Raw genomic sequence first — 288,358 nt, 5'->3', positions numbered from 1 at the left:
TCCTCCCTCGAGCCGAAATACCTTTTGGATGAATTTTTCCCCTCACAGAGCTTGAACTCACAGCTTTAAAGGAGTACATCGATGACAGCCTAAGGAAAGGTTTTATTCGCCCTTCCACGTCCCCAGCAGGAACAGGGATTTTCTTTGTGGAGAAGAAAGACCACTCTCTCCGACCCTGTGTGGATTATGGGGACTTAAATAAGATCACAATCAAAAACCGTTACCCCTTACCCCTTACCAGAACTATTCCAGAGACTTCGTTCTGCTACCGTGTTTACCAAGCTGGATCTACGTGGGGCATATAAACTGGTACGAATCCTGGAAGGTGACGAGTGGAAGACTGCATTTCGCACTGGTTTTGGGCACTTCGAGTACCTTGTAATGCCCTTCGGACTCTGTAATGCCCCGGCCACCTTCCAGCATTTCATAAATGACATTTTCCGAGACTTTCTGGGCTTATTTGTCATTGTATTGTATATCTTGATGATATCCTGATCTTTTCTGTTACCTTGGAGGATCATCATGGGCATGTAAGGAGTGTTTTGGCCCGACTCAGGCAACATGGCTTATATGCAAAACCCGAAAAATGTGAATTTAGCCGGCAGGACATTCAATTCTTGGGTCTGGTTCTTTCTAAAGAGGGCATCAAGATGGATCCGCAAAAAGTGTCTGCCATTTTTGACTGGCCGGCCCCCACAGACAAGAAAGGGGTACAACGGTTTGTGGGGTTTGCGAACTTTTACCGGAAATTCATCAAGAACTTTTCTGCAATTATTTTTCCTATCACCCAGTTGACCAGACAGGGTATTCGGTTTCAGTGGACTCCTGAGCACAAACCGCTTTTGAAACCCTGAAGACCCCGTTTACCTCAGCACCTGTGCTCCGACATCCTGACCCCGCTCTACCTTATGTCCTGGAGGTGGACGCTTCCGAGTCAGCAGTTGGAGCAGTATTATCCCAACGCCAAGGAGCCAAGGCCCTGTTGCATCCCGTTGCCTTTTTTTCACACAAACTGTCTCCTGCAGAAAGGAATTACGACGTGGGTGATCGTGAACTCTTGGCAATTAAAGCAGCTCTAGAAGAATGGAGGTATCTTCTAGAAGGAGCAGCTCATCCAATCCTGGTATACACAGACCATAAAAATCTGGAATACCTGCGAGCTGCGAAACGTTTAAGACCACGTCAGGCCAGGTGGGCTCTTTTTTTCCTCAAGATTTTCTTTCCACGTTACCTATAGGCCAGGATCAAAGAACACTAAACCCAATGCGCTCTCCCGCATGTTCTGTGAGGCGGAAGAATCTGTGATCACAGATACAATCCTGTCTTCGGGGAACTTCCTGTTGCTACAAGAAGACTTACTATTCCAAATCAAACAGGCATCTAGAGGAATGCCACCTCTTCCCGGAATTACTCTACAAATTAAAGATGGACTTTTGTGGCACAACAATAAAATCTTTATTCATGAAAGATTCCAGGTTAATATTCTGGGCCTCTGCCACGATCACACACTCGCTGGTCACTTTGGTATCCGCAAGACTACTGAACTGCTCCAGCGTACCTTCTGGTGGCCTAGCCTGGAGAAGGACTGTAGGAAATATGTTGAGACCTGTGTCACCTGCATTCGGAACAAGACAACCACAACTAAGTCTTGGGGTCTACTCAGACCTTTGCCGATTCCAGACAGCAAAAATAAAAGATAGGCTGGCGCTCTAGTGCACTGAGATACGGATTAGTGAAATGGCAAGATCATGGATCGGAACATAACTGAGTAACCAAATGGATTACCTATATAACAATAGGCAGGGGTGAAGTCCGTACGGTGGATGAACTGGAAGAAGGTGAACAATGGAGTGGGAGTCTGCACGAAGGGCCAGCTCTGCTGCACAGGAAGTCAATCTGTGGACGGAGTGAAGCAAAAGACAAGCGGAGCGCCTCTAAGTGCAATACGTTTATTAGGTTTAGAGCATACAATAAAATGGTAACTCGCTAGAGGTAAGATGAGTGAAAGCTCAAATGCGGAGTCATGGGGTCAGACTGTCCGTGATGCTGCTGCCAAGAGATGATGGTAATCCTTTCCGGTAGGTGGATGGCGGGGAGATGCCGGCTCTCTCTTCCGGGACCGGGCTCTCGAGGCAAGCTGGGACTCGGGGTCAACCACGTGACGTAGGCAAGGTCAAAGTGCACACGACGCGTTTCAGAGCGTGCGCCAAGCTCATGGGGAACTTGCACGCTCTTTTCTCAAGTGTAAATGCAAGGACCACTTAGAGCCAGAAGATTTAAATGTTCGCAATTTGTGAATGGGCGTGTACCAAGACCAGATAACCAATAGATAAGCATGGCGGCCATATTGGAAGGCAATACCCATACAAAAAGGCGAAGTGATATATAGACATAATATATACTTATAATATGAGAATAAAATATGGCTATGTATAAGAAATATATCCATAATTGATAGACAAGAGAGCTACGGTGTATACATAGTCTCAGCACTAATCTCTCAATAAAAGAAATAATGAAAAAAATCATGTATAATAAAAGAAACAAAAGAAAAGAAAAAAAAATGGGAAAAATGTGTACTGTATATAATCGTTGGAAATGGATAATAAATAAGTATGTATGTATAGGATAATATATATGTATACATATAAGGATATAAGGATAAAAGCTCCCACTTAAGAGACAAATTCATTGACAAGGGCTACCCATCAGACCTGGTTGACCTAGCTTGTAATACATATGCCAAGGGTAAACCTACTAAGGTTCCAAAGACCGAGGCGGACCCACCAGTTCGCTTCATTACCAGATTCCATACTAGGTATAGAAACATGGAGGGGATACTTCGTAGGCACTGGAATATTCTGTTACAAGACCCACATCTTAAGACAACTTTAAACCCGCGTCCTATAGTCACCTACCAGAGAGCACCAACATTGAAGAATAAGATAGCTCCGAGTAAATTACCCGAGAATCGTACAGCTGAACCATTGTATCTCATTCCCCTTAAGGGAATGTATCCTTGTAAGAAAAAATTATGTAAAACATGTAATTTTATAACTTATGGACAAAAATCTTTTTCCCATGATGGCCGCACATACTTGTTGGACAATTTTTATAATTGTTCCACAGACCATGTGGTTTATTGTTTGACTTGCCCATGCAAATTGTTATATGTGGGCCGCACCATATGTCCTCTGCGCCAACGTTTTGGTAAGCACCGTTGGCTTATTGAGGAAGGATCCGACAAGCATAGTGTCCCTAGACACTTCTCAGAATATCATAACAAATCTACTGAGGGGTTAAGAGTTTGGATTATTGAGGCCATATCTAACAAATTACCAGAGGCACAGCGGTTCTCTAGACTCTGTGAACGTGAGACTTTTTGGATTTTTTCTTTGAACACATTAAAGCCTCATGGCCTAAATGAGGAACTTGAAATTAGTACAATTTTATAAGTATCTTTTATCGGAGGTTCTTATAGAGGCTTCCCTATATCAGCTATGTGCACTATTATATGTATTGTGAATTTTTTTTAACATAAAACTGGGTCCATAATTTTATTCATATTGTTAAATTTAATTATTTTTTCCCTTTCCAGACCTTAACACACACATCCCTTTTTTACATATATTTTTTTAATATATATTTTAAAATATTTTAAATTATCTTAAATATTTTTAGCATATCTCTTATATACATAAGTATATCTTAGATACATTTCACACTTCTTTTTAGCCATCTTCTAATTCTTGGTCAGTCATAGTCCTTGTGAGACTATATCTTCATGAATATCAGCCCCTTTTATCCTTATATATATACATATATATCATCGTATACATACATACTTATTTATTATCCATTTCCAACGATTATATCCAGTACACATTTTTCCCATTTTTATTTCTTTTCTTTTGTTTCTTTTATTATACATGATTTTTTTCATTATTTCTTTTATTGAGAGATTAGTGCTGAGACTATGTATACACCGTAGCTCTCTTGTCTATCAATTATGGATATATTTCTTATACATAGCCATATTTTATTCTCATATTATAAGTATATATTATGTCTATATATCACTTCGCATTTTTGTATGGGTATTGCCTTCCAATATGGCCGCCATGCTTATCTATTGGTTATCCGGTCTTGGTACACGCCCATTCACAAATTGCGAACATTTAAATCTTCTGGCTCTAAGTGGTCCTTGCATTTACACTTGAGAAAAGAGCGCACAAGTTCCCCATGAGCTTTGCGCACGCTCTGAAACGCGTCGTGTGCACTTTGACCTTGCCTACGTCACGTGGTTGACCCCGAGTCCCAGCTTGCCTCGAGAGCCCGGTCCCGGAAGAGAGAGCCGGCATCTCCCCGCCATCCACCTACCGGAAAGGATTACCATCATCTCTCGGCAGCAGCATCACGGACAGTCTGACCCCATGACTCCGCATTTGAGCTTTCACTCATCTTACCTCTAGTGAGTTACCATTTATTGTATGCTCTAAACCTAATAAACGTATTGCACTTAGAGGCGCTCCGCTTGTCTTTTGCTTGATTCCAGACAGGGCCTGTAAAATGATATCCATGGACTTCATTGTGGAACTGCCCCCATCCGAGGGTCACACCACCATCTTTGCAGTTGTGGATCGGCTATCCAAGATGGCACATTTCTTGCCAATGAAGGGTACACCATCAACTGCAGATACTGCCAAAATGTTCATCAAGGAGATTGTAAGACTGCATGGAGTTCCTACCAACATAGTGTCTGATCGTGGGGTCCAATTTACCTCCAAGTTTTGGAAATCCCTTTGTGAAAAATTGAGAATTCAACTATCCTTTTCTTCAGCTTACCACCCACAGACCAATGGCCAGACAGAAAGGACTAATCAGACCTTGGAGCAGTATTTACGCTGTTTTTATTCTTATTCACAGGATGATTGGGTAACGCTGTTACTAGGGTTAAGCGAACACGGACTGTATTATTCGGGTCCGTACCGCATAATTGGATTTTTGTTACCCGGACACGGACCCGAAAACTTTACTTTATATTCGGGTTTAAAATCCGTGTTCGGTAATTTTATTTCCTGTTTTGTATGTAATGGCGCGGTTTTAATGGCGCGGTTTTAACAGCCAATCAACAAGCGTTTAACTGGTGTGCCATAGAAGCCATCACAGCCATGCCTACTAATGGCATGGCTGTGATTGGCCAGCTGAAGCATGTGACCCAGGTCTTTATAAGCTAGAGACACAGCGCGGTGTGCGTCAGTCTGTTCTAGTGTAGGGAGAGAGCACACACAACGGTGCTGGCTGCTGCTGATTAGGGACAGAGACAGGAAAAAAAAACATTGTGGCTGAAAAGAATGTAGGGACAGGTCGGAGTGTAGTCAGGGAAAGATAGAAAAGCATTTTAGGGACAGGCTGGAAAGAGTAGGCAGGGAGAGATTAGGAGATACAGGACAGAACAATCGTCCGTTAGCGATTGACATCGATTTTGCTGTGTGGGGGGTGGTGCAGTGAACAATCTTTTTGCCCTCACTTGAGCCCACTGAGGAGGAGGAGGAGGGAAAAAAAAAAATATTTTTATCAGTCTGTTGTGTGCAGCGTTCAGCTATATTTTACTACACAGTGCTGTTCTAATCTGCTATTTAAAAATGACAAATTTAAAGGGGAATTTTTTTTTTTTTCCTTCATAGCCCGCTGCTGACCGTGACATAAAACATAAGACACTGCTGTGTTCACATCTGCTATTGAAAAATCACCAATTTTATATACTTTTTTTTCTATTCCGCTATTCAATATACACCCTTTTGGGCTGAAAAAAATTAAATTGCGGCATAGTCTGTATCGGTACGTGTGAGATACACCTTTTAAATTTGTTTGGCGCATCTCCTTCCACCGCCGAGGATTGCAGGGCGCTTCAGTTTGCCTCCTGTTCCGAACTCCTCCTACTTTTACTCCTCTTCCTCATCCTCATCCTCCCTTTAGGGTACAAAAAATTGTAATCGGGGCCTAGTCTGTGTTTGTACGTGTGAGATACACCGTTTTATATACTTGTTTCTATTCCGCTATTCAATATACACCCTTTTGGGGTGAAAAAAATTAAATTGCGGCATAGTCTGTATCGGTACGTGTGAGATACACCTTTTAAATTTGTTTGGCGCATCTCCTTCCACTGCCGAGGATTGCAGGGCGCTTCAGTTTGCCTCCTGTTCCTAACTCCTCCTACTCCGCTTCCTCACCACCAAATTCAGCAAAGCCAGGGGTAAACGACAGCAGGCAGTTTTAAAACTTGCATGTTTGGGGGAAAAATCCCACACTGCGCATGAGTTGTGGAGGAGCATGGAATCTCATAGCAGCTCTGGGCCTATCCGGTTTGACGCACATCCCTTGCCTGGCGCATGTGCTGAATTTGGTGGTGCAGAGGTTCCTTCAAAATTACCCCGATATGTCAGAGCTGCTGCAGAAAGTGCGGGCCGTCTATGCGCACTTTCGGCGTTCTCACCCTGCTGCTGCTCGCCTGTCAGCGCTGCAGCGCAACTTCGGCCTTCCCGCTCACCGCCTCATATGTGACGCGCCCACAATGTGGAACTCCACCTTGCACATGCTGGAAAGACTGTGCGAGCAGCAGCAGGCCATAGTGGAGTTTCAGCTGCAGCACGCACGCATGAGTCGCTCTGCGGAACAGCACCACTTCACCACCAATAACTGGGCCTCCATGCGAGACCTGTGTGCTTTGTTGCGCTGTTTTGAGTACTCCATCAACATGGCCATTAACTATCCCACTTCTATGCCTCCTTGAAAAAACGCATCGGGCGATGATGGAAGAGGATGTGGCACAGGAGGAGGAGGAGGAGAAAGAGGGATAATTTCCATGGCTTTTAGGGCAGTCATTCACAAGTGGCTCCGAGGGTGGTTTTCCTGCACCCACAAACGCCAGGTACACAATTGTCCAGCAGGGGCACAGTTCTGGAGGAGGAGGAGATGGAGGAGGAGATGGAACCATGTTTACAGCAGTGTGGCACTCAGGCCAGCTCATGGGCATCACTGGTGTGTGGCTGGGGGGGGATACAGAAGACACAGACGATACACCTCCCACAGAGGACAGCCTTTCGTTGCCTCTGGGCAGCCTGGCACACATGAGCGATTACATGCTGCAGTGTCTCCACAACGACCGCCGAGTTGCCCACATTCTAACTTGTGCTGATTACTGGGTGGCCACGCTGCTGGATCCCCATTACAAGGACAACGTACCCTCCTTAATTCACTCACTGGAACGTGAGAGCAAGATGCGCGAGTACAAGCGCACGCTGGTAGACGCGATTCTGCTGGCATTCCCACCTGACAGCGGGGCCACAGTGGAAACACAAGGCCAAGGCAGAGGAGGAGGAGAAGGAAGAGGTCGCCAACGCAACCAGGGCACTGCCAGCACCTCAGAAGGCAGGGTTAGCATGGCCGAAATGTGGAAAAAATTTGTCAGCACGCCACAACAAACAGCAGCACCAGCAGCTCATATGGAACGTCTTAGCAGGAGGCAGCATTTCACCAACATGGTGGAGCAGGATGTGTGCACATGCCTACATGTAGTGAATGACGGGTCTGCCCCCTTCAACTTCTGGGTCTCCAAATTGGGCACATGGCCTGAGCTTGCCCTTTACGCCTTGGAAGTGCTGGCGTGCCCTGCAGCCAGTGTATTATCTGAACGTGTATTTAGCACCGCTGGGGCGTTATCACAGACAAGCGCAGCCGCCTGTCCAGAGACAATGTGGACAAGCTCACATTCATTAAAATGAACCAGGCATGGATCCCACAGGACTTTTACGTACCTTGTGCAGAATAGAGATGGATACCGGCCTTACCCAGCCATTGTTATATTTTTGATCTTTCTCACTCTTTTGGGGTGTACCCTAATTTAAAATGACTAAAAAAAGCAGTGTTGGCTACCTCGTCCCCCTCCACCGCCGCTTCAACCTACACCGCCACATCCACCGCCACCTCAACCTCCCTCCTACTCCATATGGGTCTCGTCCTTCACAGATGAAGACAATTGTTTTATTTTTCTGTTTTTTTTTGTTGTTTTAAGTTATTTCCCTATCCACATTGCTCTTGCCATGCTCTTAACTACATTTTGCTGCCATTTGCAGCACTCTAGCCCTTTCCATTGTTTTTTTAGAGCCATTTTAGTGCCTGAAAGTTCGGGTCCCCATTGACTTCAATGGGGTTCGGTGTCAAGTTCGGAAAAAGTCCGGGTCACGGACCCGGACTTTTTTTTTCAAGTTCGGCCGGACCCACCGAACACGGACATCCAGGTGTCCGCTCAACTCTAGCTGTTACCACTGGCCGAGTTTGCCTACAATAATTCTGAACATTCTGCTATTAAGCAGACCCCGTTCTTTGCCAATTATGGCTACCACCCTTCCTTCCTGGTCACCACAGTTCCCGAAGGCCCTGTTCCTGCTGTCCAGGACACGGTTAATTTTTTTACATCCAATAACAGATTACTACAGAAAACTATGGCCAAAGCTCAAGAATGTAACAAAAGGTTCTATGACAGAAAAAGAAGAGGAGAACTGATCTTGGAACCTGGTGACAAGGTATGGCAGGCCACAACCAACCTAAAACTAACCTGCCCGTCAAGAAAACTTGGGCCCAAGTACATAGGCCCCTTTCCAGTTAAAAGGAAAATTAATGATGTGACCTATGAATTACTGTTACCTGAGTCTTTTAAAATCCACCCTGTCTTCCACGTATCATTGCTGAAATCTACATTACCAGACCCTTTCCCTAGACGGATCAATGGGCCTCCTGAACCCGTGCTAATCGATGGAGAAGAGGAATTCGAAGTAGAATCCATTATTGATTGCAGGAAAAGAGGCAACCTAGTCCAATACTTAATTAAATGGAAAGGTTATGGACCTGAAGATAATTCCTGGGAGCCAGTAACCAATATTCATGCAAAAGGCCTAATCCAAGCATTCAAACGTAATCACCCTGAGAAACTAGCCCGTTTGGGCATCCGGAGGCTGCCCGTTGGGAGGGGGCAATGTAAGAAGAGGTTTGCTGTTCAGAGTTGTGTTTCTGTTCAATCCCGCCGGGACTTGGCGAATGCGCATGCGCGGACGCAAGCACGCAACGTGACAGATGCTGGCGCCAAATGGGCTATTTAAACCCAGCCCTTGCTCAGCTCCAGTGCTGCTTTGTCTTCAGCCTTGTTGACCTGAACCTGCTAACCTGTATCCTGTTCACCAGTACCAGACCAGGTGTAACGTTAGAATTCCAATCTGAAGACGTCATCACGCTCTGACGAAACGCGCGTCAGGTGGAACGCACGCCGCGCGCTTCCGGGTAGCCTGGTGGGACGCAAACCGGCAGTCGCCGTTCCCCATTCCCAGGCAATCACCCAGAGCGGACGTGTTGTTTGCTTTTTACTTGTATTTTACTTGTTTTTAACTTTGGCAATAAAAACTACCATTTAACGGTACTGCACCATTGGAGCATTTTTTATTCTCCCCTGCAATTGGACTCTGAGGATCGGTCCCCAATTTTCAGGAGGCGAGGATCTTAGTGAGCCAGCAGTTACCTGAGGCTTTGTGAAGCCACAAGCTCGGAAGGTCTTGCTGCCGTATGGCAGTCAGGACCCACCAAATCCGGTGAGTTTGCACCCCTTATGCTTGAAGTTGCCGTTTTCACCAGCAATCTAATATTGGATTCATCCCAATAGAACATTTCTGCACAAGAACTTTTTGTTTTTTGTTTTTGGACTTTCACTGCACGGATTACCCTTTGCTATATATTTATATACAGTGTTGCACTATCACTTTGTATTTATATTATTGCACAGTTTTACTTGGTAATACCTCGGTTTGCACGTTTATATATTTGATCCTTTGCAATATATTTATTCAATTATAGAGGTACACCTATTCACTTTTGATATTACTTAAGTTACTTTTAGAGTTGCACATATTTATTCATTGTTTCTACCTCGGTTGCACAATTTTTTCTTATTGAACTAATCTGTTCATCTAGCATTTGCACCTTAATACACCTGCCATCACTGTTTAGGGAATAGTAATATTCCCCCACAAGTAATACTTAATTACTCAGGTGTGTGAACAAGAAATTGCTCACCCCTGCTAGTAAAAAAAAAAATTAGCAAGCGCTATATTAACCCCTTAGGGGGTAAACTCTCTACTTACAATTTTATAACTATAGCAGCTGCTCTACAACGTTTATCACATAACACCATATATTAATTTATTTATTTATTTAATTATCATCACTATCTATTCTACGTATTTATTATTTGAATCTAGGTTTTTCCAGAGGCGCGAGGATATATACCCCATTAGTATATATTCTACTTCTTCCTTCAGCCTTGTTGACCTGAACCTGCTAACCTGTATCCTGTTTACCAGTACAAGACCCGGCTTGTCCTGACTATTCTCTGCTCTCCATCCTGCACCGACCTCGGGTTGTCCCTTGACCTCCGCTCCAGTCTGCTCCTGCTGGCTCCTGTATGCTCCTGCCACCAGCACTAGTTGCCTGCATACCTGCTCTGGACCTACCCGGCTATCCCTGTCTGTGGACATGAGCCAACTTCCAGCTACATCAGGCACTTGTGCTACTCTATACTCAGCGCCTCCTGTCTGCACTATCAGGGGTCCCTAGTCATAGGCGTAAGAGAGGCCTTCCTCACCGTTCAGGCTCACCTCCAGGTACGTGATAGCAGGGCAATGTATACCTGGAACCGCTGTTCTTCGCTGGGAAGGTTCTCTCTCCGCCTCCACTGCACATCCTCTAAGGCCTCATACCACATTTCCTTTCCAGTGGCATCTCTCCAGTCCAGTATGGCTTCCTCTGATACAGGCCCAACCTGTTGGACCAAGTGTTGCTGCAACCTCCAGAGAAACTCCTCCTCATATGGGGATGCTGCACGGGTGTTATCTCGCTCCATAACGTTACCCGTGTCTCCGAGCTGCTTCTCCTCACACTAGGACGCCATCCCACCTCTTGCCACCAATGTAACGGAACAGGGCACCCCAGACCGGGTACCTCCATTGACAGATGCTCCTAGTGCTTTCCAAGGGCTCCAAGCACTCCACCAGACACCGTAACCACTTCAGACCCCACGACCCGCCGCAGCTTGGTTAGGGTCTCACAATCTCCTACCCATCCTGGACCTACGACAAGGCTCTAGGTTCCTGTGGGTGAACCTCTCTTTCCCCAGAGAGTGCAGCAGAACAAGCTCTTACACAAGCTCTTACAAGAGCTCAGTGATTCTCCAAGGGAGTATGGAAGACCATAGCAATCCCTTGCAGCAGATTCCCCCAATAAGATACAAGACTCTAGATTGAGGGTGAACTAACTCTAGAACAACTTTATTGAACAGACTTGTATACAGATTTCACCCACAAGGTACCACCCAGGTGGACCTTGTTGAAGACTGTACTCAACATTCACCATCCAATCGGAACAGAGTTTTACACTCTCATACAGTGTACACAAAAATATACAATGTGGGACAATCCCCCCTCCCCCTTAGCATCCAATCCACATATCTTTATACATCCCATAATACGTTTCTCTTAAGGCAGACAGACAGAACAATGGGAGGTCATTAGCACTTAACAATGAGACAGGGCAATCCACATTCCCTCCCAATACACAAACAAAAGGAAAACCTTTCTGATATTGAAAGATATGTAATATATACAGCATTTAGGAATTACAGATTTCATGGCAAATGGGAATAAATCTTTATATTCCTATATGGAGATTTTGCTGGCAAATATGACGGTCCCATCTGAAGCAATTTAAACCATTAATTATCTGTTTTTACTCATAGTGACGGTTAGTACCATCACAGGATTGTATGATTGGGTTTTCAATACTGTTTTTTTTTTTGGTTGAACCGTATGGACTTGTGTCTTTTTTCAACCTGACTAACTATGTAACTATGTAACCATGTATCGCAGAACCTGCAACCACAAAGGAGGCTTTCAATAAAGATTCCAACTTCTTATCTGCTGGATCTTTAAAAACCTGGGCATTATCCAAAGGACAGGTTAAACTCTTGTTAACCACAGAAATAGAAGCATCCACAGAGGGTATATTCCATTTCTTAGTAAACTTTTCCTTCATAGGATACAATAATGAAAACCTTTTGGGAGGAACAAAAATCCTATCAGGATGGTCCCAATCTTTATACATTTCTTGCTCCAAGAGCAGATGTATGGGAAATGTCTGAGGACTAGGAGTAGGGCGCAATGATGCCTAGAGAGGAAAAATACTTCAGCTGTTTCTAGGGGAGGGAATTTGGATCCAGACCGGGCCATTTCAGTAAGAGACTGAATAAACAATCTCTGGGTCGGAGAGGTAGATAGAGACTCCTCTTACCCTAACTCACCAGAAATGGTAACCTCAGCTTGACCTTCCATATGGTCAACATCAGCTACTTCTTCCACATCCTCTGCCCAATCCTGAACTGACTCAGGGGGGTGGCTTAGGTGAGGGAGATCTATCACGTTTCTTCCCTTGAGATGCTGCAATGATACCAGCAATCCTACCCTCAAGGCTGGCCAATGCCACAGCCTAATCGTCCTTAGTGACGTAGGTTGCGGCAGAAGTACTAGGAGTAGCTACCATGTCTGACAACCGTAATGTCTCAGATTGGCAAGATGTAACAAAACAAAAAGTCAGTGCAAAGCACCCATCTCCTGCGCTCTGAGTAGTGTAATCCTCTATCCACCTCAGCCACAATCACACAGCTGTTGAGAACTATCGACTCGACAACACTGGATAACGTGGGCCTTGCAGCCCCTTACAAGACCAGAGTAGTCTGAGACCACTGTGAGTGAGTATTTTGTGAGTATTTTTATACCTTTTATTTGAATAAACCTTTTTAGAGGATAATTCACCAGGCCGGTGCGCCCTTGTGTTTGTTTTGTCGTTTTCAGATTGGCAAGATGCCTCTGGCTCTTCAGGAGGAGTAGACACAGTGGAAACATGGCTAGGACCTTCAAGGCCTGATGGTGGCATCATAGTGTCTTTTCCAACTGTGCCCCCCCCCCCCCCGGCCCTTTTCCAGACAGACATTGCTTTAAAGCAAGACAAAGTTGAGGTATTATCTTGAAGAGTACTCAAGGCTAATGCCAAGCTTATACAGCCTAATGCACACAGCACTGATTATACCCAAATACAGGACCTGTTTGTGCCAGTAACATAAACCCACAGTGACTCATGCAACCCAGCTGCTGCTGCTCTGTGTCCCTTTGAGCCTATGACAAAGGCTAGTGTGTTGGAGACAGTTCCTTAAAAAACGCGCCCATTTATGCATGTGCGGCATGGTACGTGGCGTCCACGTGCACGCCAATTACGTTAGAACATACCCTCCACACGGCATACGCCTGTACTTAAAGGCAAAGATTGCCACGCACGCGCGAATAGGCCTACACCAAAGACACGCGATCAAGGCAGAGATGAACACATGGACGCTTATGCGCCAGGGCGAACACAACAAACATATGGGGTGAAAGCAGCTTAGGCTGAATCTTGTTTGTCACAGCTGATACTATTGAGGTGATCAGTAGGGATGATCGAACTTTTGAAAAGTTCGGTTCGGCCAGAACATTCGAACTTCCCTAAAGTTCGGCCCGGATTTCAGAACCCCATTGAAATTAATGGGACCCGAACTTCGGTAATCAAAAAACACAATTTTAAAGCCCTAAAACCCAATAAATGCCCCTAAAAAGTGCCTAGGGTTCTGGGTCATGCCCCAGGGACTATTAACCACACAAAAAAAAGTTCTTAAAAATTGTCATTTTTGATAGGGAGCCAATTATTGAAAAAATTAAAAAAAAAAATGTGATTTTGACTTGGGAGCCTAGCCATATTAGTGCAAATTATTTCATTAGCAAAAGTATAGTGTTCTGCTCCTTTAACACCTATATATGTGCAGGTGTATATATACAGACATGGGTGTGTATATATACCCCTATAGACATGTTCAGATGTCATGCCGGACTCCAAACATGTCCTCAAAAAAGCACTAGCAACGCCTGCAGCATAAAGAATGCTGATGGGAGCGGAGCCATATCCCTGCTCTGAAGTGACAAGAGAAACGATCTTTTCTCTATAGCGGTCACCCTGCTATGGAAGGGTTTTGTCACCCTTCCATAGCAGTCAGAGTCAGTTAACCCTACACTACACTACGGTCCCCTTACACTTAACACTTTCCCTACAGAAACTGAATAAATTAAAGCTAACTATAGTGGAAAATAGCACCCTAACTACACTAGATATCCCTTTCCTCACACTAAAAATTGCTAAATGACACTTTGTAGCAGAAGTAACAGAACAGCATTCCACTGTCTTCCACGTCCCTGTATAAGAATGCTAGGAATTTGGCGGGGGGCTATCTTATATACTGGGGGGCGTATTCACTAATGATTGGACTATGGACCCCTTAGTCACTCCAATCACATTCCTAGCATTCTCCTGCCCCTCAATTGGCTTTTACTGAGGTTTCTGGTCCAATCACGGGCTTTTAAAGCCCATTTCCTGAACCATTGCATTTTGGTCGGTTCTGGTTGCCGAATTCCGAACTTTTTGGGCAAAAAGTTCTAAATTCGGCCGAACCTCGAACAGCCAATGTTCGGGTCGAACCGATGGTCGACCTGAACCGTTCGATCATCCCTAGTGATCAGCTCAGGGTAAAACACAATGTGAAACAATAGACAAAGAAATAATGATTTAAATCAAGCTTTGGAACAATCCCATAACAGCCTCAACAAGATGTAACTTGTAAGCATAACATCCACAGTCTCATGGAGGGATACATATGGCACGTGGTCTCTGTTATCTTTTAAAAGGAACAGTGCATAAAATATTTACAATTTGCAATTATGCCAGCAATTTTTACCTTTAAGGTTTGCTGAAAAAGTAAATATCTGAAAATTCACCAGTTCTGCTGCAGGATTTGGTTTTGAAACAGGAATCCAATCTTCACCCATCACGGCAAGCTTTGTCTTGGTGACCTTAAAGGATTGAGTCCCCTATATAAGAAGGGCACCTGTAGAGCACCCTGCATGGAGCACCATTGGGGTTTGGTATTCCAAGGGTCCGGATCCCAGGGTCCAGCCCCTAAAAAAGAAAAGCATTACAGGCAAAACCTTGTATCTGCTTTCTAAGGCTCAGGTACCATCTTTTTAGTCCATTGACTGTTTAGGATGGATCTGATAGCCTAACCCCTTAGATTCAATGACCTTTGATTGGGGTAAATGAATAATCTTCTGTCTTCTTTTGAAGAGAAAATAAGAAAAATGTAGGGAGACTCTCCACAGTGACCACCACCTTAAGACACTGGCAAAAAAACAGAGGTACTTCCTGTGTAGGAGGGGTTATATAGGGGGCATCAATTCTGATTGGTTGCCAGTGTTCTTCACCTAAAGGTGGCTATATAACCCATACGCTATGATTTATGGCTCTGTGTCCTGTGATGTTCGAAAAGAAATACATTTTATATACTGTAAATGTAGCATCTGTTCAAGGAAAATGGTTGTTGACAGTTTTAACAGTTTATGGTTCTCTTACCCTTTTCTTGATTTTAACCACTTGCTGACCACCCCACGCATATTTACTGTGGCAGGGCAGCTTGGCTGCGCATAATCACGTAGATCTACGTAGATCTGTCATTACATACAGCGGGAGCCAGACCGTGGGAGGATCCGTACGGCCTGCCGTAATCTTCAGAGAAACTGACAGGAGAGCCGCCTGCCTATGTAAACAAAGCAGGCAGCTCTCCTGTCACACAGGCAAAGTGAGATTGTGTGTTTCAGCTAAGCTGAAACACCAATCTCTGTACGCCTGTCACAGAGCCCCCCACAGTTAGCAAGCACATTTAGGCTTACATTTAACCCCTTGATCACCCCCAGTGTTAACCCCTTCATTGCCAGTGTCATTTATATAGTAACAGTGCATATTATTTAGCACTGATTACTGTATTAATGTCACTGGTCCCCAAAAAGTGTCAACAATGTCAGTTAGGGGTCTGATCTGTCTGCCGCAATGTTGCAGTCCCGATAAAAATCGCTGATCGCCGCTATTATTAATAAAAATAATAAAAAGCCCAAAAATCTATCCCGTAGTTTGTAACCGCTATTTGTTTTGCACAAACCAATTAAAATTAGCTTTTTGGGATTTTTTTTACCAAAAATATGTAGCAGAATACAAATTGGCCTAAACTGATAAAAAAAATTGATTTTTTTTTATTTTTTTATTGGGAATGTTCTATAGCGGAAAGTTAAAAATATTCTTTTTTTCAAATCTTAAAAAAAAAAAAAAAATCTAAAAACCGCAAACCTCTATTTGTGGGGGAAAAAAGGACATCAATGTTATTTGGGTACATCGTTACACGGTAGTTTAATTGTTAGTTAAAGTAACGCACTGTCGAATTCCAAAATATGGCCTGGTCATTAAGGGGGTAAAACCTTTCGGAGCTGAAGTGGTTAATAGGAGGCAGACAGCAAAAAATAGGCTAACGGGTGTTTTGTCTTAACCAATCCTTTTAATTCTCTTTCAGCAACACATTGTCACCAAAAAAGACACAACACCATTTATTACAAATTAACTTAAAAATACTTTCCTCCTCTCCTACGTACATGTTCTGTATACCAACTTGTCTCCTCTTACTTAGAGATTGACACATTTTTATTAGTTGACTACTCTATTATTTAAAATTAAACAGCAACTTTCAATAACCTAAAAAAAAACAAAGAAAGATATAAAAGATCTTAAAGAGACTGGATATACACTGACTAAAAAATGACAACCCCAATTCCAAAAAAGTTGGCACATTGTGAAAAATCTACATAAAAACACATTAAAAAAAAAATAGAAAATAAAAAATGTATCAAATGTTTAAACTGAAAAAAATGTACCATTTTAGGAAAAATCTATGGTAATTTTGAAAGTGATGGCAGCAACGTTTACAAAATGTTGGAACAGGGCCAGGTTTACCATGACATAGCATCACCTCCTCTTTTAACAACATTCTGTAAACATCTGGGAACTGAGGAGACCAGCTGTTGGAATTTTGGGAGAGAAATGTTGTCCCATTTTTGCCCGATATAGGATTTCAACTCCAACAGTCCTGGGTCTTCTTTGTTGTATTTGTCATTTAAGATGCACCAATTATTTTTAGTTGGTGAAAGGACTGGACTGTAGGCAGGCCAGTTAAGCATGCTGAAGCCATGCTGTTGTCATAGATGCAGTATGCGGTTTAGCATTGTCCTGCTAAAATATGCACCCTTCCTGAAAAAGACGCCATCTGGATGGGAGAATATGCTGCGCTAAATCCTGCATTTATCATTCAGCATTGTCCGTGCCTTTCCAGATGTGCAAGCTGCCCATTCCATTCACACTAATACATCCCAATACCATCAGAGATGAAGACTTTTGAACTGAAAACAGATAACATGCTGAGAAGTCCCCCTTCTATTTAGACTGAAGGATACGCCAACTATGATTGCTAAAAAAGAATGTCAAATTTCAATTCGTCTGACCACAGAGCAGTTTTCCACTTTGCAACAGACAATTTTAAATTAGCCTTGGCCCAGAGAACATGGCAGTGTTTCTGGATTATATTCTTATTAATCCTTTAAATAAATACTTTTTCTTTGCATGATTGAGATTCAATAAAGCAATTCTGGGACAGGCTCGGCAAGAGTTAAACAACGACAGTCTCTCTCATCTTCTGGGCATCCCCCCCCCCCCAACTTTCAAATGTAAAAACACCCACAAAAAGTTTTAATATTGTCAACAATTATTACTGCACAAATTGGTAAACTTTAGGTCAACTTGAAAAAAATAAAAATAAAACATTCAAAATAAATTAACTTATTTCCTTAAACTTTTTAAATTTATTTATAACATTTACTTAACCGATAATACTGCTTTTTATAAACAAAAAATGCAGATCCAAACTCCAAAGTGACCACTTAGTCTATATTTAAAGGATTCATTCACATCCTCTGCCTTCGAGCCTTCAGTTCCGCAAATTGATCAATGACTGCATCAAAGTTAATCTTCTTTGCATCTTCATGCTCAATTGAAAGTATGGCCAGATTTGTCAATCTTGTCTCACTCATGCTAGAGCCGAAGAAGTTTTTTATTAGTTTGAATTTAAAAAAAACTTCTTTCACATGAATCAATGAACACACAGAGTGTCAAAAAGAATCTAAAACACAGTGATAAGTTTGGCAAAGATTCACAAAAACCCCCTTTAACAATGAACTTAAAAACTGTCCATTTCTTTGCCTCTTCAACGCTTATCTTAGCAGCTTCCAAATGCCCCCGAAGGTGTTCAATCTCCACATAGATGTCTTCATTAGAAAAGTCCTCAAAAACCTCAGTCAGTCAATTTTGGAGAATAATTCTGAAGATCTTTTTCTGTTCCAACAACCAGAGTATTCAGTTGAATAACAGCAAACACTAAAAGGATTTTTTCAATTGCCTTAGCAGGGGCGTACCTAGAGCATTTGGCACCCGGGGCGGATCCTATATCTGGCACCCCCCCCCCAGGCGACGAACTGCCCATTGACGTGTCACGTGTAAAATGTATGGAGACCCCCTTTTACATTACACAGCCCCCGTTCCCCTGGACCCATTTACATTACACAGCCCCCGTTCCCCTGGACCCCTTTACATTACACAGCCCCCTTACCCCTGGACACCTTTACATTACACAGCCCCCTTACCCCTGGACACCTTTACATTACACAGCCCCCGTACCCCTGGACCCCTTTACATTACACAGCCCCCTTACCCCTGGACCCCTTTACATTACACAGCCCCCTTACCCCTGGACACCTTTACATTACACAGCCCTCTTACCCCTGGACCCCTTTACATTACACAGCCCCCTTACCCCCTTTACATTACACAGCCCCCTTACCCCTGGACCCCTTTACATTACACAGCCCCCTTACCCCTGGACCCCTTTACATTACACAGCCCCCGTACCCTTGGACCCCTTTACATTACACAGCCCCCGTACCCCTTTACATTACACAGCCCCCCATTGGAACCCTTTACATTACACAGCCCCCCAATAGAACCCATTACATTACACAGCCCCATCCCCCATACAACCCTTTACATTACACAGCCCCCAATATAACCCCTTTACAATACAAAGCCACCCCCCAAAGAACCCCTTTACAATACAAAGCCCCCCCTGCAAAGAACCCCTTTACAATACAAAGCCCCCCCTGCAAAGAACCCCTTTACAATACAAAGCCCCTCTCCAAATAACCCCTTTACAATACAAAGCCACCCCCCCCCTCAAAATAACCCCTTTACAATACAAAGCCACCCCCCCCCTCAAAATAACCCCTTTACAATACAAAGCCACCCCCCCTCAAAATAACCCCTTTACAATACAACCCCCACCCCCTCAAAATAACCCCTTTACAATACAAAGCCCCCCCGCCCCCCCCCTACCTTTTTAGGAGGAGAGCGGAGGAGGAGGAACTGTTTAAAGCAGAGAGGATGTGAGAGACTCACTGTCACTCCTGAGCCCCGAATACACAACGATCGGCGCCCCGGTGGGAACTGCAGAAGTTACTGTGCTAGTTAATGAGCAGGTGATTGGTTGATAGGCGGTCCTAGCAACCAATCGCCTTCTCATTAACCAGCACAGTAAACTGCGGCAGCACCGATCGCTGTGTATTCAGGGCTCGGGACAGTGAGTCTCTCTCACATCCTCTCTGCTTTAAACAGTTCCTCCTCCTCCGCGGCGGAAGCAGTCTGGCGGCCGGCCCCGGGTGTCACCCTGGTCTTCCCTGACACCCCCCTAATGTGTGGCACCCGGGGCGGACCGCCCCCCCCCTATTGGTACGCCACTGTGCCTTAGTATAAATTTCCAACTCCTGGCACTCAAACATAGCCCTTTTCTTTTCCTCTTTCAATGTGAGACCAGCATCCTTTGCCTTCCCTTCTGGCATTGTTTTCTGGAGATTTACTCTCCCTCTTCTCTCCATAGAAATGCCCATTTCTTCACACATGGTAGTTGCATAACAAATGGCTTTTTCCACAATTTCATTTCGCTGATCTGCAAGAAACACTTTTAGAGCTTGTAGCTTCACAATGCACTTTTCAAAAGTGAGTCCCACTGTTTGCAAATACTTCTGTGTGATATTAACTTCTTCTAGAACGTAATACCAGAATGAAAGATAACACAAAAAAGTAAAATCACATACGGCAAGCAGCAACATCTTAGCGGATTCTCTCGTGTCCACATTTACTTTGAGATCACATAGCTTTTCAAGAGCTAAAGTCACTTTTTCAAAATATGACCTCACTGGCTTGACAGCATCATAATGAGTGCGCCACCTTCTTTGGGAGTCTTTTCGCTGTCATGCCTGAATTCTCCATCAGCAATTCCCAACGATGTGTAGAAACTAAAAAGAAGAAATACTCTCTTAAATGTTCCAAAAAAGTACCAAAGGAAGCAACACTTCCAAGTAAGTGCACCCCACAAAAGTTCAGAGAATGGTTAGCACATGGGATAAACAAAGCCTTGGGATTAATCTCTTTTATCTTTGCCTGAACACCGCCATGAATCCCTGCCATACTGTAGTTGCAGCATTATCATATACTTGACCACGGCAAAGGCATATGTCCAGTCCATCTTCCTCCAGATGGTGCAGGGTGTTTTCTGTGAGCTCAGCAGCAGTCTTTCCAGCAATAAGAAAGAAGCCTGAGAATTATTCCTTTACTTCAACATTGTCACCTTCAAAATGGACATATCTTATCACTTCACACATTTGATCAGTGTGTGACACATCAGGGGTGCTGTCAAAAAGAATCCCATAGTACTTTGCTTTCTTGATATCAGCCAGTATGTTCTCTTTCACATGATTCCCCAGAAGACAAATTAATTCATTCAGAATTTTTGGAGAAAAATAAGAAGTCATTCTCTTACTAGAAGAAATATTTCATCCTTATGAAATGTTTCTTTAAAACTGGATCACAATTTAAGAGCAATTCTACCAATTCCAGGAAGTTTCCTTTGTTTGCTGATGACATGGTCTCTCTATGACCACGAAAAGGAAGATTCTGGTGAACCAAAAACAAGGTTACATCAAAGAGGCGATGCAAAATATCCCTCCATTTCTTTTTCTCGTTGTCCAGTGTTGTTTGGTGGACATGATCAATGCCTTTTTGTAGCCTCAGTCGTACTCTCAAGGTCTTCCATTTCTCCAAGCATGTAAGATGCTTCTCAGAAGCTTCATGATCAGACACCTTTGGATTCAGCTTTCACCACACCTGAATCCTGGTAACAAAACTGGATGTTACGGTTACTTTTTCATCAAGAGCAAAATGTTTGCAGCAAAAACAAAACAAACTTTCTTTTGATGGAGAGTACACCATCCAAGTTATAAGATTTTTCTCAAAATTTGGCAGAAGCTTATAGAACCATGCAGTGGTGACCTGTCAACTTTTCCCTTTTGATTTCTCTCCTCCTCTTTCAACAGCACTGAAAGGCCCATCTCTATTTTTGGAAAGGTTCACTTCCCCACTTAATAATGTCCACTCCTAACTCATCTGGAACTGGCCAAGCAGCAACATCAGAATAAACTGATAGTTTATCAGTCTCCTCTTCTTCTGCATCAGCGTCTTGCTGGGGGAGGCTTCTGCTGGCATCGCCTTCCTCTACATTACTCTCACTGCTTGAAGATAAGTTGATCTTCTCCAATTCTTGCTTTTTTATATATGAATGTTCTTGAGAAGATACTTCTGGTATTTCCCCCTTGAATTCACTAGACTGAATGCCTTTAGCACTTTCTCCTACTGCGGTAGATTTTGAAGGCGTGGCATATTTTAAAGTGGATCCAGACATGTTCTTTTGCCTTCTTCATTTTTCGTTGCTGAAACCCACTTGGTCGGATTCGCTTCATATTGGTGTATGTTCTTTTGCCTTCTTCATTTTTCGTTGCTGAAACCCACTTGGTCGGATTCGCTTCATATTGGTGTTTTCTGAAAAATATACTTCAATCGTAGCCTACGACCTACAAGTCAATAGGGTTAGTTAGTGGGATATCTGGTCTATGTTTCCCCCATAGATTCTCTTTAATTGATAATGTTTAGCAGTGGCGGCTGGTACATAGGGGGCACAGGGGCGCCGTCCCCCCAAAGCAGAAAGAAAATAATACAAAAAAGTGTTCCTTTAATTGCAGCAGGGCGCCGGCCAACGCTGCTGCTATGGAGGGGGTGGGGTTTTTGTCCTCATGTGCTTTACTTATGCTTATTGGCAGCCTTTAGAATGTGCTCGGGGCGCAGAGCGATGCTCCCCAAACACTCCCACCTCTTGCTTGCCGTCCTGTGATTGGTGTGGTGGCGGTGGGCGGTGCTTGGGTGTCACCGTCACCGCCTCCTTCCCACCTGAGCCGACCCAGACAACGGTCTTTTGTCTGCTGCAGCTTGCTGAAGGAGGACACTGTGTCCGTCGCTGTGCGAGAGGAGGAGAGAGGATCCAGAGCCTGCGTTCCCGACCCGACTCCCGACCCCTGCTGCTTGCTGTGAGCGCCTCAGCCAGCCTGACTGTCGTGTCTTCACTACTGTAAGTTTGTGTTTTAGCCAGAAAATAGCATCTTGTCTGATCGCACACTGATCTCTCTCTGCATTAAAGGGGGCACGCTGATTTCTCTCTGCATTGAAGGGGGCACGCTGATCTCTCTCTGCATTGAAGGGGGCACACTGATCTCTCTCTGCATTGAAGGGGGCACACGGATCTCTCTCAGCATTGTAGGGGGCACACTGATCTCTCTCAGCATTGAAGGGGGCACACTGATCTCTCTCTGCATTGAAGGGGGCACACTGATCTCTCTCTCTGCATTAAAGGGGGCACACTGATCTCTCTCTCTGCATTGAAGGGGGCACACTGATCTCTCTCTGCATTAAAGGGGGCACACTGATCTCTCTCTGAATTAAAGGGGGCACACTGATCTCTCTCTGAATTAAAGGGGGCACACTGATCTCTCTCTGCATTAAAGAGGGCACACTGATCTCTCTCTGCATTGAAGGGGGCACACTGATCTCTCTCTGCATTGAAGGGGGCACACTGATCTCTCTGCATTGAATGGGGGCACACTGATCTCTCTGCATTGAATGGGGGCTCACTGATCTCTCTCTGCATTGAATGGGGGCACGATGATCTCTCCGCATTGAAAGGGGGCACGCTGGTCATTCTGCATTGAAAGGGGGCAAGCTGGTCTGTCTGTATTGAAAGGGGGCACGCTGGTCATTCTGCATTGAAAGGGGGCACGCTGGTCATTCTGCATTGAAAGGGGGCACGCTGGTCATTCTGCATTGAATGGGGGCACGCTGGTCTGTCTGCATTGAAAGGGGCACGCTGGTCTGTCTGCATTGAAAGGGGCACGCTGGTCTGTCTGCATTGAAAGGAGGCACGCTGGTCACTCTGCATTGAAAGGGGGCACACTTGTCTGTCTGCATTGAAAGGGGGCACGCTGGTCACTCTGCATTGAAGGGGGCACACTGGTCATTCTGCATTGAAGGGGGCACACTATACCTTAATTACTGAAGGCCCCTTTTACACTTTTGTGACCTCAAAGTCACACAATTTTTACAGCGTTTTTTGCCGCAAAGCAATGCCTATTACATTTTTCTGTTTGGGCCCCACCAAAAATTTTGAGCACTAGCCGCCACTGATGTTTAGCATGCAGCTAGTTACATGATATACTTTTTGCATATATTTTCCTTTATTACAGATCATGTAGATTATAAAATCCTCAATTTAACAATTAGATTTCTATGGTTATTTTGATATAAAGGGGTTTGTGTGTTAGGCAGTTACACAGTAAAAACATGTGTTTAACAGATAATGGAGTTGGTTTACTAAAAAAGTAATGCGTGTCCACTTGGTAAAATAGATTTTTACTAAACTAAGTAATAAGGTAAATCTAAGTTCACCTTATTGTAAAGAATATGCGAATCATTGTAAAGGATACATGAGTACATGATTTTTGCCCACACTCGAATAGATTATTGAGTTAGCAAAACTTCTCCTTATTCACCTATCTAAATTCATTTTGCAAAGTGAACACATGCTATTTCTTTAGTAAATTATCTCAATTGGTATTAATACACTGCTCAAAAAAATTCAAAGAACGCGTTAAAAACACATCAGATCTCAATGAGGAAAAATATCATGCTGGATATCTATACTAGTATGGACTGGGTAATTTGTTATGAACAAAAGGATGCGACATTGTTTAATGGAAATGAAAACTATCAACCTACAGAGGGCTGAATTCAAAAATTCAAAGACACTCCAAAAATCAAATTGGATAAATGAAGCAGCAGGCTAGTTCATTTTGCTGCAATTTAATTGAAGCAACTCAAAATGGTACTTAGTTTTTTTATGGCCCCCATGTGCTTGTATGCATGCCTGACAACATTGGAGCATGCTTCTTTTTGAAACGACGGATGGTGTCCTGGGGTATTTCCTCCCTAGATCTTGACCCGAGCTCCATGGTGCCGGGTAGTGAGCACAGGGCTCACTAGAGGACATTGGGCCCTCAGGCCACCCTCATGAAGTCGGTTTCTGACTGTTTGGTCACAGGCATTCACACCAGTGGCCTGCTGGAGGTAATTTTGTAGGGCTCTGGTAGTGCTCATCCTCTTCCTCCTTGCACAAAGAAGCAGGTCCTGCTGCTAGGTTAAGGACCTTCTTTTGCCCTGTCCAACTCTCCTAGAGTAACTGCCTGTCTCCTGGAATCTCCTCCATGCTCTTGAGACTGTGGCGGGAGACACAGAAAACCTTCTGCCATTGGCACGTATTGATGTGCCATCCTGGAGGAGTTGGAATGCCTGTGCAACCTCAAAAAGGCTCCAGGTATCGCCTCATGCTACCAGTTGTGACACTGACCCTAGCCAAATGAAAAACTAGTAAAAAACAGTCAGAAAAGATAGGTAAGAAAAATCATTTCAGTGGCCTCCACCTGTAAAACCATTCTGTTTTGGAGGTTGTCTCATTTGTTGCCCATCTAGTGCCCCTGTTGTTAATTTCATTACCGCCAAAGCAGCTGAAACTGATTAACAACCTCCTCCTGTTGAGTACCCCCACAGCAAGCAGCTTGCTGTGGAGGCACCTGAGCCGAGTCACAGCTTCCTGTGTCCACTCAGACATGGAGCCCTGACCCGGCCTTGTCCTCTCTCTCTTTCCTGATTAGTTAGTGGTGCCGCTGCTGTGTCTCAGCCAATCAGGAGGGAAAATCTAGGATGGCTGAGACACTCGTGGACATCACTGGACAGAGGGGGACCTCAGGTAAGGCACAGAAGGTTTTTTTATCTTAATGCATAGAATGCATTAAGATAAAAAAAAACCTGAATTTACAACCACTTTAAGTGAATTTATTTCTTTTAACCACTTGAAGGCCAGGCCTATTTCTGACATTTGTTGTTTACAAGTTAAAATAAGTATTTTTGCTAGAAAACTACTTAGAACCCCCAAACATTATTTTTTTTATTTATTTTTTTTTTAGCAAAGACCCTAGAGAATAAAATTGCGGTCATTGCAACATTCAATGTCACATTATATTTGCGCAGCAGTCTCTCAAATGCAATTTTTGTGTAAAAAAAAAAAAAAAAAAAAGGGAAAAGGGTTAACAAAGCTTAACTAAGCCTATGGGGCAGTCCCAGGTGGTATACTCCCACTTCCTGCTCTAGGATCTCAGTTTTGTAACAAGCAGTGTCAGAAGAATACATAACCCAACTCCACAGAGGGGTGGGTGCTGTGTCCATCAATGAACACCAGAGAAAAGGATTTTACGGTAAGACAAAAATCCAGTTTTCTCTTTCGTTCCTTGACGGACACAGCTTCATATCTTCATTTGACAGATGGGACGTTTCAAAGCAGTATCAGCATGAGGGGTGGGAAAAAACACAGCAATAAACAAAATCAGAGGAATACTGATTTGATCTATATTGGTGATATCCTTGGAGAAAGTTTGTCCTACTAGCCCGTCTGGTGACACAGGGGCTAAGTGTGAGGTGAGAGGCTAATGAGACTGGGTGGAGGATTACCAGCACATTGAAGAGCACTGAATGTTTATATCTTGTGCATGCTTCACCATAATTTTCACCTGTGGACTGCTCTCCTCGATATCTTCTTCATAATCCATATTTGATAGCGCTGCACTTTTTGTTATATATTTGTTATTGGGACTTTTGGTTTATTGATCCTTTAGTGCATAGCAGCTTTCTATTATATTATTTTATACAGTTGCGCTGAATTTTTATCTATTATTATTTGCCTGTTTCTCAATTTACCATTAATTTAGCAGCATCTGGTTATGGATATTTTTGAGTATCTGGAAAAAAGGGAGGTTAATATAGGAAACATTTTTTCCTCCACTAACAATATTACACTGAATGATCCTAGTGATCTGGCATCCTTATTTAAAAAATTAGGCCACCTCTTTGAGAAAAAGGTTAAGTTATGGTGGGGTATTACTTCCTTTAAGCACTATCTTTCAGCAAAACTTGTACCTAGACGTCTCAGATGGGATATACCCCCCTGTGATGGCCTCCTAGACGATGAGTCCCTGCAAGGGTGGGGTGAATTTTTCATCAGAAAAGGTCTTGACTTACAGTAGTTTTTGCTGGAGCGCAAGCAAAAGAGGATGAAAGATATAGAGAGTCAAATCAAGGAGATTCAAACTCTCCTAGATCCACACAAAGATAAAGATGAGTTCACCAATCTTATGACTATTCTAAAAAATCGAGTGATTAAATGGGATAATGACAGCCAGAATAAAAAGAAGAAAAAATATGCCAGGGACCTAGGTGATTTTGCCAATAATGACATCTTTAAGTGGCAAAAGAATCTAGTGACCATGCCTCAAACTAATGAGGCTGGCCCATCCTTGGACCCAGCCCCTTTAACCCCTTTGGAAAGGGTTAGACCTCAGTATTTACCAGCTACTCAGGAAGTAAGGTTTTCCACTCCCCAGAGAGGTAATGGCCGACCTCGGGGTGGAGGAAAAAGAGGTGGGAAAAAGAGAGGGAGGGGTGGTTGGCATCATCAACATCCAGCAAGTGGTAATGGTGGGAATGGCGGCTCTGTGCCCTTTCGGAATAATGGGCATCACTCCCCCTATTATCACCCTAGACCTCAACACAATCCAAGAGGGAGTTATTCGGGTAGAGGTTATGACCATCCGAACTACTCCACTCCAAACGCTTTTGAACCCTTACAACACATAGGGAATACTGGCAACTTTCAGAATGATTTTTTAGGGTCTCCCATGAGATATGCAGAGGGGCCACCCCTATTCTGACCTCAAGTAGAAAGGTGGAAGAGGGACCCCCCGAGCGTTCAACAGGGGAGAGCCAACGACTCATTCCGCAAAAGAAAAGACAGAGAGGAAACCGAGGGGGGCGGAGGCTACAAAAGGCCAAAATCCCAATAGGATCTGGTATTTATAACCTCAGTGGAATACCTCTCAATGATGACGAACTTAGGACCCTTGATAGGGGTCTTAAGTTTGCCCCAGTCAGAAATCTCAATAAATTCCAGGCATATATAAGCATCAATAGATTTGTGAGGACTCTGAATATTAAACGATATTTTTTGTCCAAGCCTATCGTTAGGAACACCGCGGCACCAGTGGTGGTGGATTCCAACCTTAGGAATAGATCCACATTTAACCCTGCCATTTCTGATAACCAACACATTGAGGTGTTTAGGAATATGGTATGTAAGGACCTTGAAGGATTGAATGTGAAAAAGGTTAATGACCCCCAATATATCAAGAAGGGCATTCGATCCCTTGAGAACAACAAAAACATTGTTATCAGGCCTGCCGATAAAGGGGGTGGCCTGGTTATTCTCAGTAAAGAATATTACTGTGAGGAGATGGGCCAATTGCTATCGGACCGAGACACATATTCCTTGTTAAGTAAAGATCCGCTTTTCTCATTTAAGAATGAACTTCACGACCTAGTGGAAGGTGGGAGAGCAAGGGGTGTGTTGACCAAGAAGGAGTCTCAGTATCTAGACCCACTTTTTTGCAGGACACCTATTATCTATTGTCTTCCCAAGATCCACAAAAACGCAGAACGACCTCCAGGTCGTCCCATTGTAAATGGGATTGACTCGGTCACGGCGAGGCTTGGGCAATACATTGATGTTTTCCTGCAGCCCTTGGTAATTAAAACAGAGGCCTATCTTAAGGATACAAAACATGTAATTCAAATCTTGGAATCCTTATCTTGTACCCAATCAACGATAATGGTTACAGCGGACGTAAGTTCGCTGTATACTATCATCAGTCACAAAGAGGCTTTAGCAGCGGTGAATTGGGCATTAGAAACTTCTGATTTACCCAGGAAGAATAAAAGGTTCTTGTGTAGAAGTCTTACTTTCTGTCTATCCAGAAATTATTTCTGGTACAATAGACAGTATTATCTTCAGACGAGGGGGGTTGCCATGGGAGCCCGTTTCGCTCCCAGTGTGGCCAACTTATTTATGGCCCACTGGGAGTCGGAGGTGGTGTTCCGTGGCCGCCCCCCTGAATTATTGTGCTACCACAGGTATATCGATGACCTGATACTTATTTGGGATGGAGATACCAGTGGCCTTAATTCCTTCATGAACAAAATGAAGGCCAACAATAAAAACATCTCTCTGACCTGGAATATGAGTAGTGAGAAAATTGTCTTCTTGGATTTAGAGATCTCTATTGAGAATGACCATTTTAAGATGCAGAACCATTTCAAAGCAACTGATCGAAACGCGTATATTCCGCTCGACAGTTGCCATCATCATTCATGGCTCTGCAATATTCCAAAAGGCCAGTTTGTCAGATTACGGCGTAACTGTACCACTGAAGGTGACTATTTGTCACAAGCAGAGGTACTAGTAGAACGCTTTGCGCAAAAAGGTTATGATAGGGACATATTGGCCAATGAGGTAGTCAGAGTAAAGGAGCTTGATAGAAATACACTGGTGGCTCCTAAACCCAGTGCTGACCATCTTCCTGAAATTAATCAATACAGACTCATATTTGATTATAATATACAACATAAGAAGTTAGAAAAAATAGTCAAAAAGAACTGGTCCATTTTAAAGCAAGACAGAGTACTGGGTCCTACCCTCCCTTAGATACCCAAATTTGTTTATAGGAAGGCACCCACCTTAAGGGACCGTATAGCCCCTGGTGTGGTGGATCCTCCGATTCCTGTTGAAAACAGATCTTTTCTGTTTTTATCAGGATTTTATGCATGTGGTAGATGTGTGGCATGCAGGCACTCTAAAACCAATTGCAAAAAACGCAAAGATTTTACTGCGACTGCCACTAATAAATCATATACCATCCGAGGTCTCATAACATGTGCTAGTGTAGGAGTCGTATACATGTTAGAATGCGGCTGTGGCAAGCAGTATATAGGGCGGACTTCCAGACAACTACAAGTTAGGCTCCGAGAACACGTGAGTAATATCAAAAAGGGTTTAAAAACACACAGTGTGTCAAGACATTTTCGGAATGTCCACAACCGTGATCCACGTAGTCTTAAATTTTGGGGCATCGAACACGTTAAACCTCACTGGCGAGAAGGGAATTTTATACGCCAGTTAAGACGACGTGAATCTTTTTGGATTCACGAAACTAAGGTGTCTGCCCCCAGAGGTCTTAACGTGGAGTTCGATCTAAACTGTTTTATTTCTGACCGTTAGTATCTGTATTTGCATTTTTGTTTTTGTTTTATTTTTATTTTTATATATATTAATCCTATTTTATTTATTATTTTTTTCATTATTACCGATTTGTATGTGGTGTATTATTTGTGTTATATGGATGGCTGGTTTTGAGGTCCTGGCCCCTTTTTTCCCGCAGATTCTGGGTTGTGTTTCTAAAACTATTCAGTTGAGATCAGCCCATGAAATCCTATTTTATAAAAGTAATTCGCTTTTAAAATTTTAAAATATTATATCTGATTCAGCAGGTCTGATCAGTTATGTATATGCAATTAGCCATTATTTTAATATGTTTATATGTGCTCATAGAAGGTGATCACCGCCAGTTGATTCCTGTATATCTGCTTTGTAGCTTGCATTTAGAGTCCTGGCGTCTTTATTGTTTATTTGGCTGTCCCCGGGGCAACAGAGTATCCCTTCCTGTGTGAAGGGTTCACTTCCTGTGTGAAGGGTTCACTTCCTGTGTGAAGGGTTCACTTCCTGTGTGAGGTGTTCACTTCCTGTCTGAGGTGTTCTCTTGGTTGCACTTCCGGGTCTGATGGCTATGAGTGACTATAAGTAGCCCTGTCCTTCTCCCTTACCAATAGCTGAGGAAGTCCCGTGCAGTGGGACGTAACGCGTGCGAAGGGGGAGGGGCCGGTGACGTCACCCGCCATCCATTGCGGTCGAGACCGCTGTGTGTAATACAATCTGCTCATCACATGCACTTGTATAGTGCTTTACAAGGTAATTTTTATGATTTTATGCTATGTTCAATAAAGTAATTTATTGCGGTAATGCACTATGTCCGGACCTTTGTTTTCCTATGGACCTGTGACCCGCTTTATGGACCTGTGATCTGTTACCTGTGAGCCTTATCTTCTGATGAAGAGGAATACTGATTTGATCTATATTGGTGATATCCTTGGAGAAAGTTTGTCCTACTAGCCCGTCTGGTGACACAGGGGCTAAGTGTGAGGTGAGAGGCTAATGAGACTGGGTGGAGGATTACCAGCACATTGAAGAGCACTGAATGTTTATATCTTGTGCATGCTTCACCATAATTTTCACCTGTGGACTGCTCTCCTCGATATCTTCTTCATAATCCATATTTGATAGCGCTGCACTTTTTGTTATATATTTGTTATTGGGACTTTTGGTTTATTGATCCTTTAGTGCATAGCAGCTTTCTATTATATTATTTTATACAGTTGCGCTGAATTTTTATCTATTATTAATAAACAAAATCCCCCCCCCCCCCCCCCCAAAAAACTAAACTTAGCCAACCAGGTAAACCAGGAGCTCAACCAGGAACAACTAAAGCTCACCTACCAGAAAAGAACACCCTCAAGAGGCAGAAGTCTCTGCCACGACGGCCTGCAAAACTTTGGCAGTATCTGCAGATGCAAAAATATCCATCTTGTAGAACATGCTGAATGTGTGTACAGACGCCAAGGTAGCCGCTTTGCAAACCTGGACCACTGACGCCTGATGACGGAAGGCCCAGGAGGCACTAAGCACCCTCGTGGAATGTGCCCTAACAGGGAAAGGAGAAAACTGACTCTTAATTGAATAGGCCTGCACCACAGTTTGCCTGATCCATCTGGATATGGTCGCAGCGGATGCAGCCTGCCCTTTACGAGAACCATCCATAAACAATAAACAAGGAATCCGAATTCCAAATAGGCTCTGTCGCCATCAAGTACACCCTGATGGCCCGGACCACATCTAAAGAATGCAAAGCAACCTCTTTCGGATACTGTGGCTTAAGACATAACAAAAGCAACCCAATGTCCTCATTTAAGTGGAACCCTTGAAACAACCTTAGGAAGGAACAACTGACAGGGACCGCTAGTTCCGAGACCCTGCATGCAGAAGTGATAGCCACCAAGCCACTTTCTGTGACAAGGTAAGCAGAGGAATTTCACTAATAGTCTCAAAAGGCGGTCTCTGAAGAACTGAGAGTACCAGATTAAGATCCCACGGAGGGACCAGGGGCCGTACCGGAGGGGCCAGATGGCGAACTCCCTGCCCGAATGTGTAAACCAAGGAATTCATGGCCAACGGTTTTTGGAAGAAAATTGCCAAGGTTGAAATCTGGCCCTTAATGGTGTCCAAGGCGAAACGCTGATCTACACCTCATTGTAGAAGCTGCAGCAGACGTTATACCGAAAAGGAACGCAGAAACCCCCCCCCCCCCAAGTCTCACACCAAGTATTATACGATTTTCAAACTCAACGGTAAATCGTCCGAGAAGTAGATTTCCTAGCTTTTAACAGAGTAGGAATCACCAAATCTGACAACCCCCTATCCTTTAATACCTGGCTTTCAATAGCCAGGCCGTTGGAAGCCAGCGACCGTAAAGAAGGATGGAAGATCAGTCCTTGAGACAGAAGATCTTCTCTGAGAGGAAGCTGCCAAGAGGCATTGGCTACTAGTCTTACTAGGCCCATGTACCAGGCCCGATGAGGCCAGTCTGGGGCCACCAGAATCACTGGATTCCCTTTTCCCCTGATTCTGCGCAGAAGTCTCGGCAGAAGTTGCAGTGGAGGAAAGTCATAAATCAGACCATACCGGCCCCAAGGGGCCACCAGAGTGTCTGCAGGGTCTGCTAGAGGATCCCGAGACCTTGCAACAAATCTCTGAACCTTCCAGTTGAGATGAGAGGCCAACAGGTCCACATCGGGGGTCCCCCACTGAAGATAAAGTTGTTGAAACACTTCCGGGTGAACAGACTATTCGCACGGACACAGTGGCTGTCAACTGAGGTAATCAATTTTCCAAACCTTGGAATGTGCACAGCAGAGAGGGCTGTAACAAGGCGTTCTGCCCACCTTAGAATACCAGCCACTTCTTTGGCTGCTAGGGCACTCTTGGTGATTGATATGTGCCTCAGCCAATGCGTTGTCGGATTGAATCCCTACCGGACACCCCTGCAGACGATTCGTCCACTGGGACAGGCAAAGCCTGATTGTTCGAATTTCCAGGATGTTGATTGGCAGACTGGACTCCTCCCGAGACCAAAACCCTTAGGCTGATTCTGTGCCCAGGACTCCTCCCCTTCCAAACAGGCTGGCATCCGTGGTAACCACTGTCCAGAACAGGGGGGAGAAAAGATTTTCCTTGTCAAAGCACCGGTGAGCAGAGCCACCAAAGCAGAGATCCTCTCGCACCCAGACTGAACAGGATTGGATTGTCCAGGGGCCGTGGATTCTTGTCCCATTTGAACAGAATCTCCTTTTGAAGAAGTCTGGTATGGAACTGAGCGAATGGAACAGCCTTGAAGCTGGAAACCATCAGGCCCAGCAAGTTTTGAGAGACGACCGGTGATTGGACAACAGGAATCGAATCCCATGCTGCAACGTCAAGCGTTTAGCTTCTGGGAGAAACACCCGGGCTGAGGCTGAATCCAGAGTCAGTCCCAGGAAATCCAATTTGTTTGACGGGGTCAAGGCTGACTTTTGAAAATTCAGAGTCCAGCCGAACTCCTGCTGAGTTCGCACCATGATGTCCAGATACTCCTTCAGGATCGATGACGATTACACCCTCAGAAGAAGATCATCCAGGTACCCCAGTACCGAAATCCCCCGCTGTCTGAGTAAGGCTAACACTGGGGCCAACACTTTTGTGAACACCTGGGCAGCTGAGGCGAGACCAAAGGGTAATGCCACAAATTGATAATGCTCCTCGCCTATGGTAAAACGAAGAAAACGCTGATGTCCGATGTAGATTGGAATATGAAGGTAAGCGTCCTTGATATCGATGGAGGCCAGAAAGTCCCCTTGATGAAGGGAAGTCACACAAAGTGGTTCAGGGCCTTGAGATCCAGGATTGGGCGAACCTCCCCTCCTTCCTGGGGACCGTAAAGAGGTACTATGACACCTTGTGACACAAATCCTGCACCGCTCCCAGAAGGCCTTGAAGCCGAATGAAGGATAGACACAGATTGGAAGGGAAGAATTTTGTAACCGGACCGAATCAACTCATGTACCCATTTGTCTTGGATGAATGAGGTCCATGGGTCAGGAAAGAAACAAAGACGTCCCCAAACCACTAGTATGGGTGAGGGCTTCTCTTCAGGCAGAGGAAGGCTTATCCACGAGACTAGAAGAGCCAGTCTTGAACTTCCCACCCCAGGGTCTCTAGGAACCCCCTGAGAAGGGGTGGGAGGATTTATAACTCTTATCCTGTGACCTTGCGGGACGAAAGGGCTGCTTGTGAGCTGAAAAGACAGGGCCACGTTTGTGGCGAGGCTCTCTGTTTTTTGTAACCTGCAGAAGCAGGGTGCTCTTGCCCCCCGGGAGACCCTTTATGATCTCTCCCATGGAGGCCCAACAAGTGGTCCCCCACAAAGGGGAGATCTGTCAGCACCTTTTTGGAGGCCTGGTCCGCAGAACGACATTTCAACCCAACCAGATCATGTGGCGCAAGTTCACCGCTGTTACCAACGCCCTGCAGGCTAACGGGCCTGCATCCAGGGAGGCATCACAAAAATACTGCAACCCCTGTATTAACTGGTCCGCCAACTCCGCCATTTCATGAGGGTGCTGACTAGTGATCTACCGATATCGTTTTTTCGTTGCCAATACTGATATTTTGGCCAATGCATATCGGTATCGGCCGATTTGCGACAATATTTTGAACATTTAAAGTTTTGTAAAATAAACACAATTTTCGACACAAATCTGTTACTGAACATGTTAATGTTTGTTTTAACATTTTTAACACTGCAGTCAGTGCAAATAAAACTGCTCGAAAAAAAGCTAGACAACAACAAAGAGCTAGACAGTGGATTTGAGGAGTCAGCGGACTACTGCTGCAGTAGTGCACTCACTCACTGCAATGATTTTTTAAATCACTACTGCAGTCAGTGCAAATTAAACTGCTAGAAAAAAAGATAGACCACAAACAGCTAGACAGTTGATTGGAGGAGTCAGCGGAATACTGCTGCAGTAGTGCACTCACTCACTGCAATGATTTTAAACCACTACTGCAGTCAGTGCAAAACTGCTAGAAAAAAAGCTAGACAGTGGGCAGTGGACTACTGCTGCAGTAGTACACTCACTGCAATAATTTTAAATCACTACTGCACTACTGCAGTGACTGCAGTAGTGATTTAAAATTATTACAGCAGTGAGTGGCGCAATACTGCAGCAGTAGTCCACTGACTCCAATCCACTGTCTAGCTTTTTTTCTAGCAGTTTTGCACTGACTGCAGCACCGCGCAGTCAGTGCAAAACTGCTAGAAAAAAAGCTAGACAAAAGCTAGACAGTGGAATGGATTGGAGTGGGTGGACTAGTACTATACACTTTCAATACTACCAGTTAAGTAGAACAATATTATAGCGCAGAAAGCATAACATTCCAGCATGTTCACAAGTTAAATGGCTTCTTTTGTTTCATAGATTGCTGCCACTTCACTAAAAACACGCTAACTTGCTACCAAGGAAGAAGGAGCAGAAAGGTATCTTCTAGCATGAGAAGCAAGTCTTTTGTAGCGTGCCTCATTGTCTTTCCACCACTGAAGAGGATCACTTCTTCTGTAAATTACTGGTTCCGTTAAATAGAGATGAAGTTCATCCTCCAGGCTCATTGTTGCAGATTCAGAAGAATCCTCCACATGAGGCCCCAATAAAACACTGAACATGTCATCTATTCGACCACGATGAAGTTTCTCTTCTGTCCGTTGTCTTTTTGGACATTTTTCTCTTTTTTAAGCATCCTGCTCTTCCACATTAGAAACCTGCCCTTCTTGACTTTTCTTTTCGTCAGGAACCTCCTGTTGAATATCTTCTGTCAGCCATTGTTTTGCCTTGACCAATACATCATCACAAGAGAAAGGATGGTTCTTGTATCGAGGATCCAAAAGACATGCAAGCACAACATTTTTATTCTCTTCATGCTTCTCAAAATGTTTGGCGAGGCTGTCCCTCATGGCCTGCCTACATGTTTTAGTGCCACGTGTGTTGGGTCCTTCATTCTCTTGAAGAAGCATCTTCAGCACTCTCACACATGGGATGACAAATGACACAGATGAGTCGTAATGACTCACCTCTAGTGTCACTTCCTCTATGGGGAGGAGGGTCTCAATGACATTGGCTACAATGTCCCACTGATCAGCAGTAGGACAAGAATGTCCTCCAAGTCCATATTCACCTGAATAGATGGTAAGAGCTCGCTTCTGCTCCAGCATTCTTCGCAGCATGTGAAGTGTTGTGTTCCATCGTGTTGGAATAGCCTGAATCAAGTTGTTTTTGGGTAGGCCAAGGTCTTCCTGAATGCACCTCAGTCGCTGCTTGGCAAGGATTGAATGGTGGAAATGGCCTGCGCACTTCTTCAGCATGCTAATTATGTCAAGCAAAGCTTTCTGGTTTGACAGACCATCATTTGCCACAAGTTGGAGGGTGTGCGCCATGAAACTGAGGTCTGACACTTCAGCAAGTCTCGTTCCTTTCACGATGTTTGCTCCGTTTTCTCGAAGCACAAGCATCACTCTGTCTTTGGTGATTCCCCATTCTTCTAGCAATAAATTAAGTGTAAACACTTGTGGCAGGAACAATAAATACACTCAATATAAAGGAATTGCTGCTGCTCCACGTCCACAGAGGAAAGGTCAAGATCTCAGAATCGCAGACACAACTACAATTCAAGCAGCTCAAAATTCCCTGTGACCACTAAAGTGCATACGTGATAACTTAAATACTGTAAAGTATTTTATATACTGTGCTATTGTGTCAAATGTATAGAGTTGTGCAAAATCAAACCCCATTCCAAAAAAGTTGGGACACTGTACAAATTGTGAATAAAAACAGAATGCAACGATGTGGAAGTTTCAAATTTCAATATTTTAATCAGAATACAACATAGATGACATATCAAATGTTTAAACTGAGACAATGTTTAATTTTAAGGGAAAAATAAGTTGATTTTAAATTTCATGGCAATAACACATCTCAAAAAAGTTGGGACAAGGCCATGTTTACCACTGTGTTGCATCCCCTCTTCTTTTATAACAGTCTGCAAACGTCTGGGGACTGAGGAGACAAGTTGCTCAAGTTTAGGACTAGAAATGTTGTCCCATGCTTGTCTAATACAGGCTTCTAGTTGCTCAACTGTCTTAGGTCTTTGTCGCATCTTCCTCTTTATGATGCTTTTCTATGGGTGAAAGATCTGGACAGCAGGCTGGCCATTTCAGTACCCGGATCCCTCTTCTACGCAGCCATGATCTTGTAATTGATGCAGTATGAGGTCTGGCATTGTCATGTTGGAAAAGGCAAGGTCTTCCCTGAAAGAGACGACGTCTGGGTGGGAGCTTAAGTTGTTCTAGAACTTGGATATACCTTTCAGCATTGATGGTGCCTTTCCAGATGTGTAAGCTGCCCATGCCACACACACCCATGCAACCCCATACCATCAGAGATGCAGGCTTCTGAACTGAGCGCTGATAACAACTTGGGTTGTCTTTGTCCTCTTTAGTCCGGATGACATGGCATCCCAGTTTTCCAAAAATAACTTTTTGATTCGCCTGACCACAGAACAGTTTTCCACTTTGCCACAGTCCATTTTAAATGAGCCTTGGCCCAGAGAAAACGCCTGCACTTCTGGATCATGTTTAGTTATGGCTTCTTTTTTAGAATATAGAGTTTTAGCTGGCAACGGTGAATGGCACGGTGGATTGTGTTCACCGACAATGTTTTCTGGAAGTATTTCTGAGCCCATATTTTGATTTCCATTACAGTAGCATTCCTGTATGTGATGCAGTGCCCTCTAAGGGCCTGAAGATCACGTGCATCCAGTATGGTTTTTCGGCCTTGACCCTTATGCACAGAGATTGTTCCAGATTCTCTGAATCTTTGGATGATATTATGCACTGTAGATGGTGATAACTTCAAACTCTTTGCCATTTTTTTTGCAATTTTTATCCTTTCGGATATTGCTCCACTTTTTTTTCGCCGCAGCATTGGGGGAATTGGTGATCCTCTGCCCATCTTGACTTCTGAGAGACACTGCCACTCTGAGATTTATAACCAATCATGTTGCCAATTGACCTAATAAGAAGTTGCAAATTTGTCCTCCAGCTATTCCTTCTATGTACATTTAACTTTTCCGGCCTCTTATTGCTACCTGTCCCAACATTTTTTGGAATGTGTAGCTCTCATGAAGTTCAAAATGAGCCAATATTTGGCATAACATTTCTTTAATATGTAATCTATATTATATTGTGGAAAAAATAGTTTGAGAAATAAGTTTGAGATTTGTAAATTAGTCCATTCCTTTTTTTACTCACAATTTGTAGAGTGTCCCAACTTTTTTGGAATTGGGTTTGCCAAATATATAAAATAAATACTCATAGACAACCACTAAGGTGCATACGTGCTACCAAAAATACTGTAAATGGTGTGCTATATCACAAAAACTTGTTATGCCACATATATTTATAAACAAATAATTCTAATACATTCTTAAATTAATTAAAGTACAAATATAATAGTCCATAAGGTGCTCTGTGCAGCCTACAAATCTATTTAAATAATTAGTCCATCAGATAGTGCCTCATCCAATGAGCCATCCAGGTCATGCAGGTGGTATAGGATGTAACGGTGGTGGGAACCTCCAATCACCTATAGGGTGTGGTAGAAATAAAGACTCACCAGAGGTAGTGTATCCCTGTTGTCTTATGATAACAAGGGATCAAACAGCGCTTGGGATGTTTCCAGGCTCTGGGTTCAACTGTGCCAGGTGCGCGTCTCAGGGAGGATCTCCTGTATATCTCAGGTCATATGAAAAAAGAAGGGACTCCTCACAGTGCAGTATGTTGTTTAAAAAAACTCCAATTTTATTTAAAATACAGCTTAAAAAATAGCCCCAAGGGCATCATTTAGCTATTGGGCTGCTGTATAAATGGATAATATATATGCCGATCTCCCAGCTATGCGCACTAATCCATGGAGCGGTCTCCAGCTCCTACACTTCAAACTGTCCTGCTCCAGGAAGTGTGTGTAGCAGCGTGCGTTCCACAACAATGCGTGATCGAGGCAGTGTGTGTGTCAGCTTGACGTGTTTTGTCACCATGTTGACGTCTTTATGAATATACAGTATGTGGCATGACAAGTTTTTGTGATATAGCACACCATTTACAGTATTTTTGGTAGCACGTATGCACCTTAGTGGTTGTATATGAGTATTTCTTTTATATATTTGGCACAATTATATATTTTGCACAACTCTATACATTTGGCACAATAACACAGTATATAAAATACTTTACAGTATTTAAGTTATCACGTATGCACTTTAGTGGTCACCATGAATTTTGCGCTGCTTGAATTTCAGTTGTGTCTGCGATTCTTCTAGCATGCCTAGAAGCATTTCTGTCATGATCTGGAGTCAGGCTCGAAGACCAATAGCTATAGCAGCTTACACAGGAACCAGCTGGATAGAAACACAGGCAGGTCACACTGGCAGATGACGCAGGCTCACCTGAGTTGTGGAATCTAAGCACTAACCGGTCTTCACCAGCGCTCCTGATGGTGAAGATGGATTTTGCTGCGTGTTAGTACCAGGTCACGGTCCTCAGGATCGCCCCACCAGGAGGTGAGCAAGCCAGGGTCCAGTAGCAGATATAGCAGGTCAGGATCAAGCAGAAGCGTAGTCTAGGAATAGCCAAAGGTCAGTAAAAAGTAGTTGCAGGTCGGGATTAGGCAAAAGCGTAGTCGAGGAACAAGCCAAGTGTCGATAACGGATGGTAGTAAAGATACGGACGGCAGCAGGAGAGACGAGCGAGATATCGGCTGTTGAAGGCACAATATTCTAGCGACCAGAAAGTGCAAAGACATGGCTTATAACAGGAAGTTCATGGGAGGAGCAAAGGGTTCAAGGTTCAAGGCAATAAAGATTCACAGCAGGATCATTCAAGGATTTGTCCAGGGAGCTTTCCAGCATTCCAGGTAGCTCAGCGAGTAGAGTCATTGCTAGACACCATGGAGGTCCCAGGTTCAAGTCCGGGTCCTGACAGTACTCCCCTCCTCCCAGGACGTCCGCTGGATGTCTTAGGACCAGGTTTAAGAGGAGACCTCTGGTGGAACTCCCTTCTAGGGGCATGAACATTTTCTTCTGGCTCCCAGGAATTTTCTTCTGGTCCATATCCTTCCCATTGCACCAGATATTGTAATTTATTCCTAAAGATCCTGGAATCAAGAATTCTCTCCACTTCAAATTCTTCTTCACCCTGTACTTCAACAGGTGGAGGAGGCGGAAGAATTCTTCCAGGAAAGGGATTTTCCTTAAATGGCTTGAGCAGTGATATATGGAAAACCGGGTGAATTCTCATACTGTCGGGAAGTTTTAAACGGAAAGTGACTGGGTTGACCTGAGCAGAAATCTGGAAAGGTCCCACAAACTTTTGTCCCAACTTTGCAGATGGAACATGGACCTTCAAATTTTTGGTTGATAACCAAACCTTGTCACCCACTTGAAAGGTAGGAAGTGATCGGCGATGTCTATCAGCAGCCTTCTTGTAACATTCCTGAGCCTCCTTCAAAGTCTCAATTAATTTCTCCTGAATATCTTGCAACATAGTTAATCTGTTGGCTACAGCAGGAATTGGAGTTGAGATAGGGAGATCAGGAATAAAAACTGGATGATAACCATTGTTTAAGAATAACGGGCCTTGAGAGGTTGAGCTATGTTTAGAATTGTTGTAAGAAAACTCTGCCGTGAGAAGACAGTCCACCCAGTTATCCTGAAGATAACTAACAAAACATCGAAGGTACTGTTCTAAAGTTTGATTGGTCCTCTCAGTCTGACCATTAGACTGAGGATGAAAAGCAGAAGACAGGTTGATTGCTACTCCTAAAGCTGAGCAAAAGCTTTTCCAAAACTTTGAAGTAAACTGTACTCCTCGATCTGACACAACGTCTTCAGGAATTCCATGTAGTCTGAAGACTTCTCGAACCATCAACTCTGCAGTTTGTTCCAAAGAGGGTATCCCCTTAACTGGTATAAAATGAGCCATCTTGGTGAGGCGGTCAACGACCACCAAGATAGTGGTCATTCCTTTTGAGGGGGGTAAATCAACCACAAAGTCCATAGAAATTGACCCCCATGGTCTTGATGGGATAGGGAGTGGTCGGAATAACCCCAAAGGAGAAGCTCGGGGTGTCTTATTGCGTGCACAGATCAGGCACGAGGCTACATACCTTTTAACATCTTTCTTGTACCCAGGCCACCAAAAGGAACTCTGATAAAAGTTCCTCTGTTTTAGAAACTCCAAAATGTCCTGCAAGTTTTGAGTCATGACTCAACCGGAGGACTTCAACCCGAGCAGACTCATGTACATAGAGGCGATGCATTTTAATCCAAAAGCCATTCTTGTAACTCAAGATTGACGTCCATAGGAGGATTATTGAGGAGTGAGTCATTCTTGTACCCTTCTTTGAGGAGACTGAAAAATGCCTTTGAACTTGTGACACCTAGGAAGTTCTTTTGAGGCAGGATTGTGCATTCAGCATTGTTCTCCTGGGAAGGCCCCGACAACATCCGTGAAAAGGCATCAGCCTTACCATCTCTTGACCCAGGTCTATACTAGATAATAAAATTAAATCTAGAAAAGAACAGCGACCAGCGTGCTTGTCTAGAAGACAATCTTTTGGCCGAACAAATGAATTCTAGATTTCTGTGATCAGTGAGAACGGTCACAGGATGCTTAGTACCTTCCAGCAAATGCCTCCATTCGGAAAAGGCTTCCTTAATTGCCAGTAACTCCTTATTCCCTATGTCATAATTCCTCTCGGCTGAAGACATTAAACGAGAAAAGTAAGCACAAGGATGAAGCTGCATCTTTTCACCGCTTCGTTGAGAAAGGATAGCACCCACAGCAGAGTCAGAAGCATCCACTTCCACTACAAAAGGTAGCTCAGGATTGGGATGTACCAATACTGGTGCAGAAGTGAACAGAGTCTTTAACTTAGCAAAAGCAGCCTGAGCATTAGATGACCACACAAAAGGCACCCCTTTCTTTGTCAGCTGTGTAATCGGAGCTATCACCTTAGAGAAATTTCTTATGAATTTCCTGTAGAAATTGGCAAACCCGATGAATCTTTGAATTTCCTTAACGTTTCCAGGGACAGGCCAATCTACTACTGCTCTAATCTTCTCAGGATCCATGCTTACTCCATCTGGTGAAATAATATACCCCAGAAACTGGATCTGGGTTTGTTCAAACTCACATTTCTCCAATTTGATATAAAGTCGATTCTACCTTAATCTTTCAAGGACAGTGCAAACATGCTTGCGATGCTCCTCAAGGTTATTGGAAAAAATTAGAATGTCATCCAAATAAGCAACTACAAATTGGTCCAACAGATCTCGAAAAACATTGTTGATGAAGTGTTGAAAAGTTGCAGGGGCATTACAAAGACCAAAAGGCATAACTAAGGACTCGAAATGTTCGTATCTGGTTCTAAAGGCGGTTTTCCATTCATCTCCTTGGCGGATACGAACAAGGTTATAAGCCCCCCCGCAAATCAAGCTTTGTGAAAATCTTGGCAGAACGAAGTCTTTCCAACATTTCAGAGATCAATGGGAGAGGATAACGGTTTTTAATAGTAACTTTATTCATGTGCCTGTAATCAATGCATGGACGTAAGGTAGAGTCTTTCTTTTCAACAAAGAACAAGGCTGCTCCAGCAGGGGATGTTGAGTGCCTAATAAACCCCTTCTCTAAATTCTCATCAAGCCACTCCCTGAGCACCTTTAATTCAGGTTCTGATAAATTGAATAGGCGGCCGAAAGGTATTTCTGCACCTGGGAGTAGCTCAATGGGGCAATCATATGGGCGATGAGGAGGTAACTGGTCGGCGTTCTTATCACAAACATCCTGAAACTCATGGTATTGTGGAGGCAGTTTGGGATACGACTGTGCTGTAACCACATCCAACTGTGTTTCCTTAATCTGTGGAGAACCAGTTGGACAAGGCTCTCTACAGTATTCCTCACAATGGGGGGATGTAAAATTTATAACTCGTGCTTCCCAATTGATTGAGGGATTATGGGTGGAAAACCAAGGGATGCCCAAGATCACAGGAAATTTAGGTGACGTAATCAGCTGAAAACTGATGGTCTCACGATGATTAGCCTCAAATTGGAGAACCAAAGGGACTGTTTCATGGGTAACAGGTCCTGAAGTTAAGGGTGAACCATCCACTGTCTCCATATCGACTGGGGCTTATTTATTTCTTGTCTGAATCATATTGTTTTTGGCAAAGTCTATGTCCATAAAGTTCCCCCCTGCACCAGAGTCCAGCATAGCAGAGCAAGGAATCTCAATGCCCTCAGAGATAAGTTTAATAGGGAGGACAAAATGAGGTAGTGAAGAATTTACTTTATTTTCTTCCTGGACCAATGGGGAGATGGACTGGCTAATGGAGTTTATTTGTTCAGGCGTGATCACATCAACCGATGCAATTGTTCTTCTAACCTTGTTAGAGCAGTTAATTGCATAATGACCAGAATCTCCACAGTAAAGACATAGGTTCTCAGAACGTCTTCTTTCTTTCTCTTGAATGGAAATGAATCTCTTAATTGCATCTACCTGCATTGGCTCAGGAGTGTTAGAATTAGGAGCAACTTTGAAATCCTGCTGAACAAATGGAGTAGCAGAAAAACGCATGCCACTCTTACTTGCAAACATTCCCAGCCTCTCCTTCCTCCTTTCTGTAAGTCTCTGATCAATTCTGATACATAATTGGATGAAGGCATCAAGATCATCAGGAGTCTCAACTCTAGCGAGCTCATCCTTCACCTGTTCAGAAAGCCGAAACTGACTCTTTTGCGCAGCAGGGTTCCAAGTAGTATCTGCAACCCAACATCTGAATTCTGCTGTGTACTCAGCGACAGAGCGTCTTCCCTGCCTCAGACTATGCAGCTTTGCTTCAGCAGTAGCACAGCGGTTGGGATCATCAAAAACCTGATCCATTGCGGTCAAAAAAGTCTGCAGATTATTTAAAATGGCACTGTCCTGTTCAATATACGGGGAGGCCCAAGCTAGAGCTTCTCCAGTCAGAAGTTCGAGAATCAAGGTTACCTTCCTCTTCTCAGAAGGAAATGCAGCAGGGTGTGTTTGGAAATAAAGACGACACTGATTTAGGAAACCTCTGTAATGGTGGCGGTCTCCATTAAACTTGGATGGTAAAGGCTGAGGCATATGTGTGATAGTATCAACCGCAACAGCATCTCGAGAACGCATGTCCCGCAAATTGTCTGTGCAGATCAAGGATGTCCTCTTGTAGCCCTTTCACTTCAGTGTGTAACTCAGCAAACTTTTTCTGGTAGGTAGTACCAAACGCCTACAACTCAGAGATTTGTACCCTGAAAGGAGCCACAGCAGCTGCTACAACGGCCTCCATGTTTTGGGCCAGAATATTCTGTCACAATCTGGAGTCAGGCTCGAAGACCAATAGCTATAGCAGCTTACACAGGAACCAGCTGGATAGAAACACAGGCAGGTCACACTGGCAGATGACGCAGGCTCACCTGAGGTGCGGAATCTAAGTACTAACCGGTCTTCAACAGCGCTCCTGATGGTGGAGATGGATTTTGCTGCGTGTTAGTACCAGGTCGCGGTCCTCAGGATCGCCCCACCAGTAGGTGAGCAAGCCAGGGTCCAGTAGCAGATATAGCAGGTCAGGATCAAGCAGAAGCGTAGTCTAGGAATAGCCAAAGGTCGGTAACAAGTAGTTGCAGGTCGGGATTAGGCAAAAGCGTAGTCGAGGAACAAGCCAAGTGTCGGTAACGGATGGTAGTAAAGATACGGACGGCAGCAGGAGAGACGAGCGAGATATCGGCTGTTAAAGGCACAATATTCTGGCGACCAGGAAGTGCAAAGACATGGCTTATAACAGGAAGTTCATGGGAGGAGCAAAGGGTTCAAGGTTCAAGGCAATAAAGATTCACAGCAGGATCATTCAAGGATTTGTCCAGGGAGCTGTCCAGCATTCCAGGTAGCTCAGCGAGTAGAGTCATTGCTAGACACCATGGAGGTCCCAGGTTCAAGTCCGGGTCCTGACAATTTCTCTAATGTACTCCCCAGTGTGGGATCCTTGTATTCAACACCAAATGCCTTCTTGTCCATCCTCTGTCAATGAAGTGGCATGTAAGACTAATGAGTGGTTCTGTTTGTCCTGACCAGCTGTCAGTCGTGAATGAAAGTGAGTTGCCAGCATTCTCTGATTTCAGCGTAGCCTTTACTTTCTCAATGATCTTTTGGTGCATATTTCCCAGCATTTCGGTTCGATAATACATGTCACTCTTCAGTGTGTACCTTGGCTCAACTATGGACATCAACCGCTTAAATCCAGAGTCAGACACTATTGTAAATGGCTGGTTAGCAGAGACCATCATCTCTGTGATTAATGGGGATCTTCCATCCGATTTTAGCCACCTGTTTTTTTTCTGAAACATATCGGTTATTGTTGCCTGGGATAGTGATGTTTCACCTTGTGATTCGTTTTGTTTTTTCTGTGCTGCATGATACAATTCAACATGATGAACTCTTAGATGGGCCCAAAGATTTGACGTATATTTGGGTTTTGCAGTTATTGATCCCATGCTTACATTGTTTGTGCACGTGTTGCACACTGCTGCTGCTTTTCCTGGAGATGGAGATGAGAAATAGTCCCAGACCACACTTTTAATTTTTCTATCTGCATCCTTCTCCATTGAAATTTGAAAGACACTACTGAAATTGAATATAGGCTTAAAAAACTGTCTGGCTAGCACACTGTGGTGATGAGTGGCTGGCACCCTTTGGTGGGTGGCTGGCTGGCACCCTGTGGTGGGGGGCTGGCTGGCACCCTGTGGTGGGTGGCTGGCTGGCACCCTGTGGTGGCTGGCTGGCATCCTGTGGTGGGTGGCTGTCTGGCTGGCACCCTGTGGTGGCTGGCTGGCACCCTTTGGTGGGTGGGTGGATGGCTGGCTGGAACCCTGTGGTGGGTGGCTGGCTGGCACCCTGTGGTGGGTGGGTGGCTGGCTTGCACCCTGTGGTGGGTGCGTGGCTGGCACCCTGTGTGGTGGGTGGCTGGCTGGTACAGGCCCACGGCCTGTGGCTGGCTAGCTGGTACAGGCAGGGCCTGTGGCTGGCTGGCTGGTACAGGCCTGTGGGCGTGTGTGGGTGGGTGGGTATGGCAGCTGTGTTAAACACACTGTGCATTGTGACTGTACTGTATGATTGTGAAACAATCACTCATGTCCCGACTGCAGACTCCAGTATGTGGCAGCGGTGGCTGTAAACACACTGTGCCCACTGTGAGACTCCAAATGACGCTGAGGGAGGTGGCCTAAGAAGGCAGAAGCTGTCCCAGTGCACGGAGGCGCGTGGCGCAACATACGCCATTACGTCACAGCAATATCGGTAACCGCCGGGGCCTATTCCGATATATCAGGGAAAGTGCCTAATCCAGCTTTGTTCAGGTCTCCGGCCAGCTGGCTGGTGGCTTGGGTCTCCCGATGGGATGGGCGACCCAGGTGGAGGGGCGGGAGGGAGGGGGGACACCCCCTCCCGCTTCTTGTAATAACAGCCATTGCTGTTAATCAATGGCAGTCAGTTACAATAGATGGGACAGGACGGAGGTGTCAGATCCCACATTTTCGGACAGATTTCAGTCAGGGAAGAGTAGGGCCCACCATGGAGGGCTGGAGCTGCTATGAGGGAAACATCAGAGTGACATGGGGAGACAGCTGACAATACACAGTATGGCCCATACTTTGCATTATCTGCTGTCCTCAGGGACAGATCTGATCCAGAGATCCCACTTTATGGCGATCTCTGGATCTGATCTGTCCCTGGGGACAGCAGACAATGGCATCATTGGCATTAAAGATTTGATTCCGATTTTGGAATTGACATGCTGACAAGGCGTGTTGCTTGCTGGATGGGATCTGAAGGCCGCAAGATGAAAATGGCAAGATACTGTGACCTGGCTGCTGACAAGGTGTGTTGCTTGCTGGACCGTGGACGGGATCTAATGGCTGCAGGGAAGATGGCAAGATGCTGCTGTGACCTGCTGCTTGCTGGACGGATGTGATGGCCTCAAGATGTGGGTGGGTCACTGTCTGACTCTGTCTACACCTGGGCTGCAGACACCCCACACCACACCCCTTATCAGACCAGCTCACTTACTATACCTGGATGGTGGACACAGCAACACCCCCCTCCCAAACTTATCAGATCAGCTACTATATGTGGATGGTGAACACACAGCAACAACCCCCCCCCCCCCCTTCATATCATATCATGCACTACGCAGCTCAGCTACACCTGAGTGGTGGACACAGCAACCTCCCCCCTTCCTAGTTATAAGACCAGTTCAGAGTGGAGGGCAGACACAAACACCCATCCGGCCTCTTCTCACATCAGCTCAGGTGACTGGGTGGTGGACACCATGGCTGCCAAACCACACCCCCACCCCCTTATCACCAGCTATCCTCAGTCACTGCCATTACAATCCGCCCCCCCAGGGAGAGCAGTTTAGGTTCAGGTAAACCTCCCGGGTGGCAGCTAGGGAGGACTGTGAACGCAGTCTGCAGCAGGAAGCCGTGCAGCTCGGGTGGAGAACATTGACACAGACAGGCCTGGCTTGGCAGTGCAGCAGTGGTGGGAGGAGCAGGGAGAAAAGACAGTGACAGACCAGACCAGTGCGGCCACGGCGCCGGGGGTGTTCCAGGCTGTAAAAAAAAATTGCCATAAGGTGCAGCCAGGGCTCTTGCTGCCCTCGGGATGGTGTCGCCTCTGGGTCGGGTGCGGACTGAACCCCCAAAGCGACGTCACTGACACCCTCCAAAGTGTGGCACCCAGGGCAGAACACCCTCCCCCTCGTTGGTACGCCCCTTGCTCCTGGGTACTTCAGTTTCCCAGGCAGCAAGCAATTGTGCTGCAAGTTTGAAAATGACTTGCAAAGCTATTGCTAGATTTTCCAGGCTTCAGAAGTTTGTTGCACAATTGCTGCAAGTCTGCATTGCATGACTCCAGATCAACATTCTTTGCAAACATTCTGCAAGTCTGCTGCAAGTTCTAGTTCAGCTATGTTGTGAAATAGTCATCCCACCACAGGGGTCACTGTGGCTGAATTTTCATGCTGTAGACTTGCAGAGCTCTTGTGATAGAGACTGTTATTGGGTGTGGTGCTGATTATGCTGGGTGTTTTGCAATACTCAGTATTTTAATACACAAAATTTGTGGCTTACAATGTTAATACCCGCTGTATATAAAAATGAATCACAAAAATTCCATGTATAAACCAATACTATGTGACTCAGTGATAAAGTGACATGTGCATACAAAAAACATTCCGTTTGAACCATTAATAGTGCAAAAGTGAAGTGTGCTTGCACAAAATATAATAACAGTCCTTGAGTTTGATATTGCACGGAAATCAAAAAATGTGTTTTCACAAAATATTTGTGCCCGTGTCTTCACTCATTCCCCCCCCTGCTCACATTCATCGGAAAGCTCTCCCCACCAAGGGGGTATCCAGCATTCACAGCACCAGTGGCTGTATGTAATCTCCTTTTTGCAATGGGTGGCTTACAAATTATATTCTCATGCTCCAGTTACCCTTGCAGTCTCATACCTCCATGCTGTTCCTTCAGTGGTTCCTCTCCTTCTCCTGAGGGGACAGCATGGAGGTATGAGACCGCAGGGGTAACTGGAGCATGAGAATGTAGCGTGTCGGCACCCATTGTGAAAAGGAGATTACATACAGCTACTGGTGCTGTGAATGCTGGATACCCCCTTGGTGGGGAGTAGGGATGAGCTTTGAGTTCGAGTCGAAGCTAAGTTTGACTCAAACATCGATTGTTCGCCGAATGACAAAAAAATGTGCTTCTTCGCAGGAAATTCGAGATCCCATAATGCGCGGCATGTGCAGCACGTTATGTGATTGGCCAAAGCATGCACCCTGACCTCATGCTTTGGCCAATCAAATGATCGTTGCCATGATTGGACAAAGGGCAGGCTGCCTTTAGCCAATCATGGCTCGGGGCTAAGTACACGCCCCACACAACATAAAGGCTGCTCGCGCGTTTAGTGTGATTGTGCGGGCGAGGAGACAGGGAGAGGAATGTGTTTGAGGCAGGGAGAGAGTAGTTTTTTAGCAGTTTGTCAGACGGTGCAGTGAGACATTCCTAGCAGTGTAGGGAAAGGAACATGTTTGACGCAGGGAGAGAATTGTTTTTTGCAGTTTGTCAGACAGTGCAGTGAGACATCTGCTAGCAGTGTAGGGAGGGAGAGAGATTTATTCTTTTTACAAGTTCAGAGATCAGATAGTGAAGTATATTCAGTAGTTCATACCATACACCATATACCATACATAGATCTCTATCTATATATAGAGCTATTGATTACATCATATCGGGTCATTGAGTATTTCATCGGTCACTTGCATATACCCTATATCCATCACATATCTATCTACAGTATATATAGGGCTATCGATTACATCATATCAGGTGTAACATGGGGGACCATTAACTCAGTGGCACATGTGTTTTTTCAGTGATTCACTGTAGTCAGGACTGTGGTTTAAGGGCATGGCAGCCCATTTTTTTTTAAAATGGCATAATTAAAGTCCATAACATAGGTTTCACACACAGGGGTTGTTCTCCAGTCAATATATCACAAACTGAAAATGCTAGCCCACCTGGCTCTCTCACTTTTACAAAGTTTTTCTATGCAGTACCTCTGCTCTTTTCGCTGGTCCCAAGACCATGAACTCCACGAAGCTGGCAGCTTCACTCTGGCCTTAGTCCTTAGGCCGTCACCTGTCTCTTGCAGACACACATGCACTGGAGCCCCCAACTCCCAGAGAGTATTGGAGTCCTCCTGACTCCCCATGAACAGACCTCCTGTCTGTTGGATGAAGCAGTCTCCAACTGGGAGCCCTGAGGTCTTCCTAGTCCCTCATTATAATGGCTGTGTGCACCTGAGCACACACCCTGCTGGTCATCCACAAAACACGAACACAGAGTTGGAGATTCCGTCCCTCCCAAGACACTATGAAATCTCCAAACTTCAGAGCCCTATCCAGGTATACCAAAACCTGGAGAAAGCCACAAAAGCAGTTTTCTCCACTGCACATCCAAGCTCTGTAGTCCTGCACGGGGCCAATGTGCACACTCTATGTCCTTTAAATGACCACTTTCACCATGACAGAGTCTCCACCTGTCACATATCCCCCCCCTTGTTTCGACCCAGTAGGGGGCGGAACACACAAGCCCGAATTCCTGATCGGGGCACCTCTGCACCAGCTATCGGCTCCGTAGGCCCAATCTTTTTTCCGAGTGCGTTTCCAGGCACGCCCTATCCTGAATAGCAACGGGGCTACACTTCTGGATACCCAGTTTTCTTTTATGCATTTCTACCGAAACAATAGACAGGACTTCTGCTGTTTGCTGGTCCAAGCTCAGCCCTTCCATCTCAAGAGGTTTGTTCAGCGCTACTATACATGAGCCCTTCATGGATACCGAAAACTGACCAGGACAACCCCAGACCGCAGCAGCAGAAATGCTTTCTATCCGACTGTTATGCAAAGGGATTTCTGACATTTTTAACTTTTATTTCCCCAATAAACTTGGTAACCCACTATTTGTTTTTTTAAAGGTAACTTTATTAAGCAAAACACAATAGAAACAGAAATATACAGTGCAATGTAAAAGATAAGGTGCCATAACATACAGAATAGATACAACTGTAAGGGGTTTTAAAAAGAGCAACAATGAATCCCCCGGGGAGGATAACAGTAAAGGGGGGGAAGGATGAGGAACAGGAGAAGGAGATATCAACATGTATAGCATACCATCATACACATAATCATACAATCAACAATGACCTCTTTTTAGGTGGAATCAGAAATCGGAGAGGTAGTCAGGTCAGAGTCCACCCAAAAAGACCAGATTTTGCGAAGCTTTTTAGGACAGCCTCTAGCCTCATAGGTAATTTTATAGAGAGGCAAAGCCTGGTTAACAAGAGAAATCCAGAATGGAACGTCAGGGGGAACAGAAGACTTCCAACGTATTGCTATAGCCTTCCTAGCATAGAAGAAGGTCAGGCGTAAAAACAATTTAGTGCGAGCAGGGGCATCCTCGTCATCCACATACCCCAGTAGACAACGAAGGGGGCTGCAAACATTGGACAGCTGAGAAATATCAGTAATAAAGGCCGTGACTGCAGACCAATGGGTGAGGATAGGTGGACATTCCCAGAACATATGGAAAAAGGAACCTTCCGCAATATTACACTTGGAGCAGAGCGGAGATGATAATCTACCTATTTTATGTAAAAATTTAGGAGTAAAGTAGGCTCTATAGAGAAACTTTAGTTGTATAACTCCATCCCTGGAGGAAATAACGATAGGTATTTGCTCTGGAAGGACGTCTTGCCACACCTCCTCCGACAGGGCTGGGACATTCTACCTCCACTGAGACTCAACCGGAGCCAGTCGCTTGGATTTAGAATGTAAAAGTCTGGAATAGTATGTAGAGAGCAGCTTCTCATGTTTCTTCACATCAGTATTGATCAGAGATATTGGACGGTACGACTCGCATAGAAGGGGGTCTTTGCTTGGCTTGGGGATGAGTACAATCAAAGCCTCCATCATAGAGGGTGGCAGACGTCCTTCCTTCAGGGCACATGTAAATACGGTCAATAAGTGAGGGACCAACAGACAAAGGAGACAAAACTGGCAACAATATCCGGAGTTTGCTCCACTATAACCCCGGCGTGGTTGGTAATCCGAGGAATGATACAAGGTTGAAAGTCCGGTCTAGCAAGATAGGCCAGAAGGTGACTATTTTTATCCCCTAGTAAAAAAATTCTTTGATTCTGGTATAAGAGCTTCTTTTGCGTGCGCTCAATAATAACCAGGTCCAAGTCACGGGCCCTGGACCTACAAGAAGCATGTTTTTTTAACGGAGTGGAGTCATCAGTGTATTGATGTTCAGCCACGTGCAGTGTCGGCTAACTTAGTCTGACAAGCTTTCCTGGCACTACCAATGGCAGAAGAAAAAGTACCCCTCATAGTTGCCTTAAAGGCATCCCAAGCCGTCAGCCTAGAAACAGTCTGCTCATTAAGTGTCCAGTAGGAATTCATCTCTGCCAGTTCCTGATCGGTCACTGCAGGGTCAGCCAGCCACAAGGGGCTCAGCCTCCAGAGTTTGTAATTAGGGGGGGTCCCCAAAGCGAGATCCACTAACAAAGGGGAGTGATCAGACACCGCATGAGGGAGATACCGGATCTCTGAGAGGAGACCCAGTAGTTCCCGGGGAAGCAAGCAGAGATCAATCCGGGACAATGTGTTATGCGTGCTAGAATAACAAGAATATTCAGTAATCCCCCCATGTTTCCATCTCCAGGAGTCCAGGAGATCCAGTTTGTCCAAATAGGAGCATAAGGGAGTATGAGGGGAAGATACATTACCAGACCTATCAAGGGCATTGTTGAGGACTGCATTAAAGTCGTCCACTATAATAAGAGGACCCTCGGCCATTTCCAAAATCAAACCCAAGATACGATCAAAGAGCGACTTAGTAAACGGCGGAGGGATGTAGACATTGACCAGAGTATATGGTTTGCCCAGAAATTCAAAAACAAGGATAATGAAGCACCCAGAAGGGTCTGTTTTGAGATGTTTAATGGTAATAGGGGCCGATTTAGCAATCAGAATCGAGGTGCCACGGGCAAAGGAAGAATACGTGGAGTGCAATGCATACGCAACATGCGCCCTCTTAAGGGCCATCACCCTGGACCCCTGGAGATGTGTTTCCTGCAACAGGACAATGTGTGGGCTATGATGCTTCAAATATTCAAACACCAAAGATCGCTTCACCTTAGAGTTAAGCCCCCTGACGTTCCAAGAGATTATATGGAGATTTGACATAGCAATGTGGAAGAAATCAGCGTTGGTGGCCGAGAGGCCTCCAGAGAAGGAGGCAACTCCTCAATCATTAAGACGGCACAGCTAGATGAGCAATACCAGTAAGAGGCAAAAAGGACTAATAAAAATAACAATAATGATAGCAGTAATGATGAGAATACCAAAGCAAAAACGAGAGTCATTGCATAAAGGAGTAGAAAAAACATGATATGGGAGTCCCGGGAGACATGGCAGAACCAAAGAGACAAAAAAAATAAAAAACATCAAATCCTCAAAGGGGAGAGATGAGGAAAACAACAACAAAAAAATGCCCAACCCACCCTAACCACCCGACCCTCAGGACCCAACAGTTGAGAGCTTTAAATCCCATACCAGGTTGAAACACGGTTCAGGGAAACGTGGATCTGCTCGTCCTGTAGCAGACAAAAAGTCAAGCAAAAGGAGTAAGAAAAAAGAGGGAGAGGGAGAGCACCCAATCCCAAAAATGCCCTTTTAGGAAAAAATATATGAAACCCCCCCCCCCCCTGGACAAAAGGATACCCGACTTACGAGATATAGTCAGGAAGGACCACAAAGGCACATTGAGGTAGAGGCAGAAGAGAGCAATGGGTCCAAAAAAGCATGGCGTCAGTTATCTAGGAGGAGACCATCGATCCTGGCGAGGAGGTGATCTGCGTCCCAACGAATCCACCCACTGCGCAGCATCTTGAGGATCCTGAAAAAAGTGAGCCTTGCCTTGATAGATGATCCGTAAACAAGCAGGATAAAGCATACTGTACGGCAATTGCAGGTCCCGCAGCCGTCTCTTGACTGCCAGAAAGGAGGCCCGCTGCTTCTGGGTAGCAGCAGAAAAATCAGGGAAGATGGAGATGACATCACTATTGTAGAGGATACAGCCTTGTCCCTGGAGGCCCGAAGCACAGCCTCTCTGTCTCGAAAGTGCAGGAGCTTGATAAGAAGAGGACGAGGTGGCACCCCTGGTGGCAGGGGGCGCAGCGGCACTCTGTGTGCTCTTTCAATAGCAAATAAAGGGAAGAAAACATTAGCCCCAAAGGTATCAATGAGCCACTTTTCCATAAATGATTCAGGAGCCTTGCCCTCCGATCCCTCAGGGAACCCCAAGAAACGCAAATTGTTTCGCCGGAGGCGATCCTCCATATCTGTAATCTTGTCAGTAGTAACAGAATGTCCCCTCTGCAAGTCTGACACAGCGGCCTGCAAAGGACGGTGTGCATCCTCTATGTCACTGATACCTTGCTCAGCATTCCCTACTCTGTGGAGGAGGTTGTGGACATCTTGCTTCAAAAAAGACAAGTCCATCCGCACAGAATCAATCTGTGTGGTAAGAGTGGCCTGACAGTGCTAGATGGCGTCCATGATGGCAGACAGGGTGGGTTCAGGCCTATTAATAGAGGCATCTGACTCTGATGGGGTGGGGGAGCCCGCAGATGGAGAGAGAAGGGTACTCACAGTTGCTGGCGGCAGAGAGGATCCAGAGGAGGCATCATCCCCAGCAGTATAACCGGGAGCTGTCTGTGCATGCTGCGCGGAGGAGCGCGCAGCCGGAGTCCCCACACTCTGTGACAAGCCGGCGCCATCTTGGGACAGAGCGGGCGGGAAGGCCGGCGGCTTGAATCCGGGTGCCGTCTGTCCAGGATGGCCAATTTTGACCATGTCCACGGGTGCTCCGAGGGATCAGGAGGAAGAAGGCAGTCGCACCAGGTAAGTATGAGGTAGGGTTCCGCAAGGTAGGAATCACGGTAGGATCAGGGCAGTCAGGAGGGAGCTCCGGAGCCGCGCTGCTTTCACATCCAGTAGCCAGCCACGCTCCCCAACCCACTATTTGTTAATGCCATATTCCACACTGGTTTGCACCTTTCAAAGTTATAGTCACCAGTGCCAATCAATTGGTCACACTTTTTTATACCTTCTGTACTATATTTTAGTGTGTCTCCGGGTACCTCAATTTGTCCCTCTTTGCAGGTGACAGACAAAATCTCTGCTCCTGCCGCGTCCATATCAGGCCCTTCCTTCTCATGAGGTCTAGCGGGTGAGACAGTATCCCTGCCATTTACTAATCCCTGCTCAGCCACACCTCGGACCGCACTAGCAGAAGTGTTCTCTGGCATCAGGTGGAGAGACCTCTGATTAGTGATGGACGATCATCGGCTGGGGCGGTTCGCGAACGCCAGCCACAAATTTTCTCAAAAGTCCGTGAACCGCGAGTTTGCGGCAGGCCCCATTCACTTTAATGGGAGGCGAACTTTAAAAACCTTTAAGTCATATTTGCAGCCACAAAAGACGTACTAGCTGTGCACAAATAGTCCCAGCACATGGACAATGTCATAACAGAAGTATTGCAATTGAAAAAGTTGCCCTAAATGTTTTTGTTTTTTTTTACAGCAAAAAATATATTTTTTTTTTCATAAATCAGCCAGAACGGACAGCAGCCGGTAAATACATTGTCTAATACATATAGGGTCCATTCACACATCTGTAAAATGGGTCCGCATCCATTCCACAATTTGGCAGAACCTTTACAGACCCATTGTTTTTCATTTCCAGTCTGAAAAATTAGGCATTCACAGGATAAAGAAGTAAGTGTCGGCCATTCCAGGCCCCAAAAATGAACCCACATGCGTTTACCTGACAGCTAATAACGTAGTATTCTGTGGCTGAAGGTACATTAGGCATTCACAGGTAACAGAAGTAAGTGTCGGCCATAAAAGGCACAAAAAAATAGCCCACATGGGTTTACCTGACAGCTAAGAATGTAGTATTCTGTGGCTGAAGGTACATTAGGCATTCACACAGTATACAGAAGTAAGTGTCACCCATTCCAGGCCCCAAACATTAGCCCACATGGGTTTACCTGACAGCTAAGTACGTAGTATTCTCTGGCTGAAGGTACATTAGGCATTCACACAGTATACAGAAGTGTCGGCCTGTATAGGCTGCAAAAATTAGCTCACATGGTTTGAACTGACAGCAAAGAACGTAGACTGTAATAGACCCTAAAATGACATTGGAGCATTTTAAATGACTTTTGTGGACATTGACAAAGCGATTTCTGTGCGACTGCAGCCGATTTCTAACTGCCCCTAAAGCAACCACAGGATACCTGGCCCTAATGTTAAAGAGACTGTAATAGACCCTAAAATGACATTGGAGCATTTTAAATGACTTTTGTGGACATTGACAAAGCGATTTCTGTGCGGCTGCAGCCGATATCTAACTGTCTCTAAAGCAACCACAGGATACCTGGCCCTCATGTTAAAGAGACTGTAATAGACCCTAAAACGACATTGGAGCATTTTAAATGGCTTTTGTGGACATTGACAAAGCGATTTCTGTGCAACTGCAGCCGATATCTACCTGCCCCTAAAGCAACCACAGGATACCTGGCCCTAATGTTAAAGAGACTGTAATAGACCCTAAAACGATATTGGAGCATTTTAAATGACTTTTGTGGACATTGACAAAGCGATTTCTGTGCGACTGCAGCCGATCTCTAACTGCCCCTACAGCAACCACAGGATACCTCTCCCTAAGCTCAAAAGATACTAGACCTATACCGAAATACCAGCCCTGAGAAGGACTTTTGTGGACATTGACAGAGCAATTTGTGACTGCAGCCGATCTCTAACTGCCCCTAAAGCAACCACAGGATACCTGTCCCTAACCTGAAAAGAGACTGTAGAAGGCCTATACCGAAATACCAGCCCTGGAAAGGACTTTTGTGGATCTTCACAGCGCTATATGTGTCTAGCAAACTCTCCCTGATGAGCACAGCAGACCTCTCCCTACACTGGCAGAAAACGGAATGTGAAATGGCCGCCAGGTCAGGTCTATTTATAGGGTAGGGGGACTGTCCATGTGCTGGAATGTTTCAATTGGCTGTCCCGTTCCACCTGACAGCTGTGTCATGGGTCAAAGTTCTCCCCAATGTAAACAAATATGGCCGCCGCGAATGACGCCATGTGTCCGAAAATTTGGCTGGTAGCGAACAAGCAAAGTTTGCCGCGAACCGACCGCCGGGCGAACCGCAAGGCCATCTCTACCTCTGATGTCTCCATGAGCTCTCCAGAGCGCCTTCCATTTCAAACAATACCTGGAAGCACCCTAATAGGGAACTGTGAGATCACTTGCCACAGTAAAAAGCACTGTACCAACCAGTTCCACTGGTGATTTAGGTTCGCCAGCACAGCTTGTGCTACCTGGTTCTCCTCAATACCAACATACCTGACTGGAATGGAGGCACCCAGGTATACAAGGAATGCGCTTTTATCAGTTCAAGCAGTTCCAATACACATTTGTCATTTCAATGCACTCTGCATCGATATGCAACACCTTTTTAGGGACTTTTCCCTCCCTCACAATAGACGTGGAGGGGCTCATTCACTGCATCTTGAGGGGTTGAGACATTTAAAGGGGCCTCCACCTCACTGGAGGTACCCATTATCACAGTCAGATGCATGTCTTCTACTCATCCCCTCCAACTCAACAATGAGCCTCTGCAAGTCAACATTAGTTACATTGTCTCCTTGACACTTGATATTCAACTGTTGGGGTGTGGACAACACATCTGTCACGCATGTACCCTTATCCAGTCCTTCTGCCTGGAGGGGACCAACCTTCGCAGGCACCAATGGGCCCTCAACCACCAGCTGCTCTGCGATCACCCTGTCTGGCATAGCAGTTGTTGTGTCCACACCCTTGTTGCATAACATAGCCTTGTCTAACATGGCTATCAATTGTTTGGCCCAACTGTCCCAATCTATTGTGCTTTGATCATAGGTGCTTTGCAGCACCACATCACCTGCTCTAGGAGGCACCTGGGATTCTGCAGCACAAACAGTATCTTTGTCAGTTTTATACACATTACATTTTGCCAACATTCTGTTACTCTGCGATAATGCGTCATTAATCAAGGCTGGCTGCAATACACCATTTTGGCCAGCTTGCTCTGGGGGGCGCTAACGCACTCAGCTGTGTACTTTCAGCTTTGGCCAGCTGACTTAACCCCTTACCAACTGGGTTACACATAGGATGAGTGGACTGCTCCCACACACTCTTACAGCAAGGTAAAGACCCAGTCTGTTCCACCAGAGCAAAATCAGTGCTCTCCTGGACAACCTCTGGCTCCAACACAGGAAGACCACCTGAGATTTCCATGTTCAACCCTGGGGCTCGGTCTCTGGTTGTTACGGGAGATATCCTACTCCCACCATGGCTAGGGAACACATCACCAACATAAGTACATTTATCAATGGTAATACCTTTATCATCAGCATTCAAAGACATGTCAACAGTATTATAATCTTTAGCAGGCTGTTTTTGGTCATTACCACTCAGCACACCACCCTTCCTCTCCAAAGAGATACTTTTGCCCACTAGGGCGGCTCCACCGTTGTCCTGGGAAACCACATGCCTCACCACTGCGGGCTCATGGGAGATTTCCCTGGGCATCTCTGCAACACCTGTCACTAGGGAACCTGGCACACAAACTGTTTTGGTCACCCCTAGTATATCTCTCCCAGCATTCTGCTGGATTACCTTAGGTGCATACAGAGTCATATGTCCTTTTCAGTCGTTAACCTTGCTGCAGGTTGAGCTTCACCCTGTGTCTCCCCACTGCTCTGGGTAGCACACTGCAGCAAGTCCATTTTCACATGTAATGTGGATCTCCTCACTAAACACACTCCCATTCCACTGGGATCAGTCCCATACACTGCATCAGTCTTACCATATCTTGTAGCTGACGTTAAAGCTTTCACTTGAGTGCGCTGTTTGTTAGCTGTGGCATAGGCTGCTTCCCCCATGTGGTCACAGGGCGCTACTGCAGCCCTTCTTGACACTCCGGCACCTTCTGCAAGAAAGATGGGCTCCTGGTTGCTAGGGGTAACTGCAACTTTGTACTCCTCAGGAACACGCTGACTTTTTCCCACTCCCATGGGATACAGCATTCTCCCTGCAGAATTTTTCCAGCGCTCTTTAGACCGGATTGCTTCTCTGTAGTGGTCGTAGTCATCTCGGTTATAAATCATCCCACGGTACACATCTTGGTACTCCTCTGCGAGAAATGGCGGCACCAATTCAGCTCAGCGGCGATTGGGCCACGTTTTAAATGAAGTCATGTTCTCAAATTCATCCAAAAAGTCCTCAATGTGCTCATTAACTAACATAGGCTGTATGAAATCAGACACACAGATTACTTGATCACTCTCTTTGGGACACCCCTGGTAAGATTCTCTGGCAGGTGAATTCCAGGAATCCTCAACCTCCCTTCTAACTTGGTTATTATTGTTGCCAGGAACAATGTCCCTCACCTGTGCACTGAGTGATAGCTTGCTTTCCTTTTTGCTTTGCTCCAGTGTGGCCATATGCCTCTTGCACCAGTCTGGGGTTTGTTCTGTTGGGAACAACCCCTCCAGCCACAGAGCTCTGTCTCTCATCATAGCAAATCTTGCCTCCTTTTTCCGCTTTGACTGCCCAATCTTTGTAGTCAGGCACACAGCAACTTGAAACACAGTTCACAGCAGAAAAAACACAGCCAACATTGACATGAACTCACCATTGGAGTGCAGACCTGTATTCCACTATCAGCTGCCCGCATCCGAGCACCAATTGTAACATGGGGACCATTAGCTCAGTGGCACATGCGTTTTTTTCAGTGATTGACTGTAATCAGGACTGTGGTTTAAGGGCATGGCAGCCCATTTTTATTAAAACGGCATAAGTAAAGTCCATAACATAGGTTTACCACACAGGGGTTCTTCTCCAGTCAATATATCACAAACTGAAAATGCTAGCCCACCTGGCTCTCTCACTTTTACTCAGTTTTTCTATGCAGTACCTCTGCTTTTTTCGCTGGTCCCCAGACCATGAACTCCACGAAGCTGGAAGTGACAATGACGGACAAGAAACCAGCAGTCATGTTGCCACAGCTGAAGCATACTGCCAAGTTTGCTCCAGTGACGAGGAGGAAGGGGATTATGAGGTCACTGACTATACTTGGGTGCCTGACAAGATAGAGGAGGAGGAGGAACAACTCCAACGACGCAGGATGTGCTCCAGGGGCCGCCATAGGAGTAGCCAACCTATTGCGTCACAGCACAGAGCTCCACAGGTGCAGGATGATGCAAACTCCCCGCGGACTCCTAAAAGTTCATTAGTGTGGGCTTTTGTCAGCACATAGACTACAGCGTTGCTGTTTGCAACATCTGTCTGAAGCGGATCAAGTGTGGCCAGGGCACCACATGTTTGACAAGGCATATGACGACCTGCCATGCAGTCCGTTGGCAACAGCACCTGAAAGAGCAACCAGAGCAAAACAAGCATACATCTCCTTGCTCCTCATCTGTGATCTCTAACCCTACTATACCTCATGTCTTCTCAAATACCAGCATTGAGAGGGATGATGGTATAGCAATGAGTGCCACAGAGACTTGCACCCAATCTGCTAGCAGTACATCACCGCTTGATTTGAGCAGCAGGCAAATTTCAATACCCCAGTTGCTGAACCGTAGAAAGAAATACTGTCCCAGCCATCCACATGCTCAGCATCTTAATGCTAGCTTGGCCAAATTGCTAGCATTACAATTGCTGCATGCTGCTTTTTCATCTAGTAGACTCTGCTCCCTTTTGCGAATTTGTGGAATGTGCTGCACCACAGTGGCAGGTCCCAAAAAGGCATTTCTTTTTGCGCAACGCCATTCTGGCTCTCTACCGTCATGTGGAAGGTAGTGTTTTGGCCTCGATGGACAGAGCGGTCAGCAGGAAGGTGCTTATTACTGCTGACTCTTGGTCCAGCAGGCATGGAAAGGGACGTTATATTTCATTCACGGCGCACTGGGTAACTCTGCTGGCAGCTGGGAAGGATGCAGGACAGGGTTCAGTGTTGTAGCTTCTTTTGCCACCACGCCTTCAAAAAGCTGGTGCTGGTTCTGCCACATCTGGGAACTCCAATACCTCGTCCTCCTTCATGTCCTCTTCTGCTCAATTGTACTATGAAGCAGCAGTGCTCCCTAAGCATTCAAGGGGCTACGCAAGCAATCAGGCTAAAAGATGCCGTACTTCAGTTGGTCTGTCTAGGGGATTGGAGTCACACCGGTGCAGAGATTCTGTCAGGTCTGCAGGGGCAGGCTCAGAGATGGTTGATGCCACGACAGCTTGAGCCAGGAATGGTTGTATGCAGCAATGGCACCAACCTTCTCTCCGCCTTCAGACAGGGACACTTGACACATGTTCTATGCTTGGCAGATCTTCTGAATCTGGTGGTGCAGCGTTTCTTGAGCAGCTATCCGGGCTTCCAAGATTTCTGAGGCAGGCCAGAAAAGTCTGTGGCCATTTCTGCCGTTTGTACAATGCCAGTGCTCGCTTATCTGACATTCAACGGGAATTCAACCTGCCCAGCAACCGCCTCATTTGTGACATCACCAGCTGGAACTCAACGCTGGCAATGCTGCAGCAGCTGCACACACAGCAGAGGGCCATCAATGAGTACCTGTGTGAGTATGGCACAAGGACAGAGTCAGGGGAGCTTGGCTTTTTTTTTTTGCCAAGCCAGTGGCTTTTGATAAAGGATGCATGCACCGTCCTATCACCATTTGCGGACACCACAAGGATGGTGAGCCAGGAGGATGCATGCTTCAGTGACACTTACCCTCTAGTCTACTTGCTGGAGCACACGCTGCGTGGAATCATGGACAGGGCACTTGAGGCAGAACAGCTGTAGGAAGAGGACTAAGAGGACTTCCTTTCCTCACAAGGCCCCCTTTATGCAGATATCATTCCTGCAGGGCCACAAAACACACAGGAGGAAGAGGAGGAGGAGGATTTTGGCAGCATAGATGTAATATAGCGTACAGCAGTCTTCAAGGGATGGTTTTGATTCCCCAGAAACCCCAGGAGTTGTACGTGGTTGGGGAGAGGTTGCTCCTGACAATGTCATCCTTAGTGACCCAGAGGACTCAGAAGCTCATGCCTCCTCCAACTTACGTTGCATGGGCTCCCTGATTCTGCAAAGCCTGTGAAATGACCCGAGGATTCATGCTATCAAGGAGAGGATAATTACTGGTTGGCAACCCTTCTTGATCCACAAGGGTAAAGTTGCAGAGCTCATCCTGCCTTCGCAGAGGGAGCAAAGGATGAAACATCTTGAGGAGGCCTTGAAAAAAATTTGCGTACCACCTTTCCAGACACTGGGAGGTCAACATTCTCTGGACATGTTTTTGAGGCATCGTTCAGCCAAAGGAGGAGCGGTGGAGAAGGCGGCAGGCTGACTGATACCTTTAAACAGTTTTTAGTCTTCACCAGTACCCAGGGCTGTTCGGTTTAAGCAACCATCAGCAGTCTCCATCATATGGTGCATGATTATCTAGGCGCAAGAGCAGACTTGGAGACCTTTCCAGCTGAGCATCCACTGAGTTACTGGGTCTTGAGGATGGACCACTGGCCAGAACTTGCTCAATATGCAATGGAACTACTGGCCTGTCCTGCTTCCAGCGTGCTTTCCAAACATACATTCAGTGCTGCTGGAGGTTTTGTGATGGACAAAAGAGTGCGTCTGTCCACAGACTCTGTTGACCAGCTGACTTTTATCAAAATGAACCAGTCCTGGATCAACAAGAGCTATCAAGCTCCTAAAGCTGATGTAACTGATTAAATTTGCTAGAGGTCTGCCATCCCTTGAAGACTGCATATGCTGCCTATTCTATTCCTCTACCTTGATTCTGCTTGCTTCAAACAATGTTTTTGGTTTAGGTCTATTTTTTCTGCACTTGTATGACCGGTGCATACAATTTAAATATCGTATGAAATTTTTAACAGTAGATCCTGTCCCTGTGCCCTACTAACTGTGAGGGGTTACGATGTTCAGGCACCACCAACACCAAAGGACCAATATTTTTGCACCTGTATGAAAAGTACATGCAATTTCAATTTTTAATGGAATTCTTACCAGCAGGTCCCGTTCCTGCGTCCAGCAAGAGTAACTGCAAGGCCTTGGTTACGGTGTTTATGCACCACTAACAGCAAAGGCCCAATTTTTGGCACCTGTATAGTACATTCGATTTCAAATTTGTATGGAATGCTTACCAGCAGGTCCCATTCCTGCGCCCAGCAAGAGTAACTGCGAGGGGTTGGTTACGATGTTCAGGCACCACCAACACCAAAGGCTCAATTTTCGGCACGTGTATAGTACATTCGATTTCAAATCTGTATGAAATTCTTAACAGCAGGTCCCATTCCTGCGCCCAACAAGAGGAACTGCGAGGGGTTGGTTACGATGTTCAGACACCACTAACACCAAAGGCCCAATTTTTGGCACGTGTATAGTACATTCAATTTCAAATCTGTATGAAATTCTTAACAGCAGGTCCCATTCCTGCGCCCAACAAGAGGAACTGTTAGGGGTTGGTTATGGTGTTCAGGCACCACCAACACCAAAGGCCCAATTTTTGGCACCTGTATAGTACATGCAATTTCAAATTTGTATGAAATTCTTAACAGCAGGTCCCATTCCTGCGTCCAGCAAGAGTAACTGCAAGGCCTTGGTTACGGTGTTTGTGCACCACTAACAGCAAAGGCCCAATTTTTGGCACCTGTATAGTACATACAATTTCAAATTTGTATGGAATGCTTACCAGCAGGTTCCATTCCTGCGCCCAGCAAGAGTAACTGCGAGGGGTTGGTTACGATGTTCAGGCACCACTAACACCAAAGGCCCAATTTTTGGCACGTGTATAGTACATTCGATTTCAAATCTGTATGAAATTCTTAACAGCAGGTCCCATTCCTGCGTCCAACAAGAGGAACTGTGAGGGGTTGGTTATAGTGTTCAGGCACCACCAACACCAAAGGCCCAATTTTATGCACCTGTATAGTACATGCAATTTCAAATTTGTATGGAATTCTTACCAGCAGGTACCGTTCCTGCGTCCAGCAAGAGTAACTGCAAGGGCTTGGTTATGGTGTTTAGGCACCACCAACAGCAAAGGCCCAATTTTTGGCACCTGTTTAGTACATGCAATTTCAAATATGTGTGGAATGCTTACCAGCAGGTTCCATTCCTGCACCCAGCAAGAGTAACTGCGAGGGGTTGGTTACGATGTTCAGGCACCACCAACACCAAAGGCCCAATTTTTGGCACGTGTATAGTACATTCGATTTCAAATCTGTATGGAATTCTTAACAGCAGGTCCCATTCCTGCGCCCAGAAAGAGGAACTGTGAGGGGTTGGTTATGGTGTTCAGGCACTACCAACACCAAAGGCCCAATTTTTGGCACCTGTATAGTACATGCAATTTCAAATTTGTATGGAATTCTCACCAGCAGGTACCATTCCTGCGCCCATCAAGAGTAACTGTGAGGGGTTACGGTGTTCAAGCACCATCTACAGCAAAGGCCCATTTTTTGGCACCTGTATGACAAGTAAATGCGATTTCAAATGTGTATGGAATTCTTACCAGCAGGTCCCATTCCTGTGCCCAGCAAGAGTAACTGCGATGGGTTGCGGTGTTCAGGCACCACCAACAACCATGGCCCAAGTTCAGTTTCAGTTCCTGCCAATACTAACCTTCCCAGTCCCCATCACTCCAGCCAGTTTGCATAGCTGCCACCCAACCTTGGCCAGGTCAGATGACAGCATAGCGCCCCCACTAGATCACTGATAAGAACACATACAACACTTGATCTTTGCCAATTTCAAATTGGTATGGAATTTTTACCAGCAGGGCCCATTCCTGCGCCCAGCAAGAGTAACTGCGAGAGGTTGCGGTGTTCAGGCTCCACCAACACCCAAGGCCCAATTTTTCTGCACCTCTATGACAACTGACAAGTATATGCGATTTCAAATTTGTATGGATTTTTTAGCAGCAAGGCCCGTTCCTGCACCCAGCAAGAGTAACTGCAAGGGGGTAACGATGTTCAGGCACTACCAACAACCAAGGCCCAATTTTTCTGCACCTGTATGACAAGTACATGCCATTTGAAATTTGTATATGTAGCCAAGTGAAGAAATCATTCTCAGTATGGTTTAAGTTGATGTACTATTTCTTTAATACCGTGGGCTTCTGTTAAAGGATGGCGTTATGGATTGTGGGAAATATAGTCCCGAAGAGGAGCAAGACTATGGACGGTGAGCCGGATTGAACTATACTCCTAGGGAGCTGTGGGTTCCGCGAGGACTGATGGGAGAGTCTATAAATTAGGGGTGGGGCGGAAGGTTCGCTCTCTTGCCTTAAGAACAGCATGCGGATTGGAAGGAGGAGAGGAGCTATTGCAGTGTGCAGAGGAGAGAGAGGCCGCGGCCTACTGGAAGACACCTTGGAGAGGTGGCGGATGTTATGAAGAGGTGACGGGCTGAGAGCAGAGACACCAGAGAGAGGCGGCAGGAGTTACAGAGGAGTAACCGGCCTGGTGTGGAAGACTGCTGAAAGAAAGTATCGGGGGATTGCGTGAGACATAACCAATTACAGTAGACACAGTAGCTTACGGGTACCGAGGACAGGCCTGTGACGCAGTACAGATACAGAAGGAACCCTAATGCCTTAAGAGCGGTTGTCATAGGACACTGCTGTTCCTTGATAGTGCGTGGCTAAACCGAGAGGCCTCAGCTGTATACACTTAGAGCCATATACTGAACACATTTTAGACAGAAACCGGATACCAATACTTATTCTTTCCCTTGGATTACAAATATTCCCTATCCTCTGGATTACAAATGTCATTCATGGAATGATTTGAGCTTCACTGCCGGTGAAGATTAGCAAGGCCTTGCCCAGGAGGAGACTCATTTAATCCATAGTAAAGGGGGCCCCCTATAGGTGACAGAGTGCACTCTTTCAGGTTATATTACAATGCAATCTTTGCGCAGCTGAGTTAGTTGAATCTAATGGCTTCATTCTTTAGCTAATTAAAAATTCTGAAGATTCTGAAGAGTCTGATTTGTCACTCTCACATAGTTGACAGAAGAACTACCTATTACTGCAGCAAGATATATATACGATTCCTCATTTAAGACAGTAATATATTTTACGTGTGTTTAATATCATTAACACTCAGGGTTCTGAGTCTTGAGTCACCCCAGTGGTTCTGGGATTTTAAGACTCAGAACCTCATCCTGGTTCATTGTATTTGTATTTCTTGTTGAGTCAAAACACATTTGTTCATTTCTTTGAATAAGACAGTAAAACTGATCTTTCTCTATTCAAGTATTATTGTTGTTCATTCGGATCACTATGTAAGAACCTATAGTGTCAGTCGGGTTGGAAGGGCTTCGGGGTCAAGGAAGTGAGGACACAAACATATTCAGCAGCCCCGGTGGGGGGTGTGCTACAAATGTATATTTGTATATGAAATGTTTTGCTTTAGAAATGTCAGTATAGCTGCAGCAGGCTACATACATCGTAGAGATGCACTACTTTACAGGCACTTTCAGGGGACCCCCCAGGCACGATATTTAAAGGAATTTTTCATAGTTTCACTTTAAGCCTCATTAAAATCAGTAAATCGCTGCTCCTTTAAAAACAATTGTTTTTAAAAACTTTTTTTTCATTGCTACATGTTCCCCAGGTCAGTACCTGGACCCCCATACACTTTTTTGGGGCAATAAGCTGCATTTTAGCCCTCAAAATGAGGCAGTTTGATTTTCGAGGTTCGAGTCCCATAGACTTCAATGGGGTTCCTTTGGTCGAACAAACTTTTCCTCTGTTCGCAGTGTTCTGGTGCGAACCGAACCGGGGGTGTCCTGCTCATCACTAGAGGGGAGAGCTTTCCGGTGAGTGCGGTACACAAGGGGAGCACGAGTGAAGACACTGCCATGAATTTTTTGTGAAAGCACATTTTTTGATTTCCGTGCAATATCAAACTTAAGAACTGTTATAATATTGTATTTTAGGAAATAGATCTGCAGCACCACAGCTAAAACCTCCATCCCTGAAATTGTGAAAAGAAAATAGGGGGGCCAGTGGGACTTTGAGTGAGGTGAGCATATTTAGCTGTTAATAAAACAATTGAAAGATTGGTGCCAAATAGGATTTATTTTATAAATGGCTCCATGACGAATAAAAAGTCAGGCAGCAATTAATCAAAAAACATATCAATCAATAAAATAGGATTTAAAACAGCATGAACATGGATATCATGGAGAAAATCAATTGACATGCACATATGTATGTAACATCAAGAAATGAATATATACCATATTGGGAACCATATACATACAAATAATACACATTGCATGAATGCTTTAAATCAAAATAAGGAAAATGTCCACATCAACACGCATCTGAGATACGGTCTCATCAACATTCCATGAATTCATGTCGTGATCTGTCATTTTTAGCTCTACGCGTTTCGTGGAATTTACATCCACTCTTCAGGAGCTTTGTAAAAATACCTATAAGTAAACATTATTTGGCACAGATATATTAGTAATAAAAAACAAATGTACCAGAAAGTCCAACTTGAAAGCAGCCAAAGTCTGAAAAGTTTGAATACTTACAGAGACACAATTGTATTAATTGATCGTCCAGAAAATCTCCAAGGATGTTCTGGGATTTTAAAGGATATAAAGGAAAAAACATTTCTCATTGCTGGATGCACCAGAATGGATATATGTCTGATCCGGGGCTGAGGCGGGTTCTCGCCACAAAGGGTCCAAGATGGAAAAAGGGGGAGGAACCAGATGGACCCCACAAAGAAAATAGGTTTTGCCAATATTCTCACACATATGTGACCCAATAATCTGTTCAAAAACAACATTGGATTGTTTAGTGTAAATAACGTATATAAATATATACTAATAAAGGACAAGGTCCAAATTTGGGTAATTGGTGTGAGGAAGTTCAAAATAAAAGAAGAAATGAATACCATAGGATCCCAAAGAGAAACACCAGAGTGCCCAGCAAGCCATTTGGGCGGATAGGTGGAAAAGGAAAAGAGAGCAAGAAGGACCATGCTTCCAGGATTGGAAGAAAATGTGTGCAAGGGAAAAAAGAAAAATAAAAGACAAATGTGAGTTGAAAAGGAAAGATAGATGTTCAGATAATGGTAACTTACAAAGAAGATATCAAGAAGATGATGAATACAACCAAGGTGCAGGCAACACATATTGAAATAGGATCCCAATGATCCATCGGGTTTAAATCTCCCCGGACCTGGGCGAGTCCCCGCCAACGCCATGCAGACGCCAAGGGAAGGGGCGGGATGGGACAGACCCGGCTTCCGGTGGATGCCGGACTCCGCCCACCTCGCTAGCCCCTCCCAGCAGTCAGAGTGGAAGAAAAAATCCAAATCCACTGATCCGCAAAAACGGACAGTGGATGGGCTAAAGGCATGACGCCGATGCTCAGCATGACAGTCTCCGCCCCCCACTCATGCAGAGAAGGAGGGCGGGGTAGCAGGCCGAGCATCGCAACCCCGGAATCAGAGAACCATCTGGGCAGGAAACAAATGAAGGCAATAATATTAATATCTATAAAAAATATTAAAAAAGCATTTCAGATTGGCTGATAACAAAATAGGACCGGTAAATTTGTAAGAACTGATGCAGGCAGATCTAAAAGGGGCACGCGGGTGTCTTCCACCCAATTTATGTATTTTAGGAAATAGATCTGCAGCACCACAGCTAAAACCTCCATCCCTGAAATTGTGAAAAGAAAATAGGGGGGCCAGTGGGACTTTGAGTGAGGTGAGCATATTTAGCTGTTAATAAAACAATTGAAAGATTGGTGCCAAATAGGATTTATTTTATAAATGGCTCCATGACGAATAAAAAGTCAGGCAGCAATTAATCAAAAAACATATCAATCAATAAAATAGGATTTAAAACAGCACGAACATGGATATCATGGAGAAAATCGATTGACATGCACATATGTATGTAACATCAAGAAATGAATATATACCATATTGGGAACCATATACATACAAATAATACACATTACATGAATGCTTTAAATCAAAATAAGGAAAATGTCCACATCAACACGCATCTGAGATACGGTCTCATCAACATTCCATGAATTCATGTCGTGATCTGTCATTTTTAGCTCTACGCGTTTCGTGGAATTTACATCCACTCTTCAGGAGCTTTGTAAAAATACCTATAAGTAAACATTATTTGGCACAGATATATTAGTAATAAAAAACAAATGTACCAGAAAGTCCAACTTGAAAGCAGCCAAAGTCTGAAAAGTTTGAATACTTACAGAGACACAATTGTATTAATTGATCGTCCAGAAAATCTCCAAGGATGTTCTGGGATTTTAAAGGATATAAAGGAAAAAACATTTCTCATTGCTGGATGCACCAGAATGGATATACGTCTGATCCGGGGCTGAGGCGGGTTCTCGCCACAAAGGGTCCAAGATGGAAAAAGGGGGAGGAACCAGATGGACCCCACAAAGAAAATAGGTTTTGCCAATATTCTCACACATATGTGACCCAATAATCTGTTCAAAAACAACATTGGATTGTTTAGTGTAAATAACGTATATAAATATATACTAATAAAGGACAAGGTCCAAATTTGGGTAATTGGTGTGAGGAAGTTCAAAATAAAAGAAGAAATGAATACCATAGGATCCCAAAGAGAAACACCAGAGTGCCCAGCAAGCCATTTGGGCGGATAGGTGGAAAAGGAAAAGAGAGCAAGAAGGACCATGCTTCCAGGATTGGAAGAAAATGTGTGCAAGGGAAAAAAGAAAAATAAAAGACAAATGTGAGTTGAAAAGGAAAGATAGATGTTCAGATAGATGTTATAATATTGTGTGCAAGCACACCTCACTTTTGCACTATTAATGGTTCAAACTGAAAGTTTTTTGTATACACACTTTATCACTGAGTCACATAGTATTGATTTATACATTGAATTTTTGTGAAAAATGTTTATGTATAAAACATATTAAATTTATAAGCCACAAATTTGGTGTATCAACACACTGAGTATTGCAAAACACCCAGCATAAGCAGCGCCACACCCACTAACAACTACCCAGGTAGGCAGCAGTTTTATTACACATCTTCTAGTTTTCCTATTAATCAGTCCATAGCGCTGATATTTTTTCAATTTTTGCAGAGCTCTTCCTGTAGACTTACCACTGTAACTTTGCTGTAGCTAGAGACTTGCCACGCAAATTTGCTACAAATTGGAAAAGCGTCAACTAGAACTTGTGCTCTGCAAGTGTACAACTTGCCACTGAAAATGTGCAGCAAGTTACCAGACTTACAATTTAACACTGCCACAAATTTGTCGCAAGGTGTCTTAATCTGGGTAAGTGACCCAGAGGGCCACAGCCCTCCACGCCTGTCCCTTTTTTAGACGTGTTGCTTCGATTAATTTCAAAATGATCTTACTTTTTTTCTTAAAATGGTACAATTTTTCAGTTTAAACATTTGATATGTTTTCTATTTTCTTTTGTGAATAAAATATTTAGTTTAAAATATTTGCGAATCATTGCATTCGGTTTTTATGTAGATTTTACACAGCCACCCAACTTTCCTGGAATTAGAGTTGTACACGTTTATTAGATACTGTTTGATATTCTATTGTTGAAGGCTGAAACACTTTATCTGATTCCCCCTATGTCTCAGTAGCCAGTTACAAATCTGTATGACGATCTGTTCCAGATCTTTAGCTGGCCATACACTATGCAAATTTCAGCGGGTTCCTGATGAACACTGTTATTGGCCCTCTCAACTCCCTCCTGCCCTGCATCCTTCGATTATAAAAATCAAAGAAGTCAGCAGGAAAAGTGTTGGCGGAACAGTTCCAGGCACTGTTTGGCTATTCTGTCTGCCACTGATGCCTTCATGGATACAGAAATCTGTTCAATTTTTTTCATTCAGTCCGCAGGTTAGCCTAAGAATATGTTACAAATAATGCTGCATAACAACTCATATAGTGAATAATATTTAACAATGATTCTTTCAATGATAATGTTCTTATCTGACCTGCATAGTCACTTTGATTTATGTTGATTCCAGCTTCAATGAGTGCATTGACTAGAGCCAAATTTCTTCTTCTAGCTGCTCTATGGAGTTGAGTCTCACCCACAAAGTTTCTTTTGTGTATATTCCCTAAGACTTTAAAGGAGAAATGCTATTTAGTTAATATCAGACAAATAAAACAATAAAAGCGGCAAACCATTATAGCTGAACATTTTTATAGTTTGGTTATCACTGTCCCTTGCAATAAAGTATATGTAACCCAATCACTAAAATCTCATATAATCTTTAACATGGTCAGTTTAAAAAGGATTTTTAATATTTTTAAATCTGCAGCTTTAGGTTTACAGGTGCATCTCATAAAATTAGAATATCATCACAAAGTCAATGTATTTCAGTAATTCAATTCAAAAAGGGAAAATTAATATATTTTATATAGATGCTTTCCACACCGAGTAATATATTTTAGGCATTTATTTATTTTAATTTTGATGATTATGGCTTACAGCTAACCCAAAAAAAAAAAAAAAAAAAACAGAAAACTAAAATTTCAGTATCTCAGAAAATTAGAATATTACATAAGATCAATAAAAAAATTATTTTTATTACAGAAGTTTTGGCTTAGTGAAAAGTATGTCCATGTACAGTATAGTATGCACTATACTAATACTTCCCTGAAGAAGCTTGTGTGACGAGCGAAACGCGTCAGCATTAAGTCATCACGTCTGTGATGCTCTGACACAGACAGGAACCACCAGATCAGCTTTCCATCCTTGAATAATTGACTATCTATGAAGGAGTGTGGACGCAGAAACAGATGTGCATTAGTGGCTGTCCTTGGACCAAGTTGGCGTTTTCATTGAATTTCCCAGGAAGTGGTGAGACCTCTGCAAACAGCTTTTAGCTGCACACCTACTTGCTCCTCACCCCCGTACAGCATTTCTTACACCTACATACTTGCACATCGCCTGTACCTGAGATCATCCACCACTCACCTGCTCTAGGCTATCCCGTGTGCTGCTTCACACTGAGTGGAAGATTCGCATAACCCACATAGTACGGAACTTTTTGCTATCTGACTGAGGGCTTGATTTACCTCCATGCAGCCTGTAAGGGATTGGAGCAGGTTCTCACTCCGAACACCCACCTGATTATACCATTAAGTGTGTGTTGCTTTGGTTTTTCTTGATTGACTTTCCCGTGTCTTTTCAAGAAGACTCACTGCTGTGGACTGTGAGATTACTGTGTTTCCAAACACCAAACTGCCCTGTTTAATACCTATTATGCCAATTCAGATGTAGGGGTATGGATGGAAGCATGTCTGGTGTAGCTGCCTGTTTGTGGTGACAACATAGTCATTTTTTAATTATAGTGGAGGTGTAATTTCTTAACATTTGTATTTTTGAATAAAAAGAATTTTGTATTGCCATAACCATTTTTTCCTCTGTGATGAAACTCTTAGGGACGCTTTCCTCTTTAACTATATGCTGTGATTAGTCTAGGAGGTTTACACTCTCTTTTCAAATTATTATTTTATGAGTGACGGTTATCTTTTATTAGGGATTACATTTGGAATATTAGATTTCTCCCTAAGTTTATATTGAGGTGTAGCTTGAGTCTTTTAGCTTTTTTTTGTTTATATATACTATACTAATACTTAGTCGGGGCTCCTTTTGCATGAATTACTGCATCAATGCGGTGTGACATGGAGGGGGATCAGCCTGTGGCACTGATGATGTGTTATGGAAGCCCAGGTTTCTTTAATATTGGCCTTCAGCTCATCTGCATTGCTGGGTCTGGTCTCTCATCTTTCTCTTGACAATACCACACAGATTATGTATGGGGTTTAGGTCGGCCGAGTTTGCTGGCAAGTCAAGCACAGTGATACCTGATCATTAAACCAGGTATTGGTACTTTTGACAGTGTGGGCAGGTGCCAAGTCCCGCTGGAAAATGAAATCAGCATCTCCATAAAGCTGGTCAGCAGAGGGAAGCATGAAGTGCTCTAGAATTTACTGCTAGAGGGCTGCGCTGACTTTGGACTTGATAAAACACAGTGGACCAACACCAACAGATGACATTGCTCCCCAAATCATCACTGACTGTGGAAACTTCCCACCATGCCTCCAATAGATTGGAGTGTCTACTTTGCAAATTGGGGTCATTTGGGGGGGGGGGGGGGTTGTGCCATCTTTGCATTTCATGGCCTTCAAAAGTGTGATAGGTAGTAAGGAGTGAGATCAACAATTTACGCCCATAGAAAGCCTGAAGGTGGGGAGTGGTTTTCCGGGTCCTGTACACGGCTAGACTGCCAAAAAGTCTCACACATGGGGTATCCCTGTACTCAGGAGAAGCAAGCAGCAGAATGTATTTTGGGGTGTCATTTCACATATACCCATGGCATGTGTGAGCATTATATCATTTACTGACAACTTTGTGTAAAAAAACAAACAAAAAAAAAAATAATAATTTTCCCGAAACTTGTGGCAAAATATAAACTATTCCATGGACTCATCATACCTCTCAGATAATAGCTTGGAGTGTCTACTTTGCAAAATGGGGTCATTTGGGGAGGGCTTTGTGCTATCTTGAAATGTCAGGGCCTCTGAAACTGTGACAGGTAGTGCAGAGGTAAAATAAGCAATTTACGCCATTAGAAAACTTGAAGATGGGGATTGGTTTTGGGGTCCTGTACGTGGCTAGACTGCCAAAAAGTCTCACACATGGGGTATCCCTGTACTCAAGAGAAGCAGCAGAATGTATTTTGGGGTGTCATTTCACATATACCCATGGCATGCGTGAGCAATATATTATTTAGTGACAACTTTGTGTAAAAAAAAAAAACAAAAAAAAAAACAAATTGTCATTTTCCTGAAACTTAGGGCAAAATGTAAAATACTCCATGGACTCAATATGCCTCTCAGCAAATAGCTTTGGGTGTCTACTTTCCAAAAAGGGGTCATTTAGGGGTTGTTTGAACAGTCCTGGCATTTTATGCTCAATTTTAGCAACACATCACCCACTCTTCTAACCACTTGAAAACCAAGCCTTTTCTGTGACTTTTCGTTTACATGAAAAAATATATATATTTTTTTACAAGAAAATTACTTTGAACCCCCAAACATTATATATTTTTTTAAAGCAGAGGCCCTACAGAACAAAATGGTGGATGTTGCAATTTTTTTTGTCACACGGTATTTGCGCACACATTTTCCAAACGCAATTTTTGCGTAAAATTTTTTTTTATATTTAATGCAGAAATACACTATATAATTCCAAATTGTTAGGTAAAATTTAAAAGATGATCTTATGCCGAGTACATAGACACCTAACATGACATGCTTTATAAATTGCGCACACCCGTGCCGCGGCAACAAACTACGTACAGTTTTAAAAGCCTTTAAAAGTCTTTACAGGTTACCACTTTGGACTTACAGAGGAGGTCTACTGCAAGAATTACTGCCCTCGACCTGGCGTTCGCAGCGATACCTCACATGCATGGTGCAATTGCGGTTTACATGACACTAGACCAACGCTTGTGTGCGCATTTGCGCGCAAGCACGGGGGGACAGGGGGGGCTTGATTTTTTTTTTTTTTTTTTTGCTTTTTTGACACCTTTTCTTTCACTTTTTTTTTTCTTTTAATCATTTTTATTGATATCATGGTGAATTTAAATTTCCCCTATGATAGCAATCTGTAGTGACAGGTACTCTTTTTTAAAAAAATTGGGGTCTTTTAGACTCTAGATCTTTCCTCTGACCATAACGCATCTGACCACAACAAAATTGGTGTGATAAAATACTTTCCCAATTTCCCAATGGCGCTGTTTATTTCTGGCGAAACAGAAGTCATGAATTGCTCGTAGCTTCCGGTATCTTAGGCCATAGAGATGATTGGAGCCATTCTCATCTCCAATCAGCTGTATGGTTAGATAATTGAACCGCCGGCTGCACTTTCGGGTTAACCGGTGGGACAGGAGAGCCCAAGAAAAACCGTGGAAGGCGGCGGAAGGCTGCAGGAGGGGGGGGGGGAGTCCCCTCCCACTGCATGTAAAAGCAGTCTAGCGGCCAATTATCCGCTAGGATTGCTTTTACATGTAAGCCGACCGCTGGCTGTAAAAAACGATACCAAGATGATGCCTAAATCTGCAGGCATCATCCTGGTATAACCACTCAAAGTCCAGCAACATACCAGTACATTGCTGGTCCTTGTTTGGCATATAGTGTAGGTTTTTTTTTTTTTTCATGCAGCCTGTGGGCTGAACGAAAAAAAAGAGAACCTATCAGAAATCAGCACAGGAATAATGTGCAGTATTACTCATCATTAACCGCCCAAACAACCACCCACTGAATTTAATGATGGGTATACACGACACTATCCACGTATACCAAAATAGGATTTTAACTGCAGTGCTGAAATCAGAAAATCCCCACAGCTGCTGCCAGCAAAGGTATCCATATATGGTGAGCGCAAACACTGTTTGTGTCAGAATATATAAAATCAATGCCGTGGCAGCGGACGAGTACCTGCAAGAGAAACAGGTCACAAAAGAATGAAAAACAAACAAAGTACAGTAAAAGTACAGTAGGAAGTGTAGAAGAACATAAAAAATGACTGAGACGACAACTATTTTTGGCTTTTATGCATTTTTTTTTTCTTCAAAACGTTAGAGTTCCAGGTTCCAGGTTCAGGTCTCTCAAAATGACGATAGTCATCGAACATCTTTTGAGACCCTGTGTAAATGCGCCCTAAACTGTGCCGTGCTGTACCCTACGCTAATAATCCACTAGTGTATGGTAGCGACGGAAACAGTCACCGTGGCAAAGACCAGGTCGGTCAGGACAGTCGGGACAATAATTCTGGGTGTCACGCCTAAATCCGCGCTTGCTGCAGACACGGCATCATTTTTGGGGGTATCTTTGGGTAGGGGTACTCGGGAGGTATTGCGGAAAATGCCTCTCATGCAGCCGGCTCACTGCATCTGGTTGGGGAATTTGGGCAGGAGCACCAGCTGGATACAGAAGGGCTCTGATTATCTCTTCTTGGAATTGAAAGAAGGATAATGTTCCGGCAGACGCTTTGTATAAGACAAAAGCGTTGTAAATAGCCAATTGAAATAGGTATACAGACACTTTTTGCCAGCGTCTGGCCTTATGGTTATAGTCGTGGACACAGAGGGGCTTCTCAACAACAACACCGGTGACCGTAGTAATTTGGACTGCCGTGTCTGGGTGAATGGAGGACAGAACGAAAACGTTCCGTTTGTCCCTCCACTTCACTGCAAGCAATTCCTCGCACCTCAAGCAGGCTCTCTCCCCCGAGCTCAGTGGGGCATTTACTAGCCGTTGGGGGAAGCCCCGGTGATTAGATCGCACGGTGCCACAAGCGCCAATTTGAAATTGAAAGAGGTGTCTAAAAAGTGGCACGCTTGTATAGAAGTTGTCCACGTACAAGTGGTACCCCTTTCCGAATAAGGGTGACACCAAGTCCCAAACTATCTTGCCGCTGCTCCCTATGTAGCCTGGGCAGTCGGGGGGCTCCACAGTGCTATCTTTTCCCTCGTAACTGTATAGCCTGTGGCCCTGTCACACAGCTTATACAACTTGACCCCGTATCTGGCATGCTTGCTGGGGAGGTACTGTTTGATAGCAAAGCCACCAGTAAACTTAATCAGGGACTCGTCAATGCAGACATCTTGTTGGGGGGTAAACAAGGCTGCGAACCGCTGATTGAAGTGGTCTACGAGGGGCCGAATTTTGTGGAGCCGATCATATGCAGGGCCTCCCCGAGGACGACAGAGTTCATTGTCGTTGAAATGCATGAACCGAAATATTTGTTCGTATCGAGCCCTGGACATAGCAGCAGAGAACACGTACATTTGATGAATTGGGTCAGTGGACCAATATAACCGCAATTCATTCTTTTTTGTAATGCCCGTGTTGAAGAAAAGGCCCAGAAAGATTTTAAACTCGGGAATCGTAATAGGATTCCAGGCGAATGGTCTGGCAAGGGGTGAATTTGGGTTGGCGGCGATGAATTGTTGAGCGTACAAATTTGATTGGTCCACAATAGATCCGAAAAGATCTTCAGTGAAAAACAGCTCAAAAAAGTTTATGGGATTAAAACCAGCTGTTTCCACTTGGATTCCGGGTTGGGCGGTGAATGGGGGAAGTACTGGCGCTGTGGAATCTGTGGGCTGCCAATTAGGATATGCCCGCGCTTCAGGGAGGACACTATGGGCTCTACGGGCCTATCTTCGGATACGCAGTGGCTGCGGGCCACGACTCGTGCTAGCCACCGCACCAGCTTTAACTGCACTTAGGTGACTCGCCACGTCACCAGGTGATACTGCAGTGCTGGTTAAAGGTCCAGGGTGTACTAGGCCGCTCATGCTTGCCATAACTCCCGGTTCTTGCAACTCAGCAACTCCAGAATGGGGTCGGGTACGCCTGACCTTAGCTCCGGCGACAGAGGGGTCCCTGCTATCCGTCAGGGAGCCGCTGCTGTCATCTGGTTTGTATACTGACCCTGATTCTGCCAGTGAGGCTTCCCCATCGCTCCCATCTGACATGGTCAGCATACTGTAGACCTCTTCACCACTGTACCAACGTTTTGTCATTTTAGTAACTAAATTTACTGGTACAGTAGTGCGACTACTAGGTAATAAAAGCACCTGGTTGTCGAGGACTATTTGGTCGCTACAAAAAAAAAACCTGCTAGTGCTAGCAGAGATCAGGCCTGACTCTGCTAACGCAGCGGTTTTGTGTGATTTGTGTTTTTTGGAAGTGTCAGTAATCTATTGATTACTACACTTGCCTGGGTAAGGTGGTCTGGGCAAGGGGGCTAATACAGTGATCTGTAATCACTGTATATAGTGAACACTGTGACAGGGCAGTGAAGGGGTTAACTGGGGGAGATCAAGGGGTTAAACCTTTATATGGGATAGATGGCGGGTGGCCTAAACCTATTTGGGCTTAGCGCAAGCGCAAATTAGGGTCACTAGTGACACTAAATACAGTGATCAGTATTTACCTATATACTGTATTTAGTGCACATAGTAATAGGGAGTAAAGGGGTTAACTGGGGGTGATCAAGGGGTTAAAACTTTATTAGAGGATAGGTGGCGGGTGCCCTAACCCTATTTGGGCCTAACGCAAGCGCAAACTAGGCTCACAAGTGACACTTATACAGTGATCAGTAAAATATATGTATACCACTGTATATAGTGTTCACTGTGAGGTGTTTGGGGGTGATCAGGGGGTGATCAGAGGTGATCAAGGGGTTAAATGTGCCTATGTGAGGTGTGTCAGTGTGCTGTTTGGTGGAACTCACATTTTTGATGTGTCTCTGTCTTCTCCTGGAACCGAAAGGGCTCCAGAAGGGACAGTGACATCACTTCCCCTGCCTGTGTTTACATTACACAGGCAGGGGACAGATTACCATTGGCTGGGACCGATCGCCAGACACTTACAAAAAACCATTTGTCAGTATCTGGTGACTGATCAGTTCCCCACCGAATCCGATCGGAATCGGCAGCCGCGGCGTGCGGGAGCGCGCTCTGGGAGCCGTGATCGCGCCCGACGTAGGTCTACGTCACTGGATGGGATCGTGCCACACTGCCGCAGTAGTGTCCATGTAAGCGGACGTAAAGTGGTTAAATGAAAACCATTAGAAATTATTTAGATGATATGGCAATGTATGAGTGAGGCATCATGTTTTCAATATATTATCAAGGTGAAGCATAGCTTTTGCGCTTTATTAAAACATGCAGGAGAATGCAAAAATGTAATTGAAATGTCTATATTTAAAAATCCATGTACTACATACAATCACTGGCCACTTTATTAGGTACATCTGTTCAATTGCTTGGTAACACAAATTGCTAACCAATAACATGGCAGTAACTCAATGCATTTAGGCATCTAGATGTCGTGAACATGACTTGCTTAAGTTCAAACCAAGCATCAGAATGGGGTAGAAAGGGGATTTAGGTGACTTTAAACATGGCATGATTGTTGGTGTCAGATAGGCTATCTAAGTATTTTAAAAACTGCTGATCTACTGGGATTTTCATGCACAACCATCTCTAGGGTTTACAGAGAATATTCAGATAAAGAGAAAATATCCAGTGAGTGGAGGTTGTGTGGAGGAAAATGCCTTGTTGATGTCAGAGGAGAATGGGCAGATTGGTTTGAGATGATAGAAAGGCAACAGTAACGGCAACAGTAACTCAAATAACAGCTTATTACAACCAAGGTATGCAGAATACCATCTCTGAATGCACAACATAGAACCTTGAAGCAGATGGGCTACAACTAGGGATGGGCCGAACGACCCCCTGTTTGGTTCGCACCAGAACTTTAGGACATTGCGAAAGTTCAGAACCGAAAAGCGAACCCCATTGAAGTTTATAGGACCCGAACTGGAAAAATCAAAAGTGCCCATTTTGAAGGCTTTTTTGCAAGTAATTGGGCATACAATGGTTATGGGGGTCCAGGTAGTGCCCTGGGGAACATGTATCAATGAAAAATACGTTTGTAAAAAACGTCAATTTTTAAATGAGCAGTGATTTACTGATGCTTAAAGTGAAAGCAACAAAATGAGAAATAATAATAATGAATAATTCCTTTCAATATAGTGCCTGGGGGGTCCCCTTAGTCAACCTGTAAAGTGGCACATCTGTACTGTGTATAGAAGTTGCTGCAGAAATAATTGCATTTATAAAGCCAAAAAATTACATTTTCCCTGCAGGCTTTCTTTATTTTGTAAACAACAGCTTGGGGAGCAAGTCTGTATGATGAGGCCACAATGTAGTGCACTGGGAACAAGATTAGTGGTTTACTGAATAAATTCTGGTGTCTCTTCCACAGACTTTGGATAGAAATAACGCACAGAAATATACTGCGTAAAATGTGCACTAACGCACAGAAATATACTGCGTTAAACAGCGCGTAAGGCACTGAAATATACTGCGTTAAATGTGCACTAAGGCACTGAACTTTACTGCAATAAACGGCACCTAATGCACTGAGATATACTGTCATTTCAATTTTATTTTATTTAGAAAGTACAAGTATACAAGGAAAAAATGAAAAGTGAGAAGTGAAAAACAAAAACTCCTTCAAAAACCATCTTCGTTAATACCAATTATCCTGATATACAACAATTTATAGTCAGAGTACAGATACCGAGCATTCAATATTCGACAAACACTTTAACTTCAAGAGATAATTCAACTTACAAAACCTTTATATATTGTTAATAGGGCAAATTCATATCAAAGATATGATCCAAGAACTTAATGTTCCCCTGAATAGATCACTTAGCCCAGATTTAAAAAATCAATACAACATAGTACCTTAATTCCTTACCGACTTAATGTAAGCACTCTTAACTGATCAGGAGGAAAGAGAATGAGGGAGAAAAATCGCAGAAAACCACAAAATAAAATAAAAAAAAAAGGGGGGGGATACGCACTCCGCCATGATCACAGTCCACTCTTGACGGATACATCAGAGGCCCAATCGTCAAACCCTGCCGAATTTCGAAACTCAGACCATAGGGACCAAGTATTCTTGATCCATTCCAAATCACCAAGTTGTTCAAGTAGATGTTCCAAAGCTTTCATTTTATCTACCTCCACCGCCCACTCCACCAATGAGGGCACGTGTAATTGTCTCCAATATCTAGGGATCACATTTCTCATAGCTGCCAAAAAGTGGCACAGGATATCTGACATAGCCACCCTGAGTGATCCCGGTATCATCGATAACAGAGCTATCTCAGGGAAAGGAGTCACTGTAGTCTTTGTCAACCTACAGAGCAAAGACATTTTCCCATAACTTAAGGATTTGGGGCAATGCCACCAAATATGTAGCATTGTACCCCTATCCGTGGAGCATCTCCAACATGTATCAGACAATGTGGAATCTATGTATCTAATGGTAGCCGGACAACGATACCATCTGGTCAGTAGTTTAAACCCCTTTTCTTGGATCCTAATATCTACAGAGTCCATGTGTTAGAACATAGCACTTATGCTAGTCCAAAGGGGCAATAGCATGCCCAAGTTCCCGTTCCTAAACCCTAGTGTAGGGCGGGAGTTCCGGGCGAAAGGCTTTAATCAGCAACCCATGTAAAGAAGAAAGTACATGCCTAGGAGGGTCCGTCTGAAGAAGCATACCCTCAAATTCTGATGGTTCCCCTCGTACATCTGCCAAAGAGGAAAAGTTAAAGTGGAGTTCCGGCCACATACACATTTTTAACCTAAAAATACCCCCCTAATCCTAAGCTATCCCGAATTCCCCTAACACTAACCCCACATTACAGGTCATTACAGTTATAGAATAAAGATAAATACTTACCTTAAAAATTGATTGCAGAGCGAGGCCATCTCCAGTGTGGGCATCTGAAGCCGTGGCGTCCCCTTGCTGTGTCCTTCTTCCGGGTTCCTGGCTACCCAGAATGCCGATCGCAATCTCGCGCATGCACTGTCGATTGCGATCGGCAATCAGAGTAGCGGCCAGGGCAGTTCCCATTGCATCCTGGGATTGATGACGCTCATCTCCCAGGACGCAATGCAAAGGAGGAAGTGACATCGGCGGCCGTGTCTGCACAAGGCGGAAGAGGAAGGAAGGCAAGTTTATTTTCATTAAAAAGAAGGTAAGTAAAAAAAATAAATAAATAATATATATATATATATATATATATATATATATATATATATATATATATATTAACTATCCAATTCTTTTTCAGGTTTTTTTTTATGCTAACTGATGCTGCAAAATTTTTTTTTAGGGTGGAACTCCACTTTAGGTATGAGGAAACTTGTCGCCTGCACATCCAGGCTTTCATATTTTGCGAAGGTTCTTGAATTGAAGAGTCAGTCTGTATTATATGTAGGATCTGCTTGTAATAGTTGAGCCAAATGGCGATTATCTTTTTTATTCCATGGGTCAAAACGTGTACTTGCAATAGCCACCGGAATTTCCGGGGTCTCCCAGATCTTTGAGATTGAACCAGATTCTGCCACATTGTCCCAGATCCATAAAGTCTGGCGTGTCAGTCCAGTAAATAAAGATAATTCTCCTCGATGAGTTGCTGGCACCCAAGGCGCCGCTCGTAATTCAAAGGGGTTAATATATTGCTCCAATTGAACCCACAATTTAGACCATAGGCCATGGAACCAATCCACTATTCGTGTCAACACTGCCGCTTTGTAATAGAGAGAAGAGTCAGGTGCTACAGCACCCCCCATATCTTTCAGAAGGGACAGCATCTCATATTGTAATCTAGGCCTTGAGTTCCATATGAACCGAGAGAACAATCGACAAAGTTTAATGAAGTATGAAGATGGAATAAAAATAGGTATTAACCGGAACAGGTATAAGAAGCGTGGAAGAACATCCATCTTTAAAACGTTTATCCTTCCAAACCAGGAAAGTCTTTTAATAGAATAGGGCGACAAATCTGTTTGAGCTTTACAGAATCGAGGCTCAAAATTTACAGCAAAAAGCTCAGATGCCTTAGTGGGGAGTGTAATCCCTAAATAACGAACTGAGGTAGAATTTTTCTTGAATGGAAAAGAATACAAAAGCTGCTGTAGGATACTTCTAGATAAAGACACATTTAAAATTTCAGATTTGGTAAGATTAACTTTAAAGTTACTCATTCTCCCAAACTCCTCAAACTCTTGTATAATTGCAGATAGTGAGTTATGGGGGCGAGTAACAAACAGCAGTAGGTCATCTGCCAGTTTAGAATGAATAGGACCAGTTGTCACCCCATATATAGAGGGGTTGTTCAGTAAAGCTACAGCTAAATGCTCCATTGTCAATACATAAAGAAGAGTCGTGTCCTGTTATGAATCCTAAATGAAGGAGATAATGAGCCATCAATTCGAATTCTAGCATATGGAGAAGATTATAGAGACATAATCCAGGATAACATACAGTATGTGGTCCCAACCCAATCTGTTGCAAAGTCAACCAGAGAAATTTCAAATCTACTCGGTCAAATGCCTTTTCAGCATCCACTGTGAGAAGGCACATCGGAATATTGTGGGAACGTGCATAGTCCATCAGAAAAAGGGTCTTATCTCTTACCTCCCAAACCCCCAAAAAAGCCCACCTGATCAAGATGGATCAACCGGGGCATAATAGGCTGCAGCCTATTTACTAAAAAAATTGGCATCGATTTTGAGATTAACCCCAATCAAAGATATGGGTCGATAATTTGCACAAATTTGCACAAGGTGCAAAAGAAACATCTTCTGAAAGAGAATTAATCATTTTAGTCATGAGGGGAACAAGAAAAGGAGAGAAAACCTTATAAAATTTAGGGGTAAAACAGTCTGGGTCTGGACTTTTCCCTGGGGGGGGTGGTCGAAATAACTCTTGCCACCTCTTCTTCTGTAACAGACGATTCAAGCTCCCCCACTACCTCTCCTTCCAAAATCGGAAGGGCAGTCTTCATAATATAGGACCGTTTATCTGCTTCCAAGAGGGCATACTGATCTGGGGTCGACGTTGACGATATGTTATATAAAGGCTTATAAATTTCTTTAAACGTTTGCCCGATATTATTCAGAGAGAATACTAATTCCCCAGTAGCATCATGAATATGAGTTATGAAAGTGGATGGAGACCTAGAATGTAGAACCCTAGCTAAAGACTTCCCACACTTATCTTGAAATTTATATTGTTGCAGAGCTATTTTATCAGAATATCTACAGGCAGATGCCTCATACAACTCTCTGAGACTTAAAGGAGCTGCGGATACATCAGCCGAAGAGTGTACTGTAGGCGCTTTTTTATTTTCCATTTCACGGAGGTGTGCAACAGTGGCTTCTATGGCCGCTGAGCGTTCCCTCTTCAATCCAGTCCCCATCTGAATAAAGAAGCCAGGAAGAACAGCCTTAAGCGCCTCCCATTGAATGGGAAGTGAGGTCTCATCAGATGCATGATCACTAAGAAAATTATTAATGGTCTTCTCAATCAGATTTATAAATTCTGAACTCATCAGTAAAGTGTAATTTAAGCGCCAAGTCCATTCTCTTGTCGGTGAGGCCGGTAAGAGAAACGTTAAATATATTGGAGAATGATCAGACCACACCAAGGAGTCTATATCACATATAGGGGACCAGTCTAAACAACTGTGATCCACAAAAAAATAGTCTATGCGACTATAAGATTGACAAACTGATGAAAAATGTGTAATTCTGAATTTTGGGATGCAGAATCCGCCAAACATCTACCAAGTGTAAGTTGAATAAAGCCCACTTAAAAGCCCTGAGTTTAGTGAAGGAAATTGTGGTTCTCGAGGTCGATGAGTCTAACAGGGGTTCCAGCGGGATATTAAAATCCCCCCCCCCCCCCCAATAGAAATTTCCCTTCTGCAAAATTTGACAAAAGTTCTAAATACTTCAGGGCTGTTGCTACCTGATCCACATAACAGTATACTACTGTAAATTTAGTCTCCCACAATAAGAATTTTATAAACACATATCTGCCCTGTGGGTCAGATACCTGGTCTATCAAATCAATAGGAAGCGACTTGTGAATCGCAATAGATACTCCTTTTGACTTCTGCACTGGATTGGAGCTATTAGACCACCTGTTAAAATACCTGTCGAGTCGGACCGAAAATGTGTCCCCTGTAATGGGAGTATATTCACTTGATTTTCATGCATTTGATACAGAATTTGCCCCCTTTTAGAGGCTACATTGATGCCATTGACATTATAAGACCCCATCTTCAGCTTGAGGCCACAATGTAGTGCACTGGGAACAAGATTAGAGATTTTTTTGGATATATTCTGGTGTCTCTTCCGCAGACTTTGCATAGAAATAACGCACAGAAATATACTGCGTAAAATGTGCACTAACGCACAGAAATATACTGCGTAAAATGTGCACTAACGCACAGAAATATACTGCGTAAAATGTGCACTAACGCACAGAAATATTCGGTGTTAAACGGCACTAAATGCATTGAAATATACTATGTTAAATGTGCACTAACGCACTGAAATTTACTGTGATAAACGGCACCTAATGCACTGAAATATACTGTCTTAAACGTGCACTAACGCACAGAAATTCACTGCGTTAAAAGTGCACTAACGTACACAAAAAAATACTTTGTTAAACGGCACGTAACACACTGAAATATATTGTGTTAAATGTACACTAACGCACAGAAATATACTGCATTAAATGGCACGTAACGCACTGAAATATACAGTGTTAAATGTGCACTAACGCACTTAAATATACTGCATTAAACGGCACATCATGCCCTAAAATATACTGCGTTAAACGTGCAAAAACGCACTAAAATTATACTGCGTTAAATGTGCACTAACGCACATAAAGATACTGCGTTAAACATGCACTAACGCACATAAATATACTGCCTTAAATGTGCGGTAATGCACTGAAATGTACTGCGTTAAACGTGCAGTAAAGCACAGAAATATACGGTGTTAAATGTGCATGAATGTACTGAAATATACTGCAGTAAAAAGGCACGTAATGCACTGAAGTATACTGCGTTAAACGTGCACTAATGTACAGAAATATACTGCATTAAACGTGCAGTAACGCGCTAAATATATACTGAGATAAACGTGCATTAATGCACAGAAACATACTGCAATAAACGGCATGTAACGCACTGAAAAATACTGCGTTAAACGGCACGTAAACGCACTGAAACATATTTTGTTAAACATGCACTAACGCACTGAACTATAATGCAGTAAACCTGCCCTGACAAAAACAAACTGACACTAAATTTAAATTAAATGGTCACTCACTACACTGAACTATCACTATATTCACACTAAAGTAAAAATAAACGTTTACTAAACTCACACTGACTGAACTATCACTAGATTTACACTAAAGTAAAAATGAATGGTCGCACTACACTCAAACTGACTGAACTATTACTAGATTCACACTAAACTGATATTCTACACTGACAATAGAATCACAATAGCACACTAACTCTCTAGTAGCACTGAATGGAGCCCTGTTCTATCTCTCTCCAAGCCGATATCATACTGCAAATGGCTGCTATTGAAAGAATACTTTTATAGTGTGGGGTGGGACTAGGAGCAATGAGCCATGATTGGATAGAGTCATCATTACTTTCTCCAATCATGGCTCTGACAGTGCTCTGTGCCCTGATTGAGCAAAGCTTTCATTGCTTCAGCCAAATAGGGCTTAAAATGCACTGTGCGGAAGGGCAGTGCATTGTGGTCATTTGGCGGGCCAAACAAAAAGTTGAACGCCCCGATAACTCGGGTGTTCATTGAAAGGGCGAACAGCCAATGTTTGGCCCGAACTCATGCTCGGGCCGAACTGTTCACCCATCCCTAGCTACAACAGCAGAAAACCGAGTGTCACTTCTGTCATCTAAGAACAGGAAACTAAGGCTACAATTCACACAGGCTCACCAAAATTGGACATAACGGTGTGCCTGGTCTGACGAGTCTCGATTTCAGTTGTGACATTCAGATGGTAGGTCATTATTTGGCGTAAACAACATGAAATCATGGATCCATCCTGCCTTGTATCAACGGTTCAGGCTGGTGGTGTAATGGTGGTGTCTTGGCACACTTTGGGCTCCTTAGTACCAATTGAGCATCGTTTAAATGCCACTGCCTACCTAAGTATTGTTGCTGACCATGTCCATCCCTTTATGACTACAGTGTACCCATCTTCCGATGGCTACTTCCAGCAGGATAATGCACCATGTCACAAAGCTTAAATCATCTCAAACTTGTTTCTTAAACATGACAATGAGGTCACTGTATTCCAATGGCCTCCACAGTCACCAGATTTCAATCCAATAGAGCACCTTTGGGATGTGGTGGAACAGGAGATTCCACATATGGATTCGCAGCCGAAAAATCTGCAGCAACTGCATGATGTTATCTTGTCAATATGAACCAAAATCTCTGAGGAATGTTTCCAACACCTTGTTGAATTTATGCCACAAAGAATTAGGCAGTTCTGAAGGCAAAAGGAGGCCCAACCCCGTTTAAATCACTTTATGGCCAGGTGTGCCTATGTACAAAAACAACAATTACGCTTTGTAACCTATAGACCAACTTTGTTTTTCACAGGTGTGTACAATTTTAAGGTTTGAGATATTTGTCATTGATTTACATTGACTTGCGAAACCACATCTTTTATATTTTAATAAAATATTGGGTAATTTACAGTGCTGTGTGCACTAAAATTAATTTTTATGTGATATAAAACATTGCAACGGACACTAGTTTAATCTTCAGGATCTCTGGTTTCAGAAAAACTGGATTTTTGACTTACCGTAAAATCCTTTTCTCTTAAGTTCATTGATGGACGCAGTTCCTGATGCATATCAGTAGGGTTATACTGCCCCCTACAGGAGTAGGACACTAGACAGAAAAAAAGTTCTGGCTACGCCTATGGGCAGTCCCAGAGGGTACACCCTCTCTCTTCCTGCATAGGATGTCAATTTTGCATCAAAGCAGTGTCAGAGAAGTAATACCAACCTAACTCAAAATAGAGGGCCGGGTACTGCGTCCTTCAATGAACTTAAGAGAAAAGGATTTTACGGTAAGTAAAAAATCCAGTTTTCGCTATCGTTCATTGACAGACACAGTTCCTGATGCATATCAGTAGGGATGTCCCAAAGCAGTGCCAAAACAAGAGGGGTGGGAACAGCAAAAAAAGTCCCCAAGGCTAAACACAGCCAACCAGGCAACACAGGACTCATCAGAACAACAAGATGAGATCCACCTGAAACAAACAGTAAACACCCTCAAGGAAGGCCAAAAAGCCCCCTAAACAGCAGCCTGCAAAAACTTTACGGTCAAAAGAGGCATCCGCAGATGCCAGCACATCCACCTTATAAAATTTGGTAAAGGTGTGAACAGACGACCAGGTAGCCGCCTTGCAAACCTGAAGCACAGATGCCTGATGGAAAAAAGCCCAGGGAGCACTAAGCGCCCAGGTAAAATGCGCCTTAACAGGGAAAGATGGAACCTGACTCTTAATTGAATAAGTCTGCACAACTGTCTGTCTGATCCATCCGGAAATAGTCACAGCAGACGCAGGCAGCCCTTTCTTTGAACCATCCGTGAGAACAAAGAGCGAATCTGACTTTCCAAAAGACTCAGTAGTCACCAAGTACACCCTCATTACCAGAACCACATCCAGAGTATGCAGTGCAAACTCCTTAGGATGTTTTTTGGCTTAGGACACAAAGAGGTTAGTGCGATGTCCTCATTTAAGTGAAAACTGGAAACTACCTTCGGAAGGAAGGACGGATCCGGATGAAGTATCACTTTATCCCTGTGAATCACCAAGTAGGAAGAAGAACGACAGGACAACGGTGCCAGTTCTGACATCCTGTGTGCAGAAGTGGTAGCCACCAAAAATGCCACCTTCTGGGATAAGGTAAGCAGGGGAATCTCCCGAATACTTTTGAAGGGAGGTCTCTGGAGAACCGACAGCACCAAATTAAGGTCCCAGGGTGACAACAGGAGTCGCACCGGAGGTAACAAGTGTCGCACCCCCTAGATAAAATTAGGCACCAGGGAATGGGTGGCCAACGGCCTTTGGAAGAAAACTGCCAAGGCCGAGACCTGACCCTTGATTGTACTCAAGGCCAGCTTTTGATCAACTCCCCGTGGAAGGAAAGCCAAGATCCGAGCCACTGAGTAAGAGCGAGGGGGAGCCCTAAGAGACTCACACCACGCAATATACGACTTCCACGTACGATGATAAATCTCTCTAGAAGTCGCTTTCCTCGCTTTAAGCAGAGTGGGAATCACTGAAGTAGACGAACCCCTATCCTTCAGCTCCTGGCTTTCAACATCCAAGCAAGCGACCATAAAGCAGGATGGGAGATTGGCCCTGGAGACAGTAGATCCTCCTTGAGAGGAAGTCCCCAAGGAGCGTCTGTGACTAGTCTGACCGGGTCGGCGTACCAAGCTTGGCGAGGCCAGTCCGGAGCCACAGGGATGACAGGAATCCCTTCTGCCTTGATCTTGTGAAGAAGTCTTGGCAGCAACTTGAGGAGGAAAGGCATACATCAGCTGATACTGACTCCACGGGCCACCCACGCGTCTGCAGCGTCTGCCAGAGGTTCCCGGGAGCGGGCCACAAACCTCTGTACATTTCCATTGACCCGAGATACCAACAGACCAACATCCGGAGTGCCCAAACAAAGGCACAACTGCTGGAACACCTCCGGATGGAGAGACCATTCCCCCGAATCCAAGGCTTGTCGACTGAGGTAATCCGCGTGCCAATTTTCCACTCTTGGAACAGCGGGGGGGCTGGAACAAAGCGTTTCACCCAACGAAGGATGCCCGCCACTTTCAAGGCCGCAAGGGCACTTTTGGTGCCCCCTTGGTAATTAACATAAGCCACGGCCGTGGCATTGTTCGATTGAATGCGCACTGGACAACCCTGCAGGTTTTTTGTCCAGTGGACTAGACAAAGCCAGATCACTCTCAGCTCCAGAACATTGATCGGTAACCTGGATTCTTCCAGGGACCAGACTCCTTGATCAGACAGCCTGCCGAGAACTCCCCCCCCCCCCCATTCGGACAGACTTGCATCAGTGGTGACAATTGTTCAATATATAGGGAGGAAGGATTTCCCTTGCTTGAGCATCAGGGACCGAAGGCACCAGATCAGGGACTCCTTGGTCGCCTGGTTCAGCTAGATCTTAATGTCCAGGGAATTTGGATTCTTGTTCCAATTGAGAAGGATTTCCTTCTAGAGGATCCCCGTGTGAAATTGAGCGAAGGGGACCACCTGGAAGGATGACACCATCAGTACCAGAACTCTCACACAGGTCCAAAGGGATGACCATTTGCTGCTCAGCAACAACTGAATCACAGTCTGGAATTCTTGGAGTTTTTCCTGAGGAAATAGCACCCTGGCTGAGGATGAGTCCAAAGTCAGGCCCAAGTAATCCAGTCTTATGGAAGGGCCCAAAGACGACTTCTAAAGGTTCAGAATCCACCCAACTCCTCCAGAGTTCTCATGGTGATTGCCAAATTTGTTCCCAGCACTGTAGGAGACTCTGCAGCAGATCGCCCAGGTAACCTAGGACCAATATCCCCAGCTTCTGCAACAATGCCAGGATCAGGGCCAACACCTTGTGAAGACCCGAGGAGCAGAGGTGAGACCAAAGGGCAACACCACAAACTGATAGTGATCCTCTCCCACGGCAAAAACTGAGAAATTGTTGGTGTCCTGCACAGATTGGGATGTGAAGGTAGGCATTTTTGATGTCTATGGAGGCCAGGAAATCCCCCTGATGTAGGGAGGCCACATTCGTGTGAACAGATTCCATCTTGAACTTTTGAACTCGCACAAAGCAATTTAGTGCTTTCAGGGGATTGGACACACCTTGTCTTCCTTCCTGGGAACCGTGAACAGGTTTGACTAAAAGCCATGAAAATGTTCCATGCACAGAACCGGAACTATTATCCCCTGTTGCACTAGGTCCTGAACTGCCCCAGAGAGCACCAGCAAGTGATCCGGGGACAGTCACACATTGGAAGGGAAAAACCTTACCAGAGGGACTGATCAAAACTCAATCTTGTAACCGGACCGTATGACCTCTTTTTTTTTTTTTTTTTTTTTTACTTTATTTTTATTTGCATATAAAATCTCAATATACAGAGTTCCATCAATTTGATTTAGATTCGCAAGTTACATAATTAAATTATGCATCAAAAAGGCACACAAAAGAAATACATATACATTTTCCCTTCCCACCCTCCCCCTACCTCCCAGGATTCCTCCCCTTCTTGCCAGCCGTTTCGCTCTACAATGCCTCTCCATAGTAGATATGCTAATTGTTTATTTCAATATATTTAGTTGATTTTTTAAATTCTTTCCATTTCCCCCATTTTCTTATCATATTCCTTGGAATCTCCTCTTGTGTATTACATAGGTATTCCAAATTATAGTTATTATTTATCTTTTTACACCACTCCTTTATTTTCGGGCTCTCCTTTTCTCTCCACTTTTTTGGTATGGTTCCTTTTGCTGTATTCAGCATTGTTGGGACCAGAGTCATTTTATATTTTTTTAAAGGTATTGTTGTTTTGTGAAATAGGCATGCCCATGGATCGTCCGGCACTTTTATTTCGGTGATGTCTTCAATCAGTTGTCTTACCTCTAGCCAAAAATCTCTTATTTTGGGACAGTCCCAAAATAAATGATAAATTGTACCTATGTTACCGCAGTCCCGCCAGCATTTATCTGTCTTGCCTGGTTGGTATTTATTTATCACTTCTGGGGTGATGTACCACCTATATAGACATTTATAGTTTAATTCTGTAGTACTGACATCTATGGCTGTGGATCCCGCCATCCCCAGTACGGTCCCTAGCTCCTGTCCTTGCAAATGTGTTCCTATTTCTTTCTCCCATTTTCCTATATATGGAGGTTTCTCCATACTGTGCCATTCCGTCAGCATTTTATAAATCTGAGACACTCCATGCCTTTGCATGGGAGAGTAGCTCAGTTTCTCGATATTGTTAAGATTATTTTCCGACCTAATCGGCTGTGGTAATGAGCTGACAAAATGTTTCAGCTGGAGATATCTCCAATTATCTATTTTTATATTATTATTTTCTTGTTTTAATTTCTGAAGTGTTTTTATGTGCCCTTTGTGTAAAATATCTTTTAATTGAGTGTTCCCTATCCAGTTTCCCCCCTGTTCTTCCTCCCCGGGTGGGAAATATTTAGTGCCATTTAATGCTATCATTGGTGAGTTATATTCCCATTTCAGTTGCTTATTTATTCCATCCCATATTTTATAAACTACTTTTGTCAATTCATGTGCTCCCTGCGTTTCCCTATATTTTGGTGGGATCCAAATTGTTTTGTGTAACTGATTATTATTTTGTGTACATTCTATCTCTACCCATCTTTTTTCTCTCCTTTCTATTTTTGTCCAGTCCACCATTCGTGTAATAATTACCGCCTTATAGTACCTCTCTATGTCTGGGGTGGCTAATCCTCCCTGTGCTTTGCTTCTTGTCAGGATCTTATACTGTACTCTGGGTTTTTTCCACTGCCATATATACTTTGTCAGTAGGTTTCTAATTACCCTAAAAAAATTTGCGGGGATGTTTATTGGCAATAGAGAGAAGGTATATAAGATTTTTGGCAAGATAAACATCTTAACAACATTGTTTCTTCCGATCCATGAGATTTGACCATTTGATTTCTTTCTTATTTCTGTTTTTATTTCGTTCAGTAACGGTATATAATTAGCTTGATATAATTTTTCAGTTTGAGGAGTTAAATATATCCCTAGGTATTTTAATTTTTCTTTTGTCCACGTATATGGGAAGTGTGTTTTTATACTTTGTTCTTCCTGAGTATTTAACCTTATGTTGAGAATCTCTGATTTTATTGGATTTATTTTAAAGTTTGACAACTTTCCGTAATCTTTTAGCTCCTTTTGAATATTTGGGAGAGTAATCCTTGGATTTGTGACAATGAAAAGCAAGTCGTCAGCGTATGCTGCGACTTTGTGTTCTTCTTGATTTACCTTCACTCCTTTTATGTCTACATTTTGTCTAATTTTTGCCAGTAATGGTTCCAGGGTTAACACGAACAATAGGGGTGACAGGGGGCACCCCTGTCTTGTCCCATTACTCATTCCAAATTTCTCTGATAAGCTTCCGTTTATTTTTATTTTTGCTGTGGGGTTGTTATATAATGCTTCTATCCATTGCCTCATTCTTAGCCCAATCCCTAAACTTTTTATGGTTTCTTTCATGAAGTCCCAGTCAACCCTATCAAAAGCCTTTTCGGCATCAATTGATAATAGGATGGAGGGGACTTCATGTTTTGTTGTTTTTTGTAAAAGTAGCAAGGTGCGTATAACATTATCCTTACCTTCTCGACCTGGAACGAATCCAGTCTGGTCCGGATGGATCCACATTTTTAATAAATCTTTTAATCTCGTTGCCAAGATTTTCGCAAATAATTTTGTATCTGTATTTAACAACGCGATTGGCCTATAACTAGAGCATAGGGTTTGATCTTTCCCTTCTTTCGGTATGACCGTTATATGTGCCATTAAAGATTCTTCTCTTAGTTCTTCCTTCCCTATTTTATTCAGATATTCTAGCATTTTTGGTATTAATATTTCTTTAAATCTTTTATAATACTTTATTGTGTATCCATCTGGACCTGGACTCCTTCCATTTTGAGTGGTTTTTAATGCTTCTCTTATTTCACTTTCAGTAATTGGCGCTTCAAGAAGTTCCAATTTATCTTCTGGGATCTTGGGCAGGTTTGCTTCCTCAATATATTTTTGGATATTAATTATTCTTTCCTGCCTTGTTTTTGAGGTTTCTTTCTTCCGGACGTTATATAGCGTACTATAGAAGGCATGGAACGCTTTAGCTATTTCTGTAGTTGAATTTACTGTTTCATTTTTACTGTTTTTGATTTTTTCTATATAATTTTTTGATTTTTTCTTCCTCAGTAATCTTGCTAGGGATTTCCCTGGTTTATTTCCAAAGTTGTATCTGTATCTAGCTATCTTATTGAAGTGATTTCTAGATTCTTCTTCCAATAGATCTTTTAATTCATCTCTTTTAATTATAAGGTTTTCCTCTATTTCTTTTTTAAATTCTTTTTTATGTTTTTGTTCTAGATCATATATTTCTCTTATGAGTGTATTGATTTGATTGGACCTCTCTTTCTTTTTTTTTGAGGCACTGGCTATTAATATCCCTCGGATATACGCTTTGTGTGCTTCCCAGAGTGTAGCGGATGATATTTCTGGCGTATCATTCTTTTGAAAGTATAGCTCTAGTTCTTTTTCTAGTCTGTTTCCTATTTCTTCATCTAAAATTAGTTCTTCATTTAACCTCCATGTTCCCATACTTTTGTGGTGTGTCGGTGTCTTGATTGTTAGGGTTAGGGGGGCATGGTCTGACAGTGTGATTGTACCTATTTCTGTAGTTTCTACAAATTCCAACAGGCGGTGGTCAATAAAAAAGTAATCCAGTCTTGAGTACATCGAGTGTATTGAGGAGTAGTAAGTATAGTCTCTTTTTTTTGGATGTTGAACCCTCCATGCATCTACTAATTGGCTCCGGTGTAACTTTACCCTTATTTTCCTCAGTTTTTGGTCTCCTAACGTCCTTACTCCCGATGTACTATCGACGTTTGGATCTAAACAAAAATTTATATCTCCTGCCATTATCAGGTAGCCTTTTTTAAAGCTCTCTAGGTCATACAGGATTCTCCCCAGATATTCACTTGGTTTTTTGTTTGGGTTATAGATATTGGCCAATGTCAGCTCCATCCCCCTTATTTGTCCCTTAAGGAAAATGTATCGGCCATTCGGGTCTGTTTTCATTTCTTCTAAGGAGAATTCTGTATTTCCAGCTATTCCTATTGCTACTCCTCTTGCACGTTCTATTGGTGAGTCTCCGTAATACCATTTAGGAAAATGTTTAGAGAAAAGTTTTAAATTCGAGTGAAGAGAGATGTGCGTTTCCTGTAGAAAAGCAATATTTGCTGCTTCTCTCCTCAGCTCTTCCAATATCTTATACCTTTTTGTATGGGAGTTTAATCCTCTTACATTGTACGTTATTATTTTTAGTTGTTCATCTTTCATTTTTTTTTCCTTCTACTTGATCCAGTTCCTCCTCGAACACGGGGGCACCGGATCAATTTAAATTCCACTAACAGCATACTACCAATGTTGTTAGTCTGGCAGGCTTTTAAAATTTCTTTTCTTTTTTGGCAATGGAGAGTTTCCCTATCCCTACCCTTCTCCCCCTCCCTCACCCTCCCCCCCCCCTCCCCTCCCCCCCGCCTCCGTCCCCTTCCGTCTCATGTTGATATTTTTCTGATCAATTTTTGATCTTAGGGTATTTAGTTGTTTCTTTGGGTCATTCTCCCTGATACCCATTCCTTTGGGGTGGTGCTCTAGTGGGTTAGCACGATATACCTCCCTCCTCAATTGGAAGGACGTTCCGGCTTTGGGGGGGGGCTATCCTGCTTCCTTTGTATAGCTTACCTCCCTTCCCCTCCCTCTCCCTTCCTCCTCCCCCGACTCCCCCGACCCCCCCTCCCCCAGTCCCCCCACACAGTTCGCATCTGTAAGAGAGGCCACTCCCCGCAAAGCAGGAGAGGGGAAAAAAAAAAAAAAAAAAAAAAAAAAAAAAAAAAGGGGGGGGGGGGGTTCACTCCCGATTTGCATTATTTGGGCAGTGTTCCGCGTATTTTATCTTTTGTTTTTTCTAGCTAATGTCCATTGCTGTTCTTCCGTCTGTGAGTTTCTTCCTAGTTCATCTTCCCTGTCACCTTCATACCATCCAGGCAGGTTTGGTTCCTGTATATCCAGTTTTTTGCAAAATTCTTGAGTTTCCTCTGGAAAAGTGAGTTTTGCTGATCGCCCATCTCTTTTTCCTATTAAACTGGCTGGGAACCCCCAATTATATCTGATTCCTTGTTTTTGCATCTCTTCTGTCAAGGGTTTTAAAATTCTTCTCCTCCTCAGTGTTTCCGGTGCCAGATCTGTAAATATCTGTATCTTGTCATTTCCTGTATTTACTGCATTTAATAATGATTTATTCTTCTTTAGGTTTTCCCATATTTGTGCTTTATCTGTGTAATTTTGAAACCTGATTATCACATCTCTAGGTGATTCTGCTGGGGCTCCTGTCGGTTTTCTTATGCGATGTGCTCTGTCGATCAGCAATTGGTCTTCTTCCCTTCTACCTAATACTGGGTTTAGGATTTTTTGAAGTTTTTCTTCTAGATTTTCTTCCTGTGTTGTATCTCTTAAGCCTCGGATCCTCAAATTTTTTCGTCTAGCTCTATTCTCTTGATCCTCTAGTTTGTAAGCTAGATCTCTGGCTTTTTTCTTGGTCTCATTTATTTCCTTTCTCATTCCCTGTATTATTTTTCTTTGGTCCTCTTGTTTTTTTTCTAGTTCTTCTACTCGTCCCAGGGCGTGTCCCAGGTCCATCTGGACCCGTCCTAGGTCGGTTTGGATTTTAACCAATTCGATTTTTAAAGATTTTTCCAATCCTGCGAACATTTCTCGCATTTCACCTTTTGTGGGGGCATGCTCTTTTATTTCTCCCCGCTCTTCCTCCTCTTCCTCGTCGTTTTCAATCCTTATGCTTAATTCTGAATTTGCTGGACTGATTGGTGATTTAGCTACTTCAGCTTTTGGATTTTTCTCTACTTTCTTCTTGTCTGTTCCTTGTTGTTTTCCCTGGGATGATTTTTCTAAGGCATTTTCTTGTGTCATAAATTTCCTTATTGTGTTAGGGCTTGAGGATACCCTTGGTGATTTTGCGATGGCTCCTCCTCTTGTGGATTTACCTCTCATTATGTAGAGAGTTGTTCCGCGGTTCCTATATAGAGTCTCAAAACCTCCTATAATGGTGCTCCAAAATTAGGTATATCGTATTGATTGATCAGAGAAAGATTTTGTCTACCTTCAAGCCAGAGGAAGACACAGACCAGCCGGGTAGCCTCTATTTTGAATCAATGTTCACAGGCGGCTATAGGAGGTATGAGGCATGGGGCACTTCCAGCCTCCCACCTCCCTGCTCAAGTTCTTATACAGGCTTAGGGTGAATCTCGACCTTAAGTGTTTGAGAAGTGGGAGAGAGAGAAAACAACAGAGCGGGGGAGAAACTCAGGCTGTATGTCATAGCAAGGTGTTTGAGTAATGTCAGGTATTATTTCACAGAGAAAGTGTTAATCATTTTAAATATTTTATATATAGCCCCAAGGTCTTTATTTATACCTGTGATCTTCTTATGAATCTCTGTGTACGGTTGCTGAGAGACCGTATAAAATAAAACATAAGCTGTTTTGGGGTTTTGAAAAACTGTTGTGGCTATTAATCCAATAAGAAACACTTTATGAGAGGTTGCTGGTTTAAACAGTGAGCAGCTGAATCAGTCTCAGGTGTACTGACATTGACATTTTACCATACAGCTTTGTTGTATGTCTCTAGGGAGTCTTTATAAGACCTTCAAATAAACAGTAAAATGACCGTAGGTATGATATAGAAAGAGGGATTACTCCTCTGTGACTCACGGTTTTGTAGACTGTCCCTTTTTTAAAAGTTTTTTTCCTTTTTTCCGTTCGTCTTTAGACTGTGTACTCTCTTGTCTCCTTAGCTTCCAGCCCTCAGGCATCAGGACATCAGCGTCTCCGGATGGATTGGCTCAGATGGACCTGGCAGCTCTCTTGGGGTCCGCTCCCTCGGGACCTGTTCGCCTAGTAACGTTTACTGACCGTGTCCGGCCCCCCGCACTGGCGGTTAGCAAGGAGGTCTCTCCTGTCGCCGCTATGGCTGCTCACCTGCGTTCCTGTGCAGGAGACAGGGCTCTCCAATGCCGACTCCGTGTGCTGTAAGCGTGCGGGGTTCCTCCGGGTGTTGATGCTGCATGAGGTCGTCGCTACAAACTGTGGAGGGAGACGTCAGGGAGGGTGGGGGAGGGGTCAGCAGGGTTCACCGCTCGCAGCGCCCGCGCTCATCCCCGGGAGCTTAGGCGTCCAGAGTCTGGCCGGAGGTGGGTCGGAAGCGGTCAGGATCCCTGATGCCTCCATCCAGCAGGAGATAGCCCTCTCCCCCTCCGTCCTACGTGCGTGCCGATAGGCTCCTCCCCCTCATGACGGCCCCCGTATGACCTCTTGAACCCATTTGTCTGGCATTCGGGATAGCCACAGGGCCAAGAACTGGCAAAGACATCCCCCCACCCCAGATATGGGTGAGGGCACAACCTCAGGCCGAGAGGGTCTTGTCCGCAGGTCTGGAGAAACCGGACTTTTGTTAGCCAGACCAGGGTAGCTTGGACCTTGAAGGGCGACTGACTTTGAGGAACGAAAAAACGTTTTGGGTGTGGAGAAGGAGGAACCCCGTCTGTGACAAGGGTCCTTACCCTTGTTAGCCATGGAAGAAAGTTACTCTTCCCCTCTGTGAGACCCTTAATGATGTCATCCAGGGTATCTCCAAACAAGCGATCTGCTTGAAAAGGTAGATCAGTCAAGGCCTTCTTTGAAGTCTGATCTGCAGTCGGCCCAATATGGGAGCAGTGTCCAGAGTGGCATCGTAAAAAAAATTGCAGCCCCTGCATCAGCTTATCCAACAGCTTCTTGAAGTCAGAGGGAACCTGTTTCCCCTCCAGGTCATGGCATAGTAACTTAGCCCATTCAGTCAACGTGTGCGTGACAAAGGCAAACGTAAACATCGGTCTCAGTGCAGACCCCGCCAGGGAGTACATGTTGCGGGCCACTACCTCCGCCTTCCTATTCTCCGGATCCTTAAAGGACGGAGAATCCTTCACTGGGATAACGGCAGCCTTATTCAGTCTTGAGAGTGGAGGGTCCACTGTAGGTAACACAGCCCACTTCTTTATAAGGGACTCCTCAAAAGGATAGCGCCTATCAAACCTCTTAGGCACCCCAGGGGAACGCTTCAGGCGGTCCCATTCTTTTTTGAGTAGGTTGTCAAAATACGCGGGAAAGGAAAAAAACCTTTGCCGGTCTGGATGGCTTGTAAGTGCCAAACGTAACCTGCACCCCAGTCGCAGCCGTCACTGTGTTTTCTATTTTCAGGGTCTCACGCACAGAAACAACTAGTAGAAATGGTAGGTAGAAATGCCACCCTCACTGTCAAAGGAGACAGGGCGCGAGGTAGCGGACCCAGCAGGGAGATTCGCGTCTGCGGTGGCTGAGTCAGACTCAGAAGAGGCAGGGGTAGGCGGGGGCGTTTTTTAGCACCTCGCCCTTTAAAGACCACCTCCACCCGGGACACAAACACTTCCCGGACCACTGAAATTGCATTGGTAGAAGCTGGGATACGGAGGGCCCTGCAGCCTCCCAGAGGGGGTCAGGTAGGGACACATGATCTGTAGGGTCCATGTTGCACCAGGGGAACCCATCAGCAAAAAGCTGAAAAAGTGACAGAAAAAATAAATAATAATAATTATTATTATTATTTTTTTTTTAAAGTCCCACTGCGCTGCAGCGCCCCCGAAGGTCAGACAATCCCACTGGAGACCCCCAGCAGAGAGAGAGAGAGAGAGAGAGAGAGAGAGAGACCCCCAAACTCTCTGTACCAAGATGCAGCAAGAGGCCCCAGAATGTCTGCATGTGTCAGTAGCAAGCTTGATCCAAAAGGAAATGAGCTGAGAAACTGCCCAGGGTATAGGGAGGGGCTCCACCCACAGAACAATGCCTCCAGGAACTCCCATACAGATTCCTAGCAGAAGAATCCACAGCAAAATGGCCGTGCCGGGTGTACCAAGAAGACCACCAATCTCCTCAGCACATGTGGCTACAAGAAAATGGCGGCCCCTGTGGCCTGCAGAGCAAACGAGGACCCCCCAGACTCCACAGAGATCCATCAGCAGGTGGGTCCTGGAGGTACAGACCGAGACTCCCCCCCCCCGCATGATCATTTGTCTGCCGCTGGCGGCGCCCCCCCCCCCCCCGACCCCCCATTCGGCCTGGAAACGAGTCTCACCCCCAGGGAGTAGGCCCAACAGCCCCCAGCGTGGGGGGGGGAGGCAGGTAACAGAGGGGGTGCGTGACAGGACAGAGGGGAACCTGGGATTGTGAGGGTCCAACCGCCCAAGGGAGGGGCCCACGTCCACACCAAAATCCACCAGGGGAAGAGGGGGGAACATTTACTCACCATACACAGGCAGGGGCCATCTCCTGACAGGACCCCTCTCCACCTAAGTTAGGGGGCTGTCAGCCAAGTAGGACCGCTGCGACTCGGGCCTAGACACGGCCGTATGCGACCTGGCGAGACGTTTAACTCGCGGGGCCAGTCACAGCCGACCCAGCGTGGAGCTAAGGCCTGCGCTCTTGTTGGCTGGCTGGGGTGACCACTGGATTTATACATCCAGCCCATCGCACAGATCGGGCATAGTTGCTTGTAGATCTCACAGGAAAAAATTTGGAGAAAATCTAACTAGAAAAAAACGTTGCCAGGACCAGAGATCCCAGCAGGGAACTAGGTCCTTACTCCTGACTAGACAGATTAAACCCGACACCCTATTCAGGAAGAGAGAGGGTGTACCCTCTGGGACTGCCCATAGGCGAAGCCAGAACTTTTTTTCTGTCTAGTGTCCTACTCCTGTAGGGGGCAGTATAACCCTACTGATATGCATCAGAGACTGCGTCCGTCAGGGAACGATAGAGAAATATAGAATATTTTGAGAGTTTAAATTATCTTCAGGCCTAAACCCCCCTCCCCCCCAAAAAAGTAAGGATTCTGGCAGCAAAAGGGGTAATAGTTCAGTGCATTTTTGGCAGATTGACAGGTATTTTTCTGTACCTGCAGGTTTTATTAAAGAGGTTGTAAACCCATTAAAAATATTTTTTTTTTCAACCTGAAAGAGAAACACATAATGAGCTAGTATGCATCGCATACTAGCTCATTATGAAATACTTACCTTAGAACGAGCCCCCGCCGTGCCGCCTGCTTACCTGTATGACGGGCGACATGTTCAGTCGCCCGACTTCCGGGATCGCGGCATCCGGCCATCTGATTGGCCGGAGCCGCGGTAACGTCACTCCCGCGCACACGCGCGGGAGCCGACGGCACGGGGCTCTGAAGGAACAGCACCAGCGGCCGTTCCTTCAGAGCGCATGCGCCAGTGATGTCACTGGCTGCATGTAAGGTAAATATGTACCGTTTAGGAGATATTTACAGTACCTATAGGTAAGCCTCATCATAGGCTTACCTATAGGTAAAAGTTGCAGAGGGTTTACTTCCTCTTTAAGTGATAAACTGCTCGTGCATGTATTCGTGCATGTACTGTATTGCAGAGATGTACTGCATACGATTTTTTTTTTTCTTGACTTGACATATGCTTTAACACACTGATAGCCTGAATGTTAGGTAATAAACTTCTTTTTTTTGCAGTGCAGCTTGAGGTATGCTCTATAGAGAGCACAGCAGTAATATTTTGCCTACCAAGGCTTTCTTCTAACAGAAAGTCTGTATAGCGCTGTCTGAACAGAGGGTCACTATTCTGATTCCCTCAGTTGTGCATGTAAATTGGAGCTCGGGCTTCTGCTACTGAAAGCAAAAGACTAACAGAGCAGTTAGAAATATGTAGATAAATGTGTACACAGCAGACTAGTACTCATTTTCAATATTATATACTGTATTTACCTGATTAAAAAAATAAATAAAAATAAACACAAAAGGTTCCTCCGCCTCCGCTCTCCCTTCTTTTACCCTACCTCCCCATCCCCTTCCCTACCTCCCCCTGCTCCCCCCACGCTATGGAAGACCTCCAGCTGGTCTCCCTGAACACACAGGGCCTAAACACCCCTGAAAAGCGCTGCATTTTGCTCCACGATCTGAAATGCCTAGGCGCTCAAGTAGCCTTTCTACAGGAAACCCATTTCTGGACTGATAAATTGCCTATTCTATGGAATAGATCCTTTCCTTTTGTTTACCATTCCACCTTTGCAGAGTTCAAATCGAGAGGGGTCTCCATCTTGATCTCCAGCCAGTTGCCATGGACGCTAAGGGAGGTCCTCTTGGACCCAGAGGGGCGATATGCTTTCGTTAAGGGTTCGATCGGGGATGTGCTGGTTACTCTTGCCTCGATCTACACACCTAATACTGGGCAGGACACTTTCCTTTCTCGTACTCTGGACATCCTCTCGAGCTTTTCGGAGGGCCAAATGTTGTTGGGCGGGGACCTCAATGTCCCCCTGGCACCTTCAGTCGACTCATCAATGGGTTCCTCATCCGTCCCTCCTAGGTCTATCTTCACCGGGCCCAACTCATCAATATATGGCGGCTGCAGCACTCGGGCGTGAGGGACTACATGTTCTTCTCTTCCCCTCATGGGACTTATTCCAGGATAGACCTGTTCTGCTTAAGTACGCACTCTCAGAAGTACCTGCCTCCAAGTCTAAGTTCTGCAGACAGAATGAAAGGCTACTGCAGAACCCAGATGTCCCGGCTGACATTCAGAGGGAACTTCGTTCATATTCTGAGACAAATGACCTCCTGGACTGTGATCCTGGAGTCCTTTGGGAGGCCCACAAACCAGTTATCCGGGGAATTTTGATTAAACGCGGGGCCAGACTGAAGCATGAATGCAATGCGCGGCTGACGTCTTTGCTTGCTACCCTTCACAAACTGGAGGCCAGACATAAGCTTGCCCCTACCCCGGCTCTAACCAAGGAACTGGGTATCACCTGCAAGCATATCTCAGATCTGTTGCTGTTCAGAATGAAGGCTTCCCTCCAACGCTGTAGGCGGGTCTTCTTTGAATCTGGTGATAAATGGGGAAGGACTCTTGCTAGGGAGGTGCGGGATCTTCAATCAGCTACCTATATACCACACATCATGTCCTCTAGTGGGCATAAACTTACTCTCCCCAAGCAGATAGTTCAAACCTTCGGGGACTTCTATTCCTCCCTGTACAATATTGAGGCCCCATCGCTTCGTCCCACATGCCCAAGCTCTCTACGGAGGTCGTGGAGGCCTTGGAAGACCCGATCACTCCACTAGAAGTGGAAAATGCCATTACCTCTACCAAGCCGGGGAAGGCCCCGGGTCCGGATGGCTTTACACTTTTGTATTATAAGACGTTGTCCCCCATCCTTGGCCCCCACTTGACACGCCTCTTTAACTCCATGGGTGCAGGCTCTTCGTTTCGAACGGATACGCTCAGGGCGCATATCACCGTTTTGCCTAAGGAGGGTAAGGATCCTACCGCCTGTGGCAGTTACAGGCCAATCTCCCTACTCAACCTGGACCTCAAGCTCTTCACAAAGATCTTGGCCACTAGGTTGATTGGCCACCTGCCATCCCTGGTACACCTTGATCAGGTGGGCTTTGTCCCCTGTAGGGAGGCGAGGGACAATACGGTCAAGGTCCTTAATCTGATCCATGTATTCTGCTCCAACAATACCCCTAGTATCATTCTCAGCACAGACGCTGAGAAAGCGTTTGACCGTGTGAACTGGCAGTTCATGTTCGCGGTGCTACGCCATATCGGTCTGGGGGATACCATGCTTCCCTGGATCAGGTCCGTTTACTCTGACCCCTTAGCACAGGTGACGGCGATTGGCCTTCTGTCCGCTCCTCTCGCAATCCGGAATGTCACCAGGCAGGGGTGTCCCTTTTCACCCATTTTGTTTGCCCTCTCCCTGGAGCCCTTCCTCGGTAGGGTCCACCTGGATCCGGACATTGGGGGGATTCGCGTGGGACCATGTCCTCAAAAGGTCTCAGCATACACTGCGGACCTACTTTTTTCTATCTCTAACTCGGTGGTTTCCCTCCCGAACCTGATAAAAGAATTCAAACTCTATGGCATGCTGTCCAATATGAAAATTTATTTCGGTAAGTCGGAGGCGATGGGGGGTCCGCTTGCCAGCTGCTATGGCGGGAGCCCTGAGGAACAGTTTTGGGTTTCCGATGTATAGACAGGGCGCTCCAATATCTGTGCACCTTGGTGCCTCCAGACCGGTCACTGGTCTACTCTCTTAACTCCCCCCCCCCCCCCCCCCCAGTGACCCAAACTAAACTCTTGTTGGATAAGTGGCAGACGGGGACGCACTCCTGGTTTGGCACATGCAACCTTCTCAAAATGTGCATCCTCCCCAAATACTTGTACCTCCTCCAGGCTTTGCCGGTGAGGATCCCCGCAATGTTTTTCCACCAAGTGCACTCTCTCTTTATTCAATTTGTATGGGCTCGCAGGAAACCCAGGCTCGGTAGGACCCTTCTCACGTTGCCAAAATGCATGGGAGGACTAGCCCTCCCCGACATTCGTAAATACCAACAGGCAACACACCTGAGTTCTGGACTGGTGTAGACACGCCACCTCAAAACTGTGGGTTCAGATGGAACAGGCCCAGTGTGACTCCCCCTTACAGGGGGCACTTTGGTGCTGTCGGGATGCTCCGACCCTCTTCCGACGCCACCCCTTGATTGGGGTCACTCTTTCTGTGACTGCACAGCTGAGCGAACACCTTCGCCTGGCCCCTACGCCCTCTCCCCTCCTTACGATATTAGGGCATCCATCATTCCCTCTGGGAGTCTTGGATCGCGCTCTGGTGGATTTACGTAGTCGGGGGATATTTAAAGCCTCCCACTTCTTGACAGGGACCCGCTGGCCTACTGCGTACAGCTGATGGCGGCAGGAGGTTCCTTTGCACTTCTGTTCTGGTCCGCCATTCGGGTGCACCACTTTGTCTCTCTTCCGACTCCTGATACCTTCTTCAGGCCTTTGACTCCGCTAGCGACACACTCCATGGAAGAAGGGACGCTTCCTCGCACACTTTCCCTGTCGTATGGTCTTCTACAATCACAGCCCGACCAGATCCCCATACCCTGGATTGCAAAGTGGGAGGCAGACCTTGGTTGCCGGTTTACCGTGAAACAGAAGCAAAATAGGATCCGCTTGGCCTTGAGCTCTTCAATCTGTACGAGGACGCAGGAGACTAACTTTAAGATCCTCACATGCTGGTACTATACACCGATGTGTCTACATAGTTTCTTTCCTGAAGCCTCGGACAGGTGTTGGAGGTGCCGGGGTGCCAGATGCATGTTGTTGCATATCTTTTGGTCCTGCCCTTTACGGTCACACTTTTGGGGGGGGGGGGAGTCAGGAGAATACTGGCGATGTTTACGGAACGAGTGATCCCGGATGACCCAACCTTCTTCCTACTCCAGGTATCGGACATCCCACTTGGGACTTTTAAAAATCACTGCTATGCCCCATGCTGAATGCTGCTAGAGCATGCATACCCCTCTTGTGGAAGCAGAACACCCCCCCACCCCCGCAGGTTGCCCATTGGCTCCATAAAGTTGAAGATATTAACAAGTTGGAGAACCTGATTGCGACGTCCCACAATACAGGGGACAAACACGCGGACAAGTGGAGGATCTGGGATCTCTTTATCACGTCCGGAGAAGGGGGCGCGCCTGATGGCAGAGTGATTCCTTGTGCGGGCGATCGAGCCTCAGGCGACCCGACGCCCTGTGACCACATGAACCGAGGCATGGGGGTGCACAGGCCCCCTCCTCTTCCCTTTTCCCCCCTCGAAATGGTTACATGCCGGAGAGGGTCTCTATAATGGCACATCCGAGGTGCGTTGTCCTACCTTGGTACCCCTCTATGGGGGATTTTATATTGATCTGACTTCTTTAGATGGCCGTGGGCAGATATGTTGAACTGTTCCTTTTTTGTTTATGGTTGTTGTTTTTTGGCATACCTCTGTCGTACTCCTCATATATATATTTTGTGATGACTGTATGCGGCTGGTCTCAATAAAATTTATATTTGCAAAAAATACAAAATACAAAATGTACTGTATAGGTTATACATTTCCTGTAAGTATCATTTGGGCAGCATCATATATTCATTAGTATGGATGTGAACAATCAATAAACTGGCAGGTGCATATTCCATGTTCTGCTGTGAATTGGCTCTGTTGGAATTACAATCGCAGGAATAACAAGGGAATTTGCAGCAGGCTTTTATAGGTAATATTTAGATAATATTAAAGTGAACTTATCAACAAAACACACATTTCACAATAATTAGTTGGTCATATGGCAACATTATCAGTTCTAGTTAGTTCTAATCAGAATTAATGGGTAAATTGTGCATCTTTTTTGGATGAATAAAAAAGACAGCTAAGGCAAAGATTACATGGCCCAGGCATTGTCGGTGTTACTGAATGCCAGGAGTATTGTTGGTGTCCACTGAGGAGGTTTCTGGTCATGTTTCTGGCGCATCATGAAATCAGTGGGCCCATGTGCCAGATAAAAAGTGGGCCCTAGGCACTGCAAAAAAGATTAAATGAGCGTAGTATATATTACACTAAATATTGGGTGTTGCTTAAAGGGGGTGTGGTTTAATAGAGTCTGACGTGACATACATAGTGCAGAATGTGGTAATGTTAAATAGGCAATTCACAGAGTGGAGTGGACGGAGGTAGGTAGTATGTGCAGGAGAGGAGTGTGGAGTGTATGGCGGTGGATATTATGTGCAAGAGAGGAGTGTGGAGTGTACGGAGGTGGGTAGTATGTGCAGAAGAGGAGTATGGAGTGTATGGTGGCGAGTAGTATGTGCAGGAGAGGAGTGCGGATTGTTTGGAGGTAGGTAGTATGTGCAGGAGAGGAATGCGGAGTGTATGGCGTGGGTAGAATGTGCAGGTGAGGAGTGCATATTGTACGGCGGTGTGTAGTATTTGCAGGATGTTAGTAGAGCAGTGGACGGTGTCATTATTTCTTTGTATTTTCCATAATTATTACAACTTTAATTTTTGTATAATTTTTTTCCAATTTTATTTTTTAATATAATTTGCAAGTTTTTTTTTCTCAGCCCTGTTGGTGGGCTTTAGTGAGATTTCAGGGGTCTAAACAGACCCCTGACATCTACCCTTTGAGAAAAAAGAAGGGACTGAGGGCACAGATTCCCCAATCCCTTTCTCTGTAGCCTCAGCTGCACTGAAGATGAATGAATAGGAGACAGAGGCTCCTGTTCATTTGTAAACTGAAGCAGAGTAAACACAGTTTACTATGCTTAGTTATCAAAGGACACAGGAGCGACCGGTAGCGATCGATCACTGTGTCCAATTGAGAACAGGAAGGGGTCGGTAAATTACATAGCACACGGGGGGGGGGGGCTAGAGTAGGAGCACACAGGAGGTGCCTGAGGAGGACACAGAGGGGGGCCGGAGGAGGAGGAGGACACGGGGTCAGTGAGGGATGATCGGTGCGGCAGTGGGGACAGCTGCAAGCACTGATCTACCTGTTTAGCTTTTCATCCTACAGCTGAAGGAAGGAGAGGAGGATAGGGGGCCGTCAGCTGCTTCATTTGAAAGTTATACAGGGAGATTGGTGCTTGCAACTGTCCAAACCCCCCCCCCCCTTCCCCCCTCGCACCAATCATCCCTTACTGTCAACCAGGGACGATCATAAATGGGAGCAGTGTGGGTCACAGTGGGCCCACCCCCCTTGGGGCCCATGTTTAGGGAGTACCCTGCACCAATGGATGATACGCCACTGGGCTGCATCCAATTATATGCAGATGCTGTTTGGGTAATTTGATAGCCGACAGGCTGGCTTTCAAAGTACAATAGCCGCAATGCGAAATTTGTACATCCACTCTGCATGGTTGGGGGATATGTTAGAACTTTTCTGTTCACCCAGCAGGTTGAACAGAAAAAAAATCTATACTCTATATATAAGATGATTAAAAGAACAGCTAGGAGGTAAGGCCTGTATATGTAATGAGCAACTATGACTGTCCCATGTACATACAGTATAGATTAAAAATCTATGGATGGATTCTTAAAACACAAACTGATTTGATTACTAACCTTTACCTGATCTCTTTAACATTTAAATCTAAGGCCCAGTTTTGAGAGCACAAGTCACATGACAAGTCGCACCCCATTAAGTCTACTGGAACCCTTCTAATAGGAGTGACTTGAGTCGCTCAAACTTAGAAAAAGCTTGCTGCACTACTTTTGGCGCAACTTCAGCACAATTTGCATTGGCTTCTGTTAAAGAAGTCATATGCAAGCCGTGCCGAAGTAGGTCTAGGATGTCTACCTTGAAGTCATGGCAGTGTAAACCAGGTCTAAAATTTTAAAAGATAACATCATTTCTAGTTAGACAGCTGCGTTCATGACACAGTATTACTGCAGATACACCTAAGTTACACTTATATAACAGCAGGGGCATACTTGGCACCTAAAGCCTGTAATTATTTTACACACCCGTCCCAAAAAAATAGTAGGAGGAAATATAGTGGCACATGCAGCTTGCTGGGCCAAATTGTGGGTTTGGAAAAACCCTGGGTGCATTTGGGGCCATGTACCCAAATGGATGTTACATTGGGAGCAACAGCTATGTCTGTGCAGTGCCGGCATCCCAATTAATTTTATTGGGACTGGCCGCAACCAATGCATACCTGTGCAGATAAACACAGCCGGCACACAGAGCAAGGATGAGCCCCTGTCAAGGTCTTACCTTGCCTTCCTGTTGGCAGCCATCTTGGACATGTGCAGAATGCTGTCTCTTATAAACTCTGTTTGCATCATCACTTGTCTGCTGCCTGGGCGTCACTCAGTGATGATGTTGCACACCTGACTATATATCACCTGATGGCTTTCAGACCTTGCCCTTGTGTTTGTGCTCCAAGGTGCATCACTGCTAGCAGTCCTCTGGTCTCTGTGGTTTCTCCGTGCATGACTTGGCTGACGACCTTCCTGGCTCTAGATTCCATATCGGCAGACGACGACCCGGCTTCGGCAGACTACCCACTTCTGGACTCTATCTCAAGTTGGATGACTACCTGTTCCTGGACTTGAGCCCGCCTTGGATGACTACCAGCTTTCGAGCTTGACCCCAGCTGTTCTTGATTTTGCTCCGCTCTCTTGCTGTGCAATTATTATTGTTGCATAAATAAATCGCTTTATTTTACTTGCATCTTCGTGTGGTCTAGTTTCCTTGCACCCTGACAGCCCCATGAACAAGGCCTAATTATCATGTGCATATGATAGCAGGGAAGAGGAGGCTCTCCCCCGGTCCAGGCTCTTTTTTCCTGAATCCAGCAGGGACCTCCAAGTAACTCCTTTTCTAGTCCAGAGCCACCAGATACTCCCTCTCTCAGTCCAGGGCCTCCAGGTACTCTCTCTCCTAGTCAAGGGCCTCCAAGCACTCCTTCACCTAGTCTAGGGCCTTCAGGCACCCTCGTTCCTAGTCCAGGGCATCCACGCTTCCCCTGCCTTAGGCCAGGTCCTCCAGATTCCCACTGTTGTAGCATACCTCCCAAATTTTTGAGATGGGAATGAGGGATGCCTATTAGCAAAAGTATGTAGGCATAGAAAACACCCCCTGCCATGCCCCCTTAAAGAAGAATTATACAAAAAAAAAAGATTGTTAACCAGTTCTGGACCGGAAGGATTGGCCCCCTTAATGACCAGGCATTTTTTTGCGATTTAGCACTGCGTTACTTTAACGGAAAATTGCGCAGTTGTGCGATACTTTACCGAAATAAAATTGATGTCCTTTTTTTCCCACAAATAGAGCTTTCTTTTGGTGGTATTTCATCACTCATGCGATTTTTATTTTTTGCACTATAAACAAAAAAAGAGCGACAATTCTGAAGAAAAAAAAACAATATTTTTCACATTCTGCTGTAACATTCCCGAAATTTTTTTTTTAAAAAATCAAAAATTTTCATCCTTTCAGGCCAATTTGTATTCTGCTATATATTTTTGGTTAAAGAAAAGCGCAATAAGTGTACTTTGATTCGTTTGCGCAAAAGTTATCACGTCTACAAACTAGGGGAAAGATTTATGTCATTTTTATTTATTTATTTATTTTTTTACTAGTAATGGCGGCGATCTGCGATTTTTAGCAGGACTGTGACATTGCGGCGGACAGATCGGACCCCTAACTGACATTTGGTTTCCATAAAACCTCTGATTTGGTCTCCCCTCCCTTTTGGGGGCCAGATTGGTTAAAGGACTGTAAAAACTATGTCAGATCCTGCTCTGTGTGTCTCAGAAACAAGTCTGATCGGGCCAAGACCTGGGGCCTGTTGGAATCCCTCCCTGTACCTGAAAAACCATTGAGTATGATCTCTATGGACTTTATTGTGGAACTTCCTCCATCTGAAGGGTTTACCACTATCTTTGTCATAGTTGATCGTCTTTCCAAGATGGCACACTTTATACCTCTGAAAGGAACTCCCTCTGCCTCCGAAACTGCCTCCACGTTTATCAAAGAAGTGGTGAGATTGCATGGCGTTCCAGCCAGCATTGTCTCTGATCATGGTATGCAGTTCACTTCCAAGTTTTGGAAAGCTTTATGTAAAGCATTAAACATTGAACTTTGTTTGTCATCTGCCTACCACCCACAAACAAAAGGACAGACCGAGAGGACAAACCAAACTCTTGAACAATATTTAAGGTGCTTCTCTTCTTTTTCTCAAGACGACTGGGTGTTACTCCTCCCTTTAGCGGAATTTGCTTATAATAACTCCGTCCATTCCGCCACCAAGCAGTCTCCTTTCTATGCTAATTGGATATCACCCCTCCTCACTAGCTGAGTTACCTATGGAATCTGTTGTACCAGCTGTACAAGAAAGACTAAATTTTCTTAATGCCAACAGTCAGCTTTTGCGGGAAACCATCTTGAAGGCACAGGCTGGTATTGAAAAAATTTTTGATAGAAGAAGGAGAGGGAACTTGAATTTAAAACCGGGTATAAGGTCTGGCTATCTACAGCAAACCTGAGATTGAAGTGTAAAAAGCTTGGCCCAAGATACCTAGGTCCATTTTCTATCAGGAAGAAGATCAATTCTGTGGCATTCGAATTAATCTTACCAGGTAATCTGAAGATCCATCCCGTGTTCCACGTTTCTCTACTGAAGTCAGCAGTTCCCAATCCCTTCCCAGATCGTGGATCTGAAGTTCCTGCTCCCCTTTTGATCGAAGGTAATGAAGAATTTGAGGTGGAGTCTATTCTGGACTGTAGAAGAAGGGGTGGTCGGACACAGCTTCTTATCAAGTGGAAGGGCTATGGCCCTGAGGATAATTCCTGGGAACCTGCTTCAAACGTCCATGCTCCTCGATTGGTACGAGCCTACCTTCTTCAACATCCTGAAAAACGGTCTATGTTGGGCATCCGGGGGCTGCCCTTAAGAGGAGGGAAATGTCAGGGAATCCCTGTGAGACGTCTGGGGCGTGGCCATGCACAGGCTATTCCCAGAAGAATGACTAATGGCCGTGGTGCCAGACAGGCTATTTAACCACTTTACCACTGCCCACAGTAATATTACTACGTCGTCAGACACTCCCCCTTCTGGGGGAGTGACTGTTTTCAGTCACAGCGGGAGTCGGGCCAGGGGAGGAGCAGCGGCGATCGCCGCCGCTCTTCCCCCGATCGTCGGGGATCTAGTGTGAAGTGACAGATCGGACAGGGAGTGACAGATCGGACTGTTCAGCATAGCTGGACATCCGATCTGTCCATGACTCACTCAGTCCCCCCCCCCCCACACGTCAGTAAGCACCAGGCATACATTAACCCCTCCCTCTCCAATAAAATTAACCCCTTCCCTGCCAGTGTCATTTTTACAGTAACAGTGCATATATATAGCACTGATTACTGCGGTAATGTCACTGGTACCCCCAAAAGTGTCAAAAATGTCAGTTAAGGGTCCAATCTGTCCGCTGCAATGTCGCAGTCCCGCAAAAAAAATCGCAGATCGCCGCCATTACGCGTTAAAAAAAAAACACCAAAAATGACAGAAATCTTTCCCTTTGTTAGTAAACGCAATAACTTTTGCGCAAACCAATCAAAATACGCTTATTGTGATTTTTTTACCAAACATAGGTAGCAGAAAACAAATTGGCCAAAATTTTTTAAAAAAATTGGTTTTTACATTTTTTTGGGGGGGAATTTCATATAAAAAAATGTTAAAAATATTATTTTTTCAAAATAAACGCTCTTTTTTTGTTTATAGCGCAAAAAGTAAAAATCGTACAGGTGATCAAATACCACCAAAAGAAAGCTCTGTTTGTGGGAAAAAAAGGACATAAATTTCGTTTGGGTACGGCGTCGCCCGACCGCGCAATTGTTAGTTAAAGTCGCACAGCGCCGAATCGCAAAAAGTGGCCTGGACGGAAGACAGCAAAATCCTCCGGTGGTAAAGTGGTTAAAGGAAGTTCAATCCTGTTTCCTTTGCTGACTGATCTTCAGCTGTTTCCTGTGACCTGATGATACCTGTATGCTTCCCTGTTGCTGACCTGGCTTGTTCTGAACTTGGACTTGGATTCTGCTTCTGCTTCTCTGCTAAACCTGACCCGGCTCCGTCCCTGACTTTTTGGCTCTGCTTACGATTTGGTACCCTGCTGCACCGCCTGTTGATGACCCTGGCTTTCCTACTACTCTGAATCTGTCTCAAACCTTGTCTCTCAGAGCTACCCGAGTGTTGCCTGGCTATCTGCTGCACCTGTTCCATACATCATTGCATGTTCCAGTTTCCGGGATCCGGACAAGCAGCCTATCCTGATCCATCAACAACCACAGGCACTCGTGTCCCTCCTGGCCCTTGACACCCTCTGTCTCACCTTCAGTGGGGTCTGGGCAGGAGATATAAGAGAGGCCGACCTCGTCAACTCAGACTCCTCCCAGGTACGTAACACTGTCATTCTGTGCATTACACTCCTGTGCCCTGCATTCTGTGCATTACACTCCCGTTCCCGGCATTCTGTGCTTTAAACTCCCATCTCCTACAATCTGTGCATTACACTCCAGTCCCCTGCAGTCTGTGCATTACACTCCTGTCCCCTGCATTTTGTGCACTACACTCCTGTCCCCTGCATTCTGTGCATTGCACCCTTTCCTCCTGCATTCTGTACATTACACCCCTGTCCCTTGAATTTATGAAATACACCCCTGTCCCCTGTATTCTGTGAATTACTCTCCTGCCCCCTTCATTCTATGCATTACCCTCCTGTCCCCTGCATTCTGTGCATTACTGTCAGGAAAGGGCTCACCTGCTGGTGGCACTGTAGCTCACATATCTATAGGCTGCAGTTCCAGTGTCCACCAGCGGGTGTCTCTCTGCAGCCAGAAGCTGAGATCTCATGCAATCAGTTATCACCTGATGCTGGTTGCAGGAAGTGTATTTAAACCCTGTGCATGCTCTTCCTCACTGCCTTGGTGTTGTCTCCATGTGCCCCTGACCTGCTTTCCTGCATCCTCATGCCTTACTACCGGTTTACTCCGTCTCCTGTTACCCTCTCCCTGTTCTGCCTTTTCCTAGCTTCCTCTGCTTGATCTCCCTTGTATGACCCTGGCTCTGTTACGATTACGATTAGTTTATCCTGTTTTCTGTATATATTTGGTTGGAACAGTTGTTTGTTGTGTGTCAATATTGTTTGATTTACAGTTTTAGTTTTCTGGAGGTGCGTTTACTTTTGTGTTATTCACTTATTTTTAAATAAATTATATTCTCTTACACTATATTTGTGCCTGATATTATCTGTGGCAGTCCACACATTTCTAGTCACATCTGTTACTGACAATTACACCCCTGTCCCCTGCATTCTGTGCATAACACTCCTATCTACTGCATTCTGTGCATTACACTCCTGCCTCCTGCATTCTGTGCATTACACTCCTGCCTCCTGTATTCTGTGCATTACACTCCTGCCTCCTGCATTCTGTGCATTACATCCCTGTCCCCTGCATTATGTGCATTACACCTCTATCCCCTGCATTATGCGCATTACACTCCTGTCAGGGATCTAGCAGGAGAATAGTCGCTCACGGACATGGCACATTAGCCAATTCTCAACATGGCCGCGCCTGCATAAATATGCGCACACGTATTAGGGCGAAGACATGTGCACGTTGGCGCACAAAATGGATGTCCATTCCCAGCACCCCCTGGCCTTTAAAAGGATGTCTGTGGCACATGAACATTGCTAACTGGTCTTCAGCTTCCTGTTCCTGTGTTTGCTGCTGTTTCTGATCACCTGTTGTCAACCTGGCTTGCTCTTGGATTCCTCTTGTCTTGCTCCCATCCCTGACCTCGGATTGTTCACGGATCTTCTCTTGTCATCTGCCCTGTGTATGACCCTGGCTTGCCTAACCACAACTCTATCTGATCTGCAGACCACTGGCTTGCTGACCTCTGCTTCTGTCCCCGACTACGCCTTTGTGAGTATTGCTTTGACGTCTTTGGCTGTGCCTTGTCTGCTGTGATCCGCCTTGGTACCCATCTGCTGTACCCAGCCTGCAGTACCTGCCTTCAGTACTTACCTGTTGATCCTGCCTGCTGCACTTTCCATTACAAACTGCTTCCAGCCGTGTGCAGTCTGCACCATCCTCAGCGCTCCAGGGTCCTAGTGCTCACCTTCTCTGGTGTTCACCTGCAGAGAGATCTCCCTACCACCAACCCTCATCTGCGGCACAGCTGACAACCCCTGCTACTTTGGGCTTCGTGCTTCCTGTTACCACCTTCAGCGACACCGAGCACTCAGCCGCAAGGAGAGCCCTCTCAGCATTTCGGCTGCAGGACCAGGTACGTGACAACTCCTGTCCCCTGCATTCTGTGCATAACACTCCTGCCCCCTGCATTCTGTGCATAACACTCCTGCCCCCTGCATTCTGTGCATAACACCCCTGCTTCCTGCATTTTGTGAATTGCACTCCTCTCCCCTGCATTCTGTGTTGGGAGGTATGCATTACCTAAAGCTGCGCCCTCTCTTCCACTGAGCTTAGCTTAGAGGTTTTAGTTTGCCTAACTTGCCAGCTGCCCCTTAGCCAGTGAGGGGAAGCGGGGAATACATAACTCTGCCCCCATCATTACACACTGCTGTTTAGTGCCAGTTCAGCACAGCTCAAATTTTTAATGCTGTGTAATGTCCTTCACGCTGTGCTCCATCACATTACGGGCACAACATAAAGGAGGTACCAGCGAGGCTGTACACAGTGGGGGGCAACAAAATGCACCTTCGCCTGTGTAACAAAAATTCTTGCACTGGCCCTGAATCAGTACTGTCCAGACAGAGCGTCAGGAGTTATGCAGCCTCATAGGAAAGTCAGAGGAGAATGAAAACTCCGCCTACAAGCTTTAATAAGTCACTGGTGGAAGTCACAAGACTTTTATATACCGATGATGAGAAAATATATTTATCAGTTTAAAAATAATTGCCTTTCCATGTTCTGTGTACTGTGGGAGACCAGATATGGTGAACGCAGGGTCCAGGGATTAGTAACACTTTAAGAAATCTGAAATTTGAAATCAAACTTGCCATTCATTTGCTCAAAACGGTACCTTAATACAGCATGCAGCTTAAATTCACTCTCTTCACATATGCTCCTAGCAAAAATCCCCCCTCCCCCCCAAAAAAAATGTACCCCTCAAATTTCCCTTCCTAGCACAACCCACCCCCCCAAAAAAATTCAGATCTTAGCGCAAATACCCCCAACCATATTACCTTTTCTAGCACAAACCTCCAAACCCCCCCCCCCCCCTTCTAGCACAAATCCTCTCCCCCCTCCCTAGAAATTTTTTAGGGATATGGGAGATTTCAAAAATTAGGAAGTATTCAAGTAGCAAAAAACTTTAAGAGATGATCTACTTCTCCCTTCTCGTGATAGCACCCCCCAGAGGAAGGTTAGAGATTCATCTCCGGATGAATCAACCCCTCCTTCTCGGGGTTCGAGAGCTAGAGGAGGCAGTAGATCTGGCCAAATGGAAAATTGCTCTAATATCCCGGTACCACCACCCCCTGGAATTACCACCAGGGCCCTAATGGCCTCTCCCAAACCAATTGGGGTCCTCAACCTCATTGGGGTCCATCGTTATCAAATGGACCCCAAGTTGCTTATAATAGAGGACCAGAGTCCATTTATAACTCTCCGCATCCTTCTACTTCCTATAGTGTACCCGTCAGTAATCCCTACACACCCTTATATCAGGATCCTGATGAGGGAACTTCAGGTTTTTTTTTTAGGGAACCCCAGTGCCCCATGGGGGTAAGGGAAACCCATTGGAAATCAATCTGGGGGAAAAAGAAGAGGAAGAGAGGACAAAGAGCAGGGAGACGCATACAAAAAAAGAAGGCGCCAGTAGGTATTGGCATCTTTAATATCAGCGGCACCATTTTGACCAAGGATGAGATTAGGGTTCTTGATAAAGGGTTGAAATATGCACCTATCAAGAACCTTAATAAATTTGATACATATGTAAACATACAGAAATTTGTTAACCAAAAGAAATATTTTCTAGCCAAACCAGATACCAGACCACCAGTGGTGGAGAGAGGCCATCACTCCACCTTAAAAAACAAATCAGTTTTCAATCCTCCTAATAAGGATAACAAATGTGTGGATGTTTTTCGGAATTTGGTGGTATCTGATCTGGAGAAACTGCAGGTCAAAAGAGTCCAAGATCCCCAGTGGATTAAGAAAGGCATCTCCAGTTTGGAGAAGCACAAGCAACTTGTGATCTGTCCAGCAGATAAGGGTGGAGGGCTGGTAGTGATGAGTAATGCCCCGTACACACGCAACGATGATCGGCCGACTTTTGTCCAGAGTTGTGTTTTGTTGGTTGGAAGGTGCCTAGACTGCACACAAATTTTCTCGGCCAACAAAAATCTACTTCAGAAGTGATGTCATGTGCTGGTTTACTTTCCGTGTGTTTTTTCTTCTCTGAGCATGCCCAATCTTGCTCATCAGATTTTTGTCTGCCGAAATCTGTACTGACTGACGGAAAATTTGCCGTTGTGTTGACGGCCAACAAAAATTTTATAGCCTGCACACCAGATTTTATTTGGCCGAGTCGGTTGTCGAAAGCATCATACTAACATGCCGAAAATCGGCCGATCGGACGTTGGCCAAAAATTCCCGGCCAATAATCGATGCATGTGTACGAGGCTTTAGGCATACTATAAGGAGGAGATGCAGAGTCAACTCTCCGATCGAGACACTTATTGCCTATTCAACAGCAACCCCCTTAATGATTTTAAAACACGGTTGGATAAGTTGGTTAAAAAAGGAGTTAATAAGGAGATCCTAAACACCAAGGAGGCTCAGTATCTCAAGCCATTAGCATGTAGAACACCAATCATATATTTTCTCCCTAAGATGCATAAGAATGCGGCCAAACCCCCAGGGAAACCCATTATCAATGGTATCGACCCCGTGTTCCAGGTTAGGTCAATATATTGATTTTTTTTTTTACAACCCTTAGTTTAGCGCACCAAAGCCTTTCTTAAAGATACCAAACATGTCATACAATGTCTACAGTCCCTTGATGACACTGAGACGTGTATTTTGGCTACAGCAGATGTCGGCTCCCTTTATACAATTATAGGGCACCAGGCAGCCTTGAAGGCTGTTAGGTGGGCACTGTGTGACTCAGAACTACAAGAAGAGCACTCCAAGTATATCGTGGAGTGTCTCAAGTTCTGTCTCAGCCACAATTATTTTTGGTATTCTGGGGAGTTTTATCTCCAGACTAGGGATGTCGCTATGGGGGCTAGATTTGCTCCTAGTGTAGTGAATCTCTTTATGGCCCAGTGGGAGAATGATATTGTATTAAGAGACCATCCAATGGAACTCCCATGGATCACATGGACATTTCTACAATTTTTATGCTGTTTAGTTTCATTATATGCTTTCACATGCCTGACGAAGGGGTCCTGTGCGGCTCCGAAACGTTGCACTATTTTTTGATGTGATTGTACCTTGAATAAAGTTTTTTGGACTGCTTTTGCAAGATCCTTGGTGTGCTGGCGAATATGTATTTACTTGTAAGTAATCCAGTTGCCAACTGGTGATCGCTTCAGCACCCAGTACACACGAGCCTACAAACCAGGAAGGTGTGCGATAGGAATATGAACTATATAGTTTCATTATATCACATGTGTATATTTATGATTTAGCGCAACACATGTATTTGATTTGTAGCCCAGCTGCAGTCCAAATGTTTAGGAGAGAGCCTTCCTGCAGCCTGGAACTGGAAGCCCTATATTAGAAGAAGGGGTTTTTGTGGTAAAGGCCCTTGGAGTAAGGGAAGAGGGGGTTGTTGGTGCAGAAAAGTCCTGGGCTAAGACAAGGAGGTTGGTGCAGATAGGACCTGGCCTAAGAAAAGGGGGATGGTGCGGATAGAGCCTGGACTAAGAGGGGTGTTTGGAGAAGCCCTGAACTATGACAGCCAGTGTCTCCTGGAGGCTCTATACTAAATTAGGGCGTGCCTGGAGTCTGTCTGGAGATCCCAGACTAGGAAAGATAATTCCTGGAAGCCCTGGACTAGAAGTGGGGTATCTGGAGGCCATGGACTAGAACATAGCTCGCAACTGTCCCTGATTTAGAACAAAGTCCTTCTGTCCCTCTTTCCTCCTCATTTGTCCCTCATTTTGCTCTGATCTATATAGTTATATATAAAATTCACTATTTATCTTCCAAAAAGTGTTTCCCAGTTTCAAACCTTTTAGCAAAATTCTAAATTGCTGCATTTGTAAATGACAAAAGCCAGTGTAAAGTTATTGAAGTGGTAAAAAAAAAAGCACTTGTAGCTTTAACCACTTACCGACCGCCCGCCGCAGTTTCACTGCAGCAGGCTGGCTCGGCTGTGCAAATCGAAGTAGGGGTTCACGGGAGTGGTGCTGAGGATGCCGAACCACGGGACCGGTGGCAGCGATTTGTTGACGGGCACCTGCGATCACTCCCCCCTAAGAGAGAAGGATGGTCAGCTGTTGTAAACACAGCTGTCCGTTGTTCTCTCTGAAATGATCACAGAGCGCCTCTGATCCTTTTATATAGGATCACAGGTCTCTATTATCATTTCACAAGTCCCTCCCCCCTAGAGTTAGAAAACACTCCCCTAGGCTCACAATTAAGCCTTTGATCACCCCTAGGTTAACCCCTTCCCTGCCAGTGTCATTATTACAGCAACCGTGCATAATTTTAGCACTGATAACTGTAGTAATGTCACTGGTCCCCCCACAAGTGTCAACAATGTCAGTTAGGGGTCCGATCTGTCCGCCGCAATGTCACAGTCCTGCTAAAAATCGCAGATCGCCGCCATTACTAGTAAAAAAATAAATAAATAAATAAAAATGACATAAATCTTTCCCCTAGTTTGTAGACGTGATAACTTTTGCGCAAACGAATCAAAGTACACTTATTGCGCTTTTCTTTAACCAAAAATATATAGCAGAATACAAATTGGCCTGAAAGGATGAAAATTTTTGATTTTTAAAAAAAAAAAATTTTCGGGAATGTTACAGCAGAACGTGAAAAAACCAGAGTTAGAACTTACCGATAACTCTGTTTCCAGGAGTCTTCCAGGACAGCCCTTGAGAGATGGAGCTCCTCCTACCAGACCGGAAACACATTGCCATCAGCTCTTAAAAGGCGGTCCCTCAGGCACCTGGTCAGTTTTATCCAAGAACCGAAGGACAGAGCTGAAAAACAGTTAAAACATAATATGGAACAGTACATTAATTCCTTTTATCAATGTATAAGAGAGGGTGGGAACCTGCTGTCCTGGAAGACTCCTGGAAACAGAGTTACCGGTAAGTTCTAACTCTGGTTTTTCCCCAGTCGTCTTCCAGGACAGCCCTTGAGAGGATTAACAAGTACTCACCCAGTTCCTTTTTTAGGGGGGGACCACTGCTTGGAGGACTTTCCTTCCAAACACCTGATCCTGACTACCCAAAACATCCAGACGGTAGTGTCGGACGAATGTTGACATGCTTGACCACGTTGCGGCCTTGCAAATCTGCTCAGGGGTAGCACCGGCTCTTTCTGCCCAAGATGTGGCTAATGCCCTTGTGTAGTGTGCCTTGAGTCCCTCTGGCGGATCTAGGTGCAAGATTTTGTATCCCTCTGAGATAGCTATCTTGATCCATCTGGCTATGGTCCCTTTTGAAGCCTGCTTCCCCTTGCGTTTTCCTGAGAACAGGATAAACAGGGACTCAGATGTTCTGAAGCCCTTTGTGGCTTCTAAGTAGGCAATAAGGCACCTTCTGACATCCAAATGGTGCAGTTGTTCTTCCTTGTCATTGGATGGCCTATTGCAGAAGGAGGGTAGTGTTATGTCCTGGCTTCTGTGAAAGGTAGAGGCGACCTTGGGTATAAACGTTTGGTCGGTCCTGAGTATGACCCTATCCTCCAAAATCTGTATGAAGGGTTCTCTAACAGAAAGGGCCTGTAGTTCGCTAACTCTGCGAGCGGAGGTTATAGCGATAAGAAAAACTGTCTTCAGGGTAATCGCTCTTAAGGAAGCCTCTGATAATGGCTCAAAGGGTTCCTTAATCAGCGCCCTTAATACGATAGATAAGTCCCAAGTCGGAAACTTACGACAAGGTACTGGTCTAAGTCTAGCAATTGCTTTGCAGAATCTGCTAATGAGGGGATCCTGTTGTAAGGAAGTTTGTAAATAAACTGATAGGGCAGCAATCTGTACCTTAATAGTGCTTAAGGAGAGGCCCTTGTCGATACCTTCCTGTAGAAATTCCAGAATTGTAGGCGAGTCAGACTCTCCTTTTTTGGATTGTGCCAGCCACAAGTTAAACCTCTTCCAGACCTTCTGGTAAATAGCTCTTGTGACTGGCTTTCGGCTCTGTAGCAAGGTCTTGATCACCTTGTCCGAGAGCCCTTTTGATCTTAAGATGTCTGATTCAGATACCAGGCTGCCAAGTTTAGCATGGCTGGCCTGGGATGAAGTACTGGTCCCTGCGACAGCAGGTTCTGGTTGACGGGTAACATCCATGGTTGTTGATCCGTCAGGGATAGTAGCAGTGAAAACCAAGCCCTCTTCGGCCAGAATGGCGCAATCAGGATTAACGTAGTGTGTTCTGTCCTGAATTTTGCTAGGACCCTTGGGATTAGAAAAAGAGGGGGGAAGGCATAGCATAGTCTGAAAGTCCATGCGGTCTGAAACGCATCTACTGCCATCGGCTGATCTCGAGGATTGAGCGAGCAAAAATCTGGCAGTTTGGTGTTCGCTTTGTTGGCGGATAAGTCTATCTCCGGATAACCCCATCTGGATGTTATCCGTGAGAAGACTCCAGGGTCTAAGGACCACTCCTCTTGTGAGATCAGTTGTCTTCTCAGAAAGTCTGCAAGGTTGTTCTGAGTACCCTTGAGGTGCACCGCTGAGAAGGACTTCAAATTCTGCTCTGCCCAGTGAAGGATTCCCTGTGCTACCCTCATTAAGGTGGGACTTCTGGTTCCTCCCTGCTTGTTTAGGTATGCCACGGAAGTTATGTTGTCTGACCTCACTTGTACGTGTTGGCCCCTGAGTTGCTCCTGGAAGGCTGTAATTCCCTTCTCTATGGCCTTCAGTTCCCTGCAATTGGATGAACTGTGTCCTTCTGAAAAGGACCAGGCTCCCTGTGTCCATTGATTCCCTAGATGGGCTCCCCATCCCCAGCTGCTGGCATCTGTTGTTAGGATGCATGAAATCTGAACTGTCCATGGCAGTCCCTTGTGTAGGTTGTTGTGGTTCCTCCACCACCATAGTTCCTGTTTTACTCCTGCTGGGATAAGGACCTCGTCTTCTAGATCTCTGTTCCCGAGGTTCTGTAGGAGAAAGGCTTGTAGTGGTCTCTGATGGAATCTGGCCCACCCGACTGCTGGAATAGAAGACGTCATGAGCCCAAGTACCGACATAATTTGTCTTATTGATTTTGGAAGGTTGGTCTGTAATTCTGCTGTTCTTTGACCTATGCGTCTTATTTTCTCCTCTGGAAGTATCATCATTTGTTCTCTTGAGCGGATGATATATCCTAGGAACACTATCTCCTGTGACGGTATGAGGTTTGACTTCTGGGTGTTGATTATCCATCCTAGACGGGTAAGCCATTCCTGAGCCACTATTAGATCCGCGACCAACTTTTCTTTGGTGGGAGCCATGAACAGCAGATCGTCTAGATACGGGATTATATTTATGGCTCTGAGTCTCAGGGGAGCCAGAGCCTCTGCTAGGATCTTCGAGAAAATTCTCGGCGATGACGAGAGTCCGAACGGAAGCGCTCTGCTCTGGAAATGATGGATCATTCCCCGATCTTTATTGCTATGCGCAGATGTTTCTGGGATCCCTCCCTTATGGGGATGTGGAGATAAGCATCTTTTAGGTCCATAGTTGCCATAAAACAATCTTTTTGGAGCAAATTCCTTACAGAGTAAATTGACTCCATGCGGAATTTTTTGTACCTTATGGCGGTGTTCAAAGGTTTCAGATTCATTATCAATCGGAATTTTCCTGAGGGTTTCTGTACTAGAAACACATGCGAATAGAAACCCTTTCCTTCCTCTCGTTTTGGTACGGGAACTAGGACCCTTTGATCCACCATCTCGCCTATAAGCAGTGGCAGAGCCTGTGCTTTTGCCGGGTCCCTTGGTAGATTGGTAATTGTCAATCTTGGGGGGGGTTTTCTGCCGAATTCCAAGGCATAACCCCTCTCGATGACTCCCCTGACAAAATTGTTGGAGGTTAGTTTTTGCCATTGGGGAAGGAATCTCTCCAATCTTCCTCCCACCTGGCCTCCAGCGTCACTGGGTCTTGGGATTTTGGCCAGGAGGGTTAAAGAGCACATTTGCCCTTGATTTCCCTTTCTGGCCCATCCAGTGCTTCTTCGGCCTTCCTGTATCTGTTTGACCTCGGTCTTCCCTGGCTTGTCCCCTATAGGGACGAAAAGTCTTCCTTTGAAAGGTCCTCTTTTTGAACGGGAAGGTTTTCTTTCTGTCCGCCGTCCGTTCTAAGGCTTCATCCAATTTTGTGCCAAAGAGAAATTTTCCCGAAAATGGGACACTGCATAATCGCAGTTTTGATGCTGTGTCTTCGGACCAGGTTTTGAGCCATAATGCTCTTCTGGCTGAGACGGAAAGCGCCGCTGACCTGGCTGACAATTTTACTGCTTCCGTTGAGGCATCCGAAATAAAGCCTACTGCCTTAAAGAGCATAGGGAAGGACTTTAGTACCTCTTCTCTTGGGGTACCTGCCGTCAGGTGTTCCTGTAGTTGCTTAAGCCAGAACTCAAAGTTCCTTGCTACACAAGTTGTAGCTAACGCGGGCCTTAAATTGGCCATAGCCGTATCCCATGAACGTTTTAAGATGATATCGTTCCGTTTGTCCATGGGGTCCCCTAGGTGTCCCATGTCTTCAAAGGCCAAGTCCGAATGTTTGGACACTTTAGCCAGGGGGGCGTCTAACTTTGGCGCCTGGTTCCACACTGATTCCTCATTGTCATCAAAAGGGAATCTTCTTTTTAAGGAATCTGAAAAGAATGGTCTCTTTTCAGGTTCTGACCACTCTTTGAGTACCAAATCCGTCATAAGTTTATGTACCGGGAATACTCTAGCCTTCTTTTTGTTCAGGGCTTGGTACATCTTATCGTGTCTAGATAAGGGGGCCTCCTCTTCCTTTATTTCCAGGGTCTCATAAGTGGCCCCCAGAAGGTCCTGGACCTCCTCTATGGAGAGTTTGTATCCGGTGGGTTTGACGGCCTCTCCCTGTCCTTCTTCCTGTCCAGAATCTGACTGGGAGGAGTTTGGGTCCATGACCCTAGAGGGGTCTTCCCTGCTCAGTACTGGTTCCCCTGAACCTGAGGCTACGGGAGTAGGCGGGGAGGAGGGGCCTGGTGGAGTAGTGGTGGGTACTTGCACCTCTGCGATTAATTTCCTGAAGGACGCAAAGGTAGAATGTACCTCGTCCTTAAAGAAGGAGAGAAATTTTGAGAAAGGTGAATCCTCCTCAGCTTTCAATATGGCCGAGATGCATGCTGGGCATAGGGTCTTTGAATAGTTGGAGGAAAGCCTGGTGGCACAGGAGGGGCATTTTTTCTTTTCAGTCTTAGAAGTTCCTTTAGAGGGTTCCTTCTAAGAAAGGGGTACATAGGCAAACAATTTTTACTTGTGACCACACAAAGAGAAAAAAAAAAAAAAAAAAAAACTTTTTTGAAAAACAAAAACCCTCTCTGTGCCTCCCTGTTACACTGAAAAGTCCTATAAGGACTCTTCAGTGCTTCACCCCTTCCATCCACCACTATGCTGCATACTGTTCACAGGAGAAGGATACTGGCAAGTGCCAGCCTACCTGTGCTGAGCCGGTGTTCGTCTCCCCTGCAGTGTGTGGAACCTCCATCGCCTTGTCCGTGGGATCCGCACTGCATTCGGCATCTTGTGCAGGCTTCCTCTTCCTTTAACACCGGCTCCGGCCCTCCCCTTCCTCTCTGCGCCTGGAGGCCGGAACCGTGACCTCCGGCGCACAGCGATGACGTCACCGCCGCCGGAAGTGACGCACCGCGTCTTCCGGTTCACCGTACATCCAGCGAGGCCGCAGAGCGGCCTTACCGCATATACCGCTTGGTGTGCGGTCATCACTGCCCTCTCCCTCGCCGGGCCCTGGAGAGAGTGGGGAGCGGGGAACTCCATCGTCTGTGGAGGGAACCCGAGGCCATGGCTGCTCCTGCTGCAAGGTGAGGGTCCCAGGCTGTTGCGGTGTCTTCCCGGACAGTCCTGAGCAATGGAGCTCATCCAGCCCTCTAAGGTGGTTCCTCCTGGCAACATGTCTCCTCGGAGTGAGGAAACACAAAAAAACTGACCAGGTGCCTGAGGGACCGCCTTTTAAGAGCTGATGGCAATGTGTTTCCGGTCTGGTAGGAGGAGCTCCATCTCTCAAGGGCTGTCCTGGAAGACGACTGGGGAAAATATTGTTTTTTTTTCTTCAAAACTGTCGCTCTTTTTTTGTTTATAGTGCAAAAAATAAAAATCGCATGAGTGATGAAATACCACCAAAAGAAAGCTCTATTTGTGGGAAAAAAGGACATCAATTTTATTTCGGTGCAGTATCGCACAACTGCGCAATTTTCCGTTAAAGTAACGCAGTGCTAAATCGCAAAAAAATGGCCTGGTCATTAAGGGGGCCAATCCTTCCGGTCCAGAACTGGTTAACAATCATTTTTTTTTGTATAATTCTTCTTTAAGGGGGCGTGGCAGGGGGTGTTTTCTATGCCTACATACTTTTGCTAATAGGCATCCCTCATTCCCATCTCAAAAATTTGGGAGGTATGCTATAACAGTGGGAATCTGGAGGACCTGGCCTAAGGCAGGGGAAGCGTGGATGCCCTGGACTAGGAACGAGGGTGCCTGAAGGCCCTAGACTAGGTGAAGGAGTGCTCGGAGGTCCTTGACTAGGAGAGAGAGTACCTGGAGGCCCTGGACTGAGAGAGGGAGTATCTGGCGGCTCTGGACTAGAAAAGGAGTTACTTGGAGGTCCCTGCTGGATTCAGGAAAAAAGAGCCTGGACCGGGGGAGAATGACAGTGTCACGTACCTGGGAGGAGTCTGAGTTGACGAGGTCGGCCTCTCTTATATCTCCTGCCCAGACCCCACTGAAGGTGAGACAGAGGGTGTCAAGGGCCAGGAGGGACACGAGTGCCTGTGGTTGTTAATGGATCAGGATAGGCTGCTTGTCCGGATCCCGGAAACTGGAACATGCAATGATGTATGGAACAGGTGCAGCAGATAGCCAGGCAACACTCGGGTAGCTCTGAGAGACGAGGTTTGAGACAGATTCAGAGTAGTAGGAAAGCCAGGGTCATCAACAGGCGGTGCAGCAGGGTACCAAATCGTAAGCAGAGCCAAAAAGTCAGGGACGGAGCCGGGTCAGGTTTAGCAGAGAAGCAGAAGCAGAATCCAAGTCCAAGTTCAGAACAAGCCAGGTCAGCAACAGGGAAGCATACAGGTATCATCAGGTCACAGGAAACAGCTGAAGATCAGTCAGCAAAGGAAACAGGATTGAACTTCCTTTAAATAGCCCATCTGGCACCACGCCCATTAGTCATTCTTCTGGGAATAGCCTGTGCATGGCCACGCCCCAGACGTCTCACAGGGATTCCCTGACATTTCCCTCCCCTTAAGGGCAGCCTCCGGATGCCCAACATAGACCGTTTTTCAGGATGTTGAAGAAGGTAGGCTCGTACCAATCGAGGAGCATGGACGTTTGAAGCAGGTTCCCAGGAATTATCCTCAGGGCCATAGCCCTTTCACTTGATAAGAAGCTGTGTCCGACCACCCCTTCTTCTACAGTCCAGAATAGACTCCACCTCAAATTCTTCATTACCTTCGATCAAAAGGGGAGCAGGAACTTCAGATCCACGATCTGGGAAGGGATTGGGAACTGCTGACTTCAGTAGAGAAACGTGGAACACGGGATGGATCTTCAGATTACCTGGTAAGATTAATTCGAATGCCACAGAATTGATCTTCTTCCTGATAGAAAATGGACCTAGGTATATTGGGCCAAGCTTTTTACACTTCAATCTCAGGTTTGCTGTAGATAGCCAGACCTTATCCCCCGGTTTTAAATTCAAGTTCCCTCTCCTTCTTCTATCAAAAATTTTTTCAATACCAGCCTGTGCCTTCAAGATGGTTTCCTGCAAAAGCTGACTGTTGGCATTAAGAAAATTTAGTCTTTCTTGTACAGCTGGTACAACAGATTCCATAGGTAACTCGGGTAAAAAGGAGGGGTGATATCCATAATTGGCATAGAAAGGAGACTGCTTGGTGGTGGAATGTACGGAGTTATTATAAGCAAATTCCGCTAAAGGGAGGAGTAACACCCAGTCGTCTTGAGAAAAAGAAGAGAAGCACCTTAAATATTGTTCAAGAGTTTGGTTTGTCCTCTCGGTCTGTCCGTTTGTTTGTGGGTGGTAGGCAGAAGACAAACAAAGTTCAATGTTTAATGCTTTACATAAAGCTTTCCAAAACTTGGAAGTGAACTGCACCCCATGATCAGAGACAATGCTGGCTGGAACGCCATGCAATCTCACCACTTCTTTGATAAACGTGGAGGCAGTTTCGGAGGCAGAGGGAGTTCCTTTCAGAGGTATAAAGTGTGCCATCTTGGAAAGACGATCAACTATGACAAAGATAGTGGTAAACCCTTCAGATGGAGGAAGTTCCACAATAAAGTCCATAGAGATCATACTCAATGGTTTTTCAGGTACAGGGAGGGATTCCAACAGGCCCCAAGTCTTAGCCCGATCAGACTTGTTTCTGAGACACACAGAGCAGGATCTGACATAGTTTTTACAGTCCTTTAACCAATCTGGCCCCCAAAAGGGAGGGGAGACCAAATCAGAGGTTTTTATGGATACCAAAGTGTCCAGCCAGAAGATGATCACGAATTAACTTAAGAATGGTGACCCTCAGTTGTTCGGGAATAAAAATTTGTTCCTTGTGGAAATAAAATCCATCCCTCTGCTGGAGATGCAAGTTCAGAGGAGGTGGGAAGTTTGCAACTGTCCCCTTGATCTGTGACATCAAGTCTGTTTGCAAGAGTAGGAAATTCTAAGCTGGCAAGATAGTGTCAGGTTCAGGAGGTGGAGCCGGTTCAGGAAACATGCGAGAAAGGGCATCAGGTTTGCAATTCTTAGAGCCCGGATGAAAAGTTATATGGAACACAAATCGAGAGAAGAAAAGTGCCCATCTTGCCTGTCGAGGTCTTAATCGTTTTGCGGTTCTTAAATAGTCTAAGTTCTTATGGTCTGTAAAAATAAGGATAGGGTATGCAGCCCCCTCCAGTAGGTAGCGCCATTCCTCCAGGGCAGCCTTTATGGCTAACAATTCACGATCTCCTACGTCATAGTTCCTCTCAGAGGAGCTTAATTTTCTGGAGAAAAAGGCAATAGGGTAGAGCAGGGACTTGGCTCCTTGTCGTTGGGATAGTATAGCCCCGACCGCATTTTCAGAGGCATCCACTTCAAGTACATAGGCTAAAGCGGGATCTGGGTGTTTCAAAATGGGAGCGGAAGTAAACAGAATAGTTCAAAGGCGGCTTAAGCCTCTGGAGTCCATTTGAATGGGGTAAACTGTTTGGTCAGCTGTGTGATGGGAGCTATGATGCCAGAAAAGTTCTTTATAAACTTCCTGTAAAAATTGGCGAAGCCCACAAAGCGCTGTACTGCTTTCTTGTCCTCGGGGGCAGGCCATTCCAGAACGGCAGATACCTTTTGCGGGTCCATAGCAATGCCATCCGCAGAGATAATGAGTCCGAGAAACTGGATAATCTGTTTTTCGAACTCACATTTCTCCGCCTTTGCGTAAAGACGGTGTTGGCGAAGTCTGTCCAGTACCTTCTTTACATGGTTTCTGTGTAGGTCGAGAGAACTGGAAAATACAAGGATATCATCCAAGTATACAATGATAAACAAATCAAGATAGTTCCGAAATATATCATTAACAAGATGTTGGAATGTGGCTGGGGCATTACAAAGACCGAATGGCATGACCAGATATTCGAAATGCCCAAAGTGCGTTCGAAACGCGGTTTTCCATTCGTCTCCTTCACTAATTCTGACTAGGCTGTAGGCACCCCTCAAATCAAGTTTGGAGAACACCTGTGCCCCTTGTAACCTCTGGAAAAGTTTGGGGATTAGGGGAAGAGGATAACAATTCTTGACAGTTATCTTATTGAGATCGCGATAATCCACACAGGGACATAAGGGCATGGTCCTTTTTCTCAACAAAGAATATGCCCACTCCTGTGGGTGAAGTGGAGGGTCGGATGAATCCTTTTTCCAGGCTTTCATTAATGTAGCTACGGAGAGTCTCTAATTCGAGCTCAGAGAGAGGGTAGATCCGGCCAAAAGGTATTTCAGCCCCTGGCAACAGTTCAATGGGGCAATCCTATGTACGATGGGGAGGAAGAGAATCAGCGCTCTTTTTATTAAAAACATCCAGGTATTCGTGGTAAACTGTGGGTACCAGTTTGAAGACTTCGGGGTCCAGATGGATACCAAGGAGAGAGGTAACAGTAAGAGACTCCTCAGGAACACAGTGTGCCCGGCAGTAGGGAGAAGAGAAGGAAATCTCACCTGTAAGCCAATTGATGCCAGGGTTATGGGCCTTCAGCCAGGGTATACCAAGAATGACAGGAAACATGGGTGATGTTATAACGTCCAGGCAAAGGAATTCTTGATGACCAGAGGAGGAAAAGCAGAAAATTGGAGAGGTCTCTTGTGTCACTGGACCAGACTTGATACCAGAGCCATCAGCCAGATGAACAACAAACCCTTGTTTCTTGGTACAGAGAGGTAGATTGTGTTGGGCTGCAAATGTCACATCCACAAAACAGCTACAGGCCCCAGAGTCTATAATAGCAGGAACAGAGATAGTCTTTTCATGAAGTTTCAGATGGCAAAGCAAGGTGAGATGTGTTTGATTAGTCCCGGGTGGATGCATCGTAGAAATCCAGTTAGAGGGGGTTCTGCAAGGCCTCACAGGACAAGTCTGAATGTGGTGACAGGCATCGCCACAGTAGAGGCAGAGATTGGAGCGATACCGTCGAAGACGTTCCGATGTGGACAGAGGGGATCTCCGGAAACTCTTTTGTGAAGAGTGGTGAGGTACCTCTGGGGGGTTAACGGTAATGAGAGGAGTATCAGCCCCAAACTCCAGGCGGACCAAAGGAGCTTTGTTAGTTCTTTTGGCTTCAAAAAACAAAGAGATTTCCAGTCACAACTTACCAGCCAGCCAGCGACCAACCGAATGGTGGCAAAAGTGTCAGTGCGTTGCCTGGCTCAATATAGATATCAATGTGACCACTTTGTTCATCATTGATATCTATATTGAGCCAGGCAACGCACTGACACCTTTGCCGCCATTGTGCGATGTGCTGGGTGTTCAGTGTGACCCTGTGCCTTTAAGGAGGGGTGGGCTCCCTCTAGTCACCTGTCCTCCTTCTATCCCATTAAATGCATGTGCTCTCACTGTAGAGACTCTTTAAAATTGTAGAGTTAGGGACTGCAGATCACAGGGTGCCTTGTCGGGGCCTGCAGCTTACGCATGTATTTGCAAATGTGTGCAACCAAACCCCTGTTTTTAACGCATACTGTTAGACAGGTCAATTCGGTTGGTCGCTGGTTGGTTGGTAAGTTGTGACTGGAAATCTCTTCGTTTTTTTGATCTGCGTCCGCCCTTCCAGTGCTCCTTACCACTAAGACCAGTTATAGGTGGAGGCGGTGACCACTTTGTGCATAGTTCTTTCGGCTTGCCTCTCACATAGCCTCCGGTCAATCTGGATGACAAGGTTCACCAGGTCTTCTAAGGCCGTTGGTACCCCCACCCTGGCAAGTTCATTTTTTAGGGCATCAGACAAACCAAGACGGAACTAATGATGGAGGGCCGAATGGTTCCACAGAGTATTGGCACTCCATACACGGAAATCTGTCACATAATCCAGCACAGGCCTTAGGCCTTGCTGTAACTTGCTAAGCTTTATTCAGCAGTCAGATGACAAAAAGGATCTGCGCAATGGTGTATTTTGGTTTTGTGCTGCCCTAGGCAAGACTAAAATTGGGCGCCCCCCTCCCCCTCCTATGTAAATTTGCTACACTCCTTCCTTTTAAATGGATGTGACTCCCTCCAAAATTGAAGGACTACAAGTCCCAGCATGAACCCATAAGATCTCACGAGAGGGGGGAGAGAGGGGATGGGAGAGAGATAGAGGGTGATGGGTTAGAGAGGGGGTGAGTGAGGGAGGGAGAGAGGGAGAGAGAGGGGGCTGAGAGAGAGAGGGGGGGCTGAGAGAGAGAGGGGGGGATGAGAGAAAGAGAGGGGCGGAGAGAGAGAGGGGGATGAGAGAGAGGGGGGGATGAGAGAGAAAGGGGGTGAGAGGGGGGATGAGAGAGAAAGGGGGTGAGAGAGGGGATGAGAGAGAGGGGGGTGAGAGAGGGGATGAGAGAGGAGAGAGAGTAGGGGGTGAGAGAGAGAGTAGGGGGTGAGAGAGAGAGTAGGGGTGAGAGAGAGGGGGATGAGAGAGAGAGAGAGAGAGAGAGAGAGGGAAGGGGGGTGAGAGAGAGAGAAGGGGATGAGAGAGAGAGAGAAAGAGAAGGGGATGAGAGAGAGAAAGAGAGAGAGAAAAAGAGAGAGGGAGGGGGATGAGAGAGAGGGAGGGGGATGAGAGAGAGAGGGGGGTGAGAGAGAGAGGGGGGTGAGAGAGAGAGAGAGGGGGGATGAGAGAGGGAGAGAGGAATGAGAGAGGAATGAGAGACAGAGAGAGAGGGGGTGAGAGAGAAAGAGAGAGTGAGAAAGAGAAAGGGGGGATGAAAGAGAGAGGGGTGAGAGAGTGAGAGGAGGGGTCAGAGAGAGACAGAGGGGGGATGAGAGAGAGTGAGAAAAGGAGTGAGAGAGAGTGAGAGGAGGAGTCAGAGAGGGAGGGTGAGAGAGAGAGGGGGAGAGAGGGGGGGGGGGCTGAGAGAGAGAGGGGGGATGAGAGAAAGAGAGGGGTGGAGAGAGAGAGGGGGGGATGAGAGAGAGGGGGGGATGAGAGAGAAAGGGGGTAAGAGGGGGTGAGAGAGAAAGGGGGTGAGAGGGGGGATGAGAGAGAAAGGGGGGTGAGAGGGGGATGAGAGAGAGAGAGAGAGAGAGAGAGAGAGTAGGGGGTGAGAGAGAGAGTAGGGGGTGAGAGAGAGAGGGAGGGGGAGAGGAATATGAGAGAGAGAGAGAGAGAGAGAGAGAGGGGGATGAGAGAGAGAGAGAGAGAGAGAGAGAGAGAGAGAGAGAGAGAGAGAGAGAGAGAGAGTAGGGGGTGAGAGAGAGAGTAGGGGGTGAGAGAGAGAGGGAGGGGGGAGAGGAATATGAGAGAGAGAGAGAGAGAGAGAGAGAGAGAGGGGATGAGAGAGAGAGAGAGAGAGAGAAAGAGAAGGGGATGAGAGAGAGAGAAAGAGAGAGAGAAAAAGAGAGAGGGAGGGGGATGAGAGAGAAGGAGGGGGATGAGAGAGAGGGGGGGTGAGAGAGAGGAGGGGTCAGAGAGAGAGAGGGGGGGGATGAGAGAGGGAGAGAGGGAGAGGGGGTGAGAGACAGAGAGAGAGGGGGTGAGAGAGAGAGAGAGAGAGAGAGAGAAAGAGAAAGGGGGATGAGAGAGAGAGGGGGTGAGAGAGTGAGAGGAGGGGTCAGAGAGAGACAGAGGGGGTATGAGAGAGAGAGAGAGAGAGTGAGAGGAGGAGTCAGAGAGAGAGCGTCATCACCCCAATCCTTCTTTACGGCACTCAACCCCGACAGAAATATTTCATCTGGAATTCTGCAAGCACCTCCTCCAAGTCCACCGGAGCACCTCCAACAGTGCCTGCCGGTCTGAGCTGGGCAGATTTCCCTTATTTCTTGCAATACAGAAGAGGGCGCTATCATTCTGGGATCATCTACAAAACAGCAGTCCTGACTCCTACCATCATAATGTCCTACTGACCAATAAGAACCAGCCCAAGCCTGGCGGTCTGCAACAACTCATCAGCGCCTTGTCTATCCCAAACTCCCAACAGTCTGGCCTGACAAAATCACAAATAAAAAAGATAACAAATTATTCAGAAGAAAAATATGTTGAAGAATGGAGAAATGAAATAACAAACTCCAAGAAACTAACTGTTTACCAGTCACTGCAGAGAGACTACAAACTGGCCCCATACCTGGAGGTGCTACAAGAGCCCAAAGACAGACAGACCCTGAGCCTGTACAGACTGAGCGTCCACAGCCTGGAAATGGAATTAGGACGGCACAGACAGACCTACAAGCCCAGGGAGAGCAGATTGAGCCAGCAATGTGACCAGGGGGTCCTGGAGGACAAGGACCACTTCCTGCTACAGTGCCCTAAGTACTCATCAGTGAGGGACACTCACTTCCAGAGACTCTCCGCTCTCATCCCGGACTTCAATTCTATAGAAGAGAAGAGGAAACTCCGAATCCTACTGGGAGAAGAGGAGCCAATGGTGAGAATAGCTGCACAATATGTGACAGCGTGTCACAGACTGAGAGGGACATGAAAAACTGAGGACTTAAAAATGCTTTACATGGATCCACCCCCCATTCCCCTTTATATTACCCACTACCCCCCCCCCCCAAACTCAACTGCTTTGGCAATGCTAAAATGTATATGGTCATGCCAATAACGCTTATTTGAATTTGAATTTGAGAGAGGGTGAGAGACAGAGAGGGAGGGTGAGAGAGAGAGAGGGGGGGTGAGAGAGGCGGTTCGCTCTAGCAACCAGTGGCCAATAGAGTCTCAGGTGGAGGGGGGGGGTGGCTTTTTTGCTGCCCCCCTGCAAAGTGCCGCCCTAGGCCTGGGCCTTGTTGGCCTAGGCCAAAAAACAGCACTGGATCTGCGTATAGCTGGGACATGGCAGAAAAAAAAGAGTCCATGATTGTCAAGGCTGGATCGTGTTGTTCCCGAAGATGGAAAGCCCAGGATTGAGGCTCATCCTGAAGGAGCGAGATAATGAACCCCACCTTGGTATCTTGTGAAGAGAAGGTTCGAGGCAACAGGGAAAAGTATAGTTCACAAGAATTACGAGAAGTCCGAAATTTTCTTTGATTTCCAGAAAAACGTTCAGGAATGGGAACCCAAGGTTCCGGGTGGAAATCCGCCGCACAGGATGTGCTGGGCTCCGTCAGAGAAGAGTCATTTTTGCGGGCCGATAATTGATCTTCGATGCAATTCAATTTTCCTTGCAGGCTTTGTACAATGTGGGATAGTGCAGAGATCGATCGGCAAACGTCCTCCAGTGGAGAGACCTCCCTTTCAGACTCCATAGTTGGCTGACTGATACTGTCACGTACCTGGGAGGAGTCTGAGTTGACGAGGTCGGCCTCTCTTATATCTCCTGCCCAGACCCCACTGAAGGTGAGACAGAGGGTGTCAAGGGCCAGGAGGGACACGAGTGCCTGTGGTTGTTGATGGATCAGGATAGGCTGCTTGTCCGGATCCCGGAAACTGGAATATGCAATGATGTATGGAACAGGTGCAGCAGATAGCCAGGCAAGCACTCGGGTAGCTCTGAGAGACAAGGTTTGAGACAGAGTCAGAGTAGTAGGAAAGCCAGGGTCATCAACAGGCGGTGCAGCCGGGTACCAAATCGTAAGCAGAGCCAAAGTCAGGGACAGAGCCGGGTCAGATTTAGCAGAGAAGCAGAATCCAAGTCCAAGTTCAGAACAAGCCAGGTCAGCAACAGGGAAGCATACAGGTATCATCAGGTCACAGGAAACAGCTGAAGATCAGTCAGCAAAGGAAACAGGATTGAACTTCCTTTAAATAGCCCGTATGGCACCACAGCCATTAGTCATTCTTCTGGGAATAGCCTGTGCATGGCCACACCCCAGACGTCTCACAGAGATTCCCTGACAGACAGGTGTGTAATGCACAGATTGCAGGGGACAGGGGTGTATTTCACAGAATTCAAGGGGCAGGGTTGTAATGCATAGATTGCAGGGGACAGAGCTGTAATTCACAGAATTCAAGGGGCAAGGGTGTAATGCATAGATTGCAGGGGACAGGGATGTAATTCACAGAATTCAAGGGGCAGGGGTGTAATGCATAGATTGCAGGAGGCAGGGGTGCAAACCACAGAATGCAGGAGACAAGAGTGGTTTGCACAAAATGCAGGGAACAGGAGTGAAATGCACAGAATGCAGGAGGCAGGGGTGTAATGCGCAGACTGCAGGGGACTTAAGTGTAATGCACAGAATTCAGGGGACAGGAGTGTAATACACAGAATGCAGGGGACAAGAGTGTAATGCACAGAATGGAGTGTAATACACAGAATGCAGGGGACAAGAGTGTTTTGCACAGAATGCAGGATGCAGGGCTGACATGCACAGAATGCAGGGGACAGGAGTGTTATGCACAGAATGTAGGGGACAGTGGTGTAATGCACAGAATGCAGATGGCAGGAGTGTAATGCACAGGATAGATGCAAAACGTCACCTTTTCAGCAAAGATCCCCACTCCCTCCAGCACTAATTTGTACACTCCTCGCTCCTCCAGCCTCCCCAGATTCCCAGTCTCAGGACAATCCCCCCTTTTCCCTCATCTTAGCACACCCCTGGATTCCCCCTCCCAACACAAGTCCTCTTCCACTTCCAGCACAAATCCTCCTTCCCCACACCCCCCCCCCCACTCTAGTACAAATCCTCTCTCATCCAATACCCCCCTCTCCAAATCCCTCCCAGCCCAACAAATCCCCCCAAATGTCTTCTCCCAGCAAAAAAATCCCCCCAATCCTTCTTCTAGCACAGATCTTCCTCCCAGTGTAAATCTTTTCCCTATTTCTAGCACAAATTTACTTCTCTAAAGGCCCCTTCCCAGTACAAATTTTCATTCACCTCCTAAATCCCCCCTCTGAACACAAATGCTCATCCCTGCAAAAATACACCACCCCAAATCCCCTCCCAGCAAAAATCCTCTTTCCTCCCCAATTCCCCACGCCAGCACAAGTCCGCTGCCCAGTTCCGTCATAAATCCTCCAACCCAAAACCCCTTCCAAGTGCAAAACCTCCCCCCAAACACAAATCCCCCCCCCTCTTCTAATACAAGTCAATTAATAATACTTCCCAACTGTCCTGCTTTTTGTGAGACCTTCCGGAGATAAGAACAAAATCTTGCAAATCCAGGGCCAGTTCACACTAGCACACAGTGCGTGAAACCTGCGTTCCGTGTGCGTTTCCTGCACTGCATTTAAAATGCACTGCAGTTGCAATCTGCAGTGGGTGTCAATGTTAACTTAATGACACCCCAAACGTAGGTTGCAAATGTAATGCGTTTGCCTGCACCAGATTGCATGGTACAGTAATACCATGTGATCTGGTTCCTGTGCCTTTTATAACTCTTGGTGTGGCCTGACACGATTTCAGCCCATTCAAACAAATGGGTTGAAATTGCACTGCACCTGGAACGCATGTGAATCACACAGGAAAGCACAGTGTGCTCTTGTACGATTCATGGTGTGAACTTACCCCGAATCCTGGAGCGAGCCCAATGCCGCAAAAACGTTGTCCACCTGGCTCCACTAAACTTGCCTGGCAGCGGGGTACTAATGTGGGTACCTGGGGCGATTGCAACTCTAGCAGGGTTCCCAGGGTCCTAAATGCCAATTTGTTCCCTGTGTAGAAGCCAGCATCTCTTTGATTTTTTTTTTTTTTTTTTGGGGGGGGGGGGTGGGGGGGGTCAAAGGATACTGTAGGTCCTAGGGTGTACTTTGGGAGGAGAGAGGACTTGTGGTCAGATTTCATATCCATTCCACCTCCTTGCACAAGTCCTCTCTCCTCCCAGTATGCTCCCCAGGACATACATTATCCTCTTAGCACCCCCCCATGACTTATTTTTAGTTTGTCTCCCTCACCCTCCTTCCATACTTCCCTCTCCCAATTCCTCCCCACAAGTGTCATCTACATTATGTTTAATTGTGTAATAATCACAGACCTCAGATCAGTGCAGAACATACACAGCAGCACAGCGGTGTCTCTTCTCCCCTGTTCCTCCTGTCTGTGTACAGGAATACATCACAGCTGAGGAGGAGGGGGCGGGTTCACTCCATTCTGTGAAAGGCTAGGAGAGAGTGGGGAGAGATGCCGGGTGCCGTGCAGAGTGGACATCACGGCATGTGGGATACCAAACATCCTGCACAAGCTGCTGCTTACTGCTCCGCCACCATGGCGCCCTCAGGCGGCTGCCTGAGCTGCCCTATGGTGGCGCTGGCCCTGTGCTGACTGGCCCTGTGCTGCACCCCCCTTCCCCACCAAAAAAATTAAATACGCTCTAGCAATACACACCAAACTGAGCGTGTGCAGAGTGCTTCCAAGGTTCTGTTCTACCACGAGATGTATTGGGGACAGTAAAAGAAGGGGAGGATCAGAGAAGACAGGATGAAACAGCCTTCTTACACAATGTGGAGGATTAACCCCTTATGTTCCACAGTGAGTATAACAAGCATGCTTTACTGCATTTGCAGACTGATTTTACTGTTTTGGGTTTAGTAACTTTAATTGCTATTCTTTTATATGGGTATATAATTATATTTCAGAACATCCATCTCATTCTTACCTTTTGTATCCAATTGTGTGCCCTGATGCTGAGAACAGGTGTTAGATGCAGTATCTCTGAGTTCAGTACATCCAACACACAGACTGCATTCTGAGTATTTGCGCCTGCAAGAGGTCCACAAATCCAGTTATGACATTTCAAGCATCTATTGTTACAAAAAAACTTAAAGCAACCAGTATCGTGGGTACCAACCTTACTATTCATGATTTCTTGAAAAAAAGGACACAGGTTCAAGGCTTTAAAGAATTTCACAGCACTAATATACACTATATTACCAAAAGTATTGGGACGCCCGCCTTTACAGGCACAGAAGCTTAATTGGCATCCCAGCCTTAGTCCGTAGGGTTCAATATTGAGCTGGCCCACCCTTTGCAGCTATAACAGCTTCAACTCTTCTGGGAAGACTGTCCAAAAGATTTAGGAGGGTGTCTATGTGAATGTGTGACCATTCTTCCAGAAGCACATTTGTGAGGTCAGGCACTGATGTTGGACAAGAAGGCCTGGTTCGCAGTCTGTGCTATAATTCATCCCAAAGGTGTTCTTTGGGGTTGAGGTCAGGACTCTATGCAGGCCAGTCAAGTTCCTCCACCCCAAACTCGCTCATCCATGTCTTTATGGACCTTGCACTGGTCCAAATCATTTTGTGGAGGGGTAATATGGTGTGGGGTTGTTTTTCAGGGGTTGGGCTAGGCTCCTTCGTTGCGGTGAGGGAAACTCTTAAGGCGTCAGTATACCAAGACATTTTGGACAATTTCATGCTACCAACTTTATGGGAACAGTTTGGGAATGGCCCCTTCTTGTTCCAACATGACTGCGCACCAGTGCACAAACCAAGGTCCATAAAGACTTGGATACGTGCGTTTCGGATGGAAAAACTTGACTGGCCTGCACAGTCCTGGAGTCCTGGCCTCAACCCAATAGAACACCTTTGGGATAAATTATAGCGGAGACTGAGAGCCAGGCCCTCTCGTTCAACATCAGTGCCTGACCTCACAAATGCGCTTCTAAAAGAATGGTCAAACATTCCCATAGACACACTCCTAAACCTTTTGGATAGCCATTCCAGAAGAGTTGAAGCTGTTATAGCTGCAAAGGGTGAGCCAACTCAATATTGAACCCTAGGGACTGAGACTGGGATGTCATTAAACTTCATGTGCGTGTAAAGGCAGGTGTCCTAATACTTTTGGTAATGTAGTGTATTACAAAACTAACTATGAGTTATAAAATAACAGTCTTTTAAAGCAGAACTAAACTCTCTCAATCACCATTAATTATTTTCAATCCTTATGCTGCTAGCATTAGTAAATAGATAGGAATGAAGGTATATTATATTTACTTGTTTTAAACTTTTTTTTTTTACATTTCTTCAGTTGCTTTCTGGATCACAGATTCCAGGCAGTAAATGCTACATGAACAGGGGAGGATTGGGCCAGGGAGGGGGGGGGGGGCAATTTCCCCCGGGGCTGCTCTGATGCCCCACAAAAAGGCCACAGACATGCCTAACTGACCTACTAAGTGTGGGATGAAGACAAGGACAGAGCGCAGGCCTCCCCCCCCCCCCCCCCCCCAACATGGATGGTGTAAACTGTGTCTGAGCAGAGGTCAGCTCCACGTCCCACTGGAGACTCTCCTCCCCTGGCCAGCCCCGACCAAACTGTTCCAGCTCCCCCCAACCAGCCTTTGCTGACCAGGCTGGGAACCCGGATTTGGCTGGTGAGTAAAGAGTATCAGGAGCGGAGCTTCAGCATGGAATGGGGGTCAGGAGGAGGCCGGGAAGTGGGAGAATGGGAGGAAGGCCGAGTTCCTGCACCATGGCCCTCTGGTTTGTACTTGGCCCCTGGGCCGAAAGTTGCCAGTCAGCCCCTGTACATGAATCATCTTACTCAAGATTGCAGCAGCAAGAAATGCTTGTAGGGTGTTTTTCAAAGTGATTTAAAATAAAGCATGGAGACATGGAGGGATGGATGATTTTGCTTTTTTTGTATGGTTGATTACAGTACAGTATTAATTTAGTTTAATGTGATATTTATTGCTGTTATTAGTAAATATTATTGTTGCTGTGCCTTGTTATTGTGATTTTGTGTTGTCTTGGTGAATGTAACTGTATTTTAGTAGTTTTCCTTTGGGATATTTAAAGTATTCTGAATCTGAATTGAATTAAAAATCAATTAAACAGCATTTTCAGTTTGTGGTGCTCAGGTAGAGTTTAGTTACACTTTAATAAAAATGATAAGTGTACTTTTGATACTTTTCCCTCATTCACTGCAGTCTGTTAAAACCACTGTTCCACTTTTTGTCTTGATGCATCGGACCTGAAGAAGTAGCCTAAGCAGCTATGAAATGCATTAAAGGGGTTTAATGCTTCCAAATAAAGTTCCTTTTGATAGAAAAGACATGTAGGTGATTTACTAAAACTGGTGTACATAGAAACTGGTGCAGCTGTGCATAGTAACCAATCAGCTTCTAGGTTTTATTGTCAAAGCTAAAGCCTAGTATTTTTTGTGTTCCGACAGGGGGCAGCCTCCCTAATGGAACATTTCGATCAGCCCTCTTAGCCATTGGCTGAGAGCGCTGATCAGGAGTCAGAAAGCTGCTGGTTTTCCAGCATGCTCGTCTGACAGAAGTCGGCCAAACTACTGGCTTCTGTCGGACCAGCTGCCTAAAGGGCCATACACACTATAAGATTTTCTGAAGACTTTTTCCTTCAGATTTACCTTTTCTATGTAGTGCAAGGGCCTGCCAGATTGCATACAAATTGAAAGTGTTTAGGTTTGACCTTATATTATATGGTTTTGGTATGTCTAAAGGAAAAAGTCTTTAGAAAATCTTATAGTGTGTATGAAGCATTACACAGGAGCCGAATGTTGGCCGGTTTGTTCGGTGTTTTAACCACCTGCTTACTGGCCACTTATTGCGGCCATAGCACGGGCACCAAGTGGTTAAAGTAGAACTATAGGCAAAACTTTTTTTTTTCATTTTGGATAGAGCAAAGAAGGGTTATAACCCATGTTAGATTATTTTTCAGTCATCTGTGTCACATTTCAGAGATTTCTCTTCACTTCCTGTCCCATAGCCAAAATGGAAGTAAAAAGGAAAGCCCTGCAAGTTAAGGGAATCTCTTTGGGGACCCCCAGGTCACCAGAACTAGTTTCCCTATTGGAAGATTTCCCTTCTATTACTTTTCTAGGTACAAACCAAAATTTAGATTTTTCTTTACTTTCACTTTTAATGATAATGGTAAACATGACTAGGGTATCTCAGAGGTATCCATATGACTATACATAACCCCTTATAAGCTCTACCCCCCCCCCCCTCTTTTACCCCATTAAGACACGAGGTGGAGTTAAATGGCCTTCTGGCCTTTTAACAACATAAATAATAAATAATAAAATAACAGTAACATAAACCAAAGCTAGATGTCCCCAGCCGCAGAACACCGACTCAGAGACATTACCACTTGCCCCACAGACCTTACAGGTCTAACACTACTTGGTCCCTCTCATTGGACCACACTCAACCAGAGGACACCATACTAACGATGGTTCCCACTTGTATCACACCAACAGATGTTTAACCCCATCCAAACGGTCCCAACAGCCATCTCCGTACCTACCCCTCCAACCGCTTACCCTATCTCAGGGAGGGAGGGTGCGACATTCATCTGATGGCTCCCTACTCCGACTGTTACTGTAACACCCCTTCTTACAGTCTTTTCTTCTATGCTCCTCCCCATCACCCTCTCTACTCAACCATTCACGCAAGTAAGACTCCCACCTGTCTCTTTTGTACATTAACTCTCTGCTGTCTGGTTCCCCTTCCACCCTGTCATGCCAGCCCTACACTTCATTCGTTCCTCCTAGCTCCGGGCCTTCCTTAACTAAGGTAGCTCAGAGGAATCCATATGACTACCACATAGCCCCTTATAAGCTCCGCCCCCCCCCCTTTTACCCCATTAAGACACAAGGTGGAGTTAAATGACCTTCCGGCCTTATACAACATAAATAATAAATAACAATAAAATACCAGTAACATAAACCAAAGCTAGATGTCCCCAGCCGAAGAACACCGCCTCGGGGACATTACCTCTTGTCCCACAGACCTTGTCTAACACTACCTGGTCCCTCTCATTGGACCACACTCAACCAGAGGACACCATACCAACGATGGTTCCCCATTTGTATCACACTAACAGTTTTTTAATCCCATCCAAGGGGTCCCAACAGCCACCACGCCACAAGTGTAAAGCCTTACACTTTTGCGCCCCCCCCCCCCCCCCAGAGCCTAATGGCATGCCATCTTCCAGGCATAAAGCCCAGAGATCAGTACCAACTGCGTTTAGATGTAGGCCCCCATTCCTGACAAAGAAACGCCCCCATCTCCTTATAGACCTTGATGCGGGCCTTGTTCAATACTTCCAAGGACCATGCCAAGCCATGCGGGAAACAATGTCTGACCACACAAGTAACATGGACAGAAAAGACATATGGAGCCTCAGGAAATCATATTTCACCCTCTATCTACTCAGCTACACTGAATCAATCACCGCTGTGTGATTACCAGCATCCGCACCACTGAGGATGGACTCCTCTCTCTCTTTAGGTCGCACGCCCTGGGCCTCCGTCACCGGATCAACTCCAACAACAGTCTGCATTCATTCCTAGGCTACATCTCCCACAATCCAATTCGTCCACTTGCGGAAAAAGCCGATCCTCCATTGCAAACAACCTTAAAGGGGTCAAAAATAGGAAATTAGTGCTGCACTAATTTCCTATTTTTTATTTTTTTGGTTATTTAGATTAACTTTGAGTGTCAGCTGCTTTTGTCTTTAGTGGAGGTGTATGTGCTGATATATTTTCACTTTTTTACAACCTTAAAGGGGTACTCTGGCAACATCTATAGTAACGGTAAACCTATACTATTTTGCAGGTATATATATATATAAATATATATAGTAGTCCCGGCTCGGCTACATCCTCTCCCCACTTTGGTCCCCAAAGATGGAGGAATTCTCCTATGAGAATCAAATATACACTAATTTATGAAAATAAATAAATCAATAACAACCCTGAATGGAATTTATAGTGGTTGACAACTGATCAATAAAAAAAACTGTCAATTAGCTGGCTATGCAAAGCATTAGAAAAAGCTGAATCACTCTCACAACAGACCAGTAATAAATTAGTGGCCAACCTAATAGTGTCAGAGGGTGGAACAGGGTCATCTTCCAGTGTTGCAATCAGCTCATCTGAGCTCCCTGAGGGTATTATAAGTAAGTCTTTGGAGGATGAATCTCCCTTCTAAGTCCGGAAGGTATGTTTTCGATAAGTTCAGGCTCTGACTTCTGTTCCCAATAACTACATCCTGGCTGTGGTTCTTCCTGACTTTCAGGCACAGTTTCCTGATTATTCACTGGTGACAACACCAAGCCTTTTTCCATAACGAGTGTCTCTACATTTTCCACAGGAAAGGGATCAAGATCTTCAACACTGGATAATCCAGGGCTGATTGGAGAAGGGACAACTGGAACTTCTTCAAGACATGGTACCTCTGGTTGTTCCACAAGGACTGTCTATGCTTCTGGAATGTCTCTATCCACAGCCAGGGCAGGTTTTTGTAGATCCCTAGACTGATGTCTCTCCCTCGTGGGTAAAGGCAGCATTGGGATATCTCCTGTAGGAATATTTTCTAGTGAAGAAGGCCACCACCAATCAATTACTACTCCATCATCACTATCTTCCTCCTCTTCCTGTTGGGTTGAAGATCTAGGCACCCGCTGTGTTCCAGATCGTAAAGTAGGGGTCTTAGGGATATCAGAGCAAGAGGCTGCTGGCACCCTAAAGGCATCAGAAATGGGCAACAAATGGTTTCTATGCCATGCCCTCACTGGACCAATCTTCCCCTCTGGACGGATCTGGTACACAGGTAGGCCAGATAGTTTCTTGCAAATAATGAAGGGTTGAGAATGCCATCGATCAGTTAACTTGTGTTTTCCGGTTACTCCCAAATTCCTCAACAAAACCTGATCGCCTGGTTTGAGATCCTGAATCCTTACTTTTAAATCAAAACTCTTCTTATTACGCTGTTCTCTTATGGCAGATGCTTCAAGAGCCTTCTAATAGGCTATTTTCAAATTCTTCCAAAGCTTATCCTCATATCCTCTATAAGAACTCTGAGAAGTATGGTCAGGTGATGTTCCGAAAGCTAAATCTACTGGCAGTCGAGCTTCTCTGCCAAACATCAACCTATAAGGAGAATATCCAGGAGACTCATTCACAGTACTATTGTAAGCATTCACCACAGTGGCAATGTGATCACCCCAGTGCTGCTTCTTCTCCATCAGTAAAGTCCCCAACATGTTTAGCAGGGTGCGGTTAAACCTTTCAGGTTGAGGATCTCCCTGTGGATGATATGGGGTTGTTCTAGATTGTATGCTCAACAATTCACATAGTCATCGGATCAGCTTACTCTCAAAGTCCCGGCCTTGATGAGAATGTATGCATTGTGATAGGCCGTAATGGATTAAAAACTTTTCCACGAGCGTCTTAGCAACTGTGCTAGCCTGTTGGTCTCGAGTTGGAAAAGCTTGAGCATATCTAGTAAAGTAATCCGTCACAACTAGGACATTACTACGCCCACCCAAATCAGGTTAAAGACACAGGAGGTCAATGCATACTAACTCCATCAGTCCCTGGCTTCGTAGATGGCCCATTGGGGCAGCTCTGTGGGGCAATGTCTTCCTCTGGATGCACCGAATACAGGAATGGCAATAGCTTTCAACCTCCTTTCTCATGAAAGACCAATAGAACTGATCCCTGACCAACCTGAAAGTGCGGTTCGGCCTCAGATGTCCATGATCATCATGGAGGGCAGTCAGTACAGTCAACCGATGTTTCTACGGCAAGAACAATTGTTGAACTCCATCTGCTTCTTCTATGGGGCACACTCGATAGACAATTTTATCCTCCAGTCTCATCTTATCCCAATCCTTATAGATCACTTTAGCCCCCCCAATCGGACTGTTCAGCAGCACCTTATAAACTCCTGCTAATTCTGCTTTCACTAACGCACACAAGGAATCTTCCTTTTGATCTTTCCTCATATCCTCTTTTTGTTAACTGAGGAAGCTCTTAACTTTGCACTTGGGTTAAGTCACAGTAACATCGTGGCACTCCCGCTGGATTGATTCCCACAGTTTCAGCTCCCATATGTCGATATTCTACTCCTTGACATACAGCTTGGACTTCCTCCGAACTCAGATGCACCCAATCACTCTCTTCTCCATTTGAGGAATGAGGTCTCCTGGACAAAGCATCTGCATTCAGATTCCCTTTCCCAGGCCGGTACTTCAGACTGAACTGGAACTCAGACAAAGCAGCCAACCAGCGATGCCCTGTAGCATCCAATTTAGCTGTGGTCAGCAAATAAGTCAAAAGGTTATGGTCTGTCTTCACCACGAAAAAGGCCTCATACAAATAGTCCCGCAGCTTTTCCACCACTGCCCACTTGAGGGCCAGAAACTCCAGCTTGTGTATGGGGTAATTCTTCTCTGAATGCGATACACTGCGACTTACGTAGGCCCCAGGGCGAAGCCTCCCATCACGTTCTTGGTACAGCACTCCACCCAGTCCGTCCAGACTCGCATCAACATGCAACTCATAGGGTTTCGCCAGATCAGCGTGGGCTAACACAGGGGCCCGGGTAAAGCTTTCTTTCAATTTCCAGAATGCCTGCTCACACCTGGTTGTCCACTGATCCTGAATAGACTCTCTGGATCCTCTGGGTCCCTTTGGATGTTGTTCCTTGAAATTTGGTTGTGAGCTTTCTTTGTCACCCTCTTACTGTAACAGTTCATTTAGAGGTTTTGCTATTTGAGCAAAATTCTTCAATAGGAGCAGAACCCCAGAAAATAGCCTAGTTCAGTTACAGTCCTTGGTCGGGGCCAAGTAGTAACAGCCTCCAACTTCTTGGGATCAGTGGCCATCCCATCACTTAAGACCACATGCCCCAGGTAGGTGACAGACCTACCTCATAGATAGAACTGGCACTTTTCCAAAGACAACTTTAATCCTTCTTCATAAAGCCTCTGGAAAACCTTCTCAAGACGAGCTTCATGCTCCTCCAGTGTCTTGCCAAACACAATAATATCGTCCAGATATACAAGAACTTCAATTAAACTCATGTCACCCACAGTATTCTCCCTCTGGCATGCGGTCAAATAAAAAAATAAAAAAATAAAAAAAAACACTGGGCAAATAAAAGCAGTCTTTTCTCTATCTTCAGGGTGCATAGGTATTTGGTAATAACCACTCTTCAGATCCAGTACACTGAACCACTTGGCTCCTGACAAACACTGCAGGACATCTCCAATTCTAGGGGTTGTGTATTGGTCAGGGATGGTTCGTCGATTCAAGGTTCTATAGTCAATGCACATCCTAATAGTCCCATTCTTCTTTCGGACCACCACAATGGGAGAAGCATATGGACTTCAGGACTCTCTGATAACTCCAGACTTCTTCAACTCAGCCAGCTGTTCTCGAAGGTCTTCCAAATCCCTAAGGGGGACCTCCCGAGCTCTATCATGGAAGGGTTTATCCTCACTCAACCGGATTCAATGCTGAGCGCTCTATGCACACCCCACATCAAAGTCATTATTTGAGAAAATCTTCTCCCATGTGGCCAGTTGATCCTTCACCTGCTCCCCCCACTTGAATGGGACAGCAGGGTGTCGAATCTCAGAATCTTCCTTTAATCCATTCCTCTCATTCTCCTGAACCAGATCCTTCAGAGTCACCGGAGTGGCGACACGCACCCACCCTAACACCATGCGGGGCTTCAAAATACCCGGCTGCCCAGTGATGTTCCGAATGCCGACAGGTACTTTTCCTCCAGTTCTCCACAGAGTCTTTGTAGGCACGATCTCTGGAACCAATTCCAACCCAATATCTTCTTCTAGTGGGTTGCCTTCCAACATCAAAAAAGGGCCCGGCTGGTCCCAAGACAGCTTGACTGTAGCCTTCATACATGTCCTCTCATCCGGCTGTAACATCCGCTCCTGAGTGTCTAGCCACCACAGCTTCTCTACCCCTTCAACTGGGGCCTTCTGCTCTTGTACCAATCATTGAAAAGCTTTCCTTAACTGAGGATGCACTTCAACAGCAGAGCCCCTTAGGGCCAACGGGGTAAGCATTCTTCTCACCAGATCTGTATTAGTCCTGATAATCAGAGTTCTGCTTTGCTCCAGGGGGTCGAGGACCAGAGTTGTATAAAGAACTCGAAACCCATACTTGAGTAAAAGTACAAGTGCTCGATCAAAAAGTGACTTGAGTAGAAGTGGAAGTGCTCGATCAAAAAGTGACTTGAGTAGAAGTACTAAAGTATTCAACATTTTTTGTACTTAAGTATTGCAAGTAGTTTTTTAAAAAATTTTGCTACTCAAGTACTGAAAGTAAAAGTACCAGTAGTTTTGAAAAAAAATTGCTACCCAAGTACTGAAAGTAAAAGTACAAGTACTGTGTTGTGTAGTTATTAAAGAAAGAAGTCAAAAGTTTGAACATCATTGTTTTTTATTATTACAAATGCAGCTTTTATTTATACATACAGTAGCATTTATTTTCGTATGCACTGATAATACACGTTTTGAGCTTCATGAAACCTGCCATCTACTGTTCTGGCAGTGGTAATTTCTATAATTGTAACTAGTAACTATGCAGCCCCAAAAAAAATATCAGAGTAGAAGTATTGAAATCATTGAAAAAATGTAGTGAAGTAAAAGTGGAAGTAGGAGAAAAAAATTCTACTCTAGGAAAGTACAGATAACGCCTTTCGGCACTTAAGTACAATAGTGAAGTAGTTCTACTTAGTTACTATACATCTCTGTCGAGGACACACTACTGCCAGGGTGTCAAAAACCTCCATCTTCCCCTCCACTGATTGGCCAAAAGCAATCTTTATGGGTATATACCCATCATAGGGAAACTTCTGAGGTCCAAGTCCCCAAATCTCCTGCTCTTCAAATTTGCACAATGGGATATGTTTTCGGTACTTGTTGTAAAAATCTCTGTACAACAGTTTCACTTGAGCCCCAGTGTCTAATAGGGCCTTGGTATAGCTCCCTTCCACCTGCAGTGAAACCACCGGGGAAGGCCCCACCAACTTTTTTGGCATCCTTCTCTCTGGTGCTGGGAATACGTTTCGCCATGCAGCCGGCGCAGGTTCTTCCAGTCTTCTGGGTGTATTAGTTACAGATGTCACCCGGCTTGAACTGCAGGAAGAAACCATTCCTGGCTTTTCTCCGGATGTGTCCTTCCAAGGGAACTCAGCAGTCTGTACTCCTACTGATTTCAGGATAGGAGACCCAATCCCCTTTTTTTCCTTGGGGGAGAAAATACACTGTCTCCCTGTGTCTTTTCACCCAACCCAGGCGGCCCCCTTTGTAAACTAAACAGAGGGGGGGGACCGGGCAGAGGACCCCATCACGCGCTGTTTTTTACCAGTTTTACTAGTGCTGGAGCTCTGTTTAATCTCGGAACACTCAATTGGCTCCTTCACTGAGGTCCCCTGAAGTTTGCTGCCTTCTTTGTGAAAAGGACTTTCTGTAAGGCTTTCAACAACTCCTCCAACAGTTCAGGGCTAAGCCCCCACTTGGGGTTTGAATTCTCTTCAGGCTTTTTCACAACGACCCAAATCAACATCTACTTAATTTTCTTCATCCGAGAAACTGTTCTCCACTCAAACTAGGTGGGCAGAGGCCCTCCTACTTCCTTCCTTCACTGTTTAACAGTTCTCGGACACCTTGACTTTTCTCCTCCAGCAGAGCCTCTTCCTCCCTCACTTCCCTCATCAGCTCAGGGTAAGTAGGGGTGGCCTGGACTCCCTTTAACAACTTCAGGACTATGGGGTGATTGGGCCGAGCCCCTTGCAGCACTCTGTCCAGCCGCACTCTATCAGCATCTTTAGGTTCTATGCCCTTCTTCAAAAGAATTTGATGCAACATCTTGTCTACACGAAAGACATAGTCAGATAATCTCTCTCCTCACTGTTGGTGTGTATGACTGAACTTGTACAACAGGTCTGTAGTCTTTTCTACTCGCCCAAAGACAGCAACACAGGGCATCAATATAGTCCTTGGCCACACAATCCTTGTTTCCCATTTTTAAGTTCCTGATCACCTCAGCAGCTGGACCTCTCAATGTCTCACTGAGCCGTTGCCTCTTCACTGCCTCTGGCACACTCCATTCCTCCACTGCCTGGGTGGCCTGACTCATCCAACTTTCAAAGTCCTCCTCTCCAGTGGGGTCTGGGTCTGGCCAGAGAGGAACCGTAGCCTTCTGTAACTCTGCCCAGCACTGTTAGAACCGTTCTTGACCAGGTTCTCAACTAAACGGCTCATATCTGCATTGAAAGAGGCAGGGGGAGCTCCAGATCCATTGGCATCCAAGTTTGCTGGGCCAGGACTGGCCGGTGAGGGTGGTGACCCTTCCTCTGACATCTCCTTTTCCAGCTGGGAGAACACTCAGGCCTGAATTCCTTCTCCCAATGTTACCTCCTCTGCCTGAAAGCATTCAGGTATGTCTTCTCGCCATTCCAGCAATACTTGCACGACATCCAGCTGGTTATCTGCCCGGGCATCTAATAAGGAGGCCCTTTGATCTGGCACCAGGGTTCTCACCCACCTCCGGATCTCTCTTTCCATGCACTCACTCCCAGTAACTTCCAGGACTGTGCTCCACTCATATTAAGCTCCTTGGGACCATCCCCAGGCTCTTGCGGCAGCCGAGTTCATCGCCCTTCCTGACATTGGCTCGTAGGGGGGGGGGGGTTCTAAGGGCTGGAGTGGCAAAGAGGATCCCGGATGAGCCCCCAAATGTAGCACTGCCCCCTTGAGGGCTGCTGGTCATCGGATGTTCCTCTGCACTCACCTGACCCTGAGAATCATCCAACCCACTGAACACTTTAGGTTCCAACATTTCGGATAAAATCTTCAAAGACACACTGTCACAATTAGGATACTGTTTAGTTATTTACTTGAAAGATAAATCAATATAACTTATTGATAACAGATATGACTCAACAATGATGAAGTGTAGCAGTGTCAGTCAGCTGAATCTCATGTAAAAAAAAAAAGAGGCTCAATTGACTGACGCCATGAATGCAAATACACAGCACAAGAAGGATAATAAATCACATGGATATTGCAATCCTACTATAGCATCAGCTTTAACTGTAAAGGTTATGGCATCATATATTAGCTTATGACTGTAGCTGAAAACCTCTGAAGTCAAGTCTAGCAATATCTAATCCCCACTAATAATAACACACCATTATTATAAATAGGTCCCCATTAAGGCAGCAGGTGCTGAAGTCCCTTCTCCTAGCATGGCCTTGCTAAATCTTTGCCAGCAGTTGGAGCTCTTATCACTATTCAGCGTGATATTTGTAATCCCAAGGTAATCGTGTATGTATGATCCTATCTGCAGTCAGTGTGTCATAGATGAAGATATATACTTGCGATTAGGATGCCACCAGGCAGTCTTCCATCTGTTAGTGTCCATTTGTGAATATCCTGTAACCCGGACAATGTGCTCTCCCACGCTCCTGCATCACTGGGAGTTACTGGTACTCGGCTATCCCGGTCAGTCAGTTCAGCTTCACCCTCTATCTACTCAGCTCCACTGGATCTATCACCGCTGTGTGATTACCAGCATCCGCACCGCTGAGGATGGGCTCCACTCTCTCTCTAGGCCATACACCCTGGGCCTCCGTCACCTTTCAGGCTGACCTCTCCTAGCTGAGTCCCGGAAACAAGAGAGCGCATGCTCTGTGAGGCAGATATATTTATTCACTCTCCCATGATCCAGTGTTAATTTTGTCGACTAAAATGTTTTCGTCGACTACATTAACACAATTTTAGTCAACTAAAATATGACTAAAACTAAAACAATTCAGATGACTAAAATAGGACTAAAACTAAAATAGCATTTTAGTCATAAGACTAAAATAGGACTAAAACTAAAATGGCATTTTAGTTATAAGACTAAAATAGGACTAAAACTAAAATGGCATTTTAGTCATAAGACTATAACTAAAACTAAATTGAAAATTGACATCATCAAAATTAACACACCTCTGCTGGCCATTTCTAAATCGGCAACACAATTCCATCCAGAGCCTGTAATAATAGCACATTTAAACATGTATTGCACCACTGCATAAGCATAAGTAAGGGGCATCTACTAAGCTGCTGAAAACTAAAAAATTAAGAAAAAGGCTTTTCTTATATTTTTCCCTAATATTCGCTAATATTTAATGTTGGTAATATATTCAGGTAATATGTGCAATGACATTACAGTCAATGGAGTTTACAGTTTTTTTGTATTTTAAAGTTGCACTTCGGGTTTGTCAAAAAGCAATATTTCTGTTTGTTAATGAAACTTGGTTTTATTTATAAAGATGTTATATCACAATGGCTAAATCTGTGTCTGTAGTGCGTGTTCAAACCTTATAATAACATATTATTAGATTTTTACTCCAGGAGCAGAGCGTCTCTCCGTGCTTCCCACGCCCCCCCCCCCCCTCCCCCCTTCTCTCAGAGTTCAATATCACAGAACAGCATGAAGTGTTCTGGCTGGTCTGATAGGAGGAGACTGCACTGTGTATGTTGGGAAAAGAGCGCGAGCACACACATAACAGAACTGTGCAGGGCTGAACAAGATTGAAGAAGAACACAACATTCCTCCTCAACTGTGAGTCAGACAGTGCAGTGCCTCAGCTGCCGGCAGATTTCTTTACAGACTCGATGTAAATGGGGACAAGGAGAGAGCAGAGTGAGTCAATCTCACTGACTGTCAGTACTATTTGTAGAATCAGTGGGGAAGAAAAAACAGAATTTTTGTAAAATCTTACCGTAAAATTATTTTCTCTGAGTCCTCCGACAGTCGCCGCCCACTCACACAGTCTTCACCAATGGGTATTGACTTCCGCTCCGCAGGAGTAGCTAGGCATAAGACTTGTTAGTTACAAAGGCTTTTAGCATAGACACACCCCTAGGGGCTGTCCCACTAGTCAATACCTCCCTGTACCAGCATTCCCAACTCAGTTTGGTAGCATAGCAGTAAGAGTACACAAGACCCCAAAAGAGGGGTGGGGGGCGGCGACTGTCGGACTCAGAGAAAGGAATTTTACGGTAAGATTTTACAAAAATTCCGTTTTCTATTACGTCCTCCGACAGTCGCCGCCCACTCACACAGTCTTCACCAATGGGATGTCCCAAAGCAGTGTAGACATGAGGGGTGGGAGACGCAACCGCAGAAAAGGCAACGCAGTACCCACATCAGAGAAAGGAATCTTACACACAGTAAGAGAACCATCTGGGCAACAGGAATGTGCTCAACAGGAGCAACAGCCCAGGAAAGCAAGTAACCCAGGGGTAAAACACCCCAACAGCCAAAGACCCATAAGCAAGGGTCCCTATGGCACTGCCGCACTGAGAACTTTGCGGCCAAAGGAGGCATCGGCTGAAGCCTGAACATCCACCTTATAACATTTGGAGAAGGTGTGCACGGACGACCAAGTCGCCGCCTTGCACACCTGGGCCACAGAGGCCTGATGCCGGAAGGCCCAAGACGTACTCAGAGATCTGGTAGAGTGCGCCTTAACAGGGAAGGGTGGAACCCGTTCCTTCAAGGTATAGGCCTGCACAATGGTCTGCCTGATCCATTTGGCAATGGTCGCTGCAGACGCCGCCATGCCCTTCCGAGGTCCCTCAGGAAGGACAAAGAGGGAATCCGACTTGCGAAAAGATCTAGTGGACGACAGGTAAACCCTGATCGCCCTGACAACATCCAAGGAAAGCAAGGCAACCTCTTTAGGATGCTTGGGCTTCGCACAGAGCGAAGGCAAGACAATGTCCTCATTAAGGTGAAAATCAGAGATCACTTTAGGGAGGAAGGATGGGTGAGGCCGCAAGACCACCTTATCCTTGTGAACCACCAAATAGGGAGAGCGGCAGGACAATGCCGCCAGCTCCGACACTCTGCGAGCCGAAGTGATCGCCACCAAAAAGGCAACCTTTTTAGACAGCAGAGGCAACGAGATCTCCCTGATGTCTTCAAAGGGAGCACGCTGCAACACGGACAGAACCAAGTTCAAGTCCCACGGAGGTAAGGGCTCCCTCCGAGGAGGGGCCAAATGACGCACACCTTAAACAAAGGTGCGAAGTAAGGAATGAGAAGCCACAGGGCGCTGAAAAAGAACAGCCAGTGCAGAAACCTGGCCTTTTATCGTGGCCAGCGCCAAACGCTGGTCCACACCAGTCTGAAGGAAAGCCAACACTCTCGACACCGAGTATGAGCGAGGGGAGAACCCCCTGGACTCACACCAGGCAAAGTACGCTTTCCAAGTACGGTAATAAATGTTACCAGATGAGGCTTTCCTAGCCTTGATCAGAGTAGGAACGACCTCAGGGGAGAGACCCCTGTCCCTCAGGACCTGGCTTTCAACAGCCAGGCCGTTAAAGCCAGCGACTGTAAAGCAGGACGGAAGCTCGACTGCCAGATGAACGATGTCCGTGTACCAAGACCGGCGAGGCCAGTGCGGTGCCACCAGAATCACCGTGTGCGGTTCCGAGGCCAACCTGCGAAGGAGCCTGGACAGCAACTGAATTGGAGGAAAGGCATACATCAGACGATACTGATGCCAAGGCGCCACTAACGCGTCCGAGGAGTCCGCCCGAGGATCGCGCGTCCTTGCCACGAACCTTTCCACCTTGTTGTTTAGTCAAGACGCGAACAGGTCCACATCTGTGGATCCCCCACCTCGCGCACAGCATCCACCCCCGGGATGTGCACTGCCGTTATCGCCGGGACGTGAGTCTCGGCCCAAGACAGAATGTCGGTCACTTCCCGGGCCGCTCGGGCACTCCTGGTGCCCCCTTGGTGGTTGATGTAAGCCACCGCAGTGGCATTGTCAGTCTGTACCCTAACCGGACGGCCCCGAAGTCTTTCCGACCACTGGAGAAGGCAAAGCTTTATCGCTCTCAATTCCAGGATTTTGATCGGAAGGGAGGATTCCTCCTCCGACCAAATTCCCTGGGCAGACAGGTTGCCCAGAACACCACCCCAGCCTGACAGACTGGCATCCGTGGTGACCACCGTCCATAGCAACGGACGAAAAGACTTGCCCCCCGACACCGCCGGGGACTGGAGCCACCACAGAAGATCCCTTCTGGTTCGGCGGCTCAACAAGACCCTCAGATCCAAAGACTGAGGTCGTCCGTCCCACTTGGCAAGAATCTCCGCTTGGAGAGACCGCGTGTGAAACTGAGTAAAGGGGATCGCCTCGAAAGCCGAGACCATTAACCCCAGGCACCGCATACAGGTCCTGAGTGACGAGGATCGGTTGCCCCTGAGGGATCTGACTTCGTCCTGAAGCGTCCGGAGCTTGTCCTCCGGCAGGAAGACCTTTGCTTGAGCAGAGTCCAGAACCATTCCCAGGTAGGGAAGGCGAACCGAAGGGGACAGCGTCGACTTCGGAACGTTGATGGTCCAACCGAACTCCTGAAGTGTCTGTACCGTAGTGGACAGGTCGCTCAGCAGGCTCTGACTGGCACTCGATCTTAACAGGAGATCGTCCAGATATCCCAAGACCGCAATGCCCTGGGCTCTTAACAGGACCAGAACAGGCGCCAGCACCTTGGTAAAAACCCGTGGAGCCGAAGCGAGACCGAAAGGTAACGCCAGAAACTGATAATGGTCCTCCGCAATGGCAAACCGAAGGTACCTCTGGTGACCTTCGAAAATGGGGATGTGTAGATACGCATCCTTCAAGTTGATGGAGGCCATAAATTCTCCCGGGCTCAAGGCAGCCCCCACTGAGCGCAGGGATTCCATGCGAAACTTCCGAACACGCACAAAGTGGTTCAGAGCTTTCAAGTCCAGGATCGGACGTACCTTGCCCTCCTTTCTGGGCACAGTGAACAGAGTGGAGTAAAACCCCCGAAACCTGTCCCGGTGAGGCACCAGAACCACCACCCCCTGGGCCAGAAGATCCTGCACCACTTGATGCAGATCCTGCAAACGCCCAGGAGTCAGCTGAAGATTTGAGGGAAAAAATCTGCCCGCCGGCCGAGAAAGGAATTCGATCTTGTAACCTGATCGAACGATTTCCTGAACCCATCTGTCCCGAATGTGGAACAGCCAAGGCTGGAGGAAACCGCGCAAACGTCCCCCCACCCCAAATACGGGTGAGGGCGTCCCTTCAGGCAGATGCGGAATGGGGCGCAGAGCCGACTTGGCCGGGCTTTTGCTTACCCGCCCAGGGCTTCTCCTGGCCACCTTGGCCATTGAAGGGCTTGCCCTTGGATTGCGACTTAAAGGCACGAAAGGAACCCTGAGAGGGTCTAAAAACGGGGCCCCGCTTGCCACGAAAGGACTTGTTCTTCGGATTCTGGGGCAACAGAGTGCTCTTGCCCCCAGTGACTCCTTTCACCAGAGTACCCAAAGCCTCGCCAAAAAGGCGAGACCCAGCATAGGGAAAATCAGCCAACATTTTCCGAGACGATTGGTCAGCCGACCAACTCTTCAGCCAGATCAGTCGACGGTTAAGCACCGCGACACTAGACAGGCGTGCAGCTAAAGGGGCCTCATTCAAGGCCGCATCGCACAAATACATGACCCCCTGATGAATCTGGTCCACCTTATCCAGCGTAGCTGGTGGGGCAGAATCAGACACGAGGGTGCGTCTGAGCACCTTAGTCCAGTCTGCCACCGCCTGAGCCACCATAACAGAAGTGAAAATAGGTTTGAGCATAGAGCCCGCCACCATATACGCGTGGCGGGCAAGAGACTCCAACCTCCTGTCCGTAGGATCCCGGAAAACCGGGGTATCTTCCGTGGGAAACCAGGGTAGCCTTGTTCAATACGGCCACAGCGTGATCCACCTGGGGCGCCACGCACCAGCGCTCCTCAGTGGAGGGCGCAAAAGGATAAAGGCAGCTTAAACCGACTGGGCACCGTAAAGGGCTTCTTTAAACTGCGCCATTGTTCATTCATAGTGTGATGAAATTCAGCAAGGCAGGGGAAAACCTGCGCCGACTTGCGGGTTCTATGTGTCCCAAAGGAGGACACCATAGCCGGAGGAGTGGGCTCATCCTCCAGGTGCAGCGTGTCTTTGATAGAAGAGATCAGCTCATCCATGAGTTCAAGCTCTTCAGGCGAGCCTGGGGGAGAAGTATCAACCCCTTCAACCTCTGCCTCCCCTTCAGACCCCAAAGGGTCCAGAGATGGGCGAGACCCTGAAAAGGGCACGCCAGCCACAGCAGCCACATCACCATCTGAATCAGAGGAGATAGATAACCTGGCCCTCTTGTTTGCAGAATGTTCAGCCATCAGCACCTGCATCTGTGACACCAAAGATGCCACTACAGCGGCCAAATCAGACCCCGTGGGGGGTGCAGCAGGTCCGGGGTCCCCTACCAGGGCTAGGGGAAAATTGCTATCCTGGGAATCCATGCCAAACAAGTTTTGGAAAAAGAGGCACTGGCCCTTTAAAAGCCGCGGCGAGCGCAGCCCACCGCAATACTCACAGTATGCACCGACCCCCAGAGGGACAGAAAACCACTGAGTTAGGAAGGATAGCGCCGAACAGCATGGAGGGAGCACCTGCAGAGCCCGCAGACTGTTGCCACTGATCGCTGTACCAGAGAAGGAGGAAGTGAGGCAAAGAAGGCTGAACTATATTGCAATAGGCTCAGGGAAAATGGCTGCCCCATAGAAGTGAATGGAGGCTACAAGAAAATGGCCGCCGACATGTGCTCCGATCGAGCGATCATGCCACACGCAAAAATGGCGCCGAGTGGCGCCAAAAGCACCGCACTGCAACCCTGTACATGGCCCAGGGTGAAGCCACATTTCGCCCACAGTAAAAAATGGCGTCACCACACACATACATGTCTGTACCCAGCACACAAGTGACACAGGAGAGAGGGGTCCCCACGTCACAGCAGTGATGATACATTAACCCACACAGGGATCACATCAGGGAACCCGCATACACAGACATGAGGGGAACACACAGCCATAGACTGACACCCCAGACAGAGGTCCCCACATAGAAAGGTGCTTACCATACCGGATGGCGTGGGGAGCCTTCACAAATGGAAAACCGCTGTCCTCATATGACAGGGAGTGCCGTAGCCGGGACGCAGGACACTGCAGCACAAAACCGCAGAAGGCGTCCAGTGAGGTAGCCACCTCACAGGCTGCATCCCTGCAGCGAGCAGGGATGGGTCGTTTATAGTGCCAGGGCGAACCATAGCCGAACGCTCGATGGCAGGCTGGGGATCCATCTGACCCTCAGCCCTGGAGACCCAGGGCGGCCAGTCCGATACCCAGCTCCACATGATGCATCTTCATCCGAAGATCCCTATCTAAAAGCTGGTAAAATAACAGCTAGTAAAGCAAAGAAAACAACTTTGAAATAAAATCAAAAAAGGGTAGAAGGCTGAGACTGTAGCCCCAGCACAGGAAAGCCTGACTACTCCTGAGCTAGGCAAAATCAAACTGAGTTGGGAATGCTGGTGCAGGGAGGTATTGACTAGTGGGACAGCCCCTAGGGGTGTGTCTATGCTAAAAGCCTTTGTAACTAACAAGTCTTATGCCTAGCTACTCCTGCGGAGCGGAAGTCAATACCCATTGGTGAAGACTGTGTGAGTGGGCGGCGACTGTCGGAGGACGTAAGAGAAAGACAGATTAGACTAGAGAAAATGAGGGGATGCCTGGGATGCTAGAGAGGAGCAAAGTCTCAGCAGTGCCATAAAACAAAAATTCTGTCTGGAAGAGAGATAGGGAACTAGCTGTCTCTGTATTCTCTCCCTGTTCCCTATCTCTCTTCCACTGCAGGCAGCATCACTGACTGTGAGGAGGAGAACTGTGAGTGGAATGGGGTGAATTTGTGAAAAGAGGTGAGAACTGTAAGGGGGGGGGGTGCAGAGGTGGCTGTAGACATGGGGGGGAAGGGATACAGAGGTGGCTGATGACATTTGGGGTATTAAAATTTTTTCCTGCTGTGAATATTTCCCCAGATCCAGCTGCCTGCATGACATGGGACATCCTTCAGAACAGACAGGTTAGCTAACTAAAGTGAGAGAGAGTTTTATAATGGTTAAACTTCAGCTTTAAAACCATGTCGCCTCATATTATAGGTTTAAAACTGCCATTTATTTTCCTGTAATCATTTATTCTCCTGAATATTTCCACTTAGAACTGTCTTGAGAAAGCCACACAATTTAGGAGCCCATAAAAACATGATTTGGCTTTGTAGCATTCTTTGTAAACTGGATAAATGTGCATCTGTATTTATTCAAAATAGAAAAAAAAAAAAAAAGTGCAGATCGGTTTGATTTCCAATCCAATTCAACCCTGTGACACACTAAACTAGTTCAATGGTTTTCATTTTCAGTGGCTGTGGACATGGGGGGTACAGAGGTGGCTGTGGACGGGGGGGGGGGGTGTAGAGATGAGTTTGGACAGGGGGGGAACAGAGGTGACGGGGGAGGGGGGTACAGAGGTGGCTGTGAACAGGGGGGTACAGAGACAGCTGTGGACGGGGGGGGGGGGGTGTAGAGGTGGCTGTGGAAAGGGGGTGTGACAGTGGTGGCTGTGGACAGGAGGGGTACAGAGGTGGCTGTGAACAGGGAGGAGGCGGGTACAGAGGTGGCTGTGAACAGGGGGGAGGCGGGTACAGAGGTGGCTGTAAACGGGGGGGAGGCGGGTACAGAGGTGGCTGTAGATGCGGGGGGGTACAGAGGTGGCTGTGGACAGGGGGGAGGTGGCTTTGGACAGGGGGGGTACAGAGGTGACTGTGGACGGGGGGTACAGAGGTGGCTGTGAACTGTGAACAAGGGGGGTACAGAGGTGGCTGTGAACAAGGGGGAGTACAGAGGTGTCCGTGGACAGGGGAGGGATGCAGAGGTGGACAGGGGAGAGATACAGAGGTGGCTGTGGACAGGTGGGTGAACAGAGGTGGCTGTAGACAGGGTAGGTACAGTGGAGGCTGTGGAAAGGGGAGGGGGGTGAACAGAGGTGGCTGTGGACAGGGGGGTACAGAGGTGGTGGCTGTGGACAGGAGGGGTGGCTGTGGATGGGGGGGTACAGAGGTGGCTGTGGATGGGGGGGGATACAGAGGTGGCTGTGAACAAAGGGGGTACAGAGGTGGCTGTGAACAAGTGGGGTACAGAGGTGGCTGTGGACAGGAGAGAGGCAGTGGTGGCTGTGGAAAGAGGGGGTGGCAGTGGTGGCTGTGGAAAGGGGGGGGCAGTGTTGGCTGTGAACAGGAGGGATGGCTGTGAATGGGGGGGTACAGAGGTGGTTGTGGATGGGGGGGTACAGAGGTGGCTGTGGACGGGGGGGGATACAGTGGTGGCTGTGAACAAGGAGGGTACAGAGGTGGCTGTGAACAAGGGGGGTACAGAGGTGTCCGTGGACAGGGGAGGGATACAGAGGTGGCTGTGGACAGGGGAGTACAGAGGTGGCTGTGGACAGGGGAGTACAGAGTATGTGGTTGTTTTTTGGGGTAGACAACGAAATTGCATGGGGAGGGGGGCACAAGAAAATGCTTGCCCAGGGTCCAAACAATATTCATAAATTGCTGCCACTTCACTAAAAACACGCTCACTTGGTACCGAGGAAGGAGGAGCAGAAAGGTATCTTCTAGCATGAGAAGCAAGTCTTTTGTAGCGTGCCTCATTTTCTTTCCACGACTGAAGAGGATCACCACTTCTGTCAATTACTGGTTCCTTCAAATAGAGATGAAGTTCATGATCCAGGCTCATTATTGCAGATTCAGAAGAATCCGCCGCATGAGGCCCCAATAAAACACTGAACATGGCATCTATTTGACCAAGATGAAGTTTCTCTTCAGTTCCGTTGTCTTTTTGGACATTTTTCTATTTTTCAAGTATCCTGCTCTTCCACATTAGAAACCTGCTCTTCTTGACTTTGCTTTTCGGCAGGAACCTCCTGCACATCCTGTTGAATATCTTATGTCAGCCATTGTTTTGCCTTGGCCAATACATCATCAGAAGAGAAAGGATAGTTCTTGTATCGAGGATCCAAAGGACATGCAAGCACCACATTTTTATTCTCTTTATGCTTCTGAAAACGTTTGGCGAGGCTGTCCCTCATGGCCTGCCTACATGTTTTAGTGGCACGTGTGTTGGGTCCTTTAGGCTGTTTAAGAAGCATCTTCAGCACTCTCACACATAGGATGACAGATGACACAGATGACTCACCTCTAGTGTCACTTCCTCTATGGGGAGGAGGATCTCAATGACATTGGCTACAATGTCCCACTGATCAGCAGTAGGACAAGAATATCCTCCATATTCACCTGAATATATGGTAAGAGCTCGCTTCTGCTCCAGCATTCTTTGCAGCATGTGAAGTGTTGAGTTCCATCGTGTTGGAACAGCGTTAATCAAGTTGTTTTTGGGTAGGTCAAGGTCTTCCTGAATGCACCTCAGTCGCTGCTTGGCAAGAATTGAATGGTGGAAATGGTCTTTTCAGCATGCTAAGTCAAGCAAAGTTCTCTGGTTTGACAGACCATCATTTACAAAAGTTGGAGGGAGCGTTCCATGCAACTGAGGTCTGACACTTTAGCAAGTCTCATTCCTTTCACCATGTTCGCTCCGCTGTCTCAAAGCACAAGCATCACTCAGTCTTTGGTGATTCCCCATTCTTCTAGCATGCTTAGAAACCTTTCTCCAATGTACTCCCCAGTGTGGGATTCTTGCATCACTTTTGTTTTCAACACCAAATGCCTTCTTGTCCATCCGCTGTCAATAAAGTTGCATGTAAGACTCATTAGTGATTCTGTTTTGTCCTGACCAGCAGTCAGTCGTGAATGAGAGATTGAGTTGCCAGCATTCTCTGCTTGCAGCATAGCCTTTACTTTCTCAACAACCTTTTGGAGAATCTTTCCCAGCATTTCTTGTCACTCTTCAGTGTGTACGTTGGCTCAAGTATGGACATCAACCGCATAAATCCAGAGTCAGACACCATTGTAAAAGGCTGGTTATCAGTGACCATCATCTCTGTGATTACTTTGTGCAGCAGTTAGGATCTTCCATCCGATTTAAGCCACCTGTTTTTTTCTGAAACCTATCTGTTATTGTTGCCTGGGATAGTGATGTTTCACCTTGTGATTCATTTAGTTTTTTCTGTGCTGCATGATACAATTCAACATGATGAACTCTTAGATGGGCCCAAAGATTTGACGTATTTTTGTTTTTGCAGTTATTGATCCCATGCTTACATTGTTTGTGCACGTATTGCACATTGCTGTTGCTTTTCCTGGAGATGGAGATGAGAAATAGTCCCAGACCACACTTTTAATTTTTCTATCTGCATCCATCTCCATTGAAATTTGAAAGACACTACTGAAATTCAATATAGGCTTTAAAAAACTGGCTAACTGGCACCCTGTGGTGATGAGTGGCTGGCACCCTTTGGTGGGTGGCTGCCTAGCTGGCACCCTTTGGTGGGTGGCTGGCTGGGGCTGACACCCTGTGGTGGGTGGCTTGCTGGCACCCTTTGGTGGCTGGCTGGCTGGCACCATGTGGTGGGTGGTTGGCTGACTGGCTGGCACCTTGTGGTGTGGTGGGTGGCTGGCTGGCACCCTTTGGTGTCTGGCTGGCACCCTTTGGTGGGTGGGTGACTGGCCCCCTGTGGTGGGTGGCTGGCACTCTGTGGTGGGTTGCTGGTTGGCTGGCACCCTTTGGTGGGTGGCTGGCTGGCACCCTTTGGTAGCTGTCTGGCACCCTTTGGTAGGTGGCTGGCTGGCACCCTTTGGTAGGTGGCTGGCTGGCACCCTTTGGTAGGTGGCTGGCTGGCACCCTGTGGTGGGTGGCTGGCACCCTTTGATGGGTGGCTCGCTGGCACCCTGTGGTGGGGGGTGGCTGGCTGGCACCCTGTGGTGGGTGGGTGGCTAACTGGCTGGCACCCCGTGGTGGCTGGCTGGCACCCTTTGGTGGGTGGCTGGCTGGATGGCACCCTTTGGTGGGTGGGTGGCTGGCTGGCACCCTGTGGTGGGTGGCTGGCTGGCACTCTTTGGTGGGTGGCTGGCTGGCACCCTTTGGTGGGTGGCTGGCTGGCACCCTTTGGTGGGTGGGTGGATGGCTGGCACCCTGTGGTGGGTGGCTGGCTGGTACAGGCCTAGGGCCTGTGGATGGCTAGCTGGTACAGGCAGGGCCTGTGGCTGGCTGGTTAGTACAGGCCTGTGGGTGTGTGGGTGGCTGGCTGCACTGGGCAGCTGTGGGTGGGTGTTGTGGTCACTGCGGCTGTGTTAAAAGAAATGTACACTGCGACTGTACTGTAGAATAACTCACTGTCCCGACTCCAGACTTCAGTATGTGGCCGCAGCGGGCTGTGTTAAACACATTGTGCGTGCACTGTGACTGTAGTGTACGTACACTCACTGTCTCTACTCCAGGCGAGGCTGCAGGAGGCGACCTAAGAAGGCAGAAGCTGTCCCAGTGCGCGGAGGCGCGTGGCGCAACATACGCAATGACGTCACGACAATATTGGCAATATCTGTAACCGCTGGGGCCGATTACGGTATATCGGGGAAAGTGCATATCGGCCCTCGATATATTGGCTTTGCTGATAATCGGTTGATCACTAATATATATATATATATATATATATACACTAGGGCTGAACGATAGTCGATGTGATATCGACTATCGTTCTGCAGGCACAGGCGATATTCATATCGCCGAAGCCACGATATTTCAGGCATTAGGCAGAGCGGGGAGAAGTCCGGACTCGGGGGGAGGAGGAGGACTTACAGTGACTGCGTCCGTCCCACACTTCCCTCCCAGCTCTGCCTCTAGTATCCAGCCGACCATTACTCCGCCCTTCTCCGCCCATTGTCTCTCCTGGCTGCATCGGGGGCGGGATCAGGCTGTAATGTTTTTCAATGAAGAGACAATGGGAGGAGCAGGGCGGAGTAATGGTCGGCTGTTGACAAAGAGGGAGGGCTGGAGTACGGGGCGGATTGCATGGCGGCGGAACAGTGTTTGCAGCAGGAGAGGGGAGAGATGTCCGGAGCATGGTGGAGGAGCACTGCGGGACAAAGGCTGCTACCGACAGCCCGCTTCCTCTACACTCTGGCTCCGACAGCAGCGTCATCCTGTATACAATTATATTACTGCCAGAAGTAAGAGCAGCCAAACACAGAACGATGTGTGCAAGCCATCCCCACACTATTCACACATCACCTTGGCCAGCAACAACACAATGCTAACCCGCACTGAACTCGTAGCATAGCAATCTGTACGCAGCCTTGCCTTACGCCCACCAATTAGAGCGGAGAACCTCTGACCAATCAGTAGCTACGTTCGGACGTGCCCGCGCGATTTGAACTTAGTCTGGCGGAAGTGTGGAAGGAGTGGGCGGGGATGTTAGGGATTCGGGGGAAATAATGATAATAATTGGAACACGGAGGAATATTGAGATAATCTTATAGTTCCTGATTGTCATCGTTCCAGCAGGTGAGTGGTCACGTGTCACGGTGCGGCGGGATGGCGGTGTGTGCTGCGGCTGAGCGGAGGCGCCTGCTGTACAGGAGATGTGACTGGCATTTGTACGGTGTATTCACCCCCCAGCTGATCATTGTATACAGTATATACACTGAGCGAAGATATACTCTTCATAGCACCACACAGGCTCCTCTTTAGAGTCTTCCCAGCCAATCAGTGTGCTCTTTACAAAGGCTGCTACCGACAGCCCGCTTCCTCTACACTCTGGCTTCCGACACAAGGCTCGGGCGGGAGAAGTTCTAGGAGTGTGGTGGATCCCCTGGCAGAAAGCTGAGCTCTGCTAACTGATCCCTCCTCCGGAGACTGTCTGGAGAAATATCGCGATATATATAGTTAAAAACGAAATATCGCAATATACTTTTTCCCCAATATCGTGCAGCCCTAATATACACACATATATATATACATACACAGTGCCCTGCGAAAGTATTCGGCCCCCTTGAACTTTCAACCTTTTGCCACCTTTCAGACTTCAAAACATAAAGATATAAAACTGTAAATTTTTGTGAAGAATCAACAACAAGTGGGACACAATCATGAAGTGGAACGAAATTTATTGGATATTTCAAACTTTTTTAACAAATAAAAAACGGAAAATTTGGGCGTGCAAAATTATTCAGCCCCTTTACTTTTAGTCTAAAAAACCTGGGAATGTGGATTGGATCCAAAACCACATTCCCACATTCCCAGGTTTTTTCGATTTTATCGATTGGGATCAATAGGTACCTTCCTAGATACCTTTGAGAGTGTTACTTTTATAGAGGCCAATTAAGGAACCTACTCCCATTATATTTTTTTCCTTTACTTTTAGTGCAGCAAACTCTCTCCAGAAGTTCAGTGAGGATCTCTGAATGATCCAATGTTGACCTAAATGACTAATGATGATACAGTAAATAGAATCCACCTGTGTGTAATCAAGTCTCCCTATAAATGCACCTGCACTGTGATAGTCTCAGAGGTCCGTTTAAAGCGCAAAGAGCATCATGAAGAACAAGGAACACACCAGGCAGGTCCGAGATACTGTTGTGGAGAAGTTTAAAGCCGGATTTGGATACAAAAAGATATCCCAAGGAGCACTGTGCAAGCGATAATATTGAAATGGAAGGAGTATCAGACCACTGCAAATCTACGAAGACCTGGCCGTCCCTCTAAACTTTCAGCTCATACAAGGAGAAGACTGATCAGAGATGCAGCCAAGAGGCCCATGATTCACCATGGATGAACTGCAGAGATCTACAGCCGAGGTGGGAGACTCTGTCCATAGGACAACAATCAGTCGTATACTGCACAAATCTGGCCTTTATGGAAGAGTGGCAAGAAGAAAGCCATTTCTTAAAGATATCCATAAAAAGTGTCATTTAAAGTTTGCCACAAGCCACCTGGGAGACACACCAAACATGTGGAAGAAGGTGCTCTGGTCAGATGAAACCAAAATCAAACCTATTGGCAACAATGCAAAACGTTATGTTTGGCGTAAAAGCAACACAGTTCCATCACCCTGAACACACCATCCCCACTGTCAAACATGGTGGTGGCAGCATCTCAGCTGTAGATCTCTGCAGTTCATCCAGAGTGATCATGGGCCTCTTGGCTGCATCTCTGATCAGTCTTCTCCTTGTATGAGCTAAAAGTTTAGTGGGACGGCCAGGTCTTCGTAGATTTGCAGTGGTCTGATACTCCTTCCATTTCAATAATATCGCTTGCACAGTGCTCCTTGGGATGTTTAAAGCTTGGGAAATCTTTTTGTATCCAAATCCGGCTTTAAACTTCTCCACAACAGTATCTCGGACCTGCCTGGTGTGTTCCTTTAAACCTTTTGCTTTAAACTGACCTCTGAGACTATCACAGTGCAGGTGCATTTATACAGAGACTTGATTACACACAGGTGGATTCTATTTATCATCATTAGTCATTTAGGTCAACATTGGATCATTCAGAGATCCTCACTGAACTTCTGGAGAGAGTTTGCTGCACTGAAAGTAAAGGGGCTGAATAATTTTGCACGCCCAATTTTTCAGTTTTTTATTTGTTAACAAAGTTTGAAATATCCAATAAATTTTGTTCCACTTCATGATTGTGTCCCACTTGTTGTTGATTCTTCACAAAAAAATTACAGTTTTATATCTTTATGTTTGAAGCCTGAAATGTGGCAAAAGGTTGCAAAGTTCAAGGGGGCCAAATACTTTCGCAAGGCACTGTAACTGGCGGTGAGGATGATCACCATGACCACCCCCATGTTATCAGAGTGGAGCCTAACCTTCTTGTTCTCAAAAGCAGAACCCCAGATCTCAACCACCAACACTATAGGAAATAGTTCCAATAGCACCAGGCTTCTAAGAAATTTAGCTGTCTGCCATTCCTCGGGCCATGGCTCGGCACTCCATTGCCCTTGAAAGTAGGCTCTGTAACCAACCAAACCCACCACATCCGTGAAGAGTTCCAGATCCACATTGCTGATGGGGCCTTCCATCCACAATGACCGCCCATTTTAGTGTTCCACAAAAACGCTCCCAAACCAAAAGATCAGCCCTATGATCAGCTGTCAAATTGACATAATGCCATGGACACCGAACCTCTGCCGCCGCTGCTAGCGGCGACAGAAAATCCTGCCCATTAGGATGATCCTACAGGCAAAATTCAATTTCCCTAAAAGAGATTGCAAACCATGAAGCTGAATTGTACGACGTTGCTGAGTGCTGCACCTCAGCTTTCATTGCGGTCAATTTATCCAAGGGCAAATGACACTCCATTGCCATGGAGTCAATCGTAATTCCCAGAAAAATCAACTCCGTGGCTGGACCTTCAGTCTTGTCCAGGGCCGAGGGTACCCCAAAACGCTCAGCCACATGCTGTAGCGACCCCAGTAGTACCGCGCAAATCCTTGAATCCGGCAGCCCGAAGCACAGAAAATCGTCCAAGTAGTGGATGATGGAACTCAAACCTGACACATCCCGAACCACCCATTCGAGAAACAAACTAAATTTCTCATACAAGGTGCACAAAATGGAACAACCCATCAGTAAGCAGCGATCCACGTAAAATTAACCCAACCACTTGCAACCCAACAATTGAAAGCTCTCTGGGTACACCGGCACAGGATGAAACATGGCCTCAATGTCCGACTTGGCCATCAGTGAGCCCAGACCATATTTACGCACCCAAGAGATGGTAGCATCGAACGAAATGTAGATGACCGCACAATCCTGTGGGTCAATGCTATCATTCACGGAGCTGCATCCAGAGGCTAATGTCCTTAAGATCTCACCGAATAGACGGCCAAATCGCTATACGTTGACTAAATTGTTCGTCATAGCGTAACCAGGCCACGCCACCAATTTTCCGGCTCCTATTCACCAAAATCGCTAACGCCTGTAACCAATTGGAGGAAGTATGAGGTATTAACCTATAGTGGCGTTTTTCCTCATCTTACATTTAACTGTCATCTGCCTTAGCCCTATCTAAATTAAACTTCTCCAAGGGGAGAAGGGACAAGATTTCCACATACTCCCCTTTCCAGATTTTCTCACAGAGGCCCCTCAAAGCAAATGTATCCCCCCCACCCCTTTGGCCAAATCCACCAGACGTACCATTTCTGTCTCCTTGCCCCCTGCCGGAGTGCCGCTGGCCGAGCTATTCCCGTGGAGCGTGTCACCACCCTCAGTCTGCGTACCTGCAGCAGCCAACATCTGTCCCACCCGGGTGGCGGAAGTCTCACGGGCCTCCTCTGGCGCCCTGCGTTGTGAATCCCACACCGACACAGGCCGAGTGTCCCGTGGCGTCCCAGCATCCGAGCGTTGAAGCAGATTCCTCAGGCAAGATAAAACCTCCCTGACACCAACTGTTTCCCCCACCCAACTCTTCACTACCCCCCACCCCCTGACCTACAACAACAGACCCCACAGAGGAAGAGGAAGAACATAGAACACAGTCATTATGGAGGCACTTACCAGGCTGACATCCTCTGGATGCTGCACAGGCAAACCCTGCCAGCTGTCTTCATCCTCTTCCCCATGCCGTGTCACCTCTGGTGCTGTTCCTCTGTCACCGCTCCCCTGCACAAGGTGCTGTGCAGCTCTCACAGGCCGGCCTGTCACAGCCTTGGCACTGTTAACAGTGGCCGCACCTCCACTCTGCTCCGCCCCCTCGTGATGTCATCCACAGGTCCTGAAGGTCCCGGCAGAGCAGTGCAGAGACTGCTTCTACCACTGGCAGTATGAACTGTTAACATGCCGGACTGCTTTGCTCCCTACAGCCGCTTCCTCTGGGTGGATGTGCCTCCTTGTCGCCCTCTCTCACCCGCTCCTGATGCCAATCCGCTGGCTGCCCAGGAGGAACCTCTCCATGTGGGTTAGCTGGCTGCTCCTGTGTTCTAGCGATGATGGAGGCGAGACGTGCAGGTGGCTGGCGAGTGTCCCTCCCCTGTGGGCCCTGCTGACGATGAGGATTCCTCCCAGGATCACTCCTCCCAGCAGGTGTCCGCATAGAGGGGGGTCCCGAAGGGTCCCTTTTGGGGCTCCAATGTCCACGCTGAGCCCGAGGGGTAGTCTCTGGGCTTAAGCGCACCGGAGGCCGTGACCTCCCAGTGCGTGCCCTGTGAGCGCAGGTTCTGTCCGTGGCTGCATCTGCCCTTCCCCGCATAGCACGTCTGATATCCTGTTCTGCAAAATTTATGGGCCATGCACTGCAGCTGCATCCCTCAGCTGGTTTAAAAGCTGCTCCAAATCTCCCATTTTTACTACAGGCAAAAACGCTGGAGGTGTGCAGACGGGCGTTCATCCGATGGCCCCCCACTCTGTTACTGTGCCACCCCTTCCTACAGTCTTTTCTTCTATACTGCTCCCCATCACCCAGTCTACTCAACCAATCACATAAGTAAGACTCCCACCTCTCTCTTTTGTACATTAACTCTGCTGTCTGGTTCCCCTTCCACCCTGTCATGCCAACCCCTAGCTGCATTCGTTCCTCCTAGCTCCCGGCCTTCCTGGACAAACATAAAGGGTGAATCTCCTTAACGGGGGGGGGGGAGGGGGTGGCACACAAATAGCAATAAAACAGCTATTCTAATCCCTCTCCATTCTATCTAAAATTAAAAAACTGGAAATTGTATCATACTTACCGTAATTTTCCTTTCCTGGTGCCTATCCATGGCAGCATACAATGATAGAGCTCCGCCTTCAGGACTAGTGAATAGCATAAAAGAAAGACGCCCCCTACTCCCAGCATTCTCCTGTAATATAGAATACCGAGGGAGAAAGCGTATGGTGCCATGGATAGGCACCAGAAAAGGAAAATTACGGTAAGTATGATACAATTTTCCGTTTTCCTGGTGCCTCCATGGCAGCATACCAATGATAAATAACTAGCATAACAAGGGTGGGAAATGAAAAATAAGTGAATTTTAATTGGAAAAGGACATCGCTGATTGAATCATTCTTCTTCCAAACTCAACGGTTGTGAGTGACCCAGGGTCGATACGGTAGTGTCTGAAGAACGTGTGTTGAGAAGACCATGAGGCGGCCCTGCAAACCGTCTCCAAAGACACATTAGCCCTTGTCGCCCAAGAAGCTGAAACTGCCCTGGGAGAATGAGCCCTCACTCGAGAAGGAGGAACCAAGCCCCTGATCTTGTAGACCTCTTGGATTAACTTGATTATCCAGGATGACAGAGTCCTGCTGGTAGCTTCCTTGCCTCTGTTTTTTCAGAAGGAAACGATGAACAGCCTTTCTGAGGATCTGAAAGATTCTGTTGCTCCTAAGTAGGCCTGAATAACTGGAGATGTCCAAATTATGATGGGTGTTTGACTCTGGATCCAACAGAACTGGTAGTGCCCACGGTTCAAGAAGATGGCTTGAGGATGATACTTTGGGGATGAAGCCTCGTAATGGACGAAGCTCAACCCCATCGGGGAAAAAGGCAATATGCTCCTCGCCTATCCCTAAGGCATGCAGTTCGGAAATTCACTTTCCAGAGGTGATGGCTACAAGAAAGACTGTTTGTAGAGTCACATTCAATAAGGTCGCCTGCTCCACAGGGGCAAAGGGGGATCCGGAAAGAACCTCCAAAACTAGAAATATATCCCACTGAGGAAAAGGGTGTCTAGCGGGAGGGCGGATCCTTCATACCCCTTTGAAGAAAAGTGACCACCAAAGGATCTACCGCCCATCTTATATTGGTTGCTGCCGAGATCGCTGCAACTTGTACCTTCAGAGAACTTAGACCTAACCCTAAATCCAATCTCCAGATCCTGGAATAGATTGCGTTTGTAGAGGGTTTTTTAGCCCTCAAGAGCGTGGACATGACACCGGGAGTACATCCTAAAGATTGAAACCTCCTCTCAGCCTCCAAACATGAAGATCCAGTTTCTGCGGGTTCAGGTGGCATAGGCCCCTCTGAGAGAGCAGATCGGGAAAAGAAGGAATCTTGATAGGGGATCCCACACTGAGCCGTACTGCCAGAGGGAACCAGGATCTCTTCGGCCAGAATGGAAGAATTGCTAAGATCTGAACTGATTCTCTGAGGAGCATCCTAAGGAGTTTCAAAATTAACGGGTGTGGAGAAAAGGCATAGGCCGTGAAAAACTTCCAAGGGCACGTCAGGGCATCTGCCGCCTCCGCCTGAGGGTGGGGGGGACGAGAGAAGAACCTGGGAAGTCTCGAGTCCTCCGGGGTAGCAAACATATCCAGCTGTGGGGGCAACCAGAGGTTGGAGATTTGAAGAAAAATGTGTGGGTGGAGACACCACTCGTTGTCGTCCAGAAAATTCCTGGACAGGGAGTCTCTTATGGTGTTGAACTTTCCTGGGAGGTAAACCGCTCTCAGATCTACCAGGTTCCTCTCTGCCCAGAGCATTACTGGTTCGACCTTTCAAAAGGAGGGATCTGCTGCGTGTTCCCCCATTTCTGTAGGTAAGATACTGCCGTTCTGTTGTCCATCCTGAGAAAAACTCTGTGTCCTTGGAGAAGTGGTGTTAAGGATGTTAGGGCTAAGAAGGCCGCTCTCAATTCCAGCACATTGGATACTGTTCCCCTGGTTGAACAAGACCACCTTCCTTGGAGTCTTGTATCTCTGCAATGGGCGCCCCAACCGTGTCCGCTTGCGTCCGATGTAACAATGGTCCAGGAGACCGAGCCTAGATACTGAGGCTTTTCGAGGTTCTTCTTCTTTGTCCACCAGTGTAAGCTCCTGCGCATTACTGAGGTTATTTTGATCCTCTGAAAAAGATGTTCCTTATTCCACTGCACTAGGAAGCCTGTCTGGAAGAATCGTAGATGCCAATGGGCCCATGGCACCATGGGGATGAAGGATGACATTGTACCCACTAGGCTCAGGCACTGGGAGGCCGTCAGATGAGAACTCTCGATGAACTCAAACATCCACTGGATAACAATGACCCTCTTCTCGAGGGGTAAGGATACCGTCCCCTGCCAGGCATTAAACAAAGCCCCTAGATAGACCATATGTTGTGTTGGGGATAGATGACACTTTTTGAGGTTATCTAGCCATCCGAAATCTTCCAGGGACTGAAGAAGAATCTCCCTGTGGAACATGAGCCGTACTAGATTGTCTGCAAGAAGGATGTGGTCCAAATAATGAAACACTCTTGAACCCTTCTCCCGGAGGGGAGCGAGAACGGATATCAGGACCTTGGTAAATACCCAAGGCGAAGTGCAGAGGCTGAACGGAAGGGCTTTGAATTGTATATGTATTCCCCCTACTGTAAACCTCAGGAACTTCTGGAAGGATGGGAGGATTGGGATATGCAGATAGGCATCCTGCAGGTCGAGTGATATCATCCAGTCTCCTGGCTGGATTACCTGGATAATCGTATTTAATGATTCCATCTTGAAGCTCTCGAGTGTTATGTAATGATTTAGCTTCTTGAGATCTATCACAGGTCTCCATCCTCCTGTCTTTTTCCTGACCAGAAAGAGTGGGGAATAAAAGCCTGTATAGCGTTCTGCCGATAGGACTGGAATGACTGCTCCCTGGAGCTTGAGTTCTGTCAGAAATTACAGAAGTGCCGAAGAATTTTCCAGAGAAGCTGGAATCCTTGTTTTCTGAAAAACCTGAGGCGGGGGATGGGAGAATTCCCAATGATGCCTTAGCTTGATCGTTGATAGGACCTAAGGGTCCTGGCAGCGGGCAGCCCAAACCGGATAGAAAAGTTGAAGTCTGGCTACGACTGGGAGGGACTGAAGTCTCCTGGCGTCAAAAAGACTTTGTGGAGTCTTGGGGGGCTGTAAGTGTCTTGTTTCTGCGTGCCCCTAGAAAGGAGGCCTGCGTTCCCTTCCAGGGTCTTCTGTTCTCCCTTTGTTGTCTTGGTTGCCTGTAGTCCCTGTACCGCAACGAGCGGAATCTTGAGGAAACCACTCTAGACCTCTTGGGTTTTCTTATTTTGGGGGGAGTAAACCGGACTTCCCTCCTGAGACTCTGGAGATGGCTTTGTCTAATCTTTTTCCAAATAGATTTTTCCCATCAAAAGGTATCCTACACCAATTTTGTTTGGATGATAGGTCAGCCGTCCAAGACTTTAGCCAAAGGGCCCCTTTATGCTATCACTGCGTGAAGCATTGATCTTGCCGAGCAGCGGATTGTGTCGATTGCGGCCTCTCCGACAAGGTCTGCTGATATCCTAAGTTCTTCGAGAGCCTTGATGATGTCTTTCCTGGGGACATCCTGTCGCAAGGCTGTTTCCACATTATCTGTCCAAACTCTGATGAGGTTAGACACTGATGTAAGTGCAATGGCCGGCTTGCAGGCAGCGCCTGAAGCCAAAGAACTTCTTTTTAGATCAAAATCAATATGGCGGTCTAAAGGATCTCTAAAGGAAGTTGAATCATCCATAGGTAGAGTCACATTTTTGGCAAGGCGTGTCACCGCTGAATCAACTACCGGCATTGAATTTAAAGATTGTGCATCCGATTCGGCCAGGGGACAACGTTTATTGAGGCGGCCCAGAGAGAATTTCTTATCGGTCTTTTTCCACTCTTCCTCTATGATCTCTCTGATCTTGACCATTAGTGGGAAGAAAACCTGCTTCCTTTTGAGTAAGGGGAAGTATGTTTTGGATCTTGCCGGAGGATCCTCCGTGTCTTCCCAAGAAATGGCTGTTTTCACTGCCTGGATGAATGGTTGCACCAAGGCATAGCTGAAGCCTGATGGATCTGCCTCAACTGAGGACTCCTCTGAGAGTGGATCAGAGGAATCGTCTCTGGCGGGTGGGTCTATGGAAGGCAGAGAAGTGTTGAGGCCTGAAGGGCCTGTTGTATCAGGATCTCTGTCTTGCGCTAATGCCCTAGGAGGTGCTGCCTGTGCGGGAACCAGGGTTGTCAATTCTGCGAAAAGAGTCTTTCATTGTCTCTTTGAGCAGATCTACCACTTGGTTATTCTCCGCCTCCCGGTTGGAAGCATACTCGCGGAAGCATTCTCTGCAAACCAGCTTGTGTGGTAAGGGTATTGCTCCACAGGTCCAACACCTTTTGGGGGAGCGAGGAGGTGCAGAGGGCGAGCGATGATGCCTAGATCTTGATCTTTCTGAAGATCTGCGGCGGGATCTGCGATCCAGGCTGTCATCCATTTGTCAGCCAATTATGCACTCTTTTTAGTACCTAGACATTCTCACGAGAAGGTGGTCCTATACCTATTGCAAGGATCTTGTCCACGGGATGAGTGGCTCATTGCAGGGCGTTACAGGAGGACCGACTAAAAAAGTAGAATAGGTGAAAAAGGATACAGAAAAAGAGAAAGAAGGTAAGAACAAAAAAGGTGATTAGAGAGAAAGAGAGGGGAAGTGGGAGCAGGGGTCTTTAAAGCGGAGTTCCGGGCACAAAATCGATCTTTTTTTTTTTGTGCCCGTCCGCTAGTTCTCCATCACCTGAAAAGGAATTGGATAGTTAGGTTCTTTTTTTTTTTTTACTCACCTTGTAATTGAAGATCAAAAATACTCACCTCAGGGTACTTCCTCCCTCAGCGCCGCGGCTCCGCCGTCACTTCCTGTCTCGCGATGATTCTTGGGAGCTGAACGTCATCGCTCCCAGGAATCAATGCGACGGCACCGGCCCCGCTCGTCACTTCCGGGGCGACGCCGCATTCCCCTGCTAATTTTACGGTCACCCATGCTCCGCCCCTTTTTGACAATGTCATGAAGGGGAGGTGCTTAGTCATTATCACATAAAGCGCAGGCATCCAAAGGTTTGAGAAACCTGATGCAAAAGCTTAATAGAAGAATCAAGCTGCCATTGTCTGATTAGCATTTTCTTGTTTTTATGTTTACACTATTGACCCTATAGAATGCACCACATTATTCACACACACATGATCAAGGCACTACAACTGAATTATAAAAAAAACACAATGTAGAGTCTGCATTTGGTGTTAACAAATGACAAATAAAATGTTGTGTGTTTGTGGGGGATGGCCGGCACTAACGGGGGCGTGTGGAAATGATCTGGTGGCTACACTGCTAATGGATTGTTTCCATATGACAGACAACACTTGGCTTGTCAGGTTTATACACAGTAAGTGAGATGCTTTCTTTTAGGCCTTGTTTTCATTTACATTTTCAGGGCAGTAAAATCGCATGACTGAGCCACATTTATCACAACTCAATCACTCTCCCTTATGCTACAAAGGCACTGCCACCATAGTATGTAGTACGGCAGTGGCAGCTGAGGGTTTTACACACTCCCAGTGGATAAAGCCATTGGGCGTGTGTGTAAAACCCCCTGGCACCACTGTTGTATGCATGACAGTGGCAGTACCTTTGCAGCATAAAGGGGAGTGGTTGGGTGGTGGTAAATGTGGCTCAGTCATGCATTTTTCCTGCCCTGGAAACGTAAATGAAAACAAGGCCCAAAAGAAAGCATCTCACTTACTGTGTATAAACCAGACAAACCAAGTGTTGTCTGTCATATGGAAACAATCCATTAGCAGTGTAGCCACCAGTTCATTTCCACACACCCCCCGTTAGAACCGGCCACCTCCCCCCCACCCCCCCCCCCCACCGGTCAGCTGTTGTAAACACATCTGACCGTTGTTCTCCCTGAAAGGATCACAGAGTGGCTGTGATCCTTCTATATAGAATCACAGGTCTCTATGATCATTTCACCAGTCCCTCCCCACCACAGTTAGAAAACACTCCCCTAGGCTCACACTTAACTCTTTGATCGTCCCTGGGCAACCCCTTCCCTGCCAGTGTCATTAGTGCAGTGACAGTGCATATTTTTAGCACTGATTACTGTAGTAATGTCACTGGTCCCCCCAAAAGTGTAAAAAATGTTAGTTAGGGGTCTGATCTGTCTGCCACAATGTCGCAGACCCGCTAAAAATTGCAAATTGCCCCCATTACAAGTAGAAAATAAGTAAATAAATAAAAACGGCATCAATCTTTGATTTTTGATTTTTTTTTTTTTTTGGGAATGTTGTATAGCACAATGTGAAAAATATTTGTATATAGTGCAAAAAATAAAGATCGCACAGGTGATCAAATACCACCTAAAGAAATCTCTATTTGTGGGGGAAAAAAAGGACATCAATTTTATTTGAGTACAGCGTCACACAACCGCGCAATTGTCCGTTAAAGTAACTCAGTGCCGAATCGCAAAAAAATGGCCTGGTCATTAAGGGGGTAAAACCTTTCGGGGCTGAAGTGGTTAAAGAAATAAAAGCAAATGGGGCTTTACACTGCTATTTCACATTTTTAAAATGTTCTCCTCTTAATAAATAAGCATGTTTACAGAGCCCCTGTAAGCACACTAGACTAGACAAAGTTCTTCAGTTCTTCAAGACAATTTCTGTGACTTCTGTCACTTTGCCTACTTTTCACTGCACGCTGGGCGGCTGGTGTATGCAGACTCCTGGGCCCCGGCCGCCAGTGGCGTAGCATGGGTTGTCAGCACCCGGGGCAAGGCAAGTAATTTGCACCCCCTAACCCGCGGGATTTTAGCACTCGAGTCTCTTCAACTAGATTAGTTAAAGAAACCCTTACCCCCTAAGCACATGTATTGTTTGTTATGAAAATACTGATGTAATTAAGGTAAAATGCATCTAAATACAAGTTTGAATGACCAGCGTGCCTCCTTTCAATGCAGAGTGACCAGCGTGCCCCCTTTTAATGCAGAGAGACCAGCGTGCCCCCTTTCAATGCCGAATGACCAGCGTGCCCCCTTTCAATGCAGAGAGACCAGCGTGCCCCCTTTCAATGCAGAGAGACCAGCGTGCCCCCTTTCAATGCAGAATGATCAGCGTGCCCCCTTTCAATGCAGAATGACCAGTGTGCCCCCTTTCAATGCAGAATGACCAGCGTGCCACCTTTTAATGCAGAGAGACCAGCATGCCCCCATTCAATGCAGAGAGACCAGCGTACCCCCTTTCAATGCAGAGTGACCAGCGTGCCCTCTTTCAATGCAGAATGACCAGCGTGCCCCCTTTCAATGCAGAGAGACCAGGGTGCCCCCTTTCAATGCAGAATGACCAGTGTGCTCCCCTTCAATGCAGAATGACCAGCGTGCCCCCTTTCAATGCAGAATGACCAGCGTGTCCCCATTCAATGCAGAGAGACCAGCGTGCCCCCATTCAATGCAGAATGACCAGCGTGTCCCCATTCAATGCAGACAGACCAGCGTGCCCTCTTTCAATGCAGAATGACCAGCGTGCCCCCTTTCAATGCTGAGAGACCAGCGTGCCCCCTTTCAATGCAGAATGACCAGCGTGCCCCCTTTCAAAACAGAGAGACCAGCATGCCCCCATTCAATGCAGAATGACCAGCGTGTCCCCTTTCAATGCAGAGAGACCACCGTGCCCCCTTTCAATGCAGAATAACCAGCGTGCCCCCTTTCAATGCAGAGAGACCAGCGTGCCCCCTTTCAATGCAGAATGACCAGCGTGCCCCCTTTAAAAGCAGAGAGACCAGTGTGCCCCCTTTCAATGCAGAATGACCAGCGTGCCCGCTTTCAATGTAGAATGACCAGCATGCCCCCCTTTAATGCAGAGAGATCATCTTGCCCCCTTTCAATGCAGACAGACCAGCGTGCCCCCTTCAATGCAGAGAGACTTACCTGCAGCGGCGGCTTCTCCTTAGTTCCCCGCATCTCCTTGTGTCCTCCCACCTCCTCCTCGGCCAATGGCATGCGTTCGCCTTTCGGCCAATCAGGAAGCGAGTCTCGGACCCGCTTCCTGATTGGCAAGGAGGAGGATCCGTGTGACAATAGCGAATTTTCATTCGCTATTGTCGCACAATGGGTGAGCAGTGCGCCCCATGTCCACCCTTTTTTAAAGCCTATTAGAGCCTCTGGCTCTAATCAGGTGATTAAAAAAAAAACCCACTCTGTGACAGCGCCAGGCTGCTGACACACTCGCTGCTAAACTGACTGAGCAGTGAGGAGAGGCGGCATTGGCGGGGCTTGGCTTGCAACACCGACCCACCCTACACCAATGGACAGGTGAGGCACAGTCCAGCCCCGCCCCGACCCGCCATTGTCAGCCATAGGGCGGTCGCGCTGGACATCTCCCAGCCTAAAGATGGAGGCAGCCGCAGACAGTGTGTGAACTGTGTATGTCAGAGTCAGACAGACAGAGTGACACTGCGGATGCGCCCCCCCAGATGTTGCGCCCGGTGCGGCCGGCCCCCCCTGCACCCCCCACGCTACGCCACTGCCGGCCGCTGCCTCTCTTCTCCAGGCTCCATCCTCTCCTCTGCGGGCGGTCGCTCCGCCCCTCCCGACTGACGTCAGCAGGGAATCCTAGGCTCAGCCCGCTCCCTGCAGCTGTCGGAGGGGGAGAGGAGAGAGGAGGGAGCCAGCGGATGACTAATCACTTGGCGGCGATCGGCCGCCACACGGGGCACAAATGAGGCTATACACTGCTATTTCACATTTTTAAAATGTTCTCCTCTTATTAAATTAAGCATGCTTACAGAGCCCCTGTAAGCATGCTAGACTAGACCAAGATCTTCAAGACAATTTCTGACTGTGACTTCTGTCACTTTGCTTACTTTTCACTGCACGCTGGGCGGCTGATGTATGCAGACTCCCGGCCACTGCCTCTTCTCTCCAGGCTCCATCCTCTCCTCTGCGGGTGGTAGCTCCGCCCCTCCCGATTGACGTCAGCAGGGAATCCTGGGCTCAGCCCGCCCACTGCAGCTGTCGGAGGGGGAGAGGAGAAGAGAGAGAGAAGGGAGCCAGCGGATGACTAATCACTTGGCGGCGATCGGCCGCCGCACGGGCACAAACACAGGAGCCTGCAGATTGCCATTCCAGGGAGGGGGGGGCACTCGCCCCCCCTTGCGGACGCCCATGCATACCTGGTGGAGAGCAATCCATCAATCCTGTTTATCTAGTACAAGGCGTTGAAATTTTGAAACAAAAACACTACACTATAGTGCTGTATCTCCTATTTGTCTCCATGTCTGGTCATTGCCCCCTTACCCCCAAAACATTCCTGAAGACTGTTCTACAGATATACAAGATATTTACTAAAGGAGTTGAAAATCTTCACTCAATAAATTGAGTGAACATATACTTTAATCATCCAGTTGTGTGAATAGCAAATTCTTGTTTACCTATTTCGCATCAAAGTGAACAGGAATTTTCTTTTTTATAAGATCAGATATCTGAAGTGAATAGTCAGTCAGTAAAGGGTCTCAACACTGTTAGTAAATCAACCTCATTGTATATAGGGAAATGTAGTCCTGAGGTTGTGCTGTGTTGAAAAGTCCTCACACTATACTTGAACTGTGCTCTAAACTGAACTGTGGCTGCAGCAGAGCATGTTTTTATGCAATATTGAATATTACCAACACCATTTAACTATCTCCTTATGGCTTCTTTCACAATGTCAGTGAATTGCAGTGGGTGGCAGTGGCGTAGCGTGGGGGGTGCAGGGGGGGCCGGCCGCACCGGGCGCAACATCTGGGGGGGCGCATCCGCAGTGTCACTCTGTCTGTCTGACTCTGACATACACAGTTCACACACTGTCTGCGGCTGCCTCCATCTTTAGGCTGGGAGATGTCCAGCGCGACCGCCCTATGGCTGACAATGGCGGGTCGGGGCGGGGCTGGACTGTGCCTCACTTGTCCATTGGTGTAGGGTGGGTCGGTGTTGCAAGCCAAGCCCCGCCAATGCCGCCTCTCCTCACTGCTCAGTCAGTTTAGCAGCGAGTGTGTCAGCAGCCTGGCGCTGTCACAGAGTGGGTTTTTTTTTTAATCACCTGATTAGAGCCAGAGGCTCTAATAGGCTTCAAAAAAGGGTGGACATGGGGCGCACTGCTCACCCATTGTGCGACAATAGCGAATGAAAATTCGCTATTGTCACACGGATCCTCCTCCTTGCCAATCAGGAAGCGGGTCCGAGACTCGCTTCCTGATTGGCCGAAAGGCGAACGCATGCCATTGGCCGAGGAGGAGGTGGGAGGACACAAGGAGATGCGGGGAACTAAGGAGAAGCCGCCGCTGCAGGTAAGTCTCTCTGCATTGAAGGGGGCACGCTGGTCTGTCTGCATTGAAAGGGGGCAAGATGATCTCTCTGCATTAAAGGGGGGCATGCTGGTCATTCTACATTGAAAGCGGGCACGCTGGTCATTCTGCATTGAAAGGGGGCACACTGGTCTCTCTGCTTTTAAAGGGGGCACGCTGGTCATTCTGCATTGAAAGGGGGCACGCTGGTCTCTCTGCATTGAAAGGGGCACGGCACGCTGGTTATTCTGCATTGAAAGGTGGCACGGTGGTCTCTCTGCATTAAAAGGGGGCACGCTGGTCTCTCTGCATTGAAAGGGGGCACGCTGGTCTCTCTGCATTGAAAGGGGACACGCTGGTCATTCTGCATTGAATGGGGGCATGCTGGTCTCTCTGTTTTGAAAGGGGGCACGCTGGTCATTCTGCATTGAAAGGGGGCACGCTGGTCTCTCAGCATTGAAAGGGGGCACGCTGGTCATTCTGCATTGAAAGAGGGCACGCTGGTCTGTCTGCATTGAATGGGGACACGCTGGTCATTCTGCATTGAATGGGGGCACGCTGGTCTCTCTGCATTGAATGGGGACACGCTGGTCATTCTGCATTGAAAGGGGGCACGCTGGTCATTCTGCATTGAAGGGGAGCACACTGGTCATTCTGCATTGAAAGGGGGCACCCTGGTCTCTCTGCATTGAAAGGGGGCACGCTGGTCATTCTGCATTGAAAGAGGGCACGCTGGTCACTCTGCATTGAAAGGGGGTACGCTGGTCTCTCTGCATTGAATTGTGTAACTGTGCTGCACCTATGAGCCAAGCATTTGGTTTGTTGTGTGGCCCCATTGGGCAAGTTTGAAAAACAGTGCTGTTTAACTATGCAACCTAAATTAAAATTGCTGCAGCCACCGCATGCATACAGCCCTGTCAGGCTGTAATTTAAAAATTCAGGTAAATGGCTGAGGGTGGTAAAACTGTGGCTCATCACTTCGGCAGCCAGTGTGAAAGAGCCCTACGGCTGTCTATTGGACATATTTTTTATTTACAGAAAGTATTTATCCAACTATGCTCTATTTTTCTGCATTATTCCAGCTAATTTAGCACTACATGCACAACAGGCCAATTCACGCATCAAAGCGCATGTCAACTCAATTGTTAAATGTGTGTTGCAATGCACTGCACATCAATGCACAACAAAAGGCACATGACATTTAACATTTGTATCACAAACCGTCTGTATTTTCTATGCTAGATAAACAAAAATAAGCACTAGGAGAATGCTAACAAGTGATTCTTTAGCTTGAGATGTCACAAGCTGTCAGCTAGAGCTGCATCTGCTAGTATTTCCTGACCCCATTTCCTGCAAACTTGGTGCAAAACACCCACTGATCACACATCAAAACCCAGCTTAACTGTTAAATTCATGTTGCAATGCAGTTCGCACTACACATCAATGCACGGCATAAAGCTCATGCTTATGCTTTCATATGACCACATGTCATTCTGCATTTTAATGTTTTTTCATGAAATGCAATGGAAAATGTATCAGGCAAGAATTCAAAGGTGTGACTTCAGCCTAATTGAAAGCTGCACTATAATTAGTGATCACTGCCAATTGCCTGGTACACAAAAGTAATGTCATTATTGGTAATTAGTCTGTAGCTAATCTTTTCTTGGCATTAAACATTATTATCAAAAACACTCTATTTTCTGCACTAGAAAACAAAATAAGCACTATGAGATTGCTAAAAAATGATTCTTTATTATGAGATGTTAGGGTCCTTTCACACGGGCGGTCCGGTCCGTATGTCCGTTTATCCTCCCATCCGTTTGCAGATGAAAAACGGACATAATGCATGTCAATAGGATTGCGGATGTCAGCGGATGACCATCCGCTGACATGCGATTTGCGTCCTTTCCGTTCAGTTCCGTTTTTTGGAACGGAAGAAAACCCTATTTTTCTTCCGTTTAAAAAATGGAACGGACGCAAAAATGGATGTCAGCGGTGTCATCCGCTGACATCAGCAATCCCATTGACATACATTATCTCCGTTTATCATCTGCAAACGGATGGGATGATAAACGGGCAAACGGAATGGACCCTCCAAAAGTGCATCCATGTAAAAAAAAAAAGGCACTAAGCGGAGGAAAAAACGGACTGTGTGAAAGGACCCTAAGAGGTTATCAGGTAGAGAGTTGCACCTGCTAGTATTTTCTGAAAATGTGGCACTACACCTACTTGTGTCTCACTGATTTCTTGAAAACCTTGTCAGTTGTCTTATCACTTTCTGTGCTGTATGTTACCTAAAAGGAAAATGTCATTATAATGCTTATCTTTGACAGACAATGCACTTAGCGGGTTAAAATATGTTACTACAGCACCAGCTACATCAACTTTTAGGCCTCATACACACTGGAAGTTATAAAAATGGCAGTAGCTTTGCAGTGAGTTTTTCAGCGTATTTTAACTTTTTTTTTTGGCGTTTGTATTTTTTAGCTAAAAATCACCTCTCTGCTATTTTAGTAACTCCCACTTTCCCATAATACAATGCTTGGCAGAATTGCATCGCATGAGTGTTCACTCCCATTTGATAAGATTTAGGTGTGGGGAAAAAAGGGTCCTACAACATTCTGGTGCAAATGTGATGCAGTTTAAGCCATACAAAATATATGGCTCAAATTGCATCGCACAGACATCATGTGATGTGCACAGGAATGCGGCGTGTTTTTGAGGCAAATCACATGCTGTGTTCAGCATGCACCAGTGTGAACCCAGGCTATGTTCCATGAACAACACCTCGAAACAGAACCCAGGCTTAAAAAAAGCAATGGAATCAAAAATGTCAAAAAAACGCCAGTTAGCAGCGTTTTTTTGGCATTTATCAGCGTTTATCGACGTTAGAGCAGTGCTGTATCCTGGCCTAGGCCAACAAGGCCCAGGCCTAGGGAGGCACTTTTCAGGGGGGCAGCAAAAAAAATATTTCATTATTTGTATAATGACTATGGACTTCCTATTTATTATACAAATAAGTGAAATAATCCTATAATTACATTCAGTGGCAACAAACACAAGTCCAAATATCCTAAAAGATCAATCTTACTAATCTTGTGACATATGGCTGTACTAATGGGCACTGATAAGACTGCACTGGTGGCCACTAATGGGGCTGCACTGGTGACCACTGATGAGGCCACACTGATATGCTGCACTGATGGGTAAAAAGAGGCGGCATTGATAAGGCTGCACTGATGAGGCTGAACTTATGGGAACTGATGAAGCTATGCTGATGGACACTGATAGACTGTGGTTATGGTCTGTGGTTTACAGATGACATCGTGGATTGTAAACAGGAAGGGGTGTGACGTAAACAGGAAGGGGTGTGGCCTTTACAGGAAGGGGTGGGTCATATTTAAATTAGGGGGTGCACAAGTTTAGTCAGGCCTAGGGCAGCACAATACCTAAATACACCACTGCGTTAGAGTGCTATTACAGCTGCAAAACGCCACTCAAAATGCACTAGTTTTCAGGTTTTTTACACCAAGAATCTGCCCCTGCCAAAAACTGCTGATAACAGCCTATGTGTGCAGTGCATGGCTATGTGTGCATGGACACACAGGATAACATGCTGGGGTGTTTATTGGCTGTAGAAAAAAACATCTGACACCAAAAACAGCAACTGTAAAAACGTCCAGTGTGCATGAGGCTTAAAGTTTAAATTGCAGGCAATATACGGAAGGTGAAATTTAAATCATAACGATGTGAAAACTTTTTTTTTTCTTTTTTCCTAATCGTTTATTAATTGAAAAAACATTATAAATACAAATATTTTCATTCAATAACGTGATCTTGTTGAATAATATTCATGAGCTCTGATTAAGTTGTCATCTGATTTTTTTTTTTCTTTTTTAACACACAGAAGGCCCGCCTATTCACGGAAACCTTACTGGATAATTACATGTCACAGTTGGTGGATTCCCCTACCAGAGAAAACGCAGTCCTGGATCTATTGATCACTAATGACCCAGACATAATCTCGGAGGTAGAAGTCCAGGACAACCTGGGCTCTAGCGATCACAGGATGATCACATTTAGTGTAAATAACAATATAACAAGACAAGTGGGGAACATAAGAACCCTAAACTTCAGAAGGGCAAACTTTCCAAAATTGTACTCAATGATGGAAAGGGTAAACTGGGACCAAACCCTGGGATCCCTGACCACAGAGGAAAAATGGGAATGCTTTAGGAACATATTAGGCAAAGGCATCTTGCAGTGCATTCCTATGGGAAATAAATTTAGAAGAGACAAAGCCAAACCTGGCTGGCTAAACTGTAGCGTCAAAAAACTTATTAGGGGGAAAAAATTGGCCTTCAAGAAGTATAAATCAGAGGGCACAGTATCGGCTTTCGAGAAATACAAGGAGGCAAATAAGAAAAGTAAACAAGAAATCAAGATGGCTAAAATCAACTTTGAGAGACAAATAGCAGAGGATAGTAAAAAAAACCCAAAGAAATTCTTTAAATATATCAACAGCAAAAAAACTAAGGCAGAGCATATTGCACACATAATTAACAATGATGGGAGGATGGTTACAGAGGACACTGAAAAAGCAACCGTGCTGAATGCTTTTTTCTCGTCAGTCTTTACACAGGAAAAGGAGGGGTACACTGACCATGACTGTATGGTTAGTAGTAATAAACAGGACTTGCCACCATGGCAAACAGAGGGGGAAATCAGGGAAAGGCTGGATAAACTTAACACAAACAAATCACCAGGACCGGATGGCATACATCCGAGAGTACTCAAGGAACTCAGTAAAGTTATATCGAGACCACTGTTCCTGATCTTTGCTGACAGTATTAGGACAGGAGATGTACCAGGGGATTGGAAGAAAGCTAACGTGATTCCAATATTCAAAAAGGGCCAGAGGCATATCCCGGGAAATTATAGGCCTGTCAGTTTGACATCAGTAGTATGTAAACTTCTGGAGGGGATGATAAGGGACTATATTGTAGAGTTTGCTAATGACAACAACATCATCAGCAGTAATCAGCACGGGTTTACAAATGGGCGTTCTTGTCAAACCAATCTCCTAACATTCTACGAGGAGGTGAGCTGTGAGCTAGATAAGGGCAGACCAGTGGATGTGGTGTACTTGGATTTCGCTAAGGCGTTTGATACAGTTCCCCACAAGCGCTTAATTTATAAAATAAGGTCTGCAGGTATCGATAGCAGGGTTTGCTCTTGGATACGGAACTGGCTAAAAAGGCGTGTCCAAAGGGTAGTAATAAACAGCGCATACTCAGACTGGTCTGAGGTGGTAAGCGGGGTCCCCCAAGGCTCAGTCTTGGGACCAACCTTGTTCAATTTATTCATAAACAACATTGAGGTCGGGATCAGTAGTTCGATATCAGTTTTTGCAGATGACACAAAATTGGGCAGGGCAATAACTTCACAACATGAAGCAGATATCCTACAGAATGACCTGGACAAAATAACAGAGTGGGCAACGACATGGCAAATGAGGTTTAACGTGGAGAAGTGTAAGGTTTTGCACTTGGGGACTAAAAACATAAAAACACAATACACGTTAGGAGGGGAGCCCTTGGGGGAATCAAAAATGGAGAAGGATCTGGGAGTCTTGGTTGATGATAGATTAGGAAACAGCATGCAATGTCAAGCGGCAGCTTCCAAAGCCAACAGAATATTAGCATGCATAAAGAAAGGGATGCATTCCAGAGATAAGACTATAATCCTTCCACTTTATAAAACTCTGGTCCGACCGCATCTGGAGTATTCCGTCCAGTTCTGGTCGCCAGTCCTCAGGAGGGATGTGTTGGAGCTGGAGAGAGTCCAGAGAAGGGCAACTAAACTAATTAGGGGATTGGAGGACTTTGACTATGAAGAGCGTCTACAATCGCTCGATTTATTCTCCCTGGAGAAGAGACGTCTGAGGGGGGACATGATAGCAATTTATAAATATCTTAATGGGGATCCCAGCTTATAAAAAAAGCTGTTCATTCGAAGGGATTGCATGAGGACTCGAGGGCATACAATGCGATTAGAGGAGAAGCGTTTTAACCTCAGGCAACGCGGGGGGTTCTTTACTGTTAGGGCAACAAGATTGTGGAATTCTCTACCACAAGAGGTGGTTTCTGCGGGTAGTATGGTGGCTTTCAAAAGACTCTTAGACTTACATCTCAAGGATCAGAACATTCATGGGTATGTGAGATGATTACAGCCACACACACCTACACAGGTTGAACTAGATGGACTATTGTCTTTATTCAACCTCACCTACTATGTAACTATGTATGTAACACAGATTCACACCACATCCTGTGTCATCACTTCCTCTTCTCAATTGTGGAGAGACAAGAGGACATCAGAGCCTTACTTTGCATCATATTGGAGCCCCCCTTTGCATTAAATCCTCATTAGAATCCCCTGTGTATTATAGTCCCAATCAGAGACTCTTTAAATTATAGTCCTCATCAGAACCCCCCTCAACATCAGTCCCCATCACAGCCTCCATTTTACATTATAGTCCCAATCAGAGCCTCCCTTTACATTAAAGTACCTTTTACCCTCTACATACTAGACATATGCATAGCCGAAAGTTTTGGTTTGTTGTGCTTTTATTTATTTGTTAATTGAAGACTATTGTTTCGTCATATTCGTTATGTTAAACAGATTATTTTTCCCTGCTGACAGCAAAATGTAAACAAAGTGCGATTAAAAAAAAAAAAAAAATAGTTTGGGTGTCCCCCTCAGTCCATACCAGGCCCTTCAGGTCTGGTATAGATTTTAAAAGGGACCCCCCCGCTAAATTTTTTTAGAAAAATGGCGTGCCCAATATCCACAGCAAACCTTTATCTGAGCATGCAGCCCAGCAGGCTAGAAAAAGGGGGGGAGAAATGAGCAAGTGCCCCACCCCCCAACCATACTAGGCCCACATGCCGTCAACATGGGAGGGGTGCTTTGGGGGAGGGCCCTCCCCCCAAAGCATGGTGTCCACATATTGATGGGGACAAGGTCCTCTTTTCCACAACCCTGGGTGCTGGTTGTGAGGGTCTGTGGGTGGGGGGCTTATCGAAACATGGACGCTCCCTTTAACAAGGAGGTCCCCAGATCCTGGCCCCCCTCCATGTGAATGAGTAGGGGTGAATGACAACTACAGGTTCCCCACTGACAGTAAATAAACATCCCTAGTGCCAACCTTAAATAAACCCTGTCCCTTTGTTTATATACGGCTGGTGGGAACCTGAGCTGTCAGTCGGCGGGTGCCTAGCAACACTAAATAAACAAAGGATACAAAACAAAATCTGAAAATGAATTGGTCCAACAGAATACTGACTGGCGTCATATGCATCCAAAATAGCGAACGGGACAAAATTTCGGATTCTATTTTTTGGATGTTCTTTTGCAATTTCGTAATAATTTTGTTCATAAAGACCTGACATAGTACCCCTAGTCATTCATCAATTCATCAGTGTGAAAATTAGATGAAAACAGTAGACAGTTTTCCGAAAATGTGTATAAAATCTTTTCTACACAGTTTTCCGAAAATGAATTGGTCCAACATAATATTGACTGGCATCATATGCATCCATATAGTGAGTTCCCTTTAACTGTTGCCCCTTTAAGTGAAAAACACTGAAAAAAAAAAACACAAATAATACATATAAAGCAGGCGCAGTTAAGTGATCGCTAATGTAGATATAATGGGAAATAACATACAAATGTGCCAACAGTGTGAACACAACAATACAATATTGCTTTATAACCAGCAGAAATTTAATAAATGTGAAGCATTTACAGTCCATATACAAAGAAGCCATCTTGAGTGGAATAAAGTAGTGCTCAATAAATGCTGTCACCCACACTGTGCCTTCTTATTTTGATTCAAGTGCTCCATATCGTGATAAGACTCATAAATCTGCTCACCAGAAGCCCCAGGTTCCAGGGACCATACAGCCTTATCAGCAATCAGAACACCTGGATCATTATTGTACACGTTGAAAACCCAATAAAATATTAATTAAAAAAAAAAAAAGAACACCTGGATAGGTCTGCATCTCTCTATTCCCTCTTGGATGGCCGATGTTGATTATATGGAGGTAAAACAGAGACACCCATAATAGTGCTGTGACGGTACTCGCCGTCACTGAGACTGAAAAAACTATGTGACAGATAAATTGATGGTTTGGACTGCTTCAATTGATCAGACTTGTAACAGATGCATGCCATCAGCTCAAACACCTGTCTTCCATGGATTGTAAATCATGTTGATTTGCTCACCTATTGTTTACTGTGGGTTCTCAGTATTTACACTATAATATGTGTATTTGTATCTTGTTTTACTTTTGGTGCCGGTGTCGTGTCGAGGAATGCCCTCCGTCAGGTAATGCCCGGGTCGGACTGCGCATGCTCCGTAAGTGACGTCACCCTGTCAGAACAGCTGGGGTTGGCGCCTGCGCAGTCCGTCGGGGGCACAATCCGACGAGACAGAGCGGGGAAGAATCTAATGCAGTGTTGCCAACCCCCCGGAGGGAAATTTACTGGCAGAACGTCCAAAATTTACGGACAGCACCAATTTTTTACGGACACTGAAAAAAGTACCTAAAATAACAATTTTCAGTGCTAAACCGTGTAAATATCAATATTTTAACTATAAACATATAGCTAGTGCTATTAGCAATGTGTTCAAGTTAAACAAAAGTAAAAAAACATATTTCTCAAATTTACATGAAGGTTGGGTTACCATAACCCAGCCAGCACAGAGTTCCCCCTTACATCAGAGTCTGCAGACTCTGGTCAGACACGGTACAGGAGGTGGTCAGACACTGCGGACATGGTACAGGAGGTGGGCAGACACTGGGGACATGGTAAAGGAGGTGGGCACTGGGCAGACACTGTGGACATGGTAAAGGAGGTGGGCACTGGGCAGACACTGCAGACATGGCAAAGGAGGTGGGCACTGGGCAGACACTGTGGACATGGTAAAGGAGGTGGGCACTGGGCAGACACTGCGGACATGGTAAAGGAGGTGGGCAGACACTTCGGACATGGTAAAGGGGGTGGGCAGACACTGTGGACATGGTAAAGGAGGTGGGCAGACACAGTAAAGGAGGTGGGCACTGGGCAGACACTGCGGACATGGTAAAGGAGGTGGGCACTGGGCAGACACTGCGGACATGGTAAAGGAGGTGGGCAGACACTGCAGACATGGTAAAGGAGGTGGGCAGACACTGCAAGCATGGTAATGGAGGTGGGCAGACACTGCGGACATGGTAAAGGAGGTGGGCAGACACTGCGGACATGGTAAAGGAGGTGGGCAGACACTGCGGACATGGTAAAGGAGGTGGGCAGACACTGCGGACATGGTAAAGGAGGTGGGCAGACACTGCGGACATGGTAAAGGAGGTGGGCACTGGGCAGACACTGCAGACATGGTAAAGGAGGTGGGCAGACACTGCGGACATGGTAAAGGAGGTGGGCACTGGGCAGACACTGCGGTCATGGCACAGGAGGTGGTCAGAGACTGCGGTCATGGCACAGGGGGTGGTCAGAGACTGTGGACATGGTACAGGGGGTGGTCAGAGACTGCGGAAATGGTACAGGGGGTGGTCAGAGACTGCGGAAATGGTACAGGGGGTGGTCAGAGACTGCGGTAATGGTACAGGGGGTGGTCAGAGACTGCGGAAATGGTACAGGGGGTGGTCAGAGACTGCAGACATGGTACAGGGGGTGGTCAGAGACTGCGGAAATGGTACAGGGGGTGGTCAGAGACTGCGGAAATGGTACAGGGGGTGGTCAGAGACTGCAGACATGGTACAGGGGGTGGTCAGAGACTGCGTGGACAATGGAAGTGCCCTCCTCACCCCCTCAAAGTATTTTCTTCCTCTGTCCCCCTTACCTTAGCTCTCCACATCAGTGTCCTCCTAAGTCCCCTTCACCTCTCCATAGCCATATCAGTGACATTACTGCAGAGTGAAGCTGTGTGACTCTGCCTGTGGAGAAGTGAAGGGGGCACAGGAGCAGGACACTGATGTCCTCTGCCCCCTGACTCATCTCTCTACTACTTCAGTGACAGTCTGCGCTGCTACTGCTAGCTGAGTGTCTGAGCCTCAGTGGCTCAGAACCCCACTCACCAGACCAGTCCTCCTGCTCTTCTGTGTGCTCTCTCTGCGGCTCTGCCTCTGCTGTCACAGCCTGTCTGCTCTGTCCACTCCACTCCACCATGCGTCCGTCCGTCCGTCCAGCAGCATCTTCTAGAGTTCTAGTGTCCACACTCCACAGCTGCGCTGCAGCACAGACTCCACTCCATACTGCTGGCGCGGCGCCTGGCAGCCGGCGGGAAAATTTAAATGACGGCGGGGGCGGAGGCAGGGGCGGGCGCAGGCGGGCACTCGCAGGACACCGGCGATGATCATCATCCAGTGCGAGTCTACATCTCTCTGCGAGTGCGAGAGAGCTCGGGGATCTCCGGAACTGCGCGCCGCGCACGCGCAGTTCTGCCAGTGCCGCCGCCGCCGTAGATTTACGGGCACTTTTCTCCTGCTACGGGCATTTACGGGCAGGAGAAAAGTGCCCTGATTTTACGGGCTGTCCGTAAATCTACGGGCGGTTGGCAACACTGATCTAATGTCAGATTCTAACTCGCTCTGTACGATCAGTACACATATGAGACTATTACACATATGAGATTATTACACATATGAGATTATAACTCGCTCTGTACGATCATTACACATATGAGATTATAACTCGCTCTGTACGATCATTACACATATGAGACTATTACACATATGAGATTATTACACATATGAGATTATAACTCGCTCTGTACGATCATTACACATATGGGATTATAACTCGCTCTGTATGATCATTACACATATGGGACACATTAAAGGGGCACCCTGAATACTACGATCAGTACTCATATGGGACACATTAAAGGGGCACTCTGAAATACTAAAGGGGCACTCTGGAGGACTCTAACGGGGACACTGGATGTAAAGGGGGACTCTGACGGGGACACTGATGTAAAGGGGAACTCTGACGGGGACACTGATGTAAAGGGGGACTCTGACTGGGACACTGATATAAAGGGGGACTCTGATAGGGAAGCACTAGATGTAAAGGAGCACTCTAATGGGGACACGGATGTAAAGGAGGACTCTGACAGGGACACACTGGATGTAAAGGAGGACTCTAACGGGGACACTGGATGTAAAGGGGGACTCTGATGGGGACACTGATGTAAAGGGGAACTCTGATGGGTCACTGATGTAAAGGGAGACTCTGGGACACTGATATAAAGGGGGACTCTGATAGGAAAGCACTGGATGTAAAGGAGCACTCTAATGGGGACACGGATGTAAAGGAGGACTCTGACAGGGACACACTGGATGTAAAGGAGGACTCTGACAGGGACACACTGGATGTAAAGGAGGACTCTGACGGAGGCCCAGACACAGGCCAAATTACGGCGGGGGGACATGAACTGCATGACGGCGGGGACACAGGGTGGAGGACGGCAGGGACAGGGGCTGAATGACGGCGGGGACAGAGGCTGAATGACAGGGGGAAACAGGCTGCATGATGAGGGACACACTGATGAGGCACAAATGAGGAGGCACTCATTGGCATGATTTAGACACAGATGGGCATGAGATACAGGTGGGTATAAATAGGGCAGAGATGGGCATGGATGAGGCAGAGATGGGCATGGATGAGGTAGGGGCTGGTGCCCATCGGTGTGTACAGCGTGCGAGGAGAGAGCTAAACCAGACATGCAGCGTTCTGTTGACAAATGATCGCTCTGTCATTGGATGGAGCGATCACATGGTAAATGGCCCCTGTCGTTGGCCCTTTAACACAATCCGTGGGAAGCGCGATTCGGATGTCTCTGTACGCCCTCCCAGAATAGGCCGACCATGCTGTAGCCATCATTGGGCCATGCCCTGGTTGACAAGTAGTTAATCCCCATAGTCTTAGCTATCCGATATTACCAGTAAAGCTGGGCTTTGCATTACTTATGTTCTGCAATATTTGGCCAAACTCAATCACCATGCCAGTCTCTGTGAAAATTAGGCGTTGCCCCCAAAAAATGTGTGTGGCTACTGGAGGTCCTCTAGTATAAGTTTGCCAAGTATGGTGCCCTGAACCCCCGTGGTTTGGGCTCTACATTTATAGTAGCTTGGCCTGCTATGTTAATCTATTGCAGAGTCTTAGTCTGGAAATTTGAGGGGCTACAGCTAGGACCCCAAATGAGTCCGGGGGCCATATTTGGCACAGAGGTAGAGGGGTCCTTCCTTTACCACCCCAAACATTTTGGGGTTTGTTAGCTCAAAATTTCCTGATCAACTTTTTCTAGGGCCCCTTGAGAGTATGTGGCCCCCAGGCCATACGGCACAGCAGGGAGTGCTGGATACCGTAGGACTATTCTGCGGTGGTCAGCTAAAGTCTACCCCAATGCAGGTCCCTGTGAAAATAAAGCATTGGCCCCAAACAAATGTATGTGCCAAATTTGGTGCCCCTGAGCACCGTGGTTCGGCTACCACAGGGCCCTACATTTAAGCTAGCCTGGCCCATTATGTTAATCTATGGTGCAGCCGCGATCGGGAATTTGAGGGGCCACAGATCGGGCCCCAAATTAGTCCAGAGGCCCAGAGGTAGGGAAGGTCTTCCTTTACCACCTCTACATTTTTGAGGTCGCTAGCCTGAAGTTTTATGGTCAGCTTTTTAGGGGGCCCCTTGGGAGTGTGTGGCCCTCCGGCACTAATGCGGAGTGGGGATTGGTGAGTACTGCAGGAATCTCTGGACTCTTAGCTATTTAACAATATTTGCAGAGCCTGGCTCTGCAGTTCCTATGTCCTGCGGTGGTTGGGCAAATTCCACCCCCATGAAGGTCCTCATGAAAATTAAGCATTGGCCCCAAAAAAATGTTGTGGCCCCTGGGGGTCCTCTAGTAACCCTATACCAAGTTTGGTGCCCCTGGGCAACATCGTTCCGCTACCGTGGGGCCCTAGATTTAGGCTAGTTTGGCCTAGCCTATGGTAATATATGGCGAAGTAGGGAATTTTGGAGGGGCCACAGCGTGGGCCCCAAACATGTTCAGGGAACCTGGACTCTTTCAGGGCCTGGGCTGTGGCCCCTCAAATTCCCACCCCCATCAGAGTCATGGATTAACATAGCGGGCCAATGTACCATAAATTTAGTGCCCTGTGGTACCCAAATCACGGGGGGATATAGTCACCAAACTTGGTACAGGGATACTAGCTGACCCCCAGGGTCACACACATTTTTTTGTGGACGATGCATAATTTTCACGAGGACTGGCATGGGCGTCAAATTTGCACAAATACTGTAGAACATAGGTACCAGTGAGCCCTGCTCCGCAGGTAACATTGGATAGCTAAGAATATTGAGATTAATATGGTTTCCAGCAGTCCCTTCTCCATGGTACTGCCCCAGGGCCACACACTCCCAAGAGGCCCCTGAAAAAGTTGACCAGAAAATTTCAGGCTAGCTACTCCAACATTTTCAGAGTGGTAAAGGAAGATCTCCCCTACCACTGTGCCAAATATGGTCCCCTGGACTTGTTTGGTGCCCGAGCTGGGGCCCTGCAACTGTGCCCACTCGAAGATTGCCATACTGCACCAAGCTGACCTAAATTATGGGCCTAGTGGTACCTGAACCCTGGTGGCTAGGGGCCTCAAACGTGGCAGGGGCCACATTATTTTTTCAGGACCAATGCTTAATTGTTACAGAGACCTGCATAGGGGTCGATTTGGCTAACCACTATGGAATACAGGAACTGCAGAGCAGCGCTATACAGATACTGCTGAATAGCTAAGAGTCCAGCTAAGAGTCCAGGGATTCCTGCAATATCCAGCACTCCCCGCTGCGTGGTACGGGCCGAGGGCCACAAACTCTCAAGTGGCCCTGGAAATAGTTGACCAGTACATTTTGGGCTAGTGACTCCAAAATGCTTGGTAAAGGGAGACCTCCCCTACCTCCGTGCAAAATATGGCCCCCCAGACTAATTTGGGGCCCGAGCTGCAGTCCCTCAAATGCATTACCTATATTCTGCAGTATTTGGCTAAAGTCAATCCCCATACAAGCCCATGTAAAAATGAAGCATTGGCCACAAAAAATTTGTGTGGCTCCTAGATTTCCTTTAGTATAAGTTTGCCAAGTATGGTGCCCTTAACCCCTGTGGTTAAGCGCCCTATATTTATAGTAGCTTGCCCGCTAAGTTAAACTTTGGCACTGTCATAGTCTGGACATTTGAGGGACTGCAGCTTGGGCCCCAAATTAGTCTGGGGGGCCATATTTTGCATGGAGGTAGGGGAGGTCTCCCTTTACCAAGCATTTTGGAGTCGCTAGCCCAAAATGTACTGGTCAACTATTTCCAGGGCCACTTGAGAGTTTGCGGCCCTCGGCCCATACCATGCAGCGGGGAGTGCTGGATATTGCAGGAATCCCTGGACTCTTAGCTGGACTCTTAGCTATTCAGCAGTATCTGTATAGCGCTGCTCTGCAGTTCCTGTATTCCATAGTGGTTAGCCAAATCGACCCCTATGCAGGTCCCTGTAACAATTAAGCATTGGTCCTGAAAAAATCATGTGGCCCCTGCCACGTTTGAGGCCCCTAGCCACCAGGGTTCAGGTACCACTAGGCCCATAATTTAGGTCAGCTTGGTGCAGTATGGCAATCTTCGAGTGGGCACAGTTGCAGGGCCCCAGCTCGGGCACCAAACAAGTCCAGGGGACCATATTTGGCACAGTGGTAGGGGAGATCTTCCTTTACCACTCTGAAAATGTTGGAGTAGCTAGCCTGAAATTTTCTGGTCAACTTTTTCAGGGGCCTCTTGGGAGTGTGTGGCCCTGGGGCAGTACCGTGGAGAAGGGACTGCTGGAAACCATATTAATCTCAATATTCTTAGCTATCCAATGTTACCTGCGGAGCAGGGCTCACTGGTACCTATGTTCTACAGTATTTGTGCAAATTTGACGCCCATGCCAGTCCTCGTGAAAATTAGGCATCGTCCACAAAAAAATGTGTGTGACCCTGGGGGTCAGCTAGTATCCCTGTACCAAGTTTGGTGACCATATCCCCCCGTGATTTGGGTACCACAGGGCACTAAATTTATGGTACATTGGCCCGCTATGTTAATCCATGACTCTGATGGGGGTGGGAATTTGAGGGGCCACAGCCCAGGCCCTGAAAGAGTCCAGGTTCCCTGAACATGTTTGGGGCCCACGCTGTGGCCCCTCCAAAATTCCCTACTGCGCCATATATTACCATAGGCTAGGCCAAACTAGCCTAAATCTAGGGCCCCACGGTAGAGGAACGATGTTGCCCAGGGGCACCAAACTTGGTATAGGGTTACTAGAGGACCCCCAGGGGCCACAACATTTTTTTGGGGCCAATGCTTAATTTTCATGAGGACCTTCATGGGGGTGGAATTTGCCCAACCACCGCAGGACATAGGAACTGCAGAGCCAGGCTCTGCAAATATTGTTAAATAGCTAAGAGTCCAGAGATTCCTGCAGTACTCACCAATCCCCACTCCGCATTAGTGCCGGAGGGCCACACACTCCCAAGGGGCCCCCTAAAAAGCTGACCATAAAACTTCAGGCTAGCGACCTCAAAAATGTAGAGGTGGTAAAGGAAGACCTTCCCTACCTCTGGGCCTCTGGACTAATTTGGGGCCCGATCTGTGGCCCCTCAAATTCCCGATCGCGGCTGCACCATAGATTAACATAATGGGCCAGGCTAGCTTAAATGTAGGGCCCTGTGGTAGCCGAACCACGGTGCTCAGGGGCACCAAATTTGGCACATACATTTGTTTGGGGCCAATGCTTTATTTTCACAGGGACCTGCATTGGGGTAGACTTTAGCTGACCACCGCAGAATAGTCCTACGGTATCCAGCACTCCCTGCTGTGCCGTATGGCCCGGGGGCCACATACTCTCAAGGGGCCCTAGAAAAAGTTGATCAGGAAATTTTGAGCTAACAAACCCCAAAATGTTTGGGGTGGTAAAGGAAGGACCCCCCTACCTCTGTGCCAAATATGGCCCCCGGACTCATTTGGGGTCCTAGCTGTAGCCCCTCAAATTTCCAGACTAAGACTCTGCAATAGATTAACATAGCAGGCCAAGCTACTATAAATGTAGAGCCCAAACCACGGGGGGTTGTGTTAAAGGGCCAACGACAGGGGCCATTTACCATGTGCTCCATCCAATGACAGAGCGATCATTTGTCAACAGAACGCTGCATGTCTGGTTTAGCTCTCTCCTCGCACGCTGTACACACCGATGGGCACCGCCCCTACCTCATCCTTGCCCATCTCTGCCTCATCCATGCCCATCTCTGCCCTATTTATGCCCACCTGTGTCTCATGCCCATCTGTGTCTAAATCATGCCAATGAGTGCCTCCTCATTTGTGCCTCATCAGTGTGTCCCTCATCATGCAGCCTGTTTCCCCCTGTCATTCAGCCTCTGTCCCCGCCGTCATTCAGCCCCTGTCCCTGCCGTCCTCCACCCTGTGTCCCCGCCGTCATGCAGTTTATGTCCCCCCGCCGTAATTTGGCCTGTGTCTGGGCCTCCGTCAGAGTCCTCCTTTACATCCAGTGTGTCCCTGTCAGAGTCCTCCTTTACATCCAGTGTGTCCCTGTCAGAGTCCTCCTTTACATCCGTGTCCCCATTAGAGTGCTCCTTTACATCCAGTGCTTTCCTATCAGAGTCCCCCTTTATATCAGTGACCCATCAGAGTTCTCCTTTACATCAGTGTCCCCGTCAGAGTCCCCCTTTACATCCAGTGTCCCCGTTAGAGTCCTCCTTTACATCCAGTGTGTCCCTGTCAGAGTCCTCCTTTACATCCGTGTCCCCATTAGAGTGCTCCTTTACATCTAGTGCTTCCCTATCAGAGTCCCCCTTTATATCAGTGTCCCCGTCAGAGTTCCCCTTTACATCAGTGTCCCCGTCAGAGTCCCCCTTTACATCCAGTGTCCCCGTTAGAGTCCTCCTTTACATCCAGTGTGTCCCTGTCAGAGTCCTCCTTTACATCCGTGTCCCCATTAGAGTGCTCCTTTACATCTAGTGCTTCCCTATCAGAGTCCCCCTTTACATCAGTGTCCCCGTCAGAGTTCCCCTTTACATCAGTGTCCCCGTTAGAGTCCTCCAGAGTGCCCCTTTAGTATTTCAGAGTGCCCCTTTAATGTGTCCCATATGAGTACTGATCGTAGTATTCAGGGTGCCCCTTTAATGTGTCCCATATGTGTAATGATCATACAGAGCGAGTTATAATCCCATATGTGTAATGATCGTACAGAGCGAGTTATAATCTCATATGTGTAATAATCTCATATGTGTAATAATCTCATATGTGTAATAGTCTCATATGTGTAATGATCGTACAGAGCGAGTTAGAATCTCATATGTGTAATAATCTCATATGTGTAATAATCTCATGTGTAATAATCTCATGTGTACTGATCGTACAGAGCGAGTTAGAATCTGACATTAGATTCTTCCCCGCTCTGTCTCTCGTCGAGAAATGCCCCCAACGGACTGCGCACGCGCTACAGAGCGAGTCAGAATCTGACATTAGATTCTTCCCCGCTCTGTCTCATCGGATTGTGCCCCCGACGGACTGCGCAGGTGCCAACCCCAGCTGTTCTGACAGGGTGACGTCACTTACGGAGCATGCGCAGTCCGACCCGGGCATTATCCGACAGAGGGCATTCCTCGACACGACACCGGCAGTCTGGGCTTCCAGGCTGACTTAAGTACGCTGAGCTAATTAGCATGTGAATGATAACCTTGTCTAGATGTGATTAGCCATGAGTCAGCTGTACCTAGTTAGCTATTCATTGTGTGATGCTTTATGTAAATATTCAGGTCATTGTTCATGTAGTGACTGTCATGCTTCTCAAGTGTATAAAAGTCTGCTGCTTGTTTTAATAAAAGAGTTAGTTTCCAGACACATACAAGCTAAGTTTTCAGGCTAGTTTTTGTATGGGGGGCGGCTGGAATATCTCTATATGTCCAGACTGGAGGAAGCCGTATACTGACGGATGACCACAAGCACGGTGTGGGTCGACGGTTCCGTTACAAGTGCAACACTGTTTTATTAACCAGTTCTTGACCGGAAGGATTTTCCCCCTTAATGATCAGGCCATTTTTTGCAATTCGGCGCTGCATTACTTTAACGGACAATTGCGCGGTCATGCAACGCTGTACCTAAAGAAAATGGATGTCCTTTTTTCCCCACAAATAGAGCTTTCTTTTGGTAGTATTTGATCACCTCTGAATTTTTTTTTTTTTTTTTTTGCGCTATAAACAAAAATAATGACAATTCTGGAAAAAAAACAAAACAATATTTTTCACATTCTGCTATATAAAATTCCCATAAAAAAATGTAAAAATCCAAATTTTTTAACATTTTAGACCAATTTGTTTTCTGCTACATATTTTTGGTAAAAAAAAAAAATCACAATAAGCGTATTTTGATTGGTTTGCGCAAAAGTTATCGCGTCTACTAACTACGGGAAAGATTTGTCATTTTTATTGTTTTTTTTTTTTTTTTCTTACTAGAAATGGCAGCGATCTGCGATTTTTTAGCGGGACTGTGACATTGCAGTGGACAGATCGGACCCATAACTGACATGACATTTTTGACACTTTTGGGGGGATCAGTGACATTACTACAGTAATCAGTGCTAAAAATATGCACTGTTACTGTAATAATGACATTGGCAGGGAAGGGGTTAACCACTTAACGACCGGCGCACGACGATCTATGTCGGCACTCAGCCCCGGCCAGGCAAACTGACGTAGGGTTACGTCAGCACTTACTGCCGGCCCTGTGCGCGCTCCCGCGCGCCCCCGCCGCCGCCGATGGCTCGATTGGGTTCAGAACCGATCAGTCATCAGGTCCAGGCCAATCATTTTTGGTCTGGACCTGTTGATCGGTCCTGCCCAATCAAATGTCACTCTAAGCCTGTGAAATGTAAACACAGGCTTAGAGGAGATGTGCCCTCCCCTCACAACGGTCTTTTTGGATCCAGCGTGAGAGGAGAGCACATCTAATTGTAAGTACTGCACAAAGCACACACTTCTACACTTAGATAGGCACATTTCACCCCCGATCGCCCCCCCGATTAACCCCTACAGCACCTGACACAACACACACTATATACAGCATATAGCATTTACCTATATACCTGTATAAGTGTGATTTGTGAACAGGTGTAGCACTTGCGACCCCCCCTTTTCCACTCAAATTACCCCCCACCCCCCCTAATAAAGATTTAACCCACTGATCCCCCCTGACCCCACCCTGATCACCGCTGTTAACCCCTACACCTTCTGTCACATCAGCACTAATACAAACGTAATATACGGTATTTTTGTATTTTTGTATTAGTGTCATTGTGATCAGAATTTGCGCAGGCGACTAAGTTTCTGTCCCAAGAAGGTTTAGGGTCCCCGCCACCCGCCCAATAAAGATTTAACCCCCTGACCCCCCCCCGATCACCCCTACACCCCCTGCCATAACACACACCGTATACAGTATATAGCATTTTGCTATATACCCGTATAAGTGTGATTTGTGGTCAGGTCTAGCGCTTGCGACCCCCCCCCTTTTCCACTTGAATTACCCGCCACCCCCCCAATAAAGATTTAAGCCCCTGATCCCCCCTGACCCCCCCCCCCCTGATCACCGCTAGTTAACCCCTACACCCTCTGTCACATCAGCACTAATACAAACGTAATATACTGCGTTTTTGTATTTTTGTATTAGTGTGATTGTGATCAGAATTAGCGCAGGCGACTAAGTTTCTGTCCCAAGGAGGTTTAGGGTCCCCGCCACCCGCCCAATAAAGATTTAACCCCCTGACCCCCCCTGATCACCCCTACACCCCCTGCCACAACACACACTGTATACAGTATATAGCATTTTCTATATACCCGTATAAGTGTGACTTGTGACCAGGTTTAGCGCTTGCCACCGTTTCTTTTATCCGTAGGATACCCGCCAGCCCCTTCCAATAAAGATTTAAACCCCTGATCCCCCCCTGATCACATCCAGTTAACCCCTACACCCTCTGTCACATTAGCACTAATACACACATAATATACTGTTTTTACTGTATTTTGTATTAGTGTCATTGTGACTTGAGGTTGCGTTAGCGAGCTAGTTTCTTTCCCAAAGGAGGTTTAGGGTCCCCGCCACCCCCCCCCCCCGATCCCCAGCGCATAGTTTAGAAATAACCCCTTGATTACCACACACACACACGCACGCACATGCACTTCCATTTCTAGTATAGTGTTTGAACAGATCAATATCTGATCTGATCAGAACTATACTAGCGCCCCCATAGTTTAGGGTTCCCAAAATGCGGTGTTTTCACGATCAGCACTGATTCCTGCCAGCACCTGCGTTTAACCCTTTCACCCAGGCAAGTGTAGTAATCAATAGATTACTGTCACTTGCAAAAAAACACAAGACACAAAACCGCTGTGTTAGCAGAGTCAGGCCTGATCCCTGCTAGCATTAGCAGTTTTTTTGGTAGCGCTTGAAATAGTCTTCGACAACCAGGTGCTTTTATTACCTGTGAGTCGCATCACTGTACGGGTAAATTTAGTTACCAAAATGTCTAAACGTTCGTACAGTGATGAAGCTATTTACAGTATAATGACCATGCCAGGTGAGAGCGATGGGGAAGCCTCACCGGCAGAATCAGGGTCAGTATACGAACCAGATGACAGCAGCGGCTCCCTGACAGATAGCTCCAACGACAGATGGGTCCCTGTTAGACCCAGGCGTACCCGACCCCATTCTGGAGTTGTTGAGATGCAGGAATCGCAGGGTGCTCGTATGGAGCAGAGTGTGGTTACTAGTGCCGCTCATCCTTCTGGCGACCTGGCAAGCGCCAGCGGCCTAGTACACCCTGGACCTAGTACAACCAGCACTGCAGTAACACCTGGTGACGTGGCGAGTCCCCTAAGTGCAGTTGAAGCTGGTGCGGTGGCTAGCACAAGTAGTGGCCCGCAGCCACCGCGTATTCGAAGACAGGCCCGTAGAGCCCATAGTGCCCTCCCTGATGCGCTGACATATCCCAATTGGCAACCCACTGATTCTACAGCGCCAGTACTTCCCCCATTCACTGCCCAACCTGGAATCCACGTGGAGACAGCTGGTTTTACGCCCCTGAACTTTTATGAGCTGTTCTTCACGGAAGATCTTTTCAGATCTATTGTGGATCAATCAAATTTATATGCACAACAGTTCATCGCCGCCAACCCAAATTCGCCCCTTGCCAGACCATTCGGCTGGAAACCTATAACGGTTTCCGAATTTAAAATCTTTCTGGGCCTTTCCCTCCACATGGGCATAACTAAACAGAGTGAATTGCGGCTATATTGGTCCACTAGCCCACTTCACCATATGCGCATGTACTCTGTCTCCATGTCCAGGGCGAGATATGAGCAAATTCTGCGATTTATGCATTTCAGCGACAATGAAATCTGTCATCCTCGGGGAGACCCTGCATACGATCGGCTCCACAAAATTCGGCCCCTCATAGACCACTTCAATCAGCGGTTTGCAGCCTTGTTTACCCCCGAACAAGTTGTCTGCGTTGACGAGTCCCTGATTAAATTTACTGGCCGCCTTGCTAAGAAACAGTACCTCCCCAGCAAGCGTGCCAGATACGGGGTCAAGCTGTACAAGCTCTGTGACAGGGCCACAGGCTATACAGTTAGTTTCCGGGTCTATGAGGGAAAAGATAGCTGTGTGGAGCCCCCCAACTGCCCAGACTACATAGGGAGCAGCGGTAAGATTGTTTGGGACTTGGTGTCACCCTTATCCGGAAAGGGGTACCATTTGTACGTGGACAACTTTTACACAAGCGTGCCACTATTTAGTCACCTGCTCGAATTACAAATTGGCGCATGTGGCACCGTGCGACCTAATCGCCGGGGCTTCCCCCAACGGCTTGTAGATTCCCGTCTTAGTCGGGGGGCGAGAGCCTGCTTGAAAACGGACAAATTGCTTGCGGTGAAGTGGAAGGATACACGGGATGTTTATGTTCTGTCCTCCCTTCACGCAGACACGACGATCCAAATCACTACGGCAACTGGCGTTGTGGAGAAACCCCTCTGTGTCCACGAATAGAACCTTAACATGGGAGGGGTGGACCTTAACGACCAGCTTTTGGCGCCGTATTTAGTTGCCCGTAAAGCCAGACGCTGGTACAAAAAAGTGTCTGTTTACCTTTTCCAATTGGCGATGCTGAACGCCTTTGTCCTATACAGGGCATCAGGACGAACTGGATCTTTCCGGGAATTCCAGGAAGAGATCATCCTTGCCTACCTGTACCCAGGAGGCATGCCTGTCCAACTTCCCCTTCCAGATGCAGTGAGACGGCTGCATGAGAGGCATTTTTCACATGTCCTCCCGCGTACCCCTACCCAAAGATGGCCCCAAAGAAGATGTCGTGTCTGTAGCAGGCGCGGATTTAGGCGTGACACCCGTTATTATTGTCCCAAATGTCCTGATCAACCTGGTCTCTGCATCGGGGAATGTTTTGAGCACTACCATACACTAGTGGAGTATTAGTGTAGGGTACAGCACGACACAGTGTAGGGCACACAAACACAGGGTCTCGAAGGATGTTGGATGTCCATCGACATTTTGAGAGACCCAAGCTGGAAGATCGCAGTCCCAAATCAAGACATGAAGAAACAGTTAGAAAGAAAAATAAAAGGATCCAAAAACTGTTGTTGTGTCAGTAATTTTATATGTCCTTCTACTCTTCTTACTGTACTTTTAAATGTCCTTTGTTTGTTTTTTCATTCTTTTGTGACCTGTTTCTCTGGCAGGTACTCGTCGGCTACCACGCATTGATTTTATATATTCTGACACAAACAGTGTTTGCGCTCAGCATATATGGATACCTTTGCTGATAGCAGCTGTGGTGATTTTCTGATTTCAGCACTGCAGTTAAAATCCTATTTTGGTATACGTGGATAGTGTCGTGTATCCCCATCATTAAATTCAGTGGGTGGTTGTTTGGGCGGTTAATGATGAGTAATACTACGCATTATTCCTGTGCTGATTTCTGATAGGTTCTCTTTTTTTCCGTTCAGCCCACAGGCTGCATGAAAAAAAAAAAAAAAAAACTATATGCCAAACAAGGACCAGCAATGTACTGGTACGTTGCTGGACTTTGAGTGGTTGTACCAGGATGATGCCTGCAGATTTAGGCATCATCTTGGTATAGTTTTTTACAGCCAGCGATCGGCTTACATGTAAAAGCAATCCTAGCAGGTAATTGGCCGCTAGACTGCTTTTACATGCAGTGGGAGGGGCCTCCCCCCCACCGCCGCCTTCCGCAGCCTTTCGTGGATTTTCTCGGGCTCTCCTGTCCCACCGGTTAACCCGAGAGTGCAGCCGGTGGTTCAGTTATCTAACCATAGAGCTAATTGAAGATTAGAATGGCTCCAATCATCTCTATGGCCTAAGATGCCGGAGGCTACGAGCATTTCATGACTTCTTTTTCGCCAGAAATAAACAGGGCCATTGGGAAATTGGGAAAGTATTTTATCACACCAATTTTGGCGTGGTCAGATGCGTTAAGGTCAGAGGAGAGATCTAGAGTATAAAAGACCCCAATTTTTTTAAAAAAGAGTACCTGTCACTACAGATTGCTATCATAGGGGATATCTAAATTCACTGTGATAACAATAAAAGTGATTTAAAAAAAATAAAAAATAAAGGAAAGGTGTCAAAATAACATAAAAAAGCAAAAAAAAAAAAAAAAATCGAGCCCCCCCCCTTTCCCCCCGTGCTTGTGCGCAATGGCACACGCAAGCGTTGGTCTAGTGTCATATGTAAACCGCAATTTCAGCATGCATGTGAGGTATCGCCGCGATCGCCAGATCGAGTGCAGTAATTCTTGCAGTAGACCTCCTCTGTAAGTCTAAAGTGGTAACCTGTAGAGACTTTTAAAGGTTTTTAAAAATGTACGTACGTTGTTGCCGCTGCGCAGGCGTGCGCAATTTTTAAAGCATGTCATGTCAGGTGTCTATGAACTCGGCATAAGATCATCTTATAAATTTTACCAAAAAAATTGGAATTATATAGTGTATTTGTGCAATAAATTTAAAAAAATGTATTTTTTTCGCAAAAATTGCGTTTGGAAAATCTGTGCGCAAATACCGTGTGACAAAAAAATTTGCAACATCCACCATTTTATTCTATAGAGCCTCTGCTTTAAAGAAATATATAATGTTTGGGGGTTCAAAGTAATTTTCTAGTAAAAAAAAAAATGGATTTTTGTAAAATCTTACCGTAAAATCCTTTTCTCTTAAGCTCATTGACAGACATAGTCCTCGTTGATTAATAACAACTCGGGTTATACTGCCCTCTACAGGAGTAGGACTAGACAGGAAAGAAAACGTTCTGGCCATACCCTAGGGGCAGTCCCAGAGGGTATATCCTCTCACTTCCTGCTACAGCAAATCAGTTATGTCACAAAGCAGTGTTTAGAGAATTTAACCCAACCCAACTCAAAAAAAGAGGGGCGGGTACTACGTCTGTCAATGAGCTTAAGAGAAAAGGATTTTACTGTAAGATTTTACAAAAATCCATTTTTCTCTGTCGCTCATTGACAGACGTAGTCCTCGTTGATTAATAACAACTCGGGACGTCCCAAAGCAGTGCCACAAATGAGGGGTGGGATAACAGAAATCAAAATCCAGAAGGCCCAACCGGAGCCAACCAGAAGCATCAAGGACTCATCGAGCAAAAAGATGAGACCTAAGTGAAAAAACCCAACAAACCCTCGAGGTAGACCAACGGTCTCCTCAAATTGCAGCTTGCAAAACCTTGCGGCCAAATGAGGCATCCGACGATGCCATCACATCAACTTTATAAAATTTTGTAAAGGTATGAACCGACGATCAAGTAATCGCCTTGAAAACCTGGACCCCTGACGCCTGATGGCGGTAGGCCCAGGAAGTACTGAGGGCCCGAATAGAGTGCGCCTTAACAGGGAACGGAGGATTCCGACCCTTACATAGAATAAGCCTGTACCACCGTCTGTCTAATCCATTTGGAGATAGTCGCGGCAGACGCAGGCAACCCCTTTCTGGGGCCATCCGTGATCCCAAAAAGTGATTCCGTTTTACGGAACGATTCCGTAGTCTTCAGGTATACCCTGATTGCCCGAACTACATCCAAGGAATGCAACGCACATTCCTGAGGATGATTGGGCTTAGGACACAAGGAAGGTAGCACAATATCTTCATTCAGATGAAAATCTAAAACCACCCTAGGAAGAAAGGATGGCTTCGGATGAAGAACTACCTTATCCCTATGAACCACTAGGTATGGGGAATGGCATGATAATGCAGCCAGTTCTGACACCCTGCGTGCAGAAGTGATAGCCACCAAGAAGGCCACCTTCTGGGATAATGTAAGCAAGGGAATCTCCCTGATCTTTTAAAAGGGAGGTTTCTGCAGAACCGACAAAACCAAATTAAGATCCCAGGGCGGTAAGGGCGCGCGCACTGGCGGAGCTAAGTGCCGCACCCCCTGGATGAAATTCCGCACCAAGGAATGAGTAGCCAACGGCTTCTGAAGAAGATTGCTAACGCTGAAAACCTGACCCTTGATAGTGCTCAAGGATAGTTTCTGCTCAACCCCCTTTTGCAGAAAAGCCAAAATTCGGGTCACCAAATAGGTACGTGGGGGAAATCCCAACGATTCACACCACGCAATATAAGTCTTCCATGTGCGATAATAGAATTTGCTAGAAGTCGCTTTCCTTGCTTTAATTAGAGTAGGAATAACTGAAGCTGACAACCCCTTATCCTTCAGAACCTGAGTCTCAATGGCCAGGCCGTTAAAACCAGCGACTGTAAAGCACGATGGAAGATCGGTCCTTGAGACCGCAGATCCTCCCTGAGAAGAAGTCTCCAAGGAGCGTCTGCGACTAGCCTGCCCAAGTCGGCGTACCCGGCTTGACGAGGCCAGCCCGGAATTACCAGGATAACTGGGGTTCCCTCCACCTCTATCCTGTGGAGAAATCCCAGCAGTAACTTGAGAGGGGGGGAAGACATACAGTAGCTGATACTTCCCCTACGGGGCGCTCAGCGCGTCTGCTGCGTCCGCTAGAGGATCGCGGGCGCGAGCCCTGTTGAGCCAACCTGCCAACAGATCCATATCCGGGGTGCCCCAATGAAGGGACAGTTGGTGAAATACCTCTGGATGAAGAGACTATTCCTCTTGATCCAGAATCTGACGGCTGAAATCTGCCTGTCCACCCCCGTGATAAATATCGCGGAGAGAACTGGAACAACTGTTCCCCCAATAAAGAATGTTGGCCACTTCTATGGCCGCCAGGGCACTCTTGGTGCCCCTTGGTGATTGACATAAGTCATGACCGTGGCATAGTCCGATTGGATCCGAACCGGACTTCCCTGGAGCTGCTCGGTCCAGTAAATCAGACAAAGTCTGATCGCTCTCAGTTCCAACACCTTTATCGGTAACCTGGAATTTATCAGAAGAAATGACTTCCCCTGGCTGAGCATCGGAGACCGAAGCCACCAGACCAGAGCCTCCCTGGTCTGCTCGCTCAATCGGATCCGATTGTCCAGGGAATCGGGATTCCGATTTCATATGAGAAGAATCTCCTCTTTGGAGAATTTGGGTATGAGACTGGGCAACCGGTACTGCCTCTAAGGAGGCGACCATCAATCCCAGCCAGTTGACGGACAGCAACATCCGAATCATTGACTGAATCTTCTGGAGTTTCTCCGCCTGGAGAAACACTCTTGCCAATGATGTATCCAAAATTAGGCCCAGATAGTTCAGTCTCCTGGTGGGAACCTGGGATGATCTTTGGGAAAAGCAAAGAAAACGCTGATGTCCTGCAAAGATGGGGATATGAAGATAGGCATCCTAAATGTCTATGGACGCCAGGAAATCCCCCTGATGCAGGGAGGCCACCACTGTATGGATGGACTCCATCTCTTCCAAGACCAGAATTGGACGCACCTAGCCCTTTTTCCTGGGCATTGTGAACAGGTTCGACTCATAGGTGTGCGCAGCCTATTGCATTAGGGTGTGCACCCCAAAGTTTAAATACACATGCATGTGTTTGCCTACATGTACATGGCCCCGATACATTACTCTCCCTGCTGGCAAAGTGAAATAGAAGTGTGTGGCACTTCTCTTATGGCAGAGCAGGTCCGAGGGAGATCTTTCCCATCTCCTCACTGGCAAACAGAGCGATAATGCTAATGTGCCCTAGGTGATTAGGGTGTGCCCGGGCACACCCGGCACACCCTGTGCGCACACCTATGGTTCGACTAGAACTCTTCCAAGGAATGAGAACTACCACTGCTTGTTGCATCAAGCTGTTCCCCGCAAAGCTTTTTAAGCGACCCGGGGATGTCGAATATTGGAAGGGAAGAATCGCACTGGTGGAAGTGATCGAAACTCGATCTTGTATCCCGACCATATGACCTTGCGAACCCCTTTATCCGGGATTCTGGAAAGCCCTGGATCCGAAAACCGGTGACGACGTCATCCCACTCTAGAGATGGGTGGGGCCCATTCTGTCAATCCAACGAGATAACAGTGGCTTTATTTAGTCTGGAAATCGGTGAGTCCACTATTGGTGGTACCGTCCATCTTTGTAATGAGGGATACTCAAAATGATAGCGCCTAGCAATGCGTTTGGAAATAGCAGGGGCTCGTTTACGGAAGACCCCATTTGGGCAAGGGAAACCCTTCACCATCTTGGTAGATTTGCTAGTACCAAAAAAGGAATATGAGTCTCAGCTACCTCTGCCGGTGTAACCTCAAGATTCAAGGTTTCCCGGCAATGACCAGCTCAGAATCCGTATCTGAAGTATCAGATGACATAGGGGTAGGCGGGGGTCGCTTTTCTTGACCCCCGTCCCTGACAGGCTACCTCCACCCGGGATACCAAAGACTCCAAAACTGCTGATAATGCATCATCACAAGTGGGGTACTGGAGGGTCCTGCGGCCACCCCGAGGGGATCAGGTGGGGATACATGAGTGGCAGGGTTCATGTAACAAGACACTTGCCAGCAAACACAAAAAAATTAATTGCAAGAAAAAAACTTTTATTTTTTTTTTTTTTTTAAACTTAGTCCCCCAGCGCAGTAGCGCCCCTCAGTCTACCTGCTTGGACCCCTCAGAAAGAGAGAGAGATAGAGAGAGAGAGAGAGAGACCCCAAGGCTCACCTGATACACAGAAGTTTCTTATCAACCTGCTTCCAGCACTGTCTGTTACAGACAGGAAGTCTTTGGCTTGCTTTCCCTGGGCCAAGGAGGCGGCTCCGCCCCTTTACACGCCTTCCGGCGCCTCTCAATTACTCCACGAGGTGTTTGGTCACCTCAAACATGGCCGCCCCCATGCTGGAGACACGAGGCTACGCCAATATGGCGGCCTCATGCGATCTGCAGGAAAATGGCGGTGACCTGTGTAGGATAGCGGCGGCTTGCAAGCGGCCTGCGGGATGTGTGCATTCGGCCTGTGCGGCCTGCGGAAGTGCCTCGGCCTGCGGGAGGCTGTGTGGCCTGTGGAAGTGACCGGCTTTCTGGAGGGATGGCGATCTGTGGCTGCAGTAACTCAGGCATAGGCATCGGCCTGTGTACACACTAGACAGGTAGGATACCTCTATACCTCAATAGTAATGCCTTTTAGTAGTCTGCCACTGACTTCAGTCACCCTTACAGTCATATAGTGACTTTAGATAGTCAGCTCCCAAACCAAGCCTCCTGTTTTCTATTCACAAAAACACTCAAATTGGGGGATCTGTGACCTGTTATAGGATAGAGGGGAGACCCAAAAAACCGAGTGTCCGACCATCCCAGAGAGGGGCCCGCGTCCACCAACAACCCGACAGGGGGCGAGGGGGAACATTCTACTCACCATACCGGAACCAGGCGGGCGCCAACTCCTGACAGAACCCCTCTCCACCGGGGTGGGGGGGCTGTCGACCAATACGGACGCCGTGACTCTGTTGGTCATTGGTGTCCAGGCGAGACGTTTAACTCGCAGGGTCAGTCCCCGTCCAGTGGGACTATGTCGCGGCCGACCCAGCGCGGAGCTATGGCCTGCACGCGCTCGTAGGCTGAACTGGGGTGACCACTGGATCTCAACATCCAGCCCGTCGCCCAGTTTCAGCGTACTTGCTTGAAGATCTCACAGGAACACTGGAGAAAAAAAGCTGTCTAAAAAAGTATTTCTAAAAAAAATCTTGCCAGGACCGAAGATCCTAGCAAGGAATCTAGGTCCTTACTCCTAACTAGACAGAAAAAAACTGATTTGCTGTAGCAGGAAGTGAGAGGATATACCCTCTGGGACTGCCCCTAGGGTGTGGCCAGAACGTTTTCTTTCCTGTCTAGTCCTACTCCTGTAGAGGGCAGTATAACCCGAGTTGTTATTAATCAACGAGGACTACGTCTGTCAATGAGCGACAGAGAAATATTTTTTCATGTAAACAAAAAGGCACAGAAAAAGCTTGGTTTTCAAGTGGTTAGAAGAGTGGGTGATGTGTGGATAAGATTGAGAATAAAATGCCGGGACAGTTCAAACACCCCCCAAATGACCCCTTTTTGAAAAGTAGACACCCAAAGCTATTTGCTGAGAGGCATGATGAGTCCATGGAATATTTTATATTTTGCTACAAGTGTCGGGAAACTTATTATTTCTTTTTTTTTTGTTGTTTTTTTACAGAAAGTTGTCACTAAATGATATATTGCTCACACATGCCATGTGTATATGTTAAATGACACCCCAAAATACATTCTGCTGCTTCTCCTGAGTACAGGGATACCCCATGTGTGAGACTTTTTGGCAGCCTAGCTGTGTACGTGCCCCCGAAAACCAATCCACATCTTCAGGTTTTCTAATGGCGTAAATTGCTGATTTTACCCCTGACTACCCGTCACAGTTTCAGAGGCCCTGAAATTTCAAGATAGCACAAAACCCCCCCAAATGACCCCATTTTGCAAAGTAGACACTCCAAGCTATTGGCTGAGATGCATGGTGAGTCCATGGAATAGTTTATATTTTGCCACAAGTTTCGGGAAAATAATTTTTATTTATTTATTTATTTATTTTTTACACAAAGTTGTCAGTAAATGATATAATGCTCACACATACCATGGGTATATGTGAAATGACACCCCAAAATACATTCTGCTGCTTCTCCTGAGTACAGGGATACCCCATGTGTGAGACTTTTTGCCAGTCTAGCCGCGTACAGGACCCGAAAAACCAATCTGCACCTTCTGGCTTTCTAAGGGCGTAAATTGTTGATCTCACTCCTTACTACCTATCACACTTTTGAAGTCCATAAAAGGCCAAGATGGCACAAAACCCCCCCAAATGACCCCATTTTGCAAAGTAGACACTCCAATCTATTTGCTGAGAGGCATGGTGAGTATTTTGCAGCTCTTATTTTTTTTGGAAAATGAAAAAAAAACAGGAAAATGCATTTTTTTTCCTTTTTTTTAAATTTCCAAAACTTTGTGACAAAAAGTGAGATCTGCAAAACACTCAACATGCCTCTCTGCAAATAGCTCTGGGTGTCTACTTTCCAAAATGGGGTCATTTGGGGGGGTTTTGTGCTATCTTGGAATTTTAGGGCCTCCGAAACTGTGATAGGTAGTCAGGAGTGAAATCAACAATTTACGCCCTTGGAAAGCCTGAAAGTGGAGGTTGATTTTCGGGGTCCTGTACTCGGCTAGACTGCAAAAAAGTCTCACACATGGGGTATCCCTGTACTCAGGAGAAGCAGCAGAATGTATTTTGGGGTGTCATTTCACATATACCCATGGCATGTGTGAGCAATATATCATTTACTGACAGCTTTGTGTAAAAAAAAAAAATATATATATATATATATATTTCCCGGAACTTGTGGCAAAATATAAAATATTCCATGGACTCACCATGCCTCTCAGCAAACAGCTTGGGGTGTCTACTTTCCAAAATGGGGTCATTTGGGGGGGTTTTGTGCTATCTTGGAATTTTAGGGCCTCCGAAACTGTGATAGGTAGTCAGGAGTGAAATCAACAATTTACGCCTTTGGAAAGCCTGAAAAAGGGGACTGGCTTTCGGGGACCTGTACTCGGCTAGACTGCAAAAAAGTTTCACACATGGGGTATCCCTGTACTCAGGAGAAGCAGCAGAATGTATTTTGGGGTGTCATTTCACATATACCCATGGCATGTGTGAGCAATATATCATTTACTGACAGCTTTGTGTAAATAAAAAAAAAAAAAATATATATATATATATATATATATATATATTTCCCGGAACTTGTGGCAAAATATAAAATATTCCATGGACTCACCATGCCTCTCAGCAAATAGCTTGGGGTGTCTACTTTCCAAAATGGGGTCATTTGGGGGGGTTTTGTGCTATCTTGGAATTTTAGGGCCTCCAAAACTGTGACAGGTAGTGCAGAGGTGACGAACAATTTAAGCCATTAGAAAACCTGAGAGTGTTGATTGGTTTTCGCGGTCCTGTACACAGCTAGGCTCCCAAAAAGTCTCACACATGGGGCATCCCCATACTCAGGAGAAGCGGAAGAATGTATTTTGGGGTGTCATTCCACATATACCCATGTCATGTGTGAGAAATTTATCTTTTAGTGACAACGTTGTGTAAAAAAAAAAAATTGTAATTTTCCCGAAACTTGTGGCAAAATATAAAATATTCCATGGACTCACCATGCCTCTCAGCAAACAGCTTGGGGTGTCTACTTTCCAAAATGGGGTCATTTGGGGGGGTTTTGTGGTATCTTGACATTTCAGGGCCTCCTAAACCGTTATAGGTAGTGAGAAAATGCAATGAAAAATGTACGCCCTTTGAAATTCTGATGGTGGTGATTTGTTTTCGGGCTGCCGTACACAGCTACGCTCCCAAAAAGTCTCACATATGTGGTATCCTGGTACTCAGGAGAAGCAGCAGAATATATTTTGGGGTGTAATTACACATATACCCATGGCATGTGTGAGCAATATATAATTTCAATGACAACTTTGTGTAAAAAAAAAAAAAATTTTTTTTAGTCATTTTTCAAACACCTGTGACAAAAAAATAAAATATTCAATGAGCTCAACATGCCTCTCAGAACATTCCTTAGGATGTCTACTTTCCAAAAAGTGGTAGTTTGGGGGGGTTTTGTACTGCCCCGCCATTTTAGCACTTCATGAAATGAGATAGGCAGTCAGAAATTAAAGCTTCGTAAATTTCAGTATTTACACCATAGTTTGTAGACGCTATAACTTTTGCGCAAACCAATAAAAATACGCTCATTGATTTTTTTTTTGTCAAAGACATGTAGCTAAATATATTTTGGCCAAAAAAAATGACATAAATTGAGTATATTGGATATTTTTTAAAAGACAAAGTTGAAAATGTCATTTTTTTGCAAAATTTTCGCTCTTTTTTTATTAATATCGCAAAAAATAAAAAGAGCAGAGGTGATCAAATACCACCAAAAGAAAGCTCTGTTTGTGGGAAAAAAAAGGACATAAATTTCGTTTAGGTACAGCATTGCATGACTGCGCAATTATCAGTTAAAGTCACGAAGTGCCAAGTTGAAAAAAGGGGTCTGGTCTTTTAGCAGCCAAATCCTCCGGGGCTTAAGTAGTTAAAACAATGTGTGATCAAGGGGTTAAATGTAAGCCTAGGGGAGTGTTTCTAAATGTATGTAGGTTGGGCTTTTGAAATGATCACAGAAACCTGTGATCCTACATAGAAGGATCACAGGCACTCTGTGATCATTCCAGAGAGAAGAACGGTCAGCTGTGTTTACAACAGCTGACCGTCCTTCTCTCTCAGCAGGGAACGATCGCGGGTGCCCGGCGGCAATCAGGGCCACTGGCCCCCTGCATTGGAGTCCCCGCTGCTGCGCGCTCGCCCCCTAGATGCAGGCGCGCATTCAACGTACAGCTACGTCAGTTCGCGCAGGAGGCGCTGCCTGCCGCAGTAGATCTGCGGTGGGTTGTCCTTAAGTGGTTAAATATTAAAAAGCCCCCACACACACATCAATAGGTAGGCTTACATAGAATGTGCCCTGACGGCACCAGCTCAGATCGCATATCAATTGCATCCCCTTTCCTCAACCATGTAATGGTCTCACCCCTCTCTAAACACGAGAAGCCAGCCAGCGTGCATTCGCCAGAAGTGACGTTACTGGTTAGTAAGGAAGTGTAGACAGGCGGACATCAATGCATTTCGCCGTATGGCGTCTTCAGGAAATCCGGTCTCTGCCTACTATAGAGGAATTAATATACCTGCAATGAGACTCTGATTGGTGGACCACCCTGGAGAGCAGATAAAACTTTATAGACAACCTGCACAGTGGTCAATGCTCTCATTAATAATATATATATTCATTGGATCCTTTATACCACAAATCATTGTGATCTTTTAACAGGATGCAATCTAAGCCCTCTGGCTGGTGAGGCTCTTACAACAATCACATACTTAGTTGATAATAGTTTAAACCAAGCATGTCCAACCTGTGGCCCGAAACCTCAGGCAATGCGGCCCACTGCCCCCTGACAATTTTTTTTTTTTTTGCTGGGCAGGAAGGAAGTCAGGTTGGAGGCGTGGCCACAGCAGCTTCCAACTAACGGTAGGCAGAGGCTGCCTCAGAGGGGGGAGGGGAGCATGTGCAGTGTTTCTGACTCTTACCACCATGACCACTTCAAATCACTGAAGTGGTCATGGTGGTTAGAGTGTTCCTTTATTATCGTTCAGAAGAAGTAAACCTCTGTATACTGATTCCATTTCATTTGATCATCCTCTAGTTGTGTTAAATCAGTGCGGGGGGCGCGGCGGCGCGGCGGCATTTTATTACTTCTATACCTTAACTATAGTATATATTTAATATGCGGCCCGAGAAAATTTCTCTACACACAATGTGGCCCAGAGAAGCCAAAAGGTTGGACACCCATGGTTTAAACAGATAAACATCTACTAATAAAAAGTGTTGCACAAAATCCCCTATTCATATAACAAAAAAAAACGTTATTAAGAAAAAATATATAAAGAAAATAAAAAATAATTTAAAATAAAACCAGAAAAAAATAAAAATAAAAACAAAAATTAACACAAGGATAAAATTAGAATGAAAATGCTAAATAAAAAAATAAAGATGAAAATAAAAATATAAAAATGGAAATAAAATCATCATCCTAAAACTCTGTGAGTACTCCAACATAAATAGAAGCAAAATCCTTTCCTATGTATGATAACCCCACTAGGATGTACAAAACATACAAAAATATTGCAAAACTTAGATGTACCCTCACATAATAGATGCTCCAAAAATCTGTGGACAAATACAATCTAAATCCCTCCTCCTAAATGTTATACTATCCTGGACACAGGAAAAAAGGGAAGATCAAAAAAGGCCACCCACCATATCGTGAGTGCTGTAAGTGACTTGTTAGTTCCAACAATAGCCTCTAAAAAAGGTCTATGTCTAAGTTCAATCCTCCTGGGTGTAATGTACTGAAGCGATGGATCCATTGGGTTTCATTTTGTGATACTTGTTTCCGCATATCACTCCCTCTCCAATGTTTGTATACTCTGTCAATTCCACAAAACCAAAGGGATGATGGGTCTTGATTATAGACAAGTCTATAATGGTTAGAAACACTATGTTGCCTGTATCCTCTTTTAATGTTACTCACATGTTCACCTATCCGTGTGGCCAAAGCACGGGTGGTCCGACCAACATACCTAAGGCCACGGGGACAGATCAACAAATATGTGACAAACCTAGTGCCACATGTTATAAACTTTTCTATTGTGAATTCCTTAGCATCCGTAGAGGCAAAACTCAACTCCTTTCTTTTTTTAAACTTACTTATTCGACTTCGATGCTTTACATCTGCCACATCTATAAAATCCATTCATCTCTAGAAAGGTTTTATTTCTTTTGGGGGGATCAGGTACATTCCTGGATATCATATTCCTTAGACTGGGTGCCCCTTTATATATAAATGTAGGGCAACTGGGGAGTATGGCCTTAAGGGTATTGTCTTTCAAGAGGATAGGCCAATAATTTTTGATACATTTCTACAGTTCCCTATACTGTAGATTAAAACCAGTAACACATGCTACCTCATTCCTATTTTTTCTATGTCTTGTGGGCTTAAGTAGCTCCCCTCTCTTTATGGAGAAAACTTTATTTCTGACATCCACCAGATCTTTCTCTTTTTGTCCTTTATCTTGGAATCTCTGAATTAATTTATCTGTTTGTGTAAGAAAATATTGATTATCACTACAATTCCTCCTGATGCTTATAAATTGGCCTTTGGAGATTGCTTAAAACCAACAGGGATGAACGTGTAAATATAGCCATTACAATCTATCTCATTGAAGTGAGTTCTGGTGTTAAACATATTACCATTCCTGTATATTTCCAATTCTATGAATTGGATGCTCACCCTAGCTATCAGTATTTCCTGTAAGTTTGATTCCGTACGCATTACTGTTCAAACTATCTAGGAAATCACAGAGTTCCTGTTGGTCACCCTCCCATATTATAATGATATCATCAATATATCTTTTATAATATTTCAATTGTGGGGGTAGATCTGAGAAAATTTGTTCTTCCTCCCGTTTGGCCAAAAAGATGTTCGCAACACTGGGAGCATAACAAGCTCCCTTTACTTGGTTGAAATAGTTTCCCCAATGCCAAAAATAATTATTGGACATAGCCACCTTTAATAGGTAGGTATTTGCTTTCTTTTTTATTCAATATGCCATTTGTGACCCCTTTCTTTATCCATGTATTTAGTTTTGCTTTTAATTTATTGGTGGGGGTCTCCTGGTAGGGGTTTATATGTTTCTCTGTCACTAGTAATCTTATCTAGATCTGTCTCATAATCCACCTTTCTCCTTTATTTGTTTTTTTTTTTATTTTTTTTTTTACTTTTTTTTTTATAATATTTTTTAATTTTGTTATATATTTTTTCTTAATAACGTTTTTTTTTTTTTATATGAACAGGGGATTTTGTGCAACACTTTTTAGTAGATGTTTATCTGTTTAAATTATTAGCAACTAAGTATGTGATTGTTGTAAGAGCGTCACCAGCCAGAGGGCTTAGATTGCATCCTGTAAAGAGATCACAATGATCTGTGGTATATAGGACCCGATGACTATATATATTATTAATGATGACCCTAGGAGGTCTATTTATGAGAGCATTGACCACTGTGCAGGTTGTCTATAAAGTAATTTGCACTCCAGGGTGATCCACAAATCAGAGCCTCGTTGAAGGTATATTAATTCCTCTATAGTAGACAGAGACTGGATTTTCTGACGATGCCATACAGCGAAATGCATTGATGTCTGCCTGCCTACACTTCCTTACTAAGCAGTAACGTCACTTCCAGCGACTCTGTGGAACGCACACCGGCCAGCTTCTCGGAGCGTTTAGAGAGGGGTGAGCCCATTACATGGTTGAGGAAAGGGGATGCAATTGATATGCGATCTGAGCTGGTGCCGGTCAGGGCACATTCTATGTAAGCCTACCTATTGACGTGTGTGTGGTGGCTTTTTAATATTTAATAAAACAGCGTTGCACTATTATGGGTGTCTCTGTTTTACCTCCATATAATCCACATCTGCCATCCGAGAGAGAATAGAGAGGTGCAGACCTATCCAAGTGTTCTGATTGCTGATAAGGGTGTATGGTCCCTGGGACCTGGGGCTTCTAGTTAGCAGATTTATGAGTCTTATCACGAGGTGGAGCACTTGAATCAAAATACGAAGGCACGGTGTGGGTGACAGCATTTATTGAGCACTAATTTATTCCACTCAAGACGACTTTTTTGTATATGGACTGTGAATGCTTCACATTTATTGATTTCTGCTGCTTATATAGCAATAGTGTATTGTTGTGTTCAACACATTTGTATGTTATTTCCGATTATATCTACATTAGCCATCACTTAGCAGCGCCTGCTTTATCCGAAACAACTAATGGGACAAAATTTTTGGAAGTTCTTTTGCAATTTCGGATAAATTTTCTTCCTAAAGACCTGACATAGAAAAACAAAACAAAGTGTCCCAAAATCTACACCAGGCTCTTTGGTCTGGTATGGATTGTAAGGGGAAACCCACTCCAAAAAGAAATAAAAATGCGTGAGGTACCCCCCAAAATCCATACCAGGCCCTTAGGACTGGTATGAAATTTAAGGGGAAGTCCACACCAACATGTTTTTTAAACCCCCCAAGATCTATATCAGACCCTTACCCGAGCATGCAGCCTGGCCCACCAAGATGACAGAGCGCCCCCCTCCTGAGCCATAACAGGCCACATCCCCTCAACATGAGGTTCAAGATAGGGACAGGGGCCTCTTCCCCACAACCCTGGGTGATGGTTGTTGTTGTCTGTGGTTGGGGTTTTTTTGGAATCTGGAAACCTCCTTTAACAAGAGGGCCACAGATCCAGGGCCCCTCCCCTATGTGAATGAGTATGGGGCACCTTAGTTTTTTTAGGGTCGCTTGCCTCCCAGCGACTGACAGCTCTGGTTCCCACCGACGGTAAATAAACAAAGGGTGCGGTCCCCCAATGACAGGTGATTTGTAAAAAAACGAACATGAAAAATTCAGGTTTCTGGAGATGGCATGTACGAGCCCCAAGGCTCGGTTCACCCAACTCAAAAGTTGCACGACTTTCAATGCAACTTTGGAGTTTGACTTTGATGCGACTTAGATGTGACTTTTTAAACTCTGTGGCATTAAAGTCAACTCAAAGTTGGACCAAAGTAGAGCAGGAAACTTTTGTAGTATCAGTTAAGACAGCTCTCATAGGGAAGCATTGAAATTTTACATGTTATTCAAGTTGGGGTCGGATCCTATGTCGAAACAGTGTGAACCGAGCCTATGTGTGTATCTATTTCTTCCTTATTCTCGGTTCACACTAGCACAACTTTCAGTGCAACTTTGGAATCCGTGACTTTTTACACTCTGTGGCATCAAAGTCGGACCAAATTAGTGTAGGAACCTTTTCTAAAGTCGGACACACTTGTCTACATAGTTACATAGTCAGGTTTAAAAAAGTCCATGTAGCTCAACCAATAAAAAAGAGAAACACAACCATACAATTCCATATACAAAATTTAATACCCACGGTTTAGCCAGTGGAAGGCGAAAAACGCCAGCAAAGCGTGATCCAATTTGCTACAGCAGGGGGAAAAAAAATTCTTCCTGATCCCCCTAGAGGCAATCAGATATTCCCTGGATCAACTTTACCTATAAATATTAGTACCCAGTTATATTATCTACACCTAGGAAAGAATACAGGCCCTTTTTAACCAGTTCTGGATGGGAAGGATTTGCCCCCTTAATGACCAGGCCATTTTTGGCAATTTGACACTGCGTTACTTTAACGGAAAAGTGTGCGGTCTTGCGACACTTTACCAAAATAAAATTGATGTCCTTTTTTTCCCAAAAATAGAGCTTTCTTTTGGTGGTATTTGATCACCTCTGCGATTTTTATTTTTTGCGTTGTTAACAAAAAAAGAGCAACAGTTCTGAAAAAAAATACGATAAACGTACCGTAAAATCTTTTTCTCTGATGTCCATTGACAGACGCAGCCACATCTCCATGAGCTGAGTAGATTTATGCTCCTCCCATCATGAGAAGTTTAGGCAAGAAAATTTGAATACACACACCCAGGGGGCTGTCCCTCCAGGCATAAACACCCACTGCACAACCCAGCACATCAGTTTAGTTTAAAAGCAGTGAAGACAACAGAACCAACCCCAAACAGTGGGGCGGGTGCTGCATCTGTCGATGGACATCAGAGAAAAAGATTTTAGGGTAAGATCTTACAAAAATCTTATTTTCTCTATCGTCCATCGACAGATGCAGCTTCATCTCCATGGGCTGAGTGGGACGTCCCAAAATAGTATAGGCATGAGGCGTGGGAAAACACAACCAGACAGTAACGTCAACTCCAAGAGGCTAAACCTTGCCAATCGGGAAACATGGAGCTCAACCAATCAACAGGAGCCCACCAGATAAAAGACCCAGAAGAGAAGTACAAACATTCTCTTATGAAACAGGCGAAGATGGCGAAAAGCTCAAGAGGCACTCGGTGCTCTAGTAGAATGCACCTTCACAGGGAAAAGAGAAACCTGACCCTTGATCGAAAAACCCTGAACCATCTCAAAATGGTTGCAGCGGACGCAGTCAAACCTTTGCGAGGACCATCCGAAAGGACAAAGAGAGAGTCCGACTTCCTGAAGGACTCAGTAACTGTCAGATAAACCCTTATTACCCGAACCACATCCAGAGAGTGCAAGGCAACTTCTTTGTGATGTTTTGGCTTAGGACATAAGGAAGGCAACACAATGTCTTCATTCACGTGAAAATCCGACACCACCTTAGGAAGAAAGGACGGATTAGGTTGGAGGACCACTTTATCCCTGTGGACCACCAAATAAGGTGAACGACAGGACAACACCGCCAACTCAGAGACTCTGCAGGCAGAAGTGATAGCTACTAGGAAGGCAACCTTCTTCGACAAAGAAAGCAGAGACATCTCCCTAATATTCTCAAAAGGAGGCTTCTGAAGAACAGACAAAACCAGATTGAGATCCCAAGGCGGTAACAGGGATCTCCTCGGAGGGGCCAGATGACGCACCCCCTAAACGAATGTGCGAATCAAACTATGAGTAGCCAACTGATGTTGGAAGTAAATAGTCAAGGTCGAGACCTGGCCCTGGAACATGATGATCTGGTAGATGGCATGATGTGCAGGTGTCATGCTGTAATTGGCTACCATAATATGAAGCATGTTATGCAAATGTTCTGATTGGTTGAGAACCTTTGTCCATTCACACTTCATGTCTCCTATATAAGATACCAAGGTCATTGAATAAATTGGACACACTTTGAACCATATACCTGCATTCGGTCTCTTCATTGTGTGGCCACGATATCGTACGAGGGTCCCAAACGAGGTACAAACATAATTGAAATTGCCTTTTAATCACTGAATCAGAAAGACCTCTATCCCTCAACACCTTGCTTTCAGCAGCCAAGATGTTAAAGCCAGCAACTGTAAAGCAAGAAGGAAGATCGGTCTTTGAGATAGTAGATCTTCCCGTAAAGGAAGATGCCATGGAGGATCCAGGACCATTTTAACCGGCACTGCATACCAAGACCGCCAAGGCAAGTTTGGTGTCACCAGAAAAACTGGAATGCCTTCCATCGCCACCCTGCAAAGAAACCTTGGCAGGAGAACGAGCGGAGGGAAGACATAGATAAGGCGATACTGACTCCAAGGAGCCACCAGAGCATCTGTGGCGTCAGCCAGAGGATCCCGAGACCTGGCCACAAACGTCTGAACTTTCCTGTTGAGGCAAGACACAAACAGATCCACGTCCGGAGTCCCCCACACACACAGGAAATGAAACACCTCCGGATGTAGAGACCACTCCCCCTGATCCAACACCTGACGACTCAGGTAATCCGCTTGCCAATTCTCCACACCCAGGATGTGGACTGCGGAAAGAGCCAGAACATTGTGTTCCGCCCATACCAGAATCTCGGCCACCTCCTTGGCCACCAGGGCACTCCTGGTGCCCCTTTGATGATTGATGTAAGCCACGGCTGTGGCATTGTCTGACTGGACCCGAACCGGAGAGCCATGTAGCCGACTCGTCCATTGAAGCAGGCAGAGCTTGATCGCTCTCAGCTCCAGAATATTGATCGGCAAGGAAGACTTTTGCGACGCCTAAGTCCCCTGAGCACAGAGCTTCCCCAGCACTCCACCCCAGCCTGATAGGCTGGCGTCCGTGGTGACCACCGTGATGACCCTAGCTTAGGGAACAAACTATTCAGAGAAAGGGAATACAATAAGACACGTGGCCACTCACTAAAACTAGAGGGAAAACGGTTTAACCTTAAATTACATAAAGGGTTCTTTACTGTCAGAGCAGTAAGGATGTGGAATTCTCTTCCACAAGCAGTAGTATCAGCAGGGAGCATCGATCGTTTCAAATAACTATTAGATAGGCACCTTAAAGACCACAACATACAGGGGTATACAATGTACGGTTAACAGCAAACACACACACACAACATGGGTTGAACTGGATGGACTGATGTATTTTTTCAACCTCACAAACTATGTAACTATGTAACTATGTAAGAGCCGACTTCGTGAGATGGCTCAACCGAATCATCTGGTCCAATGACCGAGGATCACTTTTCCCATTTGACAGAATCTCTTTTTGCAGCTGTCTCGCGTGAGACTGAGCAAATGGGACCGCTTGGAAGGTCGAGACCATCAGACCCAGAGCCCTCATGCCAGTCCGCAAGGAGGACCGATCAGCCTCAATTAGCAATTGGACCGCCCTTAGCAACTTCTGAAGCTTGTCCAAGGGAAGAAAGACCCTCCCCAGAGCAGAGTCGAGGATCAGCCCCAGATAGGTGACCCGCTCAGATGGGAGTCAGGGCAGATTAGGTGACATTGAATGTCCACCCGAAGTCCTGAAGGGTATGGCGATGGAGATGTTTTCCAGCAGATCCAAATGGTAAACTGCTTGCAACAGGAGAGCGTCCAGATACCCACAATGGAGATACCTCGTCGACGCAACAAGACCAGCACAGGGGCTAGGACCTTGGTAAAAACTCTGGGAGCCGAGGCGAGACCAAAAGGTAACGCTACGAATTGAAATTGAAAGGGTTCCTCTACCACCGCGAAGCGGAGGAATCGCTGATGTCCCTCGAATATGGGGATGTGGAGATACACATCCTTGAGATCGATGGAAGCCAGAAAAACCCCCTGATTCAAAGATGCCACCACCGGCCAAATGGACAACATTCAGAATTTCTGTACCAGCACAAAGTGGTTTAGAGCCTTGAGGTCCAGGATTGGACGCACCTTGCCCTCCTTTCTGGGCACGGTGAACAGGTTTGAATAGAAACCTTGAGAGCGCTCCTGTTTGGGAACTGGCACAATCGCCCCTTGAGCCAGGAGATCTCGTACAGCCTCCCACAGATCCTACAAACGCTCTGGAGACAGGTGAAGGTTTGACTGAAAAAACTTGTCCCCTGGCCGGGACCGGAATTTGATCTTGTACCCGGAACAAACCAGTTTGCGAACCCATTCGTCCTGAATGAAGGAAGTCCAGGGTTCCTGAAAGAAGCGCAGACGTCTCCCCACCCCTGAGACGGGTGAGGGCGCCCCTTCATGCTGAAGAGGACTTGTCTGCAGCACCGGACTGACCGGCCTTGGACTTGCCCCAGGGTTTCTTAGCACCTCCAGAAGTTCTGAACGGCTTACCTTTTCTTGCACCCCGGAGGCACGACCTCTTGGGGGATTGAGGAAGAAGAGTACTCTTCCCGCCAGTCAGGCCTTTGATCAACTCATCCAATGAGTCGCCAAACAACCTGGACAAGGGAGATCAGCTAAGGCTTTTTTGGAAGCTTGGTCAGCCGACCAGCTGTTCAACCAGACCATGCGTCTTAAAACAATGCCCACTGGCCACCAGGGGAGCCGCATCCATAGACTCATCACACAGGAATACCAGAGCCTGGATTACCTGGTCCAACAGTTACAGCTGTTCCGGGGGACAGTCTCTGGGTCCAAAGACTCCAGCAATCCCCTAATCCATTCCGTCACCGTCAGTGAGACTAGCACAGACACAAAAACCGGTTTCAAAATGGAACCTGCCAGCACGTGACGATGGCGGGAAAGGGATTCCACCCGCCTGTCCACTGGATCCGTAAAAACTGGGGAATCCTCCACAGGCACAAGAGTAGATTTGTTTAATCTGGAAACAGGATGGTCCACTTAAGGTGGCACCGTCCAACAGTGGGAAACCTTTTCAGCAAACGGACACCGGCATTTAAAGCGTTTTGGCACCACTAACACATGCTTAACGCACCACCATTGGTCATTCACAATATCGTGAAAAGTGTCGGGACAAGGGAAAACCTTGCCAGCTTTCTGAGACATCTGGGAGCAGAAAGCCATCCGCGTTCCCTGCCAGCGTGGGCTCATCAGCCAATTTTAAAGTATCCAGCACTGAAATAATCAGGGCTTCCACCAAAGTGCGTTCTTGCGCTGCAGCTGGAGAAGACAGGTCCTCTTCACCATCTGACTGCGAGGGCAGTGACCCCTCAGGAAGGGGAGCATCCAGGGCAACCACATCAGCCACTGAATCAGAGGATACCTCCACAAATGGAGAAGGCAGCGGCCGCTTACGGCTATCGACCTTTTTCATGACTAAATCAACTTAAGTCGCCAGGCTTTCCAGGGCAGCTGAAATCGCGGCCAGCGACTGCGATCCAGACTGTCCAGGAGTTGCACAGTGTGGGTCTGAGTGTGAAACTCCAGTTGGGACTCCACAGTGCAAATTGCAAAAAACGGAGTACTGTAGCTTTAAGAACGCCAATCGCGGTATCCAAAACTGGACCACATGTTTCCGAGGAAAATCCTGGTCCTTCTAAGGTAGAATCGCTGGTATGTTTAAAAATTGTTTAACTTTATGTTCATGTAATTATTGTATGTTCATTTTATCTGTTTATTTTAGTTTCACCGCGCATGTACATCCTATTCTTATATGGCCACTATCTGTTCATTGTAATAAAGATCCAAAGTTACAGACAGTCTGGTTATTCTAGGATTCAAGCTTTAAAGCAGAGTTCCGGACTCAAAAACAACTTTGGCCCATCCGCTTGCTGAGATTGCCCTGAAAAACAAATGGATGCTCCCGAATTTTTTTTTTCTTTACTTACCTTGTTATAGAAGAAAGTATACTTACCTTCCTTTTACTTCCTCCCTCTTTGGCCACGGCCCGCACCGTCTCTTCCTGTTTGCGATGACTCCTGGGAGCTGAACGTCATCGCTCCCAGGAGTCAATGCGCCTGCATCGGCCCCGCTCGTCAGTTCCGGTGCAGGTGCGTCATTCCTTGCTAAACAGCTTCTGGGCATGCCCAGAAGCTGTGCAGGGATGACGCGCCTGCCCCAGGAAGTGACGAGCGGGGCCAGTGCAGGGCATTCTGGGACGAAGAGGACACGGAAGAGGACGCAAAAGAGGACGCGCTGGCTTCAGCTGCCCACATCCTAGATGGCAGCACTGGAGAAGAAATTTTTAATGTAAGTATTTCTTCTAAAAGGTAAGTGCGACCCGGGACAGTTCAGAGGCTATCTTTTATGGAATGTACTAGCCCTGACTGTCCCGGGGGTATTTTTATCTAAATTTCCCCCCCGAGGCCGGAACTCCGCTTTAAGCTGTAAGTTGAGCTACATATACTCCAGGGACAAACGTGTAGCAAGAACAGAACAGTGAAACAGCAGCTATCCGACAAGTGGGATTTAGGACAGTGACGGCACAGAGGTCAGCGCAGTCATCTGCATATGCAATACAGCAGTCTCTACACAGTCAAGCATTCCTGCAAGCAATATGTCACATAGCCAGGCATCCTCACTCCAGACAAGGTCCCAAGTTTTCCGGTCCTCTAGATTTTCCTCCGCAAGCAATGCACTCGCTATAGCTTGTGCGAAAGCTGAAGCCGCCAATGCCCGAGCAGCCTTTGCTGAAGCAAGAAATGCAGATTAAAAAAGGAGAAAGTGAGGCTAAAGACAGAGAAAGTGCAGCAAGAGGCACAGAGAGAGGCCGAGGGAGCCCTCATAGAAGTAGCCCTAGAGAAACTCACTGTTGGAAGGAAGCAGCAGCTGCCACAGCCGAAGCAGAGGCCTTAGAATTAGCTGTATACCTGAGAAGTGAATGCAGCAGACACAGCAATATTCTCGACCCAGAAGCTGAAACTTGAGATTCTCTACAACAAACTTCAGATTACAACAATCAACATTTGACATCAAAGAGACAAGCCAAAGACACTACACGGTACCGCCGCAAGTCAGCGACAAGCCTCAAGCCTGCAAATGGGAGAAATCCATGCAAAGTGACGCCTCCTACGACAGACTCCCTACATGTGAGATAACAGAGCCTTCTAATTGTTCTCCAGAACCAACATCCAAGCCAGAACGATACGACAGAGGCCGGCTTGACACCCTCAAAAGGTATGACTACACACAGCCATCTCACCATGGCAACACACAGCAGGCTAACCAAGCCACCATAGACTTTGCAAGGTTCTTTGCACGACGTGAGTTAGTCACCAAAGGACTTGAAAAGTTTAATGACCGCCCTGAAAAATAGAGCCTGGCGGTCATCCTTTCAAAATGCCATCAGAGACTTAGGTTTGTCTTGCAGTGAAGAGATAGACCTCCTGATCAAATGGCTTGGAAATGAGTATGCCGCGCAGGCCAGGCGAATCAGGACAATAAATATAAACCACCCAGAAACTGGTTTTAAAACAATTTGGGATAGACTTGATGAGTGTTATGGTTCAGCAGAAGCAGTAGAAAGCGCATAATTCAAAAGACTTGATAACTTCCCGAAAATACCTAACAAAGTCTACCAGAAACTTAGGGAGCTAAGTGACTTGTTAACAGAACTTCAAGTAGCTAAATCAGAGGGGGAATTACAAGGACTTGCATTCTTTGACACAGCCAGAGGTTTCAGCCCATTGTACAAAAGTTACGCTATAACTTGCAAGAGCAGTGGATTACACATGGATCCTGATTTAAAAGACAGCATGATTTTCCATTTCCTCCTTTTTCTGTTTTTGTGGGCTTTGTGTGCCAGGAAGCTAAAACAAGAAATGACCCAAGCTTTGATTTTACGTTGTCGTGTGCTGCTCCTTCGGGACTTAACCCTCGCAAACCTCCAGTAGCAGTACACAAAACTAACGTGACTCCTCCCGATTCTTTTAACAGGTCTGCTAACTCAGAGACAAAGGTCAAAGATCCTGGTAAGCAGTTTCCCTTGCATCGGAAGCCACATCCTCTCCTAAAATGCAGAGCCTTCAGAGAGAAAACTCTGCAGGACCGTAAAGTCTTCCTCAAGGAGAACCACATCTGCTACAGGTGCTGCTCTTCAACATCTCATCTCTCCAAGGACTGTAAGGTCAGTTTAAAATGCACAGAATGTGACAGCTCAGATCACAACACAGGTTTGCATCCTGGGCCAGCTCCATGGACTTTACAACACACCCTCAGCACTAGTGAGCATGGCAGGGAGGAAGAGCACACCACTACAACTACACCAGAGATCACTTCACACTGTACAGAGGTCTGCAAATGAGTCATAGGTGGTAGGTCCTGCTCCAAAATCTGCCTAGTCAGAGCCTACTCAGCAGGCCAAAAAGACAAAGCTAATCAGCTTTACGCAATTCTGAATGACGAAAGTAAGTCATTAGCCAGCTCAACCTTCTTTGACATCTTTGGCATTAAAGGCCCCAGCATTCCCTACTCCTTAAAAACTTGTGCAGGAATAGTGGAGACGGCTAGGAGGAGAGCATCCAGCTACCAAGTCAAGTCCATCGATGGAAATCATGCTTGTCTTTGCCAACTCTTATCTAATGCAACCAGATCCCTGACCATAGATCTGAAATTCCTACACCAGATGCAGCTGCTCATCACCCTCACTTGAAACGCATAGCACATCTGATACCGGATTTTGATCCTCAGGCTCAGATTATCTTACTCCTCGGGAGAGATATCTTACAAGTTCACAAATCAAGAGCTCAAATTAATGGTCCCAATAACGCCCCTTATGCTCAGAGGTTAGACCTTGGAAGGGTCATCATAGGAGATGTCTGCCTAGGAAGTGAGCACAAACCCAACTCCATTAGCAGCATGCTCACAAATACCCTAGAGAATGGGCGTCCCTCTCTTTTACAGCCATGCCGCATCCATTTCCTTGTTAAGGAATCGGCCTACCCCACCCACTCGTCTTGTCCCTTCACAAATTCCATTAGTGATGACTTTGCCTGTGAGAAACCCAGTTACCCAATAACAGAGAACAAGTGCTACAACGTTTTGCTTCCCTTAGATGTAATTTACAAAGAAAGCCAGAGATGAGAGAACATTTCTTTTCTTTCATGGGGAAGATATTTGAGAACGGTCACGCCGAGATAGCTCCCACCCCTAAAGACTCTGAAGAGTGTTGGTACCTCCCTATATTCTGAGTGTGCCATCCTAAAAAGCCAGGTCAAATCAGAGTAGTGATTGACTCTGGTGCCAAATTCAAGGGTATGTCCTTGAACGATTTCCTCTTGACAGGCCCAGACCTCAAGAACAAACTCCTGGGAGTGCTCTTAGGCTTCTATTAGGATTCTATTGCCTTCATAGCTGAAATTTAACAGATGTTCCATTGCTTCCTGGTCAGAGAGGAAGACAGAAATTTACTAAGGGTTCCTTTGGTTCCGAGACAATGACCCTTCCAAAGACATCTCAAAGTACCTCATGAGGGTACACATCTTTGGCAATAGCCCTTCACCCGCAGTCGCTATCTATGGACTCAGACATTCTGCCCAAGAAGGTGAACTTGAGTATGGCTCAGATGCAAAACAATTCATAGAGAGACTTTTATGTAGATGACTGTTTAAAATTCTTTCCTTCCAGCGACTCTGCAATCTGTCTTCTTAAAAGAACACAGGAAATGCTCGATGGTTCTAAACTCAGGCTTCACAAGATTGCTTCCAACAGCAAAGAGGTAATGGAAGCTTTCCCCGCTCAAGACATTCTAATGATCTAAAGGACTTAGATCTAGGTACAGACTCTTTACCTGTACGGCGCAGTCTAGGTCTACTTTGGGACTTGAAATCTGATTCCTTTACCTTCCAAATAAACAGTGAAGAAAGACCCTTCACTCGCAGAGGTGTCTTGACCACAATCAATAGCCTATACAATCCATTAGGATTTGTGGCACCTGTTACAATTCAAGGTAAAGCCCTACTTAGAGACTTGATTTGTGAAACATCCAACTGGGATGCCCCACTACCCCTTGATAAGAGGAACTCTTGGGTAGAGTGGAGGAACTCTATCAGTCTTATCTGTTCTCCATGTTTCACGCCTATATGCTCCCGTACCTTCTACAAAGACACAGAGCCAAAACGTTTGCATATTCTGTGATGCTTCTATCAAGGCAATAGCTGCCGTAGCCTACTTAAGAAATGGCGACACTACAGCACGATGCCACCTAAGATTCATCATGGACAAGGCAAAGCTGGCTCCACACCCTGAGCACACTGTACCTAGGATAGAACTTTGTGCTGCAGTACTAGCCGTTGAACTAGTGGAACTAAAAACCTCAGAGATGGACATTGACCTCAAGGATATCCAGCTCTACACCGACACCAAGGTAGTGCTAGGACATCTACAATGAGAGGAAAATGATGGTGCTAATCACCAACACAAACAATGGAAGTTTTAAGTTAGTGATAAATAAGGTAAAAATTCATATAATTTCATAAGGTGTCAGAAAAAATTCATAAAGTGTAGGAAAAAAACTGAATTTTTGTAAAATCTTACATGTAAAATTCCTTTCTCTGAGTCCTCCGACAGTCGCCGCCTCTTCATATTCGTCACTAATGGGGTTATTGACCTTTGCTCCGTAGGAGTAGCTAGGCAACAGAATATATTAATATCAAAGCTTTTAGCATATCCCACCCCCAGGGGGTGGTCCCCTCAGTCCATACCTCCCTGCTTCCTGCATTTCCAACTCAGTTTCAGTAGCATAGCAGTACATAAACAAACCCCAAAAGATGGGCGGGGGCAGCGACTGTCGGAGGACTCAGAGAAAGGAATTTTACAGGTAAGATTTTACAAAAATTCCGTTTTCTCTTACGTCCTCCGACAGTCGCCGCCTCTTCATATTCGTCACTAATGGGGACGTCCCATAGCAGTGTAGACATGAGGGGTGGGAAAAAAGCAGCCGCGCCTAAAGCAACGCAGAACCCACATCAGAGAAAGGAACCTTACCAAAGTAAGAGAACCAACTGGGCAACAGGAAAACGTGCTCAACAGGAGCAACAACCCAGGAAAAAACAAGTAACCTAGGGGTAAAAACACCCCAACAGCCAAGGGCCCAAACAAGGGACCCTAAGGCACCGCCACACTAAGAACTTTACTGCCAAAGGAAGCATCTGCCGATGCCTGAACATCCACTTTGTAAAATTTTGAGAAGGTGTGAACGGACGACCAAGTCACCGCCTTACACACCTGGGCCACAGAAGCCTGATGACGATAGGCCCAAGACGTACTCAGAGACCTGGTAGAGTGCGCCTTCACAGGAAAAGGAGGAACCTTCCCCTTCAAAGCAAAGGCTTGCACAATGGTCTGTCTGATCCATTTGGCGATGGTCGCAGCCGACACCGCCATGCCCTTCCGAGGTCCCTCAGGAAGGACAAAGAGAGAATCCGACTTGCGAAAGGATTTAGTCGATGACAGGTAAACCCTGATTGCCCTAACAACATCCAAGGAATGCAAAGCCACCTCCTTCGGATGCTTAGGCTTCGCGCAAAGCGAAGGCAAGACAATGTCCTCATTAAGGTGAAATTCCAAAATCCTCTTCGGAAGAAAAGACGGGTTAGGTCGCAAGACCACCTTATCCAAGTGAATCACCAAATACGGAGATTTGCAGGACAAGGCCACCAGCTCCGACACCCTGCGAGCCGAAGTGATCGCCACCAAAAAGGCAACCTTCTTGGACAACAGAGACAACGAGATCTCCCTGATATTTTCAAAAGGATCATGTTGCAACACGGACAGAACAAGGTTCAAGTCCCATGGAGGCAAAGGCTCCCTCCTAGGAGGGACCAAATGTCGCACCCCTTGAACAAAGGTGCTAACCAAAGAGTTAGACGCCACAGGGCGTTGAAAGAGAACGGCCACGCAGAAATCTGACCCTTAATCGTGGCCAATGCCAAACGCTGGTCCACGCCCGTTTGAAGGAAAGCCAACACTCTCGATACCGAGTACGAGCGAGGGGAGTACCCCCTGGACTCACACCAGGCAAAGTAAGCCTTCCAAGTACGGTAGTAAATCTTCCCCGAAGAAGCCTTCCTAGCCTTGATCAAGGTGGGAATGACCTCAGGAGAAAGACCCCTATCCTTCAGGACCTGGCTTTCAACAGCCAGGCCGTTAAAGCCAGCGACTGTAAAGCAGGATGGAATATCGGCCCTTGAGACAGGAGATCTTCGCGAAGCGGCATACGCCACGGAGCGTCGACCGCCAGATTCACGAGATCTGCGTACCAAGACCGGCGAGGCCAGTCTGGTGCCACCAGAATAACCGTGTGCGGTTCCGAGGCCAACCTGCGAAGGAACCTGGACAGCAGCTGAATCGGTGGAAAAGCATACATCAGGCGATACTGATGCCAGGGCGCCACTAACGCGTCTGAGGCGTCTGCCCGAGGATCGCGCGTCCTTGCCACGAACCTTTCCACCTTGTTGTTTAGACGAGACGCGAACAGGTCTACATCTGGGGACCCCCACTTCGAGCACAACATCTGGAAGACATCCGGGTGAAGGGACCATTCTCCCTGGTCCAGGGTCTGGCGGCTCAGATAATCCGCCTGCCAGTTCTCCACCCCCGGAATGTGAACTGCAGATATCGCCGGGACGTGCGTCTCGGCCCAAGACAGAATTTCGGCTACTTCCCGAGCCGCCCGGGCACTCCTGGTGCCCCCTTGGTGGTTGATGTAGGCCACCGCTGTGGCATTGTCCGTCTGTACCCGAACTGGACGGCCCTGAAGCCTGTCCGCCCAATGCAGAAGACAGAGATTTATCGCTCGCAATTCCAGAAGGTTGATCAGAAGGGAGCATTCCTTCTCCGACCAAGTTTCCTGGGCGGACAGAACGCCCAGAACACCACCCCAGCCCGACAGGCTGGCATCCGCGGTGATCACCGTCCACAACAAAGGACGAAAGGACTTGCCCCCCAACACCGCCGGGGACTGGAGCCACCACAAAAGACTCCTTCGGGTGAGATGGCTCAACGACAGTCGCAGATCCAGAGATTGCGGACGCCCGTCCCACTTGGCCAAGACCTCCGCCTGAAGCTCCCGTGTGTGAAACTGGGCGAAGGGAATCGCCTCGAAGGCCGAAACCATCAATCCCAGACACCTCATACACGTCCGGAGGGACGAGCACTGATCGTCCCTGAGGGACCTGACTTCGTACTGAAGTGTCCGAAGCTTGTCTTCCGGCAGGAAGACCTTCGCTTGAACAGAGTCCAGAATCATCCCCAGGTAGGGAAGACGAACCGACGGACACAACGTTGACTTTGGAAAATTTATCGTCCAGCCAAATTCCTGCAGAGTCTGCATCATGATGGACAGGTCGTTCACCAGGCCCTGACTGGTCGCGGACCGAATCAGGATATCGTCCAGATACCCCAGGACAGAAATGCCCTGGGCCCTCAATAAGGCCAGAACCGGCGCAAGCACCTTGGTGAAAACCCGCGGAGCCGAAGCGAGACCGAAGGGTAACGCCACGAATTGATAGTGATCCTCCGCAATGGCAAATCGAAGATACCTCTGGTGACCCTCGAAAATGGGGATGTGAAGGTATGCATCCTTCAAGTCGATGGAGGCCACGAATTCCCCCGGAACCAGGGCAGCCACCACTGATCGCAGGGATTCCATGCGAAACTTGCGAACCCGCACAAAGCGGTTCAGAGCTTTCAAGTCCAGAATCGGACGTACCTTGCCCTCCTTTCAGGGCACAGTGAACAGATTGGAATAGAACCCCCGAAATCTGTCCCGATGAGGCACCGGAACCACCACTCCCTGGGCCCGCAGGTCCCGCACCGCCAGGTGCAGATCCTGCAAGCGCTCCGGAGTCAGCTGAAGGTTTGAGGGAAAAAATCTGCCCGCCGGCCGAGAGAGAAACTCGATCTTGTATCCAGATCGAACGATTTCCTGAACCCACCTGTCCCGAACGCGGTCCAGCCAGGGTTGAAGAAAACCGAGCAAACGTCCCCCCACCCCAGAAACGGGTGAGGGCGCCCCTTCAGGCCGCATTGTTATGGGCAGCGGATCCGGACTGGCCGGACTTCTGCTTACCCGTCCACGGCTTCTTCTGGGAGCCTTGGCCTTTGAAGGGCTTGCCCTTATAGTGCGACCGAAAGGCACGAAAGGACCTCTGAGAGGGCCTAAACGAGGCATTCTTCTTACCACGAACAAACTTATTCTTGTGAGATTGGGGCAAGAGAGTGCTCTTACCCCCAGAAATACCCATTATCAGAGTATCCAAAGATTCGCCAAAAAGGCGAGATCCCGCGTATGGCAAATTAGCTAAAGTCTTGTGAGAAGATTGGTCAACAGACCAACATTTCAGCCATATCAGACGACGGTTCAGTACCGCCACACTAGAAAGACGCGCAGCCAAAGGGACTAAATCCAAGTCCGCATCACACAAATACATGACACCCTGATGAATCTGATCCACCATAGCCAAAGTAGTCGGCGGGGCAGAGTCAGCCACCAAAGTGCGCCTGAGCACCTGCGTCCAATCCGCAATAGCCTGGGCTGCCATAATGGAAGCAAAAATAGGCTTCAGCATAGAGCCAGGAACCGTATAAGCATGACAGGCCAGAGATTCCAACCTCCTGTCCGTCGGGTCACGGAACACCGGGGTATCCTCAGCAGGGATCGCAGCTGATTTATTCAAAATCGCCACCGCGTGATCCACCTGAGGCGGCACACACCAACGCTCATCAGTAGCTGGTGTAAAGGGATAACGCAGCTTGAACCTACTCGGCACAGCAAAAGGCTTCTTTAAATTGCGCCATTGCTCATCCACCGCGCGCTGAAATTCCGTAGAGCAAGGAAAAACCTGCGATGTTTTGCGTTTCCTTTGCGTCCCATAAGAGGACATCAAAGCAGGAGGACATGGTTCATCCTGCAAATGCAGCGTTTGTTTGATAAAAGCAACCAACTCATCCATGAGTGCAAGCTCTTCAGACGAGCCAGGGGGAGAATTATCAACCCCTTCCACCTCAGCCTCCCCGTCAGACCCCACAAGGTCCAGGGATGAGTGAGATCCTGAGAAGGGCACTCCAGCCATGGCAGCCCCATCGCCCTCTGAATCAGAGGAAATAGACACCCTGGGCCGTTTTGTGGATCGATCAGCCACCAGCATCTGCACTTGAGCAGCAAAGTTTGCCACAATAGTGGCCAGATCAGCCCCCTCGGGGGAAGCAGCAGTCCCTTGGCCCCCCACCAAGGTGGGAGGAAACTTGCAATCCTGAGAATCCATGCCCCAGCAAAATAAGTAATAAAGGGTACTGCCCCTTTAAGATCGCGGCGAGAGTAGCCCACCGCACCCACTGAATACACTTACCCCCACAGGGACAAGAAACTGGGCAAGGAATACAGGAAAAAAGGAAATATAAAAACCTGGAGAGATCACACAGGCTGCTGCACCGATCGCTGTCCCAGAGCAAAAGGAAGTGATGCAAGACTGACCGCCCCTATGAAGCCTATGCAAGGCTACACAAACATGGCCGCCCGGCTGAGGAAACCTTGGGCAAATAGAACATGATCGATCGCCGCTCAAAATGGCGGCGTTTGGCGCCAAAAACGCTGTGCAGTACCTCACAGGACCTGCCATCATGATTTTGCCCCAAAAAAATGGCGGATCGCCGCAGCGATCGCCGCACAGCATGCCCAGAATCTGACTGCTTCACTATGACACCCAGCAGAGCGGGAGAGCCCCCCCCCCCCTTCATAGCCCACACACAGGCAGCAGGTCCACACAGGAACTGACAGGGGGCACAGCAGCCACACAGACATGCAGGGTCACACAGTCCCAGACTGACACCCAAATAGACAGGTCCCCACATAGAGTTACACTTACCAGTCCGGATGGCGTGGGGAGCCTGCTCCAGCGACCAAACCGCTGCACTGAGGACAGGGAGTGTCGCAAGCATGACGCAGCTGAACTGCGGTGCGAAACCGCAATGGCGTCCAGTGAGGTAGCCACCTCACCGATAGCATCCCTGCAGCGAACAGGGATGGGTCGTTCAATGTGCCAGGGCAAAACCTAAGCTGAACGCTCGATGGCAGACTGGGAAGCCCCTGGCCCTGAGCCCTGGGAACCAGGGTGGCCAGACTGAGACCCAGCTCCGCACGATCATCTTCATCAGAAGAAGCTAACCAACGCTGAAAATAAGCAGCTTGCTTGTAATCCAAAACACTCGTATATCAAAGCAAGTTTTCCCATAAGAAAGCATTGAAACTCAGATGATTCGTTCCACAAGCATTTAATGGTATAAATACAGATATGCTGTATTATATATAAAGTACATTACTGTACAGTATAAGCATGCCATCTCCTCTGCTAAATAACACTGTGTGTCCCCGTGTCTGCACTGCATATAACATATGCCGATCTACACTGTATCAGAGCGTGTCTGTCTGCTGTGTGACTCCTCTCAGCCCTCTCCTCCTCAGATGACGTCAGCAGGAATGATCGGCCCCTCCCGCCGGGTAGAGCAGAGAGACGAACAGTCACGTAAGTGCAGGGAAACACTCCGAAACAGCAGAAATCAGCATCTTCATACACAGCACAAGCACTGGGACACACAATAGTATGTAACAGAGGGCATCAACAGAGGGGATGGCATGCCCACAGTGTACTAAACTGCTCGTATATCAAAACAGTGCTCGTATATCAAGACAGATTTAAAAAAAAAAATGTTGCTCGTCTTTCAAAACGCTCGTAAACAAAGTTACTTGCAAACCAAGGTTTCACTGTATGCACTTTATCACAATCTTTGTGGTTCATTCAAGTGTAATTCAGTTGAGCGTAACCTATATTTAGCAGTAATTATTTACCTCATTATACATCTACAATGAGACCGGAAGTTTCTATGTTTACGTCAACAACAGTGTTGAGGATTAGGAGATCCACTAGTCCAACACAATGGCGCTACGTACCTGCTGACTATAATCCTGCAGACCATGCTACAAGAGCTGTTGCTGCATGTAACCTTAAAAACACAACATGGTTTACAGGACCCGCATTCTTGTACAATGCAGAACAGACTGTTCCTAAGAGTGACACTATTGAACTAATAGATTCAGACTCAGATACTGACATTTGTCCTGAGATCTCAACATTTCACACTGCAACTTCAGCCTGCCAGCTTAAATCTAACAGATTTACCAGATTCTCAAAATGGAAGGCACTTGTTCAAGCTATTTCTTGTCTTATCCATATAGCTTGCTCTTTCAAGGGTGACGCAAACAGCTGTGACCACAAGGGATGGCATTATTGTCAAAGGATCAGTTCAGCATTAGAGCTCCAGCAGTCCCAGGATCTTATCATCCGCACTGTACAGCATGAAGCCTACGCTAAGGAGATCGACTGAATCTTAAATGGACAACCTATCCCTAGTGACAGTGTCCTGAGAAAACTTGACCAATTTCCTGATCAAAATAGACTATTGAGGGTAGGTGGTCAACTAAGAAAAGCCAACTTAGAGTCAGATGAGAGAAACCCTCTAATAGTTCCTGGTCACCACCACATTGCTTACTTGATCGTATCACATCATCACTTCCACGTCAAACATCAAGGAAGACTGTTCACAGAGGGAGCTTTGTGAGCTGACAGCCTATGGATAGTTGGAGCTAAGAGATGCGTGATTAACATGATCTTTAAATGTGTTACTTGTCGCAAACTTCGTGGCATACTACAAACACAAAAAATGGGCAACCTTCCAGCCGGCAGACTTGCTCCAGACCCTCCTTTCACCATTGTAGGCCTTGATGTCATTGGCCCTTGGTCTGTTGTCGCACGTCACACCAGAGAAGGGCACGCAAACAACAAATGCTGGGCATTCATATTTACCTGTATGGTCATCAGAGCAGTGCACATCGAAGTTATTGAGTCTATGGACACTTCAAGCTTCATAAATGCCCTCAGGCGCTTCATTGCTATCCGAGGCCCAATAAAACACATCCGCTCACACAGAGGCACTAAATTTCTTGGGGCAGCCAGGGAACTGCATATTCCTTCAAACATGGACACCAAAGGGGTAGAGAGATACCTCAGAGACCAGGGCTGTTCATGGACTTTAAACCCACCTCACTCCTCTCACATGGGTGGAGCATGGGAAAGAATGATCGGCATAGCCCACAAAATTCTGGACTCTATTTTTCTGCAAATAGGGACCTCAAGACATACCCATGAGAGTCTGGTAATCTTCATGGCAGAGGTCTCAGCCATCATCAATGCCAGACCTCTAACTCCAGTCTCAAATGACCCAGACGAGCCTGTTTTACTCACACCAGCAGCACTCCTTACACCGAAAACTGGAGTGATCAGTGCTCCCCATGAGAATTTCACCACTAAAGACTTATACTTGCACTCGTGGAGACAAGTACAAAGTCTGGCAAATACCTTCTGGGACAGGTGGAGGAAGCAATATCTCTCTACCTTACAGACACTTACCAAATGGCGAGACAACAAACCCAACCTAAAAGGGAATGAATGGCCTTTGGGTCTCATCACCAACACCTTTCCAAGTGAGGATGGAAAGGTCAGAAAAGTGGAAGTCAAGATTCATAGAAACAAGGAGACAAAGTTGTTCCTCAGACCAGTTTCTGAACTAATTTTATTGTTGTCACCTGAGGAATAAATAGTGGCATCTGACGATACCAGACGGGGGGGGGGGAGTGTCATGCCTTCAGCCTATAAGGAAAAAACTATTTTGGACTTGCAATACCAACATTGTCCACTAGATGCAACTCTAACAAAAGACTACTGATGGACAGTGTTCTATGGTTATTACATATTTCCTGTTATATCACTGGGAACTAGCTCCACCTCTTAGTTCAAGTCTCTTTCACCTTCTCCATTGGGACAGACCACATGGGAGCTAGCTAAGCCTGCTATCAGGGAAATTCCCACAAGAGAGCTGGATCTGCCGCCCACACTAATGCCGGACTCCCAGTGGCCTATTTAAACCAGCCTGCTCCAGCCATTAGTTGCTGGATGATCTTCAGCTTCCTGTTTCCTGTGTTCCTGTTCCTGTTTACTTGGATTACCTGTTACTGTGACGAGACCAATCTCGCCACTGGGCGTTGGAGAAGCCTGGTTGCTCGCCTCCTGCAATGGGACTATGGACCCTCTCATCAGCCCAGGCTAAACGTAAACCCCATGGCAATTTGACTGTGTTTGTGGCATCTGAGCGCTGTTTGGATATGTTGAGCGCTCAGATCCAGGCTATCTGGGGATGGGTTGAATGTGGGGGTTCTGTTCAGTAGACTGGGAGTTATGCATTTTTGTGTCTTTTTGTGTTTCTTTAAACATGTGGCTAATGGAGCCTTGCCTCTCCTGGAAGCTAAAACGTATTCCTGTAAACTGTAAGGAACAGGAAGCCAACTCCTAATATGGGCATTACAGGAAGTTCTGAGGAGACGGGCGGTCTATTGACACTCAAAGTGATGTGTATTGAGGGCTCGTTAGGGAACCATTGTTCTGTGTCTGACTGTTGTGTGCATTGATTGCCCCCTGGGGCTTCTATCTCCTTGCATTGTTTAAAGATATCTGACCAATCCCTGTTGACTCATTTTCAAGCCCTCATTTGCATATACTGGAGAGGACCTTGGTGAGAACTGCAAGTACTTTACAATTGACCAATGGGAAAGCGGTTGTTGGGGGAAGGATGTTCCAATTTCTGTATAAAAGAGTGCTCTGTTCTTCCAATAAATGTTGTTGTTCCTGTTTTACCCTCATCTCGGAGCTTTGTCTCGTTATTGGGGGAATCTGCTGCAGGGATTGCTATGGTCTTCCATACTCCCTTAGAGAATCACTAAGCTCTTGTAAGAGCTTGTGAAAGAGCTTGTTCGTGCTGCACTCTCTGGGGAAAGAGAGGTTCACCCACAGGAACCTGGGGCCTTGTCGTTGGTCCAGGGTGGGTAGGAGATGCCAAGACCCTAACCAAGCTGCGGCGGTTCGTGGAGTCTGAAGTGCTTACGGTGTCTGGTGGAGTGCTTGGAGCCCTCGGGAAGCACTAGGAGCATCTGTCAACGGAGGTACCTGCTCAGGGGTGCCCTGTCCTGTAACAGTTACCGACCCGGCTTGTCTCACCTGTCTCGTCTCTCCTCCTGGCTCCGACCACCGGCTTGTTTACCTACTCTGCTCCAGTCTGCTGTTCCCGTGTATGACCCCTGGCTTGCCCCTTCGGACTCCTCTACTGCTTGATGAACTGTGTTTGACCCCTTTTCTTGACCTTGCTCTTGTCTCACGCCTGGCTACCTCCTCCGGTCACCTTCTAGGCAACCTGCATTTCAGCACGCACTACCTGTCTACTACCACAGCAGACACCTCTTCACCAGAGCTTGCCGCAGCCGGCGACCCCTGTTCCTTTGGGCACAGCATTCCCTGTCTCCACCTCCAGGGGGGGCCTTGCACTTAGCCACAAGGGAAACCCTCTCAGCACCTCGGCCTCTGATCAGGTACGTGATACCTGCACCACATGTTTCCGAGGAAAATCCTGGTGCTTCTAAGGCAGCATCGCTTGTATGCTTAAAGATTGTTTAACTGTATATCCAGTGAACATTTGTTTATGTTCATGTAATTATTATATGTTCATTTTGTCTGTTTATTTCTAGTTTCACCATGCATGTACATCCTATTCTTGTATGGCCACCATCTGTTCGTTGTAATAAAGATCCAAAGTTACGGAAGGATCACAGGCGCTATGTCATCATTTCAGAGAGAAGAACTATCAGCTGATCGTCGTCCTCTCTCAGCGGGGAGCGATCACAGGTGCCCGGCGGCAAACGTGGCCGCTGGTCCTGTGGATCGGCACCCCCGCTGCCTAGTGGGGGTGGGGGTGGGAGCGCACCGCCGGCGGTGCTTGCTCTCCCCCCCCCCAGCACCACTCCCGTGACTGACGTACCCCTACGTCCTTTCATACAGCTGAGCTAGCCTGAGGCGGGCGGCCGGCAAATGGTTAAAGGAATCTACTGAGATGGCCAGAACCACCTCTGGAGTAAGTCTATTCCACATTTTCACAGCTCTTACTGTGAAGAAATCTTTCAGTATTTGGAGACAAAATCTCTTTTCGTCTAGTGCCCCCTTGTCCTCCTGTGAATAACTCAACACCAAGTGCACTATATGGACCCCTTAAGTATTTATACATATTGATCATATCCCCGTTAATCTCCTCTTCTCGAGAGCGAATAAATTCAGTTCCTCTAATCTTTCCTCTTAGCTGAGCTCCTCCATGCCTCTTATCAGTTTGGTTGCCCTTCTCTGCACTTTCTCCAGTTCCCCGATATCCTTTTTGAGAACTGGTGCCCAAAACTGAACTGCATATTTCAGATGAGGTCTTACTAATGATTTGTACAGGGGGAAAAATAAGATCTTTCCCTCTGCAGTCCATGCCTCTCTTAATAATAAGAAAAGACTTGGCTTTCTTTGGAAACCGCAGCTTGGCATCGCATGCTATTAAGCCTATGATCTACCAAAACACCCAGATCCTTCTCCACTATGGATTCCCCTAATTGTACTCCCCCTAATATGTATGATGCATGCATATTCTTAGCCCCCCAAGTGCAAAACTTTACATTTATCAACATCAAACCTCATGCCATATAGTTCCCCAATTAAACAGTGCACGGAGGTCAGCTTGTAAATTTGAGACATCCTGTAAGGATGTTATTCCACTTCATTGCTTGGTGTCATCTGCAAATACGGAAATGGTACTTTTAATCCCAGATCCTATATAATTTATAACGATATTAAAAAGTAAGGGTCCCAACATTGAACCTTGAGGTACACCACTGATAACCTAAGACCATTCAGAGTAAGAATCTTTAACCACTACTCTCTGAATTCTATATTTTAGCCAGTTTTCTATCCATTTACAAACTTTACAAACCTGTAGACTTTACCTTACACATTAGCCGATTTGGGGAACTGTGTCAAACGCTTATGCCAAATCCAAGTATACTACGTATACAGCCACTCCTCTGTCCAAGGTTTTACTAACCTCCTCATAAAAAGAAATCAGGTTTGTTTGACAACTTCTGTCTTTCATGAATCCATGCTGTCTGTTGCCTAAAATATTTTTTTCCAGCAAGAACTTATCTATGTGGTCTTTTATTAAACTCTCCAGTAACTTCCCGGCTATAGAAGTTAAACTAACAGGTCTATAGTTACTCAGTTAATGCTTTGATCCCTTTTTAAATATAGGCACCACATTGGCCCTACTCCAATCCAGTGGTACTATTCCAGTCCTTAACGAGTCCCTAAAAATGAGAAACAATGGCTTTGAAATGACAGAGCTCATTTTAGGATCCGTGGATAGATGCCATCTGGTCCAGGTGCTTTATCCACCTTTATTCTGTTTAAATATTTCTGGACCATATCACTTTTGAGCCATTGTGGATCATTTGGGGCTGTGTCAATACCATCCCCATTATGGTCATGAGCTCCCCCACGCTCCTTTGTATACACAGAGATGAAAAAAGTATTTAATAAATGTGCCTTCTCTTTGTCCCCAGTCACCCACTCCAGATTATTTTGTAAAGGGCCTACATGCTCAGACCTGACTTTTTTTACTATTAATATATTTGAAGAATTTTTTGGGGTTTGTCCTACTATATTTTGCATTTTTGCGTCCTTGATTTCCGTTTTACATATTCTGTTATATTCTTTGTAACAATTAAACAATGATAGTGTTCCTTCATTTTTATATATTTTAAAGCTCTTTTCCTATAATTTATAGCTTTTTTTAACTTTGGCCGTCAGGCACATGGATTTTATTTTTAGCCTTAAACTTATTGTCCATGGGAATATACTTTGCAGTGAGTTTGCATGCAGTCTTTTTGAATGAATTCCCATTTTTTTCTGTGTACATCGATGCCAATATTCCCTCCCAGTATAAGTTTTGAAAAGTAGCCCTCATACTTGGAAAGTTGGCTCTCTTAAAGTTATGTGTTTATATATTTCCTGTATGCATTTGTTTTGTTACAGCTAATATTAAATAAAAATCATAATATGATCACTGCTACCCTGATGTTCTTTTATATGAATATTGGTAATAAGCTCTGAATAGTTTGAGATTACCAAGTTCAGCAGAGCATTATTCCTAGTTGGGGCCTCAATAAACTGCACTATAAAATTGTCTTGTAATAGGTTTATACATTTTTGCAAAAGTACATGAGGAAGGCAGCGCATGAACCACACCAGGATGCAATGGATAAGGAAGTCAGGTGAACATCCAGTATAGAAAGGGTTAACAGTTTATTGGTATTGATAACCAAAAAACAAAGTACATAAAATGCTTACATCCCCCTGGGCTGGAGTGGACAAGGGCACCTGGCAGCAAGCAACACGAGTGCGAGGAGGTCAGTCTCCCAGGACTGCTGAGCAGAATGTGCACAAAGCCGGAAACCAGCCGGCGCGAGGATGAAAGGACTCCGCTGTAGTTCCGTAGCGGTGACATCAGCTGGACAGGCGCCAATTGCGGGGAAAATACCAGGAACAAGGGTGGAACACAAGCTATATGGTTGCCATGACTACATTTTTCGCGCTGTACGCTTTATCAAGTCAACTCAAGTCTCACAAGTCAGATCATATATCGCATATGTGTGAACCCAAGGCGAGTTGGAAAAATCAGGAAACTTGATTAGAAATTAGGCACATATATAAACAAGAAAAGAATGAGCTATACTTTCTAATTACATTTTATGATGTGTAGACAAACTGGCGAATTATCATCAATTTCCCACAGAATGCATAAGTACATTTTACCTTTGGTGTTGCAGAAGGCCGCGGTTTATTTTCAGCCTTAGTGTCAAAAGCTATAAAAATAAAAGTAACATGTTATTTGTTTACCTATAGGTTGGCTATGCAAAGCACCACTTCAATAAAGTGTTTAAAATGTAAACAATAATAGCACCAATTTACAAAGTGGATTCATGAAGATTACTGTCTCCAGCTCCCCTTGTGCATGGGACAACAACCTAAGCAACAGCAGACTTTAGTGCCGGTTCACACTGGTGCTATGTAGGAACCCTGCGAAGCCACTGCGGGTTACCGCATCACACCCGACTCGCAGGCAGTTCACACTGCCATATGCAAACTGCTGGGAGTGTCAATACAAAGTTTATGACACCCCCAGATTAGTTCGCATATCGCAGTGCGAACTGTCAATTCGGACAGGAATCGGATTGCATAGGTGTGAACACCCATGCGATCCGATTCTGGTGCAAACCAAAAAAAGAGTCCTGCGTGACTTTGGTCTGAATGATGCAAATTCAGCTATACAATCTGTATGGCTAAATTCATATTGCACAGACATCGCATGTGATTTGCAGAGCAGTGCGGTGTGAATGACATGCAATGTCTGACATCACTATAATGTGAACCGGCACTTAGGCTGAATTCACACTGTGTGCAGTGACAGGCATTTTACTGCATTGTCACTGCAAGGACACACAGAAAACAATTGTTTCCTTTATGTCCCATTCACACTACAATGCAGCCTAGGGCTGCACTGCAGCGTGCTGAAAATAAAAGTCAGACATGCTGCATGTTATTGCACCATGCCAAATATACAGCAGCGCAGCTTATAGCACTCCTGTACATTACTGTGAATGAAGTGTCCATTTTGTACACTTCACATAAAGTTTGTACAAAACAAAAAAAGGAAAGGGAGCTGTGTGATGCGATGAATCACGAACCACACTGCAGTAGGCAGCTGGCAATGAACAGTTCTCAAGCAGCTGTCCATTGTAGTGTGAACCCGGCCTAAGAGTGATCGTCATTAGTTAACTTTTTACCCAGACACACATTTGTTTCAACAGTAATGCACACTATTCACAGCATCCCCTGTTATAATTCTGTTATTGTTCCTTCATACAAATGCAAAATAGCTAACAGGTGTCACAAAGCCCCAAACACATTTAAAAAATTCTCATTTTTATTTTAGGTACACCTTCACTTAGCTTGAATATTTTTGGACACTTAAAAAAAAAGTGAAAATAAAGAGATGAAAGGGTGCTGATACATACAGTATCTCAAATCAAAATAGTAAATATTCCAACAGTGTATAAACAATACTTGATCAATATAAAGAGAAAACAATATATAAATTAGTGTACAGTGCTCAGAAATACTATTTTGTGTAAACCAGGCATAGGTACCTAAAAATATGCCTGATTAGTAGAGATATAAAGTTGTATAGCTGAAGTGGTAGACCACAATGCATTTCGCATTAACAATGCGTCATCAGGAAGTCCTAATGCGAAATGCATTGTGGTCTAAGCTTGGTATTCTGAACCAGCGACATCATATCCTGCCGACGGTGGAACGCACGCCGACCGCTGCCACGCTTCCAGTCACTGCAGAGCAAGCCGGTCTATCTACAGACATTACGGCATGCACACAGCCATTTTAAGCATTGTTACCTGTGCCAGGAGGGCACCTACAAATGTAAGCACCCGTTTTACTTTGTTTTTTTAATTTAAATAAAAACGGTGTTACACTATATACAGCTTCCTGTCTTCCATAACTTATATTACTGAGGCACATACCCAGGCATCCCCTATTGGAGCAAAAAGGTGATGGATTAACCCCCTGATGATCCAAGGTGTAGGAGAGAATAAAGTGAGTTATCCAATCCAGTAGGGTAAATATTAAAAAGCCTGCAGAGTCTGTGTGACCCGCCTATCTCTGGTGAGCATTTAATCATTATCACATAGCTCACAAGGATCACGAGGTGGAACACCTGGATATATTATTCTCCTTGAAAGTCACTAAATCGACTAATATGTTACTATTGTGACACCTGCACTTGATAATCGCACTAATCCATTGTGGAATTACTCACTGAATATGTCACCTATATGCATTGTATATCACTAAGTGCGGCACTGATAGTTCCGAATATCCTTTTTGTATATTAATTCATATCTGTTTGGATTCAGTCCATCACTTCAGCACCTTAATTATATAGACCAGGCACTCTGGACCTGGTACCGCACAGGTATCATTTTTTTATCATATATATTGTTTATTGTACTGAATAGTTTTTGCTTTAACTACCACTTCAGCACGTAAATCTCTACTAATCAGGCATATTTTTAGGTACAGGGCGTACCTATGCCTGGTTAAGCACTTTACACAAAATAGTATTTCGGAGCACTGTACACTAATTTATATATTGTTTTCTCTTTATATTGATCAAGTATTGTTTATACACTGTTAGAATATTTACTATTTTGATTTGAGACACTGTATGTATCAGCGCCCTTTCATCTATTTATTTTCATTCGTTTAAATTGTGCACACACATTTAAAAGAGGCAGCAGATCTGTTTTCCTTAAGTGTCAACATTCTATTAGAAACTAGGCGCCTTCACACCCCCCCTTTTATTTACTACTTTAAAAAAAGTGTTGATCAGTGAAATAAAATCTCATTAGTGGAATTCATTAGAATTGTGTGCAAACAGTAAATACTGTGGGAGTACATGTTACCTGTTGATGTGCTGGAGTAAATAATATGACAGTACATGATGCCTGTTGAAGTGCTGGAGTAAATAATATGACAGTACATGTTGCCTTTTGTTGTGCTGGAGTAAATAATGTGAGAGTGCGTGTTGCCTGTTAGTGTGCTGGAGTAAATAATATAAGAGTGCGTGTTGCCTGTTGGTGTGCTGGAGTAAATAGTGTGAGAATGCATGTTGCCCGTTGGTTTGCTGGAGTAAATAGTGTGAGAATATATGTTGCCTATGGTGTGCTGGAGTACATACTTTGAGAATACATGTTGCCTGTTGGTTTTGCAGACATATCAATCCAACAGCATACATATATTTTCTATAGCAAATTAAGCAGACTGGGTAGTTTCTAGTACAGGGTTCGACAAATCCCAGGTGCCAGGTAGCGACTAGAAATTGCATCCTGGCACCTGGGCTTTAGTCAGCCCTTTCACAGAGGGTACCCAGCCACGCACAGCACAATCCCAGATCCCTCAGAACAGGACCAGACTGGCCATAGGCGGGGCTGCATGTCCAAGCACTCAGACACAGAGCCGCTCACGCTGGACACTAGAATATTTGCATCTGCACCGTCCACCGACAGACCAGGTCAGCACAAGGACCAGACTTAGCTGACCAACTGCACGCCTGCCACAGTGGGAATCTGGCCAAGAACCCCCAGGTAAGCAACCCTCCCAACTGGGGGTTACACACCAGCACCGCTCGGACTGCTGGGGAGCACATCACACCAGAGCCTTTATGCTCACGGTTTTGGCAGGAAATTTTTCCAGCCACTGAAAATGCCCAACACCCCCAGATTGTTCTCCTGTCAGTCCATGTGTCACCCCAGCATGGGCAGTTCTTGGAATCACCATCATCAATGGGGCTACACAGAACCCCTTCCCATCCCCTCCATCCATGGCATAGCTCATATGTGGACCAATTTATCTCTGCAGAATGGGAGCTGTACTATATAGGGGTGCATAATAAGTCTATTGAGGATGGGGGCTGTGGTATGTAGGGGGTCATACTTCTATAAAATTTATTTGGGGGGCAATACAGCATGGGGGAGATGTGCTAAAGAGGGGGTCGTAAGTCTATGCAGAATGTGGGGCTGTGGTATGTGGGGGGGCTAGAATATTCCTATACAAGATGGGGGTGCTGTGATATATATAGGTTGTCATCTATACAGGATGAGGGACTATGGTATGTAGGAGGGTTAGAATAAATGTATAAAGAATGGGGGTGCTGTGGTATATAGGGGGTCGTGTCTATATGGGATGGGGTGGCTGAAGTTTACAGGGGGTCATATGTCTATACAGGATGGGGGTCAGGTGTGCAGTGCGCTGTCGCTCAATGCCTATTGTCAAGGCACTGAGCTGGGCGCCATGGAAACCGGAGAGAATGTATTCATGGTACTTAAATTCAGAGAGGGTGCGCCTCTTGTATTGGCAGAGGGGACTATTCTGTGTCCTGCATCTGTAAAAGGTACACATCGGGGCTACATAGGAGAAGGGGCTTTGTTGTTGAGAATAATGTTTTGTTAGTTTAAACAAAAACAAAAAAAACTGGCTCCTAACTTTTTTAGCTGACATCTAGATACAAAGCAAATTTTTCAAGCCCTGTTCTAGTGTTATATTTTAGAATATCACTATTGACACTTCTATATTGCAGGTGCTCCAAGACTAGCAGGTTCTGTTGGTGCCTTAAGACTATACACAATATAACAGCAGCTCAAAATATGTAAACCAAAAAAAAACTCATAAGTTCACATCGTTGTTTTGAAGCACCAGTTATAGATATTACCTTTTCCATGAACTCTCTGACTTCTTACAGCAGTCCTACAGTCAGAAGAACAGTCCTCCTCAGTGGCTTTATTCACGTTCATTAGCACAGAAAGATGTAAGCCTGAAGTGTCATTCTGATCATTTATAGTAAGCATGCAGTTCTCTCTGCTAGAATAATTGGAACAAAATATTCCATATGTATATTTTATATGTGAAAAGCACATTAACTTAATTAACATTTATTCTCTATCTTGACTCTCTGGGGATATTGAATCATTTACAGTGGGGAACATATCATTTTCTAAATTCTTGTTACATTGGTTAATGTAGATTTTGTAGTTTTGCTACTTAAAAAAAGGTATGTGAAGGTGTTATTGACAAAACATTTTCTCCACATACCAGATTTTATGACTCTGTTGGCATTTAGTTGACCAGGGCCTATTTTGCGATTCGGCACTGCGTGACTTTAACGGACAATTGCGCGGTCGTGCGACGCTGTACCCAAACGAATTTGACGTCCTTTTTTTCCCACAAACAGAGCTTTCTTTTGGTGGTATTTGATCACCTATGAGATTTTTTGATCATGCGCTACAAACAAAAAAAGAGCGCCAATTTTGCAAAAGTAACAATATTTTTCAAATTTTTTTATATGAAATTCCCCCCAAAAAAAATGTAAAAATCTAAATTTTTTAACATTTTAGGCCAATTTGTTTTCTGCTACATATATTTGGTAAAAAAAAAAAAAAAAAATCGCAAAAAGCGTATTTTGATTGGTTTGCGAAAGAGTTATTGCGTTTACTAACTAAGGGAAAGATTTTTGTCATTTTTATTGTTTTTTTTTTTTAACGAGAAATGGCGGCGATCTGCGATTTTTTTTGTGGGACTTCGACATTGCGGCGGACAGATCGGACCCTTGACTGACATTTTTGACACTTTTGGGGTTACCAGTGACATTACTACAGTAATCAGTGCTATACATATGCACTGCTACTGTAAAAATGACACTGGCAGGGAAGGGGTTAACTTTATTTGAGAGGGAGGGGTTAAGTGTGTTCCTAGGGGCGTGATTCTTACTGTGATTGGATGTGGCTGTGTGTGTAACAGCACAGATCAACGGTCCTACATAGCAGGACCGTATGATCTGTGCTGTTACACAGGGGAGACTGACAGGCGGCTTTGTTTACATTAGCCGCCTGCCTTTCTCCCGCTGTAACCAACGATCGCGAGTGACCAGCAGACATTGGGTCCGCCGGTCACTCCCGCGGGGGGGGGGGGGTTCGTGACCGAGCGGGAGCGCGCCTCCGGCGGCACGCTCGCTCCCTAGACCCTCACAGGCTAGCAACGTAGACCTACATCGCTTTGCCTGTGAGGGGCTGACTGCCGACGTAGATAGACGTTAGGCAGTCGGCAAGTGGTTAGTATGTATTTTTAGTTTGGCATTTTGTTATGACACTCAAAGTTATCACAATGAAAAAAAAAAATTCAGTTTTTGTCGTCTGAAAAGTCGAAATCGGCTGTAGAAAGCACTATACCAGGGATCCTCAAACTACAGCCCTCCAGCTGTTGTGGAACTACACATCCCATGAGGCATTGTAAAACTCAGACCTTCACATACATGACTAGGTATGATGGGAATTGCAGTAGGGCTGCACGATATTGAAAAAAAATCACATTGCGATATTTTTTTCCCAACGATATATATTGCGATATTTTTTTGCGGCGAATCCTCTTCGTCTTGCATTTTTAGTAGTGCAGAGTTACTACAGCGTGCCCCCCATTCGATGCAGAGTTACTACAGCATGCCCCCATTCAGTGCAGTGACAAGCGTGCCCCCCATCAATGCAGTGACCAGCGTGGCCCCCCATCAATGCAGTGACCAGCGTGCCCCCCATCAATGCAATGACCAGCGTGCCGTGTCCCCTTCAATGCAGTGACCAGCATGCCCCCCATCAATGCAGTGACCAGCATGCCCCCATCAATGCAGTGACCAGCATGCCCCCCATCAATGTAGTGACCAGCGTGCCCCCCCATCAATGTAGTGACCAGCATGCCGTGTCCCCTTCAATGCAGAGAGACTTACCTAAGGTAGAAGAACACAGCCTGACATCCATCCCACATGTTCAGTCTGCCCCACAGCTAGCTCTCTTGACCGAGCGGGGAGCACGGCACAGCGAACCAATCACGTCGTGAGTAGCGGCACAGCAAAATAATCAGGTGTGCATGCACGCGTGATTGGTTAGCTGTGCAGCTGCTCACGGCGCGCTGCTCACCGCTCAATCAGGAGAACTAGGCTAGCTGCAGGCAGGCAGACTTGAACGTGTGGGACGGATGTCGGGCTGTTTTCTGCTACAACCACTGTGAGTCCTCCCGAGTCCTGACTTCTCCCTGCCTAATGCCTATGCCTTACTATCGTATCTTTGGCGATGTGACTATCGCCCACGCCCGCAGCATGATAGTCGATATCACATTGACTATCGTTCAGCCCTACTTACCAGTGTTATTTGTAGACTAGAACAGCATAAAATAACATAACTCGTAAAGGTATTTTTATTTAATGCAAAATCTAAAAACAAGTGTAGGACATAAAGCCTCCCAAAGACATAAAATCATAATCTAGACACTTCAGCTACTGTCTCCACATTTTGCGGTAAGTCCGCTTCCTCAGGACATTCAAAAGGAGCCGTTTTCATGTCAATAGGAAAAAGAAAACCAATATGCCATCTGAGAACAAATTAACAATCACAAAATTACAATAAATAGTGTGGATAGTTTTATTGTATTTTTGTAAATGTTAATATTTGTTTATCAGGTTATTAAGCAATAAACATGTGTTTTGTTATTGAAAAACAAAAATTTGTTTTATGATGTTCTTTTATGGTTTGGACAAAATACATGCTACTTTTATGGCAGACTTCCCTTATTTGTTCAGTTCATGACCAACATTTAAATACAATGGCTGTGAAACTGCTATGTTTAAAATGTCCATACAACAAGATTTAATTATGATGCTTAAACAGGAGCTTCAGTCTCACCATAAAAATTTTAAAATCAGCAGCTACAAATACTGTACCTGCTGACTTTTAACATAAAGACACTTACCTGTCCAGAGGACCAGCGCTGTCCTCATCAAAGCCCGTTCTTCACTGGGCTTCAGGTCCTTAACGCTGGCTTCTTACCTAAGGGAAACTGCCTGTGAATCCTTGCGGTCTCACAACCGGATTCCCACTGCACATGCGTGAGCCGTGCTGCGCTTTGTGAATGGTCCCACAGTCAGTGTTAATTTCATGGACAAAAATATTTTAATCATAATTTTGGTCCGCTGCATGTTTTTAGTGTGGAAAATAAAACAAAAATAAAATTTGAATGAAGTCAATTTCAATTTTCATCAACGAACAAAAACAGAATGAAAATATGAGGGAGGGACGTTTACCCACCTGAACTTCTACCTTCCTTGGGGCTCTGCCTGCCTGTTAAAGCCTCAGCCCCCTGACAAGCTGTATTGGGTGAGAGACACAGGCTCCCTCTGTCTACCCGCTGTGGTGATCCAGGCAGAAGGGGGAGTAGGTACCTGTCAAAACCAGGTACTCGCCCCCCCACAAAGAAAAAAAAAAACAAAAGTGCCAAGTGTGGTAGAGGAAGAGGGGAGGAGGCAAACGAGCGGAACTTTCCCATTTGGGTGGGGTTGTACTTTAACTACATTTTGTAAACTAGATGGCTTTTACATTGTTTAATGCTCCTACAATACCAAAATAAGCAATGTGCAGCAACCTACATAGGGTTTCAGAAGTCATCTTTTTACATAAGTGAAGGACTGTCCCTCATTTGGAACAAAGTTCCTCTGTCCCTCTTATTTTGGTCTGGTGTATATACCTGTATGTAAAATGCACTATTTATCTATCAAAAAGTGTTTTACAGTGCTCAACCTTTAATTCAGTTTCTATATTGTTGCATTTGTAAAATTTCAAAAGCCAATGTATTAATTCTCCTTGTAAGGGGGCAGTGTATGCTATGCCTACATACTTCTGCTAATAGGGATGTGTGTTGCTGTGACACAATAAAAGTTGGTCTGTTAGCCATTAATTGTAGGAAAGCCAGTTCTTGGCACATATTTGCACATTGCCCAGATCCATGCTGACTTCAGGAAATTGGAAGTGATCTCTGTTCCTGTATCCTGCCATATACACCAGATCTTACCTTCATACTCACATTAGGAAAGAAGCTGTTGTGTTACATCTATACTGGAATCAGAAACTAAAAGTACTTTTTGGATATTTGGCATTTACTTAATCCGATGGCTCACGCAGATTCATGTTCATGTACCTTTCATACTTTATCCAGGATAAACATGATTTTGGGCACAGATATGATGTTACCATGGATCTTGGAAGTTCAATACCTGACTAGGGTTTTTTTGGGTCATTCTCCTGTTTTAATTACTCTTGATAAGATTAAACTGTATATTAGGCAAATTTGGAGGGTTCAGGCATTTTGGTTGGGGGATATTAATGGGGAAGATACAATTAATAAAGCTTTGACTAAATTCTTTCAGGATAATATTGGGTCTGCCTCCCTGCACATTGTGTGGGATACAATGAACGCTTTCCTTAGAGGCATTTGATTTAATTCCATTAGCATACATAGAAGAGTAGCCCGGGAAAGGGATAAGATTTTGACTGAGGAAGTCCAAAAAAAGAAGCTTTATATATTAATAACCCCACCTCTTCTAATGGATCTGCCTGGAAGGACATTCAGCAACTTTATCGGTGTACTATTTTGGATAGAGCTAATCGTTCTGGCTTCCTTAATAAGTGTAGGAGTCAATGAGGAAGGTGAGAAAACTGGTCGTATGTTAGCGGTGAAAGCAAACGCTCAAACCCAATCAAACTTTATCACTGCTATTAATACAGTAGAGGGAATTAGTTCTCATAACTAACAGGATATTATGGAGACTTTCCAGATATTCTATTGTGAGCTCTACAGGAGTAAGGTGGACTATCCTATGGATAGGCTTAAAACATTTTTGGGAGCAAAGAGGCTACCCTCTGTTTCAGAGGCTGCAAGATCCGCACTAAACGCACCTTTGACTTTGGTTGAGTTACAAATTGGCAGTTGAGGATTCCCCCGGGGGTAAGACATCTGGTTTGGATGGCTTACCAGTGGAAATTTGCAAACAATACGGAGGTTTATTGCTTCCGGAGCTTCTGAAAGTCTTCAACCAGGCTTCAGATCTTATGGAACTACTAGCGTCAATGAAGGACATGTATTATAGTGATTCCTAAACCAGGAAAAGATACCTTGTTACCAGAGTCCTATCGTCCAATCTCATTACTGAATATGGATGTTAAGATTCTGGCTAAGGTTTTAGCAACTAGACTTAGTAAAGTAATACAAGACTTGATACATCCAGATCAGACTGGCTTTATCCCCATGAGATCCACAGCAATAAATCTCAGGAGGCTTTTTTAAATATGCAGTTACCTATTGATAATGTGGGAGGGAGGGCCATTTTGTCACTGGGCGCTTCAAAGGCTTTTGATAGCGTCGAGTATTTATGGGAGGTTCTGGATAGGTTTGGTTACGGGCATAACTTTATACGTTGGGTTTAGATTATAGGAGATTATTATACGCTAATCTGAGCGCGTGTGTACAAGTTAATGGTTCAGTCTATAAATCTTTTCCACTTTTCAGAGGGGTGGGGTGCAATAAATTTGAAGGACACTATACAGGCCTTATTAATGGATGGGAATACTCGGTATAAGCTTATGGCACAATTGAAGGCTGGGTTGTTTACGCAAGATAAAAAAATGTCCCACTCTAGTATTTATGCAGAAAAGCTGGAAGGCAATGAAAGACATGATGGGTTACAATAGGATCTCAGCCTATTCGCCTATTTGGGGAAATATGAACTATCCTGAACTGGATAAATTAATAGGCTTTGACAAATAGATTTTGGTGGGGCTTCATTTTGTCTCACAGTTGTATATAGATGGTATCTTAAAGACATTTGAAAAATTGCAGGAGAGTTATCAGATCCCTCGTCAGGATTTTTTCAAATATTTGCAGCCACGTCATGCACTTCAAATTCAATTTAGACATATAGATATGACTCTGAGACCCATGGTGATAATGTAATTACTCGAGCGGATAAAAAAAAGGTCTTATCTCTTCTTTATATGATAAATTACAATATAGGACGCAAGATATTAAAATGGAACAGGGAAGGAGGGGGTGGGGGGGGGGGGTATTTGGGGATTATTTCTGACGTGGAATGGCAAAATATTCTACGAAAAATATTGACAGTTTCTTTAATACCAACACAGCACTTGACTCAGATGTTCATAATATATAGAACATATCCTACACCAATTAAGTTGTTTCGATGGGGCAGACGGGAATCCCCGCAATGCCCAAAATGTCGACAAACATCGGCTGATCTTCTACATATGCTATGGAGATGTCCTAAATTATTTAGATATTGGAGCGATCTGGTGAACACAATAAATAGCGTACTTGGAACCCTGCTTTCCCTGGATCCCAAAATCTGTCTTTTGAGCGTCTTTCCAGACAACTCATTATCACCTATGGTTGAAACATTACTTAATAGGTTATTATTTATTGCACAAAAGAATATAGCTTCTAAATGGCTATCCCCTATGCTGCCCTCTAAGGAGGATTGGAGATTTCAAGTAAACAATGCTTTACTCAGAGAACAACAAATATATAAGAACAGAAGTAATTCAAAACATGCTTTTAAAATTTGGGAGCCCTGGTTAAACTACCCTGATATGATCCCATATTTATCCTATTATCAGTTAGACAGGGCTAATTGAGATTTGTGGTAATGGAAGATGAAAATAATGTCACTGTATACGATGTGCTTATACTGGCCGAAGAGGGGGGAGAGAAATGGAATATTATTATTATTATTATTATTTTTTTATTTTTTTTGTGTTTTGAGTTTTGTGTGGGGTTTACTGTTCTTTATTTGTATATTTGTTATGAAAAATTCTAATAAAGATGATTGAAAAAAAAAAAAAAAACGTTTTTCCTACCTTGAACCAGGGCAGCATGATAACTGTTCATCAAATAGCTGATTTGCATCACTCAAACACCTGGAAAAGCTAAGGTTTTGTCTCAAATCTTTAGTCACTTTGAGAGGTTCACATGTTCTAGTTTCCTGCAAAGCAGCCAGAGATGCCACTTTCTGTGTTACCTGCGTTATCAAATACAAATATACAAAGCACCATTACACATTGACTGGAGCTATTTTGCATTGACATAGAAGCTGCAAAACATAACATAGACTGAACAAATAGTAGCTCAGGTGTTAGCATAGTGTGTTTTGCATTGCTGGAGTCTGGGGTTTAAAGTGGTTATAAACCCACTTTAAAGACTTTTACCTATTAGTCTATATTAAGGTTTACCTATAGGTGCTATAAATATCTCCTAAACATGCACCATTTAGGAGATATTTACAGTGCATGCAGCCGATGACGTCATCGGCGCATGCGCTCTGAAGGAACAGCCACCAAGGTATTCTTTTAGAGATCTTACAACTAGGGAAGAGCTCAGGCATGTTCAGATACTAGTCTGAACCCACCTCAGGGATTTCGACAGAAAGGCGTCACTGTACTGGGCTTATGATTGGTTGCTTATTATTTGCACAGTACTGATGACTGCATTCCCCAGGTGGGTTCAGACTTGGATCCGAGCACTCCCTAGCTTATCTCTACTTACAACCACTGACATCATAAAAAAATAATATAATAATATATCAGATATAATTTGGAAATTTAACTATTCAAATATAAATAAAAATGTATAATTGCAAAGACAGCATACCACCAAATCACAGCAGAAGAAGTGTTGGAATACAGAATTGGATTTTGTGCAACAACTACTGTACAACAGTTTTTACTAGAGATATATTCTTCAACCAGTAGAAGTCAGTGTTTATAAGGTTGTAGCTGCATCTATGGTATGCTCTATGTCTTTTCCCTAAATAAAGTTTCCTGTTTCCTGTCTGCAGCAAACCCATGTGGACTGTGCACTGTATGTTCTGTAGGGCTATATACAGAATTTCTAACAAGAAGACACAGGCAGAGTCAAAGCACACACAGAGAACATGCAGACAAGGACACGCAAACAGAGCTCAAACAGAAACACAACACAAAGTCAAAGCACAAACAGAACACATAAGGTAATAAAAAAAATCCTTAAGGGCTCTTTCACACGGGCGGTCCGATCAGATCCACCTGTCAGTTTTTTAGGCGGATCTGATCGGATCCTCCATGCAGCTCTATGGGGCAGCGGGTGTCAGCGGAGACACCTCCACTGACACCCGTTGCCATCCGCATCCGATCCTGTGCTGAAATCTGGAGGGATGGAAACCCTATTTTTCCATCCGTTCAGTAATCGGAGCGGAGCGGATCTGATGAGCGCGGACAAGCGGTCCGCTCTCATCCGATCCCCCATAGAGGGCAGCGGGTGCTGAGACACCTCCCTCTCCGCTCTGCAAGCGGAGACGGAGCTGTCATCCGCCGGCTCAGCGGGGATTGCGGATCGATCCCCGCTGAGCAACACGGATCCACCTACGGAGGCGGACCGTGTGAAAGAGCCCTAAGGCTTTAGAGACACTTTACCTTGATATGGTTTTGTATTTCTTAATGAATTTGCCATGGTAATATATTATAAAAATGTCACAAATATGAACTTGCCACAGACATAATGCCAGAATTGTGTTGTAAAGCCTTTATTGAATCCCCCTTAGAAAGCGACTCCTTCGGTGCAACATACAGTGCCTTGCGAAAGTATTCGGCCCCCTTGAACTTTGCAACCTTTTGCCACATTTCAGGCTTCAAACATAAAGATATAAAACTGTAATTTTTTGTGAAGAATCAACAACAAGTTAGACACAATCAGGAAGTGGAACGAAATTTATTGGATATTTCAAACTTTGTTTACAAATAAAAAACTGAAAAATTGGGCGTGCAAAATTATTCAGCCCCTTTACTTTCAGTGCAGCAAACTCTCTCCAGAAGTTCAGTGAGGATCTCTGAATGATCCAATGTTGACCTAAATGACTAATGATGATAAATAGAATCCACCTGTGTGTAATCAAGTCTCCATATAAATGCACCTGCACTGTGATAGTCTCAGAGGTCTGTTTAAAGCGCAGAGAGCATCATGAAGAACAAGGAACACACCAGGCAGGTCCGAGATACTGTTGTGGAGAAGTTTAAAGCCGGATTTGGATACAAAAAGATTTCCCAAGCTTTAAAACATCCCAAGGAGCACTGCGATAATATTGAAATGGAAGGAGTATCAGACCACTGCAAATCTACGAAGACCTGGCCGTCCCTCTAAACTTTCAGCTCATACAAGGAGAAGACTGATCAGAGATGCAGCCAAGAGGCCCATGATCACTCTGGATGAACTGCAGAGATCTACAGCTGAGGTGGGAAACTCTGTCCATAGGACAACAATCAGTCGTATACTGCACAAATCTGGCCTTTATGGAAGAGTGGCAAGAAGAAAGCCATTTCTTAAAGATATCCGTAAAAAGTGTCGTTTAAAGTTTGCCACAAGCCACCTGTGGAAGAAGGTGCTCTGGTCAGATGAAACCAAAATCAAACTTTTTGGCAACAATGCAAAACGTTATGTTTGGCGTAAAAGCAACACAGCTCATCACCCTGAACACACCATCCCCACTGTCAAACATGGTGGTGGCAGCATCATGGTTTGGGCCTGCTTTTCTTCAGCAGGGACAGGGAAGATGGTTAAAATTGATGGGAAGATGGATGGAGCCAAATACAGGACCATTCTGGAAGAAAACCTGATGGAATCTGCAAAAGACCTGAGACTGGGACGGAAAAATTACAGTTTTATATCTTTATGTTTGAAGCCTGACATGTGGCAAAAGGTCGAAAAGTTCAAGGGGGCCAAATACTTTCGCAAGGCACTGTATGGAGTACAAAAACAAGATGGGTTGCAATGACAGGGATGTTTGTGCAATCACAAACGCTTTAACCTAAGTTAGGAAAGCTTGCTCAATAGCAAAGGATTTTCCAACATACAGTATATTTGAAAGTCTGTACTGCTTATTAGTGAATATTTCCTTTTTCCTATCAGAAAAGAGAAGGATTCTGTGAAAATTTGGAGCAAGTTGGTGAGAAAGGTGTTAATGGGCCCTGATGTTGTTTGTAGGTGTGAACACCTGTGCAATAATTTAGGAATTTACTTTAACATTTAAATAATACCCAACAAAGGACATAAGAAGGGATAATGAGGACTATCCTAAGAACTGAAGGGGAGGGGGAATATCAGTAAGGAAGAGATGCAAACATTTACTAAAAACATTGAAAGGAAAAAAAAAAGGGGGGGGGGGGATATTATAGCACTCCGTTTAAACTTCAAATCTTCCATATCTCAAAATATACAATGTATCATTTTCAGGCCATCTCCGGTACATAAAGCTCTCAGGCGGGTCATGTAGTTGCTGGCTGCAAATCTGGTAGAGCCCTACCAGTATAATGAATCCATGTGGCCCATATAGCATAAAGCTTATAATTTCGACCCTTACATGTCACAATCCATTCCTCCGCTGCCATAATTTCCTTTCAGTCAGGCAGATCCAATCTGTGTGACCTGATGCTTGGACTTTTTTCCAGTAATTGGGGATCAATCGCCTGGCAGCATTTAGAAGGTGGGGCAGCACTGATTTACGGTAATGGCTGAGAGGAATGGCAGGGACATGAAGCAAATGTTCCATCTGGGAATCAGGCAAATCAGCTTTAAACTGAGATCTGATGTCCTGCCAAAAGACCTGCAATCAGGGGGCACTCCCACCAAATGTGGAGGAAGGTACCCTGTTTTCCACATTCCCTCCAGCAGGGCAGGGTACATTTTTTTTTTTAGTTTAGAGGGAACTCTGTACCATCTGGTTAGTTTTTTAAAACCGTTTTCCTGCATTTTTGTATCCACAGAACTGGAATGGGTAAGGTGATATTAATGGTCAAGTTGTGGCTCAGTGAATGTGTGTTGCAAGCCTCTCTACCACTCCCTGATATGTATCGGTTTTCCCCTGGATTCTAGTGTTGACAGGTATCCAGTAAATTTAGCTGAGGTATACAAAAATGGAAAATTGTATCATATACTTACCATCATTTTCTTTCCTGATGCCAATACATGGCAGCAAACAAATTATATAGCTCCACCTCTATATCCACCCATAGGAGAGCACCCTCCCCCATTCTCCATATAAAGCACAAAAATCAAAGAGAGGGTTCATATGCTGCCATGTATTGGCATCAGGAAAGGAAAATTACGATAAGTATTTGATACTATTTTCCATTTTCCTGACGCCAACATGGCAGCATACATATGATAAATAATAAGCTTTTGAGAGGGAGGGTTTAATGCTGCAAACTTAGTCATTATTTGACAATAGACATAGTAGCTAGAATAGTTTTCCTCCCAAACTCTACGGTAGTGAGAACTGCTGGATCCACCCTGGTGTCTTAGGAACATATGATGTGATGACCAGCTAGCCGCTCTGCAGTCTCCAAAGGCACTCCCGCCATCCTGCCCAAGAAAAAGACATAGCCCTGGGCGAGTGAGCTCTAACCACCTCTGGAGGATCTTTTCAGCCTGCTCTATATGCTTGCTGAATAGTTTTTACTATCCAGGTTAAGACGGTTCTGGTCGAAGCTTCTTTGCCTTTAAATTTTCTGGAAGGCAGGATGAAAAGTCTGTCAGAACGTCTGAATGTAGAAGTAGCCTGGATATAGGCTTTGAGGACTTTTGCAGGAAGGGAGGGAAAGAAAAGCGCCAGCTCACAGAAATAGGCAGCCTGGCAAGCACATAGTGTCCGCCAAACATTACTTTTGACATTTACTGTATTTCCATACCTCCGGGAATAAACACTTTTTTGCAATTGATTTATTATCTTCCATTTAATATCTCCGGGATTGGCACAGTGTCAGCGCTGTAGTGTTTTGTATTTTCATGTTTGAGGACTTTTGGAATGTCCAACTCATGCAGGTCAGAACCTGATTCTGCTCAGAAGGCTGGAAGCACCCATTCACTGGAGAGATGAAATATTGAATCCACTTTTGGGACAAAGTGATCCAATGGTCTCAGCACAGCCCTGTCTGGAAAGAAAATGATATAAGATTCAGCTGCCCCAATGCTTGGAATTCCGACACCCTTCCCCCTGAAGTTATGGCTATTAGCAAAGCTGTCTTTAACCTGATATCCCATAAAGAACAGTTTTCCGTAGGGGCACAAAGAGGGTTTGCCAGAAAATTAGGGACTATTGCCAGGTCCCACTGAGGGAACCTATTTCTCTTGGGGGGGGCGTAGTCTAAGCACCACTCTCATGAAGCTCTCCACCAGCAGGCTTGCTGCCCACTTCTTGCGGGTAAAGGCCGAGATGGCCCCAAATCCAATCCGGACTGCAGGAAGGACAGAACTTCAAACACATTTGGGTCACTGGCGTCAAACTGACGTCTGGTTGCAAAGCTTGTGAACCTATCCCATATTCTGGAGTAGATGGAATTGGTTAATCCCTTTCTAGGACTTTGAAAGGCAGGGGCTACAAGAGTCAGGATGTTCTCCATAAGTGATTAGAACTTTACAATCTCCAGGCCGCTAAGGCCAGCCGTGATGGTTGCGGATGCAGGATCTTTCCCTGCAACAGGAAATAAGGAGTCACAAGCTATATATAAATACGGTATATATATTTTTTGCAAAGAAATTAAAACCAAAAAAGATGCTGCCGGTCTGGATTCCAAACAAAAAGGCATCCATTATTTTGCATCTTGGCCCTTTAATGAGGGCGCCTTTTGGATAGACTTTGACCCCCACCACCTAACCTATCCTCCAATCCAGGGAAAGGTAGAGTAATTGGAGAGAAGTGTTTTCCCTCATCCAATGAGCTCATGCGCCGGCCTCTCTAGGCCTCAAAAACATGGCCGCCGGACCCCACTGCATTCCCAGAACAGCGGCATCGCTCGAGGCCACCGTGGCTGACTCAGAAGGACCGGGGAGACGTGCGCGCACCCCTGGGAGCCATCCGGAAGGCAGGAGAAGCCGGGGGACCCGCTACTAGCCCTGCCCAAACAAAACCTACCTCCTTAAAGAGAAAAGAAAAAGTTTTACAAGACACAAGAGCAATAAATAAGGAAAAAAAATCAGACCTGAGACGGATCTTCCACAGAAAATTAGAGGCCATGTAGTCCCAGCTGCTGGATCCAGACCCCACAGCAGGCATGCCACAAGAGTGTTACCATCTCTGAATAGAGAACCCCTCAGCCCCAAAGCCCCACCTTGTTAGTGCATTTAGCAAACTAAGATGTGGGACTTTGCCTGGAAGAGGCTGAACCCAGATGGACTCTGACATAGTCGGCAGGTAAGAGCCTATCCCTGGATGTAACTGTCTGTAGGTGCTGATCTTTGAGGACAAAAAGAAGAATGGGGGAGGTTGCTCTCAGTCATACTTTTGTAGCACTCTCATAGTCAGGTGCTAGACAGACAGAATAGGGAGCAGGACCTGTTAGTTAGGCCTGCTTTATGTGTTCAATGTGTGATTCATGTGGGCTGAGGGAGTGTCCCCACTGTATCCAATGGAGAGGTACATTTGACAGTGGAGAAAACCCAGCCAGTGACACACAGACTTTGATATCTATCCCATGGGTTTGGCAGGGAGAGTGGTGCATCATGGGATAGGGTATAAAAGCCAAGCGCACGAGGCAGGGGGTCTTTGGGCGGGAAACCAGGTCCCGGAAGGAGGGTGACGGCTGTCTCTCCTTCTGTAGCTGAGGATGGTGGTCACAGGCAGTTAGCCTGGTGAACCAGAGCGTTTGGCTGAATCTGGAGGTTAAGGAAAGCTGACTGGTGGAGTTGGAGGCAACAGTGACTCTGGAAAAACAGTGTCCGTAAGTACAGAGGAATTTGCCCGGGGGTCTGCCCAGGAAGGGGACCACTCCAGAGGATAGAGTCAGTGGACGGGTGTCAGCACACACAGTGGGAGCGAAAGGGGGTGCCAAGTTTAGAACCCTGAAGAGAATTGCAAGCAGAAAATATCTTCACTTCAGTGGCAGAGTGAAAGTCAGTTGTCCTCGAAACAGTGAATAGTTATTAGTTGGAGTATCCCACTCATCCCTTCTCCTAACCAAGTTCTAAATAAAACTACAAAACAACCTCCCCTGGACTGATTATAGACTGAGCCAAGGATTTAAATTGAAACGTTTCTGCAACCAGTTGCTACAGGAAACCCAGGGGAATCCAGAAAGTGTTATATCCAGCAGTCCTTTAGGGGGCAGTGCTACATTTTTATAGATTTAAACAGGTCCTGTGGGTGGATATAGGGATGGAGCTACAGTATCTCACAAAAGTGAGTTCATCCCTCAAATTTTTGTAAATATTTTTTTATATCTTTTCATGTGACAAGACTGAAGAAATTACACTTTGCAATGTAAAGTAGTGAGTGTACAGCTTGTATAACAGTGTATATTTGCTGTCCCCTCAAAATAACTTAACATACAGCCATTAATGTCTAAAACACTGGCAACAAAAGTAAGTACATCCCTAAGTGAAAATTTCCAAATTGGGTCCACAGTGTCAATATTTTGTGTGGCCACCATAATTTCCCAGCACTGCCTTAACCCTCTTGGGCATTGAGTTCACCAGGGCTTCACAGGTTGCCACTGGAGTCCTCTTCCACTCCTCCATGATGACATCACGGAGCTGGTGGATGTTAGAGACCATGTGCTCCTCCACCTTCTGTTTGAGGATGCCCCACAGATGCTCAATAGGGTTTAGGTCTGGAGACAAGCTTGGCCACTCCATCACCTCTACCCTCAGCATCTTTAGCAAGGCAGTGGTCGTCTTGGAGGTGTGTTTGGGGTTGTTATGTTGGAATACTGCCCTGCGGCCCAGTCTTCAAAGGGAGGGGATCATGCTCTGCTTCAGTATGTCACAGTACAGGTTGGCATTCATGTTTCCTTCAATGAACTGTAGCTCCCCAGTGCCGGAAGCACTCATGCAGCCCCAGACCATGACACTCCCACCACCATGCTTGACTGTAGGCAAGACACATTTGTCTTTGTACTCCTCACCTGGTTGCCGCCACACGCGCTTGACACCATCTGAACCAAATACGTTTATTTTGGTCTCATCAGACCGCAGGACATGGTTCCAGTAATCCATGTCCTTAGTCTGCTTGTCTTCAGTAAACTGTTTGCGGGCTTTCTTGTGCATCATCTTTAGAAGAGGCATCCTTTTGGGACTACAGCCATGAAGACCAGTTTGCTGCAGTGTGTGGCGTATGGTCTGAGCACTGATAGGCTGACCCCCCACCCCTTCAACCACTGCAGCAATGCTGGCAGCACTCATACATCTATTTCCCAAAGACAAACTCTGAATATGACGCTAAGCACGTGCACTCAACTTCTTTGGTCGACCATGGCGAGGCCTGTTCTGAGTGGAACCTGTCCTGTTAATTCTCTGTAGGGTCTTGGCTACTGTGCTGCAGCTCAGTTTCAGGGTCTTGGCAATCTTCTTATAGCCTAGGCCATCTTTATGTAAAGCAACAATTCTTTTTTTCAGGTCCCCAGAGAATTCTTTGCCATGAGGTGCCATGTTGAAATTCCAGTATGAGAGAGTGAGAGCCATAACACCAAATTTAACACATCTGCTCCCAAATAACACCTGGGACCTTGTAACACTAACTAGTCACATGACACCGGGGAGGGAAAATGGCTAATTGGGCCCAATTTGGACATTTTCACTTAGGGGTGTACTCACTTTTGTTTCCAGCGGTTTAGACATTAATGGCTGTGTGTGGAGTTATTTTGAGGGGACATCAAATTTATACAAGCTGTACACTCACTACTTTACATTGTAGCAAAGTGTCATTTCTTCAGTGTTGTCACATGAAAAGATATAATAAATTATTCACAAAAATGTGAGGGGTGTACTCACGTTTGTCAGATACTGTATATTATATGTATGCTGCCATGTTGGGGTCAGGAAAAAACTCTTAGTTAATTTGAAATATATTTTTAATTGATACAAATTATCAAAATAAAATATCTGACCCTAACTGAATGCAACATTTTTTTTTTTTGTTTCAGGTAGAGTGGCGAGGGATTAGAACACGGACACCTGTCAGGTTTCTATTGCTGACTCTCTGCCTGATAAAGCGGAGTTCCACCCTGAAAACAAAATTTTAGGTAAAAATACCCCCGGGACAATCAGGGCTAGTGCATTTAGGCAACGATAGCCTATGAACTGTCCGGTTTCACTTACCTTTTAGAAGAAATACTTACCTTGAAAATGTCTTGCCCAGCGCTGCCATTGCAGTTGTGGGCAGCTGAAGCCGGAGTGTCCTCTTCGGTGATGTCGGAGTCCCAGAATGCCCTGCACCGGCCCTGCTCGTCACTTCCGGTGCAGGCGCGTCATCCCTGCACAGCTTCTGGGCATGCCCAGAAGCTGTTCAGCAGGAAATGACACGCCTGCACCGGAAATGATGAGCAGGGCCGGTGCAGGCGCATTGACTCCTGGGATTGATGACGTTCATCTCCCAGAAGTCAATGCAAGGAGGAAGTGACGGAGTGGGCCGCGGTCGCAGAGGAAGGAAAGTAAGTATATTTTCTTTAAAAACAAGGTCAGTGAATCAAAAACATTTTTTTAATTATCCAATTCTTTTCAGGTAATTTAGAGCAAACGGACGGGGAAAAGTTGAATTTGAGGGTGGAACTCCGCTTTAAGGAGATTAAATCTCTCTATTTGTATTGGAGGCTGAAACAAAAAAAACAAAATTTTAAGGGGTCAATGGAACAGGAATAGGGGGAATCTTCCAATAGAATTGATCCACCTGGAAGACCCATCATTTCAGGTCGGGGGTCTATAACCGATAATGCGAGTAAACTTGTGGACGCTTATCTCCAACCCTTGGTCCACAAGTTACCCTCATTAACTAAAGACACAATCCAGTTTTTGAACAAAATCGAGGATATGTGGATTCCCCCCACTGCCTCCCTGGTCACCATCGACGTAGAGGCCCTCTACAGTTCAATCCCCCACTCCAGGGGAATTGCGGCTGTCAAACACACCATATCTTGCCAAGGCCAACTTGACGCCTATGGGGAGTTCATCTTAGACCTTTTACAGCACATCCTCACTCACAATGTGTTCACTTTCAACGGCTCCCACTACCTCCAGGTACAGGGGGTAGCGATGGGCACTTGCTGTGCCCCATCCTACGCCAACCTGTACCTGGGGGAGTGGGAGCAATCGTTTTTGGACGATGACACATTGTCGATATACACTGACCATATAAACTTTTGGGCTAGATACATCGATGATGTTTTCCTAATTTGGGATAGCCCATTAGAGACACTTGAGGCATGTCTTGACCGAATGAATAAGAATGAGTTCAATCTTTCATTCACTATGAATACCGACCCCAATCATATCACTTTTCTAGATGTTGAAATTATAAGTGAGAGTGGTGTACTCCATAGCAATTTATATCGGAAACCCACTGCAGGGAACACTATCCTGCATGGATCAAGTTTTCACCCAACATCTTTACTCCGGTCCATTCCAACTAGCCAGTATCTGAGGCTCAGACGCAACTGCTCGGACTTCAAATCATTCCAGGCAGCTGCCGATGAGCTCCAGAGGCGACTTCTACGTCGAGGGTATTCCAAAAAATCCCTAAAACAAGCCTACCAACGAGCTGCATCTAGTGACAGGAAAAAACTTCTGGCCCCAGCAGCAACAAAAACTTCAGACACTAGTGAGACACTTAGGATCATCACCCCTTTTATGCAACAACATCATAAGGTTAAACGGATAGTGTCCAAGCACTGGCATCTATTTTCATCAGATCCAGTGCTTGGCCAATATGTGTCTGAGTCACCTAATTTTACCTTCAAAAGAGCTCCTGCACGAAGGGACAAGGTAGTCCGTAGTGAGTTTGTCGACAGTTCATCCACTGTCTGCTGCAAGTACAAAGGGACTTTTATGTGTGGCAACTGCAAATACTGCGGTTACATGCTTACACAAAAGAGCCCCACATTGCCCAATGGAACCATCCTTGAAGCCAAACATTTTGCTAATTGCCAAACTATTGGCGTAGTCTACCTTCTATTATGTAACTGCAAATGTTTCTATATTGGTAAAACCAAACAGGAATTTTGGCAAAGAGCCTATCGCCACATTCTCAGCATGAGGAAGTCAGATCCGGACCTCCCTCTTGGTAGACACGTGGCCGCAGTTCATTTTGGCAAAATGCCCAGGATCAAATTTTTGATCCTGGACCGAATCCACCCCGGCCCTAGAGGAGGAGACTGGAATAAAGCTCTCCTCCAACTCGAGCTAAGATGGATCTACCTCCTCAAGGCCACGGAACCTCCAGGGTTAAATGGGAACATTTCCTTCAAACCATTCCTCGAAGGCTTTAACTCTGGGGGCATGGAAACATAGACATAGTCTTTCATCTTGTTCATAACACCTCATATGTCATCTCCCATAACGAGGGGCGTGTTTATGTCTTTTTATGTTTATCCTGCCTAACTTCTAAAGTCCTTATCAATTTTTACATCCTTTGTTTGTCTACTATGCCTGTTTATGCAATACCTGTTGTTATATATTGGTCTCCTTTACCAATGGTTTCCAATACAATTTCATTATGATGTTATTACTGTTTATCTTTTTCATAATAATGTATCCCACTCTGTGATCCCCCCATTTGATGCTTGTTGTCATTATATATCAGTGATTGTTATCATTACACATCTGTTGGTCGACCTTCTGGCACTATGTGGTTGTCTACACATGTCAATAAATTTTCCTTTTTTCATCTCTTCTAATGACATAAATAGTGCATTCTGCACATTATGTCCTTTAATTATTCCCCACACCGCTTCTGAGGTTTGTATCCTCTGTTAGCTATAGGTTCGGACTGTGTCCCCTTCTAGCTGGTCATCCCGGCACGGTTGAGACACACATCGCGCACAGCGATGTGTTCCATTGGTCTTTATCCATCTTCGCTGTACCTTACGGCCCGGCGCTGACCAATTAGAAGCCGCAGTGTAATCCTACACTTCCGGTTTCGCTCACCGTGTCGGTGGAGCGCAGATGCCGATCCCGCCCACACTACGTCACGCCGCCAGCGTGACTCCCACGTGGTTTGGGGAAGCCCTACCTGGACACCAGCTGCCACCCATTAGAGCAATCATGGAGCATTCAAATACACACCTCTTCCAGCACACAACCAGCGCATTTGTCTGCTGGTTGCTGTGCGGAGAGGACGCTCACCTACATCTACATCAATTTAAAGGTACCTTGAATGGTTCTTACTTCTCTTACTGCCCAATATTATTGAACCTTGCTTTTGACCCCTTATGGGGCTCACTTGTGCATTTCCAACTAAATGTGCATCAACTATTTTACCCTTTGAAATCAAGGCACAATTTCACTAGTAATTATTTGCCTATCTCCACAGACTGGCAATACCTTTTTCTTTTGGAAACCCTACATCATATGGGACTGCTCCTGGCTCCTCCCTTTGAGGACTTCAGATGCTCAGCTACCACCAGGGCACCTTCCTAACCTTATCCTCTGGGGTTTCGATCAATTGATGATTCCACAATCTATACTGCCACATACACTGCCAGACAGATCCACACCAATCAGATGTTTTTAACCTGTGTGCATGCAATGAAAGCCCAGTTATGACCTAACTCTGTAAGTACTCACATTATATGTTTTATACTATGTGAACTGCAAAACTACTTTGTAACATGCAGATTTTACAATTCATGGCTCTCATAAGTCCATTTTTGTATTATCAGAGTACCGCTTTGAAACAACCCCTGAAGAAGGAGCAAGCATTTGGCTTCGAAACATGTCGGGTTATTAGTTCTAGCGCTATGAGTTTTGTCCCCCTGTCCATTTCATGCTTGTACATGTAATTTTAATCTCATGTGGTTTTTTTTGTATTCAATAAAATTTACTACTTTTCCAATTATCCACAATGTTACTATTTATGTGCCTTTAAAGTCCCATTTAGGGGAACCCATGTTCTTGTATCTTCCAATAGGGGCACCAGTTCTGGTGACTACCAGGGATTTCCTCTCACTTCCTGCTGTGAAGTGAACAGGACAGGAGCAGGAAGGGAAATCTCTCCAATTGAAAACAGATGACAAAGATACCTCACAGGGGTTTTATCCCTTCCCTACTCTATCCAAAATATTTATTTTGCCTTTATTTCTACTTTAGGCTTGTCATATTTTCATTTATGGTGTTATTATACACTACGTTTACAGTGAGTAAAACCTATTCATTTTCCAGGCAATAAATGTTAAAAATAGTATGTGAAAATTTTGTCGGCTGTCTTTTATATGACCACAGGGCCCCATGGCTACCATGGACAACACATCTATGGATTTGGATTCAAGAAAAGCATCTTATTAGGCCTACTGCTAAGAAAGATACAGAATATTTGTCACCTAGACCACATTGCTTACTGTTGGAATTTTACAAACTCTGACAGTCTATCTAAACCTGCAGAAAACATGTATATTATAGCTTTATCTTATTTTCTCCTGCCAATTCTGCAAATAACGCACTTCTTATCCCAGGCTGGACTACAGCCATGTCTGTCTTTTTTCATCCACATTACATGGTGGATTAGATGGTTTACAAAAAATAAATATTGTTTTTTTGCTTCAGTTCAGCTCACAGAAAGCGAAAAGGACACTGCTTTTCTGGCAACATCAACAAGTATTTTCTGTACTTGCCGAAAATGTTCCTAAAAAAAGAAAACTAATGCAACCACCACTTCTCAGGACTGGTAGGCTGCAATATATTGATGTTTTTTTTTTTTTGAATTAAGTTATTTTTTAAAGGCAGAGGGGACTACAAAATGATAGTACCCAGGCTCAATGCAATGGCAAGTTTACATGCACTACATTGTCAAAAGTATTGGGGTGCCTGCCTCTATACACACATGAACTTAAATGGCATCCCAGTCTTAGTCCATAGGGTTCAATATTGAGTTGGCCCACCCTTTGCAGCTATAACAGCTTCAACTCTTCTGGGAAGGCTGTCCACAAGGATTAGGATTGTGTCTATGGGACCGTTTGACCATTCTTTCAGAAGTGCATTTGTGAGATCGGCCACTGATGTTGGATGAGAAGGTCTGGCTTGCAGTCTTCACTCTAATTCATCCCAAAGGTGTTCTATCAGGTTGAGGTCAGGACTAAGTGCAGGCTAGTCAAGTTTCTCCACCCCAAACTCGCTCATTCGTGTCTTTATGGACCTTGCTTGGTGCTCAGTCATGTTGGAACAGGAAGGGGCCATCCCCAAACTGTTCTCAAAAAGTTGGGAGCATGAAATTCTCCAAAATGTCTTGGTATGCTGATGCCTTAAGAATTCCCTTCACTTAAAATAAGGGGCCAAGTCCAAACCCTGAAAAACAACCCCACACCATAATCCCCCCTCCACCAAATGATTTGAACCAGTGCACAAAGCAAGGCCCATAAAGACATGGATGAGCGAGTTTGGAGTGGAGGAACTTGATTGGCCTGCACAGTCCTTACCTCAACCTGATAGAATACCTTTGGGATGAATTTGAGTGAAGACTGCGAGCCAGGCCTTCTCGTCCAACATTAGTGCCTTACCTCACAAATGCACTTCTCGAAGAATGGCCAAATATTCCCGTAGACACACTTTTAAACCTTGCAGGCACCCTTCCCAGAAGAGTTGAAGCTATTATAGCTGCAAAGGGTGGGCAAACTCAATATTGAACCCTACGGACTAAGACTGGGATGGCACAAAGTGGACTATTTGTGCTAAGGACTGTATTATAAGGTCACTTTATATGATTTTATTTCATATGTGGGTCTCAGCCCTTTATTAAGTTTGTGAATATCTGTGTGGGGGTGAGGGGTTCCCACCACCCTTGCGCTACTGTGATTTGTGACATATGTTTTTTACCATATATTTCAAATTTCATTTATTTATTTACACTCTTTAAGTAGCAGCATTTACCTTTTTACCATACTCCTAATGGCGCTTTTCCACTGCATAGAACCGTACCGGCTCGGCACGCTTTTGTGCTTTTCCACTGCGGTACCGCATGGTATAGGGTCGGAACGGTTCGGTACGGTACGGTATAGGTTTGCTTTTCCACTGCATGGAACCGAACGGTACGGTACGGTACGGCTCTGAAAAAACAGTACCTACTCGATTGTGGTTCCAACAGGTACCAAACTGGTACCATATCCCACAATCCTTTGCATGCAGTCACTACTAGCCACTGATTGGTCAGAGAATCACACCCACCCCGTTGTTATCCCACCCACTTAACTTTAGTACTACTTTAGTGGAAAAGCAAACCTATACCGTACCGTACCGAACCGTTCCGACCCTATACCATGCGGTACCGCAGTGGAAAAGCAAACAGGGCCAAACAGGGCCAAGCAGGGCCGAGTAGAGCCGAGCCGGTACTAGCCGGTACTTGCAGTGGAAAAGTGCCATAAGTGCATAGAATTACTTTCTTTATTTCTGTGTGTATAAGAGTTATTGTGAGTATCATTTTTAATAGGGTGATTTACTAAAGGCAAATAGATTGTGCACTTTGCAGCTGCAACTGCACTCATTTTCCTCAGAGCTTAGTAAATGTGGCAAAACTCAGTTGATTTCCATTATCTAATCATGTGCAAGCAAAAATAGTGTTTTTTTTTTTTTGTTTTTTTTTAACTCTCTCTGCAGATGTACCCGGGAGCGGACTACAATTATCTGATAATGCAGACTCACTTTCCTCTAGGAAGACTTGAGAAGGGATCAACGGGAGGATCCACTGTGTGCCCTAGTCAAGATGGCATTGGTAGCGAGAGACTCTCAGATGATGGTAAACAGTTTGGTCGAGGGTGCAAAAGTAGTTTACAAGGACTGGGACCGACTGCAATTGGAAGATGTGATTGTTCACTTGAGAAGCTTGAGGGTGTTTAACAATTATTCCTTCCAGAAAAGTATCGATTAACAGTACTTGACAGCTCTTCATAATGATCATGGACACCCCCCTGGGACCAGACAGAACCTTCAAGTTAGTTAGGGACCATTTCTATTGGCCTTTCATGAGAACAGAGGTTGAAAGTTATTGCCGTTCTTGTATTTGGTGCATCCAGAGAAAGACTTTGCCTAGTAGAGCTGCCACAATGGGTCATTTAAGAAGTCAAGGACCAATGGAACTGGTGTGCATTTATTTTTTGTGTCTTGTCAAAAGTCCATAATCACCCTGTATCATCCTAAGGGGGACCTGCAACCTGAATGATTCAACCGCATCTTTTTGAACATGTTCGGAACTTTACCTTTGGAAAAGAAACAACATTGCGGTAATCATATTGCTGCTGTAGTTCACGCTTGCAACAGTACAGTGAATGATTCTACTGGATAGACATATGTTCCGGAGAGAGGCTCATCTGAAAGTGGATTTAGATTTTGGAACATCCCCAGATCATGCTTCTCAAGCTTCCTATCGGGGCTATGTTGATAGACTCAGAAAGAACCTGAAGCTTGCATATGAAAAAAACCTGGAGGCATCTGCTGCAAGGGAATAACAGAACAAAAAAAATTTTTGATCTTAAAGTGAGAGTGCAGGATTTGCAACCAGGGGATCAAGTGTTATTACGAAATCTGGGGGTCCCTGGCAAACACAAGATGGCTGATCGATGGCATCCTGCTTAAATGCCTGCTTAAAAACCTGGCACCTAAATCATCTTTTACCCATTTCGAAAGCTATTCAAGTGCCCTCAACCCCTTGTTCTGATGTAACCCCCCCCCCCCTTAATTTGAGGTCTAGAACCCACCGGATGCCAGAGCATACACCTCAAGAGGATGAAGGAGATGAGAGTGCTGAGGAGGAACTGACTCTTGACTGGTTGTGGACTCCCCCACCAGAAGACACCGTCAAAGTTTTCCGACCTTCAATGGAGGCTATACGGATGACGTCTTCCCCTGAAAGGATAGAACGTCAGTCTGTTGAGACGGAGAGACTTGTACCATCTCCTGAGAGAGGAATTGGGGGAGTTAAGTTAGGACCAACTGACAACTCTGAACTACAAAATGTTGAGGAAAATCCAATTCCACCCCCATAAAATGAGGGAGAAGAAGCTGTACCTAACCACAACCTGGGTGCAGCTTCTGGGACATGGGACATTAACCTGAATCTGTAGAAAACATGTATTCCAGACTTAGATGGGAAATTCACCCACCTAAGAGACTAAAATATGATACCCTTGGAGAGAGTTCTGATGAACTTATTTCTACTGCTCAATGTTCCAGCCAAGTGCTAGCCTCTTCTACTGAACCTTTGGTGGAGGATGACCCTGCTCCACCTTCTGACACTACTGGGTGGGCCACTAACTTGTTACTAGCCTGTTGTGAAAATGATTCAACTTTTTCTGATACTTTGTATAGTCTGTTATTAGAAAATCCTTCTATTAGTCAGTTATTAGCCACTGTAGGTTCTGATTAGCAGAATTATTGTTTGCAATTCTCTTTGAGGTGTTATCCAGTAGGTCTGCTCTAATGAAGTTATCTTCTGTCTTTGGGGACCAAAGACTTTCAAGTGGGGGGGGGTGTAGCCAGGAGCGGACTACTATTATCTGATAATGCAGACTCACTTTCTGCTCCTTCAGACTGTCTCTGTATCCCTCTAGTGTTGGTCTCAGGATTCATACATCATATTGCTGAGACTAAGGGAACGGCATTGTGGGAGTTGTAGTCCTCTGTAAGGCTTTTGTGACTGAATTGTTTAAGAACTCTATTTCCCAGCAAGTTTTGGATTACAGGAGAGCCTATAAAGGGATCTGCTGAACAGGCTCGCACCCTCTTGCTTCTCGGGATCCATTGTGTGCACATCAGTCTGCTGTACAGAGAGAGAGATAGCAGAGTGCATCGCAGACATCCTTGCAGCATCGCTGATGGGGTGGAGTCGGGGGGACTCACTGAGACAGCAGAGCCCAGCCACCTCGAGGCCACATAGTGTGGAGGATTGCTATCCCCTGTTCCTCCAGGACCCTCGTTGATAGACAACAGGATTTTGTGAGAGGGCACCTACTCAGAGTTCAGACCACATTTATTACAGTTCTAGTTACACTGAACACTGACATTTTACAGATGGATTAGTTACAGGATCTTTTAGGATTATATTCAACTATTCTGCATTGCTTGCTATACACTGAGTCACATTGGAAACCATTCATTTCATGAGCTTCAACTGCTGGTGAAGAATTTAGCAAGGCTTTGCAAGTAGAACACTGTCATATTATTGCTTTTAAAGGGGACACATTACTGGTATCTAGATTACCTCAGCTTTCATCAGGATACAGGCGGTATAGGCTGGCCTGGGGTTCCCCTTTAGACAGAGTGCTTTACAGTAATAATATATAGTTTTCTGAGAGATCATATACAAATTTCAGGAGACTGTTTATTGATATAATTTTGTGTTAATAAAACCTGTTTCTCACTGTCTTTTTGATGTTAGTTCAACTGAACCCTGGTTGTTTATCCAGGGTCTAGTTGACTAATATATCTTTGCAAGGTCTTCTTTTGAGTAAAGTTAAAACTCATTCATATTGTGTCAGTGTGTTACTTAAAGGTATATGCAACATGTGTGAACCTAGAGTGTCAGAAGGGCTGGGCGGTTCACAGGGTCAAAGCAGCACAGAAGAACATACACTTACCAGCAACCCTCAAGGGGGTAGTGCTACACACCTAATTGGGTATCTATATAATCATTTTTTACAAAGTGAGGCTTTACCACATTTACATTTACTAAGGAAAATGACTACAACTGTGCTTGCAAAGTGCACAGGCTATTTGCCCTTAGTAAATCAACTCAATGTCAATATGAGCTAAATGCAATGAAAGTGGTACAAAATGAAGCCTTCTATTTTCAGGGATCTTTTAGAAGTTTCAGCATAACACACAACCTATATCAGCACTGTAAAATTTTGTCAACAGCTTTTTTTCTTGATAATATTTAAAATACATAGTATGTAGAAAGCGCTGAGAAATGTATATTTTACCTGTTTAGTCTTATGCAAAGATTTTTTGCATTCATCTTCCTTGTCATCATTATCATTTTTACCATCCTGTGCAGATGCAGGACTTGATATCAGTGTATCATCATCACTAGATACATTGTTTTGCACTGCCCATTGTTCATGAAGAGGAAGATCTCCTTCTATATTGTGTTGTACCTGGTCTATTTCAGATATTTGCATAGAGTTAATTGCATTTACAAGAGCTGAACCCAGTCCCCTTCTGTCTTCTGCAGTCTCCTCTATTAATGACAGGTAAGCCATATCATCCGTTTCTCCTGCCGTTTCTATTAAGCTTCCACATGCACTTAATGGCCTCAGCAAGCCATTAACACTAGCATCTGAAGGATCTGAAGAAATGCATTTTGACATATCTTTATGTATTTGAGAATCTTCCCAATGTAAAGATTGTGTTTCCTCACTTACAATCTTTACTTCAAAATTTTCACTTATTTTTCTCAGATCAGAGAGTTGCAAATTTCTTTCTTCTACATCTTCTATTAATTTCATTTCTGAATAGGAGTCTTGCTTAAGTATAACACCTGTCAGTAGACTATTCTTAGAAGATTCCTCCTTGCTGCTAAATGCCTGCATTAAACATAAAAACAGCAACAGTTTAATATATGTGCTAACATTTGAAGCCAAACGAATTACATCCAGTTACACATCACAGCATATATGCCATTATGCCACACCTCATCATACTGTATATGCCAGGGGTACTCAAATGTAAACTTGAAAGGTCCACTTACAAATTTTCCATTCAGTCCGAGGTCCGGAAAAGTGACCGTCAAATTCCAAATACAGAACGCCAACAACAAAAAAGGCATTCCCCAAAACTTGCCCCATCCAATGCAGAGTGACCAGCGTGCGTGCCCCCATTAATGCAGAGTGACCATGTGCGTGCCCCCATTAATGCAGAGCGACCAGTGTGCGTGCCCCCATTAATGCAGATTGACCAGTGTGCGTGCCCCCATTAATGCAGAGCGACCAGTGTGCGTGCCCCCATTAATGCAGATTGAACAGTGTGCGTGCCCCCATTAATGCAGATTGACCAGTGTGCATGCCCCCATTAATGCAGAGTAACCAGTGACCCATGCCCCCATTAATGCAGATTGACCAGTGCGGATTAGAGCACCGCATGATTATAAAAAGTCAAGTAATCATCGGGGGGGGGCAGAATAGAGAGGATCGGAGTGGCTGTGTCTTACACTTGCAGCGCTGCATTATTACAAAAAGCCGAGTTCTTCTGTTTACCCGGCGGAGAGGATGTCCTACAAAGTCCCGCCTCCTGGACACCGACTCCTATGATAGACGTCATCAGTGTTCTGTCTATCATAGGTAGGAGCCGGCCCAGGAGGCGGGACTTTGTAGGACATCCTCTCCGCCGGGTAAGCAGAAGAACTCGGCCTTTTGTAACCATGCAGCGCTGCAAGTGTAAGACACAGCCACTCCGATCCTCCCGATCCTCTCCATTCTGCCCCCCCCCCCCCCCCCCCCCCGCTGATGACAGAAGGAAGCAGACTGCTTCGTCGGTCCAGATTTCAGGCCGTGTGGGTCCGGAGGCGGCCCGGAGTCCGCCTATTGAGGACCCCGGGTATATGCTCAATAAATTGAAGTCAAGGCACCACAATAGAGAGAGACATACTCATCTAGTCCTGGACACAGCTCAGGCCAGGGTTTCCTTTCACAATAGAAACATCGGACTCTCCGATTTAAAACTATCCAGATATACGATAATGAGTTGGTTCCAGCATTTATTTCTAAAGGTTTAGGATCCACTAAAACCTCTGTAATGTCTACAGCACACCTTCAACGACATGCTATCTGACAAAACCCTTACCGACCGTTCCCTCAACATTACGTCATCCAAATATCTCACAATGGCAGGGACAATTCTGGGAATAGCACCTGGGTGAATACTAGAGGTGTAGATGAGAGACCACTACCAACTAGCAGTACAGGGACAACTCAGAAAAGTTTTGGCATTACTGATGCATTTAAAAGATGGGCATATATACTGTAGATAAGCTTCTTTTTATTTTCACAGATGCCAGAATGTTTCCCTGGTGAAGGGCGGCAATGTCAGATCTAGTGAATTCCATTTGGAATTTTTAAACCTGAATAAAAACTTAAAGAAAAACTGGGTAATGACATCTGAGAGGGCTCGGTGGTGATCTGCTAATCTGTGAACTGACAGGTTGAAGGTGATAAACGAAGAAGAAGGCAGGGAGCAAAATTCCAGTCTATACCCCTTGGATACTACCTCCAGCAACCAAGCATCTGAGCTACAAGCTGTTCAAGCATAGGTCAATGCTTGGGTTCTCTACATAGGTCAATGGAAAGTGGGGAAGTCCTTCATGCAGAGAAAGGCTTGTCTGAAGATTTGGCAGACTTTGAGTGTCAGTCAGACCTTGCAGGAGGACTGGGAGACAAGCTTACGGAGTCTTAAAGCCCATACACACGTGTAGATTGTCGGCCGAAAAGCTTCGGCCGACGACCGATCGGCCGATTGTAGGCTTGTTAGTATGATGCTTCCGACAGCCGACAGCGCACTTTCGGCCGAACAGAATCTGTCGTGCAAGCATTAAAAATTTTTGTATGCCGACATCAGAGCGGCCGATTGTTCGCCAGTCAATACAGAATTCGCCCGACAGAGAGCAGATTTGCAAGACTGGGCATGCTCAGAAAAGAAAAAACACAGGGAAAGTTAACCATCACATGACATCACTTCTGCAGTCGGCTGTAGTCGGCGGACAAAATTCTTGTGCAGTCTTTTGCACTTTTCAACAGACACGACAGCCCGGGGACAAAAGACGGCCGATCGTTCGGCCGACGATCTGCACGTGTGTACGGGGCATTAGTGAGACGGTCAAGGAAGCAGAGGTATAAAAGGGAAATTTAACAGTCAGAAAAGGAAAATACTTTAATTTCTGTTCATTAGACTTCTTCCACTGAGAACATTGGGTGTTTCTGCCACAGTAGCATCCTTGATGATATTGTTAAAACCAGGTCTGAAAAGACATTGTACCTCAAAGGCCATACAGAGCAAATTTTTTTCACACAATACATTTTGCCAAATTGCTCAATGCATATGTATGAGCATAAGACACATGTGGGAGATGATACAAGGGGCTTCCAGCAAACCATCACAGCCAGTGGCGGCTGTTGCTTTAAAATTTTTTGGGGGGGGCGCAAACAGAAAAATGTAATAGGCATTGCTTTGTGGCATAAAACGCTGTAAAAAAATTGCGTGACTTTGAGGTCACAAAAGTGTGAAAGGGGCCTTCAGGAATTAAGGCATAGCTTGCCCCCTTTCAATGCACAGGGACCAGCGTGCCCCCTTTCAATACACAGGGACCTGCGTGCCCCCTTTCAATGCACAGGGACCAGCGTGCCCCCTTTCAATGCACAGGGACCAGCGTGCCCCCTTTCAATGCACAGAAACCAGCATGCCCCCTTTCAATGCACAGAGACCAGCGTGCCCCCTTTCAATGCACAGAAACCAGCATGCCCCCTTTCAATGCACAGAGATCAGCGTGCCCCCTTTCAATGCACAGAAATCAGCGTGCCCCCCCTTCAATGCAGAGATGCCAGCGTGCCCCCTTTCAATGCAGAGATGCCAGCGTGCTCCCTTTCAATGCACAGAGACCAGCGTGCCCCCTTTCAATGCACAGAGACCAGCATGCCCCCTTACAATGCACAGATGCCAGCGTGCCCCCTTACAATGCACAGATGCCAGCGTGCCCTCTTTCAATGCACAGAGACCAGCGTGCCACCTTTCAATGCACAGAGACCAGCGTGCCCCCTTTCAATGCAGAGATGTCAGCGTGCCCCCTTTCAATGCAGAGATGCCAGCGTGCCCCCCTTCAATGCAGAGATGCCAGCGTGCCCCCTTTCAATGCAGAGATGCCAGCATGCCCCCTTCAATGCAGAGATGCCAGTGTGCCCCCTTCAATGCAGAGATGCCAGTGTGCCCCCTTTCACTGCAGAGATGCCAGCGTGCCCCCATTCAATGCAGTGACCAGCATGCCCCCTTTCAATGCACAGAGATCAGCGTGCCCCCTTTCAATGCACAGGAATCAGCGTGCCCCCCCTTCAATGCAGAGATGCCAGCGTGCCCCCTTTCAATGCAGAGATGCCAGCATGCCCCCTTTCAATGCAGAGATGCCAACGTGCCCCCTTTCACTGCAGAGATGCCAGCGTGCCCCCTTTCACTGCAGAGATGCCAGCGTGCCCCCTTTCAATGCAGTGACCAGCATGCCCCCTTTCAATGCACAGAGATCAGCGTGCCTCCTTTCAATGCACTGAAATCAGCGTGCCCCCCCTTCAATGCAGAGATGTTAGCGTGCCCCCTTTCAATGCAGAGATGCCAGCGTGCCCCCTTTCAATGCACAGAGACCAGCGTGCCACCTTTCAATGCACAGAGACCAGCGTGCCCCCTTTCAATGCACAGATGTCAGCGTGCCCCCTTTCAATGCAGAGATGCCAGCGTGCCCCCTTAAAAGCAGAGATGCCAGTGTGCCCCCTTTCAATGCAGAGATACCAGCGTGCCCCCTTTCACTGCAGAGATCATTGTGCCCCCTTTCAATGCAGAGATGCCAGCATGCGCCCTTTCAATGCAGAGATACCAGCGTGCCCCCTTTTAATGCAGAGATGCCAGCGTGCCCCCTTTCAATGCAGAGATGCCAGCGTGCCCCCTTTCAATGCAGAGATGCCAGCGTGCCCCCATTCAATGCAGAGATGCCAGCGTTTCCCCATTTAATGCAGAGATGCCAGCGTGCCCCCTTTCAATGCAGAGATGTCAGCGTGCCCCCTTTCAATGCAGAGATGCCAGCGGGCCACCATTCAATGCAGAGATGCCAGTGTGCCCCCATTCAATGCAGAGATGCCAGCATGCCCCCTTTCAATGCAGAGATGCCAGCGTGCCCCCTTTCAATGCAGAGTGAACAGCGTGCCAAGCCCCCCCCCCCCCCCCCGAGACTAGTGCACTTACCTGGAGCGGCGGCTTCTCTTCAGTCCCCAGGCGTCTCCTCGAGTCCTCAGTCCTCCTGCCTCCTCCTCGGCCAATGGCATGGGGTTTGCCTTTCGGCCAAGCAGGAAGCGCGTATTGGACCCGCTTCCTGAATGGCCAGGAGGAGGATCCGTGTGACAATAGCAAATTTTCATTCGCTATTGTCACACAATGGGTGGGCTCGGGGGGGGAATTGCTCTGCGCCCCAGGTCCAGGGGCGTAACTACAGGGGTTGCAGGGGTTGCAATTGCAACCGGGCCCAATGCTCCAGGGGGCCCGGCATTGGATAGGAGGGGCGGCAGGGGCAGCATGTAGAGAAATCACTGTCCTCCTTTCTCCTCCTGTAGCTGCAGAAAGAAAATGGAGGAGATTGGTTCCTCTGTATGCTGCCCCCGCCACTCCTCCTATCCAGTTCACTTGTGTTCTGCTGTCTCTGGGCCCCTGTGTGCCCCCCCCCCCCCCCACTGTGATCCCTCCCCTCTCCTGCCGGCTGCTGCAGGGGATGTGTCACAATAGAGAACCAGGAAGGGGTCAGTAAATAAGTAATTTACTAGCTCTATGCTTCTCTAAATGGACAGAGTCATAGTCAGTGACATTGTAAAAAAATAAAATAAAATGATAAATAATAATACAATTAAAATACCAAAAAATAAAAACTACTGACACCAGTGGGTGAACTTCCAGGATCGCAAAGGTCACACTTGCAACCGAGCCCTGGCATTCCACCACCAGGAAGGGGGCCCAATGCAAAACTTGTGAAAGGGACCCGCTGTGGGACCGTAATAAAGGGCCCCGCAAGCAGAGTAAAGGGCCCCAGGATCAGTGGGAAGAGCCCCGGGCTTGAAGGGAAGGGCCCCGGCCAGGAGTCCGGGGGGGCCCTTCATGGTTTCTTGCAACGGGGCCCTGAAGGTTCTAGTTACGCCTCTGCCCGGGTCCACCCTTTGCTGAAGCTTATTAGAGCCTCTGGCTCTAATCAGGTGACTAAGAAAAAAAAAAAGACTTTCTGCAAACTCACTGCAAGTATATTTCCATGGATAATAAGTTTAAAAGGCTAAAAATAAAACCTATGTGGCTCACGGCCAAAGTTAAAAAAGCTATATTTTAAAAAATATAAAAATGAAGGAACAATATCATTGTTTAATTGTTACAAGGAATATAACAGAATATGTAAAAAGGAAATCAAGGATGCACAAATTCAAAATGAATGACAGATTGTAAAAGATTGTAGGACAAACCCCAAAAAATTAATTCAAATATATTAATAGTAAAAAGGTTGGGTCTTACCATGTAGGCCCTTTACAAAATAATCAGGAGTGGGTGACTGGGGACAAAGAGAAGAAAATGTATTAAATACTTTCTTCAGCTCTGTGTATACAAAGGAGCATGGGGGAGCTCATGACCATAATGAGGATGGTATTGACACAGCCCCAAATGATCCACAATGGCTCAAAAGTGATATGGTCCAGAAATATTTAGACAGAATAAGTGTGGATAAAGCACCTGGACCAGATGGCATCCACCCTCACATCCTAAAAGAATTGAGCGCTGTAATTTCAAAGCCTTTGTTTCAAAATTTTAGGGACGCGTTAAGGACTGGAATAGTACCACTGGATTGGCATAGGGCCAATGTGGTGCCTATATTTAAAAAGGGATCAAAGCCTTTGCCAAGTAACTATAGACCTGTTAGTTTAACTTCTATAGTTGGGAAGATATTGGAGAGTTTAATAAAAGACCACATAGATGTGTTCTTGCTGGAAAAAAATATTTTAAGCACCAGACAGCATGGATTCATGAAAGACAGAAGTTGTCAAAAAACCTGATTTCTTTTTAGGTGGTGGTGAGTAAAACCTTGGACAAAAGGGTGGCTGTGGACGTAGTATACTTGGATTTTGCAAAAGCGTTTGACACAGTTCCCCACACACGGCTAATGTGTAAGGTAAAGTCTACAGGCTTGGAAAGATCAGTTTGTAAATAGATAAAAAATTGTCTAAAAGATAGAATTCAGAGTGTAGTGGTTAATGATTCTTACTCTGAATGGTCTAAGGTTATCAGTGGTGTACCCCAAGGTTCAGTGTTGGGACCCTTACTTTTTAATATCTTTATAAATGATATAGGGTCTGGGATTAAAAGTACAATTTCAGTGTTTGCAGATGACACCAAGCATTGCAGTGGAATAACTTCTTTACAGGATGTCTCCAACTTACAAGCTGACCTCAATGCACTGTTTCATTGGGCAACTGTGCAGCAAATGAAGTTTAATTTTGATAAATGTAAAGATATGCACTTGGGGGCTAAGAATATGCATGCATCATACATACAAGGTGGAGTAGAACTGGGGGAATCCATAGTGGAGAAGGATCTGGGTGTTCTGGTAGATCATAAGCTTAATAATAGCATGCAGTGCCAAGCTGCTGTTTCCAAAGCAAGCAAAGTCCTTTCTTGTATTAACAGAGGCATGGACTCCAGAGAGAGATATACAATTTTGCCCCTGTACAAATCATTAGTAAGACCTCATCTGGAATATGCAGTTCAGTTTTGGGCACCAGTTCTTAAAAAGGATATAGGGGAACTGGAGAAAGTGCAGAGAAGAGCAACCAAACTGATAAGAGGCATGGAGGAGCTCAGCTATGAGAAAAGATTAGAGGAACTTAATTTATTCTCTCGAGAAGAGGAGATTAAGGGGGGATATGATCAACATGTATAAATACATAAGGGGTTCATATAGTGAACTTGGTGTTGAGTTGTTCACTTTAAGGTCAACACAGAGGACAAGGAGGCACTCTTTACGTCTAGAGGAAAACAAATTTTGTCTCCAAATATGGAAAGGTTTCTTCACCGTAAGAGCTGTGAAAATGTGGAAAAGTCTCCCTCCAGAGATGATTCTGGCTAGCTCACTAGATTGCTTTAAAAAAGGCACGGAGTCTTTCCTGGGTGTACTTAATATAAGTGGGTACTAATATTTATAGGTAAAAGTTGATCCAGAGAATATCCGATTGCCTCTCGGGGGATCAGGAAGGAATTTTTTTTCCCCTACTGTAGCAAATTGGATCATGCTTTGCTGGGGTTTTTTCGCCTTCCTCTGGATCAACTGAGGGTATAGGATTGTGTATATGGGATTGTATTGTTGTGTTTTCATTACTGTTTGTTTGTTTTTTATTGGTTGAGCCAGATGGTCTTGTGTCTTTTTTCAATCTGACTAACTATGTAACTACTATGTTAAGGCATCTTATCCGACCCTAAAATTTGTAACATTTCAATATATCAAAAACATACCAAACTCTGCCTAACTTAATTAAAATTCTGCCCTTGGTAACATCTTTGATAAGTGTGTCAAAAGGAAGCTCCAAAGAGACTTCCCTCGAAAGGCATTCACAATTGGTGATTTTGCATGATGATTCGGCAGCTCAACACTTCAACCACTTAAGTCATTTTCCTGTACACTGACAGGAGACTCATACCAAAAATGAGACAGGAGGCCTCTAAAAACTGGTCCACACAGTAGTTTACAGATGCATGCATGTGCTCCAGGTGCTCTATGAGTTTGGGATAAGCTTGGATATTAACCAAATCCCTTCTCATGGTCTTAGCCTAGTCAGATAGAGTTTGGCAGAGCCTGAAAAAGTAACAATGTTTTAGAAAAGTGTCTCAAATTTCTTGTAGATGTTGTCCTTAAATATAAGTGCATCCTTTACAGGGATCATCAAGGCTTTGTTAAGATAGGATACTGCAGAATCCACAGCAGCGGAAGTCCACATATTAACAAAATATGAGATGGGTGCAGCGCTGCCAACTGTTTAGGAAAAGTGAGCATCTTGTCAGGGTTCTTCAAGTCTCAATAAAGGACTAGGGATGATCGAACGGTTCGGGTCGACCATCGGTTCGGCCCGAACATTGGGTGTTCGAGGTTCGGCCGAATTTAGAACTTTTTGCCTAAAAAGTTCGGAATTCGGCAACCAGAACCAACCAAAATGAAATGGGACAGGAAATGGGCTTTAAAAGCCCATGATTGGACCAGAACCATTAGCAAAAGCCAATTGAGGGGGCAGGAGAATGCTAGGAATGTGATTGGAGTGACTAGGGGGTCCATAGTCCAATCATTAGTGAATACGCCCCCCAGTATATAAGATAGCCCCCGCCAAATTCCTAGCATTCTTATACGGGACATGGAAGAGAGTGGAATGCTGTTCTGTTACTTCTGTTACAAAGTGTTACAAAGTGTCATTTAGCATTTATTAGTGTGAGGAAAGGGATATCTAGTGTAGTTAGGGCTCTTTCACACGGCCGCTCCGCTTGTCCGCAAATCATCCTATTTTTTTGCGGATGATTTGCGGACATAATGTAAGTCAATGGCACTGCGGATGTCAGCGGAATACAATCCGCTGACATCCGATTTTCTTCCTTTCAGTTCTGTTCCGTTTTTTGGAACGGAACAGAACCCTATTTTTTCATCCGTGTAAAAAACGGAAAGGAAGGAAAATCGGATGTCAGCGGTGTCATCCGCTGACATCCGCAATGCCATAGACTTACATTATGTCCGCATATCATCCGCAAACGGATGGGATGATATGCGGGCACACGGAGCGGATGACACAAATGTCATCCGCTCCGTGAAAAAAAAAAAAAAAGTCCCGCAGCGGAGCTTTCACACGGAGCGGCCATGTGAAAGAAGCCTTAGAGTGCTCTTTTACACTTTAGTTAGCTTTAATTTATTCAGTTTCTGTAGGGAAAGTGTTAAGTGTAAGGGGACCATAGTGTAGTGTAGGGTTAACTGACAGTGACTGCTATGGCAGGGTGACAAAACCCTTCCATAGCAGGGTGACCGCTATAGAGAAAAACTGAATTTTTGTAAAATCTTACCTGTAAAATTCCTTTCTCTGAGTCCTCCGACAGTCGCCGCCTCTTCATATTCGTCACAATGGGGTATTCGACTTTGCTCCGAAGGAGTAGCTAGGCAACAGAATATGTTAACATTAAAGCTTTTAACATATCCCACCCTCAAGGGGTGGTCCCCTCAGTCAATACCCTCCTACTTCCTGCAACCATATCTCAGTTTCAGTGGAATAGCAGTAGAGTATACAACCAAAACCCCAAAAGAGGGGCGGGGGTGGCGACTGTCGGAGGACTCAGAGAAAGGAATTTTACAGGTAAGATTTTACAAAAATTCAGTTTTCTCTTACGTCCTCCGACAGTCGCCGCCTCTTCATATTCATCAAAATGGGGACGTCCCAAAGCAGTGCAAACATGAGGGGTGGGAAACGCATCCGCGCCGTAAGGCAACGCAGTCTCCGCATCAAAGAAAGGAACCTTACCAAAGGAAGGAAACCAGCTGGGCAACATGAAAAAAGCATGCTCAACAGGAGCAACAACCCAGGAAAAACAAATAACCTAGGGATAAAAAATGTATCCCAACAGCCAGGGATCCCAACAGGTGACCCTAGGGAACAGCCGCACTAAGAACCTTGCGGCCAAAGGAAGCATCCGCCGATGCCTGAACATCCACCTTGTAGAATTTTGTGAAAGTGTGTACGGTCGACCAGGTCGCCGCCTTACACACCTGGGCTACAGAAGCCCCATGACGACAGGCCCAAGACGTACTCAGAGATCTAGTAGAGTGCGCCTTCACAGGCATAGGGGGAACTTTCCCCTGCAAGACATATGCCTGTTCAACGGTCTGCCTGATCCATTTGGCGATGGTAGAAGCCGACGCCGCCATGCCCTTCCGAGGACCCTCTGGAAGAACAAACAAAGAATCCGTCTTTCGAAAAGACTCAGTCGATTTAAGGTAAACCTTAATCGCCCGAACAACATCCAAAGAATGTAGTCTCACCTCTTTCGGATGTTTAGGCTTCGCGCACAGCGAAGGCAAGACAATATCCTCATTAAGATGGAATTCCGAAACTCGCTTCGGAAGAAAGGAAGGATTAGGTCGCAAGACCACCTTATCCAAGTGAATAACCAGATACGGAGACTTGCAGGACAAAGCCGCCAGCTCCGACACTCTGCGAGCCGAAGTGATCGCAACTAAAAAGGCGACCTTTTTGGACAACATAGACAACGAGATCTCCCTGATCTGTTCAAAAGGAGCACGTTGTAACACAGATAGAACGAGATTCAAGTCCCAAGGAGGCAGAGGTTCCCTCCTAGGAGGAACCAGATGCCGCACACCCTGAACAAAAGTGCCAACCAAGGAGTTGGAAGCCACGGGACGTTGAAAAAGAACGGCCAGCGCAGACACCTGACCCTTTATCGTAGCCAGCGCCAAACGCTGGTCGACACCTGTTTGAAGGAAGGACAATACTCGAGAAACCGAGTACGTGCGGGGTGAAAACCCCCTGGACTCACACCAGGCAAAATAGGCCTTCCAAGTACGGTAGTAAACCTTCCCCGAGGAAGACTTCCTCGCGTTGATCAAGGTATGAACGACCTCAGGGGAGAGACCCCTCTCCTTCAGGACCTCGGTCTCAACAGCCAGGCCGTCAAAGCCAGCGACTGTAAAGCAGGATGGTATATCGGCCCTTGAGACAGGAGATCGTCTCGAAGAGGCAGACGCCACGGGGCGTCGACCGCCAGATTCACGAGGTCTGCGTACCAGGACCGGCGAGACCAATCCGGCGCCACAAGAATCACCGTGCTGTGTTCCGAGTGTAACCTGCGAAGGAACCTGGACAGCAACTGAATCGGTGGAAACGCATACATCAGCTTGTACTGATGCCACGGGGCCACTAACGCGTCCGACGCGTCTGCCCAAGGGTCGCGCGTCCTTGTTGTTGAGACGAGACGCGAACAGGTCCACATCTGGAAGACCCCACTTCGCGCACAACATCTGGAAGACAGCCGGGTGGAGAGACCATTCCCCCTGATCCAGGGTCTGGCGACTCAAATAGTCCGCCTGCCAGTTCTCCACCCCTGGAATGTGAACCGCCGTTATCGCCGGGACATGAGTCTCGGCCCAAGACAGAATGTCGGCCACTTCTCGAGCCGCTCGGGCACTCCTGGTGTCCCCTTGGTGGTTAACGTAGGCCACCACCGTGGCATTGTCCGTCTGCACCCGAACCGGACAGCCCTGCAGCCGGTCCGTCCAATGATGAAGGCAGAGATTTATCGCACGCAATTCCAGAATGTTGATCGGAAGGGAGGACTCCCCCTCCGACCAAGTCCCCTGGGCGGACAGAACGCCCAGAACACCACCCCAGCCCGACAGGCTGGCATCCGTAGTGATCACCGTCCACGAGATAGGACGAAAAGACTTGCCCCCCGACACCATCGGGGACTCGAGCCACCACAGAAGGTCCCTTCTGGTGCGATGGCCCAACGAGATTTGAAGATCCAGAGATTGAGGTCGCCCGTCCCACCGGGACAGGATCTCCGATTGGAGACCCCGCGTGTGAAACTGGGCAAAGGGAATCGCCTCGAAGGCCGAGACCATCAATCCCAGACATCTCATGCACGTCCGCAGAGACGAGTGCGGAACGTCCCTGAGGGACCTGACTTCCTCCTGAAGAGTCCTGAGTTTGTCTTCCGGCAGGAATACCTTTGCCTGAACCGAGTCCAGGATCATTCCCAGGTAGGGGAGACGAACCGACGGACTCAGCGTCGACTTTGGAAAATTTATCGTCCAACCAAACTCCTGCAGAGTTTGCATCGTGACAGACAGGTCCTTCTCCAGACCCTGGCTGGTCGCAGACCGAACCAGAATGTCGTCCAGATACCCCAGGACAGAGATGCCCTGGGCTCTCAATAATGCCAGAACCGGTGCAAGCACCTTGGTGAAAACCCGCGGAGCCGAGGCGAGACCAAAAGGTAACGCCACGAACTGGTAGTGATCCTCCGCAATGGCGAATCCAAGGTACCTCTGGTGACCCTCAAAAATGGGGATGTGAAGATACGCATCCTTCAAATCGATGGAGGCCATGAATTCCCCTGGAACCAGGGCAGCCACCACCGACCGCAGTGATTCCATGCGGAACTTGCGAACCCGCACAGAGCGGTTTAGAGCCTTCAAGTCCAGAATTGGACGAACCTTGCCCTCCTTCCTGGGCACGGTGAACAGATTGGAATAAAACCCCCGAAATCTGTCCCGATGAGGCACCGGAACCACCACTCCCTGAGCCCTCAGGTCTCGCACCGCCAGGTGCAGGTCCCGTAAACGCTCTGGAGACAGTTGAAGATTTGAGGGAAAAAATCTGCTCTCCGGCCGAGAGAGAAACTCGATCTTGTAACCAGATCGAACGATCTCCTGAACCCACCTGTCCCGCACGCGGGCAAACCAGGGTTGAAGAAAACCGAGCAAGCGTCCCCCCACCCCAAAACTGGGTGAGGGCGCCCTATCAGGCCACACTTATGGGCAGCGGGTCCGGACTGACCGGACTTCTGTTTACCAGACCAGGGCTTCTTTTGAGAGCCTTGTCCCTTGAACGGTTTGCCCTTGTAGTGCGACCGAAAGGCACGAAAGGACCCCTGAGGGGGCCGAAAATTAGCATGCTTCTTCCCAGAAGCCCCCTTAGCCTTGGGGAAATGGGGCAAGAGAGTGCTCTTACCTCCGGTGATCCCCTTAATCAACACATCCAAGGACTCCCCAAAAAGGCGAGACCCATCATAAGGCAGATTGGCTAAGGTCTTACGTGAAGATTGGTCCACCGACCAACACTTCAACCAAACCAGGCGGCGAGACAACACCGCCACGCTGTGTACACGTGCAGCCAACGGGACTAAGTCCAAGTCCGCATCACACAGATACATGACACCCTGGTGGATTTGATCCACCATATCCAGGGTTGCCGGCGAGGCCGAATCGGCCACTAGGACGCGCCTAAGCATCTGTGTCCAACTTGCGACAGCCTGGGCCGCCATGAGAGAGGCAAACAGAGCTTTAAGCATAGAACCCGTAACAGAATAAGTATGACGGGCAAGAGACTCCATTCTTCTATCCGTGGCATCACGGAACACCGGGGAATCCTCTGCAGGAATCGCAGTGGATTTGTTCAAAACCGCAATTGCGTGATCCACCGGGGGTGGTACACACCACCGTTCATCAGTGGAAGGCGAAAAAGGATAATGCAGCTTGAACCTACTTGGCACAGCAAAAGGTTTGCGTAAATTGCGCCATTGTTCCTTAACAGCGCGCTGAAAATCATCATTGCAGGGAAAAACCTGCGGCGTCCTGCGTTTTCTCTGCGTCCCATAAGCCGCCAAGGCAGCGGGGGGACACACTTCATCCTGCAAACGCAGTGTTTGTTTTATGGAAGCAATCAATTCCTCCATGATTGCAAGCTCTTCAGGCGAGCCAGGGGGAGAATTATCAACCCCCTCAACCTCAGCCTCCACCTCGGACCCCACTAGATCCAGGGAGGAGCGGGACCCCGATAAGGAGACCCCCGCCATAACAGCCCCATCACCTTCACCCTCAGAATCAGAGGAAACAGAAACTCTGGGTCTTTTAGTAGATTGAGCAGCCACCAGCATCTGCACCTGAGCAGCAAGGCCGGCCACAATAGTGGCCAAATCCCCCCCTGGGGGGGAAACAGCGGTCCCCTGGCTTTCCACCAAGGTGGCAGGAAATTTGCCCTCCTGAGAATCCATTGCCCCAATATGATATGCCGGAGAATAAAGGGTTAACTGCCCCTTTAACAAGCGCGGCGAGCGCAGCCCACCGCACCACACACAAGCACAATGAGACCCCCACAGGGACAATAAACTGACACAGGCAATGGATATAGCAAGAACAGAAGGATAAAACCTGAGGAGACCCTCGCCGCTGCTGCTGCCTCGATCGGTGTACCCAGGAGAAGAGGAAGTGATGAGACCAGGGCGCTCTATTAAAGCCTATGGGAGGCTACAAGAAAATGGCCACCATGCATGTAGAACATGCGGCCGGAGCGAGTGCAGGCAAAATGGCGCTGTTTGGCGCCGAAACCGCCGCTCCTACAGTACAGTAATGCACATAACACCATCCATATAAAAAAACATGGCAGATCGCCGCAGCGATCGCTGTATTGTGCCCAAACATGCCACAAAACATGCCCCACAGCACACAGCTTCTCACACTGAACAAGGCTGACACAGACAGTGTCACACAGCTCCCCCCCCCCCTTGCAGCCCGCAGCATGCAGCAGAGTGATAGGGAGACAAACAGTGTGAACAGAGGCAGGTTACACAGTCCCAGACTGACACCCCCCCAGACAGACAGGTCCCCACATAGATACACTTACCTCTCAATGGTGTGGGGGACCCGCACAGGCGAACAAGCTGCTGCACATGAGGCAGGGAGAGTCGCATACAAGACGCACAAAATGGGGGTTAAGAAACCGCACAGCGTCCAGTGAGGTAGCCACCTCACCAATCATCCCTGCACCAAACAGGGATGGGTCGTTCACTGCGCCAGGAGCGTTACCTGGCTGAACGCTCGATGGCAGGCTGGGAAGCCACTGACCCACGACCTGCGACCAGGGGGATCAGCCCGAGACCCAGCCCGCACGAATCCTCTTCGTCAGAAGAACTAACAAATGCTGACAAAAAGAACAGCTAAGTAAAGGTAGAGAAAAAAACTCAAACAAAAATCAAAAAAGAAGAAAGAGGCTGGGGCACAAAGCCCCACCACAGAGAGAACCAGCTACTCCTGACAAGCTAGACATTGAAACTGAGATATGGTTGCAGGAAGTAGGAGGGTATTGACTGAGGGGACCACCCCTTGAGGGTGGGATATGTTAAAAGCTTTAAGGTTAACATATTCTGTTGCCTAGCTACTCCTTCGGAGCAAAGTCTAATACCCCATTGTGACGAATATGAAGAGGCGGCGACTGTCGGAGGACGTAAGAGAAAGCTCGTTTCTCTCAAGTCAGTCACTTTCGCTTCTGTAATATGGCTTCGCCGCCGCCAGCATTCTTTTTGACTGCAGGCGCTAGTAATTTTTTGAGCACATGTTTGGAGTCAGACATGACATCTGAACATGTGTATAGGGGGTATATATACACACACCCATGTCTGTATATATACACCTTGACATATATAGGTGTGAAAGGAGCAGAAAAAAATACTTGAGCTAATGAAATAATTAACACCAATATAGTTACGCTCTTATCACACCTATATATGTCTAGGTGTGTATATACATACAAGTATGTGTGTATATACACCACTATACACAAGTTCAGATGTTTTTCCTGCCTCCAAAGAACACAAAAAAATGCCCAAAAAACGCTAGCGTCAAAAATAAAAAAGCCCAGGTGTGTTGTTGCAGGCATTTTTTGGGGGTTTTTGGAGGCAGGCAAAACATCTGAACTTGTGTATACGGGTATATATATACCACTATACACAAGTTCAGATGTTTTGCCTGCCTCTAAAGAACCCAAAAAAATGCCCAAAAAAACGCCTGCTACTAAACTGGCAAGGTGTGAAAAGCGAGAAGCCAACAACCTGTGTTCTAAGTGACAAAATACAAACAATCTTTTTTTTTATGGTTCTGGACATGCTACAGAGCTGAAACTTCACAGGTACACCTTTTAGACCCCCCCAGATACTAAATCCAAAGTCAAAATCAAATCTCTTTTTTTTTTTTTTTCAATAATTGGCTTTTTTTTTTATCAAAAATTACAATTTTTAAGAACTTTTTTTGTATGATTAATAGTCCCTGGGGCATGACCCAGAACCCTAGGCACTTTTTAGGGGCATTTATTGGGTTTTAGGGCTTCAAAATGGTGTTTGATTACCGAAGTTCGGGTCCCATTGATTTCAATGGGGTTCTGAAATCCGGGCCGAACTTTCGGGAAGTTCGGATGTTCTGGCCGAACCAAACTTTTGAAAAGTTCAATCATCCCTATAAAGGACAACTGTAAACAGCAGGACACTCAGCATCACACAGATGTCAGTGAACATCAATGCAAGCTAAATGCAGAGATCTTTTTAAAGTTTCAGCATAAAACAGGCCATTTATCATCACCTAACAGGAGTTTTCAATTGTAAAAGTGAAGTAGGCTGCCTTTTTCACAATCCCTGGTGTACCCCCTTCTGCCCCGTACACACGCGTCGATAGTTGGCCGTGAATTTTCGGCCAACGTCCGATTGGCCGATTTTCGGCTTGTTAGTATGATGCTTTCGACAACCGACTCCCGACTTTTCAGCCGAATAAAATCTGGTGCGCAGGCTATAAAATCTTTGTTGGCCGTCACCACAACGGCCGATTTTCTGTCAGTCAGTACAGATTTTGGCAGACAAAAATCTGATGAGCAAGACTGGGCATGCTCAGAGAAGAAAAAACACACGGAAATTAAACCATCACATGACATCACTTCTGAAGTAGATTTTTGTTGGCCGAGAAAATTCGTGTGCAGTCTAGAGCACATTTCAACCAACACAACAACACTGGACAAAAGTCGGCCGATAATCGTTGCGTGTGTACAAGGCATTCCTCACAACTCTGGAGCCAATTTATCAAAAGTGAACCAAAGTAAAGTTTTTTTAATACATTTTCTTATCTATCATAAATGCGTGTCGTTTTTATTTTACCTTTTTTGACTTTTGCAAAGGCTTTTTGTGTTCTTCCTTTGTCTTTTCATCATTATTGTCTTGTGCAGATGCAAAACTTGTTATCATTGTGTCATCTTCACTAGACACATTATTGACCAGAGGAGGATCTCCTATATTGTGTTGTACCTGGTCTTGTTCAGGGTAAGGTAAAAAATGAATAGCATTTACTAACTCTGAACTCTGTCCACTGCTGCCATCTTCAGTCTCTTCTATGAATGACAGGTAAGCTGGGTCACCTAAATCTTTATGTAATCGAGAATCTTCACAATGCTTGAGTACAGACTGTATTTCTTCACTTACAAGCTTTACTTCATCATTTTCACTTATCTTTTTCTGATTAGAGAGTTGCAACTTTTCCCCTTCCACATCTTCTATTAATTCAGTTTCTGGATAAGAGCCTTGCTCAATCATAACACCTGCCAGTAAACTATTCTCAGGAAATTCCTCCCTGCTGCTATCTACCTGTATCAAAACATAAACACATCAATAATGTAATATGCATGCTAACATTTGAAGTAAAACTGAATTATATTTAGCTATACACCTGTAGCACTACTCGCTTGGGAGCTGCTGATTACGGGTTCCCCTGGGTTACCATTAGCAACAACATGACATGACATTTTTCCAAGTATTTTAGCTCAAACAGGAAACAGTCCAGTTTCTTTGGTTTTTGTGTTTTTATTTGGAACGTGGATAGGAGAAGGGAATGAGTGGGATATGTATGTGCTGGGATATATCCTTACCCATAATGGTATATCTTATTCACATAAAGCAATTGCCAATTTAAATGGTATAGTGCGAACGTGAGCAGTAAAAAAATATAAAATAAAAATATGTGCACTATGATAATAATAAAAAAGGAATAAAGTGTCAGCATGCTGGGTACCTGAGGGCGACCCCTGTAAAAGTGCTGTGTGCAGGTGCTACTTATCAATTACAAATAGAAGTTGTAGAGCTCGTGACCACTTAGTTCTTGATGGAATGTGCTTGTATAAATATAATCAGCTTGTTTATCAAGTTTTACCCATGCTGTGGTGATCTATTTACTGTACAAAACTGATTAGCTTATAAAGAGTATTTTATTATTGTGCTGTAGTGATCCCTGATGTTCAGGGAATGCCCAGTGCACTTAGTGCAAACCTTAGTAGTGGTGCAAACAATGAACAGTATAAAGTTAGTGTATAAAAGTCTGATAGTCCAAGCCAGATAATGGGGTGTGCAATTGCTCCCGGTGTTGAAACAACAGGATACCATGCAGGTGCTCAGGTTCATATGCCCATGCCCCCCCGCCCCGCAAGGTATTGTGCTCACCACATTGAATCCCCCTTTCAACA

The sequence above is a fragment of the Pelophylax lessonae genome, assembly GCF_965119305.1.
Source record: "Pelophylax lessonae genome assembly, chromosome: 1".
NCBI classification, from domain to species: domain Eukaryota; kingdom Metazoa; phylum Chordata; class Amphibia; order Anura; family Ranidae; genus Pelophylax; species Pelophylax lessonae.
Note: the sequence above shows the minus strand (reverse complement) of the source record.